The 288,358-nt window shown below is 45.0% G+C and overlaps 3 protein-coding genes across 10 annotated transcripts in view; 1 reads left to right on the forward strand and 2 right to left on the reverse strand.

Annotated features, from left to right (window-relative positions):
• Positions 1 to 27,180: 27,180 nt before the first annotated feature.
• UNK (unk zinc finger) lies at positions 27,181 to 151,903 on the reverse strand. Of its 3 annotated transcripts, XR_012234555.1 has the most exons (18): positions 151,690 to 151,902; positions 125,224 to 125,433; positions 116,322 to 116,498; positions 116,034 to 116,164; positions 109,897 to 110,032; positions 108,768 to 108,885; positions 108,602 to 108,686; positions 108,312 to 108,454; positions 93,879 to 93,926; positions 56,315 to 56,500; positions 56,114 to 56,179; positions 45,275 to 45,449; positions 38,948 to 39,049; positions 38,683 to 38,871; positions 36,152 to 36,333; positions 32,891 to 33,151; positions 30,113 to 30,791; positions 27,181 to 27,679 (listed from the first exon to the last, which is right to left on the reverse strand). XR_012234555.1 is itself a non-coding variant. In XM_073587924.1 (17 exons), the coding sequence occupies exons 1-17, from the start codon at positions 151,881 to 151,883 to the stop codon at positions 30,633 to 30,635; spliced, it is 2,502 nt and encodes an 833-aa protein (XP_073444025.1). In that variant the 5' UTR covers positions 151,884 to 151,903; the 3' UTR covers positions 27,181 to 30,632. The 3 variants fall into 3 exon arrangements, 2 of the variants coding, with proteins under 2 accessions (XP_073444025.1, XP_073444024.1); XM_073587924.1 differs by having other exon boundaries at positions 27,181 to 30,791; positions 45,335 to 45,449; positions 151,690 to 151,903; XM_073587923.1 differs by having other exon boundaries at positions 27,181 to 30,791.
• Positions 151,904 to 204,448: 52,545 nt separating this feature from the next.
• Positions 204,449 to 288,358, reverse strand: part of LOC141099868 (uncharacterized) — an 84,012-nt gene continuing 102 nt past the window's right edge. The window contains exons 1-16 of one of the 6 annotated variants that reach the window (XM_073587929.1): positions 288,114 to 288,358; positions 274,405 to 274,515; positions 271,560 to 271,635; positions 269,771 to 269,927; positions 264,875 to 264,920; positions 264,669 to 264,727; positions 264,090 to 264,125; positions 251,319 to 251,371; positions 239,784 to 239,916; positions 239,129 to 239,325; positions 239,005 to 239,050; positions 225,241 to 225,306; positions 222,363 to 222,422; positions 222,166 to 222,248; positions 212,560 to 212,651; positions 204,449 to 204,622 (exon numbers count right to left, since the gene is read on the reverse strand). The exon at positions 288,114 to 288,358 is cut by the window's right edge and continues 94 nt beyond it. In XM_073587929.1, the coding sequence (XP_073444030.1) occupies positions 204,582 to 204,622; positions 212,560 to 212,651; positions 222,166 to 222,248; positions 222,363 to 222,422; positions 225,241 to 225,306; positions 239,005 to 239,050; positions 239,129 to 239,325; positions 239,784 to 239,916; positions 251,319 to 251,371; positions 264,090 to 264,125; positions 264,669 to 264,727; positions 264,875 to 264,920; positions 269,771 to 269,927; positions 271,560 to 271,635; positions 274,405 to 274,515; positions 288,114 to 288,150 (1,293 nt within the window). In that variant the 5' untranslated portion in view covers positions 288,151 to 288,358 and the 3' untranslated portion in view covers positions 204,449 to 204,581. Of the gene's footprint in view, positions 204,623 to 211,820; positions 212,652 to 214,832; positions 215,185 to 216,008; positions 216,271 to 222,165; positions 222,249 to 222,362; positions 222,423 to 225,240; positions 225,307 to 239,004; positions 239,051 to 239,128; positions 239,326 to 239,783; positions 239,917 to 251,318; positions 251,372 to 264,089; positions 264,126 to 264,668; positions 264,728 to 264,874; positions 264,921 to 269,770; positions 269,928 to 271,559; positions 271,636 to 274,404; positions 274,516 to 288,113 lie in introns of those variants that run through there. The other 5 variants (XM_073587931.1, XM_073587926.1, XM_073587927.1 and 2 more) reach the window with 5 other exon arrangements.
• H3-3B (H3.3 histone B) lies at positions 209,067 to 212,350 on the forward strand. Its single transcript, XM_073587932.1, has 4 exons — positions 209,067 to 209,222; positions 209,808 to 209,943; positions 211,341 to 211,494; positions 211,618 to 212,350. Exons 2-4 carry the CDS (start codon positions 209,816 to 209,818, stop codon positions 211,744 to 211,746), a joined length of 411 nt encoding a protein of 136 aa, XP_073444033.1. The 5' UTR covers positions 209,067 to 209,222; positions 209,808 to 209,815; the 3' UTR covers positions 211,747 to 212,350.

The raw sequence follows: 288,358 nt of genomic DNA on the forward strand, positions 1-288,358 counted from the left end.
ACCCAACCAAAAGGATGCTTTAAATGTGGTTGCTGCAAATACTGTATGTCGATTGAAAAAAATAATGAATTCTGTAGCAATATCACAAAAAAAATATACCCCATCCAGCAATTCATTAACTGCAGATCTGTAGGGGTAATTTATAAGATGATGTGCAGATGCGGTTTAGAATATGTCGGCAAGACAAAGAGAGAACTCAGAGTAAGGGTAGGAGAGCATCATAGGGATACCATCAATAAACGTGATACTCCAGTAGCCAATCATATTAACCAGAGTCATAAGGGAGATCTAAAGATGGTCAGCTTTATAGGTATCGAAAAGGTATCCAGAAATCAGAGAGGAGGTGATTGGGATAAATATATCCTCCAAAGAGAAACATATTGGATTTTTACCCTACAAACAGTGTACCCTAATGGACTAAACGATACACTCTCCTTTTCTTCCTTCTTGTAGGGAGGGAATAACAGGGTTTTTTTTTAATAGGGAGAGCCGCCGTTGAGTGGGGGCGCCACTTGCGCAGGATTTTAGGGTGCCAACCTCCGTGTGAGGTAGGGAGTAGTTAGTGAGGGATCATTAGGGAGAGACCTAGTGAGCACCCTTTCTATTTTTCTATTTTTCTATAAGCAAGAAGATCCGTGGTGTCCCTAATCAGCATGCAACAACATATTAGATGATTATAATACCTATACTGTACATCATACCAGATGATTATACGACCCCAATTGTAGGATTCTCATATAATATTTTTTCTGGGTGTTTTTTCTGTAGACACGTTCCTTTTGTCCTTTTCCTATTGTAAATGTGAACGAAAAAGTTGGTTATGGAATCCAAGCAATGTGTCCATTATTAGGGTATTCAGCAACAAACAAGTCTGAATAAGATAAATTATTTAAAACCTGGATGCAGCCGTTTTTAGTATTGTGGAGATGAGCTACACTAATACTATACGTAAGACATATGGCAGAAATGCGACCGGGTGAGGAGGTGCAGCGTCAGGTTGTCATGGACACTATGGGTCATGTGAGCGATGCTGGGATGACGCTGTATCTCCGAGACCGGATGTGACGCGTATGGCCCTAAGCCGAGCCCAGGAAGTGGGGCATGCAGACGGCGATGGCCCATTGCATATGGAGGGACCGGAAGTACGGTACTCGGCGTCCGGAAACTGTTAGGTTACCATGTGGTGCTCAGTTATTATAAAGTAAAGAGAGGTGATACCTGCGCGCTATGTGTCTGATTGAACTCCATAAACTCCCCTGATGAGTCCTGAATAGATGAAACGCGTTGGGAGAACGGTGTATGAAAAAGGCCGCCCAGATGAATGCAGACAATAGGATATGCTAAGAGTGGGGGCCTCCCATACAAGAGCGCATATACAGGCATCGGTGTATAGGACTAATACACATGAGATGAGTATAATGTCATAATAATGCACCATGAGAGGGTTTATTAGGTAGTAATATTGTGGAATAAAGGGCAATATAATATACTGTACTCCATGAGTGTATTTTATGATTCATTTTGATCTAAAATATGCGGCTATAATATAGATATATTGGAGGTGGAGAGTTAATTTTCTCCTTATTGATTCGCCTTGTCTCTATAATTGTTCTATAAGGTTTGAAATGGAAACAAGAAATGTTATAGTTTCCTAAATTGGATACTGTAAGAACTAAAAAGTGTCGGTTTATATATATGTTGAGATGTTATATGGTTAATACATCTGGAATAATAATACCTGGTCACATATAGACACAAAAAAGAGAAATATTCCTTCTATATTTGGATAAAATAAGGCGTCTCATACAACTTGTTTTTATTGGCACTTTTGCACTGGCACTATTATTTTATTTTATGTATGGCACCACATTTTTCACTATACAGGTTTTAAACTTGTGATTAAAAGTTAAGTTTTATTATCCTCTGCAAAAAATATCCAAGCCAATTTGCTATATACTTTTGACCGGTATTGGTAAAATAGACCCCCGCTATCAAAAAAAAAGTTTTGTATGCTAGTTGTAATTAAGAGATTGTTGACAGCTGTAACACTTGGAGAGTCACAGAGTAGTCTGGGTCCACACAGCGGCAATATTCAAATCATGCTCCGATTGCAATGTCCAACATTAATAGCAGGTCTCCCTGACCTGAACTAACTGCCTCATGTATGCCTGTATGCAGTTAGTTCAGGTCTGGAGACTGGTGGTCAGTGCTGTACATGGACCGTGAAAAACAGCCAATTGTAAATATGTTAGTGTGACGATCGTCACAACTCACAGATAAGTCATAAATAAGAGCAGTCAGACGTTCCGGGGTCAATTCCAAAAGATCACATAGTAAACCATGCAAAAACATGAAGTCGCAAGTCAGGTCACATGCCAGGATCAGAATGCCAGAGAGAGCGGATAAGCAAAGGGGAGATAACAAACGGGTAGTCTGAACACGGTCCAAAAGGTCAGCAACAGAATATCAGATGCAAAGGGGCAATGACAAATGGTTAGTCTGAACACGGTCCAAAGATCAGCAGAAAAAGAATTTACAGCACAGGGTACAGGTGAACACACCAGAGCGCACCAGCTTAGAACAAGCTTTTGACTGGCAATGATCTGGGTCAGACAGCTCACCTAAATAACAGGGCAATTACCAAGAACAGGGAGCACCTGTGGAAATCTCTGCACCTCCCAGTCTCAGAAAGGTCAACCAAGCTGTCAATCAAAGCACTGACAGCTCAGTACCCCCCAGCACAGGATAGGATGACAGAGCTGTCCATCACTGAGTCCTAGACACTCTGAGCAGAGGAATCATGACAGTTGAATCTTTCATTCTATTCCGGCAGCACCATGCAAGCCACAATGACTGATGGCAGTGGACCAAGTTATAACGCTGAGAAATTCTTCAGACACAGTAGGAAATGATTGTGCTATTGTTCATCAGGGCTTTGCGTTATGCCAAGATTCTTTTCATTATCTGCCGGAAAGTCAGATACAGCTGAGAAAACATAGTACCTCAGGGACATAAACAACTTCCTTATCAGCTCAGTCTGGCGTTAATATGAGATACTACTTCTCTGTTAGGCTGGTTTCACATTAGCGCTTTTTAAGCGCACGCACGGCCGGGGGTAGCTCCGCCCCCGAGCCGGCTCTCTGCCCGGCGTGCCCGCCCCTTGCTTGTAGCGCCGCCTCCTAGCGCACAGCGGCGCCTGCGATCGGCGCACCCTATCTTTAGCATAGGGTGCGCAGATCGTGCGCAGGCCGTGCGCTAGTTGCGCTTTGACCTGCGCTGCGCACTTTTGACGGTGCGCCGTGCTTGCCAAAATCCGAAAAGTTTGATTTTGGCGCGCACGGCGCACCGTCAAAAGTGCGCAGCGCAGGTCAAAGCGCAACTAGCGCACGGCCTGCGCACGATCTGCGCACCCTATGCTAAAGATAGGGTGCGCTAGGAGGCGGCGCTACAAGCAAGGGGCGGGCACGCCGGGCAGAGAGCCGGCTAGGGGGCGGAGCTACCCCCGGCCGTGCGTGCGCTTAAAAAGCGCTAATGTGAAACCAGCCTGACTCACATGGTATTTGCTATTGATGGGCTGCACGCACCTCAATGGGGTAGGTGCAGCTGTGCTTGGGGGCAGAACAGCTAGAAGGGTTGGACGAGTGAGGTATCTACTGTACAAGAGGAGTAGATAGTGTAGATAGTGACCTGAGCCAAAGTTATGAAAGTGGGGGTATCATGGAGGGAGAGTTAGAATATTCAATTCAATAAGCAGGAATAGAGGTAAAGAGAAATAGATAAAGTGAATGTGTAAAGTGCCCGAGCGAGGTAGTCGTGGACGAGCTGCTGCTTCCGCACACTATGGTACCCTACAGGAAAATCGTGTCCCAGTCATTGGGTGGTGTTAGGTGTGAGGTGCATCACACTCACTTGTGGGCCATATGCCTCCGCTGACTCCAGTCTTTTATCATCAGGAACCACTGCACACAATCCAGTGGACACCAAGTGCTGTTCTACAGTCAAACTTTTACTGGTCCATTAAGTCATTATAGTGAAGCATGTAGAATATGGACAACAGGTTACAGTTTTACCCTCAGGTAGCGGACATAGCTTCAGCCCTAGCACTTGTTCCCGATAGAGCATCCTTTTTCCTGCTGTCTCCACTACCTCTAGGGATTCCTCTCCACTGATGGCAGTACACCCGGATTCCATCATCCTCTTCCTTTGAGGATCCATGTCCATCTTCCCCTGCAGGCCTACTGGTGCAATGTGCTTGATGGTCTCGGCACCAGTCTTGAGGTCCCAGGCCCAACTAATGGATCCGCATGGAGGCTTGTATGGCAAAGCACTGTCCCGAGTGATAGGCCCATGTTGGCCCTAGCAGCCCACAGCACTTGAACGCCACGAAGAACTTGATTAAACCTTCCACTACTCCTAACCATCAATAACCAGGAAGTACCTCTCCTTTTATTAACACTATTCCCATCCATCTGGGGGCCTGTACTTAACATTAACTATTCCTTAGCGATTTCCTATCTCCTACCGTATATTACTAATAATCCTTGCTTCCTTTTATTTATAAACCCTTATCTTTATACACTATCATGAGTTTTGGCATTTCCCCCCCTAGTCTACACATTGCCGTAACATACTACATAGGGATTATACACATTAACCCCTTTACCCCCATGGTTTGCATGTTAATGGCCGGGCCAATTTTTACAATTCTGACCACTGTCCCTTTATGAGGTAATAACTCTGGAACGCTTCCATGGATCCCAGTGATTCTGACAGTGTTTTCTCGTGACATATTGTACTTCAATACAGTGGTAACATTTATTTGATATGACTTGCGTTTATTTGTGAAAAAAATGGAAATTTGGTGAAAATTTGGAAAACTTCACAATTTTCAAAATTTTGATTTTCATGCCCTTAAAACAGTGAAATATGTCACACAAAATAGTTAATAAATAACATTTCCCACATGTCTACTTTACATCAGCACAATTTTGGAACCACATTTTTTTCATTAGGAAGTTATACGGGTTAAAAGTTAAATAGCAATTTCTCATTTTTCCAACACCATTTTTTTTTAGGGACCACATCGCATTTGAAGTCACTTTTAGGGGTCTATATGATAGAAAATACGCAAAAGTGATACCTAAAAGTGACACCATTCTAAAAACTGCACCCCTCAAAGTGCTCAAAACCACATTCAAGAAGTTTATTAACCCTTCAGGTGCTTCACAGGAATTTTTGTAATGTTTAAAAAATATGGACATTTAACTTTTTTTCACAAAAAAATTACTTCAGGTCCAATTTTCTTTATTTTCCCAAGGGTATCAGGAGAAATTGGACTGCAAAAGTTATTGTGCAATTTGTCCTGAGTACGCTGATACCCCATATGTGGGGGTGGACCACTGTTTGGGCGCATGGCAGATGCTTTTTATTGCAAAAAAACTGTTTTTGCATCACTATGTTTTGAGAGCTATAATTTTTCCATATTATGGTCAACAGAGTCATGTGAGGTCTTGTTTTCTGCGGGACGAGTTGACGTTTTTATTACATGACATTTTTTGATTGCTTTTTATTCCGATTTTTGTGAGGCAGAATGAACAAAACCCAGCATTTCATGAATTTCTTTTGGGGGGGGGAGCGTTTACATCGTTCTGTGTGTGGTAAAATTGATAAAGGAGTTTTATTCTTCGGGTCAGTACGATTACAGCAATACCTCATTTATGTAATTTTTTTTATGTTTTGGCATCTTTATACAATAAAAACTTTTATATATAAAAAATACCGTATTTTCGGACTATAAGACGCACCGGACCATAAGACGCACCCCAATTTTCAGAAGGAAAATAGGGAAAAAAATAATAATGTGTCAAATGGGGGTCCGTCTTACAGTCCGAATTCAGCTTACCTGGGAAGGGATCTGGCACAGGTGGAGGAGTGGTCACAGGGGTCATTCAGTGGTCCAGGCTCGTGCGGTGGCGGCTCTGTGCTGGGGCAGGTTGGTTGTGCTGGAGCAGCTGGGCTGTACTGGGGCAGCTGGGCTGGGCTGTGCTGGGGCAGGTGGGCTGTGCTGGGGCAGCGGTGCTGGGGCAGCTGGGCTGTGCTGGGGCAAGTGGGCTGGGGCAGCTGGGCTGTGCTGGGGCACGTGGGCTGTGCTGGGGCAGCTGTGCTGGGGCTGGAGCAGCTGTGCTGGGGCAGCAGGACTGTGCTGGGGCAGGTGGGCACATGCCTTGCTGGCCGCCGCCATGTTTCGGTGGCCTCCAGGAGCATGGACGCCGGAAAGATGGCTGCCGGTCCGGGGACGGCGCATGCGCAGGTTCCGATCTCATCCCGAGATCTCGGGGGATGAGATCTCGTTGCCGAGATTTGAATCTTGTCCCCCAAGATCTCGGGACGAGATCTGAACCTGCACATGCGCCGTCCCCGGACCGGCGGCCATCTTTCCGGCAAGGGATGTGCGGGAGCCTCCGGGCTTGGAGGAAATCCCAGCGGAGCCGCCGCCCCTGCACCGGAGCACAGAGAGCCGCTACCCCAGCACCGGAGCACAGCCCGCTGCCACCACCACACTACAGAGCCCCGCGGCACCCGCACCAGCCTCGGAGGTAGGAACATTGCGACCATAAGACGCACCCCCCACTTTCCTCAAAAAATTTTGGGGAAAAAAGTGCATCTTATGGTCCGAAAAATACGGTAATTAGTTTTGCATCACTTTATTCTGAGAGCTATTAACTTTTTTTATTTTTTTTCACTGATGACGCTGTATGGTGGCGTGTTTTTTGCGGGACAAGATGTTTTCAGCGGTACCATGATTATTTATATCCGTCTTTTTGATCACGTGTTATTCCACTTTTTGTTCGGCGGTATGATGATAAAGCATTGTTTTTTTGCATTTTTTTATGGTGTTCACTAAAGGGGTTAACTAGTGGGACAGTTTTATAGGCCGGGTTGTTATGTGTACTTTTATTGCTTTGATTTTTTTTTTCATTCGAATATTTATTGATAGACTAAGTATTGATTTTTTTAAAATTATCTTTTAAAATATTTTTACCTTTATTTAAAAAATTTTTTTTTCAGTTCTAACTTTTACACTTTGTCATATAAGCTGTCAGCGCTGCACTCTGTGCACACTGACTTGAGACTTCCTGACATGCACTGCGCTTGACAGGAAGTTTCTCAGCTCTGGTAACCCGGATATCGTCATAACGACATCGGTTTACCATAGCAGTGATCAGGACCCCGCATAACGCCGCGGGGTCTCCGATCTAAAGGCAGAGTGGCTGTCAGCCCCTGTGCCGGCTCCAGAACGCTGTGATCTTGTTTGATCGCAGTGTTTCGGGGGTTAAAGTGCCAGGAGCGGTCTGTGACAGCTCCTGGCACTTAAGGGGGATTTACACATAGCGATATCGCTAGCAATATTGCAAAAGCGTCAACGATTTTTTGACGCAGCAGCGATATTGCCAGCGATATCGCTATGTGTCATACTTACCTCTGACCGGCTCCCCCGCTGTCTGTCGCTGATCGCGCAGCTTCATTTCTCGTCAGGCGCTTCCTGCTGGCGCCAACGAGTGACGCGTGGACGCGGACGGGAGGACATCAGGAGCGCCGCATCTGAAAGGTAGGTAACGACCGCTGTATCGCTGCTGCATCGCTGGTGAGATCTGCCTGTGTGGCAGCTCTCTAGCGACCATTTAGCGATGCACCATCGATTCTGACCGGATCGTATCGTGGTCGGGATCGCTGGTGCATCGCTAAATGCAAAGGGGCCTTTAGAGTCGGGTGTCCGTTAACTTCCTTATGGCAGCATTTTTCTTCAATTCCATACTACAGATGTAGTGACGATTTTCACTCCATGGGTGTTTTCCAGAAACAACAGCAATGGTTGTTGGTTGAAAACTGTAGTGACAAGTAAACTGTAGAGCCCATATATTTTCCCCAACTCATGCTTCTAGAGACGCACAGCCCCTAAACTATGCAGGCTCTCATCACTACAGAAATGCAAGACGTGGATGCCAACTTTGATTTAGGATTACTGTGGGGCTCAGATGGGGGGGGGACATTTGGGAGTGCAGATTTTGCTGGATTTCTTTATGGAGGAGCCATTGTGCTTTTCCAGAGCCTTTGTGCTACCAGTAACGCGGAAGCCTCATGCTTTTCCATTGACAGATGACGGACCAGAGTGGGATCTTGTTTTTTGTGGATCACATTGCTTTTATTTGGATCATTTTGGATCTCATTTATCATGTGCTCTATGCAGAGCACTTACATCGGGGTTTCCATACAAACCTCTGACTGATGTTATTCAGATGAAGCCCTTGAGGGATCAATTTACTATGATTAGGCAGCAGCGTTACTCTGGACTCCGTATGGCCTCTGTTCAGCGGTGTCCTTTTCAGAGGTACACAAAACTGTGACTGACCGCACTTTTGTGCACACTTAAAAAGACAGACACCAATGGATCCTAGGCCAGCCAGAGTCCAATGTAACTCAATATTCTTCATAACAGGCAATCTTCTGTCAGGGGTTCCATCTGAATAGAATCACTTATTTCAATGATTTACACGGAAAAGAGCCTTACTGCAATCATTGGCTGAATAAACAAATCAACAACAAGTCAAGAATTGGTTTTATTTTTTTACTCCTTTCCATGTGGGTCATATGTCATTAGGTGACTTTATTCTTCAGGTAGGTACAATTACTGCAATAGCAGATTTATATTGCTTTTTTATGTTTGGCTACTATCACACACTAAAAACAATTTTTATTTTTTAGCAAAAAAAAAGTTTTTGCATAGCTACATTTTGAGAGCTATAATTTTTCAATATCTTTGCCAACACAGTTATGCGAGGGCTTGTTTCTTGCAGGATGAGTTGAAGTTTTTATTGGTACCCTTTTCAGTCACATAACATTTTTTGATCATTTTCTGATCATCTCTACAGTAGTGAATATAGAATTAGGCACATCTTTCTCCTTTTATGAAAGTTCAGAAAAGAGCAAAGAAAGCTTTTTGCCTGCAAGAGATTTTTTGATTCCATCATCTAAACCAGGGGTCTCAAACTCGCAGCCCGCGTGCCAACTGTGGCCATTGGGACTAAATAGTTTGCGGCCCTCACCTCGGCCAGGATCACACATGCAAGAAACACGGCCGAGTCTCGCATGTGAAATCCCAGTCACACGTAGTACCGCTCATTAAGGTCATGAATATGGATGCCACTCCACTCTCAGGCGTGGCGCCCATATTCATGAGCTTAATGAGCGGTACCACGCGACGTGTAACCGTGCGCTCATACAGGAAGATGTCGGCGCTGGACCATTGGAGCTGCAGCAGGAGGAGGTGAGTATGATGATTGCTAGACAGTCACAGCAGCCTGCTGTCAGCAGGCAAGGCGTATGAGTCACACTCACAACACATGCAGCAGGAGCAGCCGAGCAGGGACAGGACCGCGCCAGACTCAGGTGCGCCGGGTTCAGAATGAGCGGTGGGGCAGTGCGGTATATTGCTCTTGGAGGCGGGACATCAGCCAGCCTTATTGCGAACTTGCACCATTACCCTGGCTCAGAAGCGGAGGCGGCCACGGCAATTGCTGCTCAGCGGGACAGAAAAAAAAGCGGAAAAGATGCATCGGCTAACACTGAAACAGTGACACCAAGTGGAATTATCTATTACACAGCCCCAAACATGTCTTTTTCAAAGCCTGCAGTGAAGAGATAGGTTGGTTATGAGCACAGACAATTTCAGGAAAAGTGGGAAGTGCAATATTTCTTTGTTGGGCACAGGGGCATCCCGACGTGTCTTATTTGCACAGAGAAAGTTGCAGTGCACAAAGAATACAATCTTAAACGTCATTACATAACTAGACATGCTGAGGAGTATGCAAAATACCAGGGAGATGAAAGAGCCAAACGGGTTGCTAATCTTAAAAGATATCTACTGAGGCAACAAGATTTCTTTAAGAAAGCAACCAAAGAGAATGATGCAGCAGTGGAAGCTAGCTACGTGGTTTGTGAGATGATTGCTAAAGCAGGAAAGCCATTCAAAGAAGGTGAGTTTGTAAAAAAGTGCATACTACAGGCTGCAAGTATTGTCTGTCCAGAAAAGAAAGGTCAGTTTAGCAACATCAGCCTTTCTGCCAATACCGTAGCAGAGTGCATCTCTACCTGTGAAATGACATTTATGATCAACTGTGCGAGAAAGCAAAATGTTTCCGTGTATACTCAGTCGCTCTTGATGAGACCACAGACATCACCGACACTGCCCAGCTCACAATCTGTGTCCGTGGTGTTGATGACAATTTTGAAGTCATAGAGGAGTTGCTCACAGTGATTCCAATGCATGGCCAGACCACCGCTCAGGAGATATTTCACCAGCTGTGTGATGCCATTGAGAATGCCGGTTTACCTTGGAGGAGGTTTGTTGGAATAACAACTGACGGAGCGCCATCAATGACAGGGAGGAAAAATGGACTGGTGGCACTTGTTAAAAAAAGGAGGTCATTGCTCTGCACTGCATTATCCATCAGCAGGCCCTTTGCAGCAAATGCCTGAAGTTTGACAATGATGTCTTTCGTTGTGAAATGCATCAACCAAATCAGATCCAGGGGCTTAAACCACAGAAGGTTTCGTGCTTTTTAGAGGAAATGGAGTCAGAATATGGGGATGTCCTCTACTTCAGCAAGGTACGTTGCCTCAGCAGGGGAAACATATTGAAGAGATTTTTTCAGTTGAGAGTGGAAGTGAAAGCCTCATGGAGAAAGATGGGGCTGCTGTTCCTGTGCTAAGTGATCCAAAATGGCTCAGGGACGTAGTTTTTTTGGTTGATATCACACATGAGCTTAATGTACTGAACAAGAAGTTACAAGGCCAAGGGCAACTTGTCAGTGCTGCCTATGACAACGTGAGAGCATTCTCTGCAAAACTTATGTTATGGAAAGCCCAGCTTTCTCAGACAAACCTTTGCCATTTCCCATCATGCAAGGCACTCATGGAAGCAGGCACACCATTCAGTGGTGAGAAGTATATGGATGTCATTTTGAAGCTACAGGAGGAATTTGATCACAGATTTGCAGACTTCAAGATGCACAGAGCAACATTTCCTTCTCCTTTGATGTGCAAGATAGTACCCCTCCTGTGCTTCAAATGGAGCTCCTTGACCTGCAGTGCAACTCTGCACTCAAAGCCAAGTTCAGGGAGGTGAGTGAAAAAGCAGACAAGCTCGGGCAATTTTTGAGAGAATTGCCCCCCAGCTTCCCTGAGCTTTCCCGAATGTTCAAGCGGACCATGTGTCTTTTTGGGAGCACATACTTGTGCGAAAAGCTCTTCTCTACCATGAACTTCAATAAGTCCAAGTACAGGTCCAGACTTACTGATGAGCATTTTCAAGCCCTACTGAGGGTCTCAACTGCTTCCTCCCTTAAGCCAAATGTGGCTCGGCTATGCGAGAGTAAGCACTGCCAGATCTCTAGCAGCAAGAAGTAGGCAGAAGAAGCCATGTTCAAAATAGTTTATGTTCAATGTTCCATTCATGTTCAGAAAGTTAAATGTTAAAGAACTGTTAATACAGACATCTGAATAATTATAGTGCTTTGAAGAAAGCATTATCTTGTAATCCGAACGCTGCTAACTTATTATAGTGGTTTGAAAAAACCACTATATTGTAATCCGAACGCTGCTAACTTATTCTTCTTCTTCTTATTATAGTGGTTTGAAAAAACCACTATATTGTAATCCGAACGCTGCTAACTTATTCTTCTTCTTCTTCTTCTTCTTATTATTAAGTTGATTTCCGCAATTAATACAGCCCGAACCGCTACACGCACAGACTCCGTTGAGGTGTCGTTTCGAAGCCAGCGTCCATGAGAGGTGTGCTAAGTATTTTTCGTGTCGATCGGATTTGTAGTTTTTGCGCAATTTGCGTTTGAAAATTTTTTTTCCCGTCATTGGAATGCACTGTGTCAATGCTTTTCAATGGGAAACTTAAAACGTGCCCTGAGGCGATTGAAATGGCAGTTGAGCTCATTGATATGCGCAGGCAGACCCAGTTACTATGCCAACGCCTACGAACGTCACATGACATCTCCAGAACAGAGCTTTTGCCACATAATATCAGCTCTTAAAGCTAAACCCACGGCACAAATGCAAATCTAGCTTCATCACATGACGCATGCCCCTGAGAGAGAATGTGTGCGCCAAAGTGGATTTAGAAGCCCAGTGAGCCACCCTGGCTCTTAAAGGGCCGACGCGCCAAAGTGATTCTTATAGAGCCGGCGCACCCAAATGAGTCTTAAAGGGCCGGCGTGCCAAATCGAAAGCTGAGTGACCCAAGGCTCCAAATCGGAGGCTGATAGACCCTGGCCTACAAAAAGGAGGCTGAGCAACCCTGGCATCCAAATCGGACCCAGAGTGGCCCCGCCCACGAAATCGGACCCAGAGTGGCCTCGCCCACCAAATCAGACCCAGAGTGGCCCCGCCCACCAAATTGGACCCTGAGGAGCCCCACCCACAAAATCGGACCGTGAAGGCCCCACCCACAAAATCGGACCCTGAGGGGCCCCACCCACAAAATCAGACCCTGAGGGGCCCCGGCCACAAAATCGGACCCTGAGAGACCCCGGCCACAAAATCGAACCCAGAGGGGCCCCACCCACAAAATTGGACCCTGAGCGCCCCCAACCACAAAATCGGACCCTGAGGGGCCCCAACCCCAAAATCGGACCCTGAGGGGCCCCGGCCACAAAATCGGACCCTCAGGGGCCCCGCCCTCAAAATCGGACCCTGAGCTGCCCCTCCCTCAAAAATCGGACCCTGAGAGGCCCCGCCCACCAAATCAGACCCTGAGGGGCTCCGCCAACCAAATCGGACTCTAAAGGGCCCCACCCACAAAATCAGACCCTGAGGGCCCCCAACTACAAAATAGGACCCTAAGGGGCCCCACCCTCAAAATCGGACCCTGAGTAGACCCGGCCACAAAATCGGACACTGAGGGGCCCCACCCACAAAATCGGACCCTGAGGGGTCCCAACCACAAAATCAAATCCTGAGGGGCCCCACCCTCAAAATCGGATCCTGAGGAGCCCAACCAACAAAATCGGACCCTGAGGGGCCCCGGCCACAAAATTGGAACCTGAGGGGCCCCGGCCACAAAATCGGACCCTGAGGGGTCCCAACCACGAAATCAGACCCTGAGGGGCCCCGGACTCAAAATCGGACCGTGAGGGCCCCCAACCACAAAATCGGACCCTGAGGGGCCCCAACCACAAAATCGGACCCTGAGAGACCCCGGCCACAAAATCAGACCCTGAGGGGCCCCGGCCACAAAATCGGACCTTGAGAGGCCCCGGCCACAAAATCGGACCCTGAGGGGCCCCGGCCACAAAATCGGACCCTGCGGGGTGCCGGCCACAAAATCAGACCCTGAGGGGTCCCAACCACAAAATCAGACCCTGAGGGGCCCCAGTCACAAAATCAGACCCTGAGCGACCCCAACCACAAAATCGGACCCTGAGGGGCCCCGGCCACAAAATCGGACACTGAGGGGCCCCAACCACAAAATCGGACAATGAGGGGCCCCAGCCACGAAATCAGACCCTGAGGGGCGCCGGCCACAAAATCGGACCCTGAGGGCCCCCAACCACAAAATCAGACCCTGAGGGGCCCCGCCACAAAATCGGACCCTGAGGGCCCCCAACCACAAAACTGGACTCTGAGGGGCCCCAACCACAAAATCGGACCCTGAGGGGCCCCAACCACAAAATCGGACCCTGAGGGGCCCCGGCCACAATATCGGACCCTGAGAGACCCCGGCCACAAAATCGAACCCAGAGGGGCCCCACCCACAAAATTGGACCCTGAGTGGCCCCGCCCACCAAATCGGACCCTGAGGGTCCCCGCCCACCAAATCGGACCCTGAGGGGCCCCGCCCTCAAAATCGGACCCTGAGGGGCCCCACCCACAAAATCGGACCCTGAGGGGCCCCACCCTCAAAATCGGACCCTGAGGGGTCCAACCAAGAAAATCGCCACAAAATCGGACCATGAGGGGCCCCGGCCACAAAATCGGAGCCTGAGGGGCCCCGGCCACAAAATCGGACCCTGAGGGGTCCTGGCCACAAAATCAGGCCCTGAGGGGCCCCACCCACAAAATCAGACCCTGAGGGGCCCCGGCCATAAAATCGTACCCTGAGGGGCCCCGGCCATAAAATCGTACCCTGAGGGGCCCCGGCCACAAAATCGTACCCTGAGGGGCCCCACCCACAAAATCAGACCATGAGGGGCCCCACCCACAAAATCGGACCCTGAGGGGCCCCACCCATAAAATCGGACCCTGAGGGGACCCACCCACAAAATCGGACCCTGAGGGTCCACACCCACAAAATCGGACCCTGAGAGGCCACACCCACAAAATCAGACCCTGAGGGGCCCCACCCACAAAATTGGACCCTGAGGAATCCCGGCCACTAATTCAAATCCTGAGGAGCCCAGGCCACTGAATCGGATCCTGAGGGGCCCCACCCACCAAATCAGACCCTGAGGCCAAAGTGGCCCCTGAGAGGCACCCACATTTAAAACGGATCCTGAGTTGAAAGTCTTGCAGGGGCAGCAGCCAAGTCTCTCTTAAAGGGGCAGCCCAGGCACCATTTCAAACCACTATCTGTACTTCCTTCAGGAAATACACATCTAGTATTAATGTTGTAATCCGAACGCTGCTAACTTATTCTTATTTTTCAGTTGATTTCCGCAATTAATGCGGCCCGAACCGCTACACGCACAGACTCCGTTGAGGTGTCGTTTCGAAGCCAGCGTCCATGAGAGGTGTGCTATGTATTTTTCGTATCGATCGGATTTGTAGTTTTTGCGCAATTTGCGTTAGAAATCTTTTTTTCCCGTCTTTGAAATGAATTGTCTCAATGCATTTGAATGGGGAAATGGCAAAACGTGCCCTGAGGCGATTGAAATGGCAGTTGAGCTCATTGATATGCGCAGGCAGACCCAGTTACTATGCCAACGCCTACGAACGTCACATGACATCTCCAGAACAGAGCTTCTGCCACATAATATCAGCTCTTAAAGCGAAACCCACAGCACAAATGCAAATCTAGCTTCATCACATGACACATGCCCGTGAGAGAGAATGTGCGCCAAAGGGTATTTAGAAGCCCAGTGAGCCAAACTGGCTCTTAAAGGGCCGAAGCACCAAAGTGATTCTTAAAGGGCCGCCTAACCGAAATCAGTCTTAAAGGGCCGACGCGCCAAATCGAAAGCTGAGTGACCCAAGGCTCCAAATCGGAGGCTGATAGACCCGGCCTACAAAAAGGAGGCTGAGCCACCCTGGCATCCAAATCGGACCCAGAGTGGCCCCGCCCACCAAATCGGACCCAGAGGGGCCCCAACCACAAAATCGGACCCTGAGGGGGCACGGCCACAAAATCGGACCCTGAGGGGCCCCGGCCACAAAATCGGACCCTGAGGGGCCCCAACCACAAAATCGGACCCTGAGGGGCCCCGGACACAAAATCAGACCCTGAGGGGCCCCGTCCACAAAATCGGACTCTGAGGGGCCCAACCCACATAATCGGACCCTGAGGGGCCACGGCCAGAAAATCGGACCCCGAGGGGCCCCGCCCACCAAATCAGACCCTGAGTGGCCCCGCCCACCAAATTGGACCCTGAGGGACCCCGCCCACCAAATTGGACCCTGAGGGGCCCCGCCCGCCAAATCGGACCCTGAGGGGCCCCGCCCGCCAAATCAGACCCTGAGTGGCCCCGCCCGCCAAATCGGACCCTGAGTGGCCCCGCCCACCAAATCGGACCCTGAGTGGCCCCGCCCACCAAATCGGACCCTGAGTGGCCCCGCCCAACAAATCAGACCCAGAGTGGCCCCACCCACATAATCGGACCCTGAGGGGCCCCATCCACAAAATTGGACCTTGATGAGCCCCGGCTACAAAATCGGGCCCTGAAGGGCCCCACCCACAAAATTGGACCATGAGGGGCCCCACCCACAAAATCGGACCCTGAGGGGCCCCGGCCACAAAATCGGACCCTGAGGGGCCCCATCCACAAAATCGGACCCTGAGGGGCTCCGGCCACAAAATCGGATCCTGAGGGGCCCCGGACACAAAATCGGACCCTGAGGCCAAAGTGGCCTCTGAGAGGCACCCACATTTAAAACGGATCCTGAGTTGAAAGTCTTGCAGGGGCAGCAGGCAAGTCTCTCTTAAAGGGGCAGCCCAGGCACCATTTCAAACCACTATCTGTACTTCCTTCAGGAAATACACATCTAGTTATTATTATTAAGTTGATTTCCGCAATTAATGCGGCCCGAACCGCTACACGCACAGACTCCGTTGAGGTGTCGTTTCGAAGCCAGCGTCCATGAGAGGTGTACTAAGTATTTTTCGTGTCGATCGGATTTGTAGTTTTTGCGCAATTTGCGTTTGAAAATTTTTTTTCCCGTCATTGGAATGCACTGTCTCCAATGCTTTTCAATAGGAAATGGCAAAACGTGCCCTGAGGCGATTGAAATGACAGTTGAGCTCATTGATATGTGCAGGCAGACCCAGTTACTATGCCAACGCCTACGAACGTCACTTGAACCCCAGCACAGAGCCTCTGCCACATAATATCAGCTCTTAAAGCGAAACTCACAGCACAAATGCAAATCTAGCTTCATCACGACACATGCCCCTGAGAGAGAATGTGTGTGCCAAAGTGGATTTAAAAGAAGCCCAGTGAGCCAAACTAGCTCTTAAAGGGCCAACGCGCCAAAGTGAGTCTTAAAGGGCCGACACACCAAATCGGAGACTGAGCCATCCCGGCCTCCAAATCGGAGGCTGAGCCACCCCGGCCTCCAAATCGGAGGCTGATCGACCCCGGCCTCCAAATCGGAGGCTGATCGACCCCGGCCTCCAAATCGGAGGCTGATCGACCCCGGCCTCCAAATCGGAGGCTGATCGACCCCGGCCTCCAAATCGGAAGCTCATCGACCCCTGCCTCCAAATCGGAGGCTCTTTGACCTCGGCCTCAAAATCGGAAGCTCAACGACCCCGGCCTCCAAATTGGAGGCTGAGCGACCCCAGCCTCCAAATCTTACCCAGAGTGGCCCCACCCACCAAATCAGACCCAGAGAGGCCCTGCCCACCAAATCGGACCCTGTGGGGCCCTGCCCACCAAATCGGACCCTGTGGGGCCCCGCCCACCAAATCGGACCCTGTGGGGCCCCGCCCACCAAATCGGACCCTGAGAGGCCCCGCCCACCAAATTGGACCCAGAGTGGTCCCGCCCACCAAATTGGACCCAGTGGGGCTCCGCCCACAAAATCAGACCCAGAGGGGCCCCTGCCACAAAATCAGACCCTGAGGGGCCCCAGTCAGAAAATTGGACCCTGATAGGCCCCGGCCACAAAATCGGACCCTGAGGGGCCCCAACCACAAAATCGGACCCTGAGGGGACCCAACCACAAAATCGGACCCTGAGAGGCCCCGCCCACCAAATTGGACCCAGAGTGGTCCCGCCCACCAAATTGGACCCAGAGGGGCCCCACCCACAAAATCGGACCCAGTGGGGCCCCTGCCACAAAATCGGACCCTGAGGGGCCGCAGCCACAAAATCAGACCCTGAGGGGCCGCGGCCACAAAATCGGACCCTGAGGGGCCCCAACCACAAAATCGGACCCTGAGGGGCCCTGCCCACCAAATTGGACCCTGAGGGACCCCACCCACCAAATCGGACCCTGAGAGGCCCCACCCACAAAATCGGACCCTGAGGGGCCCTGCCCACAAAATCGGACCCTGAGGGGCCCTGCCCACCAAATTGGACCCTGAGGGGCCCCACCCACCAAATCGGACCCTGAGGCCCCACCCACAAAATCGGACCCTGACGGGCCCCGGCCACAAAATCGGATCCTGAGGGGCCCCACCCACAAAATTGGACCCTGAGGGGTTCCGGCCAGAAAAATCGGATCCTGAGTGGCCCCGGCCACAAAATCGGACCCTGAGGGGCCCCAGCCACAAAATTGGACCTTGAGGGGCCCCACCCACCAAATCAGACCCTGAGGGGCCCCACCCACCAAATCGGACCCTGAGGGGCCCCGGCCACCAAATCAGACCCTGAGTGGCCCCGGCCACAAAATCGGACCCTGAGGGGCCCCACCCACAAAATCGGACCCTGAGGGGTTCCGGCCAGAAAAATCGGATCCTGAGTGGCCCCGGCCACAAAATCGGACCCTGAGGGGCCCCAGCCACAAAATTGGACCTTGAGGGGCCCCACCCACCAAATCAGACCCTGGGGGGCCCCGGCCACCAAATCAGACCCTGAGGGGCCCCGGCCACCAAATCGGACCCTGAGTGGCCCCGGCCACAAAATCGGACCCTGAGGGGCCCCACCCACAAAATCGGACCCTGAGGGGCCCCACCCACAAAATCAGGCCCTGAGGGGCCCCACCCACAAAATCAGACCCTGAGGCCAAAGTGGCCCCTGAGAGGCACCCACAGTTAAATCGTATCCTGAGTTGAAAGTCTTGCAGGGGCAGCAGGCAAGTCTCTCTTAAAGGGGCAGCCCGGGCACCATTTCAAACCACTATCTGTACTTCCTTCAGGAAATACACATCTAGTATTAATGTTGTAATCCGAACGCTGCTAACTTTTTCTTTTTATTCAGTTGATTTCCGCAATTAATGCGGCCCGAACCGCTACACGCACAGACTCCATTGAGGTGTCATTTCGAAGCCAGCGTCCACGAGAGGTGTGCTAAGTATTTTTCGTGTCGATCGGATTTGTAGGTTTTGCGCAATTTGCGTTCGAAATTTTTTTTTCCCGTCATTGGAATGCATGTCTCAATGCTTTTCAATGGGCAACTTAAAACATGCCCTGAGGCAATTCAAATGGCAGTAAAGCTCATTGATATGCGCAGGCACACCTATTTACTATGCCAACGCCTACGAACATCACATGACGCCCCCAGGACAGAGCTTCTGGCACATAATATCAGCTCTTAAAGCGAAGCCCACAGCACAAATGCAAATCTAGCTTCATCACATGAAGCATGCCCCTGAGAGAGAATGTGCGCCAAAGTGGATTTAGAAGCCCAGTGAGCCACCCTGTCTTTAAAATCGAAAACTGAGTGACCCCAGGCTCCAAATCGGAGGCTTAGCCAACCCGGCCTCCAAATTGGAGGCTGATCGACCCGGGCCTCCAAATCGAACCCAGCGTGGCCCCACTCAAGAAATCGGACCCAGAGGGGCTCCGCTCACCAAATCAGACCCAGAGTGGCCCCGCCCAGAAAATCGGCCTCTGAGTGGCCCCGCCCACTAAATCGGCCCCCAAGTGGCCCCACCCACCATATCGGGACCCGAGTGGCCCCACCCACCAAATCGGCCCCCGAGTGGCCCCGCCCACCAAATCGACTCCCGAGTGGCCCCGCCCACCAAATCGACCCCCGAGTGACCCCGCCCACCAAATCGGCACCCGAGTGGCCCTGCCCACCAAATTGGACCCAGAGTGGTCCCGCCCACCAAAACAAACTTTTGAAACGCGACTTTGGCGCGTAAGTCGCCGACCTCGTGGCCGACCTCATCCTAGGGTCGGGTTTCGTTTCATGAAACCCGACTTTGCCAAAAGTCGGCGACTTTTGAATTTTTTCGACCCGTTTCGCTCAACTCTAGTACTAAGTATTTTTCGTGTCGATCGGATTTGTAGTTTTTGCGCAATTTGCGCTTGAAATTTTTTTTTCCTGTCATTGCAATGCACTGTCTTAATGCATTTGAATGGGAAACTTAAAACGTGCCCTGAGGCGATTGAAATGGCAGTAAAGCTCATTGATATGCACAGGCACACCCAGTTACTATGCCAACGCCTACGAACGTCACATGACGCCCCCAGGACAGAGCTTCTGCCACATATCAGCTCTTAAAGCGAAACCCACAGCACTAATGCAAATCTAGCTTCATCACATGACGCATGCCCATGAGAGAGAATGGGCGCCAAAGTTCGCCCTCGCCCACCAAATCGGACCCTGAGGGGCCCCGCCTACCAAATCGGACTCTGAGGGACCCCGCCCACCAAATCGGACCCTGAGGGGCCCCGCCCACCAAATCGGACTCTGAGAGATCCCGCCCATCAAATCGGACCCTGAGGGGCCCCGCCCACCAAATCGGACCCTGAGGGGCCCCGTCCACCAAATCGGACCGAGGGACCCCGCTCACCAAATTGAACTCTGAGGGGCCCCGCTCACCAAATCGGCCAAATCGGCCAGAAAAATCGGATCCTGAGTGGCCCCGGCCACAAAATCGGACCCTGAGGGGCCCCAGCCACAAAGTTGGACCTTGAGGGGCCCCACCCACCAAATCAGACCCTGGGGGGCCCCGGCCACCAAATCGGACCCTGAGGGGCCCCGGCCACCAAATCGGACCCTGAGTGGCCCCGGCCACAAAATTGGACCCTGAGGGGCCCCACCCACAAAATCGGACCCTGAGGGGCCCCACCCACAAAATCAGGCCCTGAGGGGCCCCACCCACAAAATCAGACCCTGAGGCCAAAGTGGCCCCTGAGAGGCACCCACAGTTAAATCGTATCCTGAGTTGAAAGTCTTGCAGGGGCAGCAGGCAAGTCTCTCTTAAAGGGGCAGCCCGGGCACCATTTCAAACCACTATCTGTACTTCCTTCAGGAAATACACATCTAGTATTAATGTTGTAATCCGAACGCTGCTAACTTTTTCTTTTTATTCAGTTGATTTCCGCAATTAATGCGGCCCGAACCGCTACACGCACAGAGTCCATTTTGGTGTCATTTCGAAGCCAGCGTCCACGAGAGGTGTGGTAAGTATTTTTCGTGTCGATCGGATTTGTAGGTTTTGCGCAATTTGCGTTCGAAAATTTTTTTCCCCGTCATTGGAATGCATGTCTCAATGCTTTTCAATGGGCAACTTAAAACATGCCCTGAGGCAATTCAAATGGCAGTAAAGCTCATTGATATGCGCAGGCACACCTATTTACTATGCCAACGCCTACGAACATCACATGACGCCCCCAGGACAGAGCTTCTGGCACATAATATCAGCTCTTAAAGCGAAGCCCACAGCACAAATGCAAATCTAGCTTCATCACATGAAGCATGCCCCTGAGAGAGAATGTGTGCCAAAGTGGATTTAGAAGCCCAGTGAGCCACCCTGTCTTTAAAACGGCCGACGCGCAAAAGTGATTCTTAAAGGGCCAGCGCGCCAAATCGAAAACTGAGTGACCCCAGGCTCCAAATCGGAGGCTTAGCCAACCCGGCCTCCAAATTGGAGGCTGATCGACCCGGGCCTCCAAATCGAACCCAGCGTGGCCCCACTCAAGAAATCGGACCCAGAGGGGCTCCGCTCACCAAATCAGACCCAGAGTGGCCCCGCCCAGAAAATCGGACCCAGAGTAGCCCCGCCCACCAAATCGGCCTCCGAGTGGCCCCGCCCACTAAATCGGCCCCCAAGTGGCCCCACCCACCATATCGGGACCCGAGTGGCCCCACCCACCAAATCGGCCCCGAGTGGCCCCGCCCACCAAATCGACTCCCGAGTGGCCCCGCCCACCAAATCGACCCCCGAGTGACTCCGCCCACCAAATCGGCACCCGAGTGGCCCTGCCCACCAAATCGGCACCCGAGTGGCCCTGCCCACCAAATTGGACCCAGAGTGGTCCCGCCCACCAAAACGGACCCAGAGTGGTCCCGCCCACCAAAACAAACTTTTGAAACGCGACTTTGGCGCGTAAGTCGCCGACCTCGTGGCCGACCTCATCCTAGGGTCGGGTTTCGTTTCATGAAACCCGACTTTGCCAAAAGTCGGCGACTTTTGAATTTTTTTGACCCGTTTCGCTCAACTCTAGTGCTAAGTATTTTTCGTGTCGATCGGATTTGTAGTTTTTGCGCAATTTGCGCTTGAAAATTTTTTTTCCTGTCATTGCAATGCACTGTCTTAATGCATTTGAATGGGAAACTTAAAACGTGCCCTGAGGCGATTGAAATGGCAGTAAAGCTCATTGATATGCACAGGCACACCCAGTTACTATGCCAACGCCTACGAACGTCACATGACGCCCCCAGGACAGAGCTTCTGCCACATAATATCAGCTCTTAAAGCGAAACCCACAGCACTAATGCAAATCTAGCTTCATCACATGACGCATGCCCATGAGAGAGAATGGGCGCCAAAGTTCGCCCTCGCCCACCAAATCGGACCCTGAGGGGCCCCGCCCACCAAATCGGACTCTGAGGGACCCCGCCCACCAAATCGGACCCTGAGGGGCCCCGCCCACCAAATCGGACCCTGAGAGATCCCGCCCACCAAATCGGACCCTGAGGGGCCCCGCCCACCAAATCGGACCCTGAGGGGCCCCGCCCACCAAATCGGACTCTGAGAGATCCCGTCCACCAAATCGGACCGAGGGACCCCGCTCACCAAATTGAACTCTGAGGGGCCCCGCTCACCAAATCGGACCCTCAGGGGCCTCGCCCACCAAATCAGATCCTGAGGGGCCCCGCCCACCAAATCAGATCCTGAGGGGCCCCGCCCACCAAATCAGATCCTGAGGGGCCCCGCCCACCAAATCGGACTCAGCGATCCCGCTCACCAAATCGGACCCTGAGGAGCCCCGCTCACCAAATCGGACCCTGATGGGCCCCGCTCACCAAATTGAACTCTGAGGGGCCCCGCTCACGAAATCGGACCCTGAGGGGCCCCACCCACCAAATCAGATCCTGAGGGGACCCGCCCACCAAATCGGACTCTGACAGATCCCGCCCACCAAATCAGACCCTGAGGGGCCCCGCTCACCAAATCGGACCCTGAGGGGCTCCGCTCACCAAATCGGACCCTGAGGGGCCCCGCTCACCAAATCAGACCCTGAGGGGCCCCGCTCACCAAATCGGACCCTGAGGGGCCCTGCTCACCAAATTAAACTGAGGGGCCCCGCTCACCAAATCGGATTCTGAAAGGCCCCAACCACAAAATCAGACCCTGAGAGGCCACGGACACAAAATCGGACCCTGAGGGGCCCCACCCACAAAATCAGACCCTGAGGGGCCCCACCCACAAAATCGGACCCTGAGGGGCCCCAACCACCAAAATGGACCCTGAGGGGCCCCGCCCACCAAATCAGACCCTGAGGGGCCCCACCCACCAAATCGGACCCTGAGGGGCGCCGCCCACCAAATCAGATTCTGAAGGGCCCAAGCACAAAATCGGACCCTGAGGGGTCCCGGACACAAAATCAGACCCTGAGGAGCTCCACCCACAAAATCGGACCCAAAGGGGCCCCAACCACAAAATCGGACCCTGAGGGGCCCCACCCACCAAATCTGACCCTAAGGGGCCCCGCTGACCAAATCGGACCCTGAGTGGCCCCACTGACCAAATTGAACTCTGAGGGGCCCCGCTCACCAAATCGGACCCTGAGGGGCCCCGCCCACCAAATCAGACCCTGAGGGGCCCAGCCACAAAATCAGACCCTGAGGGGCCCCAGCCACCAAATCGGACCCTGAGGGGCCGCGACCACAAAATTGGACCCTGAGGGGCCTCGGCCACAAAATCGGACCCTGAGGGGCCCCACCCACAAAATCGGACCCTGAGGGGCCCCGGCCACAAAATCGGACCCTGAGTGGCCCCGGCCACAAAATCAGACCCTGAGGGACCCCACCCACAAAATTGGACCCTGAGGGGCCCCGGCCACAAAATCGGACCCTGAGGGGCCCCGGCCACAAAATCGGACCCTGAGTGGCCCCGGCCACAAAATCGGACCCTGAGGGGCCCCGGCCACAAAATCGGACTCTGAGGGGCCCCACCCACAAAATCGGACCCTGAGTGGCCCCGGCCACAAAATCGGACCCTGAGGGGCCCAACCCACAAAATCAGACTCAGTGTCCCCGCCCACCAAATTGGACCCTGAAGGGCCCCGCCCACCAAATCGGACCCAGAGTGGCCCCGCCCACCAAATCAGACCCAGAGTGGCCCCGCCCCCCAAATCGGACCCTGAGGGGCCCCGCCCACCAAATTGGACCCTGAGGGGCCCCGACAACAAAATCGGAACCTGAGGGGCCCCAGCCACAAAATCGGACCCTGAGGGGAGCCAGCCACAAAATCGGACCCTGAGGGGCCCCGGTCACAAAATCGGACCCTGAGGGGCCCCGGCCACAAAATCGGACCCTGAGGGGCCCCGGCCACAAAATCGGACCCTGAGGGGCCCCGGCCACAAAATCGGACCCTGAGAGGCCCCGGCCACGAAATCGGACCCTGAGGGGAGCTGGCCACAAAATCGAACCCTGAGGGGCCCCAACCACAAAATCAGACCCTGAGGGGCGCCGGCCACAAAATCGAACCCAGAGGGGCCCCAGTCACAAAATCGGACCCTGAGGGGCCCCACCCACAAAATCGGACCCTGAGGGGCCCCACCCACAAAATCGGATCCTGAGGGGCCCCAGCCACAAAATTGGACCCTGAGAGGCCCCACCCACAAAATTGGACCCTGAGGGACCCCACCCACAAAATCAGACTCAGTGCCCTCGCCCACCAAATTGGACCCTGAAGGGCCCCGCCCACAAAATCGGACCCTGAGTGGCCCCACCCACAAAATCGGACCCTGAGTGGCCCCACCCACAAAATCGGACCCTGAGTGGCCCCGGCCACAAAATCGGACCCTGAGTGGCCCCGGCCACAAAATCGGACCCTGAGGGACCCCACCCACAAAATTGGACCCTGAGGGGCCCCGGCCACAAAAACGAACCCTGAGGGGCCCCAACCACAAAATCGGACCCTGAGTGGCCCCGGCCACAAAATCGGACCCTGAGGGGCCCCGGCCACAAAATCGGACCCTGAAGGGCCCCACACAAAATCGGACCCTAAGTGGCCCCGGCCACAAAATCGGACTCTGAGGGGCCCCACCCACAAAATCGGACCCTGAGGGGCCCCACCCACAAAATCGGACCCTGAGGGGCCCAACCCACAAAATCAGACTCAGTGCCCTCGCCCACCAAATTGGACCCTGAAGGGCCCCGCCCACCAAATCGGACCCAGAGTGGCCCCGCCCACCAAATCAGACCCAGAGTGACCCCGCCCCCCAAATCGGACCCTGAGGGGCCCCGCCCACCAAATTGGACCCTGAGGGGCCCCAGCCACAAAATCGGAACCTGAGGGGCCCCAGCCACAAAATCGGACCCTGAGGGGCCCCAGCCACAAAATCGGACCCTGAGGGGCCCCGGTCACAAAATCGGACCCTGAGGGGCCCCGGCCACAAAATCAGACCCTGAGAGGCCCCAACCACAAAATCGGACCCTGAGGGGCCCCGGCCACAAAATCAGACCCTGAGGGCCCCCAACCACAAAATCGGACCCTGAGGGGCCCCAACCACAAAATCGGACCCTGAGGGGCCCCGGCCACAAAATCGGACCCTGAGGGGCCCCACCCACAAAATCGGACCATGAGGGGCCCCACCCACAAAATCGGACCCTGAGGGGACCCACCCACAAAATCGGACCCTGAGGGGACTCACCCACAAAATCGGACCCTGAGGGGCCACACCCACAAAATTGGACCCTGAGTAATCCCGGCCACTAATTCAAATCCTGATGAGCCCAGGCCACCGAATCGGATCCTGAGGGGCCCCACCCACCAAATCAGACCCTGAGGCCAAAGTGGCACCCACATTTAAAACGGATCCTGAGTTGAAAGTCTTGCAGGGGAAGCAGGCAAGTCTCTCTTAAAGGGGCCCAGGCACCATTTCAAACCACTATCTGTACTTCCTTCAGGAAATACACATCTAGTTATTATTATTCAGTTGATTTCCGCAATTAATGCGGCCTGAACCGCTACATGCACAGTCGTTTCGAAGCCAGCATCCACGACTGGTGTGCTAAGTATTTTTCGTGTCGATTGGATTTGTAGTTTTTGCGCAATTTGCGTTTGAAAAACATTTTCCCGTCATTGGAATGCATTGTCTCAATGCATTTCAATGGGAAAATTTTGCCATAGGGAAAACATGGGACTGTAGTGAGGTAGCAGTTAAGCTCATTGATATGCGCAGGCACACCCAGTTACTATGCCAATGCCTACGAACTTTACATGACCCCAGCAGGACAGAGTTTCTGCCAGATAATATCAGCTCTTAAAGTGAAACCCAAAGCACAAATGCAAATCTGATCGACCCTGGCCTACAAATCAGAGGTTGAGCCACCCAGGCCACCAAATCGGACCCAGAGTGGCCCCGCCCACCAAATCGGACCCAGAGGGGCCCCGCCCACCAAATCGGACCCAGAGGGGCCCCGCCCACCAAATCGGACCCTGAGGTCCATCAAATCGGACCCTGAGGGTCCCCAGCCACCAAATCGGACCCAGAGTGGCTCCGCCCACCAAATCGGATCCTGGGGGCCTCACCAACCAAATCGGACCCTGAGGGGCCCAGCCCACAAAACCGGACCCTGAGGGGCCCCGCCCACAAAACCGGACCCTGAGGGGCCCCGCCCACAAAACCGGACCCTGAGGGGCCCCACCCACAACATCAGACCCAGAGTGGCCCCGCCCACCAAATCGGACCCTGAGGGGCCCGGCCACCAAATCGGACCCTGAGGGATCTCGTCCACCAATTCAAGCCCTGAGGAGCCCAGGCCACTGAATCGGATCCTGTGGGGCCCCACCCACCAAATCAGACCCTGAGGGGCCACACAGGCCAAAGTGGCCCCTGAGAGGCACCCATAGTTAAAACGGATCCTGAGTTGAAAGTCTTGCAGGGGTAGCAGGCAAGTCTCTCTTAAAGGGGCAGCCCGGGCACCATTTCAAAGCACTATCTGTACTTCCTTCAGGAAATACACAACTAGTAATAATTACATTTCTCTAGTCAGCAACTATATGTGGTTTCTTCAGTGTTCTATGTCTGCTGTATTATTATCATTTTCATTTTATTTATTACTGATTGATTTATTTTTTCTTATGATTTTGTTAAATTATTTTTATTTTTTAACACAAAATAAGATGAAAAAATAAAGACATTTGATAACATTGGAATGTTTTTGTAAGAGCTTTCTTGTGGAAAACCTGATGCGGCCCAGCCTCACCCAGATTCTACCTCCAGCGGCCCCCGGGTAAATTGAGTTTGAGACCCCTGATCTAAACCATAATAGTAAACAACCATTATTCAGAAGAAATTCATTTTATTGTTTACTAATCAAGAAAAAGTTGATTTTTCACATAGATTTATTTAAAATATATAAAAAAAAAAGAAAATTCACATGTTTAGATTTTGATACAAACCTTTTCTGATTATGCCAGACAAGCAATCTCAAAGTACAAAAAAAAAATAATTAATTAATAATAATAATCCTAGGAGGGAAGGGAGGCCTTAAGTTAATCATTGTTGGCCAAAAAAAACTGGGACATTGCTAGAAAGGGTCATTGGGACCGATGTGGAATGTTTGTTAGTATCAAAAGAACAATACAAATAAAAACAAGACTTCTGAACATTATCAACGTTGGCAACTTACAATACCTTCTGACAAATCAAAACTTTTAGTGGGGATATATACGAATTTCCAAAGAAAGTCCACTGCTCAATACTCCTGTATGCAATTGATCTCCGTCTATATCCCCAACATGGCAGATGTGGCAATGAACATCACACTTTAAAAGTAAACTATCATCACTCTTGGGCATATAGTTTGAAAGACAATCCCCTGACCTAAAATGAAATGAATGAAGGATTTATGTTCCTCAAACATATATAAATACACAAGCAAAGGTCTTCCATGCACTCTCTTACTGCTTCCAGTCATGCATACGGTCCCCATATACTACTAGAATCTCGGTGTGGTTAGTAACAAATGTAAAGTTACAAAAAACATTTTCAGGTTTTGGTTTCCAAATCTCTACATAATGTTTTGTGTGAACATATATTTCCTATGACTGCTGGGACTACAAGGTTCTACGTCGTTATTATCTGTATACCTATATGTACAAAGCGCACAGTATAAACAGCTACAAATATACATCCCCAAATCCTCTGTTAATACATAAACCTCACTAAGGAGGCTACAATACTAGAGTTGACATTATTTTTGTAAAAAAACAATCATGTGTGACTCTTATTATTAGGCTGGTTAAAGGGGTTGTCAAGTTTACACAGATGCTTATCCATTTCGCCAAAAGCCCTTTTAGAGCATTTAACTTAAAGGGAACCTGTCATGTTAAACATATAAAGTCCAATATATGGTGGGCTGGGTTTAGAGCAAGAGGTTCTCAGTATATTTAGGTTTGTACAAAAAGATTCATAACTTTATTCAATTTGTGCATTTTAGGCTCAGGAGTCCGGTGGGTGGGCATCCACAATGACCAAACTGTCACTAGCCAGTAGAACTCAAACTTCATAATGAGCAGGAATGAAAGTTACATCAGTTACATAGTGTTGTCAGAAAAGATTCGGTATAACTAGGCTCAATGGTTTAAGAACCTTGAGTTTAAGAACCTTGTGTTCGAAACGTGTCCAGCTACTCTGCAATTCAGTCCAAGGTAATTCCCTTCACAGGGTATACCTATCTGTACATAGCTGCCCTCTTTGTACCTATGATTTTATTGAATTGAAAATAAAATCCATGAATTTTATCCTTTGAGCTGGATTTTCACCCTTTTTTGGGCCTCCACAATGACCAAGCTGTCACTAGCCAGTAGAACTCAAACTTCATAATGAGCAGGAATGAAAGATACATCAGTTACATAGTGTTGTCAGAAAAGATTCGGTATAACTAGGCTCAATGGTTTCAATTTCTGCTCCTTCTGGAGTTAGGAGTCCAGTGGGCGGTCCTATCTATAAGTACCAGCCTTCTTTTAAACCTTCACAAACATGGAAGTCATTCACTTAAAGGGGTTTTCCCACGAACAAAAGTTAATTTTAATCAATAGATCTTGGAATAATAATAATTTCCACAATTGGATGTGTTTAAATAAAATGTTCCTGTGCTGAGATAATCTTATATCGCATCAATACCCAACACTGCTGCCGACACTCGGACCGGAAATACAATAAGGTCCTGCAGTGCCCTGCACATGAGGAAAGAAAAACAGTGAATCAGAAAAACTATACTACATTTCTAATTGAAGTTATTTGCTAATATTAAATTATTATTATACCTGCTACATATTGGGCTAGGATGTTGGAGATGGGAATACCCCTTCAAGGAATATAAAAAAAAAAGACTGAATCTTTTCTAATATAATAAAGTGAATCTTCTTAAACTCTCCTGCTTTAACATGGTGCGAACAGACTAAACTGCATGTTCACTATGATGGTCCCTCCTTACAACCGTTATCCTTTTGTAGACAGCAGGTAAGTAGAGCGCCTCCTGATCTGTAGGTCCGAACATATCAATGAATTTCATAAACAACCCAGACGTTTAAAGGGAACTTGTCAGCCAAATCATGGGCAGCCTGAATCAGAGCCTGGCTGTACAACTGCAGTCAGGTATATTAGATAAATATATATTTTGAAGAGCCGGCTGGGCACCTACTATCAGCAGAGGCAAGACTAGTCAGGCGTGCCCCAGGTCAGCTATTCCCAGCATTGCTCCAGGTGATTGACAGGTCTACATGTGGTAAAAACCTGACAACTACCTACAGCAGTGTGGAGAGAATGCAGCCAGGGGTGAGGTCAGACTAGTCTCATCACGCATTATGGACACAGGCCCGTCTATGACATGCCGGAGCGTTTCAGAGAGAAATATACCAGCCTGCGATCGTAAATCCAGGCTCTGAATCATGCTGCCTGTGGTTTGGGCAGCATTAATAAACTGTCAGGTTCACTCTCAGTAGCAATAGTGCTATGCCTCATTTCCACTGTGGTGGTGCTGCAGAAAAGCTGAACTATGGGTGCCCGATTCCTCATGGAATCAAAGTATTTGATGGGGCAACATTTGCTGAAAGGGAATACATCTTTAAAAGGAAGGAGGCTAGCCTTTTACATACAAGATTATGGCTGCCTTTATGCTTCTCATTGAAAGAGATTAGTTTTAGCAGAGAGTAAGAAAAAAACCCTCCTTAGGATACAATACTGAAAGAAATACTTATAGGATCTGATGTTTCACACAATACCTTTGTCTATCTGGGAAAAATTGACACTGACCTTAAACTGAACATTTCTATGATGTGTGTACTCCTATAAAACGCTGGTGAATGGGGAGCAAAGGTAGAAATTCCTGCCAATACAATATGTCCGTATTCATGACCCAGCTGGTCTCTTGCCACATGGAAGCCCTTATTTGTTATCTTCATTGAAGTTCTGTGTTCCCATCTGCACAAAAGCCAAGACTTTGGAGAGCTTCTCATCATGTCGACTGTACGTGGGAAAAATATACACCTATTGGTCCCATTACTAAACATAACATAGCACAGATTTGCTGCAAACAAGGAAGCCACCATTTGCCTGGACAGCCACCCCCAACATGGAGGATTCTGAACTGATTTAACGCAGTGTCTCAAAGGGGGAAAAACAATTTAGAGGCTTTGTGGCAATTTCCAAAGGAATGAAAAACTTTTTGTTAAAAGTGCTCAGCTTTTGCTAGATTCCATTGTATGAATATATTTATATATATATTTATATAAGTATATAAAAAACAGTTTTGTTCTGTCCAGGCCTGCAAGGGTCATGGCTGCAGAACAGGTTGTATAGGAAGCTGACAGTTAGTGCACTCTCCTTCCTCGACCGCACAAACTTCACATAGCACGCCATGTTGGCACTGTAACACTGCTCTGTTCTGGTCCTGACACTTGCAACATTTCATAGTCTGGAGCTGGAATACAGCCTGCAATAGAATAGATTATTATTCATTAGACCAACAACTTATAAAAAGAAATGTACAAACATACAATATGATCCTGCATTAGCTGACATTACACCAGCACAAGCAGAAAAAAGATCCAACACTGCCAAAAAAACCCAGAAATGTAGACATTTTTGCAAATTTATTAAAAAAGAAAAATTGAAATATCACATGGTCATAAGTATTCAGACCCTTTGCTCAGTATTGAGTAGATGCACCCTTTTGAGCTAGTACAGTCATGATCTTCTTGGGAATGGTGCAACAAGTTTTTCACACCTGGATTTGGGGATCCTCTGCCATTCTTCCTTGCAGATTCTCTCCAGGTCCCTGAGGTTGGATGGTGAACGTTGGTGGCCAGCCATTTTCAGGTCTCTCCAGAGATGCTCAATTGGGTTTAGATCAGGGTTCTGGCTGGACCAGTCAAGCATGGTCACAGAGTTGTTCTGAAGCCACTCCTTTGTTATTTTGGCTATGTGCTTAGGGTCAATGTCTAGTTGGAAGATGAACCTTCGACCAAGTCTTGAGGTCCAGAGCACTCTGGAAGAGGTTTTCATCCTGGATATCTCTGTACTTGGCCACATTTATGTTTCCTTCAATTGCAACGAGTCGTCCTCTCCCTGCAGCTGAAAAACACCCCCATAGCATGATGCTCCCACCACCATGTTTCACTGTTGGGATTGTATTGGGCAGGTGATGAGCAGTGCTTGGTTTTCCCCACACATACCGCTTAGAATTATCACCAAAAAGTTTTATCTTCGTCTCATCATACCAGAGAATCTAATTTCTCATAGTCTGTGAGTCCTTCATGTGTTTAGCAAACTCTATGTGGGCTTTCATATGTCTGGCACTGAGGAGAGGCTTCCGTTGGGCTACTCTGCCATAAAGGCCAGACTGGTGGAGGGCTGCAGTGATAGTTGACTTTTTGGAACGTTCTCCCATCTCCCTACTGCATCTGCGGAGCTCAGCCACAGTGATCTTGGGGTTCTTCTTTACCTCTCTCATCAAGGCTCTTCTCAGTTTGGTTGGACGGCCAGGTCTAGGAAGACTTCTGGTGGTCCCAAACGTCTTCCATTTAAGGATTATGGAGGCCACTGTGCTCTTAGGAACTTTAAGTACTACAGAAATTCTTTTGTAACCTTTGCCAGATGTGTGCCTTGCCACAATTCTGTCTCTGAGCTCCTTGGCCAGTTCCTTTGACCTCATGATTCTCATTTGGTCTGACATGCACTGTGAGCTGTGAGGTCTTCTATAGACAGGTGTGTGCCTTTAATTAAACTGATAGGACTTGATTTGTAAACAGAGCTGGACTCCAATGAAGGAGTAGAACCATCTCAAGTAGGATCACGAGGAAATGGACAGCATGTGACTTAAATATGAGTGCCTGAGCAAAGGGTCTGAATACTTATGACCATGTGATATTTCAGTTTTTCTTTTTTAATAAATTTGCAAAAATTTCTACATTTGTTTTTTTTTCCAGTCAAGATGGGGTGCAGAGTGTACATTAATGAGAAAAAAAATGAACTTTTTTGAATTTACTAAATGGCTGCAATGAAACAAAGAGTGAAAAATTTAAAGGGGCCTGAATACTTTCCATACCCACTGTATAACCTTGAGATTGTTGATATTGTTCAACAATTTTGGTACTGAAGTGCTCAGACACTTCTTTTCCCTTCTTTCTGTTCTCCATGCTTAGTGTGGCACACATTGTAAAGACTGAGTCAACTTCTCCCATTTTATTCTGGTTTCAAGTGTGAATTTCATATTGCCCACACCTGTTACTTGCCATAGTTGAGTTTGAATGAGCATCATATGCTTCAAACAAATTTGTTAACACACTATTTTGGAAAGGTGCCAACAATTTTGTCTGGGCCATTTTTGAGGTTTAGTGTGAAATTATTTCCAATTTGCCTTTTTTTCTCTGCTCTTCTTATGTTATTCCAAAACACACAAAGGAAATAAACGTGTAATTAAAATTATTTTCTGTGAGAAATACTGGAACAATTTCAGGGGTGCCAACACTTACAACCATGACTATATGTGATCATAAGGTACTTTTCAATGTCCCACTCCCTCAGACTAACCTTATCAACCCTTTCAAGGTTGGCATGTAGCTGCTTCTGAATGCTAAATAAAGTAGAGAGAGGAAGACCCTCCAGTTCATTAACAGCACCACCATGTAGCTTGGAGTCTTGTGCTCCTGGGACTCTCTCCAGCTCTTCCTGCAGTTTCTTTAGCTGTTGCTCTAGAGCGTCTCTTTGCTCTCGGGCTAAGTCACATTCCATGCTGGCTGCTGTGGCTCTTTCATTGGCCTCCTCAGCTTCTTTTTTCCACGCATCACAAGCCTAGCGAGAGAACAGAAGAGAACTATGTTTTTTTCCATGTTATATGTGGTCTATTGTCTATAAACCAAAACATTTTTGACCTTTTATATGCCATATTAACCCCTCCACGACCTTTGACTTATATTTACAACAAAGGTGGAGGCTCCATCAAAATATAAAAACAATTAATCTGATCGGTAAACGACGTAACGATAAAAAATTAAAAATGCCAGAATTACATTATTTTTGGCCTTCGTAACATTGAAAATAAATGCAATAAGAGACGATCAAAATAATGTATCTACTCCAAAATGGTATCAATAAAACATTAGTACAGGACGCAAAAATTAAGCCCTCACCCAGCTCCAGATCCGGAAAAATGAAAACGCTACTGGCCTCTGAAAATGGCAATATAAGTTAAAAAAATATTTTTTACAAATATCAAAAAAAAATTTTTCACCACTTAAATAAATAATAAAAAAAAAACATTATACATCTTTGGAATCTGCGTACTCGTACTGACCTGGGGAATCATATTGCCAGGTCAGTTTAACCACATATAGTGAACATGGTAAATTAAAAAAAAAAAAAAAGTCAGGAAATACAGTTTTTTGTTGTTTTTTTTGGGAAAAGTCACTGCACGTTGGTTTTTTTTTGCCCGTTTTCCAGTACATTATATGGTAATATAAATGACATCATTCAAAAGTACAGCTCGTCCCACAAAAAATAAGCCCTCATATGGCTATATTGAAGGAGAAATAAAAAAAGTCATGGCTCTTGAAAGAAGGGGAAGAAAAAACGGAAAGTGCAAAAATGGAAAATCAAAAGGTCATAAAGGGGTTTACAATCAAGGCATGTTTATAATCTATAGAAAAATTGTGACTATAGCTCAGGAGAGAGAGAGAGATCAGGAGAGAGACCAGGAGAGAGAGAGACCAGGAGAGAGAGAGATCAGGGGAGAGAGAGAGATCAGGAGAGATAGAGAGAGATCAGGGGAGAGAGAGAGAGGGAAATCAGGCGAGAGAGAGAGATCAGGAGAGGGAGAGATCAGGAGAGAGAGAGAGAGAGATCAGGAGAGAGAGAAAGAGAGAGAGAGAGAGAGATTTTCCATATGCCAGAATGGAAACTGCTGCTTTGGATCCGCAAAAAAAAATTGACATGCTGCGGGAAAAAAAACAGTGCAAATCTGCACCGATTTTTTCGCAGCATGTGCACAGCAATTCTTAATTTACCATACACTAACACTTCCTATGCACTACACTGTGTATTTGAGGCAAGAGAGAGAGATCCGCATCAAAATCCGCAACGTGTGCACATACCCATACAGTGGGGGAAAATAAAGTATTTAGTCAGCCACCAATTTTGCAAGTTCTCCCGCTTAAAAAGATGAGGGAGGTCTGTAATTAACATCATAGGTAGACCACAATTATGAGAGTCAAAATGAGAAAACAAATCTATAAAATCACCTTGTCTGATTTGGCAAGATTTATTTTTCAAATTATGGTGGATAATAAGTATTTGGTCAGTCACCTAAAAACATGCAAGATTTCTGGCTCTAACAGACCTGTAACTACTTCTTTAAGAGGCTCCTCTGTCCTCCACTCATTACCTGTAGTAATGGCACCTGTTTGAACTTGTTATCAGTATAAAAGACACCTGTCCACCACCTCAAACAGTCACACTCCAAACTATGGTGAAGATCAAAGAGCTGTCGAAGGACACCAGAAACAAAATTGTAGCCCTGCACCAGGCTGGGAAGACTGAATCTGCAATAGGCAAGCAGCTTGGTGTGATGAAATCAAGTGTGGGAGCAATAATAAGAAAATGGAAGACATACAAGACCACTGATAATCTCCCTCGATCTGGGGCTCCAAGCAAGACATCACCTCGTGGGGTCAAAATGATCACAAGAACGATGATCATAAATCCCAGAATCACTCGGGGGTACCTAGAGAGCATTTGGATTATCCACAAGAGTATTGGAGAATGTCATATGGTCTGATGAAACCAAAGTAAAACTGTTTGGCAGAAACAAAACTCGTCGTGCTTGGAGGAGACAGAATGCTGAGTTGCATCTAAAGAACACCATACCTACTGTGAGGCGAGGGGGTGGCAACATCAGGCTTTGGGGTGGTTTATCTGCAAAGGGACCAGGACGACTGAACCATGTACATGAAAGTATGAATGGGGCCATGTACTGTGAGATTTTGAGTGCAAACCTCCTTCCATCAGCAAGAGCATTGAAGATGAAACATGGATGGGTCTTTCAGCATGATAATGATCCCAAGCACACCGCCAGGGCAATGAAGGAGTGACTTCGTAAGAAGCATATGAAGGTCCTGGAGTGGCCTAGACAGTCTCCAGATCTCAGTCCCATAGAAAACCTTAGCAGGGATTTGAAAGTCCATGTTGCCCAGTGACAGGCCCAAAACATCACTGCTCTAGAGGAGATCTGCATGGAGGAATGGGCCAACATACCAACAGTGTGTGCCAACCTTGTGAAGACTTACAGAAAATGTTGGACCTGTATCATTGCCAACAAAGGATATATGACAAAATATTGAGTTGAACTTTTATTAATGACCAAATACTTATTTTCCACCATAATTTTCAAAATAAATCTTGCCAAATCAGGCAAGATGATTTTCTGGATTTGTTTTCTCATTTTGACTCTCATAGTTGTGGTCTACCTATGATGTCAATTACAGGCCTCTCTCATCTTTCTAAGTGGGAGAACTTGCACAATTGGTGGCTGACTAAATACTTTTTTCCACCACTGTAACAGCTCGCTTACAGTTTAGTGAGCGGTGACTAACAGCTCCCTGCTCCGCCTTGAAGAATGGAAGCTAGCTGTTGCAGGACGAATATAACTTTATTTTCTCACTTCAGCTGCGCTTCCAGGAAGCATGGAGGGTTGAGGGATTACCCCTATATCTGCAGGTAAATGACATTTCTTGAGGTGACAGATTCCCCCTTAAGGAAAAATATAGTAGGCAGATGGCAACATGCTCCATAGGGTACCTGTTTAGCTTGTTTCCATGAGTGTTCCCATTGCTTGATGGTGTTACTGGCTTCCTCTAGTTCCTGTCTGAGCCTTACCAATTCAGCTCCTCCTGGGCCTGATGGAAATGCTGGGGATGTTCCTGGGGAATAGCTACCAGATACAAAGTGCTCCCATATGCTATTATTCATTCCATTCAGACCTGCATGGATAGCAAGATAGACAAGACACCGGCATTACTAAGGAAACATAGCAAATTATGTTCAATCAAAAGAAAAAGTGTACCCAAAAGACTCAACAATATTCTCTCCAACTACTCAGGATTGTACTGTACACCAGAAAGGAGAGGTCTTTACAACAGACAGAAAATGAATCAGGCCTCAATAAATTAACGAACGAACGACTGCTTTAAGAGTAAGTGCACACACAGTTTTTTGGTTGTGCAGATTTTGTAGAGAAATCTGCAGGTAAATCCACAGGACCAAAGTCCTGCGGTTTATCTGCGGATTAGCCTGTGGTTTTGCCCTGCGGTTTCACACCTCATAATGATAAGGTGTGAAACCGCAGCGGAAACCGCACAAAGAATTGACATGCTGCGGATTGTAACCCGCAGCAAAACCGCGCGGAAAAAAACGCAGCATGTGCACAGCGTTTTTTTTTTACATAGGAAATAAAGGTACTGTACAACGCAGCAGAATCTGATGCGGACCCGCAGAGCCAAAACCGCTGTGAATCTGCAGCAGAATCCGCAGCGTGTGCACATACCCTAATAAATACTTGTATTGCAAATAAAATAATAATGCTGGAAACGTTTTTCATTCTTGTATTCTCCCTATGCTATTCCCACCAGGAAAAGTGTGAATAAATTGACAGATGGGTTTTTCCATTTTCTAATTTTAAAATTACTGCTGGTGCTATTAGCTGCCACCATACAAATCACCTGTTACAAAGTAACAATCCCGACAACCACATAGTAAATAAGAAGTATTAACACGCCAACCTGTTTCCACAGGTCTGGTTTCTTATCTGGAATATGTCATGCACAACTTCAGTTAAATTTGCGGTTTGTTTTGATCACAACACTAGGGACGGTAAAAATCGAGCAGAATCATGTACCCCGGTAGCCGAGACCCCGGAGAATTTCCGACTCTGGGGGGCGCTATACACTTATTTCTCAGTGCCGTTAAAAAGCGGCGCTGAAGAATAAGTACCCTTAACTGCCGCCGTTAAAAGGCGTATCGACAGTCGTTAAGGGATAATGCAGAGTTTTCACTATGAGCAAGTAGCGTGTTACTTCTTATTTCCTTTTTCTTTGTCATTGGAACAAACTTTGGTATTCCTGTTTTCAATATTGTCTGGTGCAGGAGTGTCAATGTCCAGCTGCTGTCAATTGGTTCATAGATTTTTCAGAGTAGAAACATAAAGGGGAGCACAACACAATGAGGAATATGAAAATATACTAAATTGGCAAGAGCACGTATCCATCTGGAAGGGGGTCAATTTAAAGGGCTTGTTTCTGTCTTTACAACTGATGAACTATCCAGAGATCAGTGGAGATCTGACAGCTGAAAACTGGGTCGTCCGCATGCAAGCAACGCCCAGCGCCGAAGACAGGAGCTCCTGTACATTGCTTACTGGCCACTGCCAAGTAATACACCTTATCTCTTAGCAGCCACTAGGCAATGTACGGGGCCGCGGTGTTCGCCCATTATATTGCTTTTATTTGGCCGCCACAGATTTCTGCTCCGACACACCCATTCACTTTATATTGATGACCAGTCACAAGGAGAAGGTATTCATTGTAAAGTGCCAGACAAATCTTAAAATGTAAGAAATCACTTTATGAGGATCTGTCGTAAATCACACATTTATAGTGCTACTAGATAATGACCCAACTTCTAATAATAAAGTAAATCAGACAATTTTTATATGCCTATTAGTTGGTACTCCCAAAATAATGCAAAAACAGAAAAAAACACAGGGAAGTCTTTACCAAAAATTACTCAATTATTTTATTTCTATTTGTATAAGGCATTAGTGCAACAAAGGTAAAAATAGGGACAGCAATACAATTAAAAAGCTGCATAGAAATCCATCGTTTAATGTAAACATGGTACATATTGCACAAAAAAGGAGGTTACAACTGGGCATAAATAAATGTTCCAAATGTTGTAAAAATCTAAGTGCCAAATAAATATATATATCGGGAGCAGTACAAAGCTTTTCAGCATAACAGCTATCACTTATGTAAAGTGCATGTGCAAAAGTGACTAATGCAGAAAAGGCATAAGGTGCTATAAGAATACAAAAGCTGCCCAGTTACAAAAGTCTATATATGTGCTAATGAGTGTTAAATGAACACACCTGAAAGCGGCAGGCACCCCCCCCTGGATAAAGCTCAGTGTGAAATGCGCGTCAGGGTGCCTGCCACTTTCAGGTATATTCAGGTAAATTTGCACAATAATTTAGATTTTTCAGTCCACAATTTTTGTCTTTACATCCAGCCTTCAGAAGAATTGTATTTATTTCCTCACTGTGTTCAGGCACTCACCCAATGAACCGTGTGCAGCTGACGTATTAAGAAAGGTATTTTCTGATTGGCTATGAGGTCCCGGTGTTTGATGAAGGAAATGTGAGGAAATGCTGACAGGGGGCGATGGCGAGGTAGAGTGAAAGGATGCCGAGCTCCCCAAGGAGCCAGGGATATTTACAGGAGCAGAGCTCTGCATTAAACTTCCACCTGAATAAAGAAGAAGAGCGCAATCATATTGATGCCTGTATACACCAACGTCGAGACCAGCTGTAATAGTCATTACCTATCATGATGCCTCCAGGAGCCGTCACTGAGCTGTTGTCAAAAGATTTTTCTAAAGCAGCAACTCCAAAGTCATTAAGGTCGAGGTCATCTAGAGCAGATTCTGAAAAATGTTAAAAAAAAAAAAGAAGATATAATATTTTATGCAAATAAGTGGGTAAAATGCTTTAGATCTACATGAACCAAAGCTTATGGCAGGATTTTCTAGTGAGATCAATGAAAACATGAAAGAGGTCCAGGGTTGCCAACCTGTCTATTTTCTCTGGACAGCTTATCAAAAAGTCATGGACAGACAAATTTTACAGACACATTGGAAAATGTGTACTAAATCATTACAATAAGTGATCAATGTCTACAGCCCATAATTCTGACATGAAGACATCAGCTGCGTTCACTGTAAAATTATGATAATTACAATTAAAATAGTCTGGATAAGCTTCTTCATCTTCAAAAAAAAAAAAAATCAAGGACGCCTTACATTTTTTATGGACAGGTCAATAAAGTGTCTTATTTTTACGAACTGTCCTAGAGAGTTTATGGACGGATGGCAACCCAGAAGAGGTCCTGACAAAATTGTCTGAAGTTGCCTGAGGCTTTTATACAGCTACTATTGGATGAGATGGATAGGACGACTTTGAAATGACATTTCCTTCACTAAATGAGATTGGGGGATTCTTAGGGGACAGCATCTGGGGTCCTAATAGATCCAATCAATCTGCCATCGAGCAGGTGCACTTTATGTTCCCGACTGATGAGTAATAAATAGTAATCATTATATTACAATTTACCTCCTATCATAAATTCTCTGTTCTCAAAAGCAGAGTGAATTTTAATTGTTTACTATTCATTGCCTACCACTTCCAATTGAGTAGTTTATCAGTGGTGACCTGTCTCGTAGGCAATGAGCACAGCGCTTGTGAGTGCTGCTCTGAAGCTAGCCGAATCACTGGATCTGGCCAGCTTCAGTAACCCGTTCTCCACCAATGTTGCAGAGACAAAGCTAAGTGTCAACTAAACTTTCTCTTCTAGATTAAAGGGAATCTGTCACCACTTTTTTCGAATAGGAGTTGCCGGCAACGACATCAGGGACTTATCTACAGCATTTTCTAATGCTGTAGATAAGCCCCCGATGTAACCTGAAAGAGAAGAAAAAAAGAGGTCCAGCGCCTGCACACTGCAGTATTCTGCTCTACCCTGAAAAGGGCAGAGCGGTGCGCCTGTGCCGGAGCCACGACAGGAAGGAAAGAAGAGGACGGCATCGTATGAAGATGGGAGGCGACGGTCCGCAACACCCATTGGACCGAGACCGCACCACCCCCCAGTGAGTATAATCTAACTCCTTTTTCTTATCTTTCAGGTTGCATTGGGGGCTTATCTACAGCATTACAGAATGCTGTAGATAAGCCCCTGATGGCGGTGCCGGCAGCTCATATTTGAAAAAAGGGATGACAGATTTCCTTTAATTTTTTGTGCCCCCAGCAGTCACGTGCTTCAGGTCCTGCGGGTCTGAAGCACGCATCTTCTCTGCTGCTGCCCGCTCCACAGGTATCTCTGAGCACAGTTTGTCTTACTCAGGACACGCGCACTGGCTCAGTGAGCAAGTACAGTGCAGTGTTCCTGACAGGGCTACTACAGATTTTGAGTTTTATATATATAGATGTGAACTTTACAGGTATTGGAGTCACTGGATAAATAAATATCTACAAGTGAATTATGAAAGCTAGGCAATAAATTATTATTTGTTCAGATAGGCAACAAAGTCTGGTACAGGAGCTATGCTGTAGTGAGACTGCACTGCCGATTTATACAGTTCTCAGTAAGTTCAATGGAAACAGTCTAAATCCATGTGTAACGTGCGCCACCTAGTAGTGGCCTGAGATTTCCTATTAATACTTCAGGATTTGGGGCTCTGTTAAGGATCTCTCACACCCATGATTCTTTTTATCTCACAAAATATCAAATGTATGTTTTGATTTTTTAAAGACTTGGAAAGTCTGATCTTGAATACTTAAAAAAAAAAAATTTCTACAAAATCTTGAGAGCAGAAACTAGTTTACGATTCACATGTTCTTCATACAAAACATAAGGGGGAAGATTTTTTTTAAAGCTAATTGTACCAGATTTGTGCTCTAGTTTGCGTCTACACTTGTCTTTCATTACATTTATTTATATTAGACACTTTCTATATCTTGCTGGAAATGAGGCTTTGCCTGAATACCAAACACCAAGCGGCAAAAAATATGCCAAAATGTTGATGCAAATTTCTGCCAAAAAGTAAGCCAACTAATTAGGTGGTATAAAGTTGGGCTAGCCAGTCTAAAGAGGTGCAAACTTTATCCCTTCCCTTCAGCCACTTTCATAAATCTGGTGAATTTTAGAACTAGAAAAAGACTCCAGCTCACTAGTATGGATTCCTGTGCTTTCGGAAGCACGGATGACGGCTCTGCCGTGGCATGATAATGTCGACGAAGAAGGAATAATCCAGCTTGATGAGCAAACAATCTTTTTTATTCAGATGAATATAAAACAGCGGGTATATAAAAAACTTTCATGCTACATTAGTGCTGGCATCCACGCGTTTCAGGTGGCGCAGCACCCATAAACATGATTATTCCTTCTTCCTTACATTCCAGAACGGCCTAGTCTATTAACCTCTTCACGACCCGGCCTATTTTGACCTAAATGACCTGGCCATTATTTGCAATTTTGACCAATGTCCCTTTATATGAGGTAATAACTCAGGAACGGTTTCAACAGATCTTATCGATTCTGAGATTGTTTTTTCGTGACATATTGGGCTTCATGTTAGTCGATAATTTTTTCGTTTATTTATCAAAGAAATGGAAATTTGGCGAAAATTTCGCAATATTCAAATTTTGAATTTTTATTCTGTTAAACCAGAAAGTTATGTGACACAAAATAGTTAATAAATAACATTTCCACATGTCTACTTTACATCAGCACAATTTTGGAGACAAATTTTATTTTTTGCTAGGCAGTTATAAGTGTTAAAATTGACCAGCGATTTCTCACTTTTACAACAAAATTTACAAAACCATATTTTTTAGTGACCGCCTCACATTTTAAGTAATTTTGAGGGGTCTATATGGCAGAAAATACCCAAAAGTGACACCATTCTAAAAACTGCACCCATCAAGCTACTCAAAACCACATTCAAGAAGATTATTAACCCTTCAGGTGCTTCACAGGAACTAAAGCAACTTGGAAGGAAAAAATGGACATTTTAAGTTTTCCAGCAAAAATGTTCATTTAGCATCAAATTTTTTCATTTTCATATGGACAACAAGATAAAATGGATCCTAAAATTTGTTGGGCAATTTCTTCTGAGCACACAGATACCTCATATGTGGTCATAAACCACTGTTTGGGCGCACGGCAGGGCCTGGAAGGGAAGGAGCACCATTTCACTTTTTGAATGGAAAATTAGCTCCAATCGTTAGCGAACACCATGGCGCGTATGGAGAGCCCGTGTGCCTAAACTTTGGAGCTCCTCCACAAGTGACCCCATTTTGGAAACTAGACCCCCCAGGGAACTTAACTAGATGCATAGTGAGCACTTTGAACCCCCAGGTGCTTCACAAATTGATCCGCAAAAATGAAAAAGTACTTTTTTTTTTTTCACAAAAATGTTCTTTTAGCATCAATTTTTTCATTTTCTCAAGGGCAACAGGATAAAATGGATCCTAAAATTTGTTGGGCAATTTCTCCTGAGTTCACCGATACCTCATATGTGGTCATAAACCACTGTTTGGGTGCACGGCAGGGCTCAGAAGGGAAGGAGAACCATTTGACTTTTTGAATGGAAAATTAGCTCCAATCGTTAGCGGACACCATGTCGCGTATGGAGAGCCCCTGTGTGCCTAAATATTGGAGCTCCCCCACAAGTGACCCCATTTTGGAAAGTAGACCCTCCAAGGAACTAGATGTGTTGTGAGAACTTTGAACCCTCAAGTATTTCACTAAAGTTTAAAGCACAGAGCGATGAAAATAAAAAAAAATCATTTTTTTTTCCACAAAAATGATTTTTAGCCCACAATGTTTTATTTTCACACGGATAACAGGAGAAATTGGACCCCAAAAGTTGTTCTCCAATTTGTCCTGAGTACCCTAGTACCCCAAATGTGGGGGGAAACCACTGTTTTGGCACACGCCGGGCTCGAAAGGGAAGTAGTGCCGTTTTGGAATGCAGACTTTGATGGAATGGTATGCGGGTGTTATGTTGCGTTTGCAGAGACCTTGATGTGCCGAAACAGTAGAAACCCCCCACAAGTGACATCATTTTGGAAACAAGACCCCACAAGGAGCTTATCTAGATGTGTGGTGAGCACCTTGAACCCCCAAGTGCTTTACAGAAGTTTATAACGCAGAGCCGTGAAAATAAAAAATCCTTTTTTTCCACAAAAATGATTTTTAGCCAACAATGTTTTATTTTCACAAGGGTAGCAGGATAAATTGGACTCCAAAAGTTGTTGTCCAATTTGTGCTGAGTACCCTAGAACCTCAAATGGAGGGAAATCACTGCTTGTGCACACGTCGGGGCTCGAAAGGGAAGTAGTGCCGTTTTGGAATGCAGACTTTGATGGAATTGTTCTGCGGGCATTATGTTGCGTTTGCAGATCCCTTGATGTGCCTAAACAGTAGAAACCCCCCACAAGTAACATCATTTTGGAAACTAGATCCCCAAGGAGCTTATCTAGATGTCAGGTGAGCACTTTGAACCCCTAAATGCTTCACAGAGCTGTGAAAACAAAAGATCATTTTTTTCCACAAAAATTATTTTTTAGCCCCCAGATTTTATTTTCCCAAGGGAGAAATTAGCCCCCCAAAGTTGTTGCGCAATCTTCCCTGAGTACACTGATGCCCCACATGTTGGGGTAAACCACTGCTTGGGTACACGTCGTGGCTCGGAAGGGAGGGAGCACCATTTGACTTTTTGAACGCAAAATTGGCTGAAATCAATGATGGCACCATGTCGCGTTTGGAGAGCCCCTGATGTGCCTAAACAGTGGAAACTCCTCAATTCTAACTCCAACCCTAACCCCAACATACCCCTAACCCTAATCCCTACCCTAACTATAACCCTAACCCCAACACACCCCTAACCCCAACCCTAACCATAACCCTAACCACAAGCCTAACCCTAATCCCAGCCCTAACCCTAATTCCAACCCCAACCCTAATCCTAATTTCAACCCTAACCATAACCCCAACCCTAACCGAAAAATGAAAATAAATACATTTTTTTATTTTATTATTTTTCCCTATCTAAGGGGGGGTTTATTTACTATTTTTTTATTTTCGTCACTGTGATAGGGTCTATTCACAGTGAACAAAATGTACCTGGAATGAATGAATGGAATCTGCCGGGTGCCGGCAGGCAGATCTCGGCAGGTGCACTGCGCATGCGCCCGCCATTTTTTTTTTATTTAACTGGAACAAGATGGCGGCGCCCATGGGGAAAGGCCTGGAGACAGAGGGACACCGGGAGAGACACCGGGAAGTACCTGGGGGGAGGGGGTGGGATCGGACAGCGGGGGGAGCGGAGGACAGGACTGAGGGCAAAAGAGGGGAGCGGAGGACAGGACAGAGGGGAGAAAATACTGACGGCGGCAGCAGATCGCCACCGTCAGTCGTTGGCGGCGGCAGATCACGGACTCCAGCCATGGCCGATGATATTGCAGCATCGGCCATGGCTGGATTGTAATATTTCAACAAGTTTCATTGGTGAAATATTACAATTATTTTGATTGGTTGTTGAAAGTGAAACAGCCAATCAGAGCAAAGCCACCACCCGCAGGGTCAAGTACAGGTCCTCCTGTACCTACGGGTCGGGTGACATTTCAGTAACCCCAGTCATCCGACCCGCAGGAACGCGATTCGCTATGACGCCACATAGGCGTCACAGGTCGGATTGGCACCGACTTTCATGAAGCCTATGTGGCGTCACAGATCGGAAAGGGGTTAATACTTATCCACTGCCAATTAGTACAGTTATCCACAGTAACTGCAATGAAAGGAATGGCATTTAAGCCAACTTTATGAGAGTCCATCACCGGTTTGAGTGGCACAAGTGATATTTTTAACCAACAGAAATGAAGAAATAAATTGAAGTGTGGCCTTTCTAAAATAAGAAATAGACAAAAGCAGATATAACTTTGCTATGTTCCCTTGCAGGGGTATATAGAAATGTTTTATTTTCAGAGTGACAACAGCTTCTTGTACTGAAAGATCTCTCCACGTTTATTGAGAAATGAAAGGTTTGCATCGCTACTTACATGAGATTTTGCAAAGGCAACAAAATTCTCACCTATTACTGATTCTACAGTGTCACTGGTTGGGTAGAAGGGAAGGGCATTGGCATTCATACCGGAGGTACCACTTATAGCTGCTGGACTGGGAGGTGTAGCAGCCAGGCTAGATGTGATGCTAGAGGAAATGCTTGAGGTCATCGGGCTTCCCATGGGCAGGATTCCTAGGGCATCCTAGAGCAATAACAAAAGTAGGAATGTGAGCATCTGAAAGGGCTAAAACATGATACTGGTCATTTACACATTAGCAGAAAAATTCATCAACGAATATTACAATGCTCATTCAACCATGACACCCAGTGACCAGACATGGCCCCTGAAAAAAATAAAAATATTACAATTTTTTTTCCAGGGGCCATATACAGTGGGGAAAAAAAGTATTTAGTCAGTCAGCAATAGTGCAAGTTCCACCACTTAAAAAGATGAGAGGCGTCTGTAATTTACATCATAGGTAGACCTCAACTATGGGAGACAAACTGAGAAAAAAAAATCCAGAAAATCACATTGTCTGTTTTTTTTTTCATTTTATTTGCATATTATGGTGGAAAATAAGTATTTGGTCAGAAACAAAATTTCATCTCAATACTTTGTGATATATCCTTTGTTGGCAATGACAGAGGTCAAACGTTTTCTGTAAGTCTTCACAAGGTTGCCACACACTGTTGTTGGTATGTTGGCCCATTCCTCCATGCAGATCTCCTCTAGAGCAGTGATGTTTTTGGCTTTTCGCTTGGCAACACGGACTTTCAACTCCCTCCAAAGGTTTTCTATAGGGTTGAGATCTGGAGACTGGCTAGGCCACTCCAGGACCTTGAAATGCTTCTTACGAAGCCACTCCTTCGTTGCCCTGGCAATGTGCTTTGGATCATTGTCATGTTGAAAGACCCAGCCACGTTTCATCTTCAATGCCCTTGCTGATGGAAGGAGGTTTGCACTCAAAATCTCACGATACATGGCCCCATTCATTCTTTCATGTACCCGGATCAGTCGTCCTGGCCCCTTTGCAGAGAAACAGCCCCAAAGCATGATGTTTCCACCACCATGCTTTACAGTAGGTATGGTGTTTGATGGATGCAACTCAGTATTCTTTTTCCTCCAAACACGACAAGTTGTGTTTCTACCAAACAGTTCCAGTTTGGTTTCATCAGACCATAGGACATTCTCCCAAAACTCCTCTGGATCATCCAAATGCTCTCTAGCAAACTTCAGACGGGCACGGACATGTACAGGCTTAAGCAGTGGGACACGTCTGGCACTGCAGGATCTGAGTCCATGGTGGCGTAGTGTGTTACTTATGGTAGGCCTTGTTACATTGGTCCCAGCTCTCTGCAGTTCATTCACTAGGTCCCCCCGCGTGGTTCTGGGATTTTTGCTCACCGTTCTTGTGATCATTCTGACCCCACGGGGTGGGATTTTGCGTGGAGCACCAGATCGAGGGAAGTTATCAGTGGTCTTGTATGTCTTCCATTTTCTAATTATTGCTCCCACAGTTGATTTCTTCACTCCAAGCTGGTTGGCTATTGCAGATTCAGTCTTCCCAGCCTGGTGCAGGGCTACAATTTTGTTTCTGGTGTCCTTTGACAGCTCTTTGGTCTTCACCATAGTGGAGTTTGGAGTCAGACTGTTTGAGGGTGTGCACAGGTGTCTTTTTATACTGATAACAAGTTTAAACAGGTGCCATTACTACAGGTAATGAGTGGAGGAAAGAGGAGACTCTAAAAGAAGAAGTTACAGGTCTGTGAGAGCCAGAAATCTTGATTGCTTGTTTCTGACCAAATACTTATTTTCCACCATAATATGCAAATAAAATGAAAAAAAAACAGACAATGTGATTTTCTGGATTTTTTTTTCTCAGTTTGTCTCCTATAGTTGAGGTCTACCTATGATGTAAATTACAGACGCCTCTCATCTTTTTAAGTGGTGGAACTTGCACTATTGCTGACTGACTAAATACTTTTTTTCCCCACTGTATATCCTCCAAATTTCATTACTACAGGATTATATTATATAGAACTAGGGAAAATAAGGCTGAATAATGCACACTGCGTCGAAGCAGTTAGCTGAACATATATGCTGTGAAAACATCCTGTATTGTATGCTAAAGTTTCCACAAGACCCCACTAACCAGATGGAGACCAAAACAGTGTCCTTTTGCCTTCAGTAACCATCCCTTTTATTTACCAGTACAGGAAGGTGCCGCAGAGTAAATATAAATATGCTAGATGGAGGCCCGATGCTATTGCATCAGGAGGGCGGTAATGTCACAATGGGGGCAGGCTTTGCAGCGCTGAGAATCTCTCCCCCTCATGTGCTCACCCACCTATCCACTCTCTCTTTCCCCATGTGCTGCCTTCTCCCGTCTGTGCTCTCTTCTTTGACCTGTCTACCCCAAGTGCTATCCCCCTTGTCTGCTGTCTCTCTCCTTCCTGTGCTATGTTCTCCCCTCATGTGCTGTCCCGTTTGAGCTGTCTCCCCCCTGTGCTCTGTCTCTCTTACCCGTGCACTTTCTCTCTCCCCCATCTGTTGTCTTCTCCTCTCACGTGATCTCTTCTTTGATCTGTGTACCCCATGTGCTCTCCATCTTACAGCAGGAGACCGTAGAGGATAGGGGATACATTTTGTGAGATAAAATATTGTTTAAAAACAGTCAGTGAAATATTTTACCTCACAAAATGAATCCTCTGTGATCCTCTGCTGTAATGTCAGTATTGTCTTTTGTTTCCTCCCCTGCCCAAGAGATGTGGTATGCTCCGTACACGGTCAGACACATACAAATTTTAAAATGAGCTTTCGTTTGTGGGAAAACCCCTTTAATGTGACCGGCCTCCTCTGCCGCCGCGATCAGCCGAATGATTCACTGTGCCTGCGCGGAATTCACACAAGCGCAGTAAATCAGACCGCCGCCATCTTTGAGCAGACAGATAATGGCAGTCGCATATAAACAGCACATGCGCTCCTCCGATACAAAGATGGCGGCGGTCAGTGAATCATTAGGCTGATCTCAGCGGCGGCGTGTTTGCGATGGTGTTCTGCTGGTGGTACCGCGCAAGCGGCTGCCTACAGCGTATACAGTGTGTGTGGTGCGTACGGCATATACAGAGCGTGTGTGTGTGGTGCGTACGGCATATACAAAGCGTGTGTGTGTGGTGCGTACGGCGTATACAGTGTGTGTGTATGGCGTATACAGTGTGTGTGTACGGCGTATACAGTGTGTTTGTGGTGCGTACGGCGTATACAGTGTGTGTGTGGTGCGTACGGCGTATACAGTGTGTGTTGTGCGTACGGCGTATAGTGTGTGTGTGTACGAGCGTGTCAGTGTGTGTGAATGTGAGTGTGAGAGTGGGTGTGTGACTGAGTTTCAGAGAGTCAGTGTGTGTGAATGTGTGTGAGTGTGTGAGCGTATGAATGTGTGAGTCTGAGTGTGTGAGTGTGAATGTGTTGCGTATGGCGTATAGAGTGTGTGTGTGTTTGTGTGGTGTGACGGTGTTCCACTGGTGGTACCAGCAGCAGTTTCCATATTGTGACACCCATCTCTTGGGTGTCCCAATATGGCGGTCGGTGAACTTCCTCCCCTTGGAATTCTGGGATACGGTGACATCTGGACAGAACAGGAAATGAAAACATTACAAGGCAATTATATAAATAGATTATAGGTGATGGATACCAATATATGGCATTCATCACAGACCTCTGTTACACATGCATGTCCTTACATTTACATCTGGTGGTAAGATATGTATAGAAATCCATGATATTTAGGGTATGATCAGACAGTGGATTTTTACTATGCAAAATTTCAATGTGCATTTGCTTTGGAATCAAAGCCAAAAATATGACTGGTGCCATGATTTGCACAAATACCTTTTAGGTCAGTGTTTTTTGTATTGAAATACATACAGAAATTTGAAAAAAAGATTTCTGTGAACATACTTTAACTCCCACATGTTTACTGTCAGTAGTAAATGTGGAAAAAACTAGAGGGGTGCAATCTAAAACCAGAAAGCTTGACTCTACTTATTCAATTATGGACCAAAAAGAATGCAAGTACCACTATGCCTTCCAGTGAGTCTCAGCAACACTCAGTGTAAGGGAGCAGGATGTTGTTTTTTTTTCATACCTTTTAACATTTTCACTATGTCATTAATGTGGTGTATAATTTTGAAATGCTTATGATCATTATAATATCCTAAAAGGTCTTATTATAGCCAACCACTTTAATACAAGTCCACCTTCTGAGGTCACCCCCCCAAAAAATATGATATTGTTTGTGGAACTTTCCATTTTCTACATAATACATGAAGTCCACCAGACCATGGTGGTACATAGAGAGATGGGCTGAAAGCATGGAGTTTACCCCTACAATCTACATATGGCTTAGGACTCATTATGATGTCTGATTTTTCATGTATGAACTCCCAACCCTTATCCTGGGAAACTTCAACATCCCCATTAACAGCCCCACTTCCACATCTGCATCCCAGCTTCTATCACTAACCACTTCTCTAAGCCTCTCACAGCGCTCAACCTCTGAGATACACAAAGACGTTAACACCCTTCACCTGGTCTTGGTCCGGCTCTGTTCAATCTCCTACCTAAATAACTCCCCCTTCCCCTCTCTGATCACAACATTCTCTCCTTCACGCTCACAAATCCTCGCCCACCCCAGCACACTCCTACCTACCACACATTCGGAAATTTACAAGCCATTAATGTTCATACACTTTCAGACTCCCTACATTCATCACTGTCCCCAAACTCCTTTTTTCCTGTCCTGATCTGGCTGTACATCACTACAAAGACACTCTCAGAAGCACCCTTGACCAAGTAGCGCCCCTCACCCTCAGAACCTTCAAACACAGAGTAAAACAGCCCTGGCTCACATCGCAAACTCGACTTCTCCAGCGATGCTCTAGGAGTGCTGAACGCTTATGGAGGAAAACCCGCACACCAGAAGACTTCATCCACTTCAAATTTATGTTAAGAACCTATAACTCTGCCCTTCACCTCGCCAAACAGACCTACTTCACCACCCTGATCATCTCACTATCCAACAACCCCAAGAAACTTTTTGACACCTTTCACTCCCTCCTCAGGCCAAAAGCACAAGCCCCCATCACAGACATTTGTGCTGATGACCTGGCCTCCCACTTTATAGAGAAAATAGATAACATCCGTCAGGAAATCCGCTCCCAACCATTAAGTGCTGTGACTCCCATACCTCCCTGCATTTCTCCTGGCTCACTCTCCACATTTGATCCCATCACAGAAGAAGTCTCCCGACTCCTCTCTTGTTCTCGTCCGACTACATGCACTACCGACCCCATTCATTCACATCTCTTCCAGTCGTCACAACTCACCTAACTACAATCTTTAATCTCTCCCTCTCCTTGGGCATTTTTACATCCTCCTTCAAACACTCTATTGTTGCTCCATTATTAAAGAAACCCGCTCTTGACCCATCCTGCACAAACAACTACAGACTAGTCTCCAATCTCCCTTTCATCTCTAAACTCTTGGAGCACCTAGTCTACTCCTGCCTTACCAGTTACCTCTCCACTCACTCCCTCCTAGACCCTTTACAGTCCGGCTTCCGCCCTCTACATTCGACTGAAACTGCACTCAAAGTTACCAATGACCTTCTGACAGCAAAATGTAACAGTAGCCACACTCTGCTCATTCTTCTCAACCTTTCTGCAGCTTTCAACACTATTGACCACCTACTCTCTAGGCTCCAGTCACTAGACATTAACCCCTAACTGACATCAGACGTACTATCCCGTCCATGGGACCCGGGCCCCTATGCCCATGGACGGGATAGTACGTCTACCGCGATCAGCGGCGCCCACGTGGTGAGCGCCGCTGATCGCGGCCGGGTGTCACGGACCGCCCCCGACACGTTAACCCCTTGCACACCGCGATCAAACATGATCGCGGTGTACCGGGGGTTAAAGGGAAGCATTGGCAGGGAGGGGGCTCCCTCCGTGCTTCCCAGAGCCCCCACGGCAGTGCAATGTGCAGCGCTGCTGCGGGGGGTTCCTTTCCTGCAGGCACCCGAATCCAAGATGGCGACGGGGGCCTTCAGGGGCCTGCAGGAAGCTGGCTTCCTCAGTGCCTGCAAAGCGCAGGCATGAGGAAGCCTTGTGCACTGCCTGTGACAGATTGCTGATCTGTCACAGTGATCTGTGATGTGACAGATCAGCGATCTGTCACAGGACAGTGATGTCCCACCTGGGACTATTTAATAAAGTTAAAAAAAAAATAAAAAAGTGTTAAAATAATAAAAAAAAAAAAAAATCGCCAAATAAATTAGAAAAAAAAAAAATATTCCCCCAAATAAATCCATTTTTTGGAAATAAAAAAAAACAAAAAAACAATAAAAGTACACATATTATGTATCGCCGCGTCCGTAACGACCCGCCCTATAAAACTGTCCCATTAGTTAACCCCTTTAGCGAACCCCTTAAAAAATAAAAATAAAAAACGAAGCAAAGAATAATTATTTATTATCATACCACCAAACAAAAAGTGTAATAACGCGCGATCAAAAAGACGCATATAAATATCCATGGTACCGCTGAAAACGTCATCTTGTCCCGCAAAAAACGAGCTGCCACACAGCATCATCAGCGAAAAAATAAAAAAGTTATAGCTCGCAGAATAAAGCGATGCAAAAATAATTATTTTTTATATAAAATAGTTTTCATTGCATAAAACCGACAAAACATAAAAAAACGACCTAAATGAGGTATCGCTGTAACCGTACTGACCCGAAGAATAAAACCGCTTTATCAATTTTACCGCACGCGGAACGGTGTAAACGCACTCCCCCAAAAGAAATTCATGAAACGCTGGTTTTTGTTCATTCTGCGTCCCAAAAATCGGAATAAAAAGCGATCAAAAAATGTCACGTGCCCGAAAATGGTACCAATAAAAACGTCAACTCGTCTCGCAAAAAATAAGACCTCACAAGACTCGGTGGGTCAAAATATGGAAAAATTATAGCTCTCAATATGTGGTGATGCAAAAACTATTTTTACAATAAAAAGCGTCTTTTAGCGTGCGACAGCTGCCAAACATAAAAACCGCCATAAATAGTAAATCAAACCCCCCGTTATCACCCCCTTAGTTAGGGAAAAATAATAAAATAAAAAAAATGTATTTATTTCCATTTTTCCATTAGGGTTAGGGCTAGGGCTGAGATTAGGGTTAGGGGTGTGTTGGGGTTCGGGTTGGAGTTAGAATTGGGGGTTTCCACTGTTTGGGCACATCAGGGGCTCTCCAAATGCAACATGGCGTCTGATCTCAATTCCAGCCAATTCTGAGTTGAAAAAGTCATATGGTGCTCCTTCCCTTCCAAGCTCTGCCTTGCGCCCAAACAGTGTTTTACCCCCACATGTAGGGTATCAGCCTACTCAGGACAACTTGCAAAACAATTTTTGGGGTCCAATTTCTCCTGTTACCCTTAGGAAAATAAAAAATTGGGGGCAAAAATATCATTTTTGTGGAAAAAAATGATTTTTTTATTTTCACGTCCGAGCGTTATAAACTTCTGTGAATCACTTGGGGGTTCAAAGTGCTCACCACACATCTAGATAAGTTCCGTGGGGGGTCTAGTGTCCAAAATGGGGTCACTTGTGGGGAGTTTCAATAGTTTAGGTACATAGAATCATAGAATCATAGAATAGTAGAGTTGGAAAGGACCTCCTGGGCCATCTGGTCCAACCCCCTGCTCAAAGCAGGATTCGCTAAATCATCCCAGTCAGATGTCTGTCCAGCCTCTGTTTGAAGACTTCCATTGAAGGAGAACTCACCACTTCTCGTGGCAGCTTGTTCCACTCATTGATCACTCTAACTGTCAAAAAGTTTTTTCTAATATCTAATCTGTGTCTCCTCCCATTCAGTTTCATCCCATTGCTTCTAGTCTTTCCTTGTGCAAATGAGAATAATGTTGATCCTTCTTCAATGTGACATCAGGGGCTCTCCAAACGCACATGACACCCGCAGACCATTCCATCAAAGTCTGCATTCCAAAACGTCACTGCTTCCCTTCCGAGCCCCGACGTGTGTCCATACAGTAGTTTTCTCCCACATATGGGGTGTCAGCGTACTCATGACAAATTGGACAACAACTTTTGGCGTCCAATTTCTCCTGTTACCCTTGGGAAAATGAAAAAATTGGGGACTAATTGATCATGTTTGTGGAAAAAATACGATTTTATTTTCATGCCCTGGCATTATAAACTTCTGTGAAGCCCTTGGGGGTTCAAAGTGCTCACCTCACATCTAGATAAGTTCCTTAGGGGGTCTAGTTTTCAAAATGGGGTCATTTGTGGGGGGTTTCCACTGTTTAGGTACATTAGGGGCTCTCCAAAGGCAACATGACACCCGCAGACCATTCCATCAATGTCTGCATTCCAAAACGTCACTTCTTCCCTTCCGAGCCCCGACGTGTGCCCATACAGTAGTTTTCTCCCACATATGGGGTATCAGCATACTCAGGACAAATTGGACAACAACTTTTGGGGTCCAATTTCTCCTGTTACCCTTGGGAAAATAAAAAAATGGTGACTAAAAGATCATGTTTGTGGAAAAAATATGAATTTTTTATTTTCACGCCCGGGCGTTATAAATTTCTGTGAAGCACTGGGGGGTTCAAAGTGCTCACCACACATCTAGATAAGTTCCTTGGGGGGTCTAGTTTACAAAATGGTGTCATTTGTGGGGGGTTTCCACTGTTTTGGTACATCAGGGGTTTTCCAATCGCGACATGGTGTCCGATCTCAATTCCAGCCAAAAACGTCAAATGGCGCTGCTTCCCTTCCGAGCTCTGCCATGCGCCCAAATAGTGGTTTACCCCCACATGTGGGGTATCAGCGTACTCAGGACAAATTGCACAATAACTTTTAGGGTCCTGTTACCCTTGGAAAAATAAGAACTGAGGGTGAAAAGATCATTTTTGTGGAAAAAATAGGATTTTTTAATTGTACGGCTGTATGTTATAAACTTCTGTGAAGCCCTTGGGGGTTCAAAGTTCTCACCACACATCTAGATAAGTTCCTTAGGGGGTCTAGTTTCCAAAATGGTGTCATTTGTGGGGGGGTTTCCACTGTTTTGGTACATCAGGGGTTTTCCAATCGCGACATGGGGTCTGATCTCAATTCCAGCCAAAAACGTCAAATGGCGCTGCTTCCCTTCCGAGCTCTGCCATGCGCCCAAATAGTGGTTTACCCCCACATGTGGGGTATCAGAGTACTCAGGACAAATTGCACAATAACTTTTAGGGTCCTGTTACCCTTGGGAAAATAAAAATTGGGGTGAAAAGATCATTTTTGTGGAAAAAATATGATTTTTTAATTGTACCGCTGTACGTTATAAACTTCTGTAAAGCCCTTGTGGGTTCAAAGTCCTCACCACATATCTAGATAAGTTCCTTGGGGGGTCTAGTTTCCAAAATGGGGTCACATGTAGGGGGTTTCCACTGTTTAGGTACATCAGGGACTCTCCAAACGTGACATGGCGTCCGATCTGAATTCCAGCCAATTTTGCATTGAAAAAGTCAAACGGCGCTCCTTCCATTCTGAGCGCAAGTTATTTGAATTAAATTTTACCACTAACATGAAGTACAATATGTCACGAGAAAACAGTGTCAGAATCACCGGGATCCATGGAAGCGTTCCAGAGTTATGACCTCATAAAGGTACAGTGGTCAGAATTGTAAAAATTGGCCCGGTACCTCAGGGCTCAGTCCTTGGCCCCCTTCTCTTCTCTCAGTACTGGGACACGTCTGCTCTTTGCCAATCGTTACATTGGCTGCCCATTCATTACAGGATCCAATTCAAAGTACTTGTTCTCACCCACAAAGCTCTCCACAGTGCGGCACCCCCCTACATCTCCTACCTCATTTCTGTCTATCGGCCTAGCCGTACGCTGCACTCTGCAAACAACTTTCGACTAACCACTGCACTAATCCGTACATCCCACTCCCGAGTCCAAGACTTCTCCCGCGCTGTGCCAATCCTCTAGAATGGTCTACCCCCAAGAAACTAGGACTATCCACAATTTGCACAATTTTAGGCGCTCCCTCAAAACACATTTGTTCAGAGCGGCCTATCACGTTCACTAATCAAAGTCATTTTATGTGGAAGTGTGTGTGTAGCCCATTCACTATCTCCATCTATCCCCCACTCCCTCAAGATGGCTGGACCTTCATTGTAAATACACCATTTTAAATACACACCTGTACTTTGTATCTCCCCCATCTCATTGTAGATTGTAAGCTCTCAAAAGCAAGGTTATCTAATTTTGCTTTAATTATTGTATTCTTAACGTTGCTACTTATGACTTGTGTTTTGAAACTATTAAACCGTAAAGCAGTGCGGAATATGTTGGCGCTATATAAAGATTATTATTGTTATGTATGCAAAAAAGAATCCAAGCGCAGTTTGTGATTTTCATGGCCCCACAGACTTGTATGGGTGACTTTGCTTCATTACTCTGATCGAAAACAAATATGTGTCCGTGATTTTTTGTGGACACACGACTCCCCCCCCCCCCCCCCCAAACAAAAAAAATTAAAAATCATGGACATGGGAACAGCCCCATGGATTAGAAGGAGTATATGACCATGAACACCATAGATAGAACTCATTCATGATTCATAGACGACGTCTGAATGAGACTTAGATACATGCATAGAGGTAACTGATGGGAAAAGCACTGCAGGGGGAACCTAATTTCAGTAGAAAACTTTAAACAGCAATAAAAACATCAATGTAAAGGCTGGAAATACACATTTATTGACACAAAAGCATTATTATATGGATCGATGTCGGCCTCACCTGTTTAGTCTGCAGTAGAGGTTGTTCTTGACTTCTGTGTTCCAATGAATGTGGTTTTAACTTTGCCTTTGTGAAACAACAGAGAGATGGTAAAACCTATTCATAGCAGCTGATCCACAGCATTCTGGAAACAGCCGGGGTCATACATCAGTGTACAGCCTGCAGACTGAAGACATACCAGAAAGTGATTGGACTACTGACCTGGCTTTTAAAGCTTTTGAGATAATCTGTTCCTATGGAGTCTTCTCTCTCACATCCGGGAGCTTTTTTATAGCTGCCTGGCAGGTCACCATGAAAACCAAGGTTATCTAAACTGTGAGGTTTGCCAAGAGATCCAGGAGGAGATCCACATAGGTTATTTGGGCTTCCTAAACTTGCACATAGCATCTGAGAGAGAAGTGATCAAAGCTTGTATTAGATATCACAAAAATCTGCTAAACAATGTGTCTGTTTCTATTCAGCTCATCCAAAGCAAGTAGCTGATTTTTCTTTTTACATTTCTCAGTTGTAAGATATCACAATGGGGAAAAAAGCCACTATGCAAATCATCTGGATGAAGAAGATTCTACTGCTTTGGGTTTACAGCCCCTCTAAAGAAATATGTGCATCCGCATCCGTGGTAAAAGAATATGTGTAGTCTGATGATGCAGTCTGTGCTGTTAGTGTTAGCTAATCTTTTGCAAAGACTTTCAGCCATTATAGGACATTATCTGATGTACAGTGCCTTGCAAAAGTATTTGGCCCCTTGGAACTTTTCAACCTTTTCCCACATATCATGCTTCGTGCGTGGCGAAATGCAACATGCTGCGTTCGGCGCACACGGGCGCACCTTCAAAAGTGCGCAGCGCACGGCAAAATCCTGCTAGTGCACGGCCAGCGCACGATCTGCGCATCCTATGCTAAAGATAGGGTGCGCAGATCGCAAGCGTCCATGTGCGCTAGTAGGCGGCGATGACCGGAAGGGGCGGGCAGGGAGCCGGCAGGGGGCGGGGCTTAGCGGCAGCCGTGCGCAGGCCGTCGCTGCGCTATAAAGCGCAAATGTGAAACCGGCCTTAGCTCCACAAAGACCAGCAGGAAGGATGGAGAGGCTGAGAAAGACAGTTAACAGGTTAACTTCTCGATGTCTGAACCCACGCTGAGTGAGATCCTAGCAGCAATCAATGCCTATAATTCCACTCTGAAGGATGTAACCACTCAGATTTCAGAGATGAAAGCGGACATATCCTGTATAAAGCATGATCTACACACAGTGAATGAGAGAGTGGGTGAGTTGGAGAGGCGAGTGGGCATAACTGAAGATAAATTGACCCCTGTGACTCGAGACCTGGGTAGAGCTATCCACAATATATCTCTATTGATCAGCAAAGTTGATGATTTGGAAAATCGCTCTCGCAGAAGCAACCTGCACCTGGTGGGGGTCCCGGAGAGAGCGGAAATCCGAAATCTGGCTGCCTTTCAGGATATGTGGCTGACAGATGCCATGGGAAAGGACATTCTCTCCCCGGTTTTTTCCATAGAGAGGGCGCATAGGGTCCCGGCTCGACCTCCCCCACCTGGGACACCCCCACGGCCCATTCTCCTGAAACTCCTGCATTACAAAGATAGTGACGCCATCCTCAGGCGGGCTAGAGAACTTCAGGAACTCCCCACTGATGGCAATAGGGTTTCTATATATCCAGACTTTTCCCTGAAGGCGCAGAAAAAGAGGGCGCAATTTCTAGATATCAAGAAACGTCTGAGGAATATCCAAATTCCCTATGCTATGCTCTACCCAGCCAAGCTACGTGTGGTGGCCAAGGGGACTACTCATTTTTTTGACTCTCCAAAAACCGCCCTGAACTGGCTTGATGATAACGAGAAAAACTTACGGAGGAGCATACATTGACAACAGCACTTTCTGGCAATTTTTACGGCATCTGTTGCTAAGCCGGTGGCTCTAATATCCACTTGCACTTGGATTTTTTCATCCTTGCAGCTGTGGATCTGGATGATATGCGGAATAGCCTTAAATTGTTTGTCCTACCACACCAAAACTCATGCAGATTTTTGGTTGACTTGAACTTGAGGAGGGGCTGAGTGCCATCTAGTCCGGCCGGATGGCGGGTCTCCTTGTGTGGAAATTTTTGTATCTGCCTATGTGCATGACACACTGCCTTAACTGTGGTGTTGGCCTAGTTTTCTTAAAGGCCCCTAATCTCTCTTCTAGAGAGAAATGTTTTGTTGTGTGGATATTGTTTGGGTTTGTGTGTGGGGGTTTCAGTATGGAACAGATGCTCCCTAGGGGGCCCAGGTTTCAGTTATATTATGCAGGCATAGTCAACTTAGATAATTTGAATATTTTGGTAAACAATTATATAAATATGATATGGCTCAAAACGTGAACCTATTGGCCTGGAACGTAAGAGGGTTGGGGAACGCCAATAAAAGGTATGCAATTTTTTCATCCCTCCGTAAATATCACCCAGCTAATGTTTGTTTGACAGAAACACATTTAATCAGGGACAATCTCCAGACACCTAGAAACCCCTGGGTGGGTGCGTCATTCCACTCAGTGTATTCCATGCATGCTCGAGGTGTTAGCATTCTAATTCATCGCTCCATCCCGTTTGTGTGTGACAGCTCTTCTTTTGATGCAGATGGAAGATATGTTTGTCTGGTCTGCTCTGTTTATGGTATTCATATGATATTGGTTGCCCTGTTCATCCCACCCCCCTACTCTGGTGAAGTTCTTAGGAAAATATCTCTTTTTATTAGCAAAAACCCTCCTGCCCCAGTCCTAATGTTGGGAGACTTTAACAACTACCTCCATCCCTTCTGGGATAAATTCCACTCAGGTATTTGGCGGTTAAAAAATCCTAAACTTAAAGTCTATTCCTGTTACTCCTCATCCCACCACACATTGTCAAGAATTGACTTGGCGATAGGCTCTGATTCGATGCGGACTCTGGTGGCCGAGGTCGAATATGTAACAAGAAGTGTTTCGGACCACTCACCCATTAGAGTGCAGCTGAGATGGGGAGCTGACGGAGTGAGGAGTTGGGCCCCATGGCGGCAAAACCCAAATTGGCTTCTTCTGATTAATGGGAATACTATAGAAGGGTGTAATAAGGAAAATCTACATCATAATATTGACACCGCCCCGCTAAACATTGTCTGGGATGCTCTTAAGGCTTTTTGTAGAGGGGTTCTTTCAAAAGAAATTTACCAATTTAAGTCCAAATTCAGAAGGTTGACATCCTTCCTCCGTGAAGAGGTAGATAAATATGAACTTGAATTTACTAATACATCATCAGACTCCAGTAGGAGGCAGTGGGAGGAGGCTCAGAAAGTATACCTCGGACCATTTACTTGACAAAGCTGAGCATAAACGTTTTTTCTATAAGCAGAAGTTCTTTGAGGCGGGAGAAAGTACGGGACACCTATTGGCTTCTGTTATTAAGGCACAGGAGGGCTTGGCCCATATATCGAGTTTACATAATACAGAGGGGGTAACTATCACAGATAATAAGGACATCTTAGCAGAGTTTAAAAAGTATTATTCTGAACTGTATGCTTCTAGGGCCTCGCCTTGCAAGGGAGAAATGGACACATATCTGTCTAAGATAAAACTTCCTAAACTTTCTAAGCATGCAGTTGAGGAGTTGGCCCCTGATGTTTGAGGAGCTGGAGTATGCACTTTCAGGGTTTCCGAATGAGAAGGCCCCAGGGTCGCATGGTATCCCTGGTGAATTTTACAAACGCTTCAGTAGTGTTTTACTGCCTCTGCTGCTAAAAGTCTTTCAATCTGCAAGTGATACGGGTCAGCTCCCTCCATTCATGCTAGAGGCTTTTATAGTGGTCATCCTTAAGTAGGGTAAGGATCCCCTCCATCCTGAATCTTACAGGCCCATTTCTCTACTCCAGACGGATGTTAAAATTCTTGCCAAAGTTCTCTCGGTCAGACTGGCTAAGGGTATTGCTGGGCTCATTCATGAGGATCAGTCGGGGTTCATGCCGGGGAAGTCTACTGCCATTAATTTGCGTCGGTTGGTCCTCAATATGCAGTTAAGTTCTCCTGAGGCGGGGGCCAGGGCGGTGCTATTGCTCAACGCAGCTAAGGCCTTTGATACGGTTGAGTGGAGTTATCTTTGGAAGATTTTAGAAAGAATGGGGTTTGGCCCTAAGTTCTTGGCCCTCATTAAGCTACTCTACAATGGTCCGTCAGCTAGGATTAGGGTCAATGGTGAGTTGTCTGGGGTGGTGGCGATGTGGAGGGAAACAAGACAGGGATATCCTCTGTCGCCCCTCCTACGCCGATGCATTGCTAAGTGTGAAAGTACCTTTAGTCTGACACCCCTGTTAGATAGATTTGTAACTAAAATTGATGCATGGTGTAGACTTCTCCTATCAGTTGTTGGGAGAGCAAATCTCATCAAAATGGTTTTAATGCCTCAACTGCTCTATATACTTCACAACTCCCTGGTGTGGATCTCGGCATGGTGCTTTTAGAGGGCTCATAGGTTATTCAGACAATTACTTTGGGAAAAAAAAGCAGGCTCGAATCCGTCTGGAGTACCTACAAAGAGAAAAAACAAAGAGAAAAAACAAATGGGGGGCTGGCTAACCCGAATGCTTGGATTTACTATCTGGCGGCTGAGATTCAGCCACTGAAGGGCTGGGATCAGTGTGGTGCACTGGAGTAAAATGGGCGACTGGCAATTCAGAATAGCCCCTCGAGAGTACCAATGTATATGGTAGACACCCGGGGAAGGGGAAACAAATTATCTCAAGCTGCAACTCTGGCTATGATCTATAAGGTTTGGGATAGAGGAACGCACCTGTTGGGTGGTTCTGATTGCTCTTTGTTTACACCATTGTGGCATAATCCTAGTCTCCTGGAATTTCAAACTTTAGAAGGCTGCTCTGATTGGGAGGCGAAGGGGGTGACGACGGTGGCACACATTCAGTCTAAAAATACATTAAAACAGTTTGAACAACTGCGCACTGAATTTGACATTCCCCATAGGTTTTTCTACAGATTTTTACAGCTCCGGCATGCAGCTCAAATCAAAACTAGAGATCTTAGTATAGATCCTAGTTCCTTGACAATGTTGGTGGGGGACTTGGGCTCCAGAAGAAGACTGATTTCCTGCATCTATAGAATACTTCTCAATGCATTCCACAATAAGTACCTCCTTTGCACCAAAGATAGACAGGAGGAGGATGTTGGCCAGCTCTCAGATGATCAATGGGACTATGTATTGAATTTAGTGCCCTGTCTTTCGTTATCGGAGGCCCAGAGATTATCGCAGATTTATCCAATACATTGGAAATATAAAACGCCTGCGTTCTTGCACAAAATCGCGATAAGGAGTGACTCGTGCTGCCCCCGATGTATCCTACCTGATGCACACCTTATGCATATGTTCTGGGAGTGTCCTTCGGCTTGGAGAGTTCTGGAATAATGTTCTGAATACGTTGGCAAGAGTTTATGGTACAAGATTGCTCCCTGATCCAAAGGTCTGTGTGCTGGGTATTATACCGGATATTCCTGTGGAAGACCCGCTGGCGATCGGTATGGCTTGAATTTTATATATAGCACGGAAAACTATTGCCTTGCATTGGAAGCAATCTGCACCCCCGACGGTGGAAGAGTTTATTAATAGAGTCAATAGTTCTAGAAGGCTGGAAAAAGGGAGTGTATATTAAAAGAAAAGCGATCGGAAAATTTGATAAAATCTGGAGCCCCTGGCTTAACACCCCAGGTTTGCCATCCCAAATTTTGCTGCTGGAGAATCTGTTCCCTATGCTTCGTTAATTATGGTACCCCTTATTCCCTCTTGGTTCCATATGATCTTTTGCTTTATTGGTTTCATGAATATGTCTATTGCTCATTTTGTACTATGTGCCTGACTGTTCATAGTTCTATGCTGTACAAGTCTTATCTTGTTTCATATTGTCCCCCTTAAGAATTGTTTTTTTTTTCTACTATACATTTATAGGACACATTCTAAGGGACCCATGGTTACATTAGTTATAATTTGATAATGGGGGGGGTTGGTTTGTGTATAAGAGGTATGCCTCAAATCTGTATGTTAAAACTGTGTGTGCCTTGTCTCAATTTTGTAAGTTAAAACCGTTTAATAAAAATAATCTGATTTAAAAGAAAGTCAAAAACTGAAAAGTGGGGCGTGCGATATTATTCGGCCCCTTTAATAACTTAATACTTTGTTGAACCACTTTTTGCTGCGATTACAGCTACAAGTTACTTGGGGTATGTCTCTATCAGTTTTGTACATCGAGAGACTGAAATTCTTGCCCATTCTTCCTTGGCAAACAGCTCGAGCTCAGTGAGGTTGGATGGAGATCGCTTGTGAACAGCAATTTTCAGCTCTTTCCACAGATTCTCGATTGGATTCAGGTCTGGACTTTGACTTGGCCATTCTAACACCTGGATACGTTTTTTTGTGAATCATTCCATTGTAGATTTAGCTTTATGTTTGGGATCATTGTCTTGTTGGAAGACAAATCTCTGTACCAGTCTCAGGTCTTTTGCAGACTCCAACAGGTTTTCTTCAAGAATGGTTCTGTATTTGGCTTCATCCATCTTCCCATCAATTTTAACCATCTTCCCTGTCCCTGCTGAAGAAAAGCAGCCCCAAACCATGATGCTGCCACCACCATGTTTGACAGTGGGGATGGTGAATTCAGGGTGATGAGCTGTGTTGCCTTTACGCCAAACATATAGTTTGGCATTGTTGCCAAAAAGTTCGATTTTGGTTTCATCTGACCAGAGCACCTTCTTCCACATGTTTGGTGTGTCTCCCATGTGGCCTGTTGCAAACTTTAAACGACACTTTTTATGGATATCTTTGAGAAATGGCTTTCTTCTTGCCACTCTTCAATAAAGGCCAGATTTGTGCAGTGTACGACTGATTGTTGTCCTATGGGCAGACTGTCCCACCTCAGCTGTAGATCTCTGCAGTTCATCCAGAGTGATCATGGGCCTCTTGGCTGCATCTCTGATCAGTCTTCTCCTTGTTTGAGATGAAAGTTTAGAGGGATGCCCAGGTCTTGGTAGATTTGCAGTGGTATGATACTCCTTTCATTTCAATATGATCGCTTGCAGCGCTACTTGGGATGTTTAAAGTTTTGGAAATCATTTTGTATCTAAATCCGGCTTTAAACTTCTCCACAACAGTATCACTGACCTGTCTGTTGTGTTCCTTGGTCTTCATGATGCTCTCTGTGCTTCAAACAGAACCCTGAGACTATCACAGAGCAGGTGAATTATACGGAGACTTGATTACACACAGGTGGATTATATTTATCTTCATTTAGGACAACATTGGATCATTCAGAGATCCACAATGAACTTCTGGAGTGAGTTTGCTGCACTGAAAGTAAAGGGGCCGAATAATATTGCATGCCCCACTTTTCAGTTTTTGACATTCCTCAAAAATGTAAAATAACCAATAAATTTCGTTCAACTTCACAATTGTGTTCCACTTGTTGTTGATTCTTCATCAAAAATTTACATTTGGCATCTTTATGTTTGAAGCATGATATGTGGGAAAAGGTTGAAAAGTTCCAGGGGGCCGAATACTTTTGCAAGGCACTGTATATGTTTTAATTCTATCTATTGTATTTGTGTACTTTTCTGCCATCTACTGGCCGTTGTTATGTTATATTATGCAGTTCATGTAGTATTACTGTGCTTTACCCATAATACCTTTCTTTCTGCAACTCCTCCTATCTTTATCTCACTTCCTTCTTCTTGGTCAGTGCCATCTTGGACAACACATGCTCACATGCTTCAGGACTGGAGAAAGGATTCTCTTGTTACCTCTAACTTCATTCTTCTAATATCAGCTCTAACTCCTACCTCATCTTCATCCCTTCATTACCCTGAAATTTCACCTCATCTCATCAAGGTACTGCAAATAAAACCTGTTGAATTCATCACTGCATCATCCTTCCGGATTAATCACGTGCGGCTCATCAGGAATAGAGGCACAAGTTAGCGAGTTAACGCTACCTGTCATTGCTTATACAGAGAACCGTATTCACATCCCTCAGACACATCTCACATCTGTATGCATATGCATTTTCTGCTAGCAAGTCTATGACGGTCCGCCATCTTAGCTAAAGCATGTCCACAAAAAGCACTGTGGATCCCTCTGTGAAAGAAGCACATCATATTCCTGACACTGCAGATGCTCCAGGAGCAGAGTCCACACTTACTACAGAGAGAACTTTGTGACAACTATAGATGAGTTCCATGATAACCTATATCCTTTATGGGGCAGAGTTGATCATTATTTAGCAGCTCTTCCACGCTCTAACAATGACGCAGCAGATTTAACCTCCATATTGAATCATTTATCTGTCGCCTATGATCGCTACCAGAGACTGTCTGAAAAGGACATCACATTCCTGAGTAACTGTGATATGGAAGATGCCCCAACTGAGCTTTCTGAAAGGGAAACTCTTCTCCAAAAAAGGACCTCATTAGTGTGAGATGCACAGGATAAAGCAGAACTCTGCATCACACACCTTCAAGACATTAGATCACACTGCACAACGTCAACCAAAATCACATCTCAATGTTCCAGATCATCTCACTCCAGGAAGTCAACATTGTCTGACAAGCTACTGGAAATTCGTGTGTCTGCAGAGGAAGCTAGAGTAAGAAGTTCCTTTGCTAGGAAGGAGGCCGATATGGAAGCCTAATTAAAAAGGAAGGAGGCTGAGACAGAAGCCCAAAGAAACGAGATGGAGGTTCCATTGAAAATACTCCAAACAGAAAAGGAAGAAGCAACAACCCTTGCTAAACTGAAGGTCCTTGAACAAGCACTAGGTCAAAGATGCTGATATGAACTGCCTTTTTCCAGGAGAGAAGGAGGACCCAGCTGATCGAACTACTGACTACGTGCGAAGACATTTAACACCCGTACCCGTACCAGTGCTACCTCCGTTCTCCCACATGGATGCACCCACATGGATACACCCACAAGACAAGAGATGTCGCCACTTACTCCCGACAAGGTAACTTCGAGCACTAATCCACAATTTAGGCCGCAGCCAGCAGACCTTATAGAGACTAAACCACAGCTTCAACCCTCCCTCATGCCGCATCATTTCGTCCTGATTCGTCGCAGTCATATAAGCCAGAGAACTTACATTCCCCAGGGATACTACAAGTTAATCCTGCAACTATGACCAGGAGATCGGACATGTCTGACTTCGCCAGATACATGATTCGCAGGGAGTTAATATACTGTATATAAGTCTCTCAAAGTTTGATGTCCCTGCCGAAAATTATAGTCTGGAAGTTGATCTTTCAAGCAGTAATTCAAAACCTTAACCTCACCGACAAGGAACAACTGGATTTGCTTGTTAACTGGTTAGGCCCTGAATCAGGGAGCGTATCAAGACAATAAGGGCAGTTCACGTGGACCACTCAAATGCAGGTCTTATTGCAGCATGGGAGAGACTGGAGCAAACCTAAGGCAGCTCCGAAGCCATAGAGTGTGTCTTATTTAAGTGACTGCAAACCTTCCCAAAGATAACTAACAAGGACATCTGAAAACTTCAAGACCTGAGCGACCTGCTAAAAGAATTAGAATTGGCAGACTTTTTCACACGTATTTCAGTACTGAGTTACCTTGATACTGCTCATGGCGTGAATCTAGTAGTGTCCAAGTTGCCATATAGCCGGGAGAATAAATGGGCAGGATACGGCTCATGGTATAAAAGACAGCATAACGTGTCTTTTCCTCCCTTTTCACATTTTTCCAGATTTGTCAGTGATCAAGCTCTGAAGAATGATCCCAGCATCGATTTCACTGAATCTACTCCACCAGCGTCATCGTCATCATCTACAAGGTATAACATTACCAAACATAGAGCGTTAAGCGGCACAGTATACATGAGAAAGACTGATTGTCTTTAGCTGCACATATATTCAGTACCATGGGTCTGCCCCAGACGAAGTCTGCTCCATCTATTTCAAATTCCATATTTCAAAGTACAGATTTCTAATTACACTACTCTGAATTAGACTAGAATTGTAGTATGCATTTGGCCACTCATCACTCCTTCAGTATTGTCATCATCACCATCTGACCGAGATGTTCTTCTGTTCTCACAGGTATGCACTGCTGAATTTCCAGCGCTTTCCCATGTTCCTGAATGTCCCATCTGAATGGCATTGATTTTCTGGTATGCTTTGCTTACCCATCTTCTTATATCCATAATTGTACTCCATTCTTCTTTACCACACATCTGAGTGGTCTGTGTAAACCCTCCCCCCTTTTATGACCTTAGTTTAATTCTGTGCATTTCGCCTGGGTAGTCACACCCCACTTTCACTCACACTTGATTGTCCTTAGCTGCACATATATTCAGTACCATGGGTCTGCCCCAGACAAAGTCTGTTCCATCTATTTCAAATTCCATATTTCAAATTACAGATTTCTAATTATACTACTCTGAATTAGACTAAAGTTTGACTGGAATTTGACTGTAAGGTAACGGATAATAGCACCACTACAATGTTTTGGCTTCTTTTCACTATCACCCCCATACTATAATTTTCCCTAACTCCTGTAATCCCCCACCTACTAAGGAACTAGTCATTTACCCCTCCATCCTCCCCAGATATCTCACCTCTTCCTCAGAACTGATCCTCCACACGCAATCTTTTTTCTCCAGACACACACGGCCACATCATGTCCTATCCTGCTCCCACCTTCTAATGCTCTGTCTGCTACTCCTCATTGCTGGCGACGTATCCCCAAATCCTGGCCCTCCTCAACACATCCCCACACTCATTTCTAACCCCTTGCCACGATCCTCTACACGTTTTTGCAACCATGACAACCTCATACCTATTCATCCAGCCCCCACTCCCCCGGTCCCCCTACCTGGAGCTCTATGGAACGCACGCTCTGTCTGCAACAAGCTGTCGTTTATTCATGACCTCTTCATCACCAACAAACTCTCCTTCCTTGCCATCACTGAAACCTGGCTCACTCCCTCTGACACAGCCTCTCCAGCTGCGCTTTTCTAATGTGGATTCTATTTCTTTCAAACCCCTCGCCCCAGCAACAAACGTGTCGGAGGAGTTGGCTTGCTCCTCTCCGATACTTGCTCCTTTACCCCAATTCAACTACCACCCTCCGCTACTCTTCCCTCATTTGAGGTGCACTCCATCCACTTCTATTCCGCCTCCAACTGGCTGTCATCTACCGCCCCCCAGAACTAGCCATCTCCACCTTTCTCGACCACCTCACCACCTGGCTACTCCATTTCTTCTCTGCTGACATCCCCACCATCATCGTGGGCGATTTAAACATCACCATTGACACTTCCACTCCGACTGCCTCTAAACTTCTATCGCTCACGGCTTCCCTTGGCCTCACACAGTGGTCCTCTGCGGCTACTCACAAAGATGGTCACACACTGGACCATATCTTCACCCGTCTCTGTTCCCTCATTAATCTCACTAACTCACCCCTCCCCCTGTCTGACCACAACCTACTGACAATCTCTTCCCTCTCCTCTCCTACTGCGCAACCCTCCACAAACTCGCTCACCCTCACAGGAATCTCATACACCTCAATTAACAATCACTCTCTGAGTCCCTTCGCCCTCTTACAGACATAGCTTCCCTTCATGACACAGACGCTGCTGTCACTTTTTATAACCACAGTAACAGCAACACTTGATTCGGCCGCCCCTTCACGCAGAGCAAAACTTGTACAATCAATAGGCAGCCCTGGCTGACCAGCCTGACCAAAGAACTGAGATGGGTTTCCAGGGCCGCTGAGCGGAGATGGAAGAGAACCCATTCTACCAAGCACTTCAACGCATACAAGCAGTCCCTTGCCAGCTTCAAGTCCACACTCTCTGCCGCAAACAAATTTACTTCTCATCTCTCATATCCTCCCTGTCTCACAACTCTAAACAGCTCTTCAACACTTTCAATTCTCTACTCCGTCCCACAGCACCTCCTCCCTCTCCTCTCATTTCTGCTGAAGACTTTGCCTTCTTCTTTAAGGAGAATATCGATACGATCAGAGAAAGCTTTGGCCCGCAGCCCCCAATGCCCCTCTTAGCCACTCAGCCCCGTTCTTCAAAGCCAGCTTCTCCACCATGACAGAAGACCGGCTCCCCACCCTCCTGGCAAGATCACACCTCACCACGTGCGCGCTTGACTCGCTCCCGTCCCACCTCATCCTTAACTTTGCCACAGTCTTCATCCCAACTCTAACACACTTCAACCTTTCACTTACAAATGGTGTCTCTCCCTCACCCTTCAAACACGCCTCAATCACACCCATCCTCAAAAAGCCCTCCCTCGATCCATCCTCTGTGTCTAACTATCGCCCGATATCTCTTCTTCCTTACGCCTCAAAACTACTGGAACAGCATGTATATCTTGAACTGTCCTCCCACCTCTCCTCCTGTTCCCTCTTTGACCAGCTACAATCTGGCTTCCGACTGCATCACTCAACTGAAACTGCCCTAACTAAAGTCACTAATGACCTACTTAACCGCCAAGAGCAAGCGACACTACTCTGTCCTCTGGACCTGTCTTCTGCCTTCGACACCGTGGACCATTCCCTCCTGCTACAGATTCTCTCATCTCTTGGCATCACAGACTTGGCTGTTGTGAGTTCATTCTCACCAGTTGTGAGTTCCCCTTCTGGACTCCCTCTGGTGGTGACGGGAGGTGGTGCGGCTGGTTTGATCGGTGGAGATCTGCCACCTGAGAATGAGGATGATGATTGGATTTCAGGATTCTCAGATTGGATTTAAGACAGCCGAAGCCCTATTCAGTTGCTGGTGATTCCTTCTGGCTTGTCAGCTCTTGGTTTTCAGCTCTGTTCCAGTCACCTAAAGCTAAGTTTTTCTGCTAATGTTCACACTTGATTTTGTTGGTCTATTCAGTTTTTTGTGAGGTCTGCCAGCCCCGGCTGGGGGCTGAGCTGAATTTCCACTCTTATTTATCAGTATTTTGCCAATTGGCTTTTTGTCCCTTAGTAGTTCGGTGTCTTTTTGCTCTGTCTCAGAATATTTCAGAGTGCTGATATAGTGGGAGAAGTCTAGTGACTTCAGGGTTAATTTTGCTATCAGAAGTGTTGGACATTATTTTGTAGGTTTTTTTGCAGGTTGCAGACAGTGTCTTCCCTTTCCTTTCCTGTCTAGTTAGTTTGGGCCCCATCATTTGCTCAGCCTATTTTCCTGCCTTTGTTTGTGCCTTCATCTTGTTTCACCGTCAATACATGTGTGGGGGCTATCTATTCCTTTGGGGTCTGCTCTGGGGCAGTTAGATTTCCCTTTTCTTGCTTTAGGCTTATGTAGTCCTCCGGCCGTGACAAGGCGTCTAGGTTCATTGTAGGCATGCTCCACGTCTACTGCTAGTTGTGTGGTAAGATCAGGGATCTGCAATCTGCATAGTTACCAACCACTCTGTTTTCTGTGTCTTAGCTTGTTTGCTTTTTTCTCCACGGTGACCCATTCATAACACTTGGCCCTATCCTGGATCTCATCATACCTAACGGACCAAACATTTAGTGTCTTCCTCTCACACACCACCTCTTCACCTCTCCCCCTGTCTCTCGGTGTTCCTCAAGGCTCAGTCCTAGGACCCCTACTCTTCTCATTCTACACCTTTGGCCTGGGACAGCTCATAGAATCCCACGGTTTGCAGTATCACCTCTACGCCGATGACACGCAGCTCTACCTATCTGGACCTGACCTCACCTCCCTACTGTTAAGAACGGCGGAATGCACTAAATAAAAATAATAAAAGTGCGTTCGCCGCTCGGGGTCCACCGTGCAGTAGGTGATATAACCGCTGCTAAGTGGTGGCAGGAGCAATATGGCGGTAATGCGCACAGGGTTAAACTTCACCCAGGTGTGCAGAGCAATCTCAGTACGAATACACACACGGTATCCGGTCACAGGAGTAGCCCAAGACGGCGGCACTACATCCGTCTAGACCTACCGTGTGTGCGGCGTCGCAGCTGCGGACTCTACGGAGAGCTGCTACTGCAGCGCGGCGTGGACACTGCCGCTAAACGACAATGCAATGACGCAAGCGCAATGTCGGACGCTAGCAGCTGTGGATGTTGCAGCAGATGAGCGCTGGCGCTGATTCTAACTCAGTCCCTAACCACATACGTAATATCAGAGGGAAGGGGTTTTATAATGAGTCATTCACCAGAATCATACATCCGTCCTAATACACACAGCAGCAAGTAAGTCTATACTAGCGCATGGTGGAACAGCCATGCGCGCCTTTTATAGCAGCTGGGACCTTCCGCAAGCCTCCAGATCTCTGAGATGGACCAATGAGATCTGGAGCGGGACCTGAGCACATGACTCCCGATCTCCAATGGGAGATTGTCCCATGAGCATGCTCAGTAGGAGGACAGAAGGACTTAGCCTCAGGAGAGATTTGCTGCAAGGCAATCTCCTCTGCAACCTCCTCTGCAGTAGATAAAGAGCAGGAGACTGCAGAATGTGAGGGTCTGGATCCCTGCGGAGTAAACACAGAAATCCGACTCCTAACACCTACTGACCAAAATCCCACAATGTCTGTCTGCTATCTCAGCCTTCTTTTCTGCTCGCTTTCTCAAACTGAACATGGACAAGACAGAATTCATCATCTTACCCCATCTCACTCTACCCCTCCACCAGACCTATCCATCAATGTCAATGGCTGCTCGCTTTCCCCTGTCCCGCACGCTCGGGGGCCTTGGGGTGATCCTCGACTGTGCCCTCTCTTTCAAATCCCATATCCAAGCCCTTGCCTCCTCCTGCCGCCCCAAACTCAAAAATATTTCCTGGAACCGCGCATTCCTCAACTATGAAACCACAAAAACACTAGTGCACGCCCTTATCTCCCTCCTCGACTACTGCAACCTCCTACTCTCTGGTCGCCCCTCTAGCACTCTGGCACCACTCCAGTCTATCCTACACTCTGCTGCCAGACTAATCCACCTGTCTCCCCGCTATTCCCCTGCCTCTCCCCTATGCCAGGCCCTTCACTGGCTTTCTACTGCCCAGAGTAGTTCAAAACCCTAACCATGACATACAAAGCCATCCACAACCTGTCTCCTCCATACATCTGTGACATGGTCTCACGCAACCTTCGATCCTCTCAAGAGCTCCTTCTCTACTCCCCCCTTATCTCTTCTTACAACAACCGCATACAAGACTTCTCCCGTGCTTCCCCCATACTCTGGAACTCTCTACCCCAGCACATCAGACTCACCAACAACGGAAAATTTCAAGAAGAACTTGAAAATCCACCTGTTCCGACAAGCCTACAGCCTGCAATGATCCTCAGTCTACTGAACCACCACAGCTCTACCTTCTCCTAGTGTATCCTCACCCATCCCTGTAGACTATGAGCCCTCACGGGCTGGGTCCACTCTCCTTCTGTACTTGTGTGTCCCTTGTCTTATACATGTTTATTGTACCTGTCTATATTTCCCCTTTTCACATGTAAAGCGCCATGGAATAAATGGCGCTATATAAATGTATAATAATAATAATAATGTTCCACTTACAGCACCCGCCTTCACTAAAACAAATGCTGTTGCTCCTAAGGTTATGGACACTAACCATATGTGCCCTATCCACAAAAGACCTCACCCACTTAAGGAATGTTGTGGACTCAGGGCAAAGACTTTGCAGGAGCGCAGAGATACTCTCAAGGAGCTTGGGATATGTTATAAGTGTTACGCCTCCTCAGACCACCTTGCTAAGGACTGTAAGGCCGTCATTAAATGCACTGAATGCAGTAGTGACAAACAAGTTACATCTATGCATCCCACACCAGCTCCACACAAACCACAACCTTCAGCAGCATCCAATCTTGCTCAAAAGCATGGCGGGGAGCCACAAGTTGCTGATCCTACTGCAACTGCTGTTTCCTCATGTATTGAAGTTTGTGGAGAAGGAACTGGTCCCAAATGCTGTTTCAAGGTACGTCTGGTCGATGTCTATCCAAAAGTACAACCCGACAAGGCCTTCAGAATGTATGCCACAATAGATGAGCAGAGAAACAGGTCTCTAGCTAAGCCAAAACTCTTTGAGATCTTCTATAGAAAGGGACAAACGACTCCATACACCCTCAAAACCTGCTCTGGTAGCATTGAGACTTCTGGCAGAAGAGCCTCTGGGTACATTGTCTCTTCAATTAAAGGGAACATGCACATACCCATGCCAGCTTTAATTGAATGTGACCAGATATCTGATAACAGGGAAGAAATTCCCACTCCAGAAGCCGTGCTTCAACATTCCCACTTGAGGCACCTAACTAACCAGATTCCTCCTCTGGACATGAATGCTGATATTCTAATTTTACTAGGGAAAGACATTCTGAGGGTCCACAAGGTGTGCCAACAATGTAACGGCCCAGATCATGCTCCATACGCCCAAAGACTCGATCTAGGCTGGGTAATCGTGGGCGATGTATGTCTGGATAAGAGTAACAAGGCATCTGAAGTCAACTCCTTTAAAACGTATGTATTCCAAAATGGTCGCACAACTCACTTCAAACCATGTTCTTATCACTACAAAGTAAAATATAGGTTCTCAGACTTCATCAAAGAGCCTGACATCATTCCTCCTTTCTATTGTGATGACTTAGGAAGAATAGTGTTTCACATAACACAAGAGGACAACAAAATCGCATTATCCATAGAAGAAAAGGAATTTATTAAAATAATGGAAAGTGGATTCTTCAAGAATGAATCTGACTGCTGGGTTGCTCCCTTTCTCTTCAAAGTTACAAGGACCGAGCTTCCTAACAACTCAGAACAGGCCTTATCCAGGTTCACCTAATTGCAGAGAACATTAAGAAACAAGCCTGAAATGAAGGACTATTTGCAGTCTTTATGGACAACATATTTCTTAATGACCATGCATAGCCAGCTCCACCCTTGTAAGAGAATGAAGAATGCTGGTATCTACCTTCTTTTGGAGTATATCATCTGAGAAAACCTAAACAAATTAGAGTAGTGTTCGATTCAAGCGCCAAGCATCATGGTGTATCTCTGAACGACATTTTCCTCAATGGTCCCAACCTGACTAATAACCTGGTCGGAGTGCTCATGAGATTCAGAAAAGAGCCAGTCCCTATTACAGCTGACATTGAACAAATGTTCCATTGTTTCATTGTGTGGCAAGACCACATAAATTACAGTGCCTTGCGAAAGTATTCAGCCCCCTGGAACTTTTCAACCTTTTTCCACATATCATGTTTCAAACATAAAGATACCAAATGTAATTTTTTGGTGAACAATCAACAAGTGGAACACAATTGTGAAGTTGAACGAAATTTATTGGTTATTTTACATTTTTGTGGAAAGTCAAGAACTGAAAAGTGGGGCGTGTAATATTATTCGGCCCCTTTAACTTAATACTTTGTTGCTCCACCTTTTGCTGCGATTACAGCTGCAAGTCGCTTGGGGTATGTCTCTATCAGTTTTGTACATCGAGAGACTGAAATTCTTGCCTATTCTTCCTTGGCAAACAGCTCGAGCTCAGTGAGGTTTGATAGAGATCGTTTGTGAACAGCAGTTTTCAGCTCTTTCCACAGATTCTCGATTGGATTCAGGTCTGGACTTTGACTTAGCGATTCTAACACCTGGATACTTTTATTTGTGAACCATTCCATTGTAGATTTAGCTTTATGTTTGGGGTCATTTTCTTGTTGGAAGACAAATCTCTGTCCCAGTCTCAGGTCTTTTGCAGACTCCAACAGGTTTCCTTCAAGAATGGTTCTGTATTTGGCTCCATCCATCTTCCCATCAATTTTAACCATCTTCCCTGTCCCTACTGTAGAAAAGCAGCCCCAAACCATGATGCTGCCACCACCATGTTTGACAGTGGGGATGGTGTGTTCAGGGTGATGAGCTGTGTTGCCTTTACTCCAAACATATCGTTTGGCATTGTTGCCAAAAAGTTCGATTTTGGTTTCATCTGACCAGAGCACCTTCTTCCACATGTTTGGTGTGTCTCCCAGGTGGCCTGTTGCAAACTTTAAACAACACTTTTTATGGATATCTTTGAGAAATGGCTTTCTTCTTGCCACTCTTCCATAAAGGCCAGATTTGTGCAGGGAACGACTGAATGTTGTCCTATGGACAGACTGTCCCACCTCAGCTGTAGATCTCTGCAGGTCATCCAGAGTGATCATGGGCCTCTTGGCTGCATCTCTGATCAGTCTTCTCCTTGTTTGAGATGAAAGTTTAGAGGGACGGCTGGGTCTTTGTAGATTTGCAGTGGTATGATACTCCTTCCATTTCAATATGATTGCTTGCACAGTGCTCCTTGGGATGTTTAAAGTTTTGGAAATCATTTTGCATCCAAATCCAGCTTTAAACTTCTCCACAACAGTATCACAGACCTGCCTGTTGTGTTCCTTGGTCTTCATGATGCTCTCTGTGCTTCAAACAGAACCCTGAGATTATCACAGAGCAGGTGCATTTATACAGAGACTTGATTACACACAGGTGGATTATATTTATCATCATTAGTCATTTAGGACAACATTGGATCATTCAGAGATCCAAAATGAACTTCTGGAGTGAGTTTGCTGCACTGAAAGTAAAGGGGCCGAATAATATTGCACGCCCCACTTTTCAGTTTTTGACTTTCCACAAAAATGTAAAATAACCAATAAATTTCGTTCAACTTCACAATTGTGTACCACTTGTTGTTGATTCTTCACCAAAAATTTACATTTGGTATCTTTATGTTTGAAGCATGATATGTGGGAAAAGGTTGAAAAGTTCCAGGGGGCCAAATTCTTTTGCAAGGCACTGTATCTCCATTATCTATGGCACCAAGACAACGACCCCGACAAGGAAATGGTTGAATACCGCATGAAGGTGCACGTGTTCGGAAACAGTCCTTCTCCTGCAGTTACTACATACAGCCTACGTAGGACTGCGTCTGATGGAGAATCAGAGTTCGGGAAGGATGCCCAACAGTTCGTTGAAAAGGACTTCTACATGGACAACAGTCTCAAATCCCTGCTCACACAGGAAGAAGCCATACATCTGCTCAAATGGACACAAGGTATGCTTTCTAAAGCTCAATTAAGATTGCATAAAATTGCCTCCAATAGTACTGCTGTCTAATGATCGTGCTACAGAATGCAGGGACTTGAATCTAGGCTCAGACAATCCACCAGTACAGAGAAGTCTGGGCTTGAGATGGAACTTGTTAAAGGACTCCTGCTTTCAGGTTAGTAGTTCAGAAGAAACCTTTACTAAGCGTGGGGTTCTGTCAGTGGTGAACAGTTTATAAAATCCTCTCGGGTTTGTTGCACCCTTGACTATACAAAGCAAGCTTCTCTTAAGATAACTCTCAGAGTCTATTAAGGACTGGGATGTACCACTCCCTGCTGACAAACAACTAAAGTGCAAGTCATGGAGTTAATCTTTTTGTGCCTTGGATAAGATCCACATACCACCCTGTTACACTCCAGCATCCCTTGCTACGAGTCAAATGAAAGAGATCAATATATTCTCTGATGCCTCTACTGAAGCTATTGCCTATTTGAAGATTATAGACTCTAAAGCCCCGTCACACACAGCGATCTCGCTAGCGAGATAGCTGCTGAGTCACAAGTTTCGCTGTGTGTGACACTTACCAGCGACTGGCCCCCCTGCCGGTTATCGCTGATTGTCCTGGAATGGCCAGGACATTTTTTTGATCGCTGGTCTCCCGCTGGCCAGCACGCATCGCTGTGTGTGGCAGGCGGGAGACCAGCGATCAGCGAGCTGGCACTGGTAACTAAGGTACACATCAGGCTTCTAAGCGGCGCGCAGCGCTTAGAAACCCGATGTGCACCTTAGTTACCAACACACTGGTGCAGGGCACTGGTAAACAAGGTACACCTGCACCAGCGCGCCGGTACCTAAGGTACACAGTGGGTAACTAAGCGACGTGCGTGTCGCTGGTGCTGATCGCTGGTGAAACTGCCTGTTTGGCAGCTCACCAGCGATCATGTAGCGACACACCAGCGATCCTGACAAGGTCATATCGTTGTCGGAATCGCTGGTGCGTCCCTATGTGTGACGGGGCCCTTACAATGAAGCTCACGTGGATGACAAAAGATTCTACACAGACAGCAAGGCTGTTCTGGGCAATATATACAACCAGACTAAACGCTTCTACATCCATGTCAGTAACCGGGTTGAAAGGATCAAGAAATCTTCTAAATCTGAGCAATGGCAGTACTGTATGTTCCAGACCATCTTAACCTTGCTGACCTTGCTACTAGGTCTGTGTCTTTTGGTGCTTTCTCAAATTCTTCTTGGTTAACAAGATTGGAGTTCCTTCACGACCAGTGTGGAGAGACTGCCGTTGAAGACAGCTTCAGCCTTCAGGATCCGAACACTGACCCAGAGATCCGTCCTGATTAGTGATGAGCGAGTATACTCGTTGCTCGGGTTTCCCCGAGCATGCTCGGGTGTCCTCCGAGTATTTTGCGTGCTCTGAGATTTAGTTTTCATCACCTCAGCTGCAAGATTTACGGCTGCTGGACAGCCTGAATACACGAGGGAATTCCCTAACAAACAGGCATCACATGTATTCAGCCTGTCCACAGCCGCAAATCATGCAGCTGCATCGACAGAAACTAAATCTCCGAGCACGTCAAAATACTCGGAGGTCACCCGAGCATGCTCGGGGAAACCCAAGCAACGAGTATACTCGCTCATCACTAGTCCTGATGTCAACACCCTCATCACCAAATCCAAAGAGAAGATTGGTTTGGACTGTCTACGATTTGATCCCTTCTCCAGATGGACAAGGCTCATTCGCACCATTGTAAGGTTAGTCCACATCGCACAATGCTATCGCAATAAGGATAGTAACGCTGATTGTCGAGATTGGCATATTTGTCATAGGCCTCTCTCTGCAGAACACATTACTCTGAGTGAACTGTTTGTGATAAGTAATGTGTAGCAGTATATCTTTCACAAGGAACTGGAATGCATATGCAAAAATCAAGATGTTCCTAAAACCAGTCCTATTGTCAAATTACAGTGGGTACGGAAAGCATTCAGACCCCTTTAAATTTTTCACTCTTTGTTTCATTGCAGCCATTTGGTAAATTTACAAAAGTTCATTTTTTTTCTGAATGTACACTCTGCACCCCATCTTGACTGAAAAAAAAACACAAATATGGAAATTTTGCAAATTTATTTAAAAAAAACCCCTGAAATATCACATGGCCATAAATATTCAGACCCTTTGCTCAGTATTGAGTAGAAGCACCCTTTTGAGCTAGTACAGCCATGAGTCTTCTTGGGAATGATGCAACAAGTTTTTCACACCTGGATTTGGGGATCCTCGCCAGTTTCGTCAGGATGGATGGTGAACGTTGGTGGACAGCCATTTTCAGGTCTCTCCAGAAATGCTCAATTGGGTTCAGGTCAGGGCCCTGGCTGGGCCAGTAAAGAATGGTCAGAGTTGTTCTGAAGCCACTCCTTTGTTATTTTGGCTGTGTGCTTAGGGTCACTGTCTTGTTGGAAGGTGAACCTTCGGCCAAGTCTGAGGTCCAGAGCACTCTGGAAGAGGTTTTTATCCAGGATATCTCTGTACTTGGCTGCATTTATGTTTCCTTCAATTGCAACCAGTCGTCCTATCCCTGCAGCTAAAAAAAAAACCCCATAGCATGATGCTGCCACTAGTGATGAGCGAGTATACTCGTTGCTCGGGTTTTCCCGAGCATGCTCGGGTGTCCTCCGAGTATTTTGGCGTGCTCGGAGATTTAGTTTTTGTCGAAGTAGCTGCAGGATTTACGGCTGCTAGACAACCTGAATACATGTGGGAATTCCCTAACAAACAGGCATTCCTCATATGTATTCAGCCTGTCTAGCAGCCGCAAATCATGCAGCTGAGATGACGAAAACTAAATCTCCGAGCATGCCAAAATACTCGGAGGACACCCAAGCAACGAGTATACTCGCTCATCACTAGCTGCCACCACCATGTTTCACTGTTGGGATTGTATTGGGCAGGTGATGAGCACTGCCTGGTTTTCTCCATACATACTTACAATTATCACCAAAAAGTTCTATCTTCATTTCATCAGACCGGAGAATATTATTTCTCATAGTCTGGGAGTCCTTCATGTGTTTTTTAGCAAACTCTATGCTGGTTTTAATATGTTTGGCACTGAGGAGAGTCTTCCTTTGGGTCACTCTACCATAAAGGCCTGAATGGTGGAGGGCTGCAGTGATAGTTGACTTTGTGGAACTTTCTCCCATCTCCCTATTGCATCTGTGGAGCTCAGCCACAGTGATCTTGGGGTTCTTCTTTACCGCTCTCACCAAGGCCCTTCTCCCACGATTGCTCAGTTTGGCTGGACTGCCAGGTCTAGGAAGACTTCTGGTGGTCCCAAACTGCTTCCATTTAAGCATTATAGAGGCCACTGTGCTCTTAGGAACCTTGAGTACTACTGCACAAATTCTTTTGTAACCTTGGTCAGATCTGTGCCTTGCTACAATTCTGTCTCTGAGCTCCTTGGACAGTTTCTTTGACCTCATGATTCTCATCTACGCCACCGCGCCCTCTGCTGCCTGAACGTCAGTGACAGAGGACCCGGCAGACAGAACAGTGTGCAGCGGTGGACCGGGGACAGGTGAATATTGCATATACTTACCCCTTCCTGGTGCGGTCTCTACAGCCCCCCTGCATCTCTTTGGCAGCTATTCCTTCCTTCAGCGGTCACGTACCGCTCATTAAAGTCATGAATATGTGCATATTCATGACTTTAATGAGCGGTACCACGTGACTGCTGAAGGAAGGAGCCTGAGACCGTGGGAGAGAAGGGGGGGCTGCAGAGACGTGCCGGGGGGGGTAAGTATGAACTGACACCCCCACTCCTCCTCCCCCGCCGACCCCCTGGAGTATATGACTCGCGTATAAGCCGAGAGGGGGACTTTCAGCCCCCAAAAATGGGCTGAAAATCTTGGCTTATACGCGAGTATATACGGTTATTCACCATTCTGTTCAGTGTCGCAAAAAAAGAGGGAAAACTGCAACAACAACAAAAATTCTGATTTGCCTGCTGATAGGACAAGCACAGAGCCACCGTTTACCTATGTTGGTTTGGACGTTTTTGGCCCGTGGGCAGTCACTGCATGTAGAACCAGAAGCGGACACGCTGAGAGTAAACGAAGGGCAGTGTTGTTCACGTGTATGAGTAACACACATAGAAGTAATAGAATCCATGGATTCCTCCAGTTTCATCAACGCCTTAAGATAACTCGCCATCAGAGGACCAGTAAAACAATTGAGATCTGATTGTGGAACAAACTTCGTAGGTGCCTGTCGAGAAATACAATTAAATTCAAAACCAGTTCAGGACTTCTTGGCAAATAATGGTTGTTCGTGGGTCTTCAACCCTCCTCACACTTTCCATATGGATGGATCATGGGAAAGAATGATAGGCATCACTCATAGGATACTGGAGTCAATGTTGATGGACTCAAATCTTTCAAGACTCACTCACGAAACCTTAACCACATTCTTAGCAGAAATGTCTGCTATTATAAACTCAAGCCCTCTTGTTCCCATATATATGGATCCGGAATCTCCTGCTATTCTTACTCCAGCAACTCTCCTCACTCAGAAACTTGGAACTATTCCTAGTTTACCTGAAAATTGTGTCCAGTAACAAATATCTGAGACGGTGGAAACACATACAACATCTGGCTGTTTCAGGAGTAGATGGAAGATGAAGTACCTTACTCTCCTCCAAAGACAAAGAAATCGGCAACAAGTTAAATCGAACTTACAAGTAGGAAATCTTGTCCTCATGAAAGACCAGAAGATAGAAAGAAACGCATGGCCTATGGGACTATAAAAAATCCTTTCCAAGTAAAGATGGAAAGGTGTACAAAGTGGAAGTGACGGTCACGAAGCAAGGTGACCACAAATCTTTCATTAGGCCTATATCAGAGGTTATCTTACTCATACCGGTTGGGAATTAATTATGCATCCAACCAGAAGGAACTTTCAGACTATTTAAGATATTCTTCTGATTGCACTGGAACTTGAACCATTGGATTACCTTATTTTTCGGACTATAAGATGCACCCCAAATTTTCAGAAGAAAGAAAAGGGAAAAAAATTAATGCATCAAATGAGGGTCCGTCTTCCAGTTCAAATTATTCAGCTTTACCGGGGGGTAGGTTGTGAGATTGGGAGTGCTGGTGGAGCTTGGTCACAGGAGGTGTTCAGTGGTCTGGCGATGATCTGACTCATCCCAGGCTGGTGCGACAGGTTCGGTGGTGTGGGGACTCCCCCATTTTGTGAAAGCCTCCCACACATCCATCCCAGCCTGATGCGCGGAAGTTTCGCAGATGCTCGGTGGTGCTGGGGCTCCGCCGACATTTTGTGAAATGTTGGAACCCCCACACATCCGTTCAAGGTTGGTGCGCGGCAGTTTTGGAGATGCTCGGTGGTGCGGGGGCTCCGCCGACATTTTGTGAAAGTCCGGAGACCCCACACTTCCATTGCTATAATGCTGTGGTCTCCAGGAAAATAGTCGCTGGAGGCGGCGCATGCGCAGAATGAGATTTCGGGAGACGAGATCTTAGTGCCGAGACGTGTGTATAGAACCATTATACCCAGTCTGCCGATTTTCCATGTGGACTGACAATATGCATGGAAAACAAATCACAGCATGCATTACTTTGGTCCATATTTTAAGGACCAGAGTAATGCATGTAATGTAAAGGTGGCTACTGCACCTGTCTGCAATGCAAACAAGAATTAGAAGTTAGACACTAAGCAAGTCAAGTCCGCAAATTTGTGATGACGTCTTGCCCAGTTTCCAATATGGCTGTCTGAACCCGGCCCAAAAGTGTACTGTCAGGATCCTGTCAGTGCCGGCGTGCAGCCTCCACTGAGCAGGGACTCACCCGCACTGTAGGGGTACCGGGGTCAGGTACAGCCAGAAAGTACCGATACACAGGACCTGTGAACGCTGAAGTTAGCAAGCAGACACAGGACCTACGATCATGTGACTAAGGGGGCGGGGCTTAGCATGCTGCTTAGTGAGATGGCAAGACCCCATACAGGATTACTCAGAGTCAGGCAAAACGGGGTTCATACACAGAGATAGCAGTAACGTACCAAGGATGAGACAGAACGGATAGTCAGGGCCAAGCAGAAGTCAAAACCAAATGGACATAGAAGGTACCAAGCAGAATCCAAAACAATATCCAGAGCACAGGCCGAGTCATACACAGATAATCAAGCAACCAGAACACAGCACAAACACACTCAGGGGTCACCACACTATGCCAAGGGCAAGAGTATAACTGACAGGGATGGGAGCATCCTGAGGCTATAAGAAGCCTCTCCCAGAACCAGGGAGAGGCCACAATCATAGCCCCAGGTGTGCAGGTAAGCCTACACCGGGATCACAACCTTTAACCCCAGAAATGCCAGTTATCAGCACTGGTTCCAGACATTAACCCCACGTGTGCGAGTCAAACCCACACGGAGATCATGACATGTAAGTGCTTTTTCCCCTCTCCACAGTGCGGAAATCTGTCTACAACTCCCTGCTGCTATCTCTAACACAATAGGATGGAGGGGTAGAGCAACAAGCAGGAGCCCTGACTGATTTGTGTAACTTTTTACAAATGTGTAGATAGCCTTTCAGTCAGATTCTGAACACATTTTAATAGGTTATTGAAAAAATATTATTCATATATTACATGTAAATAATATATTACATTATTAACAAATAATAATAATAATAATAATAATAATAATAATAATAATAATAATAATAATACAGGATCATTATTTATGGCATTCTGGTCCCCTAAAGTCTTCAATGTGTTGCATACACTACAGGTCCTTAATGTCACAGAAAATAACATGTTATAGGTCTATACATGAAAAGTTTCCAAACTATGCCACATTTAGGAAGTTGCCACCGTTTTCTGGTTCAAATGGAAAAAAAAAGCTGATAAATTGGAGCAATGCTCAGTGTTATATGCAAAGGAGGACACAGCGGCACGTTTGAGAGGTAAAGCCTCATGAAATCAGACACTGGACAAGGTTTTGTATTGTTCAGTCACATGCAGACATTTTAAAGCGAACCTGTCAGCAGTTTTGGCCGATATAAGATACGGCCACTGCCTTTCAGGGCTTATCTACAGCATTCTATAATGCTGTAGATAAGCCCCCGGTCCGACCTGAATGACAAGAAAAATAAGTTTTATTATACTCACCCGGGGGCCGGCCCGATGCAGTCCGGGGTCCGGCGCCTCCCATCTTCTTGCCATGCTGCCCTCCTGTTGCTTCATCGCTTCCCAGCATCGCGTTCCAGCGCAGGCGTACTTATCTGCCCTGTTGAGGGCAGAGCAAAGTACTGAAGTGCGCAGGCGCTGGTAAAGGTCAGAGAGGCCCAGCGCCTGCGCACTGCAGGAATTTGCTCTGACCTCAACAGCGCAGATAAGTACGCCTGTGCAGGAGCACGATGCCGGGGAGTGATGAAGCAACAGAAGGGCGGCATCGCAAGAAGATGGGAGGCGCCGGACCAAGACCTGCGACACCCATCGGACAGGACTGAGTATAATAAAACTTATCTTTCAGGTCGGACGGAGGGCTTATCTACAGCATTATAGAATGCTTAAGGGGGGGGAATGCTAGCCAAGAAAACAATTGACACAGATAGTAGAGGAAAAGAGTACAACATTTTATTTAAATAGAGAAACAGATAAAAATGGTTGCAAAATACATGAGTCTTAATAAACCCTCACAGACAAGGGCAGACAGGTCCACAACCAAGTCAGCATCAGCAAAACCGTCATGTATGTTTACATTGCAGAGAGGCCGGTCACATGAGCAGAGGAGGACGGACCTTTAGGTACTGCGCATGTCCGCATGACATCACGCAGTTAAATAACTCATTAGTGGAAATGTACCATATGACTGAAAGGGGGTGGGTCAGAATGGACGATGTATATCATGACTCAGACTGCTAACATGGTAACTGGATATACAACAGCACTGTGGTAGGAAGCAAAATAAGAGACACTAAATAGAAAAGCCGATCCTAATGCTGATAAAGGTAAGCGCACAAAAAACAGCACACAAGAAACTGGCGGGGCGCTGCATAAACTGACATGTCGACATGACATCACACACTTAGGTAACACATTGGTAAAGATATATCACATGACCACAAAGGGGTGGATCAAGATGGGTGATGTATATTAACCTAGCTCAGACCATTGCCATGGCAATCAATATACAACAGTGATATGATTAAAAATAGGACATGGAGCACTGAAAATCGGAGCCGATCCTACAGCAGCTCGGACCACTACCATGATAGCTACAAAAACAGCGGCGATATGTTTAAAAATAGGCCTAAAGCGCTGCATATAGGGGCCAGTCCAAAAGCTGATAAATGTCAATGGACAAGAAGCCGGCTAGGTGCTGAATACACCATCAGACCTGTCTCCAGCACTGGACATGGCGGTACATGCCGAACACAAACGGGGCCCCGTAGGGTCAGACAAGACCGCATCGCCCATGTGACTAGAAGACAGGGAAAAATCAAAAATGAAAATAAACGAAAAAAAAAAATTTTTTATATATATATATATATATATATATATATACACACACTCACTGGCCACTTTATTAGGTACACCATGCTAGTAACGGGTTGGACCCCCTTTTGCCTTCAGAACTGCCTCAATTCTTCGTGGCAGAGATTCAACAAGGTGCTGGAAGCATTCCTCAGAGATTTTGGACCATATTGACATGATGGCATCACACAGTTGGCGCAGATTTGTCTGCTGCACATCCCTGATGCGAATCTCCCGTTCCACCACATCCCAAAGATGCTCTATTGGATTGAGATCTGGTGACTGAGGAGGCCATTTGAGTACAGTGAACTCATTGTCATGTTCAAGAAACCAATCTGAGATGATTCGAGCTTTATGACATGGCGCATTATCCTGCTGAAAGTAGCCATCAGATGTTGGGTACATTGTGGTCATAAAGGGATGGACATGGTCAGCAACAATACTCAGGTAGGCTGTGGCGTTGCAACGATGCTCAATTGGTACCAAGGGGCCCAAAGAGTGCCAAGAAAAAATTCCCCACACCATGACACCACCACCACCAGCCTGAACCGTTGATACAAGGCAGGATGGATCCATGCTTTCATGTTGTTTACGCCAAATTCTGACCCTACCATCCGAATGTCGCAGCAGAAATCGAGACTCATCAGACCAGGCAACGTTTTTCCAATCTTCTACTGTCCAATTTCGATGAGCTTGTGCAAATTGTAGCCTCAGTTTCCTGTTCTTAGCTGAGAGGAGTGGTACCCGGTGTGGTCTTCTGCTGCTGTAGCCCATCTGCCTCAAAGTTCGACGCACTGTGCGTTCAGAGATGCTCTTCTGCCTACCTTGGTTGTAACGGGTGGCAATTTGAGTCACTGTTGCCTTTCTATCAGCTCGAACCAGTCTGCCCATTCTCCTCTGACCTCTGGCATCAACAAGGCATTTCCGGCCACAGAACTGCCGCTCACTGGATTTTTTTTCTTTTTCGGACCATTCTCTGTAAACCCTAGAGATGGTTGTGCGTGAAAATCCCAGTAGATCAGCAGTTTCTGAAATACTCAGACCAGCCCTTCTGGCACCAACAATCATGCCACGTTCAAAGGCACTCAAATCACCTTTCTTCCCCATACTGATGCTCGGTTTGAACTGCAGGAGATTGTCTTGACCATGTCTACATGCCTAAATGCACTGAGTTGCCGCCATGTGATTGGCAGATTAGAAATTAAGTCTTAACACACAGTTGGACAGGTGTACCTAATAAAGTGGCCAGTGAGTGTATATAAATATATATAATATATATATATATAAAAGCATAAATGAAAGAATAAGCAGCTGAAAAGAAAAGAAAAAAGGGCCAAAGATATAAGTAACATTCGCAAAAAAGAGTGATATGTAACCACACTGTATGGCATATAAAATCTATATATACAATGATAGATACAAAGAACTATAGAGAAACATCAGATTCAGTGCACCTCTCATACAACCATATCATGTAGACATAGATAAGTGCAGACAAGTATAGGATCGGTTGGCAAAGAATAGAGAATAATCACGTGACATAAACAAGCATAGGCATATCTGAAAAAATACATATATATATATATATATATATATATACACATATACACACCATCCCATCGTAGAAAATGTTCCACAAGGATGACGCACATGCAACTCCATCAAAATGACATATAGATCTCTCAGTATGGACAGAGAAGCATAACGTAAAAATAAATATGAGTAATAAAGAACAAAAAACAATATACATATATCACCATCACAAAAGGATTGGACTACCTCAAACATACTAGATAATACATCATGTGTCATAGATGGAAACAGATAGCTCAAAAGTATAATCATTAGTATATAAGTAAGAATTGAGCGATCAAGGTAACAGACAATTGAAGTACTAATAATGTATTAGTGGAAGTATATACATATTGAAAAACTAGCACGTAGAATATAGGCAAATCAATGCAGAACATGTCTCTTGTTGCATCGAGGTCAAAGTCCCAGAGATTGGGACAATTAGAAACCCGTTGGATTTGGACCCTTCAAACTGTCCATTCACTAGGATTAAATGAGAATCTTAGTTTTGTTACCTTCCTTTGAATATTATACATTGTGTCTTTCTATTCTAGCCCTCATGTTTTTAACCATTTTTTATGTATATATTTTTTTTTTAGATATTTTTCATGTGACCTATGTATCTGTGAAGGTGGTTTTGTCGGTTTGGCTTCAAGTCGGTGACAGAACTTTGACCTCAATGCAACAAAAGACATGTTCCGAATTGATTTGCCTGTATTCTACGTGCTAGTTTTTCAATATGTATATACTTCCACTAATACATTATTAGTACTTCAATTGTCTGTTACCTTGATCGCTCAATACTTACAGTTGTGGCCAAAAGTATTGACACACCTGCAATTCTGTCAGATAATACTCAGTTTCTTCCTGAAAATGATTGCAAACACAAATTCTTTGGTATTATTATCTTCATTTAATTTGTCTTAAATGAAAAAACACAAAAGACAAAAGTATGGGATTCAGGTCTGGACTCATTGCTGGCCACCTTAGAAGTCTCCAGTGCTTTCTCTCAAACCATTTTCTAGTGCTTTTTGAAGTGTGTTTTGGGTCATTGTCCTGCTGGAAGACCCATGACCTCTGAGGGAGACCCAGCTTTCTCACACTGGGCCCTACATTATGCTGCAAAATTTGTTGGTAGTCTTCAGACTTCATAATGCCATGCACACGGTCAAGCTTTCCAGTGCCAGAGGCAGCAAAGCAACCTCAAAACATCAGGGAACCTCTGCCATGTTTGACTGTAGGGACCGTGTTTTTTTCTTTGCCTCTTTTTTTCTCCTGTAAACTCTATGTTGATGCCTTTGCCCAAAAAGCTCTACTTTTGTCTCATCTGACCAGAGAACATTCTTCCAAAACTTTTAAGGCTTTTTCAGGTAAGTTTTGGCAAACTCCAGCCTGGCTTTTTTATGTCTAGGGGTAAGAAGTGGGGTCTTCCTGGGTCTCCTACCATACAGTCCCTTTTCATTCAGATGCCGATGGATAGTACGGGTTGACACTGTTGTACCCTCGGACTGCAGGGCAGCTTGAACTTGTTTGGATGTTAGTCGAGGTTATTTATCCAACATCCGCACAATCTTGCGTTGAAATCTCTTGTCAATCTTTCTTTTCCGTCCACATCTAGGGAGGTTAGCCACAGTGCCATGGGCTTTAAACTTCTTGATGACACTGCACACAGTAGACACAGGAACATTCAGGTTTTTGAAGATGGACTTGTAGCCTTGAGATTGCATGCTTCCTCACAATTTGGTTTCTCAAGTCCTCAGACAGTTCTTTGGTCTTCTTTCTTTTCTCCATGCTCAATGTGGTACACACAAGGACACAGGACAGAAGTTCAGTCAACTTTACTCCATGTCAACTGGCTGCAAGTGTGATTTAGTTATTGCCAACACCTGTTAGGTGCCACAGGTAAGTTACAGGTGCTGTTAATTACACAAATTAGAGAAGCATCACATGATTTTTCGAACAGTGCCAATACTTTTGTCCACCCTCTTTTTTATGTTTGGTGTGGAATTCTATCCAATTTGGCTTTAGGACAATTCTTTTTGTGTTTTTTCATTTAAGACAAATTAAATGAAAATAATAATACCAAAGAATTTGTGTTTGCAATCATTTTCAGGATGAAACTGAGTATTATCTGACAAAATTGCAGGGGTGTCAATACTTTTGGCCACAACTGTACTTCTGTACTAATGATTATACTTTTGAGCTATCTGTTTCCATCTATGACACATGATGTATTATCTAGTATGTTTGAGGTAGTCCAATCTTTTTGTGATGGTGATATATGTATATTGTTTTTTGTTCTTTATTACTCATATTTATTTTTACGTTATGCTTCTATGTCCATACTGAGAGATCTATATGTCATTTTGATGGAGTTGCATGTGCATCATCCTTGTGGAACATTTTCTGCGATGGGATGGTGTGTATATATATATATACAGTGCCTACAAGTAGTATTCAACCCCCTGCAGATTTAGCAGGTTTACACATTTGGAATTAACTTGGCATTGTGACATTTGGACTGTAGATCAGCCTGGAAGTGTGAAATGCACTGCATAAGTAACGTACTCCACCGCAATGGTCTCCGTTCCAGACGAGCCCGTAAGGTACCTTTACTTTCAAAGCGCCATGTCAAGGCTCGTCTACAGTTTGCTCATGATCACTTGGAGGACTCTGAGACAGACTGGTTCAAGGTTCTCTGGTCTGATGAGACCAAGATCGGGATCTTTGGTGCCAACCACACACGTGACGTTTGGAGAATGGATGGCACTGCATACGACCCCAAGAATACCATCCCTACAGTCAAGCATGGTGGTGGCAGCATCATGCTGTGGGGCTGTTTCTCAGCCAAGGGGCCTGGCCATCTGGTCCGCATCCATGGGAAGATGGATAGCACGGCCTACCTGGAGATTTTGGCCAAGAACCTCCGCTCCTCCATCAAGGATCTTAAGATGGCTCGTCATTTCATCTTCCAACAAGACAACGACCCAAAGCACACAGCCAAGAAAACCAAGGCCTGGTTCAAGAGGCAAAAAATCAAGGTGTTGGAGTGGCCTAGTCAGTCTCCTGACCTTAACCCAATTGAAAACTTGTGGAAGGAGCTCAAGATTAAAGTCCACATGAGACACCCAAAGAACCTAGATAACTTGGAGAAGATCTGCATGGAGGAGTGGGCCAAGATAACTCCAGAGACCTGTGCCGGCCTGATCAGGTCTTATAAAAGACGATTATTAGCTGTAATTGCAAACAAGGGTTATTCCACAAAATATGAAACCTAGGGGTTGAATAATAATTGACCCACACTTTTATGTTTAAAATTTATTAAAATTTAACTGAGCAACATAACTTTTTGGTTTGTAAGATTTATGCATCTGTTAATAAATCCTGCTCTTGTGTGAAGTTTGAAGGCTCTAACTTATTTGCATCTTATCAAACCTGCTAAATCTGCAGGGGGTTGAATACTACTTGTAGGCACTGTATATGTATGTATGTATTTTTTCCGGATATGCCTATGCTTGTTTATGTCACGTGATTATTCTCTATTCTTTGCCAACTGATCCTATACTTGTCTGCACTTATCTATGTCTACATGATATGGTTGTATGAGAGGTGCATTGAATCTGATGTTTCTCTATAGTTCTTTGTATCTATCATTATATATATGGATTTTATATGCCATACAGTGTGGTTACATATCACTCTTTTTTGCGAATGTTACTTATATCTTCGGACCTTTTTCTTTTCTTCTCAGCTGCTTATTCTTTCATTTATGCTTTTTCCTATGTATATTTATTTATATATATATATATATATATATATATATATATATATATATATATATTTATATATTTATATTTATTTTTTTTTTCGTTTATTTTCATTTTTGATTTTTCCCTGTCTTCTAGTCAAATGGGCGATGCGGTCTTGTCTGACCCTACGGGGCCCCGTTTGTGTCAGGCATGTACCGCCATGTCCAGTGCTGGAGACAGGTCTGATGGTGTATGCAGCACCTAGCCAGCTTCTTGTGCACTGACATTTATCAGCTTTTGGACTGGCCCCTATATGCAGCACTTTAGGCCTATTTTTAAACATATCGCCGCTGTTTTTGTAGCTACCATGGTAGCGGTCCGAGCTGCTGTAGGATCGGCTCCGATTTTCAGTGCTCCATGTCCTATTTTTAATCATATCACTGTTGTATATTGATTGCCATGGCAATGGTCTGAGCTAGGTTAATATACATCACCCATCTTGATCCACCCCTTTGTGGTCATGTGATATATCTTTACCAATGTGTTACCTAAGTGTGTGATGTCATGTCGACATGTCAGTTTATGCAGCGCCCCGCCAGTTTCTTGTGTGCTGTTTGTTGTGCGCTTACCTTTATCAGCATTAGGATCGGCTTTTCTATTTAGTGTCTCTTATTTTGCTTCCTACCACAGTGCTGTTGTATATCCAGTTACCATGTTAGCAGTCTGAGTCATGATATACATCGTCCATTCTGACCCACCCCCTTTCAGTCATATGGTACATTTCCACTAATGAGTTATTTAACTGCGTGATGTCATGCGGACATGCGCAGTACCTAAAGGTCCGTCCTCCTCTGCTCATGTGACCGGCCTCTCTGCAATGTAAACATACATGACAGTTTTTATTTTTGTGATCGCTAGTGTGTTTGGCATTTATGTATACTGCGATGGTGCCATGCCGCTATTGCACGCTGAGTGACAGGCGGGATGATGCGTTTTCAGGCTCTCCCGTGCCCTGCGATGTAGTGGTGGATGACATCATGGCTTCTATGGTTTCCAATCCTGAATATTTTTCTATCTACTGGCTAACACGGTGCAAAGATATACATCTTTCCTGTATCAAAATGGTTTCCATGGTTACTAATTCCTTTCAGCAGTCATTTCCTGTTCCTTTCCTATATATGTCACATGCTTTCACAATAGTTGCACCCCCTGATGAAGGAGCGTTCATCCGAAATGTACGTAGGGGTCAGGGCTGCAGGCAGGTCCTCTGCTGTCAGACTTTGAATACTTCCATTAAGGTAATTTACCTGATTTTGAACCACTATGATTTAATTTTTGTGCAATGTATACTCCCCATGGATCTCTATGGGCAATCATGCCTTTATTACTACTACACTAATGGGGTGTTGTTGTAGATTTTTATAGGCCATTGTTTGCTGATGCTGACTTGGTTGTGGACCTGTCTGCCCTTGTCTGTGAGGGTTTATTAAGACTCATGTATTTTGCAACCATTTTTATCTGTTTCTCTATTTAAATAAAATGTTGTACTCTTTTCCTCTACCATCTGTGTCAATTGTTTTCTTGGCTAGCATTCCCCCCCCTTAAGCATTCTATAATGCTGTAGATAAGCCCTCCGTCCGACCTGAAAGATAAGTTTTATTATACTCAGTCCTGTCCGATGGGTGTCGCAGGTCTTGGTCCGGCGCCTCCCATCTTCTTGCGATGCCGCCCTTCTGTTGCTTCATCACTCCCCGGCATCGTGCTCCTGCACAGGCGTACTTATCTGCACTGTTGAGGTCAGAGCAAATTCCTGCAGTGCGCAGGCGCTGGGCCTCTCTGATCTTTACCAGCGCCTCATGAGGCTTTACCTCTCAAACGTGCCGCTGTGGCCAATGACCATCTGTCACACAGTGACGGTCTTAAGAAGGGAAGGGGGGTCTCAAACTGTCCTAACCTTAACTCTTTCTGTCCCAGGGGTACTCGTGATGGTAGAGAGGAGAAATGCCTGCCCTCACTATGCTCTTGTTAATGCCTGTTCTGTCCCCTCCCCTACCCCATGGAGCCTGGGACAGAAATGTAATGTGAACAAGACACACAAGACAAAACAGGGACAATAGAAACCCGCTATCATACAAAAGCACCAACAAACAATAGGGAGGAGGATAGGGACTGGGAGGAATAAACTAAATGGGAAACAGAGACCAGGAGATAAACACACACGTACTACAGAACACCTCTACATCAACTTCTCTGCAAAACACTTAACGTAAGCACACAGCCCCGGAAGAAAAATCTCCAATAGAAACAACAAACTCCTATTTAGCACAGCGTCTCCTAAGAGCAAGGAAGCAGAGCTTTTACTGGCAAGACAGAGAGCGTCTGGCCAGGTTTAATAGGAAGCGTTAACAACCAGATCAGAAGAAGCTGAAATGGAGCTGCATATTTCTGACAAGCAAGGAAAGGGTCGTTAACCTCTTCAGCACCAAAGGAAAACAAATTCATTTAATATGGGATCCAAATACACAGGCTAAATGGAAGACCTGCAATTGACAATACGCAGTGATCTTCTACCCCCAGAACTCACAGGTTGGCTTGACATACTTGTGACACCATCTGGATGATTCAGAGTAAGCATGGGAGAAGGTCATGTGGTCACGTGAGATCAAAATAGAACTTTTTGGTATCAACTCCACTCACCGTGTTTGGAGAAAAAGAAGGATGAGTATAACCCCAAGAATACTGTCCCAACCGTAGAGCATGGTGGAGGAAACATCATACTTTGGGGGTGCTTTTCTGAAAAGGGGACATGAAGACTGCACTGTATTGAAGAGAAGTTGGATGCGGTCATGTATTGCAATATTTTGACCAACAACCTCCTTCCCTCAGTAAAAGCACTGAAGATGGGTCATTGCTGGGTCTTCCAGCATGACAATGACAGAACACACAGCCAGGGCAACTAGGGAGTGGCTCTGTAAGAAGCAGTTAAAGGTCCTGAAGTGGCCTAGCCAGTCTCCAGACCTGAACCCAATAGAAATTTTTGGAGGGAGCTCAAATTCAATGTTGCACAGCGACAGACCCGAAACCTGAAAGATCTGGAGAAAATCTGTATGGAGCAAAATCCCTGCTGCAGGATGTGCAAACTTGTTCATGAATAGGAAATATCTAAACTCTGTAATTGCAAGAAAGGTTTCTGTACCAAACATTAAGCTCTGTTTTTAAATTATATCAAATACTTATTTCATGCAAATTAAATATATAAAAATCATACAATGTGATTTTCTGGATTTTTTTTTTTCAGATTCTGCCTCTCACAGTTGAAGTGTGCCTACGATAAAAATTACCGTATATACTCGTGTATAAGCAGAGATTTTCAGCCCATTTTTGGCTTATACACGAATCATATACCTGGGGGTCGGTAGGGGAGGGAGAGATCATACTGACCCCCCGACGCGTATCTGCAGCCCCCCCCGCTTCTCCCACAATCTCCCTTCCTTCTTTCAGCGGTCACGTGGTACCGCTCATTAAACTCATGAATATGCGCATATTCATGAGTTTAATGAGAGGTACCACGTGACCGCTGAAGGAAGGGACCGTGGGAGAAGGGTGGGGCTGCAGAGACCGCGCCAGGAGGGGAAAAGTATATCCAATATTCACCTTCACCTGTCCCCGGTCTATCGCTGCTTGCTGCTGTCTGCTGCGTCCTCTGTTAGTGACGTTTAGACAGCAGAGTGCGCGATGACGTGGTTAGTGCGCGCCCTCTGCTGCCTGAACGTCACTGACAGATGACGCGGCAGACAGCGGTGATGGACCGGGGACAGGTGAATATATCAGGTGTCGGATCCTGAGTGAGGGGCGACACCAGCACCAGGCCCCCATAGCGCACCGGTGTCCCCGCCTGCTCAGGACCCGACACCTGGCCCCCAGGGACGAGGTGAGTGTCATTTTTTTTTACTTTTTACAGCAGCGGCATATGGGGCATAATCTATTGAACATCTTATGGGGGCAGCATATGGGGCCTATTCTATGGAGCAGCATATGAGGGGCATAATCATTGGAGCATCTTATGGGGCCTATTCTGTGGAGCATCTTATGGGGGCATAATCTATGGGGCATTTTATGGGGCATAATCTATAGAGCATCTTATGGGGCAGCATATGGGGCATAATCTATGGAGCATCTTATGGGGCCATAACCTTTATGGGGCAGCATATGGGGCATATGCTATGGAGCATCTTATGGGGCGATTATTAACCTTTGTGCAGCATTATATGGGGTGTATTTTGAATGGAGCATCTTATGGGGCCCATCATGAACTGTATGGAGCATTATATGTGGCTCCTGATTCAATATGTATATTCAAAAACATTTAACCTACTGATGTCTCAATTAATTTTACTTTTATTGGTATCTATTTTTATTTTTGAAATTTACGAGTCGCTGCTGCTGTATTTTCCACCCTAGGCTTATACACAAGTCAATAAGCTTTCCCAGTTTTTTGTGGCAAAATTAGGGGGGTCGGCTTATACTAGGGTCGACTTACACACTTATACGGTACAAAAATCCATTCTTTGTAGGTGGGAAAACTTGATAAATTGGCAGTGTATCAAATACTTATTTCCCCCCACTGTATATAGTGTACAGAGAATTGACATAATTTACAAATCTATGTCAAATGGCCCTGGGCTGGCTCAATTTTACCAATTATGAAAATATGCCCAAAATTTCACTTTAAATAATTCCTTGACCTCACTTTAAGGTAATGATATAATAATAAAAAAAAATAACTACGGTAATACTTACAGTTGCTGACGTTGGACTTGTGGGAAGATGGCTCATTTTGCCCCATACCTTCAAAATAAAATGAGAGGAGATATGATGTTAAGGACACTGAGTACCAAAACCTTCTGCTTCTAGCAGACTTTTTACTCTTGCCAGACATTTTTAGTGCTGCTCATTACTTTATGTAACTATTTTTATTAAAGATTTTCCCAAAATTAAATACATCATTACGATACCTTATACATTTCTGTTTATCTCTGTACATTCATACAACAAATTGTAAAAAAAAAATCATCAAACACGACAACTTATCGTATATACTCGTGTATAAACAGAGTTTTTCAGCAGGCTGCGCCTGTAGCTGTGCCTGCTGCTAAAGAGAAATTGATATTCACTGCACTGGCAATGAATATTCATTTCTCTTATAGGACGTGCACAGTTACAGCCCGCAGGCTTTCAGCAGCTGTAAAAAAAAAAAAAACCTCCTACTTACCTCTTCTGCGTGCCCTCGCAGCATCTTGTTATTCCGGCTTCCAGCAGCTCCTGCGGCTGAGCAATCACGTGTCCCGGCTGAATGGAGAGAGATGAATATTCATTACCTTAATGAGCGGGGACACGTGATTGCTTGGTTGCAGGAGCTGCTGGAAGCCGGAACAACAAGATGCTGCGAGGGTGCACAGGGAAGGTAAGTAGGTTTTTTTATGCTTTTCTCATAAGGGGACATGACTACAAGGATAAGGATGAGGCACTATGCACACAAGGACAGGGATGAGGCACCATACATACAAGGACAGGGATGAGGAGCCATGCAGACAAGGACGGGGATGAGGAGCCATGCATACAAGGACAGGGATGAGGAGCCATGCAGACAAGGACAGGGATGAGGAGCCATGCATACAAGGACAGGGATGAGGAGCCATGCAGACAAGGACAGGGATGAGGAGCCATGCATACAAGGACAGGGATGAGGAGCCATGCATACAAGGACAGGGATGAGGAGCCATGCATACAAGGACAGGGATGAGGAGCCATGCATGCAAGGATGGGGATAAGGAGCCATGCATACAAGGATGGGGATAAGGAGCCATACAAACCAGGATGGGGATGAGGAACCATGCATACCAGAATAGGGATTAGGGGATAATGCATACCTGACTTATATTCAAGTCAATATGTTTTCCCAATTTTTCATGGCAAAATTAGGTGCCTCGGCTTATACTTTGGTCGGCTTATACTCGAGTATATACAGTAATATATACAAAGAAATATGTTTTGTCTTTTTCCTATTTAATGAGATACAGTTCTGCTTTAAAAAAACATCAATGACAAAACAGTAAGACTTATGCATTTCATGATTACAAACTCATATTAGGCTGCTGTTTTTTTACAGTATTAGATTAAACTGCCTCCTAGCTAGTTAGCTTTTTTTATGTACATATTGATACAACTATGCGATATCTGGTGTTTCATCACGGTAATGCATTGTATCTAATTCTCCCTCCACCTTTTTTTTCATATTCTTTTATTTTATGTTGTGTTAATTGTAATTAAATACATTGTATTAATAAATATCTATTATTAGGAGTAATTTATTTATAGGTCATTCAATATATCAAAATCACCTCTCCCTTTGCTATCCCTTGACATTGAAAAAGGTTTTGATAGCATATCTTTCCTTCATCCACTTGCCAGGCTCTTGAAATAAGGTTTGCCTTTTTATTTAACTACTCTTAAAGAGAACCTGTCAATTTCTCAAAAAATCTGAGTTAAATACCTTGTAAAAAAAAAACACCTGTTCTCAAATGATTCTACAGCTATTTTTCTGCAATTACGCTGCATTGTTCCACTGTAAATATATTTACATTTGTTGCTTTTGAAAAGCAGTGTGTCAAATCTCTGCTTGTAGAGCAACTAGATATTTCTATTTCGTTAAGAGTCTCCATGCTGCCAGAGAAGACTGAAACAATGTCCAGTTGCATTACAATTAGAGATTTCACATTTTGTGCTTCAAAAGCAACAAATGTGAATATCTCTGCAATGAAGCGGCGCAGTCCAAAACAAAAAAAAAGCAGAAGAATAAGGGATGGGGCCAGGGATTTGCACAAGGTATTTAGCTCAATGTTTTTTTTAGCTCTTACAGTTGAAGATGTGTGGGCTAAAGGAGCATGTAGCAGTGAGTTAACCACAGTTTTTAGCTAAATAAATCTGTGAAACAGCCCATCTTCCTCAATCTGCAGCTCAATATGCAAAAATTTAGTATTTTTGTACAATTTATAAGTTATTTTGAGGTTACACGGATTTATATTCAATGTCTGATAATTTCCCCAATTCTGTCTCCTGACAATTTAATAGGTTATCAATGAACTGAAGTGAGTCAGGGTAGTGTGGAGGGCACAGCAATCACTAATGTCATGGGTAAGCACTGAACTTTACACAAGTCCATGATTGTTATATAATCAATGCTGCCATACATCAGTTACATTCAGCTCTATTTTAGGGTCATTATATATGAATGGTGTCAGCACTGGTAAATGTATGTATGGATTTATTATTATTATGCATTTATATAGTGCCATTTATTCCATGGCGCTTTACATGTGAAAAGGGGAAATATAGACAAGTGTAATATATACAAGAGTAATATACAAGTGTAAGACAAGGGACACACAAGTGCATAAGGAGAGGGGACCCTGCCCGCGAGGGCTCACAGTCTACAGGGATGGGTGAGGATACAGTAGGAGAGGGTAGAGCAGGTCGTGCGGTGGTTCAGTAGACCGAGGATCATTGCAGGCTGTAGGCTTGTTGGAACAGGTGGGTCTTCAGGTTCTTCTTGAAGGTTTCCGCTGATGGTGAGAGTCTGATGTGCTGCGGTAGGGAGTTCCAGAGTATGGGGGAAGCACGGGAGAAGTCTTGTATGCGGTTGTGGGAAGAAGAGATAAGGGGGGAGTAGAGAATGAGATCTTGGGACGATCGAAGGTTGCGTGCGGGTAGGTACCTAGAGACCATGTCACAGATGTATGGAGGAGACAGGTTGTGGATGGCTTTGTATTTCATGGTTAGGCTGTTTTTAGGCGTTTCCGCGGCGGTTTTAACGGCGCGATTTTGCCGCGAAAAATATGCATCCCATGCATTCCTATGGGATTCCGCAATGCTGTGCTAATGCTGCGGTTTTTACAGCGGCGGAATCGCTTCGCGGTAAAGAACGCAGCATGCTCATTAATTTTGCGGAATCGCGGCGATCCCGCACCCATAGGAATGCATTGTTCCGCTTACTTCCCGCATGTGGCTGTGCACACCATGCGAAAAGTAAGTAAGTAACAATTGCGGATGGTACCCACGGTCCGGAGGAGAGGAGACTGTCCTCCAGGCTTTGGGTACCATATCCCTGTAAAAAATAGAATTTAAAATAAAAAATATTGCTATTCTCACCTTCCGACGTCCCGCGCAGCCTTCCCGCCTCTCTCCACGCTCCCGTTCCCAGTAAGCCTTTGCGAAAATGCCCGCGAGAACGGACGTCATCGCGAATGACCGGGAGACGTCGCGATCCCGCGAGAACGTACATCATCGTGGGCATTTTCGCAAAGGATTACTGGGAACGGCAGCGTGGAGAAAGTCGGGAAGGCTGCGCGGGACGTTGGAAGGTAAGAATAACACCATTTTTAATTTTTTTTTAAATTTTTTTACATTTTATCTTTTACTACTGACGCTGCATAGGCAGCCTCAGTAGTAAAAAGTTGGTCACACTTGTCAAACACTATGTTTGACGAGTGTGACCAACCTGTCAATCAGTTCTCCAAGCGATGCTACAGATCGCTTGGAAAACGCTAGCATTTTGCAAGCTAATTACGCTTGCAAAATGCTAGTTTTTCCGCGGGAAAATTGCGGGAATTTAAAATGTGATTTTCCCGCGGAATGGAATTCCGAAACTCTCGCGGTAATTTCCGCGAGAGTTCCGCTACGTGTGAACTTAGCCTTAGGGTTTTGAATTGGATCCTCTGGGCAATAGGAAGCCAGTGAAGGGCTTGGCATAGGGGGGAGGCTGGGGAATAGCGGGGAGACAGGTGGATTAGTCGGGCAGCAGAGTATAGGATGGACTGGAGCGGTGCTAGAGGGGAGGCCAGAGAGTAGGAGGTTGCAGTAGTCGAGGCGGGAGATGATGGATTTTACTATTTATCTCACATGAGCTTGATTGTGTTATTTGATTGCTGTGAAACTTTCCTCCCTCTTTTACTTGAATTCCGCTTTCATTGATCCCTTATTCTATAAATTATTTTTTAATGACATTTCAAAAAATCATGTTTTTCTTATATAGTTGATAGATTTTTCAGCTACTCCATAGTTATTTCTTTGTAGATATTATCTAAAAAGTTAGGCAACAAGTCTCCTTAGTGGAAACTTCAGTTTGATTACTGCATAATATACATTAAATCTCTACACTCCTCCATGGAATATACGCAAATACAGGTGCATCGCTAGCATCAAACATCCGGGGCTCCTGCCCTGAACGTTTTGCCCAAAGCCCCGAATATCCTGACACAGTGGAGGCGACAGCGAGTCAGGTGAAAGTTACTCTGCCTGTGCACTGACCGGTGCCGCCCCAATGCCGTAATCCCTGCCTGTTACCTCCACTCGCTGTGGGGAGAGGTGCCTGGCTGCACATAGGAGGACACTTGCGGACATTGTATCCTCCTGTCTCAGTAATCAGACCAGCCTCTAGTGTCGGCTTAGGAAGAGGCAGGGCAGAAGTCACAGGAGAGCAGAGCTCAGAAGGAAGAGACAGAAAGCTATGATGGGCCAAGCATGACATCTGATTTAGGTGAGAGAGTGTGTGTGTGTGTGTGTGTGTGTGTGTGTGTGTGTGTGTGTGTGTGTGTGTGTGTGTGTGTGTGTGTGTGTGTGTGTGTAAATGAGTGTATACACTGGTGTGTGTGTGTGTGTGTGTGCACATAAATATCATTTTGTGTATTTGAGTGTATACACTGGTGTGTGTGTGTATGTGTGTGTGTTAGTGTGTATATCAATATGTGTATACATCATTGTGTGTATACGAGTGTATAAAATGATGTATGTGTATTAGTGTGCATATCACTGTGGGTGTATACGAATGTGTGTGTATATGAGTGTATACACTGATGTGTGTGTTAGTGTGTATAACATTGTGTGTATATGAGTATATACACTGGGGTGTGTATTAGTGTGTGTATAACATTTTGTGTATATGAGTGTATACACGTGTGTGTGTATTAATGCGTATATCATTGTGGGTGTACATGAGTATGCGTGTGTATCATTGTGGGTGTATATGAGTGTATGCACTGGTTTGAGTGTATTAGTGTCTATATCATTGTGCACATGAGTGTATACCCTAGTGTGTGTATATATCACTGCACGTGTATATGAGAGTACTGGTGTGTCTGTATATCATTGTGTGTGTATATGAGTGTATACTCTGGTGCGTGTGTTTGTATTAGTGTGTATATCATTGTGTGTGTGTAGGAGTGTGTTTTTATATGTGAATGTGTGTTTATATGTGTGAATGTGTGGATTTATGGTAGCATGTAATGGGCAGAAGCACATGTAATACAGTTGTGGCCAAAAGTATTGACACCCCTGCAATTCTGTCAGACAATACTCAGTTTCTTCCTGAAAATGATTGCAAACACAAATTCTTTGGTATTATTATCTTCATTTAATTTGTCTTAAATGAAAAAACACAAAAAGAATTGTCCTAAAGCCAAATTGGATATAATTCCACACCAAACCTAAAAAAGAGGGTGGACAAAAGTATTTGCACTGTTCGAAAAATCATGTGATGCTTCTCTAATTTGTGTAATTAACAGCACCTGTAACTTACCTGTGGCACCTAACAGGTGTTGGCAATAACTAAATCACAATTGCAGCCAGTTGACATGGATTAAAGTTGACTCAACCTCTGTCCTGTGTCCTTGCGTGTACCACATTGAGCATGGAGAAAAGAAAGAAGACCAAAGAACTGTCTGAGGACTTGAGAAGCCAAATTGTGAGGAAGCATGAGCAATCTCAAGGCTACAAGTCCATCTCCAAAGACCGTGCGCAGTGTCATCAAGAAGTTTAAAGCCCATGGCACTGTGGCTAACCTCCCTAGATATGGACAGAAAAGAAAAATTGACAAGAGATTTCAACACAAGATTGTGCGGATGTTGGATAAAGAACCTCGACTAACATCCAAACAAGTTCAAGCTGCCCTGGAGTCCGAGGGTACAACAGTGTCAACCAGTACTATCCGTCAGCGTCTGAATGAAAAGGGACTGTATGGTAGGAGACCCAGGAAGACCCCACTTCTTACCCTGAGACATAAAAAAGCCAGGCTGGAGTTTGCCAAAACTTACCTGAAAAAGCCTAAAACGTTTTGGAAGAATGTTCTCTGGTCAGATGAGACAAAAGTAGAGCTTTTTGGGCAAAGGCATCAACATAGAGTTTACAGGAGAAAAAAAAGAGGCATTCAATGAAAAGAACACGGTCCCTACAGTCAAACATGGCGGAGGTTCCCTGATGTTTTGGGGTTGCTTTGCTGCCTCTGGCACTGGACTGCTTGACCGTGTGCATGGGATTATGAAGTCTGAAGACTACCAACAAATTTTGCAGCATAATGTAGGGCCCAGTGTGAGAAAGCTGGGTTTCCCTCAGAGGTCATGGGTCTTCCAGCAGGACAATGACCCAAAACACACTTCAAAAAGCACTAGAAAATGGTTTGAGAAAGCACTGGAGACTTCTAAGGTGGCCAATAATGAGTCCAGACCTGAATCCCACAGAACACCTGTGGAGAGATCTAAAAATGGCAGTTTGGAGAAGGCACCCTTCAAATATCAGGGACCTGGAGCAGTTTGCCAAGGAAGAATAGTCTAAAATTCCAGCAGAGCATGGTAAGAAACTCATTGATAGTTACCGGAAGCGGTTGGTCGCAGTTATTTTGGCTAAAGGTTGAGCAACCAAATATTAGGCTGAGGGTGCCAATACTTTTGTCTGGCCCATTTTTTGAGTTTTGTGTGAAATGATCAATGTTTTGCTTTTTTGCTTCATTCTCTTTTGTGTTTTTTTCATTTAAGACAAATTAAATGAAGATAATAATAACAAAGAACTTGTGTTTGCAATCATTTTCAGGAAGAAACTGAGTATTATCTGACAGAATTGCAGAGGTGTCAATACTTTTGGCCACAACTGTATGTCTAAGCACCAGTCCTTAACGACCACCGATATGTGTCTTATTTTGGCGGTCATTAAGGGAACTTAATCCTCAGTGTCACTTTCTCAGGGCGCCGAGGATTAAATGTACCGCACCCCTAGTGGGCGAAAATCTCATGGTGACAGCTGTATATACCGTAGATCTCAATCATGTCAGCAACATCTAAGTAATTAAAAAGGATTAAAACACCTCCTTTAACACCATAGTTTCCCCGCAATCTTAATCGCGAGTGCTGATCATTGCCATGGTACCCTGAGGTAATCTGATGACCACAGACTACGGTGGATTATTAGACCCAGCGCTATAAGCCGATTCTATCAGACTGTATCAGTACAGAATGGATCTCAGGAATTGCAGTACACAAGTCCTGCAGTTTATGAGACCGGCAATCAAAGTAAAAAATACTCATGTCACACAGTGGGACTAGGTGAAAAAGTAAAAAGAAGTTAAATGAAAAAGTAAAAAAAAAAAAAATCCGCACAAAAATTACAAAAAGCTGTTTCACCACTAAAAAATGAACAAATCAGCTCCTACTCACATCCGCTATCAAGTATCATGATCACTTTAACCCCTTTCGGACATTTGTCATACTTGTACGGTGCAAGTGGGGAGCGGGCTCACAGGCTGAGCCCACGTTATGGTGCAGCATTATAGTGCAGGCTCAGTCCAGTAGATGTCCAGTCTTATGCTAAAGGTCTGCAGTCACTATGTGTTGTGGGGTAGTGACCACTGTGTCCGCTAGGGGGCGCTGTGTGGGTGTCCCAGGACAGGTGTATAAGCATTTCCAGTGTCCTGATAGGTGGAGGATGCTGAATGATCGTAATGTATCTCAAGGTGGGTGGCCTTGAGATGAAGACTGTGTATGTGTTGATCAGCAGTGATACTGCTGAGGTTTCGTGCCAATGGGTTAGGGAGAACTACCTACAAATCCACCCAGGGATGTGGCTAGAACGCCATAGTAAAGAATGTATGAATGCTTGTAGGACCTGTGATGAGGTCATAGCCATGTGACCCGGTGGCTACGGACCATATAAGGTGGCCAAGGTAGGTCACATGAGTGAATGCTTGGACCCGGTTGGTCCGTTTGGAAGGTCTCGCTGGAAGATGTGTAAACCTTCCTAAGTGTCTGTGTGCATAATGGCTGCATGTGTCTGACAGTTCCCCAGGGAGAGGGAATGAACTTCTGCACTGAGAAGCAGCTATGAGAAGGTAACCCTGACAGGGGATATAACTGTGACGCTCGAGAGCCTGTGTACTAGACATGGCACAACCTGTATGACTACAGGATAAACAGAGTGAAGCTCTGTCATGGACGCTATGCTTTATATCAACTTTATGTTGCTGATCATGGTTTATGATGCCTGAATAAACCGCATGGACTGTTATTGTTTTATGGAAAACCCGTGCCGGACGTGATTATTTGGCTGCCAAGCGAGTATCCCCTACCCGAATGACAGCGCTACCTTACAGTGTCTATAGACTTCTGAATCCTCACAGAGCCTCACATGCTGTGAGGCTTTCTCCGGTGTCAGCGGCAAGAGTGGGTGGTCATCTGACCATAAGTATGTGATTTCTATACTTCTGGCCATATTCCAGCTAGACGTGTATTGAACGACGCCACGCTCATCTAGTCTGAATATGGCCGGAAGTGCGGAAATCAAATATTTGTGGTCGCCCACTCTTATTGCCAACATCCTCACGTGATAAAATGATTCAGAAGTCACATGCAGTGACTGCAGAGTTTTAGCAAAAAGACTGGACAATCCCTTTAACAATGTGCACCCATCAGCCACCCTGGGACGTGCTTGCGGGGTTCTAATGATTTGCAATGACAGCAGGGAGTCTGTTGAAGACCCCCATGCCTGCCATCACAGAGCTCTGCTGAAACTCAGCTGTGTCTGGGCCTCAAAGAAGAATTTTGCTCTCTCCAGCAGTACTGAGTTCTTACAGTACATAGGAGAAGCGATCACTTTACGTCACCTAAGGTGGCTAATAAATACAGTACAAAGTAAAAAAAAAAAAAAAATAAAATCATTCCATATTTCCCCATTAAAAGTATAGAGATTAAAAAAATGGAAAAAAAAAAAGCCACATCTGCGATAACGCCGTGTCCATAAAAGTTCAATCTGTCAATGTATAAACTTAAAGCCCCTCTCCAGCATTTCTTTTTTTAGTGCAGGGCTGGAGTGGTGCCACTGCTCTAAGTTCCCTGCCCCTAGTCTTAGGCCACGTGCACACATTCAATATTTGGTCAGTTTTTTACCTCAGTATCTGTAAGCCAAAACCAGGAGTGGGTGATAAATCCAGAAGTGGTGACGTGATTCTATTAGGCTGATTTCAAACGTCGCGGTTTTTTCGCGTTTTCACTGCGGTTTTTAAACGCACGATTTTGCGGCGAAAAATAAGCATCCCATGCAATCCTATGGGATTCCGCAATGCTGCGCTAATGCTGCGTTTCTTTTTCCGCGCCGGAATCGCTTCGCGGTAAAAAACGCAGCATGCTCATTAATTTAGTGGAATCGCGGCGATCCCGCACCCATAGGATTGCATTGTTACTTCCAGCATGTGGCTGTGCCCACCATGCGAAAAGTAAACAGAACATTTGCGGATGGTACCCACGGTCCGGAGGAGAGGAGACTGTCCTCCGGGCTCTGGGTACCATATCCCTGTAAAGAATAGAATTAAAATAAATATAAAAAATATTGTTATTCTCACCTTCCGGCGTCCCGCGCAGCCTTCCCACCTCTCTCCACGCTCCCAGTCCTTTGCGAGAATGACCGCGATGACGTTGAGATCTCGAGGGAGCGCGACGTCTCGCGGTCATTCGCGCAAAAGATTACTGGGACCGGGAGCGTGGAGAGAGGCGGGAAGGCTGCGCGGGACGCCGGAAGGTGAGAATAACAATATTTTTTATTTTTTTTTATTATTTTTTACATTTTATCTTTTACTACTGATGCTGCATAGGCGGCCTCAATAGTAAAAAGTTGGTCACACTCGTCAAACACTATGTTTGACGAGTGTGACCAACCTGGCAATCAGCTCTCCAAGCGATGCTACAGATCGCTTGGAAAACGCTAGCATTCTGCAAGCTAATTACGCTTGCAAATTGCTAGTTTTTCCGCAGGAAAATCGGGGGAATTTAAAATGCGATTTTCCCGCGGAATGGAATTCCGGAATACTCGGGGTAACTTCCGCTACGTGTGCACATAGCCTTATACTTTTCCTCAGACTGTTCCACTCCTGGTTTTGCCTTACAAATATTGATGTAAAATACTGATTAAATACTGAACGTGGCCTTATACTTGCCAGCTGATGCCATCACCTGTTCCCAGCACTGTTCAGGTCGGTCTACAGCAGTTTGTGACCTGTCGGATTGCTGCGGTGTTTGATGGCCGATCCGGAAGTCACTACTTATTGTAAGTAAACGAGAGGCAGAACGAATCCAGAACGAGACTCCCGTAGACTTACATTCAGCACCTGTGGCTGTCACCGCTAACTTAAGGCCAGTCAGAAGTCACAGTCACAAGATAATGGACAGGAGCTGCATCAGGAAGAGCTGAAGATGGCGGCCGGTTTGTATAAGACTAGAGGCAGGGAGCATACATTAGGGACCATCTCACTCAGAACATTATTTTAAATGGGTGCCTTATTAGTTTTGATTGTGGCTTTGAGGGGGCTTTATTACTTTTGGGGAGGGGCATTATTACTTAAGATGATAATCAAGAGTATTTGTTGCTTGGAGGTGACATTTCAGATATTATAAGTTTTAGAAGAGTACATCTAGCATTATTGTTAGGTAGCAGAGTGTTTCCATGGGACGCCATTATTTTTTATAGGTCCCTCTATATGGCACATTGTCTTTGTAGCACTAATTTGTGGAGGGGTAATTATAGTAATGACATAATATTTGAAGTATGGGGGTCATTGCTTCACGTTGGAACAGCAGGCAAGTTGGGGAATTTGTGCAGGTTGGGAATAGATGAGGACGGTGCTGGAAATGTGAGAAGTCAAAGTGTTTTTGCTGTAATCTGTGCAGCCGGGTCCTAACTCGAAGAAGTTGTCATGACGGTCTAGAACAAATGAAAACTGAGAAATGAAAACTACTCCATCAGAAAGAACGTCTTCTGTAAGTCCCTATGCTGTATATAGCTGTACTGTAATCTCTGTAATATGATTGGCAGGACTCGTATCTACCACTATATCGTCACGGTAGGGTGGGAATATAAGTCTTTTCAATAGCGTTTTTTCTTCTTTTTTTATTTCGTAACAACTTAATGCATTTCAGTCATGCAGTGGTAGGTGTATGGCGACAAAATTGTTTTTTGTACAGTGTGTGTTATATAGCGATAATGGTCATATTATAATACAATGTACTCACTGTGTAGTGGTGATGGTAGAGGTTATTGTGTAGCAATATTACTTTTGCCTTGTATAGTAGTAATTTAGTAATATTGGTCTTTTTATAGTGTATTTTAACTTGGCAACAGTGGTATACTGTAATCCTATATTGTGACAGAGTCACTTGCATAGTATGTGAAGGGAGATACATGTCACAGCGCATACTGAGGTCAGTGATGTAAAACCAGTATGTTTTTGCCTCTAGCACACTAAGTGCTGAGAGGTTTAATAGGAATGTATGTTTTGGGCTGATTTTAGTGGACATCCATAGAGTGGGTGGGCGGAGGTCCACCGTATCTCTACATGCAGAGTCCTGACAGGACTTGTGTGAGGTCAAGGCCATGTGACCATCACATGGGTGGTAAATACCTGGCCATGAGAGTCAGTGTGTATTGTGTATTGGGAGAGCAGGAACTCCCACATACAGTACAGACCAAAAGTTTGGACACACCTTCTCATTCAAAGAGTTTTCTTTATTTTCATGACTATGAAAATTGTAGATTCACTCTGAAGGCATCAAAACTATGAATTAACACATGTGGAATTATATAATTAACAAAAAAGTGTGAAACAACTGAAAATATGTCTTATATTCTAGGTTCTTCAAAGTAGCCACCTTTTTGCTTTGATTACAGCTTTGCAAACTCTTGGCATTCTCTTGATGAGCTTTAAGAGGTAGTCACCGGAAATGGTTTTCACTTCACAGGTGTGCCCTGTCAGGTTTAATAAGTGGGATTTCTTGCCTTATAAATGGGGTTGGGACCATCAGTTGTGTTGTGCAGAAGTCTGGTGGATACACAGCTGATAGTCCTACTGAATAGACTGTTAGAATTTGTATTATGGCAAGAAAAAAGCAGCTAAGTAATGAAAAACGAGTGGCCATCATTACTTTAAGAAATGAAGGTCAGTCAGTCTGAAAAATTGGGAAAACTTTTAAAGTGTCCCCAAGTGCAGTGGCAAAAACCATCAAGCGCTACAAAGAAACTGGCTCACATGAGGACCGCCCCAGGAAAGGAAGACCAAGAGTCACCTCTGCTGCGGAGGATAAGTTCATCCGAGTCACCAGCCTCAGAAATCGCAGGTTAACAGCAGCTCAGATTAGAGACCAGGTCAATGCCACACAGAGTTCTAGCAGCGGACACATCTCTACAACGACTGTTAAGAGGAGACTTTGTGCAGCAGGCCTTCATGGTAAAAAAGCTGCTAGGAAACCACTGCTAAGGACAGGCAACAAGCAGAAGAGACTTGATTTGGGCTAAAGAACACAAGGAATGGACATTAGACCAGTGGAAATCTGTGCTTTGGTCTGATGAGTCCAAATTTGAGATCTTTGGTTCCAACCACCGTGTCTTTGTGTGACGTAGAAAAGGTGAACGAATGGACTCTACATGCCTGGTTCCCACCGTGAAGCATGGAGGAAGAGGTGTGATGGTGTGGGGGTGCTTTGCTGGTGACACTGTTGGGGATTTATTCAAAATTGAAGGCATACTGAACCAGCATGGCTACCACAGCATCTTGCAGCAGCATGCTATTCCATCCGGTTTGCATTTAGTTGGACCATCATTTATTTTTCAACAGGACAATGACCCCAAACACACCTCCAGGCTGTGTAAGGGCTATTTGACCAAGAGGGAGAGTGATGGGGTACTACGCCAGATGACCTGGCCTCCACAGTCACCAGAGCTGAACCAAATCGAGATGGTTTGGGGTGAGCTGGACCGCAGAGTGAAGACAAAAGGGCCAACAAGTGCTAAGCATCTCTGGGAACTCCTTCAAGACTGTTGGAAGACCATTTCCGGTGACTACCTCTTGAAGCTCATCAAGAGAATGCCAAGAGTGGGCAAAGCAGTAATCAAAGCAAAAGGTGGCTACTTTGAAGAACCTAGAATAAAAGACATACAGTATTTTCAGTTGTTTCACACTTTTTTGTTAGTTATATAATTCCACATGTGTTAATTCATAGTTTTGATGCCTTCAGAGTGAATCTACAATTTTCATAGTCATGAAAATAAAGAAAACTCTTTGAATGAGAAGGTGTGTCCAAACTTTTGGTCTGTACTGTAGCTCCTGGAGGAGCTAAAGGACGGTACGGGAAAACAGCAGGTGAACCCTGCAGGGAATGGCTCTGTTTATTTTGCTGAGTCCTGCCAAGGTTTATGCTATCCACAATAAACCAGCAGGTGATTGTCTACCAGAACGGTTCCTGTGTCTACCGGAGGAAGCCAAGTGTGTCAACCCTTCACAATATGTATAGATGATCTTTTAAATGGCGGGGAGGTTGTATGGGGAAACACGTACTTTGGGACTTGGGCCCCTGATCTTTTAGGATTTTGTCTAACAGATGTTTCAGGGGTTGAGACCCCGTTAGTGACACTTGGCATATATAGTGGACCAGTCTACTAATAAAAGAACAGTTTTGAGCATGTTATTTATCAAATAGATGAATTATAAAACCCATTGATTCAATTCTAGACTATGGAGGCAAAGACGCATATCGCAGCCAAGTGGAGATCACCCAATCTCTCTCTCTACTTCCTGGCTATTAAGGACATAACTAATCGTATGATCTATGAACACATTGAAGCAACCAAACAAGACATCAAAAATCTTTTTGGTGCTATCTGGGCATCATGGATCAGATATACTAATCCGTTTGCGCTACAGAGAACCTTTAAATTTGATTCCAAGACTCTAAAATACTCTTGAATTGACAAAAACATTCTCCTAGGGCCCTTAGAGGCCTTCAAAATAAATACTATGCAATTGGGCTCCTTGCTCATGCTCATCTATTTTCACTCAATGTCATGCTGGCATATAGAGAATAGAAGACATACACTGCTGAAGTCTGGTGCATGTGGACTAGATGGGCTCACAGGGACAGAGTCTCCTGCCGCAGATGGCATATACATGATAGGTCCGGACTGTGTAGGGCTTGACACAGATGAAGTAGACTGAAGATCATCACAAAGAAGAGATTCTGTAACAAGATTGGCACATTATTAGGAGGACTCAGACAAAGAGGAAAAATGTAAACATTTCGAAGAGATTCATTGAATTAAAACATGTCCTAATTTGTATACGTAGAGGACTCCAGGGTACATAGTCAATAAATAGAACAACGTACGTTCAACGTGTGCAAAGGCACAGAAGGGCCCACGTGGGCAGCTTCCAGACTGCTGCATGTCATTGCATTTCGTGGATTTGTATATCTGTAGGGGATGGCAGGAGATTACCAATCACACCATCTAGAATCAGGGCAACAATGGAAACTAGACAAGAAAGGCAATTACCTCTGGATGAAATTGCTGTTCTGTTCTGGTGTGGCAATATTGACAAGAGTCCCCACTTTCACACTTGCTGGGGTCTCCCCATTCATCTCCGTGTTTCACGCTTGGACAAGGGGAAGACCTACCACAAATCGTCACATGAAAGAAATCTGAATGCACTTGAAAGCATGAACAAAAAAATCTTCACTGCAGCAGAAGAAAATGACCATCAAGCTCACAGAAACTGGTGGAAACACATTAAAAGTGTAATCTAACGTTTTCCGTTTAACAGCTCTAGGTGTAGAAGTATACAATACACTTTGGGCTCATCAGATTAAATTATCTGAACCGCTTTACAGAAGCCTATCTGAACTTTTAATTAACTGTATTGTAAACTCTGATGATGTGTGTCATGTTATCATAAGAATGAGAGGTGAAATGACCTAAAAAAGGGATAAATACCAGCAGCAAGTAATGCAGAAGTGTGAGTGATGAGGGCTGAAGCCGTAGGATCACCATGTGCCTGAGCATGGATACTGAAACCGATAACTGACGGAAAGGAAGATTCTCCGGTTTTTAGTGAACCAAGTGAAGAACAGAATCCACTATAATTCAAAACGTGTATAATCTAGACTAATGCACATAATGTAGACTATTGCGTACAAGGAGAACACATTCTTTTTAGAAGACAGAAGAACAGTATTATTAGGGCCCAGAAAAATGTTTTACCCCCACATTAAGCCAACAATATACATTAGATGGCTGCCGGATGAATGATGCTTCAGCCAACAGCCATTTGGGCTGTCTCTTCCAAACGTGTGTGCTCATTCGGCTGAGCGCTCCTGTGTTTTCTATAAAGAAAGCCGTTGACTGACATGTTAGCCAGCAGCTCATCTCCAGGAGGACAAAGCAATAGGCATTTCATAATTGGACATGCCTGATTGACATCTCTACTGACTCTCTTTTGGCCTGCGCCCCCCCCATACTAATTAGAGTGTAAGTCTCAATATCGGTGGGTGCAGCCGAAATTAGTCTAATGTTTATGGGGACATTTAGAAATTAAAGTCTTTATCTTGTCAGTAACCCATAGAGGATGAAAGAACTTCAGAGTTTAGTGCACATACTTTGCCATCATTTATTTAATTATACATACCTGTATTTATTTTGGCGTGGACTCCTCCTGCGGTCCTTACTATTGTGGTAATAGGGACATGCATATCCTTGACGGCAGAGACGGGGAGGCTTTTTGCACTGTTCTGTCTTGTAGTGCCCAAGCACATAGGTGGTGTCTGCATGCAAGAGGATATGGTACCCAGAATAAGAATTTCTTGATATTTCTATGTTGTGCTATTTATAAAAGTAGCCAGGCACTATCCATGATTTTATTACTTTACATGTTGCATGCATGATTACTAATTAGATTCCTTCATGTATTATACATTAGGCAGAAAAATGTTAAAGGTTTATATATTAAAAAAAAAAAAAAGAGGAAGAAGCAGAGGGCAGGAGGAAAAGGAAGAAGCAGAGGGTGGGAGGAAGAAGCAGATGGCGGGAGGAAAAAGAAGAGGGCGGAATTAGAGGGAGGGAGAAAGGAAGAAGAGGGCGGAAGAAGAGGGAGGGAGAAAGGAAGAAGGGAAGGAAGGAAGGAAGGAAGGAAGGAAGGAAGGAAGGAAGGAAGGAAGGAAGGAAGGAAGGAAGGAAGAAGACAGCCCCATATATAATAGCTAGTTTTAGGCAGAAGTTAGTTGGAATGCCTTCAAATATCACAGGTGTAGCTGACAGTCTAATGTGTATGCAAACCCTCTAGATTTGTAGGGAAATCATTAATGTAACAGTTAGTAAACTCCACTGATATTAGTTCCAGAATTTACAGGATGGGGGAATAAGATACGCATGTTCTGGTACTCAATTATCCTTTTGACAATTCTCCAGTTGGTGATCATAACTTCAAAGATGAAGCAATAATCATAACATATGCGATTTGGTGATATTAAAAGCAAATAAAACATAGGAAAACAAGCCATGCGTAATGATAGCACATGTGTGTCTTTGAACGAGTACATATTAGTTTACCATATAAATGTTTTATCTGAGTAACGACCAGTAAATGTAAGATCTTGTTCACACTTAAAGAGTAACTAAATTTTTGTTTTTTTCAGTTATCCTCCAGGTACTGCAATATTCAGGTTTTTTTAAAGTATTTCTTTTTACCTTATTTTTCTTTCTACGCTCTAAAACATTATGCTGCAGTGGTGATTTAAAGCCCAGTTCATGCTCTTTTAGAAGCTCAGCAATATCCACACACTATCTACAAACCTGTGTATGGGACTCAGACAGAGATAGTCCCATAAACAGACTGTTACAGATCTTGCTGAGCAGCAGTTCAAAGGAACACCTTTTTTTCTTTTTTTTTAAAAACACACGATACTGACTGATTCCAATACATCAATAAGGCCCATTAGAGACTGTGGTCTTGGATCCATTATATTGGTCATAGCACCATTATCGATGGAAGTTAATATATAGTATTACTAAAGTAAATACTAGTGTAAAAGTATTTAAATTAGCTAATTTAAATGAATTTAAATCTCCTGGTCTAGATAAATTACATCCTAGGATACTTAAAGAGCTGGAAGAGAAAAATGCAGAACCACTAGCCAGAATCTTTAAAAAATCCTGGAGAACAGGAGAAGAATGGCAAATGTTGTCCCTATCTTCAAAAAAGGAAAGAAGATTGAGCCAGGAAATTACAGGCCAGTGAGCCTTACTTCTATACCTGTAAAGATCTTGGAGCAATTATTAAACAGCATGTAAGTACTTGGATAAGAATACAGTAATTAACCAGAGTGAGAATGGGTTTTTAGCAAACAAGTCATGCCAAACTAATCTAATATCCTTCTACGATGGAATCACTGACTTAGTAGTTCAGGGAAAAGCGGTAGATATACTATATCTCAACTTCAGCAAAGCATTTAGTAAAGTATTTCACACTAGCCTTAATGAAAAAATTAAGGGATTGACAAGGCTACGGTTAGGTAGATTCATAACTGGCTCAGTGATCATACTCAAACAGTGGTAATAAATGGTTGCACAATTAATTGGAAGAGTGCTTAAAGTGGGGTACCTGGCCCCAGTGTTGGTCAAAATTTTTATAAATGATCTAGATGAGGGAACTGAAGGTAAACTAATCAAATTTGCAGACGATGCAAAGCTAGGAGGGATAGCTAACACTAGAGAAGACAGAGAAAGGATTCAGAAGGATCTAGATATGTTTGAACAATGTGCAGCCGCTAATACAATGGTATTTAACAGGGAGAAATATAAGATTCTACAGCTGTGGAAGAAAAACAAAAATTAAATTTACAGAATGGGAGGACTAGAACTAAGCAACAGCATGCGTGAAAAAGACCTTGGTATACTAATAGATCACAGAATGTACACGAGTCAACAGTGTGACGCAGCAGCAAAAAATGCAAACAGTTCTAGAAAGTATTAAGCGAGGAATAGAATCTAGATCACGTGAAGTAGTTATCCCCCTCTACTCCTCCTTCGTCAGGCCTCATCTGGAATACTGTGTCCAGTTTTGGGCACCACATTTTAAAAAAAGACATTGAAAAAGTGGAGGCAGTTCAGAGAAGAGTAACCAGGATAGTGAGCGGACTGCAAAGTATGTCCTACGAGGAACGGTTAAAGAATCTGTGAATGTTTAGCTTGCAAAAAAGAAGGTCAAGAGGAAACTAAATAGCTGCCTACAAATATGTGAAGGGCTGTCACAGTGTAGCAGGATCATCCTTACTCTCATTTGCACATGGAAACATGAAAAGCAATGGAATGAAACTGAAAGGAAGAAGATACAGATTAGATATTAGAAAAAACTTTTTGACTGTGAGAGTGATCAATAAGTGGAAAATGTTGCCATGAGAGGTGTTGAATTCTCTTTCAATGGAAGTCTTCAAACAGAGGCTGGACAGACATCTGTCTGAGATGGTTTAGTGAATCCTGCATTGAGAAGGGGGTTGTACACGATGACCCTGGAAGTCCCTTCCAACTCTGACATTCTATGATTCTAGTGTAAACAGACCCTACAGCTATCCATACACATAAAAGAAGTATCATAATCAATGTGTCAAATCAATTGCTAGACTAATCTGGCATATCAGCAAGATCTGCTCTGCAAAACAACGGAGTGGGATTGCGCAAAGTTGCAAATGATTTGACCAATCACAAAAGAAAAAGTTTAACTTCAGCAAATATTAGGCACAAAAAAAATTTGATTGATCACAATCTTTGGCAAACACTAGCCTGCCTTTGGCCATTGAAAACAAATGTTGCTGTATGATTTTGAAATGATGGTAGACCAAAATGCTCAAAATTCTCCATTTTACCTGACTTACCTTATGCCCAGTACTATAATAAGTGTATATGGCAGATATACACTGGATATAAAAAGTCTACACATCCCTGTTAAAATGCCAGTTTTTTGTTGTGTAAAAAAATCATACCAAAAAGAATAATTTCAGAACCTTTTCAATCTTTTTATCATCTATAATACTTTTTAGAAAGAACCAAATCATTTTGAGGGAGAAAATAAAACTAAAACTAAAGTAATGTGGATGTATAAGTGTGAACACCTTCCTATAATTGGGGATGTGGCTGTGTTCAGAATTAGCCAATTACGTTTAAACTCATGCTAAATAGCAGTCAGTACACAGTTGCCATCATTTGCAGTGCTTCTGATTAACACCATATAAAGTTACAGGAAAGATGTATATCTTTGTACCTTGTTAGCCAGTAGATAGAAAAATATTCAGAATTGAGAGTCCTCAGTAGTTGATACCTTTTAATGGCTAACTGAAAAGATGGTAACGCATTGCAAGCTTTCGAGACTACTCAGGTTTCTTCATCAGGCTATACTACTACAAAATCTGAAGTCAACTTCAATTCTCATAGAGAGAGACGAGTTTGGGAGTACAAATTTATGACGAACTTTGACACTCTCAGTGCTGGAATGAATGTGTCGCATGGATTTATGTCTTTTTACATCAATTAAGGAATTTCCTTTTAAAACCTTGTGGGGGCATTACAACACAGGACTAGACCCCAATCAGAGGACCATAAAACATCCGGACTCCTTATCTATGAACTGGTTCAATGTTTATATTTATGTTTCTCCCTCTCCCATATTGATAGTTCTGCTTCACGTCACTTGTCTTATCTATTGCATTTTTTCTAGGCTGTATTGTGCATAAATATGTGACTTCAGATTTTGTATTAGTCTTTCCTGATGAAGAGACCTGAGTAGTCTCGAAAGCTTGCAATGTGTTACCATCTTTTCAGTTAGCCATTAAAAGGTATCAACCACTGAGGACTCTCAATCCTGAATATTTTTCATATAAAGTTAGGCTTTTATGGTAGGATTTTCCTGACATTGTCTTAGTTTAATTTTACAGCAAAACCCATGGTCTGTAAACAGCTTACAACAAAGCAAAGGGATCTCAATGTTGAACTTTATCAGTCAGGAGAAGGGAACAACAGGCATTAGATATACCATGGAACATTGTGAAGACTGTCTTCAAGAAGTAACTTAAATTTGGCACAATAGTGACATTAGCTAGGACTGAATGTCCCACAAACATTGATGAAAAGACAAGGGAATATTGATCCAGGAGGCTGAAATTTAATAGGCGTACAACATTACGGCTATGTGCCCATGTTAGCGTTTTAAAACTGACAAAAAAACGGACCTCCTTCCCAGAAAACGCGCGGAAAAAATGCGCATTTTTGCATCGATTCTTGTGCAAAAAACGCACGTTTTTTATGTGTTTTTTTCCGCGCGTCTTCTGGACTATAGGAAATAGCTAAAAACGCGGAATTAAGCGGAAATTAATGAACATGCTGCGTTTTTTTACCGCTAAGCATTTCCTTAGTGGTAAAAAATGCATCCATTGGCACAAAAAGGCCAAAATGCATTAAAATGAATGGGATGCTTATTTTAAGCGTTTTTTATGCGGTTTGACCCCGAAAAACACATAAAAAATGCTTAAAAAAACGCAACGTGGGCACACAGCCTTAAGGAGCTGCAGGAATTTCTGTCAAGTTCTGGTTGTATACCACATGTGACAATTTTCTATATTCAAATGGAGATTCAGTGGCGCTTGTGTATGAGTGTAATTCCAGCAGCAAACACTAAGACACCTGTCACAAGGGTGTCAAAGAAATAAGGTAAAATAACTAATAATATTAGTGTGCGCTTGGAACACTTTGAGTGTTCCAAGCGCACACTATTATTAGTAATTTTCTATATTCCTTATATGTCTAGTCTGTGGGGAAGGGTGGCAACGTGGAAGCCTTTTCCTACAAAGAAAAAAATCCAAGCCCGGCTATGTTTGCCAAAGCCTACATAGTCTGCCAAAGCATGTGGGAACGTGTGTTATGGTCTGATGACTTTTTTGCCATAATTTCAAAAGGTATGTTTGGTGCAAAGCCAACACTGTGCATCACTAAGAGAACATCAAACACACAGTGAAGCATGGTGGAGGCAGCATTATGATTTGGTTTTTTTTTTCCGGCAGCTGGAATTGGAGTTTTAGTCAAGGTGGAGGGAATTATGAACAGTTCTAATTATCAGTAAATTCTGCATCAAAACCCATTCCGCATACCATCAATTATATGGGCAAAAACCCTTAGGAAAATGCATGCAAAAATGCTTGACAAAAGCTTAAAAAAGCGCATCGAAAAATGCATTCGTTTTCCCGGGAGCAGGGTGTGCGATTCTGCTCAGGTTTATTCTGTATGAGAATCGCTACGTGGGCACATAGCCTAAAGGTGGAAAAAATTCTGAAATTCTTCTTCTTGGTGTAATTTTTTTATGTGACAAAAACCTGGCATTTTAATAGGGGTGTGTAGACTTTTTGCATCCACTACATATAACACCATAAACAGTCAAATAAAAGAAGAAAAAAAAACAAAGCAAGATGGCATAAATGATCATGTCATGAGGAGTGAATGGTCCAAGATACCCCATGCCTTTTGCACATGTAATGCAACTCCCAAATTGAGATCAGAAAAGACATGGCTAATGCCAAGGCTACTTGCTACATATAAATCATGGCTACTACCTGTTGACAATATGTTAATGCAAAAGTCTGTAGATTCTCATTCTGATATATACAGGTGTAAAATCCATTTTGAATGTATGACTGCAAAAATGTGCCAAAGAAAGGTCCATTTTTCTCCCTGTTCTGAATTTGGACATCACTCATGCTTTGCATATTACACAAAGCTCCTCACCCTGCCAGCGGGGTTCCTCTCCCAAAATTTTCTCAATCATGGCATGACTTGCGGCCACTGCAGTTTGTCCTTCTAAGCTTCCATCCAGAGTTGGTTGTCCATTCTGCAAGGCCTCCATGGCCTGAAGCTCTCTATGGTAGAGATGTAGGAGACGAATATTTTGTAATTATGGTCTCTCCAACAACAGTTTATAAAACAGTTCTGGCATTCAGAAATACAATACAAAGTCTGTAACATGATATCACACAGGTGTAGTAATGAAGGCAGTAAGGGAAGCCATATGTCTACCTTATGTCATATACTGGTGAGCGGAGATCATGGGGACCATGGGCAAAGGCGCAGTGTTGACCATTTTTGGTACAATGACCCTTAGAGTCCGTTTCATGGATGCAGATGCCTGTTTTGTAATAGCGCAGGTGGTATCTTCTTTCTGTGTCACCTGTTGTTCTGTGTAGGAAGGGGCAACTAGACAAATATAAAAGGATATAATTAAATTGGATTTTAGACCTGAAATCCAGATGCTCATAGACACACCCTAACTAACTAAAAGCAAAGTAAACATTCATAATAAAACACCTAACGAAAAAAAAACTCCTTCACTTTTTAATATAATTATACAGGGGCTATTCAAAGTGAACAACTTTAACTTAGTGACAGCCAATTTTGACCAGGCCAAATTTTAGAAATCTGACCAGTGTCACTGTATGTGGTAATAACAATGGAACGCTTCAACATATCTCAGTGGTTCTGAGAATGTTATTTTGTGACACATTGTACCGTATATACTCATGTATAAGCCGACCCGAGTATAAGCCGACCCCCCTAATTTTGCCACAAAAAATTTGGAAAACTTATTGACTCGATTATAAGCCGAGGGTGGGAAATGCAGCAGCTACTGGTAAACTTCAAAAATAAAACTAGATACTAATAAAAGTAAACTGGTGGCCCCATAAGATGCTCCATATTAATAAATCCCCCATATAATGCTGCACAAAGGTTAATGGTGGCCCATAACATGCTCCATATTAATATATGCCCCATATAATAATGCTGCACAAAGGTTAATGGTGGCCCATAACATGCTCCATATTAATATATGCCCCATACAATGCTGCAGAAAGGTTAATGGTGGCCTATAACATGCTCCATATTGATATACGCCCCATATAATGCTGCAGAAAGGTTAATGGTGGCCCCATAAGATGTTCCATAATAATGTATGCCCCATATAATGCTGAACAAAGGTTAATGGTGGCCCATAACATGCTCCATATTAATATATGCCGCATATAATAATGCTGCACAAAGGTTAATGGTGGTCCATAACATGCTCCATATTAATATATGCCCCATACAATGCTGCAGAAAGGTTAATGGTGGCCTATAACATGCTCCATATTGATATACGCCCCATATAATGCTGCAGAAAGGTTAATGGTGGCCCCATAAGATGTTCCATAATAATGTATGCCCCATATAATGCTGCAGAAAGGTTAATGGTGGCCCCATAACATGCTCCATATTAATATATGCCTCATATAATGCTGCACAAAGGTTAATGGTGGCCCCATAACATGCTTCATATTAATATATGCCCCATATAATAATGCTGCTGCTGCGATTTAAAAAAAAAAAATGACATACTCACCTCTCGTTGCCCGATGCTCCTCAGCGTCGCCGGCTCTCTGCATTGACTGTTCAGGCAGAGGGTGCACACTAATCACGTCAACGCGCCCTTTGACCTAAACATCACAGCCAGAGGACCCTGGAGACACAGCGCAGCGGTGGAACGGGGACAGGTGAATATGGCATGGCTCACCCTTCCCAGTGCTACTCACCCTCCTGGGGTCTGCATATCCGGCTCTGCTACATCTCAGTCCCGGCGTCTGAATCTCCCTTCCTGTGCTGGTCACATGGTACCGCTCATTAAAGTCATTAATATGCGGCTCCACCCCTAAGGGAGTAGAGACACGTCCATATTCATGACTTTAATGAGCTGTACCATGTGACCAGCACAGGAAGAAGACAGGAAGGGAGATTCAGACGCCAGGACTGAGATGTAGCAGAGCCGAATATGCTAACGCCAGGAGGGTGAGTATCATGTTTCCTGCTCCCCCTCCCTCTGCCAGCTTTCAGATATATGACTCGTGTATAATACGAGAGGGGCTTTTTCAGCCCAAAAAAGGGGCTGAAAAACTTGGCTTATACACGATTATATACGGTAAGTTATGTTAGTGGTAAATACAGGTCAATATTTTTTGCTAAAATCTCACCATTTTTGCAAAAATTTTGAATAAAAAACCCCCGCAATTTTCACTTTTTATATCGTTAGACCAATTAGTCATGCTATACAAAATAATTAGTAACATTTCCCATATGTCTACTTATAATAATAATAAATTTTATTTCTATAGCGCCGACATATTTCGCAGCACTTTACATTTCAGAGGAGACTTGTACAGACGATAGACATTACAGCATAACAATAATCGCATAGATCATAACAGATACCAAGAGGAATGAGGGCCCTGCTCGCAAGCTTACAATCTATGAGGAAAAAAGGGGAGACACGAAAGGTGGGTGGTAACAGTTGCCCTGATTTTATGGACCAGCCATAATGTTAAGTGTGTGACAGTACAGACACAGAGGGCTAATGGATGCATAAAGCATGTGGGAACATGATGCGAGGAACCTGGTTATGGTAAAACTTTTGGCTGTGCCACACAGGGATAGTTAGTTTAATGTGTTGAGGCGATAGGCCAGTCTGAATAAATGCGTTTTCAGGGCACGCTTAAATTGTGGGGATTGGGGACTAATCGTATTGACCTGGGAAGTGCATTCCAAAGAATTGTCGCAGCATGTGTACAGTCTTGGAGACGGGAATGGGAGGATCAGATTATTGAGGATGCTAACCTCAGTCATCAGCAGAACGGAGGGCGCGGGTAGGGTGGTATACTGAAACAAGGGAGGAGATGTAGGGTGGTGCCGAGCCATGGAGAGCTTTGCGGGTGAGAGTAATAAGTTACTTTACATCTGCATTATTTTTCAAACGTCATTTTATTTTTTTTTAGGATGTTAGAAGGGTTAAAAGTTTAGCAGTAATTTCTCATTTTTTCAAGAAATTTACAAAACCCAATGAAAGATTCCCTATAATGAGGCAGATGGAGACACTGTGGATGCCGTCTGGCCTATAGTCCAGCGATGTCTGTCTTTTTAGGTATGCATAAAAGTGTGGTCTACCACAGTTTTGTGCACCTCTGAAAAGGACAACACTGAACAGAGTCCAGAGTACCTGCTGCTGCCTCCATTATAGTGAGGAGCTCCCTCGGGGGTTTCATCTGAATCACGTCATTCTGAGATTTTGATGGAAACCCCGATGTAAGTGCTCAGCGTAGAGAGACGGATAAATGTGATCCCAAACGTTATGTAAAATATTCATAATAAAAGCTTCAACTCCCACAAAAAAAAACTAAGTGCCCACTCAGGCCTAGCATCTGTTAACGGATATATAAGGGGTTTCCACTTTACTGGGTTACTGGTAGTAAAAAGGCACTGGAAAAGCGCTATGGCTCCTTGTCCCCCAAAAGAAATCCAGTGAATTCTGCTCTCCCAAATCAAAATGCCCCTCTCCTTTCTGAGCCCCAGTGTGCCTAAAGCACATTTAGAGTCCACACGTGTCATTTCTGTAGCAATGAGAGCCCACCCAACTAATTCATGAGTTGCATGTCTCCAGAAGCATGAGCTGAGCACAATGAATTGGCCATACACTGGCAGACGCCCATTGATTCAAAATTGTCAAACCATTCCAGCAAAATCGGTACTGTAATATGGCGCTCCTTCCTTTCTGAGCTTTGCACTGTGTCTCAAAAGTAGTTTTCGACCATTCATGGTGTATCTGTGTACTCAGGAGAAATTGCGTAATAAATTGCACTGTTCGTATTCTCCTAGTACCCCTACTGAAAATTACAAATTGGGGTCAGAGCAACATTTTAGTGGAAAAAGGTAATATTTACATACTCAGCCCAATGTTATACAAGTCTGTGAGCAGCGTCGGACTGGCCCACCGGAGAACCGGTGGATTCTCCGGTGGGCCCTGGCATCTGGTGGGCCCTGGCACCTGCTGGCATACAGGGCCAGCAGTTGCCTAGGGCCCCCGCTGCTCCAGGGGCCCCCAGTCAGTGGTGTGTCGCACACCATGCAGCTGCTATGGGGGCCCCTGCCAGCGGAGCAGCAGCGGGTGTCAGGAGGCAGGATTCCCTGTCCCCGCTGCTAAAGAGAAATGAATATTCACTGCGAAGCAGTGAATATCATTTCAGGTCTCCACCCCCAGAGGCCCCGCCCCCAGCCCAGTAAGCCGCTCTGCATCAGGGCCGGCGCCGCCCTCAGTCCCCTCTGCTCCTGACTCACAGCCAGTGCGCGATGACGTCACTACATCGCGCATCCGTTGTGTGTCTGGCAGAGGGGGCAGCTCCTGACACTGAAGCCGGGATCAGCGTGGGAGCGAGGAGGAGAGGTGAGTATTGTGTTTTGTTTTTTATATCTCTCTCGCTCTCTCTATCTGTCTCTCTCTATCTATCTCTATATCTCTCTCTATCTCTCTTATATCTATCTATCTTTCTATCTCTATCTATTATCTATATCTATCTATCTCTATATCTATCTCTATCTATTATCTATATCTATCTCTATCTATCGCTCTATCTTTATATCTATCTTTCTATCTCTACATCTATCTCTATATCTATCTATCCATCTCTATATCTATCTATCTTACTCTATCTCTATATCTATTATCTCTATATTTATTATCTATCTAGCTACCATCTATATCTATCTATCTTTATCTATATATATATCTCTATCTAATATCTATATCTATCTATCTCTATACCTATCTATCTATCCGTTATCTATCTCTATCTTTTCTCTGTATCTATCTATCTCTATATCTATTTCTCTCGCTATCTATCGCTCTATCTCTATATCTATCTCTATATCTATCTTTATATCTATATATCTATCTCTATCTATCTCTATATCTATATCTATTTCTCTCTATATCTATCTCTATATCTCTCTCTATAGCTATCTATCTATATATCTCTATCTCTATATCTATCTCTCTGTATATCTATCTATCGCTCTCTCTATATCTATCTTTCTATCTCTATATCTATCTATCTCTATCTATTTATCTCTATATCTTTTCTCTGTATCTATCTCTCTCTATATCTATATCTATCTATCTCTATATATATCTATTATCTCTATATCTATTTCTCTCTATATCTATCTATCTATTTATCTCTATATCTATCTCTCTGTATATCTATCTTTCTATCTCTATATCTATCTTTCTCTATCTATCTATTTATCTCTATCTATTATCTATATCTATCTCTATCTCTCTATCGCTCTATCTCTATATCTATGTTTCTATCTCTACATCTATCTCTATATCTGTCTTTCTATCTATCTCTATATCTATATCTATCTATTATGTCTATCTATCTAGCTATCTCTATTATCTATATCTACCTATCTCTATATCTTTCTGTCTTACTCTATCTCTATATCTATCTGTTATCTCTATATTTATTATCTATCTTTATCTATCTATCTCTATCTATTATCTATATCTATCTCTCTATCTATTTATCGATCTCTGTATCTATCTATCTCTATATCTATCTCTCTCTATATCTACCGCTCTCTCTATCTCTATCTATCTTTATATCTATATCTATCTATCTCTATATCTATCTATTATCTCTATATCTATCTACCTATCTATCTCTATATCTATCTCTATATCTGTTTCTCTCTATATCTATCTCTATATCTCTCTCTCTATAGCTATCTATATATTATCTCTATATCTATCTATCTATATATTATCTCTATATCTATCTATCTATCTCTATATCTATCTGTTATCTCTATATCCATATCTATCTCTATATCCATATCTATCTCTATATCCATATCTATCTCTATATCCATATCTATCTCTATATCTATCTATCTATCTCTATATCTATATTTCTATCTAACACCATATCTCTATATCTATCTCTATATCTCATTATCTATCTATCTCTATCTCTTTATCTATCTATTGATCTATCCATCTATCTCTATATCTATCTATTATATCTATCTATTATCTCTATTATCTATATCTATCTATCCATCTATCTAGCTATCTCTATCTATCTCTATATCTCTCTATCTTTCTAACTATATCTATCTATCTCTATACATATCTCTATATCTAGCTATTATCTCTATATATATCTCTATATCTATCTTTCTATATCTATCTGTCTCTATATCTATCTCTATATCTATTATCTCTATATCTATCTATCTCTATATATATCTCTATATCTATTTTTATTTATAGCCATCTATCTATATATATTTATCTCTATATCTATCTATATGTCTATATTATTATTATTATATCTGTATATCTCTGTCTATTATCTATCTCTATCTATTATCTATCTCTATCTATATGTCTCTATATCTTTCTATCTATAGCTATCTATCTATCTATCTATCCATTATCTATTTTCTATCTATCTCTATATCTATCTATCTATCTATCTATATTTCTTTCTATATCTATCTATCTCTATGAATCTTTCTATCTATATCTATCCATTATCTACTTTCTATCCATTATCTACTATCTATCTCTATATCTATCTATTTCTACATCTATCTTTCTATCTATATCTATCTAACTCTATATATCTATATAGCATTATACCCTATGAGGGGGTGCATTATTCCCTATGAGGGGGGCAGTATTATACCCTATGAGGGGGCAGCATTATACCCTATGAGGAGGCAGCATTATACCCTATGAGGAGGCAGCATTATACCCTATGAGGAGGGCAGCATTATTCCCTATGACGGGGTGCAGTATTATTCCCTATGAGGGGGGCAGTATTATACCCTATGAGGGGGTGCATTATACCCTATGAGGGAGGCAGCATTATACCCTGAGGGGGTGCATTATTCCCTATGAGGGGGGCAGTATTATACCCTATGAGGGGGGCAGTATTATACCCTATGAGGGGGTGCATTATAGCCTATGAGGGGGTGCATTATTCCCTATGAGGGGGGCAGTATTATACCCTATGAGGGGGTGCATTATACCCTATCATTATACCCTATGAGGGGGGCAGTATTATACCCTATGAGGGAGGCAGTATTATACCCTATGAGGGGGTGCATTATACCCTATGAGGGGGTGCATTATACCCTATCATTATACCCTATGAGGGGGGCAGTATTATACCCTATGAGGGGGGCAGTATTATACCCTATGAGGGGGTGCATTATACACTATCATTATACCCTATGAGGGGGGCAGTATTATATTCTATGAGATGGCTGCATTATATTCTATGAGGGGTCTACATTATATTCTATGAGGGGGCTGCTTTATAGTCTATGAGGGGGCTACCCCAACTCCTGCTACATAATTAAGAAATGTACAACCTTATATTATACCCGGATATTAGTGTGTTTTACCGCACAATTGGTGGTCTGGTATTTAACTCTATGCAGCTACATAGTGGGCCCCAAGAATGATTTTCTCTGGTGGGCCCAAGGTGTTCCAGTCCAACGCTGTCTGTGAGTGTTAAGAATACTCACTACTCCCCTAGATGAATTCTTTGAGAAGTGTAGTTTCCAAACCAGGGAAACTTGTGGGTGTTTCTGCTGTTTTGTCATGCCAGAGGCGCTTCAAATGTGACATGGTGTCTGCAACATTTTCCAGCCAAAATACCACTCCCTCCCTTGCAAGCCCTGACGTGCACTCAAAGAATAATTTTCCACCAAATATGGGGTATCAGTGTAATCACGAGAAATGTACAACAAATTTTGGGGTCACTTTTTTCTTGCTACCCTCGTGAAAATAAAGAAATTGAGGCTAAAATAACGCTTTTGTGGGAAATTTTTTTTTTTTTTTTTTTTTTAATTTTCACAGCTCTACATTATAAAATTCTGGAAAGCCCCTGGGGGTTCAAGGTGCTCTCCACACATCTAGATAAATTCCTAGAGGGGTCTAGCTTCCAAAATGGGGTCACTTATGGGGGGGGTTCCACTGTTTAGGCACATCAGGGGCTCTCCAAAACGCAACATGGTGTCCGCTATCAATTCCAGCCAATTTTGTATTCCAAAATTCCAAAAGTCAAATGATGCTCCTTCCCTTCCGAGCTCTGCCGTGTGCCCAAACAGTAGTTTTCCCCCATATATCGGGTATCTGTGTAACCAGGAGAAATTGCACAACAAATTTTATGTTGCCCTTGTGAAAATAAAAAAAATTGGGGCTAAAGAAACATTTTTGTGGGAAAAAAGTCAAACTTTAATTTTGTCCTGCAAACAAATTTTTATCTACTCGAAGTCCAGGTATAATTCTGTTTGTATAGTTTAACATCTAATCTTTATGAACCCATTAATGACACCGTTTTTCATTTTTGCCTCCTCTTCTTCCAAGAGCCATATTTTTTTTTTTTTTATTTCTGACATGAGTTATAGTTTTAAATGACTATTCACTTTACCATATAATAATATAATGAAAAATAGGAGATTCCGCTTGCGATGAAATAGTAAAAAAAAAAATGCAATCCGCCCATTGCTTTGGTTTTTACAATGTGCCGTAATGCCAATAACAAACATTCAACCAATGAAAGGAAAAGAAATCTGAAGTATGAAAAAAAAAAAAACACATTTAATTTGTTTTGTTAATTTCCGAGACCCAAACAATATTTTTGTTAAATTTTTATTTAGATGAAGCTGTATGAGGGCTTTTTTGAGTAATGAACTAATGTTTTTGTTGACAACAGTTTGAAATACATACGGCATATTAAAGGTGTTAGCAGGTCCAAATCATACCTAAGGTCCTGCAATGCCTGCACATGAGGAAAGAGACATAGCGAATCAGAAAAACTATACTACATTTCTAATAGGAGATATTTGCTCATATTATTAATACTACACCCACTACATATAGGAATAGGATCTTGGAGATGGGAATAACCCTTTAACTAAAGCCTGCCTGTCCAGTGGATCAAAAGGGTATTTGCCATCATGAAGTCCCTTTACCTACTACTGCTAAAGAACTTTTGGCTGCTGGCAACTATTAAAATGCTGCAGCCCTAAGGAAACTTACTCATCTCCTTCAGGACATAGACCGGACGTTTCATCATATTTTGTGCAGTAAATATCCGGGCTGTAGTTAAATGTCCCATCTCTGCGTCTTACAGATCTTCGCCGTCGCTGGTTAACAAAGTGCCAGTGGAAACAGGTGTAGGGTCGATGCTGGGTGCATTTGTGTTGCACAAAGAGTGGGCACTGCTCAGTCCGGAACTCTTTCAGGTACCTAAGAAAACAAGCAAATAAATCGTGAGGAGACTCTCTACATTAAGATTGTGCTGGGGGATTCATAAGTCTGCAGTTCACATATGGACTGGAAAACCCCTTTAAGGAGCAGACGCCAGCTGTGTTACACAGTCAGCATCTGACTAACACAGCAGCCAGTTGAGCTAGTTCCGATCGCTGCTGCTTATCCATTTGAATGCTGCTGTCAATCCCTGGCTGTGAGGTGACTGCAGGGTCCCAATGGGTTACCAATTCAGCGAAACATTGCCAATCTGATGTATATAGTAAAAGTGATCAAATGGTGACGAATTCAAATCTCAAAACACAACAACACCACAAAAATCACACACATTTACAATTTAAGACAGTGCACATACTCGCAAAAATTCAATCAAAATGTCATATGTACGCCACAGAATCACTAAGAACATAATCTCGGCTCACAAAAACGAGCCTTCACACAGATTCGTTGATGGAAAAATTAAGTTATAGGTCTCAGAAAATTAATTTTCTTCCCTCGATTTCAGAAACCCATCTCTAGCTTGTGTTTTAAAAAAATGAAAACAAACGTTGCTCGACTCACCATTCCAGGGTTCAGCGCCGAGTTTCTGTGGCAGCTCCCACTGTCTGGAGGGCTGACGAGGTCAGCACTGCAGCCAACAGCAGAGCTCTGGCAGAGTAGACAGTGAGAGCTACTGAGCTTCAGCTCCATCAATGTCACGTCAGTGCTAAAGCCAAAAACAGACACCAGGAGCAGCAGCGGTTTTGTGCTGGGCCCAGGGAGGATGAGTAAAGCCAAGGTGTGATTTTTTTTTTTTTAAAAGCTTCTTTTGGAGACAGTTTTTTTTTCTTTACAGCCCTTAAAATTACTAAAATGTTAAAATAAATAACCTTTCAAATTTGGTATCACTGTAATTACCGTTTACTGACTTGAATCATGCTGCCAGATCATTTTACCAAACAATGAACGCCTTAAAAAGAAAATTCTGAAAAACAATGGCAAAATTATGTCACTGTTCCCTCCATTTCACTTTGATTTTTTTTATAAAATTAATGTTCTAATTGAAAACTAAAATCTAGTCTCACAAAAAAGAAAAATCCATTAGATGACTATATTGATGGGAAAATAAAAAAGTTACGGTTCTTGGAAAGAAAGGAAAAATTACCAGGTAAAACTAGAAAAAAAAAATCAGATGGTCACAAAGTAGTTTAAACCCATGTAAATCAGCATAACCGAAAGGGGAACCCACTTTAAAATTTCACACTAAAGAAAACTGTTTCAAAGTCCATAAAGTCTCGCTCATAATTTACTATAAGGCTGTGTGCACACGCTGCGGAATCCGCTGCAGATTAATCCGCACGGATTTTGCAAAAACCGCAGATAATCCGCAGGTCCAAAGACCTGCGGATTATCTGCGGTTTTGCCTGCGGTTTGGTCCTGCGGATTCACTATCTCCACAATGGTGGAGATAGGAACCCGCAGCGGTTTCCGCAGAAAGAATTGACATGCAATTCTTTCTGCGGATTCAAAACCGCAGCAAATCCGCGCGGTTTTTTCCGCAGCGTCGGCACAGTGTTTTTTTTTCCCATTCAAATGAATGGTACTGTACACCGCAGCTAAAACTGCTGCGTGTCCGCAGCGGCCAAAACAGCTGCGGAAACGCAGCGGAATCCGCAGCGTGTGCACACAGCCTAAAAGTGAACTGAGAGAAGCTAGACAAGTCTAGTAGGCACGTGACTACAAGAATGCTTACATGACTGCCTGCTTGCACTGGGAATGCTGGGGAATCGTGACAGTGTGCAGTCACAAAGTAACTGCAGACTTTTGTCCAAAGCCTGGATAACCCCTTTAAGGGTATGTTCACACAGGGCGTTTTTTTTCATGATTTTTTTATGCTAATTTTCAGCACCAGCAAAGCCTACGAGATGTCAGAAATCTCATGCCCACACATTGGTTTTTTGTGTGATCAGGATTTTGTGCTTTGCTGCGTTTTTTGGATATAGAGCATGTCACTTCTTTCAGCGTATTTGAAGCGTTTTTCACCCATTGGCTTGAATGGGTGCTGAAAAAACACAGCAAAAACGCAGGTATCATTATTTGCAGCATTTTTTCTGCAGAAAAGTCATGGGGGCACTGTGCACAAAGAGACATAAGTTAGCCCAAAAAACACACCCAAACCTGCGTTTTTGCCGCAGCTTCTTTCCTGCCAAGAAATCAGGTTTTGCTGCAGAAAAAAAGCAGCAAAAATGCCCAGTGTGAACTTACCCTAAAGGGTCTTTACCAAAAAAATAATCCCGATCCTAACACTGCTTCATTTATTGTCTATGGGACCACTGGGTACAGTGCTTGGCAAATCCCACAGACAATGAATTAAGTGCAGGCCATGCATGTGCTACTCTGTTCCATTCAAAACAGGACAACAGAGCCCAGTTCCCTGGGTTCTAAGCCCCAATCTCAGGATCACTTGGGGTACCACTGGTCAGACCCCTAACGTTAAGCTAGTTATTGGCTATCCAATGGAAAGAGGATAACTTCTTTATATTGGGGGAATAACCCTTTCATGACCATGTGCCTCACAGAAAGCAGGAATCCAATATCAAGCCTAGAAGTCAGTATGAGAAATTGCAAGATTAGTAATACATTGTGATATGAAAAAATAAAAAAAAAAATCATCAAATAATTAAAACAAAAAAAATACAGTTTAGATAGCGATATGATTTAAACAATAAGTCATGTTCTACTACCATGTCATTTAAGGCCCTCGATGACTTTTTTCCGGCCCCTGCACAGATTCCTCTGGACCACAGTGCTTGCACCAGTAGCTGTATTTTGCTGACCACTGGCCCATTAATTTCTTCTTGTTCTGGGAGCATAGGCATGCAGTGTTCACTACTGAACGCGGAGGCATAGTCAATGAAAGATTACGTCCTGAAATCAGTGCCAGCATTAGGAATTACTTTGTGGGCAGAGTTATTGTGCGATTTGTATGGGCCCCAAAGTATGGTATAAATATCCAAATGGCCCTTGGCAGAAAAAAAAAAAAAGATTCCCCATCCTTGATGAAAAGGAATGTACCTGCTGATGTTAGTGGCCAGCACCTATAGGATGGCTTGTTACTTTGAAGTGGCTTTTGCATCCTATATAGATTATCTGCAGCAAGTTATTGATCCTGGTATAAGAGTCTACTACTGTGTGGGTCAAACCCCTGAGGAAGCCACCTCCTGTGGCGATACGCATAGGGTCCTCCTTCCATTTTGATGCTTTTCTTATTTACCTGGGTGACTTTACACATGGCACTTTATTGCACATACTGTAATCATTGCCTACTTTCTTTCTATTTTTTGGATACTGCATTATTTATTGTCTGTACATGTGCACCTTTCTTTGCTGAATACTACAAGAAATCACTTTAGGGGCACTGTCCATTCATACATATCTCACAAACCGCCCACATTTACATGCCTCTATTGGTTACCATGTCAGTTGCATGGGTTGTATCCCAGTGCCAATTTTTGGACAAGGAAACACAATGTGCCCATTTTGAAATGTTTTTATTTGTCCGGTCTAGGTATTTGTGTTTGTAACTTAATAAAGCGTTATATTAGTACATTTAGGAAGTGCAACAATGTTTTGGATGTGTCTTTCTTCTTTTTTTAAACTGAGTTGATCAAATCTTTCATAGAACAGAATCTATGTGACACCGGTATTTATATTCTGTGTCTTTATCAGCTTCACAATGCCCACAAACAGCACAATGATTACACACTACAGAACACAGGCATTATACCACCACCCAGCTACCAAATCTAAAGACAAAAGGTGCCCACCTACTGAAACCGTTACTAAACAATATTATGGCACAGACAGCTCATAGGGCAAATGCTTGTAAGGATGAGAATAATTGTTCCCGATCACAGGAGTATGATCAGGAGACGAAAGGCTGAGTCGCCAGCAGCACATCTTCCCATACGCAGAGGGGAAGTGCTGGCAGCAATATGCAAACTGTTCCCACATTGCGCCATGTTAGCACTGATCAGTGCTCGTTATGGGCAGAAATGTTTCCTTACACTTACTAGTGATGAGCGAATTGCCAAAACTCCAGTTCAGAACTTCAATCTAATTTATCCAGGAACTTCGATCTGCATCACATTTATTCTATGCAAATCAAGTGTACATCATTATACCCTGAGATCCCTCCAAAGCATAATAAACATTTAAATAAAAAAATATATAAAGTAGCCCTGCTCTGCCGCGGTCACTGAGCCATTTTCTGCATTTTTTAACCCTTTCCAAGTCCTTCTGAATCCAGCAAAATGCCGATTTGTCAAGCCACCATTTTGCAGGATTCACATTAATCAAATTGAAAACAATTTGGATTCTGGGAAATCCATGTGCATATTTTTAAAATGTCAGTTTTACTCAATTTGCCTCAAAGTACAGTAACTTGTTCTTCTTACATTTACTAATTAACTAAAATGCACTCAAATAATATGCATAGAAATTATAATCCTACAAAACACAAGGGACTAAGGGAAAAGTGCTTAGGCAACTAGAAAGCTGAGGGATACCAATCTTTCTGGCCATTTTATGTATCCTGCGCTCACAAAACAGCTTGTTCTGAAAAGTTACCTGAAAGTGCAGATACACTACAAGGTCAAGTTCCCAAGTGTAGAACATGCATTGATCTTAGATTACTTCCTTTTTCCCCTTTTTTGATGCATATTTGACACAGCATTTTTAATGCAGTTTTATTGCAGAATATAAGGGACTCCAAGCTTAAAATTACAATTGCGTATTTGACATGTGTTATTTTGAGGTTCCCCATAGAATCATAGAGGAAAAAAGGCACAAAAAATATAAAGACATGAGTTTTAGTTCAATTACCGTACATCTATTTTGTGTGAACTGTTAAAATAGAGTTGGTAGAAATTGATTTGCAGGACCCAGTCCATCGTCAACTTCAGTAGTCTGTGTCCACAGGAGGAGAACCCTGAGACCTGCCTCTTAGCTCACTGCATCTGTGCCTCGTCTTTTTTTCCCCCATTACCAGGCCTGGCGTCACTGTTGTACTGTAGCATCGCTCTAGGCAAGCTAATAAAAAGAGGAGCCACGGATGCGGTCACGTAAAAAGTAGTTCCATCCAGCAGCCACATAATACTGATGTGGAAAGTGGACCGGATCATTCAAATTAATTTGCATTAACCGCAGTGTTAAACACTTTGTGGGAGAAAGGCCTATAAGAATAGCCTGCTTTGTGATACTCATCCGGAACAGCACGACTCCCCTTTTTGTGTAGTAAGCCTTTACCTAGAACTGCAGCTCAGCTACTAGTCAACCAAATAGGAATGAGGCTGCAGACCTCAGCAATGGCCTCTACACAGTGAGAGGAGAACAGCTGATTGGAATGGGCTGCTGGGTGATAAGGATGACCTATCACAGGAGAGTGCATCAATATATAACAAGGCTGAACAACACCTTTAAGAATACCTTTGAATACAGAAAACTGAAATAAAAAAAAAAAATCAAGCATCTTTCTACATTAATTTGTCATTTTTACCTATGGGTTTTGTTAGCTTAAGTACTTGCAGGTTTTTTTGGTTTAATTTTTTGAATACTTTGTGATTCAAGCATCATGTCATCCTAAGGGTATGTTCACACAGGACTTTTTTGCTGCGTTTTTTTCATGGCTTTTTTATGCTAATTTTCAGCTGCTTTTTCCATTACCATCAAAAGCCTATGAGATGTCAGAAATCTCATGCACACACATTGTTTTTTTGTGTGATCAGGATTTTGTGCTTTGCTGCGTTTTTTGGACATAGAGCATGTCACTTCTTTCAGTGTTTTTACCATTCTGGCCAATGTCACTTTATAAGGTTATAACTCTGGAACGCATTAACGGATCCCGCTGATTCTGAGAATGTTTTTTCATGACATATTGTACTTCATGTTAGTGGTAAAATTTCTTTACATTTTCATCCCCTACCACATGGGTTAAATTTGCCATTGTGAACAATATGTTTGAAAAAGATCATAAAAAAGTGGGATTTCTGGAACCAAGCGTTTCCTTAAGCAGTTTATTTTAGGTCATTTTGTTATTATGGCTTTGTTATCCTGAAAAATTGTAATAAAGCTTTTATTTGTAACTGTTTTTTCCATATTGTACTTGTTGCAAGTTCTGCCAATTATCACTATATAATCAGAGTTCTCCCCCGTTTATTTACCCTCCTTAATAAATATTTCCTTCGCCTTCTTTCCTCTCCCCTATTCCTTTCCTATATAAAAATTTACATATTGGTACTCAATAAAAATTACTGAAACACAAATGTTGCTTAATAGGCATTTATAATGCAAGATAGTCATTTATCACAGTTTCACAATTATCTTTCTCTGCAAACAGGGCCGTTGATCACCCAATGATCAAACGACGAGCAAAACACTCTGTAACATAAAAGATCATCGTTCTCAACGGTGCATCGTCCTGTGTAAACTGTGTAGAACTATGGCAGCCCATACACACTGAGCGATATATTGGCACCAGGATGTGGACAGTACTATAAAATGTTGGTCAGAATGACTATATGGTGCTAATTGTAAGACAATTACTATATGTGGCAAATTAGGGGACACAAAGAGGAAATAGAAATTGCAAAAAAAAGAAAAGGATGAAAATATTTTTACACTAAAAATGCTGTTTTATATATAAACTAAAGTAAACAAAAAAAATGCACGATTGTTATGCCGCACCCATGTTATCGTTAGTGTCCCCCAGGGTCCAGTGCAATCCCGACGCTCCTTTCGCTGTGGATTTTTTTCACAGGGTGTAAACCCCTTTAACCCCTTAAGCCCCAAGGGTGGTTTGCACGTTAATGACCGAGCCAATTTTTACATTTCTGACCACTGTCCCTTTATGAGGTAATAACTCTGGAACGCTTCCATGGATCCCGGTGATTCTGACACTGTTTTCTCGTGACATATTGTACTTCATGTTAGTGGTAAAATTTAATTTAAATAACTTGCGTTTATTTGTCAAAAAAACGGAAATTTGGCAAAAATGTTGAAAATTTCGCAATTTTCCAACTTTGAATTTTCATGCCCTTAAATCAGAGATACGGCACACAAAAAACTTGATAAGTAACATTTCCCACATGTTTACATTACATCAGCACAATTTTGGAACCAAAATTTTTTTTTGTTAGGAAGTTATAAGGGTTAAAAATTGACCAGCGATTTCTCATTTTTGCAACACCATTTTATTTTTACAGACCACATCACATTTGAAGCCACTTTGAGGGGTCTATATGATAGAAAATACCCAAAAGTGACACCATTCTAAAAACTGCACCCCTTAAGGTGCTCAAAACCACAATCAAGAAGGTGCTTCACCGGAATTTTTTGAATATTTAAAAAAAATGAACATTTAACTTTTTTTCACAAAAAAAATACTTCAGATTCAATTTTTTTTATTCTACCATTGGTAACAGGAGAAATTGGACTGCAAAATTTATTGTGCAATTTGTCCTGAGTACGCTGATACCTGATATGTGGGGGGGGGAACCACTGTTTCGGCGCATGGCAGAGCTCAGAAAGGAAGGAGCGCCGTTTGACTTTTTCAATGCAAAATTGGCAGGAATTCAGATCGGACGCCATGTCAAGTTTGGAGAGTCCCTGATGTACCTAAACAGTGGAAACCCCCCACAAGTGACCCCATTTTGGAAACTAGACCCCCCAAGGAACTTATCTAGACGTGTGGCGAAAACTTTGAACCCCCAAGGGCTTCACAGAAGTTTATAACATACAGCCGTACAATTCAAAAAAATCATTTTTTCCACAAAAATGATCTTTTCACCCTCAATTCTTATTTTTCCAAGGGTAACAGGACCCTAAAAGTTATTGTGCAATTTGTCCTGAGTACGCTGATACCCCATATGTGGGAGAAAACTACTGTATGGGCACACGTCGGGTCTCGGAAGGGAAGTAGTGACGTTTTGGAATGCAGACTTTGATGGAATGGTCTGCGGGTGTCATGTTGCTTTTGGAGAGTCCCTGATGTACCTAAACAGTGGAAACCCCCCACAAGTGACCCCATTTTGGAAACTAGACCCCCTAAGGAACTTATCTGGTTGTGTGGTGAGCACTTTGAACCCCCCCAGTGCTTCACAGAAGTTTATAACGACCGGGCGTGAAAATAAAAAAAAATCATATTTTTTCCACAAACATGATCAATTAGTCCCCAATTTTTTTATTTTCCCAAGGGTAACAGGAGAAATTGGACCCCTTAAAGTTCTTGTCCAATTTGTCCTGAGTACGCTGATACCCTATATGTGGGAGAAAACTACTGTCTGGGCACACGTCGGGTCTCGGAAGGTAAGTAGTGACGTTTTGGAATGCAGACTTTGATGGAATGGTCTGCGGGTGTCATGTGCATTTGGAGAGCCCCTAATGTACCTAAACTATTGAAACTCCCCACAAGTGACCCCATTTTGGAAACTAGACCCCCCACGGAACTTATCTAGATGTGTGGTGAGCACTTTGAACCAGGGCTGTGGAGTCGGTAAGCCAAACCTGCGACTCCGACTCCTCAATTTCCCTTACACCGACTCCGACTCCAACTCTGACTCCGACTCCACGACTCCGACTCCCACACATATTGCTTATATTTAAGTGAAAAATTTATTGTAGTACAATGTGAACCTCAGACATTTAATCATTTTTATGATCCAATAATCAAGATATTTAGATAGAACAGAATATATATTGGTGTACTACCCGGTTTTCATTATTTTTGGTACAGATACGATATGGATAGACAGATATGGATAAATGGATAGATAGAGCAGATTTCTAATCTGTTTTTGCTATTGAAAACATTATCTATGAGCTCAAAAACCTTTCAGTTGATGCAGTTTTTTAAAAAGATGATCAACTTTTGCAGCTGAAAAACGTATCCTCAAAAAACACAGGAAAAACGCTGTGTGTGAATGTAGCCTTAGATCAGGAATAGAACAGCCATTTATAGGACATTTCATAACTTTCCCAAACTCCTATGAAAAAATATTCAGCACATCCTGCATTGAACTACTGTGCCCAATTTATTATATATTTTAGGAGTCGGAGTCGGTCCATTTTATACCGACTCCAACTCCGACTCCGACTCCACCAAAATGAGCTCCGACTCCGACTCCACGACTCCGACTCCACAGCCCTGCTTTGAACCCCCAAGTGCTTCACAGAAGTTTATAACACCCGGGCGTGAAAATAAAAAAATCATTTTTTTCCACAAGAATGATATTTTTGCCTCCAATTTTTTATTTTCCTAAGGGTAACAGGAGAAATTGGACCCCAAAAGTTGTTTTGCAATGTCCGGAGTAGGCTGATACCCCATATGTGGGGGTAAAACACTGTTTGGGCGCATGGCAGAGCTTGGAAGGGAAGGACCACCATTTGACTTTTTCAACTCAGAATTGGCTGGAATTGAGATCAGACGCCATGTTGCATTTGGAGAGCCCCTGATGTGCCCAAACAGTGGAAACCCCCAATTCTAACTCCAACCCTAACCCCAACACACCCCTAACCCTAATCTCAGCCCTAACCCTAGCCCTGGCCCTAGCCCTAATGGGAAAATGGAAATAAATACATTTTCTTTTAATTTTATTATTTTTCCCTAACTAAGGGGGTGATAATGGGGGGTTTGATTTACTATTTATGGCGGTTTTTATGTTTGGCCGCTGTCACACGCTAAAAGACACTTTTTATTGTAAAAATAGTTTTTGCATCACCACATATTGAGCGCTATAATTTTTCCGTATTTTGACCCACCGAGTCATGTGAGGTCTCATTTTTTGCGGGACGAGTTGACGTTTTTATTGGTACCATTTTCGGGCACGTGACATTTTTTGATAGCTTTTTATTCCGATTTTTGGGACGCAGAATGAACAAAAAACAGCGTTTCATGAATTTCTTTTGGGGGGGTGCGTTTACACCGTTCCGCGCACGATAAAATTGATAAAGCCCTTTTATTCTTCGGGTCAGTACGGTTACAGCGATACCTCATTTAGGGTTTTTTTATGTTTTGTCGGTTTTATGCAATGAAAACTATTTTATATAAAAAATAATTATTTTTGCATCGCTTTATTGTGCGAGCTATAACTTTTTTATTTTTTCGCGGATGATGCTGTGTGGCGGCTCGTTTTTTGCGGGACAAGATGACGTTTTCAGCGATACCATGGATATTTATATGCGTCTTTTTGATCGCGCGTTATTGCACTTTTTGTTCGGCGGTATGATAATAAATCATTATTTTTTGCTTCTTTTTTTATTTTTATTCTTTAAGGGGTTCGCTAAAGGGGTTAACTAATGGGACAGTTTTATAGGGCGGGTCGTTACGGACGCGGCGATACCAAATATGTGTACTTTTATTGTTTTTTTTTTTATTTCCAAAAAATGAATTTATTGGGGGAATATTTTTTTTTTTTTCTAATTTATTTGGCGATTTTTTTTAAATTATTTTAACACTTTTTTTTTTTTTTAAACTTTATTACATTATTCCAGATGGGATATCACTGTCCTGTGACAGATCGCTGATCTGTCACATCACAGATCACTGTGACAGATCAGCAGGCTTCCTCGTGCCTGCGCTTTGCAGGCACTGAGGAAGCCGGCTCCCTGCAGGCCCCCGAAGGTCCCCGTCGCCATCTTGGATTTGGGGGCCTGCAGGGAAGGAGTCCCCTGCAGCAGCGCTGCACATTGCACTGCCATGGGAGCCCCCTACCTGCCGAAGCTTCCCTTTAACCCCCGGTACACCGCGATCGTGTTTGATCACGGTGTGCAAGGGGTTAACGTGTCGGGGGCGGTTCCACGTGGGCGCCGCTGATCGCTATGACGTACTATCCCATCCCTGGGAATTAAGTCCCAGGGCACATAGACGGGATAGTACGTCATATGGGATTAAGGGGTTAAATGGATTGGTTGCAAGTGCACACTCTATCTCCCATCAGTCCCCCTCATATACTCCCTGTGAAAAAGTTAGTGCGAAATGCGTGTCGGGATTGCACCGGACCCTGGGTGACACTAACAATAACATGGGTAAGCGCCACTAATGAAACGATATACACATTGCGCACTATACATATGAAGAGTGGATTACAGTACAGATCAAATACTTATACTGTCCATTTGAGAGACTGAGGAAAATATCATTGAGAATTACTTGTTTTCTCAAGCTGGTCACTTGAATTGACATCAACTCTCTAACCTCACCCACCATCCATTGTGGCTTGACAGTGGTTATGTGTTTACCCCAATTCACCATTTTTTTCTAAGCTGTTTGTCCTTGTAACTTTTAATCAGTGTTTTACATTGTGTTTATGTGAATAAACTTGTGATACTTGTTCAGTTTTATATATTACTAGCTGAAGAGCCCGGCGCTGCCCAGGCATAGTAACTAACTACGGTTAGTTATACAAATTATAATGAATATATATATATATATATATATAAAAAGCTGTGTGTATAGCCACGCCCACTCCACATAGCCACATTCACTATAATATCCCACATCATCCCGTCAGCCAGAGCTACCGGACTACTACCCCTAATATCCCTCATCATCCCGTCAGCCAGAGCCACCGGACTACTACCCCTAATATCCCACATCGTCTCGTCAGCCAGAGCCACCGGACTACTACCCCTAATATCCCACATCATCCCGTCAGCCAGAGCCACCGGACTACTCCCCCTAATATCCCACATCATCCCGTCAGCCAGAGTCACTGGACTACTACCACTAATATCCCACATCATCAAATCACAGACACCGGACTACTACCCCTAATATCCCACATCATCTCATCAGCCAGAGTCACTGGACTACTACCCCTAATATCCCACATCATCCCGTCAGCCAGAGCCACCGGACTACTACCCCTAATATCCCACATCATCCCATCAGCCAGGGCCAGCAGACAACTACCACTAATATCCCACATCATCCCGTTACAGACGCCGGACTACTCCCCCTAATATCCCACATCATCTCGTCAGCCAGAGCTACCTGACTACTATCCATAATATCCCACATCATCCCATCACAGCCGCCGGACTACTACCCCTAATATCCCACATCATCCCATCAGCCAGAGCCACCGGACTACTACCCCTAATATCCCACATCATCCCGTCAGCCAGAGCCACCGGACTACTACCCCTAATATCCCACATCATCCCGTCAGCCAGAGCCTCCGGACTACTACCCCTAATATCCCACATCGTCTCGTCAGCCAGAGCCACCGGACTACTACTCATAATATCCCATATCATCCCGTCAGCCAGAGCCACCGGACTACTCCCCCTAATATCCCACATCATCCCGTCAGCCAGAGTCACTGGACTACTACCACTAATATCCCACATCATCCCGTCACAGACGCCAGACTACTACCCCTAATATCCCACATCATCCCGTCAGCCAGAGCCACCGGACTACTCCCCCTAATATCCCACATCATCCCGTCAGCCAGAGTCACTGGACTACTACCACTAATATCCCACATCATCAAATCACAGACGCCGGACTACTACCCCTAATATCCCACATCATCTCATCAGCCAGAGTCACTGGACTACTACCCCTAATATCCCACATCATCCCGTCAGCCAGAGCCACCGGACTACTACCCCTAATATCCCACATCATCCCATCAGCCAGGGCCAGCAGACAACTACCACTAATATCCCACATCATCCCGTTACAGACGCCGGACTACTCCCCCTAATATCCCACATCATCCCGTCAGCCAGAGCTACCTGACTACTACCCATAATATCCCACATCATCCCATCACAGCCGCCGGACTACTACCCCTAATATCCCACATCATCCCATCAGCCAGAGCCACCGGACTACTACCCCTAATATCCCACATCATCCCGTCAGCCAGAGCCACCGGACTACTACCCCTAATATCCCACATCATCCCGTCAGCCAGAGCCACCGGACTACTACCCCTAATATCCCACATCGTCTCGTCAGCCAGAGCCACCGGACTACTACTCATAATATCCCATATCTTCCCGTCAGCCAGAGCCACCGGACTACTCCCCCTAATATCCCACATCATCCCGTCAGCCAGAGTCACTGGACTACTACCACTAATATCCCACATCATCCCGTCACAGACGCCAGACTACTACCCCTAATATCCCACATCATCCCATCACAGACGCCGGACTACTACCCCTAATATCCCACATCATCTCATCAGCCAGAGTCACTGGACTACTATCCCTAATATCCCACATCATCCCGTCAGAGCCACCGGACTACTACCTCTAATATCTCACATCATCCCGTCAGCCAGAGTCACTGGACTACTACCACTAATATCCCTCATCATCCCATCACAGCCCCCAGACTACTACCCCTAATATCCCACATCATCCCGTCAGCCAGAGCCACCGGACTACTACCCCTAATATCCAACATCATCCCGTCAGCCAGAGTCACTGGACTACTACCACTAATATCCCACATCATCAAATCACAGACGCCGGACTACTACCCCTAATATCCCACATCATCTCATCAGCCAGAGTCACTGGACTACTACCCCTAATATCCCACATCATCCCGTCAGCCAGAGCCACCGGACTACTACCCCTAATATCCCACATCATCCCATCAGCCAGGGCCAGCAGACAACTACCACTAATATCCCACATCATCCCGTCACAGACGCCGGACTACTCCCCCTAATATCCCACATCATCCCGTCAGCCAGAGCTACCTGACTACTACCCCTAATATCCCACATCATCCCATCAGCCAGAGCCACCGGACTACTACCCCTAATATCCCACATCATCCCATCAGCCAGAGCCACCGGACTACTACCCCTAATATCCCACATCATCCCGTCAGCCAGAGCCACCGGACTACTACCCCTAATATCCCACATCATCCCGTCAGCCAGAGCCACCGGACTACTACCCCTAATATCCCACATCGTCTCGTCAGCCAGAGCCACCGGACTACTACTCATAATATCCCATATCATCCCGTCAGCCAGAGCCACCGGACTACTCCCCCTAATATCCCACATCATCCCGTCAGCCAGAGTCACTGGACTACTACCACTAATATCCCACATCATCCCGTCACAGACGCCGGACTACTACCCCTAATATCCCACATCATCCCATCACAGACGCCGGACTACTACCCCTAATATCCCACATCATCTCATCAGCCAGAGTCACTGGACTACTATCCCTAATATCCCACATCATCCCGTCAGAGCCACAGCCACCGGACTACTACCTCTAATATCTCACATCATCCCGTCAGCCAGAGTCACTGGACTACTACCACTAATATCCCTCATCATCCCATCACAGCCGCCAGACTACTACCCCTAATATCCCACATCATCCCGTCAGCCAGAGCCACCGGACTACTACCCCTAATATCCCACATCATCCCGTCAGCCAGAGCCACCGGACTACTACCCCTAATATCCCACATGATCCCATCAGCCAGGGCCAGCAGACAACTACCACTGATATCCCACATCATCCCGTCACAGACGCCGGACTACTCCCCCTAATATCCCACATCATCCCGTCAGCCAGAGCTACCTGACTACTACCCATAATATCCCACATCATCCCATCACAGCCGCCGGACTACTACCCCTAATATCCCACATCATCCCGTCAGCCAGAGCCACCGGACTACTACCCCTAATATCCCACATCATCCCGTCAGCCAGAGCCACCGGACTACTACCCCTAATATCCCACATCATCCCGTCAGCCAGAGACACTGGACTACTCCCCCTAATATCCCACATCATCCCGTCGGCCAGAGCTACCGGACTACTACTCATAATATCCCACATCATCCCATCACAGCCGCCGGACTACTACCCCTAATATCCCACATCGTCTCGTCAGCCAGAGCCACCGGACTACTACTCATAATATCCCATATCATCCCGTCAGACAGAGCCACCGGACTACTCCCCCTAATATCCCACATCATCCCGTCAGCCAGAGCCACCGGACTACTCCCCCTAATATCCCACATCATCCCGTCACAGACGCCGGACTACTACCCCTAATATCCCACATCATCCAGTCACAGACGCCGGACTACTACCCGTAATATCCCACATCGTCTCGTCAGCCAGAGCCACCGGACTACTACCCCTAATATCCCACATAGTCTCGTCAGCCAGAGCCACCGGACTACTACCCCTAATATCCCACATCGTCTCTTCAGCCAGAGCCACCGGACTACTACTCATAATATCCCATATCATCCCGTCAGCCAGAGCCACCGGACTACTCCCCCTAATATCCCACATCATCCCGTCACAGACGCCGGACTACTACCCCTAATATCCCACATCATCCCGTCACAGACGCCGGACTACTACCCCTAATATCCCACATCGTCTCGTCAGCCAGAGCCACCGGACTTCTCCCCCTAATATCCCACATCATCCCGTCAGCCAGAGTCACTGGACTACTACCACTAATATCCCACATCATCCCGTCAGACACGCCGGACTACTACCCCTAATATCCCACATCATCCCATTACAGACGCCGGACTACTACCCCTAATATCCCACATCATCTCATCAGCCAGAGTCACTGGACTACTACCACTAATATCCCTCATCATCCCATCACAGCCGCCAGACTACTACCCCTAATATCCCACATCATCCCGTCAGCCAGAGCCACCGGACTACTACCCCTAATATCCCACATCATCCCGTCAGCCAGAGCCACCGGACTACTCCCCCTAATATCCCACATCATCCCGTCAGCCAGAGCTACCTGACTACTACCCATAATATCCCACATCATCCCGTCAGCCAGAGCTACAGGACTACTACCCCTAATATCCCACATCATCCCATTACAGACGCCGGACTACTACCCCTAATATCCCACATCATCTCATCAGCCAGAGTCACTGGACTACTACCACTAATATCCCTCATCATCCCATCACAGCCGCCAGACTACTACCCCTAATATCCCACATCATCCCGTCAGCCAGAGCCACCGGACTACTACCCCTAATATCCCACATCATCCCGTCAGCCAGAGCCACCGGACTACTCCCCCTAATATCCCACATCATCCCGTCAGCCAGAGCTACCTGACTACTACCCATAATATCCCACATCATCCCATCACAGCCGCCGGACTACTACCCCTAATATCCCACATCATCCCGTCAGCCAGAGCCACCGGACTACTACCCCTAATATCCCACATCATCCCGTCAGCCAGAGCCACCGGACTACTACCCCTAATATCCCACATCATCCCGTCAGCCAGAGACACTGGACTACTCCCCCTAATATCCCACATCATCCCGTCGGCCAGAGCTACCGGACTACTACTCATAATATCCCACATCATCCCATCACAGCCGCCGGACTACTACCCCTAATATCCCACATCGTCCCGTCAGCCAGAGCCACAAACACACACACACACAGATAGAGATTGGAGTTTACAATTTACCTTCCATTTGTTGAATAATTATATGGAGGAACATAAATATATAATCTAAAATATGTTCCCAGCCTCTTTTGAGACCTAACCACTCCCTTGAGTTTATTACTCACTAGCTGAAGAGCCTAGCGTTGCCCGGGCATAGTAACTAACTTGTCGTCCTGCTCTCTTCCTCACAGCCCCACACCTGTCGTCCTGCATTCTCCCTCAGCAGCCCTGCTCTCCTTGCACCTTCCCACTCTCTCCCTCCGCAGCCCGTCTCCACTGGCCGTCCCGCTCTCTCCCTCAGCAGCCCCGCTGTCTCCTTCCGTAGCCCATCTCTCCAATCGATGATCATAACTTCGAAGATGAAGCAATAAGCATAATATAGCTCTGACAAAAATTAAGAGACTATGTCTTCGAATTTCCAAGCACTAAGTTTTGCATTTATTTTCAGAAAATGAGAAATGGTCAAAATAACAAAAAAATGCAGTCCTGCAGACCTCAAATAATGCTAAGAAAACAAGTTCATAATCATTTAGAAACAATAATACTAATGTTTTAACTCAAGAAGAATTCAGAAATCAATATTTTGTGGAATAACCATGATTTTTAATCACAGCTTTCATGTGTCTTGGCATGCTTTCCACCAGTCTTTCACACTGCTTTTGGGTGACCTTATGCCACTCGTGGTACAAAAATTTAAGAAGTTCTTCTTTGTTTGATGGCTTGTGACTATCCAGCTTACTCTTGATTACATTCCAGAGGTTTTCAACGGGGTTCAGGTCTGGAGGCAGGGATTTGATGTGGTGGTCCTTCTTCCACACATTGGTTGACCTAGCTGTGTGACATGGCGCATTGTCCTGCTGGAAAAAACAATCCTCAGAGTTGGGGAACATTGCCTGAGCAGAAGGAAACAACTGTTTTTCCAGGATAGCCGTGTATGCGGCTTGATTCATATGTCCTTCGCAAAGATTAAGGCTACTTTCACACTTGCGTTTTTTTTGCGCTGCGTGCGCAGTGCAAACGTACAAAAAATGCATCATGCGTTTTTATGCGTTTTTTGCGCTGACGTTCGCATTACCATGCGCACGTCAGCGCTCCCATAGACTATAATGTGTTTTTGGGTGAATTTTGTGCGCATGCGTTTTTTTGAGCCAGGTCGGACGCACAAAAAATGCAACAGGATGCATTTTGTGCGCCCGGGCGCACACTACAAAAAAACGCATGCGCATACAAACGCGCACAAACGCATGTCTATGCGCACCCATGTTAAGGCTGGTTTCACATTAGCGCTTTTTAAGCGCACGCACGGCCGGGGTAGCTCCGCCCCCGAGCCGGCTCTCTGCCCGGCGTGCCCGCCCCTTGCTTGTAGCGCCGCTTCCTAGCGCACATCGGCGCCTGCGATCGGCGCACCCTATCTTTAGCATAGGGTGCGCAGATCGTGCGCAGGTCGTGCGCTAGTTGCGCTTTGACCTGCGCTGCGCACTTTTGACGGTGCGCCGTGCGCGCCAAAATCCGAAAAGTTTGATTTTGGCGAGCACGGCGCACCGTCAAAAGTGCGCAGCACAGGTCAAAGCGCAACTAGCGCACGGCCTGCGCACGATCTGCGCACCCTATGCTAAAGATAGGGTGCGCCGATCGCAGGCGCCGCTGTGCGCTAGGAGGCGGCGCTACAAGCAAGGGGCGGGCACGCCGGGCAGAGAGCCGGCTCGGGGGCGGAGCTACCCCCGCCCGTGCGTGCGCTTAAAAAGCGCTAATGTGAAACCAGCCTAAGTATAGGGAAAAAAACGCATGCTTTTTTTGCGCAAAAACACGTAAGTGTGAAACCAGCCTAACCCGCCCAATTCCAGCCTTGCTGAAGCATCCCCAGATCATCACCGATCCTCCACCAAATTTCACAGTGGGTGCAAGACACTGTGGCTTGTATGCCTCTCCTGGTCTCCATCTAACCATCAGATGACCAGGTGTTGGGAAAAGCTGAAAATTAGACTCATCAGAGAAGATTACCTTACTCCAGTCCTCTATGGTACAATCCTTATGGTCTATGGCAAATGTCAGCCTGGCTCTCCTTTGCTTCTCATTGATGAAAGGCTTTTTTCTACGTTTACATGACTTGAGCCCTGACTCTAGGAGCCTGTTACGAACTGTTCTTGCCATGCACTTCACCCCAGCTGCCATTTGCCATTCCTTTTGTAGGTCACTTGATGTCATCCTGCAGTTGCTGAGTGACATTCAAATAAGATGACGGTCATCCCGGTCAGTGGAGAGTCTTTTTTGCTCTCTGCTGGTCTGTAGCTTTGTTGTCCCCAATGTCTGCTGCTTGACCTTGTTGTAATGGACAGCCATCTTAGAAATTTTAAGGATGGAGGCAACATGACGCTCACTGTATCCCTCTGCTAGTAAAGCCAGAATTGAGCCCTTTGTTTCCTCACTCAAAGCTTTTCTTTTCAACTCCTCTGGCATGGTTAAAAGTTATTTTTTCATTCCTATTACTTTTGGGATATTACTAGCACTTGTTTTGCCATCCAGCTTGTCCTATTGCAAGAGGATTGTGAACACCACAGCAGGGTTTTTATACTTTCCTTCGTTAAATAAAATTTGGTTCAGGTGATCACCTAATCAGAAGCACATTAAGTAGAATGAGGTGTACTCTGGTTGGAATTCAACGGACACTGGAATGGAATGGCTGTCATATATGTAGAGAAGCTGATTTTTATAAAACTGTGCAGTGGTCTCTTAATTTTTTCCAGAGCTGTATATATATATATATATATATATATATATATATAATTTTTTTTAATTTTTTTACCATCACAGCTCTTTATATATCAATAAATTTGAACATATGTTACTTTGCCCTGCCTTGTCATTTGTGCCACTTGTTTTACCTTGGGACATAACTACAGAGACTTCTATGTATTCATTGTATTTCTATAAAAGTTTTATACTTTTTGTGACATTTATGTTAATAAAATTTTGCACTGTATTTTAAATGACAAACTGACTCCTTTCCTCCTTGTTATTTTGTTTAGATGTTCTTTTGCATACTTCTGACTCTCAATTCTATGGTGAGGACGCAGGCGTTTTCTTCTGATGACTTTTCCATGAAGGCCATATTTGTGCAGTGTCTCTGAACAGTAGAACAAAGTACCATAACACCAGAGTCTGCTAAATATTTTGCTAAGTCTTTTGCAGTCAACCGGGGGTTCTGATTTGCCTCTCTTATATAAGAAAACAGGGTGCACCACTAGCTAAAGATCAAAAATGGGGTGCTGCATCATGTAAAAAACAACTACAGGCAAAAGAAGAGAAAAAAAAGACACCACGCAACGATGTGCACTGCTAAATATAAGTAAAATGTGCAAAAGTTCCCCTAGGCAATAATGTGACATTTGTCTGCAAGTATCTGATAACCTGCATGTGCAGCTCATAAAGTGCAGAGAGACACGAGCTGCTATATATTTATTTGTTATTACACTAGGCGTGTACTTGTATATATGCTCATTAATATATACATGAATTGGACCATTGCTGACTTTCCTTGATATTATAGTAACAAAAGGAAGCTGTTTTTAATACTTGCTTTCTATTATTGCTTGTTATATTTTGTGGCGTGAATATTTGGCGTGTTATTGCCTAGGGGGTTGTTGCTATTATTACTTGGTTTTAAATGGTTTTAGATGTTTCTCTATGCTTCTCAATAAGCTTTTGCATACTTTACTTACCGTATTTTCCGCTTTGTAAGACGCACTTTTTTTCCCCCAAAATTGAGGGGAAAAAGGGGGTGCGTCTTACAAAGAGGATATACATTTGCGCTGCCACTGAGGGTACTTGCCGCGGCACTCTGTGCCCTGATGCTGCCGCTGCGCTGTCCGCCACCGCCGCGCTCCTGTCCCCCGGTGGTTTCTTCCGCCCCACCGCCGCCGCCGCGCTCTGTCCCGTTCAGCGTGGGGGGTCTCTGTCGCTCCATGCCTGCTTTCTTCCTGGAAAATGGCCGCCGCGCATGCGCAGACGGACATCTCGGCACTGAAATCTCGGGAGATGAGATTTCAGCGCTGAAATCTCATCTCCCGAGATTTCAGTGCCGAGATGTCCGTCTGCGCATGCGCGGCGGCCATTTTCCAGGAAGAAAGCAGGCATGGAGCGACAGAGACCCCCCACACTGAACGGGACAGAGCGCGGCGGCGGCGGTGGGGCGGAAGAAACCACCGGGGGACAGGAGCGCGGCGGTGGCGGACAGCGCAGCGGCAGCATCAGGGCACAGAGTGCCGCGGCAAGTACCCTCAGAACGGGACAGAGCGCGGCGATGGCGGCAAACACCGGGGGATAGGAGCGTGGCGGTAAGAACCGGGGGACAGAGCGCGGTGGTGGTGGCAAGCAGGCACCGGGGGACAGCGTGGCGGTGGTGGCAAGCACTGGGGGACAGAGTGCGGCGGTGGTGGCAAGCAGGCATCGGGGGACAGAGCGTGGCGGTGGTGGCAAGCATCAGGGGACAGAGGGCGGCGGCAGTAACAGACACCGGCAGCGGCACGCTGCACATCAAAACACCCCCTCATCCCAGCAGCAATGTTCCACTCCGGCCTCCTCCATCACCACCCCTGGAAAGCAATAAGACGCATGGATTATAAGATGCACCACCATTTTATTAAAAATAAAGTTTTTTCCTATTTTTCTCCTCAAAATTTGGGGTGCGTCTTATAATCCGGAGCGTCTTATAAAGCGAAAAATACGGTATACTTACTTGTGCTCATCATTATGTAGCGGCTTCTTTTCTTCTCTTTTGCCTAATTTGACTCTCTAGCAATCCTACTAGCAGCTCTCATTGGAATTTTGCTTTGCCTTCCAGACCTTATCTTGACCTCCACTATACTTGTTAACTGCCATTTCTTAATTTACATCTCTGAGGAAAGGGCAACTTGAAAACGCTTTGCTATCATCTTATAGACTCCTCCTGCTTTGTGGGCCTCCACCATTTTCATAGTACGAAGAAGCTGTTTTTTGGCACAAGGTTAGAGGAGGCTGGGTTTTTATAAAGCTGGGAAATTTGCATTTGCCCGTCAGCGATCTTTTCCGGAATTAGACTTGTTCTCCTCCGTAGTTCGCGCGTGTGCAAAGTAATCTTGCCTCGCACACGCGCAGTATGCTTTGCCCAACTGCGGGAAAAGCTGAAAATCATTAGTGCGCATGCGTCGGTGCACTATGTCCCGGAAGTATTTTGCTGTATTCAGGGACATAGTGCACCGGCGCATGCGCAGTAATGATTTTTGGTTTTGCCCGCAGTTGGGTAAAGCACACTGCGCGAGGCAAAATTTCTTTGCGTACGCACGAACTACGGAGATCAACTCTAATTCTGGAAAAGACCGCAGACGGGAGCCACGGATGGGGTGGAGAAAAAAAAAGAAGAAACACCGCCCATCGGACCGAAGACAGGTCATTTAAATAGGCCGCAAACTTCCGGTGACAGATTCCCTTTAAGGTCTGAAACCTTGGGCAAAGTTACCTGAGAACAAATCTCTAAGGGTGCCAAAACTTTTGCATTTGCGTATTTTCATTTTGTAGATTTTTAAAATATAAAAGATGAAAATATACCGTATTTTTTAGATTATAAGATGCACTTTTCCCCCCAAATTTGGCAGGAAAATAGTGGTGTGTCTTATAATGTGGATATACCTTACCGGCCGCGGTGGAGCAGGGTCCCAGGGTTGCTCCTGGAGGAGGCAAGAGCATTGCTGCAGGCCGCAGGCTGGGATGAGGGGATGTTCCGATATGCGCATGCTCAGATTGAGATCTCGGCAGCCATTTTCGCATAGGCCACCACATTGCAGTAATGGATGTGCAGTGGGGGGGCTCCAGGCTTTTCACAAAATGCCGGCGGAGCCCTCCGCACCACAAAGCACTGCATCCATTTTCACTCACAGCGGAACACCCACTCATACTAGCCTGCGGCCTGCAGCAACGCGTCACTCTTGCCTCCTCCAGCAACGACCCTGAGACCCCGCTTCACTGCAGCCACCACCCCCAGTAAGCAATAAGACGCATGGATTATAAGAAGCACCACCATTTTATAAAACAAACTTCAGAATTTTTTTTTACCATGTAAAAAAACTAAAAAAAAATCTATACAAGTTTCTTGTCCTCATTATCAGGTCATTCTGACTACACATAGGGGCGTAACTACAACGGTCGCCCAAGGCGACCGGGCCTGGGGGGAGTCAGGGGCCCAGCAGGCATATCTCCCAATTGTCCCGAATCTCACAGGACAGTCTCATTTTTGACCCCACCCGTGTCCCGCACTGCACTGAGCCACCACGCCCCCCGCACTGACAGCAGCCCGTCGCTAGGTTGTTTTCTCCAATGTGCGCACAGGACCTGTGAGGGGAGGAGTCAGAGGTCACATGATCAGGGGTTTCGGTGTTTGCAGGACTCTGCTGTGCTGGTTGTCATGGTGCTGGATGAGGTAAAGTTTACCTGTGGGGTCAGAAGGGGTTTACAGGGTGGATGTAGCAGAGCTGTGTGTACAATTTTAGACGGAGCGCAGCTGTGTATGAGGCGTATGGAGCGGAGCCGTGTATGTACGAGGTGTATGGAGCGGAGCCGTGTATGTACGAAGTGTACTGTGTACAAAGTGTATGGAGCACAGTCGTGTCTGTACAAGGTGTATGGAGCAGAGCTGTGTGTGTGTACGAGGTGTATGGAGCAGAGCCGTGTGTACAAAGTGTATTGAGTGCAGCCATGTGTGTGCGAGGTGAGCGAAGTCGCGAGCGTACGAAGTGTACGGAGCGGAGCCGTGTGTGTACGGAGCGGAGCCGCATGTGTATGAGGTGGACGGAGAGGAGCCGTGTGTGTATGGAGCGGAGTGTGTATGGAGAGAAGCCGCGTTCGTACGAAGTGTACGGAGCGGAGCTGTGTGTGTACGAAGTGTACGGAGCGGAGCCGCACGTGTATGAGGTGTACGGAGCGGAGCCGCATTTGTATGAGGTGGACGGAGAGGAGCCGTGTGTGTATGGAGCGGAGTGTGTATGGAGAGAAGCCGCGTTCGTACGAAGTGTATGGAGCGGAGCTGTGTGTGTACGAAGTGTACGGAGCGGAGCCGCATGTGTATGAGGTGTACGGAGCGGAGCCACATGTGTACGAAGTGGAGCCGCGTGTGTATGAAGTGTACGGAGCGGAGCCGCATGTGTACGAAGTGTACGGAGTGGAGCCGCATGTGTACGAAGTGTACGGAGCGGAGCCGCATGTGTATGAGGTGGACGGAGAGGAGCCGTGTGTGTATGGAGCGGAGTGTGTATGGAGAGAAGCCGCGTTCGTACGAAGTGAATGGAGCGGAGCTGTGTGTGTACGAAGTGTACGGAGCGGAGCTGCATGTGTATGAGGTGTACGGAGCGGAGCCGCGTGTGTACGGAGTGGAGCCGCATGTGTATGAGGTGTATGGAGCAGAGCGTGTACGATGTGTATGGAGTGGAGCCGCATGTGTATGAGGTGTACGGAGCGGAGCCGCATGTGTATGAGGTGGACGGAGAGGAGCCGTGTGTGTATGGAGCGGAGTGTGTATGGAGAGAAGCCGCGTTCGTACGAAGTGAATGGAGCGGAGCTGTGTGTGTACGAAGTGTACGGAGCGGAGCTGCATGTGTATGAGGTGTACGGAGCGGAGCCGCGTGTGTATGAGGTGTACGGAGCGGAGCCGCGTGTGTATGGAGTGGAGCCGCATGTGTATGAGGTGTATGGAGCAGAGTGTGTACGATGTGTATGGAGTGGAGCCGCATGTGTATGAGGTGTACGGAGCGGAGCCGCGTGTGTATGGAGTGGAGCCGCATGTGCATGAGGTGTACGGAGCGGAGCCGCGTGTGTATGGAGTGGAGCCGCATGTGTATGAGGTGTACGGAGCGGAGCCGCATGTGTATGAGGTGGACGGAGAGGAGCCGTGTGTGTATGGAGCGGAGTGTGTATGGAGAGAAGCCGCGTTCGTACGAAGTGAATGGAGCGGAGCTGTGTGTGTACGAAGTGTACGGAGCGGAGCTGCATGTGTATGAGGTGTACGGAGCGGAGCCGCGTGTGTATGGAGTGGAGCCGCATGTGTATGAGGTGTATGGAGCAGAGTGTGTACGATGTGTATGGAGTGGAGCCGCATGTGTATGAGGTGTACGGAGCGGAGCCGCGTGTGTACGGAGTGGAGCCGCATGTGTATGAGGTGTATGGAGCAGAGCGTGTACGATGTGTATGGAGTGGAGCCGCGTGTGTACGGAGCGGAGCCGCATGTGTACGGAGTGGAGCCGCATGTGTATGAGGTGTATGGAGCAGAGCGTGTACGATGTGTATGGAGTGGAGCCGCGTGTGTACGGAGCGGAGCCGCATGTGTACGGAGTGGAGCCGCATGTGTATGAGGTGTATGGAGCAGAGCGTGTACGATGTGTACGGAGTGGAGCCGCATGTGTATGAGGTGTATGGAGCAGAGCGTGTACGATGTGTATGGAGTGGAGCCGCGTGTGTACGGAGCGGAGCCGCATGTGTACGGAGTGGAGCCGCATGTGTATGAGGTGTATGGAGCAGAGCGTGTACGATGTGTATGGAGTGGAGCCGCGTGTGTACGGAGTGGAGCCGCATGTGTACGGAGTGGAGCCGCATGTGTATGAGGTGTATGGAGCAGAGCGTGTACGATGTGTACGGAGTGGAGCCGCATGTGTATGAGGTGTACGGAGTGGAGCCGCATGTGTATGAGGTGTATGGAGCAGAGCGTGTACGATGTGTATGGAGTGGAGCCGCGTGTGTACGAGGTGGACGGAGCGGAGATGTGCGGGTACTTTGGCACCGGGGCCCATAACTTTGTAGTTACGCCACTGACCACATAATTACTGTAATACATTAAAGACAAAATCTAAAAAAATAATGCCAATTTTTCTTTTTTTTACCATTTCATTCCACTTGGGGTTTTCCCCCACTTTTCCGTACATTATATGGGAAGATTAATGATGTCCCTCAAAACTATATCCTGCCCCGCAAAATAAAAGAAACCAACAAGTCGTCGCATAGCTATGATGATGGAGAAATGGATGATTTATGGCTTTTATGCAACCGTACAAATGCAAAGGGCCAAAGCAATTTTCTGGTGATGCATACTACCGGCCTCTTCGGACCATCGTTGATTAGAGAGGGGGGCAGATTTTGGAGACCCCCGTCACAGACCGCGCTGGGCTCTCATTGGTATAGCACAGTGGTGCATCTGGACCTACATGCAGCGGAGGCTGAAAATTGGGGGAGATTAAAAACAAAAAGACAACTCCTTTATATACTTTCACCTGGCAAACACTGTATAGTCTGTACTACGGAGACACATTGGACTGCGGGGGGCCTGCATACACAGAACGGTAGTCAAGTTTATTCATTTCTAATGGCCCAAAAATTGGTGATTCCGGATGGCGCAGGTGGCAGGAGCCTGCACCACTGTCCGTGCTTTCTCTCTCTAATAAGCAGTGGTGACACCAGCAGAGCAGCTCCTGCTCCCGGGGACTACACAGCTGCGCCCTGTACACAGCCACCAGCTCAGTGTGAACGCAGCCCTGCAGCCGCGGGCGGCACACTGGTGAGGCAGGCAGCGCAGGCATCGCCCCAGCGGCCCCGGCCCCGCCCCCTGCACTATCCAGCTTTGGCCGGTTCCCGCCGGCCTGGGCGCGGGACATTACGCGTGACTCACGCCTCCCCGCTGACGTCAGCCGTCTCGAGCTGTGTTTTTTTTTTTTTACGTACGTGTAGTGCTGAGGCTTCTCGGGTTGCGCCTGGAGCGCCCCGCCTGCCGCCGCTGCCGGGGAGCTAGCCGAGGCGGACGGGGAACTTGGGACAGGGCCCTTAGACATCCTTTGGCCTCCCTCCTCCGTTCCTTTTATCGCTGGGTCTACGCGGAACGCCGCGGTGGAGGCCAAATGCGCCTGCGCGGCCGCCATGAAAGGAAATGAGAATTGCTTCCGAGGCACTGAGGGAATGCTGTGCAGTGTGAATGGCTCAGCGCTAGAGGGCGCATCACGCAATAAATAGCAAGCTGGGACGAGCGATGCGTGTGCCGCACGGCCTCATGGGACTTGTAGTTTAATATATAGGGGAGAATTTCTGCTCTGGCTGGCTTGGCTTTGTAGTAAAGGATGCGGTGTAAAAGAGAAAAAGTCAGTGTGCTAGTGATATCACATGTCCGCGATAGTCTCTCACATCTACAGTTCTTTAGTGTGTGACACGTGGCGGCCTGTGAAGTGGGGGGGGGGGGTCTTCCTGCAGATTTTGCCGCAATTTGTGGTCTGCAGTTGTGTCCCCCACCCAAAATGTAAACTAAGGATGTTCGGTGTATGACACTTAGGCCGAGATCACACATGCGAGAAATACGGCCGAGTTTCGCATGGTAATACCCGGCACTGCCGCCGGCACTCAGGAGCGGAGCGTGCGGCTGCATAGAAATAAATTGAGCCGCACGCTCCGCTCCTGAGTGCCGGCGGCAGTGCCGGGTATTACCATGCGAAACTCGGCCGTATTTCTCGCATGTGTGATCCCGGCCCTAGGGTGTATCACTGGGTCGGTGTCAGGGGAATGTGTCACAAAAGCGGTGACCCGGACCGTGGCCCTGGGCGCCCAAGTAAAGGGTCAGCATGTAGTTAATGGAATAGTTTGTGATGCCACCTGTGGTGTTCGGCAAGGGAGGTGTTAAGCCGACGCTGCAGACAGATCCTCCGGGACAGATGGTGTGGTGCCGCGATGATGGTATGGTATAGCGCCTTTAAGTGTGAAGATCTCCAGTACCGTGGTACTCTGGAGTTCCTCCTGACAGGTGTTCCTAAAAACTCTACTCGTAAGGCAGACAGCTGTAGCCTGCTTCGGGGACTCCCTTCTCCTGAGTCCCGGCTCTCTAACCGTGTTGCTGTTGTGTCCCAAGTCTTAGATGGGTGTAGTGCATTTACAGCCAACTACTCCACCGATGTCTGCTGCAGAACCATAAGTGTCCATACAACCTCGGGGACCGGGCCCCGGCCTTGCGCTGAGAACCTATAAGCAGGGTTCATCTTCCAACCCACGTCCTCTCTGTTCTCCTTACTCCTTCGTTCCGTACTTGTCTTTCTCTCTCTTATGGAAACTTAGGTTGCAGTTCTACGTCTTTCTCCTTTTCCTTTCCCGTGCCAACTGGCTCAGATCACTGAGGCAGCCGCAGCACCCCTTCCTCCATCCCTTCCTCCAGGGATCCCCACTCCTGTCTGAGTGACTTCCTACCCGACTGACCTTCTGTCAGACTAACCTGTCATCCTACACTTTCCCACTCTTTTATGTATCTTAACTCCACCCACCTCCCAGCACATCCAGTGTTCCAAGCTCTGCTACCCTCTGAGCAAGGAGTCGCAATGTGGTTGTGCAGAACTACCCTGTTGTGTGGGATGCGAGTGTTGGAGTGTGGAAAGGAGTTCCCACCTTACCTGGATGGTGGGGCACCACACCTCAGGAGGAGGTGCAGTACCTCTGTGGCGACCGAGCCTCAGGGGCGCCACATTTCCACTGTCCGGATTACATCAGGATTTGCTGTGGATTGGACGCTGCGTCCAGCCACTGCGTCCAGTTGTTGATTCACAGCTTTTTCTGTTGTACTTGTTAGGAAAAATTGTATAACCAGCTCACAGTAAACTCCTACTTATGTCATAAAATAGCAAACTTTATTATTAAAAAATCAAAAATATATATATCAACAATGCATCATACCACCACCAAAAAATAGAATGATCACCTTAAGGAGGTGCCTGCCCCGATGCTGGCCTACTTGCCCCTACCTAACAGCGGAGGTTGGCACCCTAAAACCTGCGCAGTGGCGCCCCCGCTCCACGACAGCTCTCCCTGCTCACCCCATAGGGCCCTATTGTGGCAGGGGTGTGAATAGAGGTTAAACAAGTAGGTGAGAAAGTTGAGAGGTATCTAGAATAGCTTCTTTTCAAGTGTTTTGAAATCTATCAGTTGACTTCTTGATACTTCTTGATGCTAAGTCTCTTCTCTACAAATATCTTCTTACAGATCTGCAATAATACTATTCCTTTTAACCAATCTTCTTAGATGCTACTCCTGCTTCTAAGTATAGCTTGATCATACTGTTGATCATACTGATGGTGCTATAGCTTAATACAAGTTGAATTTTTTTCTTGCTACGCCGTTTAGCGATCAGGTTAATGCTTTTTTTATTGATAGATCGGGCGATTTTGAACGCGGCGATACCTAATATGTGTATGTGTGTTTTTTTTTATTATTGTTTTATTTTGATTGGGGCGAAAGGGGGGTGATTTGAACTTTTAGGTTTTTCTATTTTTGTTTTTGGCATGCTTCAATAGCCTCCATAAGAGGCTTGAAGCATGCACAACTCGATTGGCTCTGCTACATATGGGCGATGAGCAGATCGCCCACTTGTAGCAGATTTACTGCTGTGCTTTGAGCACCGGCCATCGGGCGGCGCTCAAAGCAATCTGCCTGGAACAACCATAGAGGTCTCTATGAGACCTCTGGTTGTCCAGGCAATGCAACGCCGACCCCCGATCACGTGACAGGGATCGGCGATGAGCTCACTTCCGGAACGACGGCGGTTGACAGCGGGATTTAACTAGTTAATAGGCGCAGGCGGACAGCGATTCCACTCTCATCTATTGCGGGCACATGTCAGCTGTTTATAACAGCTGACATGTCATGGCTTTGAGGTGGGCTCACTGCCAGAGCCCACCTCAAAGCAGGGGAGTCTGTTCGCTGACATACTGTCCCGTCAGCGGTCAGAAAGGGGTTAAGCCCGGTTAATAATGGAGAGGCGTCAATAAGACACCTATCCATTAATAATCTTATATTAATAAAGAATTAATAAAACCCACACACAAGAATAAAGTATTTTAATTAAATAAAACACGACACATTTTTTCAAATTTTTATTGTACGCCTATCCAGTCGAAGCCATCGATCACCTGCAAAAAAAAAATAAAAAACAAATCAACACTATTCTCCCTGTCCAACCTAATCCCATTAATACCGATTGTTCCACGATGATCTCCCCTTTTGAGCTGTCACATCAGCAGATGTGACCTCTCTATAGGCCTTCAATGATACATTGACCTGAGATAACCCTCCTGCAGTGTGTCATCGGAGATAAGCCTGTCGCTTTACTGCACTACAGCGTGAGGCCGCAAAGTGACAGGTGAACTCCAGTGATCTGTGGGCGACAGAGTGATACAATGCGGAGGATTATCTCCGAGAAAATATAGTATAGCCAGCTCCCCAGTAACCACGGCAGAGACCTCAGAACTCCGTTAGACAAACGTGAATTCAATGCCGAAAAAAAAAAGTTGTAGTTCCAGTTGCGTTAAAACACTTGAGCTTGCTTTATTGATTTCTAATTAAAAGACGTGTCAAATGATAAAATAGCTCTCCAAAAAATGCTGCCAGTACACCTGGGACAGGCTTTACGCGTTTCGATCTAACCGATCTTTGTCAAAGCTTTTGACAAAGATCGGTTAGATCGAAACGCGTAAAGCCTGTCCCAGGTGTACTGGCAGCATTTTTTGGAGAGCTATTTGGTCATTTGACACGTCTTTTAATTAGAAATCAATAACGCAAGCTCAAGTGTTTTAAAGCAGCTGGAACTGCAACTTTTTTTTTTCGTTGGAGGATTATCTCCGTCATTGTATCACTGGAGCCCCTGGAGAGCAGTCGCATCAGCTGATGTGACAGCTCTCCACGGGAGATCGTCGTGGGACAGTCGTATTAAATGGATTACATCGGACAAAGGGAGTATATTGTTGGTTTATTATTTTCATTTTTTTTTTTTACAGGTGATCGAGGGCTACGGGGATTAGGTGTAGATGGTGAGTATGGAATACATGTTTGTATTTTTTTTTTTTTGTTTTTTTTTATATTCAACAAATTAGCCGGATGATGGGACTACTACGGTCCCATCATTGGCTAATGTGTCAATTACTGTCACTGTAGCAAGCATAGCCGGATGGGACTTGTAGTCCCATCGGACGATGCCTGCATACACACAAACACCCACGAAAACCCCCGCACAGACCCTCGTATAGCCCCGCAGATCCCCGCACAGACCCCCACACACACGCACTCACACATAGCCCGCACACACCATACACGCACACAGTGTCTGAGCATGCGCTGTTTAATAAAACGGAATCCGTCACCCATAGGCTTCCATTCTAGTAAAAATCGGACAGCGACGGATCCTTCGCTGTCCGATTTTTCAATGTAGGCAAAAAACGTTCCTATGTCCGTTGTCTCCGTCCGACGGACAAAGAATTTCCGACGTATCCGTCGAACGACTGATGAAACGTGCGGCCATCCATCACAATCCGTCACTAATACAAGTCTATGAGAAAAAAGTCGCCGCATCCGTTTTTTTCAAAATTTGACGGATTGTGACTGATGGCAAAACACTGATGTGTGAAAGAGGCCTTACAGATACTGGGGTAAAATACTGACCATATGACCGTGGCCTTGGACTGAAAGATTATTGTGAAATGAGCGTTCCTACTTGCTGTGTAAGGCCAGGGTCACACTAGCGATTAAATCGGATGAATGCAATGCGATAAAAAAAAACTCGCATTGCATTCGTCCCAATGTTATTCTGTGGGGCAGCTTCCATCATCCGATTTTTTTTCTGAACGTTTCCTTGGACCGAGACATGCGTCTTTTAATTAAAAGATGAGGCGTGCTGCGATTGTCACCGATTTTCGGATCGGACTCGCCAATGCAAGTCTATGGGGGCGATAAAAAAATCAGATTACAAACGGACCAGATATGTGAGTTGAGATAAAATCGCACCCGGTGTCCTTTACAAAAAGCCGGCAATTCATTTAGCAATACAGTAAAATCACACTGACCGGTTAAATAAAGAAACAAAAGAATAGATATTGACACATAGAATACAATATATATATATATATATATATATATATATATATAATTTCATGCAGTTCTTCATAGCAGAATAGCCACTGTAACATTTGCCGGCTTCTGTAAATTCATTCCCCTACCCGACATGAAATGACAAATGGTTTACATACAGTTAAAAAAAAAACCATGAAATTAAATGGTTATGTCTATCACTAGAAATTAGATGAGGGTTTTTGTGTAAAATTTTGGAGTTGTAGGTATTAATTTAAGGGGTTAATTTGTTGTAAAAAATTGCGGGGAATTCCGCTGACGTCACTGAGACTGCAGGGAGTCCCCGCAATTTTTTACAACGAATTAACCCCTTAAATTAATACCTACAACTCCAAAATTTTACACAAAAACCCTCATCTAATTACTAGTGATAGACATAAAAAAAAAACATGAACTGCATGAATTATAAATATATATATATTCTATGTGTCAATATCTATTCTTTCGTTTCTTTAATTAACCGGTCAGTGTGATTTTACTGTATTGCTAAATGAATTGCCGGCTTTTTGTAAAGGACATATATATATATATATATATATATATATATATATATATAATGTATTCTATGTGTCTATATCTATTCTTTCCTTTGTGTTTGAAAACCTGTCATAGGGCTCCATTAGATGTACATTTTGCAAGGCGGTGAGAAAATCTCGGCAGATGGATGTCAAACGGATTCTTACATGCGAATAAAATCGGTTCTACGCTGGAAAATCGGATCACAGACTGAGCCATGGTGAAGAAACCTTTGTGCGATTTCGGACCGTTAAAATCGGATCGATTTTTTTAATCGTTGTGTGTGACTCCAGCCTAAATACCCCTGTAGGTTTTCAGGGCGGGCTTTAGTTGTGACACAGATTGCCATCTGCCACTGCTACCTCAAGGCATAATGCAAGTACATTACATGATGGAGTTGAACTGCAGTCTGAAAGGTACTGGACTAGCTAGTATCAAAAAGTTGCAACCAGTTGGATCTTTTGTGACTTTTTTGCTGTGGTATTTTGTGACCCCGTTCACCTGCATTACTCTGTGACGTAACGCAAACATTTGACCATATTTCTTTTTTTTTTTTTTTTACTGCACAACCTGTGTTTCTGTCAAAGTTACTGTTGAACTGCCAGGCTTAGGCTGGAAACACACTAGCGTTTTTAAAATCAGTCCAATTTTGTTCCTGAAAAGTGGGACGAGTGTCATACAAGTATCATTTGTTTTTCATGCTAGTACAATCTGATTTTTGACACCTAGCATCTGAATGACTTCCGATTTACATGTGAATGCAATCTGATTGCAATGCCATTTTAACATGAGCTTTTACATAGAGCAGCTCTCTGTCATTTACACATAGTTTTCCAAGGAAATATTCTTTAAGATATATATATATATATATATACACTCACTGGCCACTTTATTAGGTACACCTGTCCAACTGTGTGTTAAGACTTAATTTCTAATCAGCCAATCACATGGCGGCAACTCAGTGCATTTAGGCATGTAGACATGGTCAAGACAATCTCCTGCAGTTCAAACCGAGCATCAGTATGGGGAAGAAAGGTGATTTGAGTGCCTTTGAACGTGGCATGATTGTTGGTGCCAGAAGGGCTGGTCTGAGAATTTCAGAAACTGCTGATCTACTGGGATTTTCACGCACAACCATCTCTAGGGTTTACAGAGAATGGTCCGAAAAAGAAAAAAAAACCAGTGAGCGGCAGTTCTGTGGCCGGAAATGCCTTGTTGATGCCAGAGGTCAGAGGAGAATGGGCAGACCGGTTCGAGCTGATAGAAAGGCAACAGTGACTCAAATTGCCACCCGTTACAACCAAGGTAGGCAGAAGAGCATCTCTGAACGCACAGTGCGTCGAACTTTGAGGCAGATGGGCTACAGCAGCAGAAGACCACACTGGGTACCACTCCTCTCAGCTAAGAACAGGAAACTGAGGCTACAATTTGCACAAGCTCATCGAAATTGGACAGTAGAAGATTGGAAAAACGTTGCCTGGTCTGATGAGTCTCGATTTCTGCTGCGACATTCGGATGGTAGGGTCAGAATTTGGCGTAAACAACATGAAAGCATGGATCCATCCTGCCTTGTATCAACGGTTCAGGCTGGTGGTAGTGGTGTCATGGTGTGGGGAATTTTTTCTTGGCACTCTTTGGGCCCCTTGGTACCAATTGAGCATCGTTGCAACGCCACAGCCTACCTGAGTATTGTTGCTGACCATGTCCATCCCTTTATGACCACAATGTACCCAACATCTGATGGCTACTTTCAGCAGGATAATGGGCCATGTCATAAAGCTCGAATCATCTCAGATTGGTTTCTTGAACATGACAATGAGTTCACTGTACTCAAATGGCCTCCTCAGTCACCAGATCTCAATCCAATAGAGCATCTTTGGGATGAGGTGGAACGGGAGATTCGCATCAGGGATGTGCAGCCGACAAATCTGCGCCAACTGTGTGATGACATCATGTCAATATGGTCCAAAATCTCTGAGGAATGCTTCCAGCACCTTGTTGAATCTCTGCCACGAAGAATTGAGGCAGTTCTGAAGGCAAAAGGGGGTCCAACCCCTTACTAGCATGGTGTACCTAATAAAGTGGCCAGTGAGTGTATATTAGTGATAAAACACTCCGGGATCGCCTTTGCTGGGGTCTAAGGTCACGTGCGTTCAGCATGAAACTCAGGCGCACAGTCGGGGTCCGGGTATAACTGACACTGGGTCAGGTTTATTAACGGTAAAAGCAATGCATAAAGAAAAAAAACAAAACAAATCCTTGCCTGTCCGGCACTAACTAAACAAGGTACAACCTAACTACCAACTGGCGGGCTTCTCCCGTCCAGCCAAACCACAGTTACTGTGGGCACTGCTTTCACTCACGTGTGTCTCTCACACAGACAGGCTCTCTGTGTTCCCAGGCTGAGACACTCACACAACCACCTGGCATCCTTTTATATCCGCCTCCCATTATTCATTAGTAACCAGGTGATATACTGACCAGACTAGGCCACATAGGAAAGGTATCTGGGCGAGATATACCTGCCCTCATCCACTATTCCCACATGATTCTCACATATCCCCCCCCTCTGCTCAGACCACTCCGGTCGAGCAATGACACCCGCCAAACAGTGCACTCGGGACAGGGCATCTGCATTCCCCATCTGTACCCCTGGGCGGTGCTCCACCGTAAAAGTGTAGGCCTGCAGGGCAAGGAACCACCGGGTCACCCGGCTATTCCGTTCCTTGTTCAAGTGCATCCACTTGAGAGGGGCATGGTCAGTGATCAGCCTGAACTTTCGGCCCACCAGGTAATATTTGAGGGCCTCTAGAGCCCACTTAATGGCGAGGCACTCTTTTTCTACGACTGCATACTTTTGCTCATGTTTGTTCAGATTCCTGCTGAGATAGAGGACTGGGTGTTCCACTCCGTCCCTCACTTGTGACAGTACGGCCCCGATACCGGTATCAGAGGCATCTGTTTGTACCACAAACTCGCTGCAGAAGTCTGGAGTCACCAGTAGTGGTTGAGAGCAAAGTGCCCGTTTTAGGCTATGGAAGGCTTCTTCAGCCGCTAAACTCCATTTAATCATGACAGAGTCTTTCCCTTTTGTAAGATCCGTCAGGAGGGTAGCGATGACTGCAAAATTGGGTATGAACCGGCGATAATAGCCGGCGATCCCCAGAAAGGCTTGTACAGTGGGGCAAAAAAGTATTTAGTCAGTCAGCAATAGTGCAAGTTCCACCACTTAAAAAGATGAGAGGCGTCTGAAATTTACATCATAGGTAGACCTCAACTATGGGAGACAAACTGAGAAAAAAAAATCCAGAAAATCACATTGTCTGTTTTTTTTTCATTTTATTTGCATATTATGGTGGAAAATAAGTATTTGGTCAGAAACAAGCAATCAAGATTTCTGGCTCTCACAGACCTGTTACTTCTTCTTTAAGAGTCTCCTCTTTCCTCCACTCATTACCTGTAGTAATGGCACCTGTTTAAACTTGTTATCAGTATAAAAAGACACCTGTGCACACCCTCAAACAGTCAGACTCCAAACTCCACTATGGTGAAGACCAAAGAGCTGTCAAAGGACACCAGAAACAAAATTGTAGCCCTGCACCAGGCTGGGAAGACTGAATCTGCAATAGCCAACCAGCTTGGAGTGAAGAAATCAACTGTGGGAGCAATAATTAGAAAATGGAAGACATACAAGACCACTGATAATCTCCCTCGATCTGGTGCTCCACGCAAAATCCCACCCCGTGGGGTCAGAATGATCACAAGAACGGTGAGCAAAAATCCCAGAACCACGCGGGGGGACCTAGTGAATGAACTGCAGAGAGCTGGGACCAATGTAACAAGGCCTACCATAAGTAACACACTACGCCACCATGGACTCAGATCCTGCAGTGCCATACGTGTCCCACTGCTTAAGCCTGTACATGTCCGGGCCCGTCTGAAGTTTGCTAGAGAGCATTTGGATGATCCAGAGGAGTTTTGGGAGAATGTCCTATGGTCTGATGAAACCAAACTGGAACTGTTTGGTAGAAACACAACTTGTCGTGTTTGGAGGAAAAAGAATACTGAGTTGTATCCATCAAACACCATACCTACTGTAAAGCATGGTGGTGGAAACATCATGCTTTGGGGCTGTTTCTCTGCAAAGGGGCCAGGACGACTGATCCGGGTACATGAAAGAATAAATGGGGCCATGTATCGTGAGATTTTGAGTGCAAACCTCCTTCCATCAGCAAGGGCATTGAATATGAAACGTGGCTGGGTCTTTCAACATGACAATGATCCAAAGCATACCGCCAGGGCAACGAAGGAGTGGCTTCGTAAGAAGCATTTCAAGGTCCTGGAGTGGCCTAGCCAGTCTCCAGATCTCAACCCTATAGAAAACCTTTGGAGGGAGTTGAAAGTCCGTGTTGCCAAGCGAAAAGCCAAAAACATCACTGCTCTAGAGGAGATCTGCATGGAGGAATGGGCCAACATACCAACAACAGTGTGTGGCAACCTTGTGAAGACTTACAGAAAACGTTTGACCTCTGTCATTGCCAACAAAGGATATATCACAAAGTATTGAGATGAAATTTTGTTTCTGACCAAATACTTATTTTCCACCATAATATGCAAATAAAATGAAAAAAAAACAGACAATGTGATTTTCTGGATCTTTTTTTCTCAATTTGTCTCCCATAGTTGAGGTCTACCTATGATGTAAATTACAGACGCCTCTCATCTTTTTAAGTGGTGGAACTTGCACTATTGCTGACTGACTAAATACTTTTTTGCCCCACTGTACCTGCTTCTTGTTGACAGGTTGCGGCCAGTCCTGAACCGCCTGAATCTTAGCGAGCTGGGGTTTAACCCCTTACCTACAATTGACGTAATATTCCGTCCATGTGACCATGAACCTAATTACCATGGACGGAATATTACGTCATCGCGATCAGCGGCGCCCACGTGGTGAGCGCCGCTGATCGCGGCCGAGTGTCAGCTAATTATCATAACTGACACCCTGCACAATGTGTCAGGGGCGGTCACGGACCGCTCCCGACACGTTAACCCCTTGCACACCGCGATCAAACACGATCGCGGTGTACCGGGGGTTAAAGGGAAGCATCGGCAGGGAGGGGGCTCCCTCCTTGCTTCCCTGAGCCCCCCACGGCAGCGCAATGTGCAGCGCTGCTGCGGGGGACTCCTTTCCTGCAGGTCCCCGGATCCAATATGGTGACGGGGACCTCCGGGGGCCTGCAGGAAGCTGGCTTCCTCAGTGCCTGCAAAGCGCAGGCATGAGGAAGCCTGTGCAGTGCCTGTGACAGATCGCTGATCTGTCATCAGCGATCTGTCACAGGACAGTGATTTCCCCCCTGGGACATTGTAATAAAGTAAAAAAAAAATTAAAAAAAAGTGTAAAAATAATTTTAAAAAAATCGCCAAATAAATTAAAAAAAAAAATAAAAATATTCCCCAATAAATTCATTTTTTGGAAATAAAAAAAAAAACAATAAAAGTACACATATTTGGTATCGCCGCGTCCGTAACGACCCGCCCTATAAAACTGTCCCAATAGTTAACCCCTTAAGCGAACCCCTTAAAAAATAAAAATAAAAAACGAAGCAAAGAATAATGATTTATTATCATACCGCCGAACAAAAAGTGCAATAACGCGCGATCAAAAAGACGCATATAAATATCCATGGTACCGCTGAAAACGTCATCTTGTCCCGCAAAAAACGAGCCACCATACATCATCATCAGCGAAAAAATAAAAAAGTTATAGCTCGTAGAATAAAGTGATGCAAAAATAATTATTTTTTATATAAAATTGTTTTCATTGCATAAAAGCGCCAAAACATAAAAAAAGACCTAAATGAGGTATCGCTGTAACCGTACTGACCCAAAGAATAAAACTGCCTTATAAATTTTACCGCACCCGGAACGGCGTAAACGCACCACCCAAAAGAAATTCATGAAACGCTGGTTTTTGTAAATTCTGCGTCCCAAAAAACGAAATAAAAAGCGATCAAAAAATGTCACATGCCCGAACATGATACCAATAAAAGCGTCAACTCGTCCCGCAAAAAATAAGACCTCACATGACTCGGTGGGTCAAAATATGGAAAAATTATAGCTCTCAATATGTGGTGATGCAAAAACTATTTTTACAATAAAAAGCGTCTTTTAGCGTGCGACAGCTGTCAAACATAAAAACCGCCATAAATAGTAAATCAAACCCCCCGTTATCACCCCCTTAGTTAGGGAAAAATAATAAAATTAAAAAAAATGTATTTATTTCCATTTTCCCATTAGGGTTAGGGCTAGGGTTAGGGTTAGAATTGGGGGTTTCCACTATTTGCGCACATCAGGTGCTCTCCAAACGCAACATGGCATCTGATCTCAATTCCAGCCAATTCTGCGTTGAAAAAGTCAAATGGTGCTCCTTCCCTTCCAAGCTCTGCCATGCACCCAAACAGTGTTTTACCCCCTCATATGGGGTATCAGCCTACTCAGGACAATTTGCAAAACAACTTTTGGGGTCCTATTTCTCCTGTTGCCCTTAGGAAAATAAAAATTTGGGGGCAAAAATATCATTTTTGTGGAAAAAAAATTTTTTGTTATTTTCACGCCTGGGCGTTATAAACTTCTGTGAAGCACTTGGGGGTTCAAAGTTCTCACCACACATCTAGATAAGTTCCTTGGGGGGTCTAGTTTCCAAAATGGGGTCATTTGTGGGGGGTTTCCACTGTTTTGGTACATCAGGGGCTTTCCAAACGCGACATGGTGTCTGATCTCAATTCCAGCCAAAAAAGTCAAATGGCGCTGCTTGCCTTCCGAGCTCTGCCATGTGCCCAAATAGTCATTTACCCCCACATATGGGGTATCAGCGTACTCAGGACAAATTGCACAATAACTTTTAGGGTCCTGTTACCCTTGGGAAAATAAAAATTGGGGGTGAAAAGATCATTTTGTGGGAAAAATATGATTTTTTAATTGTACCGCTGTACATTATAAACTTCTGTGAAGCCCTTGTGGGTTCAAAGTTCTCACCACATATCTAGATAAGTTCCTTAGGGGGTCTAGTTTCAAAAATGGGGTCACTTGTGGGGGGTTTCCACTGTTTAGGTACATCAGGGGCTCTCCAAACGCGACATGGCGTCCGATCTGAATTCCAGCCAATTTTGCATTGAAAAAGTCAAACGGCGCTCCTTCCCTTCTGAGCTCTGCCATGCGCCGAAACAGTGGTTCCCCCCCACATATCAGGTATCAGCGTGCTCAGGACAAATTGCACAATAATTTTTGCAGTCCAATTTCTCCTGTTACACTTGGTAAAATAAAAAAAATTGAACCTGAAGTAATTTTTTTTGTGAAAAAAAGTTAAATGTTAATTTTTTTTAAATATTCAAAAAATTCCTCTGACGCACCTGAAGAGTTAATAAACTCCTTGAATGTGGTTTTAAGCACCTTAAGGGGTGCAGTTTTTAGAATGGTGTCACTTTTGGGTATTTTCTATCATATAGACCCCTCAAAGTGGCTTCAAATGTGATGTGGTCCATAAAAATAAAATGGTGTTGCAAAAATGAGAGATCGCTGGTCAACTTTTAACCCTTATATCTTACTAACAAATAAAAATTTTGGTTCCAAAATTGTGCTGATGTAAAGTAAACATGTGGCAAATGTTACTTATTAACTTTTTTGTGTGCCATATCTCTGTGATTTAAGGGCATACAAATTCAAAGTTAGAAAATTGCGGAATTTTCAAAATTTTCGCCAAATTTCCGTTTTTCTCATAAATAAACGCAAGTTATATGAATTAAATTTTACCACTAACATGAAGTACAATATGTCACGAGAAAACAATGTCAGAATCACCGGGATCCACGGAAGCGTTTCAGAGTTATGACTTCATAAAGGGACAGTGGTCAGAATTGTAAAAATTGGCCCGGTAGTTAACGTGCAAACCACCCTTGGTAGTGAAGGGGTTAACAATACCCCTCCCAATTACATACCCCAAATACCAGGCTTCTTCTAGCCCGATGTGACATTTCTTGGGGTTCGCGGTTAGACCTGCCTCCCACAGGTCGTCAATCACAGCTTGTACTTTCTGGAGATGAGTCTCCCAGTCCAAGCTGTAAATGACAATGTCATCCAAATAGGCCGAAGCGTACTGCCTATGTGGCCTCAGGACTTGATCAATCAGTCTCTGGAAGGTCGCTGTTTCCCCGTGCAGTCCAAACGGCATATACACATACTGAAATAAACCTTCCGGCGTAGCAAATGCCGTCTTTTCTCTGGCAGCCTACGCCAGAGGGATCTGCTAATACCTCTTTGTTAGGTCTAGGGTCGTAATATACCGGGCTTTTCCTAACCGATCTATTAACTCGTCGACCCGGGGCATAGGGTAGGCATCAAATTTTGAGACCGCATTCAGTTTCCTGAAGTCATTGCAGAACCGGATGGTGCCGTCCGGTTTAGGAAATAGCACAATCTGGCTGGACCAAGCACTGTGCGACTCCTCAATGACTCCTAACTCTAACATTGCCTTCACTTCTCGGGAAACGGCTACACGGCGCGCTTCCGGGATTCGGTAGGGTTTTACGTGAACTGTGACACCAGGTTCCGTTACGATGTCATGTTTCATTAGCGTAGTCTGCCCGGGTTTTTCTGAGAAAAACTTTTGGTTGTGAAGTAGAAACTGCCTGACCTCAGTCTTTTGCCGCTCCGAGAGAGTCTTTGCAACCCGTACCTCCGGTACGGTATGTGAGCCGACGGGACGGGCCAGCTCCGCTCACAAGGCAGACCAATCTTTCCAGGGTTTTATCAGATTTACATGATAAACCTGTTCAGGTTTCCGTTTACCTGCCTGGTATACTTTGTAGTTTACTTCACCAACTCTTTCCTTGATCTCAAAGGGGCCCTGCCACTTTGCCAGGAACTTACTGTCCACCGTGGGGACCAGGATCAACACCCTATCTCCGAGTGCAAACGTACAGATCTTGGCGCCCCTATCATAGATTCTTTTTTGGGCTCCTTGAGCCTGCATCATGTGTTCTTTGACGATAGGCATAACAGCCGCAATACGGTCCTGCATTTGTGTGACGTGATCTATCACCGTTTTAAACGGAGTGACCTGACCCTCCCAGGTTTCTTTTGCGACGTCTAACAATCCACGAGGACGTCGGGCGTACAATAACTCGAAAGGCGAGAATCCCGTGGAAGACTGGGGTACTTCCGTGATGGCAAAAAGCAAATACGGAAGTAAATAGTCCCAGTTCTTCCCATCCTTGTCTATCACCTTTCTCAGCATCTGTTTCAGAGTTTTATTGAACCGTTCGACCAACCCGTCTGTTTGAGGGTGATACACGGATGTGTGTAACGGTTCGATTTGTAACAACCGGCAGAGCTCCTTCATTACCCTGGACATAAAGGGGGTCCCCTGGTCGGTGAGTATCTGTTTTGGTATACCGACCCGACTAAACACATGCACCAGTTCCTTGGCAATCGTCTTGGTGGCCGTGTTACGCAAAGGATGGCCTCCGGGTAACGAGTGGCATAATCCAAGATGACCAGGATATGTTGGTGTCCACGTGTAGACCGTGGAAGGGGCCCAACTAAATCCATCCCAATCCTCTCAAACAGGACTTCAATAATAGGTAGGGGTACCAAAGGGCTACAGAACCGGGGCTTAGGTGCAGAGGCTTGGCAGTCAGGACAAGACTCACAATATACACGAATATCGTGATGCATGCCTGGCCAAACAAAACAGTGTAATATCCTTTCGGTGGTTTTCTGGACTCCCAGGTGACCTCCCATCACATGTCCGTGGGCCAGGTCCAGCACCTGCCGCCGGTAGGGTTTTGGCACGACTAATAGTTGCACCGTGTCTTCCCCCTTTTTCTCTATCTGATAGAGTAAATCATTCTCCAGAACCATGTAAGGATATGCCAGCCTAGAGCCAGGTTCTACGGGTACCCCATTTATCACTTTTACATTTGTCCTAGCCTGAGAAAGGGTAGTATCCTTTATTTGCTCGCTTTGGAAGTCATCTTTCTGAACTTCTAAATCCGGCAAACGGGGAGGTGGATGGCTGTCGGCCTCCTCCTCTTCCCCGGGCTCCTCCGTATCACCCGCCATGACTGAAAACGGGAACTGCGGGTCATTTCCAGCAGACTCTTCCCCCGAGTCTTCCGGGGAGACCTATTCCAGGGGTTCGGGACCCACACGCGCCCTGGGAGAAGAATCATGTACACTATTACCCTGAGGTATCAACTGATTCTCCCACAATTGCCAGAAGTGGGGAAAATCCCGGGCCCAGGATAACATCATGCAACAACGCCGGGACGAGTCCCACTTTATGTTGCACAGACCCATAGGAAGTAGTAATGCATATGACCGTGGTGAGGTACGAACAGGTGTCTCCATGCACACACGTTACAGAAAATTTGTCTGATGGTCCAGTTGGGGCTGACACCAGACTGGCCTTCACCAGAGTCACCACACTTCCCGAGTCTAACAATGCCACCACATTTTTTCCATCAACAGTTAAATCACACAAGCGTTTCTCCACATCTTTTTGACCAGCATTCACACTCACTACCCGTGCAACCATAGACATGCGGTTTTTAGAGTCTGTGACGTCGCACTGCATGGGTTCAGTCGTGAGCGGACAGTTCGCAACAATATGTCCCATCTCTTGGCAGCGGAAACACCTAACGGGCCCCTTGCTTAGACCATAGTTCGTTACTCTCGGCCTTGCAGTGCGGGCAATCCCGTTTTCCTCCCCCACTGTCTTAGGGATTTTTCCTTCTCCCCTACTCCCTGGAACAGTCTTACCGGTTCCACGTGGAGATGATGAAGAACGAGGTGTGGTAGCGTCGTCTCGGAGTCCTTCCCCCACGGAGTAACGTTCAACCAGATCCACCAGTTGATCTGCCGTCGTAGGATTTCCATGGCTTACCCATTTCCTCAGGGCTGGCGGTAGGGCTCTCAGGTATTTGTCCATGACGACTCTCTGGATTATCTCTGGCGCTGTCAACACCTCGGGTTGTAGCCACTTCTTCGTCACGTGGATCAGGTCGAACATCTGTGACCGCGGTGGTTTATCCGGCTGATAAGTCCATTGTGCACGGACAGCGGTCGTCACTCCCAGTCGGGCCAAGATCTCGGCTTTCAGTTTGTCAAAGTCCTGCGGGGCTTCAGGTTCTAAGTCAAAATAAGCCTTTTGGGCTTCACTGGAAAGAAACGGGGCAATCAGGCCGGCCCATCGTGCCTTCGGCCATTTTTCTCACGCCGCCGTCCGTTCAAACGTGGTCAGGTATGCCTCGACGTCATCTTCGGTCGTCATCTTCTGCCAGTACCGACTCACGTGAATCACTCTCGACTCGGCTTCCAGGTTAACCTCAGGTAAGCTTGCCAAGCGCTGCGCCACCTGCTGGAGAAGCGAACGATAGGTAACTGTCATGTCCACCAACTCCTTCAGCTGGGCCATCATCACCCGATTAGCTTCTTGCTGGACAACGGTGGACTGTACCAGCGCTTTCACCACGTCCTCCATGCTCATGCTTCCCACGTGATGCCCGTGTTCTCCATCACAATGTGATAAAACACTCCGGGATCACCTTTGCTGGGGTCAAAGGTCACGTGCGTTCAGCATGAAACTCAGGCGCACAGCCGGGGTCCGGGTATAACTGACACTGGGTCAGGTTTATTAACGGTGAAAGCAATGCATAAAGAAAAAAAACCATAAAACAAATCCTTGCCTGTCCGGCACTAACTAAACAAGGTACAACCTAACTACCAACTGGCGGGCTTCTCCCGTCCAGCCAAACCACAGTTTCAGTGGGCACTGCTTTCACTCACGTGTGTCTCTCACACAGACAGGCTCTCTGTGTTCCCAGGCTGAGACACTCACACAACCACCTGGCATCCTTTTATATCCGCCTCCCATTATTCATTAGTAACCAGGTGATATACTGACCAGACTAGGCCACATAGGAAAGATATACCTGCCCTCATCCACTATTCCAACATGATTCTCACAATATATATATACACACACAAAATAGATAGATACAGTAGATAAAGAAAGATAGATAAATATAAATAGTGAGTGAGATATATAATCAGAGCTTTGCATGTGTAATTTACTGTACATGTATTTTATTACTAAATAAAATTAAATTTCCAAACAAAATTGTGTGGGAACCCCAAAAGTTTGTTAACCAGCAGAGGGATAACAGACAGCTGGGGGCAGACGTTTAAAACCTGGGAAAGGGGTAATACTCATGGAGTTTCACAGGCTATTAATTTCAGCTCACAGCAGTATACTTAGCCTTTATTGCTTATTAAAATCGGGGACTCCACCCAAAAAATGACGTAGGGCCCCCCTATAATTAATAACCAGCAAACGCTAGGCACACAGCTGCAGGCTGATAATAGCCTAAGAAGGGTCCATGGATATTAGCCACCTCCCAGACTAAAAGCATCAGCTCTTAGCTGCCCCAGAAAAGGCACATCCATAAGATGTACCTATTCTGGCACAGTCTCACTCTTCCACTTGCCCAGGTGCGATAGCAAGTGGGTTGATAGTTTTGTATTGTCAGGTGACATCAAACCCAGGGGTTAGTAATGGAGAGGCGTCTATAAGACGCTCCCATTACTAACCCCATAGTCAAATTGTAAAAAAAAAGTAACACTCAGAGTAAAGTTCTTTATTTGAAATAATGACAAAGACTCCTTTAATGAACTTAAATTTACCAAAAACACATATACTCACTGCAAAGCCCAATCCACTCCTGTGAAAGAATTAAAATAATAAACAACTATATTCCTCACCTGCCCACTGACGTGTTATTGTTCGAGCGGGGTTCATATCCAATGAACTCCTTTCTGTCATGATCTCAGTGCGGGTTTGACTCGCACATGTGGGGTTAATGTCTGGAACCAGTGCTGATGACTGGCATTTCTGGGGTTAAAGGTTGTGATCCCAGTGCAGGCTTACCTGCACACCTGAGGCTTATGATTATGGCCTCTCCCTGGTTCTGGGAAAGGCTTCTTATAGCCTCAGGAAGCTCCTATCCCCATCAGTTATACTTTCGCCCTTGGCATAGTGTGGTGACCCCTGAGTGTGTTTGTGCTGTGTTCTTGTTTATCTGATACTCTGTGTACGACTCGGTCTGTTCTCTGGATACTGCTTGTTGGATTCTGCTTGGTACCTTCTATGTCTGTTTGGCTTTGACCACTGCCTGGCCCCGACTCTCTGTTCTGTCTCATCCCTGGTACTTTACTGTTATCTCTGTGTATGACCCGGTTTGTCTGACTTTGAGAATTCCTGTATTAGTGTTCTGCCTATCTCTGACAGCAGGACGCTAAGCCTCGCCCCCTTGCGGTCACATGACCGTAGGTCCTTCACTGCTCACTGACTTTAGCTTCTCCAGGTCCTGTTTGTCTGAACTATCAGGCCGTGTCTGACCCCCTCTGCAGTGTGGGTGAGTACATGCTCAGCGGTGGCTGCACGCCGACCTTAACAGGACCGTGACACTTTCACCTCATGCACGCAGTGCCGTCAGAAAGATCATCGGAGTTCAGAGTCAATAAACTCAGAGCAACTCAACAACATCAGCGCAAGCTCAGAACTTTCCCACGGCACTCACACTGAAGTCAGTGAGTTGAACTGAGATCATTAGCTGTGAACTCCCAGGACTTTTCTGACAGCACCTCAAGCATCCTATAGACGCCTCACCATTACTAACCCCCGGACTTGATGTCAACCCCCTCAGCTATCAGCCTACTTGCAACTGCATCAGGGAAAGGGAGAGAGCAAGGCTAAGTGCCAGAATTGGGGCATCTTATGGATGCGCCTTTTCTGAGGCGGCTGAGAGCTGAGGTTTTTAGTCTGCGAGGGGGCCAATATACATGGCCCCACACTAGGCTATTAATATCAGCCCTCAGCTGTCTCCCTAGCCTTTGCTGGTTATTAATTAGAGAGGCACCCTACATCATTTTTTGGGAGGTGATCCCCCATTTTAATAACCATGAAAGGCTAAGTATACATCTGTCCACTTTCCCTCTGCTGGTTAATAAATTGTCGGGGGATCCCACTACATTTTTTTCAGAAAATAATTTAGTAAGTAAAATAACAAATGTACAGTAAGCTACACAAGCACTGTACTAATTATATATGTGACTGACATCTTTTTAGCTACCTATTCTATGTGTATGTACTCTATACCATTTTGTCTGGTCACGCTGTGATTTTACTGTACGCAGCAGATGAACTGACGACTTTTCAAAGGACATTGGTGCTTACAAAATGTACGGCACTCACATGATCCGATTGCCGTGCAATTTTTTTCATAATACCCATTGACTTCTATTAGTGAATGCGATCCAATTTTTACATACAATCGCAGCATGCTGTGATTTTTTTTCTCTAGTCCTATCGTGTTCCGATCTGACTTGGAAAAAAAGTTGCACATGAACACACAATCATAGAATAACATTCGTCCTAAATAAATCTGATTTTTAATCAGATTGCATTCATGTGATTTAATCGCAAGTGGGTGTGAGCCCTTAGGCTGCATTCACACATCCATGTGATTTTCTTTGTTCCCTTGGATTGTACACAGATTCACAGAGTCTCCTTGATCCATACACACATCCATTTTAACCCATTCACGACCTTAGAATTTTCTTTTTTTGCATTTTCGTTTTTTGCTCCCCTTCGTCCCAGAGCCATAACTTTTTTATTTTTTGGTCAATATGGCTGTGTGAAAGCTTGTTTTTTTGTGGGACGAGCTGTACGAGACATCACTGGTTTTACCATATCATGTACTGGAAAATGGGAAAAAAAAATCAAAGTACGGTGAAACTGCAGAAAAACTGCAATTCCACAATATTTTTTTTTTCACCTAGTTCACTAAATGCTAAAACTGACCTGCAACTAAAATTCTTCAGGTCATTATGAGTTTGCAGATACCAAACATGTCTAGGTTCTTTTTTACATAGGTGGTGAAAAAAAAACAAAGTTTGTAAAAATAAAGAAAATGAGGCCATTTTCGGAGACTGGTAGCGTCTTCATTTTTTGGGATCTCGGGCTGGTTGAGGACTTATTTTTTGTATGCTGAGCTGACGTTTTTGTTTATACCATTTTGGGGTAGATATGATCTTTTGATCGCCTGTTATTGCAATGTTGCGGCGACCAAAAAAACGTAATTCTGCCGTGATTTTTTTTCTCATTACGCAATTTACCAGTTGGATTAATTTGTTTTATATTTTGATAGATCAGATGATTCTGAATGCGGCAATACCAAATACCGTATTTTTCGGATTATAAAACGCTCCAGATTATAAGACGCACCCCAAAATTTGAGGAGAAAAATAGGAAAAACTTTTTAATAAAATGGTGGTGCTTCTTATAATCAATGCGTCTTATTACTTACCGGGGGTGGTGGCTGCGGTGAAGCAGGGTCCAGGGTCGTTGCTGGAGGAGGCAAGAGTGGCGCGTTGCTGCAGGCCGCAGGCTGGAATGACGGGGTGTTCTGATGTGCGGCATGCTGCTGCAGGTGTCCGATGCCGATCTGCGCTGTGTCCCGGTGGTGGTGCTGCGGGGGGCTCTTGCCAACATTTTGTGAAAGGCCAGAGCCCCTGGCAGGTCTATGGTTTCCTGTGAGTTGGACTCCAGGAAAATGGCCACCGCGGGGGCAGTGCATGCGCAGATGGAGATCTTAGCGCGAAGAAATCGGGAGATGAGATTTCAGCACTGAGCTCTGTCGGAGATTGACAGAAGCGTTTAACATGTAACATGAAATGAGCTGTCACGTGCTGGAAAACATGCGGGCTCAGCGCCGGAGCCCGCATGGACTGCAGTGACACAGCCTGTGATGTATATATACATCATAGGTTGTGATGGGGTTGAAAAACAGATCCTTGTCATTGGTCCATGAGACTCAGACCATATGCAATTCTTATCTGATATTATAGTATACTAGCTGAAGAGCCCGGCGCTGCCCGGGCATAGTAACTAACTACGGTTAGTTATTATAAATTATAATGATTATATCTATAAAGCTGAGTGTATAGTCCCGCCCATTCCGCATAGCCACATTCACTATAATATCCCACATCATCCCGTCAGCCAGAGCTACCGGGCTACTACCCCTAATATCCCACATCATCCCATCACCCAGAGCCACCGGACTTCTACCACTAATATCTCACATCTTCCCGTTAGCCAGAGCTACCGGACTATTACCCGTAATATCCCATATCATCCCGTCAGCCAGAGCCACTGGACTACTACTCCTAATATCCCACATCATCCTCTCAGCCTGGAGTCAGAGCCAGAGCACTGAGTGGAATGGTCCTAACTTCCATAGTGGGGATCCCTTTAAGAGAGGCCTGGCGTCAGATCCAGAGCGCTGAGTGGATTTGCCCTGAGTTCCATACTAATCATCCCTTTAATAGAAGCCTGGGATGAGAATCAGAGCGCTGAGGGATTTACCCTAAGGCTGGAGTCACACTAACCTGCGCAAAATATGCTTAGTATTTTACATGCGTAATACGGATCAATGACCACTAAATAGTGGTCCGTAGGTCATCCGTAAGCAAGGTGAGGTCGCGTATTTTGCGCATGTGTGTATCCGTATGTAATCCGTATGCAATCCGTATGGCGAGATTTTCTCGCAGCCTTGCAAAATGGACATTTAACGGTTTTGAGGCCTGCAAACAATTTAAATCATTAGCCTGCACCCTATTTAGACACTCAGAAACAGGTGGCTGCCTACATTCTGTACATTTGTCACCTTGCTTTCACGAGGTGTGTTGGTGTTCTTTGTGCAGCATGGCAGAGGGTCTGACATTCAATACAACCGAGCAGGTTCTCTTTACCTGGCTTTTGTCACGGCGCTTTGGCCAACCATATCCTGTGATAGTGGATCCGCGGAGGAGGAGACGCATGTGGGTACATCCACTTTTGAGGCAACGACTCACAAGAGGTCATTTTCACCGCCTCTATTCGTCTCTGCGGGAACATCTGGAGAAATTTTACCAGTACTGTCGAATGAGCATTTCCACATTTGATCGCCTCTTGGAGACAGTGCGCCCTGGGATCACCTTTCAGGACACTAGGATGCGCAAAGCCATATCTGCAGAGGAGCGACTTCTACTCACAATACGGTATGTACTACACAACCACATTCTCTATGTTCATAATGTGTGTGTTAATTTATGTTTTTTGGCCTTCTTGGACAAAGTTTAATACCCTCATCTTACTCAAAATATGTTTCACCTGACACAGCAGAATGTTACATCTAATATGTACTGCATATCACTTAGTCATTGTGCCACCAAATATGTGTGTGTTGTTCTCTCTCATTTCCTACCAAGTTTGGTCGGCATGTAACTGATTTTTTTTTACTTTAGCCATTCTAACCTGTACTATTTCTGTTGTTCTACAGCTTCCTGTCCACTGGCCTGTCTTATGCCGCCCTCCACCATGAGTTTCTCATTGGAAAGTCAACCATTTCAGGCATAGTGAGGTCTACATGTGCAGAAATCTGGACAAGACTCCATCAGGTGGTCCTACACGAGCCCAGGATGGAAGACTGGTTAAGGATTTCAAGGGACTTTGAGGAGGACTGCCAGTTTCCAAATTGTATTGGGGCCCTGGATGGCAAACATATCAGGGTGCGTAAGCCGCCAAACTCAGGCTCCCAATTCTTCAATTATAAGCAATACTTTTCTGTTGTATTGTTGGCTCTGGTAGACCCTCAATACAAGTTTATAATTGTTGACATTGGGGCCTATGGAAGGACGGGAGACTCTCGAGTCTTCAATACTTCCATAATGGGTCGGCGGCTACGCACCAACCAGTTGGATCTACCACCACCACGCCAGCTACCAGGCTCCCCCGAACAATCAGTCCCTTATGTCCTTGTGGCAAATGAGGCCTTTCAGTTATCACGTAATGTCATGAGGCCATATCCCCGGCGCAACCTTGACCACAGGCGCAGAATTTTTAACTTGCGCCTGTCACGTGCTAGGCGACTGGTGGAGTGTTCCTTTGGGATTCTTTGTGCCAAATGGCGGGTACTCCAGTCTGCCATTCAGTTGAGTGAGCAAAATGTGAATGAAGTTGTCAAAGCCTGTGTTGTTCTGCATAACTTCACCAGGATACATGATTGTTCCTCCTCTGATGGTGTTGTGCGTAGGCCGGACAATGTGCGCAGGGTGAGACCACCTATCATCCCTCAACGTAGACCGCTCTCTGGCCTCAAAGTGCGTGATATATTCACGAATTACTTTATCTCACCTGAGGGGGCAACTTCTTGGCAAGAGAATGCTGTGTCTATATTATAATTTGTTTTTTTAAAAGTGTGTCTAAATATATATTACTCAAGCCTTTTTATGATTCTATGAGTGTTTCTTTGCATTGGTTGGTGTCTGTTAGTATGTTGTGAGGGATAGTGAAAAATCACACAGAGACGTTAACTAGAGTAGACAAATTTTTAGTTTTGCCTTTTTTTTTTTTTGTTTTGCTTAAAGGCAAACATAATTTTGCCATAACACAAATTTGGCAATGGCCAAAATGACCCTTTGTGCCTTCTTTAACTTGGCGTAACATTAACATTACAGAAAAAAACTGCAACAAACATTATGCAATAACAACATTGCTGCATGCCTACATTAACCTTGATTAGGCAACAAAGGGTGAGCTCCATCACCTAAATAAAGTCAGTAAGATAACACTCACATTTCCTCATAATGTTTTCCAATCATAGAATGATTCCACCATGACAGGCAAGGCTACCTCACAGCTTTCACACAGATATTACCTGTCTGTAGAACAGACAATATTTAAGCATGCTATACTGGAAAGGATGAAAATACAAAACTCACTTGTTAAGACATTGAGAGAGCGTGATATTGTGAATGCTGGTCGCCTCAAATTGGTTTACTAGAGATTGCCAATAACAAAGTTAACTACTTAACTAAAGGCAAGCACGCCTTTCCTATGCATCAGCAAGTGATTAGTGTATTTTCATCCTTTCAGGTAACAGTATCGCGCATTTAAATATTCTCTTTTATACACACATGTAATATCTGTGTGAAAGGCGTGAGGTAGCGTTGCCTGTCATGATGGATTGTTTCATATGTTTGGAAAACATTGTTTAAAAATGTGAGTGTTAAATTATGTTCTAAATGTTGGTGAAGGAGAACACCTGTTTTTTTTGTCTAGATTAGAAGCACCAGTTACATGTAACTGGACATCTCCAAATTTTTGATTCATAAATCCTCATATGTAGGGGAAGGGGAACGGGGAGGAACAGCCTGTGGGTGCTGTTGGACATTGTGGGCAACATCGCCCTGTGTGGGGCCATACTGTTGCCCATGATGCTGTTGTTGTCCAGCCTCCTGGGCCTGTTGGTGATACTGGCCAGAGTAATGATGATGGTGAGGGGCTTCTTGTTGGCTATGGCAGGCCCGTGGCTCATACCCACCAAGATAGCCAGATCGTCCCCAACCAGGTTGGGACCAGCCTCCAACACTGGGTGGGTACAAGTGGCCATATTGGTGGGGTTGGCTTGAGGAAGACATTTGGGGCTGCGGAATAGAAGGATGGGTAGGGGGAGGAAGGGCTTGAGGTGTTGGCCCACGTATTAGGGGCTGTTCAGACCCTGCTTGAGCAAGCATCTGTGTGGATGGTCTCATGCGCATTAAATTTCTTGGTGAGAGCTGCCACCTCTCCAGAAATTCAAACACCTCATATGGGGTATTGGGGGGGAGGTGCTTGCATCAAGCAGGATCTGAATACATCCCCTAATACGGAGGCTGACCTCACGGGTAAGGGCACGGAGATAAAGGGTGAGGCTACGTGCATAGGCCTCCTCACCATCATCTGTAGTGACTCTGGACAAGTAATTCAGCACCCCAGTGTCCACATTGGTCCTGCTCTCTTGAATGGTGACCTGGCGCCTTCTTCTTATTCGCCGTGATGCTAGAGCAGCCTGTGGGGAGGGCCTGATCTGGGCAGTTGGGCTGCTGCTCAAGTTGCCCATCTCTTCCAGGATGGGTGAGGTTGCAGCTGCAGACCGTCCTGGTGGTGTGTTGTGTCGGGCAGCCATTGTGTGTTCTGGTGATGCCTCCTCTTCAGCCATCCTTCTTGTAGGGGGAGAAGATGGGCCAGCCACCTCATCCCCTACAGGATCTATAATGGGCTCTGCCTCTGAGGCCGTTCCTCGATCCGTAAGGTTGGATTGAGTTCTGTTATGAAATAGAACAGAGGCAAAAATACATCAATATTTTTGTCCCTGTAAAGTATTTGTGTAATGTTTTTGTGTCATGTGGTGTGAGGTATGTACTTACGGTCTCAGAGCCAGAATTGGGGCGAGGAAGTTCAGCCGGTCATAGTAGATATATTTGCGCTTTACATGGCCAGCATCCCCACTCCTGGACCGCTGCTGGCGTTCCTGGTGGTACTGGTCCCGGATGCTTCTCCACCGTTTCATCACATCTTCCACTGCAATGTGACAGGAAAGATTGTCAAAATCACATATTTGAGAGGTCACATTTTCAAACAGTAGTCTAGGCATGGGGCCTTATGGGGTGTGCGTTCTACCCATGGTGGCATATGTAATTGGGCCGATACCCAGGGTCTCATTAGCTCCCCTGAAACTAATTTTAGTGGCTAGGAGGATGAGGAGCTTGTGGCCTAACCCCTAATTATGGCTGTGTGAAGCCACGTGTCACATCCTAATGTAACGGCCTCATGAGGCTAATAAAAGTACATGCACGGGAAGGGGGGGGCTGATTGTAGATTCATTTTATAGCGCGCGCTAACGTTAATTATATTTTTATGGTTGCACTTATGAATTTTATGCTGCTCATCACGTGGTCTGTCACCAAAGTCATGGTACATCTGGCGACAGATGTGCCTCCATGACGCCTCCTTTCTTGTGCGGTTCGCATAGTTTGCGTCGCGTGGGTCCCATATTTCTGGACGCTCCTGCACCAGCACAATGAGCATCTCTACATTAATATATGTGGACGCAATGCTGCTGCTGTACTCCGTGGAGGCTGACTTCCTGGATGTCTGGAGCGCTTTTTGAGCTCATTTGCATGTCTACGCTTCCTGATGATGGATTGGCCCATTTCCTGTTCACCAGCCAAAAGACCTGCGTATTGCTCGCAGGTCACACGTGTGTTCCGTGTGTAATGCGTATTTTTTGCGCACCCATAGACTTGCATTGGCGTACTACGGGCGTAGTACGCTGACAATCGCAGCATGCTGCGAGTGGCACGGAGCGTAGGATACAGAGGAGAAATATACGCCTGGTGCGAGTGACCCCATAGAGAATCATTTGTCCGTGTCTAATGCGTGCTTTTAGCGCCTCTTACTCTCCCGTATTCCTCGCCAGTGTGACTCCAGCCTAACTTTCATACCGGAGATCCCTTTAAGAGAGGCCTGGGGTCAGTACCAAAGCGCAGAGTGGATTTTCCCTCACTTCCGTACCGAGGATCCCTTTAAGAGGGGACTTGGGTCAGAACCAGAGCGCTGAGTGGATTTGCCCTAACTTCCATATTGAGGATCCCTTTAAGAGAGCCTGGGATCAGAACCAGAGCGCTGAGTGGATTTGCCCTGACTTGCATACCATTGATCCCTTTAATAGAACCGTGGGATCAGAATCAGAGCGCCGAGGAATTTGCCCTAACTTCCATGCAGGAGATCCCTTTAAGAAAGCCTGGGGTCAGTACCAGAGCATTTGAAGGCAATTGCCCTGACTTCCATACTGGGGATTCCTTTAAGAGAGGCCTGGGGTCAGAATTAAAGCACTGGATGGATTTGCCCTGACTTCCATACCGGAGATCCCTTTAAGAAGGGCCTGGGGTCAGTACCAAAGCGCAGTGTGGATTTGCCCTAAATTCCATACCAATGATCCCTTTAAGAGACCCTGGGGTCAGAACCACAGAGCTGAGTGGAACGGTCCTAACTTCCATACCGGGGATTCCTTTAAGGGAGTCCTGGGGTCAAAACCAAAGCGCTGGATGGATTTTCTCTGACTTCCATAGCAATGATCCCTTTAAGAGGGAAGATGTGCCTATGGGATGGAGAACGTGTGATGTGTATATGGGCACAGGAGGGGGGGGATTCATTTCTGTCATGTGCTCTGTGCTCCTTTCAGGGGGGCAGACAATGGCTGGGAGCTTATGTTCCTGAAGATGCTATATTTCTCCCACCATGTGTCAGGATTCGTACCGGGGTCTAGTCTGTGTTCCACAGCAAGTCTCGCTGCCTTACTGGCTGTGCCACACAACCAGTCTGAATATACAGTTTCTGATCAACTAGTTCTTTTCGTTCTTCGTTCTCCTCCGTTCTGGTGATTGGCTACTTCACTGTTTCCTGTGCTTATGTCCCGCCTTCTTCCTATTTAGCACTCCACAGGGCTTTCACTCCTTGCCGGTGATTCTTCTGTGGTACGGATTCCTGCCTTCTCTACCGCGCTGTCCTGGACAACCTCTGACAGCCTCCCGGTCTCTCCTTCGTTGAGTACCTCTGGACTCCAGTCTTCCGCTTTTGTCTTTGCTGAAAGCTTAGTATTTTTTGTGTTAGTTTGGGGTTTAGTGGTTTAACCCTTCAGGTTCATTCACTCTTTAGTTTCACTTTAGTAGTCCTCCTTGCTGCTGCTTGCCTCCCTTAGGTTGTCCTGCACTCATTCCACCCTCGGTTTACCCTCACTGTAGCTCCCTGCACTTACGCCGAGGTAGGGACCGCCGCCCAGTTGTCGCCCACCGGCTAGGGTGGGACCGGCAAGTAGGTAGGGTCAGTGGGGGGTGGAGCTCAGTGGCACCTTCTTCCCCCGCCGTGTGGTGGAATCATAACAGAATCACCGGCCTTCCCTATGGACGCTATGACCTCCTTAGTCAATCAATTGCAGGGTCTTACTCAGCTGGTGCAAGATCTTGCTGCGCAGGTCCAGCATCAGGAGCAAATTCAAGCAGCTGCCGTTGCAGGGACAACTAATTCTGAGCCTAGAGTTAACTTACCCGAGTCATTTTTCGGAGATAGAAGCCAATTTGCTTCTTTTAGAGAAAATTGTAAATTATATTTTCAATTACGACCTCTTTCTTCTGGCCCCCCAGCTCAAAGAGTCTATCATAATCTCTCGCTTACGGGAGGGACCCCAAGAGTGGGCCTTCTCTCTGCCGCCAGATTCAAATCTCTGTGATTCAGTAGACAACTTCTTTCAAGCCTTAGGGAATATTTATGATGAGCCTGACCAAGTCGCTCTGGCCGAGGCAAACCTTACCTCCCTGACCCAGGGTGATCAGGAGGTAGAGGTTTACTGCACCCAGTTTCGTAGATGGAGCTTAGCTACCCGTTGGAATGATCCCGCCCTTCGGAATCAATTTCAGCGGGGCCTTTCACCAGCCCTGAAGGATGAACTGGTACACTACACCCTGCCCCAGTCTCTGGAGGAGCTGATGGCTTTAATGGTCAGAATAGATCGCAGGTTAAGGGCGAGGAGATCGGAGCAGGCAGCAGCACAAGTTTCCGTTTTCTCTAGGGTCACTCCGGCTGTTCCGAATCTGCCTGCTGCCGAACCTATGGAATTGGGAGCCATGCAAGCTACCACAGATCCTAGTCCATGCCGTCCACGCCACGCACTTGGAACCTGTTTTTACTGCGGGGATCCTCGGCACTGGATAAAGGATTGCCCGCGGCGCCCGGGCACTCCACAGGAATCTTCTCGGAATACACCACCTAGGCCTGTGGGTGGACAGGTAATTCCTTTAAGTTCTAAGAGACTCTTAGTGCCAATTTCTATTGCTTTCACCTCCTCTAAGGGAGAAGGAGTTGCCATGATTGATTCAGGGGCTACTGCTAATTTTATGTGTTATGAGTTTGCTGTCTCTTTGGGTATTCCTTTAATTCCACTTGCTCACCCCACTAAATTAGTTGGTATTGATAACACCCCACTAGCAAGTGGGGAGATTAGTCTCTGTACTCCATTGCTATCATTTCAGGTTGGTGTACTGCATGTGGAACAGCTGTCATTTTTGGTTATGCATGACCTCCCAACTAGTGTCATACTGGGGCTTCCATGGCTCTAGCTCCATAACCCCAACATTAACTGGGTTTCTGGTGAATTAGAGAAGTGGGGTGCAGATTGTTTACAGAAATGCTTGTTAACACACGTTTGTGGTATCGTCTCCGTACAAGCTTCTCTTCAGAATCTTTTGGGCCAATTCGCAGATGTCTTTTCTATGAAGGAGTCTGAGCGGTTGCCACCTCATCGCTCCTATGACTGTACTATCAATTTGGTTCCCAATTGTAAATTCCATAAGGGACGCCTATATAATTTATCTCCTGAAAGAGAAGCTTTACGTGAGTATGTACAAGAGGCTCTAAGAAAGGGGCATATCCGTCCGTCCACCTCACCCCTGGCCGCAGGTTTCTTTTTTGTCAGTAAAAAGGATGGAGGCCTTAGGCCGTGTGTAGACTACCGAGGTCTTAATGAAATAACTGTTCGTAACCAATATCTACTACCGTTGATTCCGGACCTGTTTAACCAGGTTCAGGGGGCTCGATGGTTCTCGAAGTTGGACCTGAGAGGGGCGTATAATCTCATTCGTGTAAAGGCTGGCGACGAGTGTAAGACCGCCTTCAATACCCCCGAGGGCCACTTCGAGTGTCTAGTTATGCCCTTTGGGCTGTGCAATGCTCCGGCGATTTTTCAAAATTTCACTAATGATATTTTCCAACATGCTATTGGCCGCTATGTAATTGTCTATCTGGATGATATTTTGGTGTTCTCTCCTGACTGGGACTCACATTTAAATCATGTAAGGGATGTACTCCAGGTACTCCGCAATAACCAACTTTTCGCCAAGCAAGAAAAGTGTATTTTCGGGGTCCAAAGTCTATCTTTCTTGGGTCATATTTTGACACCCCAGGCCATCACAATGGAGCCGGAGAAGGTAAAAGCGGTTCTTAATTGGGCTCGTCCTGCATCTTTGAAAGCTCTTCAAAGATTTCTGGGGTTTGCCAATTTTTACCGCAAGTTTATAAAAAACTTCTCCATTGTGGTGAAACCTCTCACAGATCTTACTGTGAAAGGTTCCGACTTGGTAAACTGGAGTAAAGATGCAGTGGACGCCTTCACGTTTCTTAAGGAGAGCTTTGCCACTGCTCCTGTTCTTACCCAGCCCGATCAGGAGAGACCCTTTGTGGTTGAGGTTGACGCCTCGGAGGCAGGGGTGGGGGCAGTACTCTCTCAGGGGACTTCGTCTTTGACTCATTTGAAACCCTGTGCGTTCTTCTCAAAGAAGTTTTCCCCAGCGGAAAAAAATTATGATATTGGGAATAGGGAACTGCTCGCTATAAAATTGGCCTTTGAGGAATGGCGGCATTTCCTGGAGGGGGCCAAACATCCTGTTACTGTCCTCACCGACCATAAAAATCTTGAATATCTCAAAACGGCCAAACGGCTTAATCCAAGACAGGCAAGGTGGGCGTTGTTCTTTTCACGTTTTAATTTTGTGATTTCTTTCAGACCCGGCTGCAAAAACGCCAGAGCAGACGCGCTATCTAGAAGCTTCTTGCCTGAACAACCGTCAAACATCCCACCTGTTCCCATTTTACCTGATAAAGTATTCTTGGCTGCTAATTCCTCTGATTTGTTTGCTGAAGTTAAGCAATTTCAACATTTGTCTCCGTCCGGCTCTCCTGATAATAAATGGTTCGTTCCCTGTCATTTGCGTTTGAGACTGCTGAATGAACACCACAACTCTCCTCGTTCAGGTCACCCTGGTATCTCGGGTACTATGGAGTCAATCTCCAGAAATTTTTGGTGGCCGACTTTACGCCGGGATGCCACTGCCTATGTCAAGGCGTGTGACATTTGTGCCCGGTCTAAGGTTAACCGCTCACGGCCTTTGGGAGAACTATGTCCTCTACCTGTTCCCTCCAAGCCATGGACCCATCTTTCCATGGACTTTGTTACTGATTTACCCCCCTCCCTGGGAATGACTACCTTGTGGGTTGTGGTGGATCGCTTTAGTAAGATGGCGCACTTTATTCCTTTACCCAAATTGCCATCCGCCAAGCAATTGGTCCCCTTGTTTCTAAATCATGTGGTGCGGCTGCATGGAATTCCTTCTAATATTGTGTCAGATAGGGGTACCCAATTTGTCTCCAAATTCTGGAGAGCTTTCTGTAGTAAAATTGGCGTTTCCCTTGCTTTCTCATCGGCCTTTCACCCGGAGACCAATGGGCAGACAGAACGGGCCAATCAAGCCCTTGAACAATTCTTACGTTGCTATGTGGCTGATAAGCAAGAGACCTGGGCATCTTTTATTGCCCTGGCAGAGTTTGCCATAAATAATAGGGTGAACTCTTCCACAGGGATATCTCCCTTCTTCTGCAACATGGGATTTCACCCTAAATCCAGCTCTTTCTCTGGGGACCCCTCGGACAATCCTGAGGTAGAGATTGTTTCCTCTGATCTGCGGTCAGTTTGGGAGCAAGTCCAAAGCAACATCAAAAAGGCTCATGAGTCACAGTGCCACTTTGCTAATATGAAAAGGAGGAGAAGTCCTTCCTTTGAAGTGGGGCAGAAAGTGTGGCTTTCTACTAAAAATCTGAAACTAAGAGTCCCCTCTGGTAAACTGGCTCCCCGGTATATTGGTCCTTTTAAAATATCTCAGATAATCAACTCTGTTTCTGTCAAATTGGACCTCCCTCAGGCGATGAGAGTGCATAGGGTATTCCATGTCTCTCTCCTAAAACCTATCATACATCCAGTTTGTCCGGCTGACACACCTCCTGCTCCTGTTGTTGTACTTGGTCACCCCGAGTTTGAGGTAAGAAAGATCCTGGACTCCAGGAAAGTTCGTGGGGTCCTGCAGTACCTGGAAGGGGTATGGCCCTGAGGAGAGGTCGTGGGTGTCTCATTCTGAGGTTCATGCTCCCAGGTTATGTAAGAGGTTCCATATCAATTTTCCTGAGAAGCCTTCCCTGTGTGAGGGTCCAGAGGCCCCTCATAAAGGAGGGGGTAATGTCAGGATTCGTACCGGGGTCTAGTCTGTGTTCCACAGCAAGTCTCGCTGCCTTACTGGCTGTGCCACACAACCAGTCTGAATATACAGTTTCTGATCAACTAGTTCTTTTCGTTCTTCGTTCTCCTCCGTTCTGGTGATTGGCTGCTTCACTGTTTCCTGTGCTTATGTCCCGCCTTCTTCCTATTTAGCACTCCACAGGGCTTTCACTCCTTGCCGGTGATTCTTCTGTGGTACGGATTCCTGCCTTCTCTACCGCGCTGTCCTGGACAACCTCTGACAGCCTCCCGGTCTCTCTTTCGTTGAGTACCTCTGGACTCCAGTCTTCCGCTTTTGTCTTTGCTGAAAGCTTAGTATTTTTGTGTTAGTTTGGGGTTTAGTGGTTTAACCCTTCAGGTTCATTCACTCTTTAGTTTCACTTTAGTAGTCCTCCTTGCTGCTGCTTGCCTCCCTTAGGTTGTCCTGCACTCATTCCACCCTCGGTTTACCCTCACTGTAGCTCCCTGCACTTACGCCGAGGTAGGGACCGCCGCCCAGTTGTCGCCCACCGGCTAGGGTGGGACCGGCAAGTAGGTAGGGTCAGTGGGGGGTGGAGCTCAGTGGCACCTTCTTCCCCCGCCGTGTGGTGGAATCATAACACCATGTCAGTGTCTGCTGAGGTGTTGTGAAGTGGGAAAACTGTTGCTCATAGCAACCAATCACAGCTCAGCTTCTTTTGAACAGCTCTGGTGAAATGAAAGATGCTTTGTGATTGGTTGGTGATACACACACATTCATTTTTATATATAGAGATGGGGATGAAACAGAAGACATACTTTGCATTCCAGTTTTCCATCTAGCTTGCATTGCTGAGGCTGGAGTCACACAACTGTTGATTTTCTCATGCTAGAGAATCGGATCAGTTATGCAAATACTCTTGGATCAAACTCTGACAGAGATTGAACCCAGTGTCACCTTAGTGTGATCCTATTCTCTCACATAAGAGAAATGCCACACAGTTGGGGAGAAGATGGTGATCTTAATTTCTCCATCTTTTCCATTGTCTCAGTGTCTGTGATAATCGTGCTGCACTCACCGATAGATTTTTATGGGTGACCGTGATCCAAATATCGGATGCACCCACAGCATGCTGCAATTGTTTTTTCATGCCGAATCGGCATAAATAAAAATTGCAAATTTAGGCTGCCCCATAGTATAACACTGGGTCGAGTGCTATCCGATAAAACATCAGATAGCACTTAGCTGTGTTATATACTCGTATAAGCGAGGCCTAAAGGTAAGTGCACACGTAGTTTTTTGGTTGTGCGGATTTTGCAGAGAAATCCGCAGGACAAAAGTCCTGCGGTTTATCTACCGATTAGCCTGCGGTTTTGCCCTGCGGTTTCACACCTCATAATAAGGTGGGAAACCGCACAAAGAATTGACATGCTGCGGATGGTAACCCGCAGCAAAACCGCACGGAAAAATCCGCAGCATGTGCACAGCGTTTTTTTTCCCCCATAGGAAATAAAGGTAATGTGCAACGCAGCAGAATCCACAGCGTGTGCACATACCCTAAGGCTATGTGCACACGCAGATTCACCTGCGTTTTTTTCCATGCGGATCCGCAGGTAAAACCGCAGGTCAAGTGACCTGCAGTTTATCTGCGGATTATCCTGCGGTTTTGCCCTGCGGTTTCTCACCTCTACTATGTTAAAGGTGTGAAACCGCTGCGGAAACCGCCCAAACAATTGACATGCTGCGGTTTGTAAACTGCAGCAAAACCACAGCGTGAGCACAGCGTTTTTGAAAACCCATAGGCTTTTATTGTACTGTACCATGTCAGCGGAACTGCTGCGTTTCCGCAGGGCCAAAACCGCTGGGGAAACGCAGCAGAATCCACAACGTGTGCACACAGCCTAAGGCTGAGTTCACACGTGGCGTTTTTTCGCGTTTCCGCGGCGGTTTTAACCGCGCGATTTTGCTGCGAAAACGCGAAAAATAAGCATCCCATGCATTCCTATGGGATTCCGCAATGCTGTGCTAATGCTGCGGTTTTTACCGCGGCGTAATCGCTTCGCGGTAAAAACCGCACCATGCTCATTAATTTGCGGAATCGCGGCGATCCCGCACCCATAGGAATGCATTGTTCCGCTTACTTCCCGCATGTGGCTGTGAACACCATGCGGAAAGTAAGCAGAACATTTGCGGATGGTACCCACGGTCCGGAGGAGAGGAAACTGTCCTCCGGGCTTTGGGTACCATATCCCTGTAAAAAAAAGAATTTAAAAATATTGTTATTCTTACCTTCCAGCGTCCCGCGCAGCATTCCCGCCTCTCTCCACGCTCCCGTTCCCAGTAGTGCTTTGCGAAAATGCCTGCGATGACGTCCGTTCTCGCGGGATCGCGAAGTCTCGCGGTCATTCGCGCGACATCATCGCGAATGACCGCGAGACATCGCGATCCCGCGAGAATGGACGTCATCGCGGGCATTTTCGCAAAGGATTACTGGGAACGGATGCACGGGACGTCGGAGGGTAAGAATAAAACCATTTTTTATTTTTTTTTTTACATTCTATCTTTTACTACTGATGCTGCATAGGCGGCCTCAGTAGTACAAAGTTGGTCACACTCATCAAACACTATGTTTGACGAGTGTGACCAACCTGTCAATCAGTTCTCCAAGCGATGCTACAGATCGCTTGGAAAACGCTAGCATTTTGCAAGCTAAATACGCTTGCAAAATGCTAGTTTTTCCGCGGGAAAATCGCTGGAATTTAAAATGCGATTTTCCCGTGGACTGGAATTCCGGAATTCCGGTACGTGTGCACTTAGCCTAAGAGTCAATGAATAAAAAAAGTTCAGAAAGTCAGTCAATCAGCCGCCTTCAGTGAATAAAAAAAGTGGAAGCAACTAGAGCAACACCTGAAAAACAAAAATCAATCAATTTCTCTTGGATGGTAACACTCACATGCTTATGGCAATGTAGCCTTAGGGGTTTTCTGGCTGTAAGGCTGTGTGCACACGCTGCGGATTAGGTGTGGATTCATCCGCGCGGATTTTGTAAAATCTGCAGGTGAAACCGCAGGTCAAAAGACCTGCGGTTTTACCTGCGGATTGCTCTGCGGTTTTGCCCTGCGGTTTTTCATCTCCTCAATGGAGGAGATGGCAAACCGCAGGAGAATCCGCAGAAAGAATTGACATGTCAATTCTTTCTGCGGATTGAAAACCGCAGATAATCCGCGCGGAAAATTCCGCACCGTCTGCACTGCGGTTTTTGATTCCCATAGGGAATCATTGTACTGTACACCGCAGCAGAAACTGCTGCGGGTCCGCAGCGGCCAAAACCGCTGCGGAACCGCAGCAAAATTCGCAGCGTGTGCACACAGCCTAACATTTCATCTATTGCATTGTGCCCTGAATATCTTCTTCCACATGCTCCTATTTATTTAATTGTTCAATTCTAATTTGCATGTCAATCAAATTCTAATGGAAAAGAGCAGGAAATAACACATGTGGCTAATAGAACAGTAACATGTGAATGTCCGATATCTGATCTCAGTGCAGTGAAACACCAGAGGCACAAGCTGCTATTCAAGTAACTGAAAAGGACGCCTGCTCTTATATGCAGAGTCTGGCAAAACAGGCAGCAATAGTCACATCGAAATCGAAATTGGTACATACAATCAGTACTGTGAGGCCCGATGCCTCACATAGCAGTGAAGCAAATATATAATCAATAAGGGAAATCATAACAGCAGTAGAGTTACAATTAGTTGACAAAAGGGTGAAACTGGATATACCAGTATTGTATACACAAGGGATATAGCATCTGCATGCTCTTATGCAGGATTTAGGACAACAGGGGAGAAGCTCCTGGGAGCATACAGAAGTGTCGAAAACCCAGCTTCCCTGATCTTCAAAGGGGGTTAGCAAATGATCTGTACTAGCCAGAATATTTCCTACTGTCTGTATATATGGAGACAGGTGGGAGGCACAGGATAGTTAAAATGGCATATTAGCCATTCTCACACACAGCATCTATTAGGGTGTGTGCACACGATGCGGATTCGTCTGCGGATCCTTAGCGGATTTGGCCCTGCGGATCCGCAGCAGATTCGCTAGTGATGTACAGTACTACGTTATCCTATGAAAAAAAACGCTGTGCACATGCTGTGGAAAAATCTGCACGGAAACGCAGCGGTTTATTTTCCGCAGCATGTCAATTCTTTGTGCGGATTCTGCAGCGTTTTTACACCCATTCCATTATAGGAATCCGCAGGTGTAAAAATGCATGCCAAATCCGCACAAAATTCACTAGAAATCTGCAGTAAATACACAGGTAAAACGCAGGCATTTTGACCTGCGGATTCTGCAGATTCCGCACTTAAAAATCGGCACACGAATCTGCAAAAGTGTGCACATGCCCTTAAATGTGACAATCCAGGTTATCCTGGAAATATGAGCCCCATAGAATGCTCCATAAAGAATAATAAACCCCATATATTGATCCATACATAATGGGTCCCATACTGTATAATGATCCGTACAGTGTATGATGGGCTCCATATAAGGCTCCAGTATATGATCGACCTCATACATTGCTCCATTTATAATGTGCCCCATGTGGTATAATGAGCCCCATATATTACTCCATACTACAGTATAATGAGTCCCATATAATGCTCCATGCAATGTATGATGGGCCCCATATATTGCTCCATACAGAATGCACCCCATATAATGCTCCATATATAATGGGCACCACATGATGATCCATATATAATGGGCCCCATATGATGTTCCATATATAAGGAGCCCTACATGATGCTATGCTCCATACATAATGGGCCCCATATGATGCTCCAGTGTAAGATGGGGTCATATAATGCTCCATATATAATGGGCCCATATATGATGCTCCAGTGTAAGATGGGCCCATATATTGCTCCACACGGAATGGGCCCCATATAATACTACATATATAATGGGCCTCATATATGATGCTCCAGTGTATGATGGGCTCATATAATGCTCCATATATAATCGGCCCATATATGATGCTCCAGTGTAAGACGGGCCCATATATGATGCTCCAGTGTATAATGGGCCCCATATATGATGCTCCAGTGTATGATGGGCCCATGGATGATGCTTCAGTGTATAATGGCCCCATGTATGATGCTTCAGTGTATGATGGGCCCATATATGATGCTCTAGTGTATAATGGGCCCCATATATAATGCTTCAGTGTATGATGGGCCCGTATATGATGCTCGCTCCAAACATTAAAAAAATGAAATACCTCTCGTTGCTAGCCGCTGCTCTGGACAGCTCAGCGCTGCCAAATTCCAGCTTTCCGCACTGTTCAGGCAAAGGTTGCACAGACATGACGTCATCGCACCCTCCGACTTGAACATCACAGTCAAAAGACGTGGCAGCGGGGAGAGGTAAGTGTTGCAAATGGTCAGGCCTTGAGCAAGCGGGGGGTGGCCCACTCGCGGGTGCTAGCACTGGGCCCCAGTGGGCCCCCGCCCGCCTGCTCAGGGTCCCGGCACTTGCCCGGGTGCTGACGCCTGTCCTGCTACTCGCTTTTTTTATACTCACCCTGGGGGGGTGGTCCGATGTGGTCTGGTCCAATGGGTGTCGCAGGTCCGGGTCCAGCATCTCCCATCTTCATCTGATGTCGTCCTCCTGCTTGCTTCGTGTTTCACTCCTGCGCAGGCGTAATTCTCTTCCCTGCTGAGGGCAGAGCAGAGAACTGCAGTGATCAGGCGCCGGGAAAGGTCAGAAAGGCCCAGTGCCTGCCCACTGAAGTACTTTGCTCTGCCCTCAACAGGGTAGAGAATTATGACTGTGCAGGAGCCACGCCAGGAAGTAAGCAGGAGGATGACATCGCATGAAGATGGTAGGCGCCGAACCCAAACCTGCAACACCCATTGGACCAGACCACATCGGACCGCCCCCCTCCCCCCGGGTGAGTATAGTAAAACTTATTTTTCTTATCTTTCAGGTCAGATTGGGAGCTCACATACAGCATTCTGTAGATGATAAGCCCTGAAAGGTGGTGGCCGTATCTTATGGAAGCAAAAAGTGGTGACAGGTTACCTTTAATCTCTTTTTAGCAGCGGGCACAGGCTTTAACCACAGTAACAGGCTCCTATCTCCTGTCACCCACTGCTCTGCCACTGCTGCTCTCTTGGTGGGCCTTCTGACTCACAGGCCCCATAGCAGCTGCATGGTGTGCCGCTATTAGCGACACGCCACTGACTGGGGGCCCCTGGGGCAGCTGGGGCTCTAGGCAGCTGACATCCCTGTATGCCAGCAGCTGTCAGTACCTGGGCCCACCGGAAAATCTTCTGGTTCTCCGGTGGGCCAGTCCAACCCTGTTTACACCTAGAGAAGTGTTCACATGTGGGGGCAGCCTGGAAGTCTGATGTGATCCATGATTCGCTTCTTCCTCCCTCAGGATACAGGATAACTGCAGACGCAAACATTTTAGGTATTTTCTGTTATTTCTCCCTTTTTATTTTATAACTGTTGTGCATGTTTGTGTGTCATTGTATTTTTACCTTTTTATATATTTATTGTAAGCACTGTATATTTTTATATTAAAGCCTAAAATCTTTAACAAGTTGGTCTTTGTTCGCGCTAAAGAATCTAATAGCCTTTCATAGAGTGTGTGACCTTTTGATTGTCTTGACAGCATTATACATTTCGGGGACTCATCCCCCTGTGTGTTTGATGAGTGGTGGCAGCGTTAAGTAATCGGGGTTTGATTTATGCTCACTTTCTAAGCTAAAAGAGAAGTTGAGTGCTGGATTGAGTGTGAGAAGAAAAATTAACCCTTGCAGGCACACTTCACATCACATGCTTAGAAGTGTGTACATGACAAGTTTTCATTGTTATACAACAATACAATAAAAAAAAAACGAGGCCTGAAAGCTACTTGATCAATGTTGTCAGCATAAGGCAGGCATTTCAGTGATTACTAGCTAAGGCTATGTGCACACGTTGCGGATTCTGCTGCGTTTCCGCAGCGTTTTTGGCCCTGCGGAAACGCAGCAGTTCCGCAGACATGGTACAGTACCATGTTAGCCTATGGCATTTCAAATCCGCTGTGCTCACGCTGCGGTTTTTTCCGCGCGGTTTTGCTGCGGTTTACAAACCGCAGCATGTCAATTGTTTGGGCGTATTCTGCAGAGGTTTCTCACCTTTAAGGCTGAGTGCAGACGTACTTTTTGGCCCTGCGGATTTTTCCGCGCAGAATGTAAGAAATCCGCAGGTCAAATGACCTGCATTTTTCCTGCGAATTTCTTCCATTTCTCATGCGGTTTTCATGCGTTTTTTGTGTGGTTTTCCATCGCGGTTTTCCCCCTGCGGATTTGGTGACAGGGGAGATGGAAAACCATACAAAAGAAGTAACATGCTGCGGATTTTGTACCGCGGGAAAACCGCGTGGAAAAATCCGCAGCGTCTGCACAGCGTTTTTTTTTTTTCCATTGATTTTAAGGCTACTGTACATCACAATGCAGATATGCAACGTTTCTGCGTGGTAAAATCCGCTGCGGAACCGCAGCAAATCTGCATCGTGTTCACACAGCCTAACATAGTAGAGGTGTGAAACCACAGGGCAAAGCCGCAGGCTAATCCGCAGGAAAACCGCAGGTCACTTTACTTGCGGATCCGCGCGGAAAAATCCGCAGGGGAATCCGCAGCGTGTGCACATAGCCTTATATGTGTGTAGGTCAGGGTTGCCAATAGACAGTCCATAAAATTGGGCACTTTTTTGTACTACCTGTGAAAAAAAGTGTTTTTTTTTTCTAAGGTAAATAAACTTATACAGATGATTTTGACTGTAATTATCATCATTTGACAATTTACAGTAAATGCAGCTGATGTGTTCATATCAGAATTACAGACTGTAGACATGTACGACTTATAATCATAATGATTTATTATTTTCTGTAAAAACCATTGTCTGGCCGTGATTTTTTTACAAACTGTCCAGAAAAATTAAAATATATTTCGGAATGGAATATACAGTATAATGCTATCCCTGCGCTGTCATACACTCAACACTGCAACTGCAACATCGAGTAGGAAAATGTGTGGAATTATGAAAATCAGAGGATGGCTAGACATGTTAATAATATGCAAATGCTGAAAAAAAATGGAATAAAAAAAATCTCGATTTATTCAGTATCGAATATGACTGCCATGTGCGGAAATACACACAACCGCGCAGCCTGGCTATGATTCCTGATGCCCATCATTTAGGCATCATGTATTGAGTGACCAATTGCCATGATATTAAAGGGATAATAGCATTCTTATCTCTGATACATTACCCAACTTCCACTATGAGAAGAAATATTCTCAGACTTGAGTATTAATAAGGGACCTCAGTACTCTGCTAAATGGTCAGGACTATTAGGCTGTGTGCACACGATGCAGATTTGCAGCGGTTCCGCAGCGGATTTTACCGCGCAGAAACGTTGCATTTCTGCATTGTGATGTACAGTAGCCTTAAAATCAATCTAAAAAAAAAAAACGCTGTGCAGACGCTGCGGATTTTTCCGCGCGGTTTTCCCACGGTACAATATCCGCAGCATGTTACTTCTTTTGTGCGGTTTTCCATCTCCCCTGTCACCAAATCCGCAGGGGGAAAACCGCGATGGAAAACCGCACAAAAACCGCATGAAAACCGCATGAAAAATGGAAGAAATCCGCAGGAAAAATGCAGGTCATTTGACCTGCGGATTTCTTCCATGCTGCGCGGAAAAATCCGCAGGGCCAAAAAGTACGTCTGCACTCAGCCTAAATAAATGCAAAATAAAGCACAACAGACATTACAAATTACTAGAAGGACATTTTAATGAAATAAATCAAAGTTATGCTTCAATGTATAGTTACATTCTCCTTTCCTTTCTCCCCCCTATACCTTTATGTCCATGTTATATATTTCTACATAGACATTGTGCTTTTATATGCTTTCAGGAATCTAAAGCTCTGGTTGACGCACACATTTTATTTTACGTGCCGTACATGTGCTTTCAGTAGAAAATTGCCAACCTGACATTTCTGGTAGATTGTAGTCTACTGCTGGTGATCGCGAGGAATGCCGTAATTTGCATTACATTTCCAAATAATGGTCTGTCAAACAGTGTTCCATAGAAGCTGTGCTCTCTGCAGTGAGGTAGATGTATAACAACTCAATCTTAGGCCCGAGTCAGACGTCCGTGTTGCACGCAAGTGTATCCGTTCTTTTATACGGATAGAACATGCACTCATTATAACCAATGGCGCTGTTCACATAGAATCGTAGAGTTGGAAGGGACCTCCTGGGCCATCTGGTCCAACCCCCTGCTCAAAGCAGGATTCGCTAAATCATCCCAGACAGATGTCTGTCCAGCCTCTGTTTGAAGACTTCCATTGAAGGAGAACTCGCCACTTCTCGTGGCAGCCTGTTCCACTCATTGATCACTCTGTCAAAAAGTTTTTTCTAATATCTAATCTGTGTCTCCTCCCATTCAGTTTCATCCCATTGCTTCTAGTCTTTCCTTGTGCAAATGAGAATAAAGTTGATCATTCTACAATGTGACAGCCGTTTAGATATTTGTAGACAGCTATTAAGTCTCCTCTCAGTCTTCTCTTTTGCAAAATAAACAATCCCAGATCCTGCAACCTTTCCTCATAAGACAGGGTTTGCAGACCGGTCACCATTCTGGTTGCTCTTTTCTGAACTTGCTCCAGTTTGTTGATGTCTTTTTTAAAATGTGGTGCCCAAAACTGGGCACAATATTCCAGATGAGGTCTGACCAAAGAGGAGTAGAGGGAAATAATGACTTCACGTGATCTAGACTGTATGCTTCTGTTAATACATCCTTGAATTGCATTTGCCTTTTTTGCTGCTGCATCACACTGTTGACTCATATTCAGTCTGTGATCTATTAGTATACCCAAGTCTTTTTCACATGTGCTGTTGCTTAGGCCTAATCCTCCCATTCTGTATGTTTTTTTCATTTTTATTGCCCAGATGTAGTACTTTGCATTTTTCGCTGTTAAAAACCATTCTGTTAGTTGCTGCCCACTTCTCCAGTTTATTTATATCTTTTTGAATCCTCTCTCTCTCTTCTCTAGTATTAGCTATCCCTCCTAGCTTTGTGTCATCAGCAAATTTAATCAGTTTACCCTCAATTCCTTCATCTAAATCATTGATAAAGATGTTGAACAATACAGGGCCCAGGACAGAGCCCTGTGGTACCCCACTTGAGACATTCTTCCAACTGAATGTGCAGCCATTTACGACCACTCTTTGGGTCCGATCACTAAGCCAGTTATGAATCCACCTAACAGTTGCCTTGTCCATTCCATACTTAGTCATTTTTTCAATAAGGATTGTATGAGATACTTTGTCAAATGCTTTGCTGAAGTCAAGATATACTATATCTACAGCATTTCCTTGATCCACCCAATCAGTGATTCTGTCATAGAAGGAAATTCAGTTAGTCTGACATGACTTATTAGTTACAAACCCATGCTGACTCTGTTTAATCACTTCATTCTTACCCAGGTACTGACATACATGTTGTTTAATAATTTGTTCAAAGATCTTTCCTGGTATAGAAGTCAGACTCACCGGCCTATAGTTGCCTGGGTCCACCTTCTTCCCCTTTTTGAAGATAGGAACAACATTTGCTCTTCTCCAGTCTTCTGGGACTTCTCCTGTTCTCCAAGAATTTTCAAAGATTATGGAGAGGGGTTCAAAAATTTCTTCTGCTATCTCCTTCAGTACTCTGGGGTGTAATTCATCTGGACCTGGAGACTTGAATTCATTTAGGTTAGCTAAGTGTTTCCTCACTATCTTTCTGTTTATAGATATCCTGGATTCTTCTATTCCCTTAATAGGACAGTGAAGAACAGTTGATGTTACATTTCCTTTCTGAGAGAAAACAGATGCAAAATAGGAATTTAAAAGCTCGGCCTTCTCAACATCCTGTCTTACCATTTCATCATTTTCATCCTGTAAAAATCCTATAGCATCTTTGACTTTTCTTTTACTTTTGACATATCCCCAAAATCCTTTATTATTGCTTTTGAGATCTCTTGCAAGCCTCAATTCATTGTCAGCTTTAGCTAATCTGATTTGTGCCCTGCAGGTTCTGCAGACAGCATTATATTCTTCTTTAGATATGCCTCCCTCTTTCCATTTTATAAACATTTCTTTCTTCCTTTTTAGCATGTGCTTAAGTTCTGTGTTCATCCATCCTGGCTTCCTTAAATGCTTCCTATTCTTCCCTCTTTTCGGAATTGTTAACAATTGTGCTTTGAGAATTTCATTTTTCAAGATTACCCATCCTTCCTGGACATTTTTGTCTTTAAGGATATCCAGCCATTGGATCCCTCCAATTCTCTTTCTGAATCCCTTAAAATCTGCCTTTCTGAAATCTAACCTTGACATCTGAGTCTTCACAGGTCTTCCTCCTCTAGTTATCCAAAATTCTAAAATAGCATGGTCGCTACCTCCTAGGGTCCCAGCCACTTTTACCTCCTCAACCATTTCCTCCCTGTTTATAAGGATTAGATCCAAGGTAGCAGTTCCCCTTGTTTTCTCCCCTACCTTTTGGAAGATAAAGTTGTCAGCAAGAGAGGATAAGAATTTCCTTGACCTGTTAGTTTTGCCTGAGAGAGATTCCCAACAAATGTCTGGATAGTTGAAATCTCCCATGACAACTATGTCATATTTTTTGGAGAACTTGGCCATTTGATGCATAAAGAGTTCATCCATATCTCCAGCTTGCACAGGCGGCCTGTAGTAAATGCCTACAATGGTGTCCTTTCCGTTGTTCTGTCCTTGGGTAAGAATACAAACAGTTTCCACAGAACTCCCAGTCTCTGAAGCTTCAATCTCTGTGCAGATATACACGTTTCTAACATACAATGCGACACCCCCTCCTCGTTTATCAAGTCGGTTTCTTGCAAATAAGCTATATCCTTCTAGCCTTGTATTCCAATCATGTGTATCGTCCCACCAAGTTTCAGTGATTCCAATGACATCATATTTCTTTTCCTGTGTTAGTAGTTCCAATTCTCCTTGTTTGTTGCCCATGCTTTGTGCATTAGTATAGAAACATTTTAGTTTGTGATTGGTTTCTCTTTCTCCAATATTTTTATTAATTAGATTCTTTTGTCTTTGTTCTTCCTTTCCACTTCTAATAGCAGAGTTTTCAATAGCATTTGTCAGGTGTATGGCTTTTTCTGGTCTTTTGCTTCCCTTCCCATGTGTTAAATATTAATAATCCGTTAATTTCTTATTACACCCAGTTCTGTAGAATGCTTTAGCTTACATGACATAGGCTATTTTTAAGCTTGGCTCATGGTAGAAATGTCAGCTCACTACATATTTAAGTTTAGCCTTGAGGTAAATGTCAAACTCCATATATACTGAGATCACGTGTTTCAAGAGACGTATATAATTCATGGCTAACTGTAGAGGGTGCTGTCTTCTTCCCTCACCATCATGAGACACAGACGCAAGATGACATAACTCAACAGCTGGTATGTTACTTTAGTACGAAGAAGCCGAACTGAGAGACAGACGCCATTTGCCATGTGGGATCTCAGAGTATGAACTATGGACAATTTCTCTTTCACCTATTTTTATTCACCTGTTTTTCTGTAATAACCTTTCTTTGATGGAAGAAACCAAATAAACCACTATATTTTTATCTGGTAACTAGTCCAGAGTATTTTACAGGATATGCATTATTTTACATTGGAGAGCCAGCCAGATCTGAATTTTTGTACTTTTTTGCGGATTTCCCTCAACTTGCCCACACGGGGGATTGGACTTGCTAACGTCAAATCATATGTGCAAGTTATCGGGAATTCCACTACTTACAAGAATCACACAGAACCTAGAAGTAAGAATTGCCAGATAGATTGAGAAGTACTACAAGTGCCAAAGTGCCAGACGTGCTGAAACCAAGACAAGAGCCCAGCGTTGTCTATCAAAGAAACAAGCTGAGAAATTTCAAGGTAAGAGAAATGGATGTAATTAATTCTTATGCTAAGCAGAGTAGATTGAAATTTAAGTCTGTAGACAATTCTAATTCAGAAGTTTTATGGTTGAGTTTATATGCCGAGTGTGAACTCGAGAATCAGAGGTTAGATTCTAAGTTTTTCAATAGAGAAAGAGAGAGATTAAAAAATATTCTACAGATGGTAGATATATTTCATAGATCTGTGTCAGAGAAATCTAAAAATGATTGTGTAGAGGATAGTGATATTCCCGAGATTTACTGTAATGTGGAGAAACAGTTACAAGTAGCAGCAGCCATTGAAGGTGACCTTGCAGACGTGGAACAAGATGGAGAAGTAGGAGGAGACTTCAGAACTGACGTAGAGGACGTACAAGGGAAAGACGTACCACTAAAAATAGAAGACTCACAGGCCCAAATCCGAAGTAGCGTGAGGAAGAATTTGATAAAAATATGCCAAATAATTCCTGCATATGACAGCAAAATGCATGTTTGTAGAAACTCTGAGGTTTTTGAAAGTTGTGTTAACAAATTTGATTTATCGAACGAGGAGAAGAATCAGTTGTTCAAAATGTGGATCCCTGTAAACTTTGCTAGGAGATTGACTTTAAAGTTATCTGGTGAAACACATGAGAATTTAACTGATAAGGACAGATTAAAAATTCTCATTTTTTGTTCATCAAATGAAAATCATCCAGATATTGATATTCTTCAAAAATTAAGGATTGGTCGGAAGGAATGTATTTTTACGTTCATGTCCATATATGAACGTTTGTATAGAATGCTGAGTGAGAATGTCAAAACACCGTCCCTCATAAGGAGTTTTGTAAGCAAATTTTGGTTTCTAAATCCTGCATCTCGTGTTATTGCGTCACAAAAAGATTCTTTGTTTGAATGTGCGCAATCCCTTGATTTTGCCAGAAAACACGAGAATCGTGAAAGGAAAGTAAATTGTGCTAATTTTGTGAAGACAGTCAGAGTAAAATCTTATCAGAAGCCTGCATTAGCAAAACCTTCTAAAATGAGTTTTCCCCAAAACCAAATATATGAAGAACAAAGGAGATCACATGTTTGTTATAAGCCATATGGAATGATGCAAAGGAACACCGAAAAGACACAAATTGAATTAAGAAAAATGATGAGTTTTCATCTTCTTCCTGTAACAAAGATGGCCGAATTTGACAGACAGAAACAGGTGGTGAGTGACATCATGGCCTGTAAACTGAATACTCTGCTCCAAGAATCTATCAGCTTTAAAATGGCAAGAACCTTTCAGGATATTTTTTGCAGAGAAATAAGTATGGGTGTAGGAATTGGCTAGGAAAAAAGTAATATATATTGTGTAACAGTGTTATACAATTAGTGAGTTATATGTAATTATTTTATAGAGTATAATCCTGTAGTTTTATGGTTTGTGGATATATACATAGTCATACAGTATATATAGAGTGTTTGTAGAAGTAGAAATAGTAGAACTGTATTTTTTAATGAAAATTAAAATCTACATCAGTAATAATATTTAAAATTATGAATATGATATTAACCTTATCTTTTATGTTTCCTTAGAATTTACATTTCAAAGCAGGACTTAATCGGGAAAAATTCTCTTCCAAGGATTTATGCCTTTATTTACACAGGAAGTTGCAATAATTGCATGAAATATATATCTAACCCTTAAAAGGAAATAACTAACTGCATTTAAAATATGTTCTGTATGTGTGCCTTCACTGCATGGTTCGAATGACTACCACAGCATGTGGAATTTGAACCTTGTTCTAATAATACAAGTATACCAGTATACTATGTCCCTGTTCCTTAGGGAAAGAATTTTTAAGGGGGTCTCAACTTTTGCAAACCAATGGAATTTTTTTCTAGGCCTAAATGTCAAGTATAGCTATACATATATTTATGTCATGTGTATTTGGGGAATATTCAAAGAAATATTAAGAAACTAAATTGAAATAGTTTACAATGCATTGATAATTAGGATAATTTGGGTTAAAACACGTGTATTCATCACACCTTCGTATGTGAGGTATTTGGTTTAAAGTTAATATGTGACACAGTCTGAGTGACAGTGACTGAGTGTATGAGCAGCTGCTGAGCGAGTAATGTGATATGTTTGTGAGGCCTCAGGATCCTGAATGCATGAGAGAAAGAAAAAAAAAACCCCAAAAGCTTTTATCTTTAGGAAATTATTAGAATATTAAGATACATAATGAAATATTATCTATACAACATATATTTCTATAGTAATTATTATTTCTTGATTTAGTTAATAGTGGATAAGTGCAAAGTGCAATCGCACATCAAAATGGTTTATGCAAATTAATTTTTCCAAAGGATAATTTTATGATATTCAAATTAATTTTGATGGTTACACATCTTCAGACAAATAATGGTATAAGCAAGTATAATATTTACACAATTTATAAATTAATTATTTTTAATTTTGGTTTTGATAAATGAATTATTTCATAGAACAATATTTTTTGGTATTAAGGGGGAAAATATGTTTTTGATCCTGACTACATCATCACATTTGATTAATACCTCTTCTTCACACATTTTAATAGGAAAAAATATTAATAAGGTACAATGGTATAAGTATTGGGTATAATAATAAGTATTATAAAGAGTCATTTCTTTACAGTAAGAGGAATATTATATGCAAAGTTGCATAATTTGAATATTTTGGTAACACAAGTTTATGACAATTATGAAATAATCCAGATCATGGAAATATTAAGGGTGTATGTTACTGAAGACATAACTACTCTGCATCAACATAAAGGCCTTGTTTTTATTTTTATTTTTATTCTTATTTTTCATTATTTTTAATTCTTTCACCAATATTTAGTAAAGTAATATCTACTGAGAATATTGCTTCATTAAATAAAGCAATTATATGGTTCTTTTACTAAGGAAAATGTTTCACTTCTGAGTTATATGCAACAATTCTTTTATTCATTCATTCGCTCACTCATATATTCTTATTTTGGTTCATGGCTATACATTCCTACATATTATTAGTATAATAAATATATTCCTTATTAATAAAGATGATAACACTGGTTACATAAAACACAGTGACACCTATGGGTTGAAAAAGGTAATTACACCTATGACAAAAATGTTCTATCACATGAAAAAAAAATATGGATAATAATGTATTATCACTTATTATTGGTTTATTATTTCAAACATTGAAATCCATATACAGTACAAATTCTGATAATAATTATATGGATATTACTGATTGCTATGGTACGCTGTGATATTATAGGATAGGAAAATTACCGGATTTGGTATAGACTAGGGAATGAAGACTTCAAGCAAGATACTGAAATTACGTTAATAAAGACTTTTCATATTAAAATTGATTCTTATCAGTTGCAAGAAGAAGAATGCCGCGATCCAGAAGTCCCAGAAGGTAACAAAGCTATGACTTCTCAGTAAGACTGTGTTAATTACAAGTGCAGTATCCACCACTGACAGTCACAATTAAAGTGTCTAACCTGACAACCAGAGGACGATGATCCTACGATGCTGATGTGAACTGTGTTATCACGTTCTTATCAAGTTCCAGAAGTTTTCAATCACCTGTAAAGCTTCGATGTAAAGCTGGTGAACAATAAGGTAATTGTCAGGAAGCTACAACCCTGACATATGTCCTGTGCATTAGGACAAGGACTGGTTATGGTGCTATGTTTAGCAAGGAAGAGTCATTTTAACCCTTGCTTTGCTGACCAAAGACGTCACACCTGTTCAAAGACCAGTGCCGATGGAGGATTCCAGAATATCCAAGGCGAGCCAATGTAAGCCCAGGTTTTTAAAGGTGACACTGCACAGATATTAAAGCTGCATTTCATCTATAGACTTTGTTTCTTATCAACATTTGAATTTATGAACTTTAATTTTTACACAACACAATTTTTACAACATCTATATGCTATAAGAAAAACTGTGTTTTTAAAAGAACCAAGAAGAAGACAGAAGACATCAAAATGAAGACCAGATGACATCAGATGATGATGACTGGACCTGAGATGCTTCAATTTAGACTTAGGGAAGTATAATTATACATATTTTATATGAATATTGTTCACGGCTTACCATAACATGAATTCACATCAATTATGTCATTGAGTACTTATAACGGTAATCTGATATTATTATTGTTATTGATATTAAATTATTTTGTCAAAGAAGAAGAAAAGAAGAAAAAAAGATCTTGTTATATTTTGAGGGTTCCAATTAATGTCTGTCTCCCTCAAAAGGGGGAATTGTTAAATATTAATAATCCGTTAATTTCTTATTACACCCAGTTCTGTAGAATGCTTTAGCTTACATGACATAGGCTATTTTTAAGCTTGGCTCATGGTAGAAATGTCAGCTCACTACATATTTAAGTTTAGCCTTGAGGTAAATGTCAAACTCCATATATACTGAGATCACGTGTTTCAAGAGACGTATATAATTCATGGCTAACTGTAGAGGGTGCTGTCTTCTTCCCTCACCATCATGAGACACAGACGCAAGATGACATAACTCAACAGCTGGTATGTTACTTTAGTACGAAGAAGCCGAACTGAGAGACAGACGCCATTTGCCATGTGGGATCTCAGAGTATGAACTATGGACAATTTCTCTTTCACCTATTTTTATTCACCTGTTTTTCTGTAATAACCTTTCTTTGATGGAAGAAACCAAATAAACCACTATATTTTTATCTGGTAACTAGTCCTGAGTATTTTACAGGATATGCATTATTTTACACCATGTTGTTCTGGTTTAAAGCTCTCCTTACAAGTGTAGCAAGGCGACTTCCACATGACTGTGTATCTCCTGTATCTGTGCAAAACAAACTGAGACGTCCATTTTTTTTGTCCCGCAGGTCCGTGAAAAACACGTACAGCACACATGGATGGCATTCATGTGCTATCTGTGTTTAACATTGCAAAGTATAAGAAAAGCTTTGTCATTTATTTATCCATCCCTGAAAAACACTAATGCAAACGATACCATTTTTTTCTTGGACGTGTGAATGAGGTCTTAGGCTGTTTTAACTCTTTCCTTCCCGGGTCACTCAGCTTACAGGAAACACTTCTGTTTAAATGTTTCATATCAGCTGACATTTGTGTAACTGCTAGTTCAGAGGAGCGTCTAATCAGTCCATGTGCATCATGGACCACACATATAGTCAATGTGTCAGTGCACATGACCGATTGCTCAATTGCTGAGTTTTATGTGCAGATTTTCCCCATAGATTTGCACAAGGTGGAAAAAATTTACAGGTAAAAATTGCACATGCATCTTTAGTGCATTTCTGCAACAGAAATGCTTAAAAATCGCATGCGATCCACACCTAAGGCTGGGTTCACATTACGTTTAGGCAGTCCGTTAGACGGACTGCGTTACACCATGGCATAACGCGGTGTAACACAGTCCGTTACCGCTGCCATTGCCCTCCATTGTCAGGACATTGTGACGCATGCCGTAAAGCGACACGCGTTCGCGATGTGCCGTCATTCAGTAACGAAGCCTCGGACGCGTGCTGCAGCGTCTGAGGCTGGGACGCCCTCACACCCAGGGCTGTGGGGTACTCAGTACCGGGCCGGTCTCTCAGAGGGGATTGTCACAGCAGCGGTGACCCGGTCCGTGGCCCTGGGCGCCCATGTAAAAGGGGTTGAGTTGGGAATAAAGTTTATAAGTGATTCGTGACGCCACCTCTGATGTTCGGCAAGGGAGGTGTTAAGCCGACGCTGCAGACAGATCCTCTGGGACAGATGGTGGGGTGCAGCAATTATGTTGTAGCCCTCCACAGGTAGGGCTGTTGGTCCCAGGGCAGTGTAGCGGAATGTTTAGGAAGAAGGTGCAGTGTTTGGCACAGAGATGTAGCAGTGCTGAGGATGTTGCAGGAAGGAGGAAAGGACACAACAGGGTGCAGTTTCTTTACTTGGCAAATGCAGTCCAGGGTCCTGATTACAGATGGCACAGGAGCAGGCTAGCCTGGAAGCAACTCAGGAATCTCTCTATCAGATGGGTTGTGCAGTCTCCTTCCTAGCGCTGGCTTGAGTTACATCCAGTACAGTGTTACACTGAAGTTCCTCCTTCTTATCTTCTCTTAGAACTACCTTGTATAGCAGACAGCTGTAGCCCTCTATCTCTCTTGGCTCACCCGTCGCTGTTGTGCCTCCGAGTCTTTGTTGGGAATAGAGCATTTACAGCTTCCTATTCCTCTGGTTTCTGTTGCAGGACCTTCAGTATCCATACAACCGTGGAGACCAGGCTCCAGATCATGCGCTCTCACTGGAAGGGAGCTCTCTTTCCTCAGCTCAACCTCCAGCTTCTCTCCACACGTCTACACACGTGACCCTCCTCACACTAACTACCTATTTCCCCTCCTGGCCCTCAGAGCGCGCTCCTCCCCCAATCCTGGTTCAGAGCTCCCTCTGCTGGCCTGGAGTGGGAACTGTGTTGTATGACTTGGTTAACTGTCAGAGAGACCCTTCCTTGCTTCCAAGCATGACATCACCCAAGGCTCCGTCACCGCTAGCACAGATAAAGCATCTGCGTTGAACGGTCTGCATAATGCAATGTGAACCCAGCCTAAGGCCGAGGTCAGACTTGCCAGAAACTCGCACAAGTCTCGCGTCTCAATACCCGGCACTGCTGCCGGCACTTGGACCGGAACGCTCAGCTGTATAGAAATACATGCAGCAGCACACTCTGGTCCTGAGTGCTGGCGAAAGTACCGGGTATTGAGGCATGAGACTCCTGTGAGTTTCTCGCAAGTCTGACCCCGGCCTCAGTATGTCAATACAGTTCAGTGAAATAAAAATACCAGAAAGTTTAAAAAACAAAGCAGCTTTCAAGAATGACACAGCAACATGAGACAGCGTCAAAAAGCTATACAAAACGCATGTTAGAAAAACGCACACAGAAAAGCAATGAAAAAATGCAAGTAGCCCAGTTAAATTAATAGGTCCAGAAATGGTGTAGAAATTCTCCAACATAAAAAAAACTCAACCAAAGCTCATCTTGGGATGGTAGCCTCAGTGTCTAGCCTCCTCCACCATGAGACTATTGTTATACAACATTGTATTGTTAGATATGTATACACCACCAGGATAGAAGTGTGAACACACCTGAAACAAAACAAGACAGATTATCATAAGAATACAGAACAAACACATTGCACACAGTCTTTTTTAACTATCAAATGTTCCTTTTGAAAACTAAATCCTATATAGATTCACATGAATACACAAGCGCCATTAACACTATCTTTAGCTTCCATTCCCTTGTTACTTAGATAGCAAAACACTTGTGTAATCCTTTAAAAGAAACAATACTAGATGGACATCATCTGGCTTTTTTTTTTTACAATTTACTCCCAGGCACTAGTCCAGTCAGGTTGTTACATTAAGGCCGGAGTCACACTAGCGAGAAAATCGGACGTAAAAAAATCGGACGTCAGCGGGACGTCAGTGGGAGTCCCCGACTGACCTGAGGTGAACTGATGAGTGTGGGGAAAAAATTCAGAAACTTTCCCATGCTAATTAGTTAATCTCCTGGCAGCCAGTGAGGCTGCGCAGAGATGAAGTCATTCATTCTGAAGTAGTTTACAGTGGGGCTGGTCATATTAGCACCAATCCTCATTGTAAACTAGTTAACCCCTTGTGAAGGATTACAGCATGGGACATGACTGAACGGCAGAAAGGTAAGGATATTGTTGATTTTTTATGTTTTTTTTTGCAGATCATGGTTTTATTTTGGAATAGCAGAGTAATAAAAATTGGTCAAAAACTTGGTGTCTTTATTTCATTAAAAGAATTTTTAATTCATGTCTGTGTGTGTTTTTTCATAGTCTAGGGTTAATAATGGATCGGTGTCTAAGGCCTGTTTCACACTTCCGTTTTTGTGTCCGCCAAACGGATCCGTTTCCGTTTTTTTGACGGAAACGGATGCAAACGGATCCGTTTTTAAAAACCCGGATCCGTTTTTTGACGGATCCGCGGTAACCGCTATGGGACAAAAACGGATCCTGCAAAAAAATGGCGGATCCGTTTTTTAACGGAAACCAACGGATTTTGACGGATTTGAAAAAACGGAAATGTGAAACAGGCCTTATTGACACCTCTTCATTATTAATCGGCTTAATGTCACCATCCAATCGCAAGATGACATTAACCCTTTGTTATTAACCCATTTGCTACCGCTACAGAGCAAAGGGAATAGAGAGGATAAGTGCCAGAAAAGGCGCATCTCATAGATGCGCTTTTTCTGGGGTGTCTGGGGGCAGACAAAAACAATGGTCTCTCTCAAGGCTTTTAAAATCTGCCCACCTGCTTTACCTCTCTGGTTGACAAATTACCTCGGGAGCCCACGCAATTTTTTACAACAAATTAACCCCTTAAATTAACACCTACACCTCCCAAATTTTACACACAAACCCTCATCTAATTACTAGTGAAAGACATATAAAAAAAAGAAATGAAATGGTTTACTGTATGCAAACCATGTGTCATTTCATGTCGGATTTTGGAATGATGTTAATGAAGCCGGCAAATGTTTCAGTGGCTATTCTGCTATGTAAAACTCTATGAAATATAAATATATACGTATATATATGTGTCTCAATGACATGTATGTATATATATATGTATTCTATGTGTATCTATCCTTTCGTTTTGGTTTTAACCTGTCATTGGGCTCCATTATATGTCTATTTTGTAATCTGCGAGAAAATCTCGGCAGACGGATGTCACACAGATGCTTAGATGCGACAAAATTGCCCCCTCGCATTAAAATCGGCTGCCATACGGATGGCTGCTCATGAAACATTTGTGCGATTTTGGTCCGTCAAAAACGGACCGATTTTTTTTGTCGTTGTGTGTGACTCCGGCCTTAATTTTGTGTTCAGGCCACCGGCCGCACATCCTGATGTGGGAAAGGTGTGAACATTGGGGACAATGCCTTCATCACTTTCAATAAGGCCTGAGTCAGACTTGCGAGAAACTCGCAGGAGTCTCGCACGTCAATACCCCGCACTGCCGCCGGCATTCGGATTGGAGTGTGAGGCTGCATGCATTTCTATGCGGCTGAATACTCCGGTCCTGAGTGCCGGGTTTTGACGTGCGAGACTCCTGCGAGTTTCTCGCAAGTCTGACCCTGGCCTAAGGCGTTTTGTTGAATGCTGAATGGAATCGAAGTCCATATGTGGACCAAGTTCTAGATCGCTGACAGATGGAGTCTCCTCCTGCTGCAGAAGTTGTTCTTCCTGAATATTGTATGTACGTGCTCACTTGGTTTGGCTGAGCGTGCATGTATTTTTACTAATGGCTTCATACCTTCTATGAGGACATACTTTCTCTCCCCCATGTGTTTTTCCTTCGTCTATCCTAGCCTCATGATGAACGTCCACTTCTCAGGACTGTTTCACACCAAGATTTTCTAATCTTTAATAGCTCCACGTCTTTTTTATATTTAAACCAAAAATAAAATGATCTGTTGCAAAACTGATGCAAACAGATACATTTTATAGCAAGTATATCTTATGATAATTCATACAGTACAGTGCCAAAGTTTAAGGCAGGCGTAGAAAAAACGCTGCAGCCTGACGGTATGTTCACACGGTGCGGATTCTGCTGCGGATCTGCAGCGTTTCTGCAGCTGCGGGTCCGCAGCAGATTTAGGTGCGTTGTACAGTACCATTGTTTTCAATGGTAAACTGGAAAACGCTGTGCACATGCTGCGGATTATTCCACGGTTTACAATCTGCAGCATGTCAATTCTTTTGTGCAGAAATGCTGCGGTTTCTCACCTCATCCATTATGAGGTGTGAAACCGCAAGGCAAAACCGCAGGCAAATCCGCAGATAAACCGCAGGTCTTTAGTCCTGCGGATTTATCTATAAAATACGCACCACCAAAAAACTCCGTGTGCACATACCCTCAGGCCTAAGGCTACTTTCACACTAGTGTCGTGTGACGTATGTCGAAGTGCGCCATTTTGGAGAAAAAACGCATCCTGCAAAGTTGCCTGCAGGATGCGTTTTTTCTCCATACACTTGCATTAGCGACGCATTGCGACGTATGGCAACACGTCGCATCTGTGTTTTGGCTGCCGCGACGCACACAAAAACGTTACATGTAACTTTTTTGTGCGTCGTGTCCGCCATTTTCAACCGCGCATGCGCGGCTGAAACTCCGCCCCCTCCTCCCTGGACATTACAATGGGGCAGCGGATGCGTTGAAAAACTGCATCCGCTGCCCCCGTTGTGCAAATCTTTCACAACGTGCGTCGGCCCGACGCATTGTGACGAACGCCACACGACGATAGTGTGAAAGTAGCCTAATTCAGATGTCAGCTGTTTTCACGTGCAAAAAAACAGACCAAGTTTCATCAGAGATTTTAATCAGAGCTTGATCAGAATTTGATCAGGTTTTTCTCTGCCCATGCACAGGAGTGTATCAGAAATTGTTTGCGTTACATCCAGAAAGCTTGGACATTTTTTTTTCTCATTTTCACCTATTTGCCATCCAAGTGTCCATTTTTTACATCTGTGTGCAATCTACACTAAAAACCGGCTGAGAAAAAAATCGTTCATCTGAACAGAACTATGGCACACTACGGGTCAGCGTGCGCTCCAATGGAAGGTCGGACAGCACATATCTACTTTATACACTCGGCTCCATGGATTTATGGGGTCAGTGACTAAAACTGATTTGGAGCAAGACGCCTCCCTGATGGTATCGCATGACGGATACGTGTCTGCCTGTGCTTCTCGGTAAATGGGGGTCACAGCAAACATTGAGGGGATGTCGCTTTTGTACATTCTCCCTGTAAACTCTTAGCACTCACATTGCTCCAGTGTTTCCCTGCCAGGATATGAACGTACGTCACACAGACGCCAATCCAACATTACTATATGGCAATAAGTGCAAAACTGTGGTGTGAACAGGCACAGAAAGTGCTCCTAAGGCTCCAGTCACACCTTCAGTATTTGGTCAGTATTTTACCTCAGTATCTGTAAGCCAAAACCAGGAGTGGGTGATAAATCCAGAAGTGGTGACGGGTTTCTATTATACTTCTCCTCTGATTGTTCCACTCCTGGTTTTGGCTTACAGATACTGAGGTAAAATACTGACCGTGTGAATGTGGCGTAAAGCTACACTTCGCTGGGTCAGTGCGTTATTATGTGCTGTTACGGTTTTCTCTCCTGTATCCCCAGGCTAAGGGGAGGCAGGGGTCTCTTGTGCCCGCCATGGAACAGCCTCCAACCCTCACACTGGCATCACAAGGCAGCGGCCGTGCAGTCCAGTCCCAGCTCTCGCCGTCACCTCCATGCTAGAGCTAGAGACAAGAGAAGGATAGAAACGTTCCCGATTCAGCCAATCAGAACTCAAGGAACGGTCTCAATTCTTATTGGTTTGTTCCTCTCTTCAGCCAGCCAATAGTAGCCTTACGTTAAGAACCAATCACAGGAGACTATTGTAACCAATCAGCGCAGAATCACTTTGGGGCGGAGCTTGTTATGGTGACGTAAGTTTCCAGTAATAACAGCAACCAATCGTAAGCGCGCCTTGCATTCAAGCTGCAGTGACGATGCGCTGGGCTCTGACGTCAGACGCGCGAGTTCGGCCTTCTATATAAAGCGCGGACTCCGCCGTCTTACTCATAGACGACTTCCAGCTTTAGAGCAGAACGCACAAGGATTAAGCGAGGAAACCGCAACGTTATCAAGTAAGTGTTTCAATACGAGACTCATGGAGCGGATTTTGGGCTGTGATGCGGGTTTTTCTAGTTTACCGTGGCGGGAGCGGTTTAGTCCCCAGTAATAATATGGCTTGTGGCTCCGGCTGTGTACTAACTACAGCCCGGCTTCTGGTTTGGCCGTTAGTGTGCCTGGGTAACCTCCAGCTGCGTCCCCTTATCCTCGGGGTCACGGTGATATCAGGCCGGCTGGGAGTCGGGGCTCCCCGTCTGGATGTTATCTGGTCGTTGGCTTGGCGAGGCTGATTGGTTGGAGACCACGTGACTGAGTTTGAACTTGCTTTGCCGCGCTTTCTCCTGTGACGTCATTCGGGACTGCTTCCTGTCGCACTGGCAGACGATGTCAGCTGTGCAGCCCACCACAGGAGGAGAAGGCGGCTATGTCTGTTCCCTCCTTGTGACTAGGATACTGTTATACACTTTTGTATACCTCTCTGGCATGGCCACTAATGGCTTAGATTCTAAGTACTTATTCTAAACTGGGTCTCGAGTTGTTGGTAAAGGCCTTATAAACCACTGAATGCAGGAAATGGTCTTATACTTTCTGTCTCTTAGGTTAGAAGATGGCGCGTACCAAGCAGACCGCTCGTAAGTCCACTGGTGGAAAGGCTCCACGTAAGCAGCTGGCCACGAAAGCTGCCAGGAAAAGTGCTCCCTCTACTGGTGGTGTAAAGAAGCCCCATCGTTACAGGTGTGAGGTTGGCGTCTTGTGGGGACCTGTAGTGAAGTCACTGCATCCTTCACTAACATCCACAATACTGATGTGTAACACTGCTGGCACACTATTATAGATGGCTCCTTGCACTGTACACACTTCTACAAGGTTTCCACCTCTGCTCCTGGTTTGCTGCTTGCATGTGGGCACCTGGAGTAGAAAGCTGCAAGGTTATTTGCTTTTGTATGTATGATACTTCTACATAAACTTCTTGTGCTGTACCAGCTAAGTAAGGAATCTCATGCACATGCTTGGTTATATATTACTGACAATTGCAGCATGTCACTACTTGCACCTTTTTTCCATATAAGAATCATTTGTGCTTTGTAACCAAGCAAACGTCTGCTGGATTACTCACTCGTGCTTCTGGGAACTTCCAGTCTTCACAACAAGATTGGTATGAGGAAATCTTAGTTGACATCTGAACATCAGGCTTGCTGTATATACTTGAGTATAAGCTGACCCACCCCTTAATTTTTCCACAAAAAAAATGGGAAAACTTATTGACTCGAGTATAAGCCTAGGGTGGGAAATGCTCCATAGATTATTTCCCCCCCCCCCCCCCCCCCATGGTGTCCCCAGAAGAAGCTCCATAGATTCTGCTGCATGTAAAAAAAAAAGACACTCACCTGTCCTGCGTCCATGGCTGCTCACCGCTATCTGCCACGTCATCGGTCAGTGACGTTCAGACTGCAGGGGGCGCGGCACACACTAACCACATCACCGTGCCCTCTGCTTTTTGAAGTCACTGAACGATGACAGCAGCAAGCAGCCATGGACGGAGGACAGGTGAGTATCGCTATACTTACCCATCCTGACTCTGTCTCTTGAGCCCTCAGCTTATCCGTGCTCTCTTCCTGCGGTCATGTGATACCGCTCATTAAAACATGAATATGCACATTCATGAGCTTTAATGAGCGGTACCACGTGACCACTGGAGGCAGGAAGAGCGCAGAGACACCCCTGACCCCCCCCCCCCCCCCCCCCCGGTGTATGACTCGAATATAAGCTGAGAGGGGGGACTTTCAGCCCAAAAAACGGGCTGAAAATCTCCGCTCATATTCGTGTATACAGTAAGTCTTCATGATGGCTTTTCCTGTACATGGAAGTGACATCTATAGGGTAAAATATCCCCAGTCTTCAGCGCCTGTGTATGGACATCTATTGGGATAAGATGCTTTTAAGTGACATTTACAATCTTCATCAATAAGATGGTTGTGTTAATGGGAGCCTCTATACAAGTTAAATAGTGTTGGGTATGGACACTCATCTGACTGGCTGTCGTGCATTAATTTACCCTGGCCTGACCAGTCAACTCTGCAGTTTGTATTGAGACAGACTCTTTAATTGACTTTTTTTCTTTGTAAATCTAGGCCTGGCACTGTCGCACTGCGTGAGATCCGTCGTTACCAGAAGTCAACTGAGCTCCTGATCCGTAAACTCCCTTTCCAGAGGCTGGTGAGAGAAATCGCCCAGGACTTTAAGACTGATCTCCGCTTCCAGAGTGCTGCTATTGGTGCATTGCAGGTAGGTGTAGCTGCAGATAAATGTCTCTGGTGCCCATTTCACTATATATTATATTCTTAAACACTATGCGCCCATGATGGGAATGTCACATCATTGACTTAACTTTTGTACTTTGTTTTGCAGGAGGCCAGTGAAGCCTACCTTGTTGGCCTGTTTGAGGACACTAACCTCTGCGCCATTCATGCAAAAAGAGTGACCATCATGCCCAAGGACATCCAGCTTGCTCGCAGGATACGAGGAGAGCGGGCATAGTGGCACTTGTGGTGGTTTTTATAGTGAGTTTGTGTATTATACTTTGGTTTTTAACTTGTTTTATTTTGTATGAATGTTTCCTTTCTGTAATTTACCAACCATTCCATCTGCCACTCAGGGTGAATGCTTCTGATTCTAGCTGTCCTTCAGTGTCCTAGTCCAGGATGTAGACTGAGGAGCAGCAGGTGCTTATGCTTTTGCATGACCATGGCCCTGTTCCACTATGCTCTGCCCCAATGCAATAACCTGTCAGTAAGACATACTTCAGTCTGTGTACTCCGATCCTAGAATAAGTCTGTGGAGGAGGACCAGGCATGAGGACACTCACCTTGTATCTTATGTGTGCAGGTAGTTAACAGGGTCAGATCTGTAAGCGATTTTTGCCTAGAGTAATGGTGACTTGTCATCGCCATCCTCCCTTTCATTGTAACTCAGAATTGGGGGGGGGGGGTCTGTGCAGCTCACCCAACATGAGGTGACTTGGTGCTTTGTACAGTGCAGACTGATGTGTAACAAGGCAGCTACAGACACAATGTGCATTTGAGAGCTATTTTATATATTGTAGTGTCAGTATTTTAAATTAAATGTTTATCGTTCAACCCAACTGCTTTTTGTCTAATTACTTAACGCACAACAATTTACAAAAATAAAATTTATTTTAGACTTGGTACAAAGTTCTGTTAGTAGAAATAAGCCTTCTATGTCACACAAACCATTCTGTATGCTTGAAGCCTGTTGCTGTAAGAGGGAAGTGCATGAAGTTACTTTTAATATGCAGAACATATTGCACTAGCCAGACTAAGATCCACTCACCAATGCGCTTTATGATCTCTTCACACTCCTTGTGGCCAAGGGATTCAAACACAAAGCAGGTGAATGAAGTCATGTTAGAGTCTCCTTTCTCTCTAGGTGAGGGGGAAGAGAAAGCATGTTAGTACTGCAGCAAGAGATGCAGATAAAAGCACTGCTCACCTGTTTAGTTTTTTTTTTGTTTTCTTGCCACCTATTTTGTAGCATGGTGGGTGAACCCTGCTTTACAGGAAGCCATCCAGGGGTATGGCATGTCTGATACACTTTTAAAGCAGCAGTACATACAAGAGTCTTTAAACTCCTGGACTTCCACTGAGCATTGTGCTGCTGGTTATGTGCTGACTTGATAGGCATAGCCTCTATCAAATGTATTGAGCAAGGCCAGACAAGTCTAGCTGGCATGTGGCTGTTAATATGGTAATCCCAGACTTCCACTCATGACCACCTGGCCACAGAATCCTCACAGTGCACCTGTAAGAATGCAGAAGTCTGCAATTGAATAGGGTGAGGATGTCAACATACTATTGAGACCTATCTAAGGTTGGAGTAGCTCTTCCTATGGTAGACAGTTGCCTTACAAGCCAATTATGTAACGCCAAAGAAACTTCACTTGGATAAAGTAGACCAAGATCTCATAACGCGTCTGGTACAGTTGTGACATCTGGAGTTCACTCTAAGTAGAAAATGCATGTAAGATACTTTGCCAACTAAGCTTAAATTAGTCTTTTCTACAGAAATTCTGGCTTGGCTAACATATCCTAGGTGCAACACTGAAGGTTGACAATCCTTTTACCCCCATACACATGGAACACTGGCAGTGTCCTACCTCACTATGGGTAGAACAGACACCCCTGGCAACACTTAATGTATACTGAAAATAAGCACTGATTGATGTCAGACAAAGATCATGTCGCAATCTGTCAGGCTTAGGGCTGTGCCATTGTTACAGTAACCACTCTCCCACAGTTACATCCCATACTGTAAGAGGCCTTTCTCCATAGGCAAAGCCAGCAGACTTCTGAAGACAATTTGTATATAAGGGCACACAAACTGCAACTGTCATGTAAGTTCTACCTTCATTTAATGGTATGTGCACCTGGTTAGAGAATGCTACCACTGATGGTGCTTATTGTTCAGCTTGCATACAAAGTCATGGCACTGCACACACAAGTATCCCCTGTTCAGGTCATGTAACTGCATTTGTGATGTGGACACGTGACAAATATCACACCCAAGTTCTTAATAGAAGGAAGTGCCGATATTTACTTTGCATGTAAGCACACTGTAAATGCAGTTATAACCCACATAGGGAATACTTAAAACAGGAATATTGTTTAATTTTCTCACTTTAGCTGGAATCTTTTTTGATCTAGTCACAAATCAGCCATAGTAGACAATTGTTGATATATTGTTATTTGTGTCTCACAATTACCGTATATAGTCAGGTATAAGCCGACCCCTCTAATTTTGCCACAAAGCTGGGAAAACTTATTGACTCGAGTATAAGCCTAGGGTGGAAAATGCAGCAGCTACTAGTAAATTTCAAAAATGAAAATAGATACCATGTAAAGTTGAGACATCAGTAGGTTAAATGTTTTTGAATATCCATATTGAATCAAGAGCCTCATAAAATACTCCATACAGTTCATGATGGGTCGCATAAGATGCTCCATACAAAATATACACCATACAATGCTGCACAAAGGTCAATAATGGCCCCATATGCTGCTGCAAATAAAAAAAAAAAAACCAAAAACCTAGTTGCTGGGGGCCAGGTGTCGATGTCCTGAGCAGGCAGGGACACCAACGCACTATGGGGGACAGGTGCCGGTGTCACCGCTGGCTCAGGGCCCTGGCACCTGCTATATTCACCTGTCCCTGTTCAACATCGCTCGTCTTCCTGGTCCTCTGTTAGTGACAGTGCATGCCACGCCCTCTGCCTGAACAAACATCACGCCCTCTGACCTGAACGTCACGGCCAGATGACAGCGTCGCACAGCAGTGGAACGGGGACAGGTGAATATCGCATATACTTACCCCCTCCTGGCACGGTCTCTGCAGTGCCTGCTTCTCCCAAGGTCTCGGGAGCCTGTGTTCATGCGCATATTCAAGACTTTAATGAGCGGTACCACGTGACCTCTGAACACAGGCTCCGGAGACCTCACCAGGAGGAGGCAAGTATGATCTGACGCCCCTCGCTCCCCTGCCGACCCCCTGGCTTATGTCTCGAGTATAGGCAGAGAGGGGCACTTTCAGCCTTAAAAAATGGGCTGAAAATATTGGCTTGTACTTCAGTATATATGATTTTTTTTTTTTTTGGACTTAAAGGTTATTATGGTGACTGCCAACGCCAGGTAGGGCCTGGACCCATGCTGATTGATGGCAGCAATCACAGGGCACAGCTATGTTGTCACCTGCCTAGGAAAAGAGCTGTAGGAGCAGCAACTGTAGACTGGTGCCTGGCAACGCCAACATCACAAAGGCCAGCTCCGATTAGTGCACTCTACATCTTCAATTGCACCAATCACAGGGCACAGAAGCGGTGTGACTGCGCCCTGCACATCCTCACAGTAGCTTAGTGTCTGCTCTGCATAAATCCTATTGGATCTGTGCTGGGCCCTTTGCTGCCTATAGAAGAGAAAAGACAAGATATACCCATAAGATCCCTGCCTCAGCTCTCCTCCACCCCAATCCCCCCACGTTCACCCTCTTGGAAGAATGAAGAGAGACTACAACTGTAAGTTTTTCAATGCCTGAAGTCCCCTCAAGCCTCCACCCCACCTCTTTTACCCCCCCCCCCCTACCAACCCTTTGCACCACCTCTGTGAACACATTCTGCCACCGCCAAGCATCGATTAGTGACGCAGTTCACTCATCAGCACTCTTGCCCACCGTTTTACACTTTTTTTTTTTTTTCACACCCCACTCTTTGCGCCACCTCCGTGCACACATTCAGCAGCCACCAAGTGTTGATTAGTGTCTCAGTTCACTCAGCAGCACTTATACTCGCTGGTTTATACTTTTTCCCTCCCCGGTTGCTGCTTTTTTTTCTTTTAAGAGAAAACTTTACACCAAGCACTTTCTCACACACACAACAGAATAAAGTGCAAACACCACATACATGAAGAAGGAAAAAAAAAAAAAGTCCTGCTCATTCCAAGAACGCTGTTCAGTGGAGGAGACATACGCTTTCCTTGCCTCCAACACTGACCATGAGGGAGAAGATCCCACCTTTCTTTATTTTTCAGACTCCCCCCTCCTCAGGTCCTGCTGAACCGGCACAAGACATCCAAGGACAGGAGATGAACCAGCGCCCCCCCCATTACCGATCCCATATGGACCTCGCCCCCTGAAAATTATGAGCCACTGATTCCTCATTTTGTGGCGCAATCAGGAACCATGTTTGACACCACTGGCCTCATGGAAATTGAAGAAGTCTTTTTCTCTGTGGATGTTAACCTCATGGTGGGCCAAACTAATTTGTATGCTCATCAATTTGTGGCACAAAATCACGATTTATCATTTTCTAATTGAACTCCTATAGATGCAGTTGAAATGATGAAGTTTTGGGACCAGGTCCTTCACATAGCGATCCTCAAGAAGCCAGAACTTTGGTAATATTGGCGTGTTGATGTTTCATAACAGAATGCTGTAGATAAAGCCCCTGATGTCGGTGCCGGCAGCTCATATTCGAAAAAAAGGGTGACAGATTCCCTTTAAGGGCAAAAAAATTCAGTTTGAAAATTCCTACATTTTCACCAAATTTCCATTTTTGTACACAAACGCAAGTCATCGAAGAAATTACACTAACATGAAGTACAATATGTCGCACAAAAACACAGTCTCAGAATCACCAGGATCCGTTGCAGGGTTCCAGAGCTATAACCTCATAAAGGGATAGTGGTCTGAATTGTAAAAATCTGCCCGGTCATTAACGTGCAAACCACCTTCGGGCGTAAAGAGGTTAAAAAAAAAAATTAAATGAAAAAATCATCAGGCCTGCGCTGATGATCATTTTATGATAGATGCGACTGCGTAGGTGCCATTTTGGCTGGAAAAAAAAGGCGTCATGAAGATAGATGCTACTGCGCAGGTTCCATCTCTGACACATTGGCAACAGCACCTGAGCAGTAGCATCTTTCGCATTCCGCAGGCGCCAACTTGTTAAAGCTTAATTTTTTTTACTGCTGTCAAAATAGTTCTTGTACAGTAGCATTTATCAGAATACGTTAGACGCTACTGCGCATGTGCGGCTGCCGGCGTCAGGTTGTTTGAATAAAAAAAAATTTTTTTACAAAGCTATATAAAATGAAAATGTTCATATCATCCCCCACATGATGCTACAGCATAGGCCCCTGATGAATGAGATTACATTCAGTTTATAAACTAGGGGGGCAAGTCAGTGAGGAATCAGTGACCTGTCAAAAGCCATACACATGAATACCTAATTGGAGCATGAAATGAAGACCCCCACACAGGCCGCCCCTGAGCATGAGCAGATCACATATCATTAAGTCAAAGCTGAAAATAAAGATTAAAGAGCAACCACAAGACGGATTTCATCACCAAGGTGTCATTGTGATCAGTATAAAGGCGTTAACCTGACACTGTCTGTAGGTTACTGTGCACAATTCCTGCTGACAGGCTCCCTTTAAGTTTTATTATGTTAAAGAATAAAGTTGATTAATTCCACACAAAAAAAAAAGAAGTTGTGCACACCTGCTTATGGATACAGCCACTAGGTGGCATTAGAGAGACAGCTTTCTTCCATTGAAAAAAAAAAAAAAAAAAGCCATTCGCATAATAGGAACTTTGACAATCCGGAGGCCCACAAGGAGCCATGTATTGGGGGTGCTTGGTGCTTTCACATTGCGTTTGTGTCTTCATCGTGGTATACACCTAAAATCTGCCAATCTGGGTCCAGACACATATACAGTCAGGGCCGAAGACTAATGATGCAGACAGAGCTAATGTGTGCTCTAGCGTACATCATTTTTGGGAGTATACGCCTACTGGAGGACACAGACGTAGTAGACTGAATCTGGGTGTCTACAGTAGGCGGACACCTTCGAAAACTATGCACGCTAGAGTGTACATCCACTTTGTCTGCATATACGTCCAGACCGTTTTGCGTGGGAATTTTGGACATATACCCCAACTGGGACAAAGAACACAATGTGAAAGCACTTAAAGCAATAACAGCACTGCTGTGTGCATGAACCTTAGGCCCCACCGCTCTCATACACAGAGTAATATTGGCTGCTTTGACCAACGCTAATATGTATGGGGATGCGTGCCAACAGCCAGTTGAAGTACTACACTGCGTCTGGTGTAGGCGTACACTCCAAAAAAGATGCACGACTGTTATGAGCTCATTTTCTGCTCCACCAGTTGAGAGTTCCCCTTCCGTTCTCCCTCTGGTGGTGACAGGCGGTAGTGAGGTTGGTTTAAGTGGTAGCAATCTGCCACCTGGTGAGGAAGATAGTGATTTGATCTCTGGAGTGTCAGACTGGATATAAGACAGCCGACACCCTATCCTAGTGCTGGTGATTCAGTCTGTTTCTCAGGTCTAGGACTCAGCTCTATTCCAGTCTTCTTAAGATAAGTTTGATTTTTGCTAATGTTCGCACTTGCTCTTGTTTGTCTTTTTAGTTTTTTGTGTGGTCAGCCAGCCCGGCTGGGCTGTGCTGAATTTCCACTCTTCTTTGCCAAATTGCCTTTCTTTTGTCCCTTATTAGATTGGCCTCTTTTTGCTCTGTCTCAGAATATTTCAGAGTGCTGATATAGTGGGAGAAGTCTAGTGACTTCAGGGTTAATTTTGCTATCAGTTGTGTTGTGTCTTTGCTTTCCTGCCCTTTCTAGTTAGTCGGGCCCCATCGTTTGCTGAGCCTATTTTCCTGCCTTTGTGTGTGTTTTCATCTTGTTTCACCATCAATACATGTGGGGGGCTGTCTTTCCTTTGGGGTCTGCTCTGGGGCAGTTAGTTTTCCTCTTTTCCTGCTTTAGGCTTATGTAGCTCTCCAGTTGTGACGAGGCGTCTAGGACCAACGTAGGAACGCTCCACAACTGCTACTAGTTGTGTGGTTAGAATCAGGGATCTGCAGTCTGCTGTTGTGAGTTCATTTTCCCCTTCACTACTGAGGCCCGAGGAACTCCCTCTTCTGGTGAAGAAAGGTAGTGAGCCTGATTGTCAAACACCTGGGGCTGATGATGATGACTGGCTGAGTGGAGTTAATGACTGGATATAAGGCTGCCGACGCCCTTCTGGCCTGCGGGTGATTTCTCTGTGGACTTTTAGGAAACCAGTCTGATTCCTGCTCATCTAAAGCTAAGATTTCTGCTTTGCCTTTTAGCATTAGTGTTTTGTTTTCCTTGCTTTTCTGGATTCTGCCATTCCCTGCTGGGGTGAGCTGAATCTCTTTTTGCCTGTTGCTCTGTCTTCAGAATATTTCTGAGTACTGACATAGCTTTTTTGAAGCCTAGCGTCTTCAGGGCCTTTTTTACTGTCAGTTGGTTGGCTCTTATTTTCATAGGGTTTTTCACGGATTGCAGACAGCAGCCTTCCTGTCCTTTCCTATCTAAGCTAGCGTGGGCCCCATCTTTGCTCAGTCTATCTTTCTGTTTGTGTTTTGTTCTTTCTTCTTGCTTCACCATCATTATATGTGGGGGGCTGCCTTTTGCTTTGGGGTCTGCTCTGGGGCAGTTTAGATTTCCCTTTCTGTCTTTAGGCTATGTAGTCCTCCGGCTGTGATCGAGGGGCCTAGGGCATCGTAGGAGCCCCCCACGGCTACTGCTAGTTGTGTTGATAGGTTCAGGGGTCTGCAATCCAATAGCTGCCAACTTCTCTGGTTTTCTGGATTTAGCTAGCATTTCTATTTTTGCCTCCTACGGTGACTCAATCATAACAGTCTGCATAGTTACCAACCTCTTTGGTTTTCTGAGACTTAGCTTGTGTTGTTTTTTATTTTCTCCTCGGCTACCCGTTCATAACAGTAAACGTTCTGGGAGCCGTGGCGAGTCCGAACGGGAGAGCCACGAACTGGTAGTGGTCCTGGTTGATCGCGAACCTGAGAAATCTTTGATGGGCGGGAGCAATTGGTATATGCAGGTATGCGTCTTGTATGTCTATGGAGGCGAGATATTCTCCCTGCTCCATGGACGCAATGATGGACCAAAGGGACTCCATGCGAAAATGACGAACCCGTACATATTTGTTGAGTTGTTTTAGGTCTAGTATGGGCCAGACGCTGCCTCCTTTCTTGGGGACTACGAATAGATTGGAGTAGAATCCTTGGAAGCATTCGGTCGCGGGAACCGGTACTACGACTCCTGCTTGAAGGAGAGAGGAGACCGCTTGGTGGAAGGCACGAGCCTTGTCTGGCAGTTTTGGTGGAACAGAGAGGAAGAACCGGTTTGGTGGACTGGAAGTGAACCCTATCTTGTATCCGGAAGACAATATTTCCCTGACCCACCTCTCTTCTGTAATAGGCAGCCAGACTGGCTGAAAGAGTAGAAGTCGTCCGCCTACTGGTGGGGTGTCTTCAAGAGTTCATAAGTCATGATGAGGCGAAATTCTGAGGTTTTCCTCCTTTGGGCTTCGCCTGGCCTGCTGTCGACTGCCAGGTCCTGTCCGGCCTCTGCGCCGCCCTTGGGTTGTCCCTTCATGGAGAGCGGTTACGATTTTGTGCTGGGCGCGAGACGACCAGCCTGAAGAATTCCGAAAGGATTGGAATAGTGTTTGGTTACGCCGTTTAAACGTTCGTTTAGGTTTTAGTTGAGGGAGAGAGGTACTCTTACCGCCAGTGGCCTTGGATATCATTGTGTCCAACTTTTCACCGAAAATCCGTCCACTGAGGTACGGGAGATGCGTGAGGGACTTCTTTGAGGCCGCATCCGCTTTCCATTCCCGCAGCCAGAGGATACGCCGAACTGTTATGGCGTTTGTTGCTATCCCCGCTACACCTCTTGCGGAATCCAGGGCTGCATGAAGCATGTAATCTGCTACCACTGCTATTTGAACCGCTTGGTCCGACAGCTCAGGATTTGACGCTTGGAGGCCAGCTTGCAAGTTTTTGGCCCAAGCCAGAATGGCCTTGGCCGCCCAAACTGAAGTGAAAGCGGGGGCCAGGGAGGCCCCTGCCGCTTCGAAAACTGAACGAGCCATGCGTTCTACCTGCAGGTCTGCTGCGTCCCTGAGGGTTGAGCTGTCCGGCAGTGAGAGGAGGGTCTGGGCTGCTAGCCTAGAGACTGGGGGGTCCACTTCAGGTGGGTCTGTCCACTGGTGTCCTTTTGTGGAAAGGGGTACCTAGCCTCCAAATATTTGCGATTGGTGAATTTCTTCTCAGGCTGCGAAAACTGCTTAGTAAGGATCGCCTGAAATTCCGTGTGGTTAGAGAAGACCTTAGGTGGTTTCAGAACACCTTCAAAGCAAATCTTGTGTTCTGAGGCTTCCGGGGTTGGATCGGAAATGTCCAGCACCCGATGGAAGAGATTATGTCCTCAACTAGCGCTGTATTGCTAGGGGGACAAGGGACCAGAGATCTCTCCGTTTCGTTGTCTGAGTCGGAGTCACAGATGCCTTCCAATCCTGCGTATCGCTGAGGCGTTCCCTGGTGGGTGAGCTGGGGCGGAGGTCTCCTGTAGTCGGGGGTCGCTGTGGAGATGTGCGTTGTCTGTCTCTGGTAGGGGACGGTCTAGGTGACCTGGAACTACGGTGTCTATCCCTAGAGGGGGATGACCGTGTGCTATGGGATGATGCAGAGGAACGTGACGTGTGAGTCCGCTTACGTCTGGGAGAGCCAGAAACGGCCTGTCCCTGGGTGGAGCTGTCCCTTTGCTGGGTAACGCTCATAGCCGAGACATGACCCTGCAGAGCCTGGAGAAATGTGGAGGTTAGGTTATCTATGGACTGCGTCATAGACTGCGACATCTGGGTAGCCCATTCCGGCGTGGTGCATCCGCTGAAGCATTGGTAGGAGCCTCTTGGGGTTCTGACCCAGTATTCTGGATACAGCCCCGACAGGGGGGTGCGTGCTGCCACTGGGGAGAGTGGTTTTGCAGGCTGTGCAGAATGCATAAAAGCAGTCCTGCCTGGTTCTCTTGTACCTTGAGCCCGGCATAGTGCGCAGAGTGCGGAAGGGCAGGCTATGGGAGAGCCCTACAGGGGTGGATATGCAGGGGAAACTTATGGGAGAGCCTTACAGGGAATCCGGATTCACAGCCGAGCAAAAAAAACCCAAGCTGTGATCTTACCCCACCAGTGTGCCCCTTGCGACACTAAGCAAAAACTAGAGAAGGCTGACGCTGTCCAGGGGTGTATACTGCAGAGGAGGAGCCATAGTTAATCTTTTTCAGACACGCCTCCTAGTGGACAGCAGCATAACACCCATGGTTCTGTGTCCCCCAATGAGGCAACAGAGTAAAGCAACCTAGTTCATTGCGTTAGTTAAGTCCCCCATTTTGGCAATATCTCAACTGTTTGACTACAACAAAAATAATCCCTGGAATAACCCTTTAAACTTTTACCCAATTATCTCTCTTCTCACTCTTGAGCTAATGCCCCCCCAAAAACATGGCCAGTATCAACATATACGTGCCAGTCATACTCACACTGCACATAATGCAAACACCCTCCTGTTATCCAGCCTTCGTCCAACACTGGAAATCTCGGGGTACAAGTAGCGAAACAGGACCTGCAGGGATACACAGGGTGAGAAAGGACCAAGTAACCTCGGCCACTTCAAAACCAGCAAATGATGCTGTAGGCAGTGTGGTAATAAAGACCATTCATAATGCCAGTCACTTACCTCAGATGATTCCTTGTCCTTTACTGCAACTTCTGTCTCTTTGATGTCCAGCAATACATCCTGTGGAAGATAACACGTGAGCGCTTGTCAACCTGCTAGGATGGGCATTTACAGTCCAAATGAGGCCTGATGCTACAAGTGAACCAATAATTAGTAGGGGAGACAAGATGTTTCCATATACAACTCTGGCAAATATTGAGACCACTGCACAGTGCTATATAAATCAGCTTCTCTACATGTTTGACAGCCATTCCATTCCAGTGTCAGTTGAATTTCAACCAGAGTACACCTCATTCTACTTAATGTGCTTCTGATTAGTTTATCACCTGAACCAAATCTTATTTAACGAAGTATAAAAAAAACCCTGCTGTGATGTTCACAATCCTCTTGCAATAGGACAAGCTGGATGGCAAAACAAGTGCTAGTAATATCCCAAAAGTAATAGGAATGAAAAAAATAACTTTTAACCATGCCAAAAGAGTTGAAAAGAAAAGTCTTGAGTGAGGAAAAGAAGGGCTCAATTCTGGCTTTACTAGCAGAAGGATACAGTGAGTGTCATGTTGCCTCCAACTTTAAAATTTCTAAGACTGCAGTCCATTACAACAAGGTCAAGCAGCAGACATTAGGGACAACAAAGCTACAGACCGGCAGAGGGCAAAACGACTCTCCACTGACCAGGATGACCATCATCTTATTTGAATGTCACTCAGCAACCGCAGGATGACATCAAGTGACCTACAAAAGGAATGGCAAATGGCAGATGGGGTGAAGTGAACAGCAAGAACAATTCGTAGCAGGCTTCTAGAGGCAGGGCTCAAGTCATGTAAAGCTAGAAAAAAGCCTTTCATCAATGAAAAGCAAAGGCGAGCCAGGCTGAAGTTAGTTTGCCAAAGACCATAAGGGTTGGACCACAGAGGATTGGTGTAAGGTAATCTTCTCTGAGGAGTCTAATCTTCAGCTTTGCCCAACACCTGGTTGTCTAATAGTTAGACAGAGACCTGGAGAGGCGTACAAACCACAGTGTCTTGCACCCACTGAAATCTGGTGGGTGATGATCTGGGGATGCTTCAGCAAGGCTGGAATTGAGCAGGTTAATCTTTGCGAAGGACGTATGAATCAAGCCACATACACGGTTATCCTGGAAAAACAGTTGATTCTTTCTGCTCAGGCAATGTTCCCCAACTCTGAGGACTGTTTTTTCCAGCAGGACAATGCACCATGCCACACAGCTAGGTCAGTCAATGTGTGGATGAAGGACCACCACATCAAATAACTGTCATGACCAGCCCAATCTCCAGACCTGATCCCCATTGAAAACCTCTCAAACAAAGAACTGCTTACATTTTTGTACCAGGAGTGGCATAAGGTCACCCAAAAGCAGTGTGAAAGACTGGTGGAAAGCAAGCCAAGACACATGAAAGCTGTGATTAAAAATCATGGTTATTCCACAAAATATTGATTTCTGAACTCTTCCTGAGTTAAAACATTAGTAGTGTTGTTTCTAAATGATTATAAACTGGTTTTCTTAGAATTATTTGAGGTTTGCAAGCACTGCTTTTTTTTGTGATTTTGACCATTTCTCATTTTCGGAAAATAAATATAAAATTTAGTGCTTGGAAATTCGAAGACATGTTGTCAGTAGTTTATAGAATAAAAGAGCAATTTACATTTTACTCAAAAATATACCTATAAAGAGAAAAATCAGGCAAAATGAACATTTTTCAATGGTTTCTTAATTTTTGCCAGAGCTGTATACATCACAGTAGCTCAATGGTTCATTTTTTTGCCAGAACACTGGTATAAAATGGTTGTAATAGTTTTACTTGTTGTAAAAGCAAAAACTTTGGATGTAGTTAGGTCAGTGTCAGCCAACTTAGCTTTATGGGGCGCAAACTTCAGTTTCATCATATTGTTCGCCTTAAGAGTGGTGAAAATTACAACAGAAATGTACTCCAGTCCCTGGCCAGCTAAAAGATTAGTTAAAGGGAACCTGACAGTTGATACATGCTGCCCAATCCACGTATGATTTCAGGCAATTATGTTTGATTCTGAAATGCTGTAGTGTTTCAGAGAAAAAGCACATACTTTAAAAGCAGCCTATGACACTAGGCGTAAAAGTCCTGTCACTCAAGCAGGTGGGAAAAGATGCTGCGGACCAGTCTGGCTGTGAGGCTTCTTGAACAATCTGATACATGCTGCCTGTATGAATCATCAGTCGATGTATTGGGGCCAAAGCGTTTAGTGAACCTACCGTACTTGGATATGAAAAGTCGCCATAAAATTATTCACAGGTGGCTACAGAACCAGTCAGAGTCAGTCATTGTTGCCAATGGTTATACAACCAAGTATTAGGAGAGGGTGACTAATTCTGTCCATGTCATTTACCATTTTTCTTTATTAAAAAGCACTTCTTATATAGAGACAGGTCAACTTTTTTGTTGAACTTTGTTTTTCAGCATTTTGACAAGCTAACAATATATTCTAATGGTACACAGATGGTCCATAGCGATAAGAGTTATGAGGATATTTAGGGAAATTTATTAAATTTGGCATTCTTAATAACATGCCCAATTTATTATGAGGAACACAGCTCACAAATTAGTCGCATCTCTTGCTATGCACACACAAAAAAAAAAATCATTTATCATTATAGCAAATTTAACGGCCCAGAAGCGGCATAATTGCATCATTTAGGACTTGATCAGATGGCAGTTTTAAGGTGTTAAATTCCCCTTATTGACTTTTCTTTTATAATAGAGTATCACTAGTATTGATCAGAACTTCATGGAAATCAGCACATGATTTATTCTTGGAGGAACCATAGAATGAGATACTGAACCATAGACCTTCAATTTTACAACAAAAGCATGACACTTACCCTTGGAAGACATTTCTGCTTTTGCACCCTGGTGATGCCAGTATCTAAAATTTCCTTGCCCCCAAACTACATAAAAAAAAAAAAAGTCTATTTTATTGGTTCACAAACATTTTCATGGAAAATTGTACAAACAGAGCTGAGGGTGCATTATTAGAGGCATAAGATCACAGGCTACATAAAGAGACAGGGCCTCCACTTCCCACGTCTCCTCTTCTGGATTTAGAAGGACGATGCTCGTCACCAGCTTTGCTTTTCTGCAGGTACAGAAGACAGCAAAGTGCAGAGAGCAGCTTGGACTACCAGTCTGACCTTACTGCCATGGTGGTGCCAGTCGCCATCACTACCGTCCGGATCACTATTGAGGAAAGAGCATCAGGACTTTATACGTCATGCCTGAATAGTTGTACTAAAAGCGTCTGTTCGGTCTTAAACAAAAATTCTGCAGTCACCCTGTGATTGCCGACTTGTGAATCCTCACATTGAGTGCACTGTGAGCTGCCAGGATTCCTTGGCATCTGCGCTAAGAACGGCAGTCTTGTGACCTCAGGTATCCCCACCATTTATGCCCAGCCACATTCCGACTCGATCGTCGCGGCCTCACTCAATGCAAGTGTATTGTGAAACGCCGTAAAGAGTGTAGATGGAATGTGGCCAGGACTATGCATATAGCATACTTGTGGTCATATAACCGCCCACTCTTGGTACCGGAGAATCCGCCAGTGCGCAAATGTGAGGGTTCACAAGTCTGCAGTAACATTGACCAGACCACCCCTTTAAGTAAGGGTCCAACTGTAGAGCAGTTGTAATAGATTCTGGGATTACTAAATGTCAATCCCTTGAAGTGTTTTATTACATCTGATACATTACCAAATTTTCAAAATCCTCAAAAGATAACAGGTAGCTAAAAGCAAGAAGGGCACCTAGGGATGAAAATATGGCAATGCCACGGCCTCTATTCAATGCACAAGACCCATTAAGTGGGTGTAAGCTGAACTACAGGGAGTGCCAAACTCTTTATGGGTATGTGCACAATACATCTTTTTAAAGGGTTCCGCCTTGGAAACCGCATGAAAAACGTATTTGGAAATACTTAAGAAGGATGAACCTATGCATTTGTATTTTAAAAAACCTTGCCGTTCATATTTTCACGCTTTTGACTGACTTAGCTGCTTCAGGATTCTAAAAAACTTCAGGAAGTTAAAAAAGTGAACTTCACCATTCTTCTATGGTTTCCCCACTTGGAAGACATTATGCTTTAAAATACAAGTTAACCCCTTCCCAACCAATGACGCCACAAAGGCGTTATGAAAAGTCGTGCCATTCCGACCAGCGACGCCTATGTGGTGTCATGAATTAATTGCCCTCCTGCGGGTCGGGTGACTGGGGTCACTGAAAGGTCACCCGACCCGCGCGCACACACAGGAGGCTTTGTTCTTCACCACAGGGGGAGTGGCTTCACCCCTCATGGCTACGATCGCTCTGATTAGCTGTTTCACTTTAACAGCCAATCAGCGATAGCAATATTTCATCAATGAAATTTGATGAAATATTACAATCCAGCTATGGCCGATGCTGCAGTAGCATCGGACATGGCTGGAGACACCGATCTGACACCCCCTCCCACCAGCTTACGGGGGCGATCTAGCCCCCGCCACTGAATGACAGCGGCGATATGCCACCGCTGTCATCATCTGCTCCCCCAACCTTCCCTCCGCTCCCCCCCAGCTTCCGATCACCTCCCCTCCCACCCCCCGGTACCTTCCGAGTGCCGCTGTCGCTCCCGGTGTCCCACGGTCCCGGATCATGGGCGCTGCCATCTTCGAAAATGGCTGGCGCATGCGCAGTGCGCCTGCTCGAGTCTGCCGGCTGCAGATTCCATTCATTCTTTTTGATCACTGTGAAACTCTCACAGTGATCAAAATAAAATAAAAAGTAAATAAAACACCCCTTTATCACCCCCATAGGCAGGCACAAATAATAAAATAAAGAAAATATTTTTATTTTTCCATTAGGGTTAGGGTTGGAATTAGGGTTAGGGATGTGTTGGGGTTAGGGTTATAGTTAGGATTGGGATTAGGGTTGGAGTTAGAATTGAGGGGTTTCCACTGTTTAGGCACATCAGGTGCTCTCCAAACACGACATGGTGCCACCAGTGATTCCAGTCAATTTTGCGTTCAAAAAGTCAAACGGTGCTCCCTCCCTTCCAAGCCCCAACGTGTGCCCAAACAGTGGTTTACCCCAACATATGGGGTATCAGCGTACTCAGGAAAAATTACACAACAACTTTGGGGGTCTAATTTATCCTTTTACCCTTGGGAAAATAAAAAATTGGGGGGCTAAAAAATTATTTTTGTGGAAAAAAAATGATTTTTTTATTTTCACGTCTCTGCGTTATAAACTTCTGTGAAGCACTTGGGGGTTCAAGGTGCTCACCACACATCTAGATAAGTTCCTTGGGGGGGGGGGGGGGGCTAGTTTCCAAAATGGGATCACTTGTGTGGGGTTTCCACAGTTTAGGCACTTCACGGGCTCTGCAAACGTAACATGACGCCCGCAGACCATTCCATGAAGTCAGCATTTCAAAATGTCACTACTTCCCTTCCGAGCCCCGACGTGTGCCCAAACAGTGGTTCCCCCCCACATATGGGGTACCAGCGTACTCGGGACGAACTGTACACCAACTTTTGGGGTCCAATTTCTCATGTTACCCTTGTGAAAATACAAAATTGCGTACAGTCCCATTGATGGTGTCAAGTTAACCTGAATCCCAGTCACCTCCCTTAACATATTTATAGTATTCCAAAAACCGATCGCCACCGGACAGGACCACCACATGTGGCTCAACGATCCCAAACCACCGCAACCTCTCCAGCAACCCGAAGACTGGTTTGGCCCATAATGTACCAGTTGTCTTGGACACCTATACCACCCAAGATGCATCTTCTTTAACTGTTCTAGGTGACCAATACAAGATGACACTCTACGTATTTCTCTTAAACTATCCCTCCATTCCTCTTGATCCCATGTTGTTCCCAATTCCTCCTCCCATTTTAGCATACATGATAATTTAGCATCCACCTCTGGATGATTTAATACACTATAGAGGATTGAAACACCTTTGGGGCCTCATTCAGGTCGTAGGAGGAATCCCATAGCTTTGTGATTCACAGGGGGTTTAAGGATGAGGGAGTCTGGCATAGCTTGGTGCAGATGTCTGATCTGTAGGTATTGGTAAAAAAAAAAAAAAAAAGACGCCTAATACTAGGGAATTTGGAACAGAGTTGATAGATGGCTCTCTTGTCTTCCCATTCTATCAGGTCCTGGAGGGATTCAACTCCTGCAGTGGACCAGCGTTATAAGTTAATAAAGGGGATATGCATTTCCAAAGCTTTTAAGGAAATATTTGTCAAAGGAATATTTAGAAGGCTTGAAGCAAATTTCCTCCAATAACGTATTGCTGTTGATGCGGTAGGTAGAAGTAGGGTATAGTTACTAAATTTAATAGCCTCCATTTCCAACATAAGCCGCGTCGAGTTCAATTTCGAATAGAATGACTCAATCTGAAGCCACTTATGTGTCCTATCCAATAACCACCAGTCTCTAATACCCGTTAATACCGCCGCTTTATGATAAGCATGTAAGTTAGGGGCACCAATCCCCCAAATTTATAAGGATAATATAGTAACCTACCAGCCACTCTTGGTTTTTTATATGCCCAAATGAAGTCATTAGCTATTTTTTGAAGGGATTTAATTATCCTAAGAGGAATCTGGACAGGGATGCAACGAAAATAATATAAAACCTTGGGAAGTACCAACATCTTATAAATGTTAATCCTTGCTATCCATGACAGAGTAGCTGTATGTAATTCGTTCAGACTCATTCTAGATTCTTGTATCAATTTTGAGAAATTCCTTTCCACCAATTGTGTAGAATTAGTGAGGACTATGCCTAAATATGGAAGGTCATCACTCACCCACTTAAAAGGGATACTCCCGCTCCAACCATTCCTGAATTGTGGGTGGAACCAATACAGGAAAGACCAAAGACTTAGCAGCATTTAGTTTATAATATGAGACATTAGCAAACTAATATACCTGCTATATCCTGGGCACTCCTTATTTTTTCTGCCAAAGGTTCCATGCACAAGGCAAAAATAATAGGAGGCAATGGGCAGCCTTGACATGTACCATTCGATATACAAAAATACTCTGAAAGGAACCCCGATGATAAAACTTTGGCAGAGGGATTCGAGTACATAGCACATATCGCCGAGTAAATGGGGCCCGTCAGACCAAATTTTCGTAGAACTCTTTTGAGATACCCCCAGTGCACCCTGTCAAACGCTTTTTCAGCATCTAGGGACAGGAATGCACTGGGGACCCCACTCAATTCCGCTATCTGGATTAAATTTATCATCCTGTGTGTTCCGTCCTTCGTTTCCCGACCTGCTACAAATCCTACTTGATCAGACGAAACCAAGGAGGGGATCACATGATGTAGTCTTATTGCAAGCATTTTAGAAAAAATTTTAACATCGCAGTTTAAGAGTGCAATGGGCCTAAAATTACTGGGACATATTGGAGGTTTCCCCGGTTTAGGCAGAGTAGTAATAGTGGCCTCTAGATTTGTGACAGATACAGATTCTGAATTTTGCCATGAATTAAATATACGAAGGAGGTAGGGAGTCAAATATTGATGAAATTGGCAATAGTACTCATTTGATAACCCATCTGGGCCAGAGGCTTTATGACATTTTGTAAGTTTGATGGTGTTCCGAATTTCCTCCTCTGTAAATGGGGCATTTAGTATGTTCAGTTGTTCCTGTGATATTTGGGGTAAGTTTATAGACATCTATCAATATTAGCTTGGGAGGGCTGCGGAGTGGTGGGATCAGTCACTAGATTATAGAGCTGTTTATAGTAATTAGCAAAAACTTTTACTATTTCTAATGGGTTTCTGATACATTTCCATTGTTGATCTACCAAATGGTCAATTCTAGCTCGTCCCTCTCTTTTTTTAACTCTACCGGCTAACAGCGCCCCAGCTCTATCTCCTGTTGCATAATAATTACTTTTAAGTTTCTTAAGATTATATTCATATAGCGACAAAAGGTTTTCTTGTAGTTTGAATCGGATATTATAGATTTCATCAGACAGAGCTGGCGTGATCACTGTTTTGTTTAAAGACTCTAATTGTTGAAGCCGGGCTAACAAAGAAGCCTGCTGGATTCCCTTTTATGCTTCAGATAGGAAGCTTGTTGCAGAAAGATGCCTCTAATTACGGCTTTAGGAGCAGACCACAAGGACTCGTCTGTGACTTCTCCATTGTCGTTCGACTGGAAGTAATGTTGGAGCTCAGTCTGTACTTTCTCTACCACCTTGCTTTGTAACAATAAGGATGTATTTAACTGCTACCTAGCAGAAGGATTAGACTGATGACGTAGAGTTAAGGGGGCTTCACACATAGCGATATCGCTTGCAATATCGCTAAAGTGTCAACGATTTTGTGACGCAGCAGCGATATTGCTAGCGATATCGCTACATGTGACACTTGCCTCCGACCGGCACCATCGCTGATCGCACAAGAACGTCCTGGGACGTTTCTCGTCGGCGGCTTCCTGCTGGGCTTCCTTGCTGGCGCCGACGAGCGACGCGTGGACACGGGCGGAGGACTTCATCATCGCCGCGTCTGACAGGTAAGTAACGACTGCTGCTGCGTCGCTGCATCGCTGGTGAGATCTGCCTGTGTGGCAGCTCACTAGCGACCATTTAGCGATGCACCAGCAATCCTGACCGGGTCGTATCGTTGTCGGGATCGCTGGTGCATCGCTAAATGTAACGGGGCCCTTAGTCTCAGGAATATCGGGGAGTGGTCTGACCACGTAATCAATCCAATATCTGCTGATCTGCATCTGTTTAGAGTCGAATTGCCAACCAAGAATTAATCTATTCTACTATATGTCTGGTGACGGGAGGAGTAGAATGTATAGTTACGCTCCGTAGCATAGGAATATCTCCAATAATCACGGAGACGATATTCCTTCACTACTACTTTAAGGTCCCTCCTAGAATGGGTTAATTTACTAGAGCAGTCCATCTATCTATAGGGGCATTGAAGTCTACACATATAATCTTTTCTCCTTTAGCCAATTCAGTCATTTTCTGAAACACCTTGCGAGCAAACACTACCACCAGCGTATGTAGTTCACCATTGAGGGAGCAGACTAGGATTAAAAATCTGCCCGTAGGATCCGCATACATCTCTATATTTCTAAATGCCACAGTGTTTTTAATCAATATGCAGACTCCTGCCTTTTTACTTGCATTATTAGCGAAAAACCTATGAGGGAACTGTGGATGGTGGAGTCTACTATTATCAGCTTCCAATAACTGCGCTTCTTGCAAACATATGACATCAGCACGTGATTTTTTAACTTCCCTCCATAACATGGAACGTTTCATAGGTGAATTGAGGCCTCGAACATTCAAGGACAAACTGTATACTCATGTCTAAATAACAAACTTCCTATGGATGCAGCAGGCCCCAACACACCAAGCCCCTCCACCATAACAGCTAATTAGGTCCCCAGCATAAATATAAAACCATAAGTTATATATCCTTATGAACTGAACAGAGATGCAAGTGTCTATCACATTAGAATGCACAATAGAGAAAAAAAAAAAAAAAAATGCACATTCTCAAGTACCATCCAAAGAATGCAGAAAAATTATTGCAATGGAGTTGGTGAGCTCTTCTAACTCTACAGAGATCCTCAGCAGAGTTGCCCACAGTCACAGGTTGCTAGGAACAGTGGGAACAGAATAAAAGTCAGAGCAATCTTCCAACAGCTCCAGCAGACGGACCTTTCCAGGCTTCCACCTTATATTTGAGACCATTCTGGGTCTAACTTTTTCCCCCTAGGCGCTTGTCGCTGTGCAAAAGGAATATTCCAATCCTTAAGTCTGTCTTCAGCTTGTTTAGGGGTATGACAAGCAATTATTCTCCCATCATGCATAATAAACAGTTTCACTGGGTTAAAGCCCCATCTATATTTGGTGCACAAATCACGCAGAGCTTCACATACATGTGCGTATTCACGCCTCTTGGCCAGAGTCACTGCAGATAAGTCCGGGAAAGCTTGTAGTGATTGCATCTCCTGGAGCAGAGTTGGATTTTTCCTCATTCTTTGCATGAATACATCCTTGGTGGTAAAAACGTGTATTCTTGCCAGCGTGTCTCTAGGCAGATCTTGATCTGGGGACAAATGGGGACAAATGACACCGCAAGAAACGACCTGGAAACCATCTGCAGAGACTTTGAAGACTTAGGCAAGAAAGTGAAAGAACTGGGAGCGCAGGTGGTCTTCTCTTCCATCCTCCCAGTGGATGGCCATGGAACAATGAGGTGGAATAAGATTCTGCAGGTGAACAACTGGCTACGTCGATGGTGCCGTCAGCAACGATTTGGATTTCTGGATCACGGAGTGAACTACTTATACGATGGACTACTTGTTAGAGATGGGGTGCACCTTACGAAGACTGGAAAGCATGTATTTGGAAGTCGCCTTGCTACACTTGTAAGGAGAGCTTTAAACTAGAACAACATGGGAAGGGAAGCAAAAGACCAGAAAAAGCCATACACCTGACAAATTCTATTGAGAACTCTGCTAATAGAAGTGGAAAGGAAGAACAAAGACGAAAGAATCTAATTAATAAAAATATTGGAGAAAGAGAAACCAATCACAAACTAAAATGTTTCTATACTAATGCACAAAGCATGGGCAACAAACAAGGAGAATTGGAACTACTAACACAGGAAAAGAAATATGATGTCATTGGAATCACTGAAACTTGGTGGGACGATACACATGGTTGGAATACAAGACTAGAAGGATACAACTTATTTGCAAGAAACAGACTTGATAAACGAGGAGGGGGTGTTGCATTGTATGTTAGAAAAGCGTATATCTGCACAGAGATTGAAGCTTCAGAGACTGGGAGTTCTGTGGAAACTGTTTGGGTAAGAATACAAGGACAGAACAATGGAAAGGACACCATTGTAGGCATTTACTACAGGCCGCCTGTGCAAGCTGAAGATATAGATGAACTCTTTATGCATCAAATGGCCAAGTTCTCCAAAAAATATGACATAGTTGTCATGGGAGATTTCAACTATCCAGACATTTGTTGGGAATCTCTCTCAGGCAAAACTAACAGGTCAAGGAAATTCTTATCCTCTCTTGCTGACAACTTTATCTTCCAAAAGGTAGGGGAGAAAACAAGGGGAACTGCTACCTTGGATCTAATCCTTATAAACAGGGAGGAAATGGTTGAGGAGGTAAAAGTGGCTGGAACCCTAGGAGGTAGCGACCATGCTATTTTAGAATTTTGGATAACTAGAGGCGGAAGACCTGTGAAGACTCAGACGTCAAGGTTAGATTTCAGAAAGGCAGATTTTAAGGGATTCAGAAAGATAATTGGAGGGATCCAATGGCTGGATATCCTTAAAGACAAAAATGTCCAGGAAGGATGGGAAATCTTGAAAAATGAAATTCTCAAAGCACAGTTGTTAACAATTCCGAAAAGAGGGAAGAATAGGAAGCATTTAAGGAAACCAGGATGGGTGAACACAGAACTTAAGCACATGCTAAAAAGGAAGAAAAAAATGTTTATAAAATGGAAAGAGGGAGGCATATCTAAAGAAGAATATAATGCTGTCTGCAGAATCTGCAGGGCACAAATCAGATTAGCTAAAGCTGAAAATGAATTGAGGCTTGCAAGAGATGTCAAAAGCAATAATAAAGGATTTTGGGGATATGTCAAAAGTAAAAGAAAAGTCAAAGATGCTATAGGATTTTTACAGGATGAAAATGATGAAATGGTAAGACAGGATGTTGAGAAGGCTGAACTTTTAAATTCCTATTTTGCATCTGTTTTCTCTCAGAAAGGAAATGTAACACCAACTGTTATTCACTGTCCTATTAAGGGAATAGAAGAATCCAGGATATCTATAAACAGAAAGATAGTGAGGAAACACTTAGCTAATCTAAATGAATTCAAGTCTCCAGGTCCAGATGAATTACACCCCAGAGTACTGAAGGAGATAGCAGAAGAAATTTCTGAACCACTCTCCATAATCTTTGAAAATTCTTGGAGAACAGGAGAAGTGCCAGAAGACTGGAGAAGAGCAAATGTTGTTCCTATCTTCAAAAAGGGGAAGAAGGTGGACCCAGGCAACTATAGGCCGGTGAGTCTGACTTCTATACCAGGAAAGATCTTTGAACAAATTATTAAACAACATGTAAGTCAATACCTGGATAAGAATGAAGTGATCAAACAGAGTCAGCATGGGTTTGTAACTAATAAGTCATGTCAGACTAACTTAATTTCCTTCTATGACGGTATCACTGATTGGGTGGATCAAGGAAATGCTGTAGATATAGTATATCTTGACTTCAGCAAAGCATTTGACAAAGTCTCTCATACAATCCTTATTGAAAAAATGACTAAGTATGGAATGGACAAGGCAACTGTTAGGTGGATTCATAGCTGGCTTAGTGATCGGACCCAAAGAGTGGTCGTAAATGGCTGCACATCCAGTTGGAAGAATGTCTCAAGTGGGGTACCACAGGGCTCTGTCCTGGGCCCTGTATTGTTCAACATCTTTATCAACGATTTAGATGAAGGAATTGAGGGTAAACTGATTAAATTTGCTGATGACACAAAGCTAGGAGGGATAGCTAATACTAGAGAAGAGAGAGAGAGGATTCAAAAAGATTTAAATAAACTGGAGAAGTGGGCAGTAACTAACAGAATGGTTTTTAACAGGGAGAAATGCAAAGTACTACATCTGGGCAATAAAAATGAAAAAAGCATATATAGAATGGGAGGAATAGGGCTAAGTGACAGCACATGTGAAAAAGACTTGGGTATACTAATAGATCACAGACTGAATATGAGTCAACAGTGTGATGCAGCAGCAAAAAAGGCAAATGCAGTTCTAGGATGTATTAACAGAAGCATACAGTCTAGATCACGTGAAGTCATTATTTCCCTCTACTCCTCTTTGGTCAGACCTCATCTGGAATATTGTGTCCAGTTTTGGGCACCACATTTTAAAAAAGACATCAACAAACTGGAGCAAGTTCAGAAAAGAGCGACCAGAATGGTGACCGGTCTGCAAACCCTGTCTTATGAGGAAAGGTTGCAGGATTTGGGAATGTTTAGTTTGCAAAAGAGAAGACTGAGAGGAGACTTAATTGCTGTCTACAAATATCTAAAGGGCTGTCACATTGTAGAAGGATCAACTTTATTCTCATTTGCACAAGGAAAGACTAGAAGCAATGGGATGAAACTGAATGGGAGGAGACACAGATTAGATATTAGAAAAAACTTTTTGACAGTTAGAGTGATCAATGAGTGGAACAGGCTGCCACGAGAAGTGGTGAGTTCTCCTTCAATGGAAGTCTTCAAACAGAGGCTGGACAGACATCTGACTGGGATGATTTAGCGAATCCTGCTTTGAGCAGGGGGTTGGACCAGATGGCCCAGGAGGTCCCTTCCAACTCTACGATTCTATGATTCTATGATCCACGTGTTTTGGTTTGGGGGTTCTATGGACCCTATCAACCATTAAGTCTTTAATGGACATTTCAGGGAGAACAGCCTTTAAAAAGTTATGCAGGAAAGCAGGTAAATCCTTATCCAAGACCTCCTCAGGGATCCCTCTCACCCGAACGTTATTCCTGCGCGATCTATCCTCCAAGTCGTATGTTTTATCACTGACACGAGCCAATTCTTCCTTTAAGGCTTCATTTTCATCGACTAGTGCATTGAAAGAAGTGGCATATTCAGCCATTTTATTCTCTAAATGAGAGGTGCGCTCTCCCAGAGCTGAGATTTCTCCTTTCAGCTCTCTAAGCATATCATGCATGTCCTCTTTTAATGAAGCCCTCAAAGAGGAAAGAAACTCTTGCATATCCTTTCTAGTGAGCGGAGCAGAGTGTTGTTGATGAATCTCCTCTCTGCCTGCACCTCTCCCAGGGCCCCCAAAGGAGCATAGGGAGCCTGAAGGGGATGCAGGCACCATTTTACCTGTTGCTTTGGTGGACTTCCCCCTTGCAAAGAAGTCGGGCAATCTCGGCGGGGATCCCCTCTTCTGTGATCTGCCGCGTGTCATCATGTGCCTGGGTGTTTGCAGTAGCTGCAGGCGAGTAGTTGGAGGAAGCTGGGTGCTGAGTTGAGCCGGGATGCGCTGCTAAAAGTCCTGGGCTGCAGGAGCTCTGTAACTATGAAGCTGCCACACTTGCTAGCAGGCCACGCCCCCCCAGACAGTGGTTTATGACCACATGTGAGGTATCGGTGTACTCAGGAGAAATTGCCCAACAAATTCTAGGATCCATTTTATCCTGTTGCCCATGTGAAAATGAAAAAACTGAGGCTAAAAGAAAATTTTTGTTGGAAAAATGAAAATGTCCATTTTTTCCTTCCACGTTGCTTTAGTTCCTGTGAAGCACCTGAAGGGTTAATCATCTTGAATGTAGTTTTGAGTAGCTTGAGGGGTGCAGTTTTTAGAATGGTGTCACTTTTGGGTATTTTCTGCCATATAGACCCCTCAAACTGACTTCAAATGTGAGGTGGTCCCTAAAAAAAATGGTTTTGTAAATTTTGTTGTAAAAATGAGAAATCATTGGTCAACTTTTAACCCTTATAACTTTCTAACAAAAAATGTTTCCAAAATTGTGCTGATGTAAAGTAGACATGTGGGAAATGTTATCTATTAACTATTTTGTGTCACACAACTCTCTGGTTTAACAGAATAAAAATTCAAAATTTTCGCCAAATTTCTGATTTTTTCACAAATAAACGCAAATATTATCGACCTAAATTTACCACTAACATGAAGCCCAATATGTCACGAAAAAAAACAATCTCAGAATCGCTAGGATCCGTTGAAGCGTTCCAGAGTTATTACCTCATAAAGGGACACTGGTCAGAATTGCAAAAAATGGCCAGGTCATTAAGGTCAAAATAGGCTGGGTCTTCTACAGAGTCTTGCCACTGATTTCTTTGCAAAAAAAAAAAAAAAAAAAAAAAAAAAGAATGCTAGCGTTTTGTTCATTACTTGATGGAGTAAAAAAAGGGACAGTGAAAACACATCAGAAAAACCTCAAAAAATGCAGACGGCATGCTGACAAAAACGCTCCGAAATGACCGAAAAAAACCCGCTAGAGTTTCCTGAAGTGTCTTCTGCTTCAAAAACCTGGCGGGCTCGCCTGTACGAGTCGTGTGCACATATCCTTTAGGGTCTCCAGTTGTCTTGGCAAAGGCAGATTATGTCGCTTTCAAAGATGCAGGATCAGGTGCTTTATCCCATTAACGACCAGAGCCATTTTTGGTTTTGCATTTTTCGCTCCCCTTCTTCCCAGAGCCATAACTTTTTTATTTTTCAGTCAATATGGCCATGTGAGGGCTTGTTTTTTTGCGGAAGAGTTGTACTTTTTAACAACGCCATTGGTTTTAACATATCTCGTACTGGAAGATGGGAAAAAAATTCAAAGTGCGGTGAAATTGCAAAAAAAAGTGCAATCTCCCAGTTGTTTTTAGTTTTGCTTTTTTACTAGGTTCATTAAATGCTAAAACTGACCTGCCATTAGGATTGTCCAGGTGATTACGAGTTCATAGACACCAATCATGTCTAGGTTCTATTTTTATCTAAGTGGTGAAAAAAAAATTCCAGACTTTGCTAAAAAAAAAAAAAAAATTTGCACCATTTTCCGAGACCCGTAGCGTCTCTATTTTTGGTGATCTCTGGTTGGGTGAGGGATAATTTTTTGCGTGGCGGGCTGACGTTTTTAATGATACCATGTTGGTGCAGATATGATCTCTTGATCGCCCGTTATTGCATTTTAATGCAATGTCGTACCGAGACCAAAAAACACAATTCTGGCGTTTGACTTTTTCTCACTATGCCGTTTAGCGATCGGGTTACTCCTTTTTTTATTGATAGATTGGGCGACTCTAAACCAGACAATACCAGATGTGTATGTTTGATTTTTTTTATTGTTTTATTCTGAATGGGGCTAAAGGGGGTAATTTGAACTTCTAATTTTTTTTTTTTTTTCTTCACTTTTGGCACGCTTCAATAACCCGATCGGCTCTGCTACATACAGGCAATGTTCAGGGCGGCGCTCATAGCAATCCGACACTGACAACCATAGAGGTCTGCAGGAGACCTCTGGTTGTCATTCCGACCCATCGGTGACCCACGATCACGTGACAGGGGTCACCGATGGGCGGATTTCCGGCATCGCATATTAAATGCCGCTGTCAGAGTCTGACAGCAGCATTTAACGGGTTAATAGCCACGAGTGGATCAGGATTCCACCCATGGCTTTTCCGAGCAGATGTCAGCTGTTCAAAACAGCTGATATGTACCGGGAAAGATGTGGGCTCAACGCCGGAGCCCGCATCAAAGGGAAGGGAGCTCAACCTTGGCATACTATTACGCTTGATGTCAGAAAGGGGTTAAAAGAGAACCAATCAGCAGATTCATGCTACTCAAACCACAGGGAGAATCAGAAATGGAGTTTCAGAGAAAGCAGTTTGTTTTATGAAACCCCCACCCTTCTCTAGGGTACTGACAGGTCTCTCCCTAAGCACATATGAGGGACCTGTCAATCAACTGGAGCAGGGCGGGGACACATCATTCCTACTTTGCATGAACTGTAAAAAGACTAAATAAATAGAATTTTCCATTTACCATTCCAACATCGGTTTGTCCCAGATACTGCGCAGAATACAGGAGTCTAAGGAACAAGTGCAATATGAACATTACTTGACAGAATGAACAATTTCCCAATATCCTAAACACTTCGTGACCTCACCTTCCATCCTGTTGGGGACGGTCCTGTCTCCTCTCTAGGTTTCTGGGGTTTTGTTGTAGTTGGAAGTCAGGAACCCTCTCTTTGACCCCTTTAAGATATGGTTTGAGGGGGCGGAAGACCTCCCCATCTTTCCAACGCCAACGGATGATTCCAAATATTAGTGGCTCCCCCTTCAACTTGCTTAGTACTGTACCTGCCTGAATAGGGTTATTAAATTGTTGAGTTGTTATGGATGTTAAAAAATAAATAAATAATGAAACAGTATGCTAGTACATGCTTGCTTAATGGTTTCTACAGGATTTAATTAAGCAAATAAAAAAAAAAAAAAAAAAAAAAAAAAAACACACACTAATTCTTAAATAACCCCTTTAAATGACAGGTCACGACTGTTAATGGTTTCAGGAGTGAAATAAGACAGAACATGAGCACAGTAGTGTCGTTTTGACATTGCTGTGCACCATGTTCATTGTAATGGGCGATTTTGCATTACTTTCAGATGGAATTTGCATGGAAATCACCTGAAAAAGAGCGCATGTGCACACAGCCCTATTGCATTTTAAATATTGAAACTAAACTTTGAAAAGAAAGAATGACAGATAAAACTGTCTCTTACAGAAGACAAGCTTTGATTGTGACGTTGTAACACTCTGCTCACCTGTCCATTATATGCATTTCTCAGTGATACACCGTTTATTTCATCAATTATATCTCCTGCTAGGACAACCTCATCTACCTCAGTTTGGCTGTCCGGCAGTACCTCTACCACAAACACTCGGCCCTCTAGATATCTGGAAGAAAAAAAACCATACCAAGGGAGATCATTCCAATTGGAAACAGCCATGATGATTTGGCAAGGGTGAAGGAGGGGGGTGGGGAAGAGAGAAAAAATAAACACAATCTGGTATACATACCAAGCACAATATTTATGGTATTTTACACTCTGATCCTTATTCAATCAGGGGAGAGGCTTAGAAAAAAGAAGCAGAGATCAACAGGAACACCCTAATAATTTTGGCCCAGTGCCTAAAGATGCATCAGATTTGGAATCCAGCAAGGTCCACAGTGATAAATATTGAGCATCTTCAGGCTGTCTAATCTAGTCTCAGGTTACTTGGTTTAAAGGGAACTGGTCATTGCGATTTAGTATGCGCCAACAGCAGAACCATTTTGATGAAGACCACTGGGAGATGAATGTGCACAAGCGCTGCCTGCTTGAAGGGCAGAGCTAGCGCAAACTTTTGAAAAAGAGGATCATACAAAACACAGAGTGGACATGGCAGAGCCGAAAACATTACACAGTCCCGCCCTGATGCAAATTAAACAAGAACCAGGATGTGGATTTCTTCCCTACAGGTATTTAGTAAATCAGTATTAAACATACTCAATCATGATGACAGGTTCCCTTTAAGGGCGCCAGCAGACAAGTGTATGAAAAATCACTTGAGTTTCATTCAGAAAATTCAAACTATTTATTTTCTAATTTTCAACCACGTGCCATCCATGTGCTCATTTATGTTCTTGTGACATTAAATTTTCATATAACTACGCTAAAAACATGTCAAAGATCATGTACGGTTTCCTCGGTTTATAAAGAAATTATCCATAAAAATTAGATGACACGCGGATGGTCTGTCTGGGTTCAGATTTTTTCTCGCACCTATGGATTTGAATGTGTGAGCACAGCGGCTCAGTGGTTAGCCTTGCAGCGCTGGGGTCCTGGGTTGGAATCCCACCAAGGACAACATCTGCAAGGAGTTTGTATGTTCTCCCGTGTTTGTGTGGGTTTCCTCCCACATTCCAAAGACATACTGATAGGGAATTTAGACTGTGAGCCCCATCGGGGACAGTGATAATGTGTGCAAACTGTAAAGCGCTGCGGAATGTTAGCGCTATATAAAAATAAAGATTATTATCCGAGACACAAAGTAGTGCATGCTGTGATTCCACTCGGACTGAGGGGGAAAAAAAAACAAAAAAAAAACATGGGCCAGTATGCTGTCCAATCAAAAATCGGATGGCTAAGTTGCATTCGGGAAACATATCAGAAGATGCAGCCTCAACCTCATTTGCTAGAACGTTAGTGGAGCTGGGTATGGTAGATCTTTGGCGTGTCCGAAACCCCACAGCCAGACAGTTTTCCTGCTACTCTAGCTCCCACCACGCTATGTCACGGATAGACCTGGCCATTGGGAATACACTCATGACCCCATATGTACGAGGGGTGGCCTACCTGCCTAGAAGTGTATCTGATCACTCGCCGCTACATGTCACACTTTCATGGGGACACCCCCTCACCCTATCTAGACCTATCTGGAAGCTTAATCCCTTCTGGATCCAGCTTATAGGGGGATCTTTGCATGATGCCATTCTAGAATATTTTCAACTTAATGAGTACTCTGCATCATCACACATAGTCTGGGATTCCATGAAAGCCTATGTCAGGGGCTTATATATTAGAGAAATATGCACACGGAAAAGCCAAAATAGACGCTACACCCAGAGTCTGATCCAGGAGGTGTCTGTTGCGGAGGCTGCGGTGATACTCAACCCGACAGCTTTGGAGAAGGCACAGGGGTCGCTCAGGGAAGACCTCATGTCGGCGGCAGCAAATAAACGTTATTTCCTCAAACAAAAATATTTTATAGAGGGGGAGGGAGTAGGACATTTATTGGCCACGGTCATTAGAGCACAGGACGGATCTTCATATATCAATAGGCTAAAAACGGACTCGGGTGGTCCTGTGACAGACAGTGCGGACATAGTGAGTGAGATAAGGAGGTATTATATGCGACTATACACATCAGATTGCAGTCTCACGGAGACTGAGATTGAGCAGTACCTGGATGCTCTCTCTCTCCCTGCATTGGCTGATAGCGATAGGGATTCATTGGATCGGGACATCCTGTTGGAGGAGTTGGAGGAGGCGCTTGGTCAGATGCAAAATGAAAAGGCTCCAGGAATGGATGGCCTGCCTGGCGAGTTTTACAAAACCTATGCACCCTTACTGCTACCTTACTGCTACCTAAGCTACTTAAGGTATTTGAAGAGGCTGAAAGGCAGAGGGTCCTCCCGCCATCTATGAGGGAAGCTTTGATAGTTTTAATATTAAAGCCCGGAAAGGATCCAGAGGTTCCGGATTCATATCGCCCGATTTCCCTATTATCAACAGATGTTAAATTATTGGCCAAGGTACTCGCCAATAGGATGTCCCGAGTTATCTCATCTGTTATACAGAAGGATCAGACGGGATTTATCCCAGGCAGAGCCACATCTATGAACCTTAGGAAACTATAATTGGGGATTCAACATAGTTCTGGGGAGTTGGGGGGAAGAGCAATTTTGTCCTTAGACGCCGCTAAGGCGTTCGATAGTCTGGAGTGGGGTTTTTTGTGGGCGGTACTTCGGAAAATGGGCTTTGGACACAGATTTATAAATTGGGTGAGGCTGTTGTATGGCTCGCCGGTGGCGAAGGTTGGGGCTAATGGCAGGGTCTCTGAGTCTTTTCCTCTTGGGAGACGTACTAGACAGGGGTGCACGCTCTCGCCCTTGCTATTTGCTACTGCGGTGGAGCCATTGGCAGTTGCAGTTCGGAAGTCCAGAGAAATAATGGGATTCAGGTGTGGAACTGTGGAGTTGAAGATATCATTGTACGCGGATGATTTACTTCTATATTTAGATAAGGTACATTCCTCGATTTTGCCGGCAATGGAGGTCATTCGAGAATTTGGGCTGAGGTCTGGTCTTCGGATTAATTGGTCCAAATCAGCTTTAATGCCTATAGACCCTCTCCCGGCGGATTTCTCAGATTTGCAGATACCGGTCCCTGTAGTTCGGAAGTTTAAGTATCTGGGTATAATTGTTAGTCCTGCCCCGAGGGATTTTCGGGCTCTGAATCTGGAGCCCCTGTTGCAGCGATTTAGAGCAAAAGTACATACTTGGTGAAGCCTGCCGTTGTCGAATATTGGTAGATCTAACTTAATCAAAATGGTAATGATGCCACAATTATTATATTTGATACATAATTCTCCGGTGTGGATCTGTAGGGACTTTTTTGCAAAAATAAATACATTATTCCGGGAATTAATTTGGAAGAAAAAACAGGCTAGGATTCGCTTGGAGATACTGCAGCGAGGGAAGGAGGAGGGAGGATTGGCGGTGCCAAACCCATTCATATACTTTATGGCCTCCCAGATGCAACATCTTAAGGGTTGGGGTAGAGACAGGGCGTGTGACAATGGTGGTGATATTGTGAGGGAAGGATCGGTATGGAAATATCCAGGGTGCCGGTTGGAGGTGGGAAGACGGCAGATAAATGGGGCACGATACCCCACGTTGGCTATGATTTTCAGGGTGTGGGATAGGGGTAAGTCTCTTTTGAAGATAAATGGGCCTACGGAATTGTGGCCATTGTGGCGAAATCCGGATTTGCAAGAGATCAAAAAGCTGGTGGGGTTCGGAAGATGGGAAGATAAAGGGATTTATCTGGTGTCACAAATTTTGCAAAATAATACTCTTAAGAGTTTTGAACAATTGAGAACAGAATTTCACCTCCCGCACGTCTTCTTTTATCAGTACTTACAGCTAAGACATGCATTGGAAAAACAGAGAAGGACAAATCCGGTGATAGTGACACATAATCAAACACTACATATGCTACTTACATCTGAGTCTTCTAGGGGACTTATCTCTGAATTATATAAAAGATTATTGCCTGCCCATCTGGAGACATATCCACTGACTGCTGCTAAGAATAAGTGGGAACGGGACGTTGGCCCCCTGACGGAGGACCAGTGGTCCGATATTCTAGAACAGGTCCCTAAAATGGCGGTTTCTGAGTGCCAGCGGCTTTCGCAAATATATCTCATTCACAGGGTATATAAAACACCCAGCTTATTATTTAAAATGGGACTTAGGCCCAATACACAATGTGTTAGGTGTGGGCAGGATGATGCCCACTTGATGCATGTTATGTGGGAGTGCGGGCACATTGGGGATTTCTGGAGGCAGACCCTGGGACTCATAGCCCAAGTATACCATATCACAATACGACCGTCACCTCGTCTATGTTTGTTGAATTTGTGGGAGGAGGGGGTTGACCCGGACTCTGCAGTGGCCCTGGGAATAGCACGCATCCTGTATCAGGCAAGAAAGATACTTGCATATCATTGGTTGGATCCTATGCCACCAACATTGTCAGAGCTTAAAATTAAACTAAATAATGTCATCAGATTGGAAAGGGGGGCTTATTTAAAAAGAAATGCATTAAGAAAGTTTTACAAAATTTGGCAGCCATGGATGGAGTCACCGGGTCTCCCCTCGGGCGCACTGGTACGGGATGCGATGTTGGACCAGTTGCTGTTGTGCTTGCGATGAGGGGATGCTTGGGGGGTGAAAATAAAGTCTAGTGCCCTTTGTGGCGAAGTAGATTTTGAGTGGCGCGGTGGGAGGGGGCTGGGGTGGATTGGACCTGATATGCGGGGGGGGGCGAAATATGATGCGGAGTGGCGCGGCTGGCGGGGATGGTTTTCCCGCTGAAATGAGGCACTGATGTATAATTTTGATTTTTGTTTATTTGTGGAGCCATGTTGTTTATAGGCTCAATTTTATGCAAATATCTGTGTTTTGAGATTTCTTCTTTTTATTTATTCTTACACAGGAAGAGTTTTACCCTTTAAATAATATCTGCTCTCAATGTAATTTTTACTAGCTATATAAGATGTCATATTCTTTCTGTATTGATTCCTGAATGTTTAATAAAAAAGATCGGATTCAAAAAAAAAAAAAAAATCGGATGGCACACATCTCATTTATACGCTCATCTGCATGGTACCAGACTGAACACATGCAAGAAAATTGGAAGCGTCAAAAGAGCCTAGAGGGGGGAGTGGACCCGACAGGGCATATTCTCAGAGGTTATTCCTAATGAGACAACTCTATTAAAGGGGTTACTCCTTTGTCACTGCAGTCTTGAGAATACTCACCATGCACACGGTCAGGATTCTTCGGGGCCCGGCAGGCATATGATGGCAAGTATGTGATTTGCATACATGCAGTCACATGCTGACTAAACATCTCCATAAATGTCTAGTCAGAATGTGACCGAAGTATGCAGACCTGCGGTTAACATGACCGCCCATTTCCGGTGAATCCTCAGTGCGTGCGATAAAATCGTAGTTACTTACCGATAACGGTATTTCTCTGATCCCATGACGGCACCACGGAGAGAGAGGGATCCGCCCTCAGGGACAGGAAACCTACAGATGAAAAAGGCGGTACCTCTCTCCCACATCAGTTGGTTTACAGAGCATTACACAGTACTCTCAGCTGCAACTCAAATGGTTATAAAAAATCCAAAATTAACCAAATTTACTCAACTTAACTTAAGAGAGGCACCGTGTGGCTAAGTACTAAAGCTAACTAACTCACTCTAATGTGCACACCTGTGTGTGTGTGAAAGGGAGGGGATGTACGGGTGCCGTCATGGGATCAGAGAAATACGTTATCGGTAAGTTACTACGATTTTCTCTTTCCCCCATGACGGCACCACGGAGAGAATTACAAAGATAGTACATCTAGGGAGGGACCACCGCCTCCAGCACCCTTTTCCCAAAGGTGAGATCTGAAGAGGAGGTCAAGTCTAGACGGTAATGTTTGAAAAATGTAGAGAGGGAAGACCAAGTGGCAGCTCTACATATCTGATCTATTGAAGCGCCGGCTTTCTCTGCCCAGGATGATGCCACTGCCCTGGTTGAGTGGGCCCTTATGTCCTCTGGTATGGCCGCCCCGCAAGAGGAGTAGGATAGGGTGATGGCTTCTCTTATCCACCTCGCCAGTGTGGCCTTCGATGCTTTTTGACCCTTCCGAGGACCCTGAAAACAGACAAATAGAGCCCTATCCTTCCTAAACTCCCTCGTGGTTTTTAAATATTGGACCGGGCATCTTTTTACGTCTATAGTGTGCAACGCCTCTTCTGTTTTGTTTTTGGGATTGGGGCAGAAAGAGGGTAGGGAGATTTCCTGGGTCCTATGAAATTGTGAAGACACCTTGGGGAGATATGCTGGGTCGGTTTTAAGAATTACCCTATCCTCCAGAATTTGCATGAAGGGTGCGTGGGCAGACAGAACTTGCATGTCACTAATGCGGCGGGCCGAAGTTAAGGCTACTAGGAGGGAAGTCTTAAGTGACAATATTTTTAAGGGAGCCTTCTCTAGGGGTTCGAAGGGAGATTTGGTTAGTGCGTTTAGCACCAGATTTAGATCCCAGGGTGGGGTGGTGTGTAGAGGGATCGGCCTAGACCTACTTGAGGCTCTAATGAATCTCCTAACCCATCTATTTTTGGCTAGGTCATGGTTATACAAAGCCCCCAAGGCTGCCACTTGTACTTTTAAGTTGCTGGTAGCTAACCCCTTTTCCAACCCCTCCTGTAGGAATTCCAAAATCTTGACTACAGGGATTTCGCCCGTTGGGTAAGAGCCTGACACTGACATGAACTTCTTCCACACTTTGCCATATGCTTTAGTGGTTACTGGCTTTCTACTTTTTAGTAGTGTGGATACTAAGTTTGACGAGAAGCCCTTGTTACTTAGGAGCTCCCTCTCAAAAGCCAAGCTGTCATGTGTAGGTTTTTTATGTGGGGGTGATGCACTGGTCCCTGGGATAGCAGGTCTGGAGTTTCTGGTAGCACCCAGGGATCCGTTACGGACATTCTTCTCAGCCAGGAGAACCATATTCTCCGTGGCCAGAAGGGCGCTATTACCACTACCGTTGCCTTGTCTTCCCGTATTTTCCTCAGTACTAAGGGAATGAGAGATACTGGGGGGAAGGCGTAGGCCAGATGATGATCCCAGGGTATCGTGAAAGCGTCTAGCGCTACTGGGCCCCCCTGGGGATCGATCGAGCAGAAGGTTTACAGCTTCCGGTTCTGACTGTTCGCAAATAAGTCTATTTGTGGCCGGCCCCAGAGTTTCACGATCTGATTGAAGATTAATGGGCTTAGTTCCCACTCCCCCTGTTTTAGACATGTCCTGCTTAAAAAGTCCGCTGTTTGATTTTCTGCACCTTTTATGTGAAGGGCTGTCAGGGTTAGTAGATTGTGCTCTGCCAGGTGGAAGATTGATTTTGTTACCGCCATTAGTGGTCGAGATCTGGTGCCCCCCTAGTGGTTTAGGTATGCCAACACTACCTGGTTGTCTGAGAAGACCCTTATGTGATGGGAACGAAGGGAGTCCAGAAAATGAATGAGAGCTAGTTTTACTGCCAGCAGCTCCCTCATATTTGAGGAAGCGGACTTTCTTCCCTGGTACCAGGCCCCCTGTGCCACTTTGTTGCCTAGATGTGCACCCCACCCCCAGGGGCTTGCGTCTGTGGTTAGGATCTTTGTTGCCATCAATGCCCAAGGAACCCCTTTGACTAGGTTGGCTGGATTTGTCCATCACTTCAAGGAATGTTTTGTCTCTGGTGAGATGTTTAACTGCGTGTCTAATTTTCCTGTGTAAGGAAGTGTTTGCGTCTAGTATTTCCCATTGTAAGTCCCGAGTATGGCTCTGAGCCCACTGAACTGCTGGCATGCAGGCTGTCTTGGATCCTAACAGTGACATTGCCTTTCTTAGGGTAGTGTTTGTGGATGTTATCATTTGGGACGTCATTTGTGTCATTTTTTGAACCTTTGTCTGCGGCAGGTAACATTTCTGTTCGATTGAATTTAGGGTTATCCCCAAATACTCCTGCACCTGACCTGGTATGAGTTTGGATTTGGGCAAGTTCAGCATCCACCCTAGGCTTATTAGGGACCTCATTACTATGTCCAATTGTTGTTTGCAGTGTTGAGAGGTAATCCCTATTATTAAGAGATCGTCCAGGTATGGGACTATCAGAATGTTTTGCTCTCTTACGTGGGCCATTACTTCCGACATTACCTTTGTAAAAACCCTTGGAGCAATGGCTAGCCCGAAGGGGAGGGCTCTGAACTGATAATGTTTTAACTCCCCCTGAATCGTCACTGCCACTCTGAGGTATTTCCTGTGGGCTCTGTGAATAGGCACGTGATAATATGCGTCCCTCAAGTCTAATACGGCCATGAAGCAAGCTGGGGGAAGCATTTTTATACAAGATTTTATCGTCTCCATTTTGAAGTGCTGAATTTCTAGAAATTTGTTCAGCCTTTTCAGATTTATGATCACCCTGTACGAACCGTCTGGCTTCTTGCGAAGGAAAAGAGGGGAGTAGAAACCTTTGCCCCTGTCTTGGTAGGGGACTTCTTGTAATACATTTTTCTCCCTTAGTTTCGCTATTTCTTGTTGAAGAGCCAGTTGCTCTTCTGACGACCTTTGAGGGGTTATTACGAAAGAGTTGTTTGGAAGGGAGATGAATTTTAGCCTCAGGCCTTCTTTTATTATGTCCAGTATCCAAGAACTTGCGGATATCTTCTCCCAGGCCTGGAGAAAGTGTGATAATCTTTCCCCGACCCGGGGAATATCTTCATTGTGGTTTCTTGCTGTCGGGATTTTTGTTAAACATAAATCCCTTGTTCTTGTTCCTTCTGTCCTCCCAACCTTCTTTGTTCCCTTTTGGGGGTTTCCGCCGCATAAACCTCCTGTTCCGAAAGGGACGTTTGTGTGACTGGCTGGGGAACCCGGGAAAGTATTTTTTCTTGTCCCCGGCCTTGTCTAAGATGTCGTCCAGTGTTGGGCCAAACAAGAATTCCCCCTCGCACGGGATTGCGCACAGTTTGACCTTTGTCTGCAAATCTCCTGGCCAGCATTTCAGCCATAAGGCCAGTCTTGCGGCATTTGAAAAGGCCGCTGTCCTGGCTGCCAGTCTGGTTGAGTCTACCGACGCATCCGCCAGAAATGCTGCTGCTCCCTTCATTACGGAAACTGACCTCTATCGTTTCTGTCGGGACCTTCTCCTTTATTTGAGAATCTAAGTAGTCCAGCCATACCATCAGGGCCCGTGCTGTACATGTAGCTGCTATGGCTGGCTTTAGCCCCCCTCCTGCGGCTTCCCAAGCGTTTTTTAAAAAGGTTTCAGCCTTCTTGTCCATTGGGTCCTTCAGGGTGCCCATGTCTTCGAAGGGCAGGGCAAACTTTTTAGAGGCCTTTCCGACCGCTACATCTAACTTAGGAGCTTTGCTCCAAAAGGAGCAGGCCGGGTCGTCAAAGGGGTATTTCCTCTTTGGTGTTAGGAGGACTTTTTTGTCTGTTTTTTCCACTCGCTTGATGAGGGAGTGGATTTTCTCATTAATCGGGAAAGCTCTCCGTTTCTTTTGCTCTAGCCCTCCGAACATTATATCTTGGGCCGTTTTCTTGGGGCGTTCGTCTACCAGCCCCATAGTTGTCCTCACCGCCTTTACCAGGGCGTCCGTCTCCTCAATGGGAAAGCAGCTGCGTCCCCCTTCAGATGATGATGAAGAGGATTGGGAGGATGATGAATCACTTGAGTCGGATAGTTCATTTTCCGACTCACTGGTGCTCGACTCTGGGGATCTATGCCTGGACCGGCGTTTCTTTTTTGAGGTCCTTGCGCCCTTAAGGGCATCTTCGACCTGAGTTTTTATTAACGTTTGAGGTCTAAGGCAAACCCCGGGGATTCTTCCAGTATTGTCTGCTCTATGCAAGCCGCACAGAGCTTTTTCTCCCATTTAGGGGGTAGTTCCTCCGTGCATATAGCACATACCAAACGTTTAGATTTGGTTGTGCATTTGCGCCCCTGCAAAAAAAAAAAAAAAAATTAAAATAGACGTAATTTAGCAGACGGCATTCACGGAGATCACTCACCCTCCTGTGGAACGAATGATACCGTCTCAGGCGTAGGGATTATCTCCACTGCTGCATCCACTTCTGGCTGCGCCGCCATGGTGGAGCTTTGGCTGCGTCGCAATCTCGTGTGACCGCTGCTGCTGGGAAGAGTCGCGCTGGCGCTGTTCTTGCATTTGCTGAGGTCCCTGCTTCATAGACCACCGCCGTGTTTCCTTCTGTGGTTTCCCACTCATGGTGACCGCTTCCTTTTTTCCCTCTTTCCCTCTTTAGGCTTTTTTTCTTTTTTTTTTTCTTTAAATTCCGCGCCGCCGCCCCCTTCCCAGGGATCCCTGTGCTCCGTCGGAAGTACCGCGGCCCGCCGGAAGTCTCGCGCATGCGCACCGCGAGACTACCCAGTGGTGCACCGCGCGTCCTCCCTTAAGGGAGCCGACATGGCGCGAGCGCACGCCCATCCCCCGGTGTACCGCGCACCAGTTCCTGCGGCCTCCCGGCGCTGCACACCTGGCTCCGGTGGCTGCCGCCGCCCCCGCTGTGTGCTGTAGAGGCCTGCCCGGTTCGTGGTCCTCGGTGGGACCCCACCTCCCTGGTATGGCAGGCTCTGCCGAATGGCCCTCAGTGACCGCCGCCACCTGCCCGGCCCCTTGACAGATCGGCTGAGCTCTCCTGTAGTGACCATCGTCACTAACTGCAGGAGGCCCCCCCTTTTCCTGGGATCGGCAGGCTTCCAGGATTCTTCACTGCCTTTCCCCACTCACCCTCAAGGCCCGTCGACCTCGATGGTGGTGCCTGTTCGAGGCCTCGATCCAGCCGAGGCAGGAAACCCAGCTGCCTATTGCGGGTCTGGATCGGTCCCCGGATCCGGATCCTGCGACGACTCCAGGTACGTGCTGTAGGTTCCCCGTCAGGGACAGGAAACCAACTGATGTGGGAGAGAGGTACCGCCTTTTTCATCTGTAGGTTTCCTGTCCCTGAGGGCGGATCCCTCTCTCTTCGTGGTGCCGTCATGGGTTAAAGAGAAATATATAAATGTAATATTACTTGTATGTCCTGAGTGTTTTAAGAGTTACAAAGCCATTTGGTTTATATGTAATAGGTCAGTGATTAAACATGCTGAACAGGCAGCAGTGCAAATATTCAGTAAACAAAGTAAAGGGAAATAAACCTGAAAAAAAAAAAAAAAATAGGTAAAGGTTTGCCAGGATGCAAGGAGAATGAACCACTGCCCTGACAGAACTAGCTAAACCAGTTAGTAATGCCATTCTACGTCTTGAAGGAGTGGCTGCATTATCTTATAGGTCATGGGCGAGGTCAGTGTGACCCGCAGGTGTACAGGAGATACTTGTACTGTAGTGTTTTGTTTTTTTTTAATTTGTTGCCATTGGTAACAGTTAAACGGGTGTAGTCATTTTATGACGGGTCTTCAAGGTTCTTACCTCAATACCATCCCCAACTCTCGACATGGCACAATCTGATAAGTGGCACACACCTACAGAATAAAAAAAATGTTTTCACACATTGTTGTTTCTGACAGTCTCAACAGGTTGTGACATATTCTAACTTGCATTCATACGATCAATGTGTTTTTTCCTGCTTACACATTAAAGGGATTGTGCATAGATCTCTAGACTGGGTCCTGAGTACACTAAGAATGGAGCGCTGGTTGTGCATGCTGCTATTCCATGGACAGATAGTCTAGTGCAGCACTTTGCCATTCCCATCAGTCCCAATTGTGAGTGTGGCATGACCAGCTTTAATGTTTCAGGAAAAAAAGCAGTCCAATGCCTCAATGCACACAGCTAAATGTCATCTTCAGGAATAACAATCACTAGCCGAATAGATTTTCTTTACTATTTTTATTAGTTTGTATTATATGTTAGATAAATATATCTTTTTTTAGGAACATATATGGCTTTAAAGGGAATCTGTCAAAATGATCAACCGCCCTAAGCAGTCTATACGGGCAAGCAGATTATGGAAAGGTAAAAAAAAAAAAAAAATGATACCTTTATAGCTGTGATCTGATGTCTTATTCCAGAGAAATCTTTTTTTTTTTTTTTTTTTTTTTTTTTTAATATGTACAAGCGTAAATGAGCTTTTAAGATCTATGACCCATCTGCCTCCTGAGCCTTTTGTAAATGAAAAGGGGACATTATCTGCACAAGACACTTAGATCAAGAGAGCATGCAAAATAAGCCCTGGAGGCAGATTCTCGTGCAGCTCAGTGTCCGGCCCATAGATCTCAATAGCTCACTTACATATTAAGGGAAACGTGGATTTCTCTGGAATAAGACATCACATGGCAGATATCAGGGTGTCACTTTATTCAGCTTCCTATGATCTACATGCCCAGATAGATGGCATAGAAAAGTTAATCCTACTGACAGATGCCCTTTAAATGCGGTAAAAAAACAAACAAACCAGTATTTCACTTTTGTCTTTTTTCCCCCCAAATTATTAATGTAAGGGAACTTTTTCCCCTATTCGCATTTAAAACCTTTGTAGCACTATAAAATCTCATAACTGCAATATGTATAGCAATACAAAATGTGTACTTTGTTCTGGGGCCTTACAGTAACACGTCACCATATGGGATATGTACGTGTGGGCAAACGAACTTTGCTCTAAATTTTTATTGTACATGTTAAGAGCGGACATGGCAGGGCTGGAGACACGAAAAAACAGGATTTTTGGGTTGCTTACTGTAAAATCTGTTTCTCTGAGCCTTCATTGGGGGACACAGAAACCATGGGTGTATGCTGCTGCCACTAGGAGGCTGACACTATGCACAAAAAAAAGGTTAGCTCCTCCTCCGCAGTATACACCCCACCGACCGGCAGGAAATTCCTCAGTTAGTGAGAAAGCAGTAGGAGAAGTAACAGAATAGATTGAAAACAGAACAAACAACTCAACTGTAACCAACCGACAAACATAAGAACAGGAGTTGTAGAACGTGGGAGGGTGCTGAGTCCCCCAATGAAGGCTCCGAGAAACAGATTTTACGGTAAGCAACCCGAAAATCCTGTTTTCTCTTTCGCCTCATTGGGGGACAAAAATGACTGTCAAATGTAAAGGGTCTCAGAACAGAAAATCATATGAAAAACCCTAACAACGATACTTTATTATTAAAAGACCAAAGGTCACACCACAAAGTGAACAGAACAAAAAACGTGTCCAATCAGTACTCAAATAAAAACATGTAATGGGGGTTTCCTAGGAGTCCCTATTAACGTCTAAGGCTCAATCCTTCCTTGCCGCGGAGGTTGGCACCCTAGGGGGAGCGTTGTGGCGCCCCCGCTCAACGATGGCTGTCCCTGTGGACCCTGATGTACCCTACAGCCACTGGGGATCCCTTCCCCGATGCTAAAGGGGCCCCTATCAATAGACAGAGATCAACTGTGTTAAGGAGGACCCTAATCCCCAAATAAAATTAAAAATCAAAGGAACACATTTATGTACTGGCATTAAAGTGATGGCATATCAGTGACACGAGTCAAGTAGATACGACAGATACAATAGATAAAGTCCACAGCATATAGAATATCATTAACATGAGGTTAGATCAAAATGGCACAAAAATGCAAACTCCACAGATGATCAATCACTCAGTAGCCAAAGATTAGATGTATAGTGACCAATACATGCCACCTGACTGGAGAAACAGTGCCAATGAATAAATAGTTCAAACACTCAGTGATCAAATGCTGCAGATACTCATCGTGTCAAACGCCTTCTGCCATGTACGTGAAGCGCCTCGACGCGTTTCGCCCCATATGGGCTCATCAGGAGGGCCGGTCTCAGTGAAAATAGTGTCCTGATGTGGTATAGTCGATGTGCTGGCCTGATATCCCTTATTTTATAGTTACCGCCACAGCGTTCGCCAGCTCCGGACGCTATGAAGGGACACACCCCCTTAACACCACTGCGCATGTCACGACTCAAGGAGACTCACCCATTGGTTGTAAAGTGTCTCATTCACTTCCTCACATCGAGTACGCCTGTCATGATTTAGGTAACGCCCCTTTCACGGATGTAAATAAAATCCTCGTATTATACTGCGTTTACTTATAGACGCGCAGGACACCGGGGGGTGGGCATGTGTCAACAAGAGAATACGCTGACACTCAGCATGACCCAGTCTCCAACACGCATATCGCCCATCAATACACCTCAGCACGAGATCTGCGTGTATATAGCCCGGAACTAACTGCACTATCTCCGGATAGGTCAAAAGTGGAACTCACCGTGCAGAGACACAGTCTCTCAAAAGCGCACCCACTGCATCTATAGCCCACAAGGCTATTGTATCTGTCGTATCTACTTGACTCGTGTCACTGATATGCCATCACTTTAATGCCAGTACATAAATGTGTTCCTTTGATTTTTAATTTTATTTGGGGATTAGGGTCCTCCTTAACACAGTTGATCTCTGTCTATTGATAGGGGCCCCTTTAGCATCGGGGAAGGGATCCCCAGTGGCTGTAGGGTACATCAGGGTCCACAGGGACAGCCATCGTTGAGCGGGGGCGCCACAACGCTCCCCCTAGGGTGCCAACCTCCGCGGCAAGGAAGGATTGAGCCTTAGACGTTAATAGGGACTCCTAGGAAACCCCCATTACATGTTTTTATTTGAGTACTGATTGGACACGTTTTTTGTTCTGTTCACTTTGTGGTGTGCCCTCATTGGGGGACCCAAAAACCATGGGACGTCCCAAAGCAGTCCCTGGAGCGGGAAAAACAAGCTTCCATCAGGCCAGCGGACTCACCACCGCAGCCTGCAGGATCCTTCTACCTAGGCTGGCGTCCGCCGAAGCGTAGGTGTGGACCTTGTAGAATTTCACAAACGTGTGAACCGATGACCAGGTTGCAGCTTTGCAAAGCTGCAGGGCGGAGGCTCTGTGACGTACCGCCCAGGAGGCACCCACTGCCCGGGTAGAGTGCGCTCTAATTCCCGGAGGGGCCACTCGATGCTTAACCCGGTAGGCCTCCAAAATTGCCGATCTGATCCAGCGAGCAATAGTAGCTTTGGAGGCCGGGTGACCTTTCCGCGCCCCATCTGTAATGACGAAAAAAGAGTGTCTTTCGCAAAGAAGTCGTCCTAGATAGATAGACCTTCATCGCCCTGACCAAGTCCAGCTTGTTCAAGGAGTTGGACTCGGACAAAAGGACGGGAGAACAATATCCTCATTGAGGTGGAAATTGGATACCACCTTAGGAAGGAAAGAGGTCGGAGGCCGCAGAACTACCTTATCCTGGTGAAGCACCAATAAAGGGGAGCGGCAAGAAAGAGCCGCCAATTCCGACACGCGCCGGATGGAGGTGATGGCTACCAGAAAGGCAACTTTCCAAGAAAGGAGAGGAAGGGAAACATCTCTGAGAGATTCAAAAGGAGGACCTTGCAGAACCTTGAGCATCAGATTAAGATCCCATGGATCTACGGGCGCTCGGTACGGAGGAGCCATGTGAGCCACACCTTGAAGAAAGGTTTTGACCTGAGGACGGAAGGCCAACGTCTTCTGAAATAAAACGGACAGCGCCGAAACTTGCCCCTTCAAAGAGCCGAAGGGCAAGGCCTGCATCCAGCCCTGCCTGAAGAAACACCAGGACACAAGGAAGCGAAAAACACATGAGCGCAATGTCATTGGCCTCACACCAAGTGAAATAGGCCTTCCAGGTACGGTAATACATTTTGGAAGACAATGGCTTTCTGGCTCGGATCATGGTATGAATAACTCGATCGGAAAATCCTGATAGTTTCAAAACCTCGGTTTCAACAGCCACGCCATTAAATTGAGCGACCGAGAATTGGGGTGGCAAATCGGGCCTTGAGACAGCAGATCTGCCCTGTCTGGAAGCTTCCAGGGGGCGTCCACGAGAAGGTTGACGATGTCCGCGAACCAAGCCCTTCTGGGCCAATTCGGGACGATGAGGATGACTGGAATTCCTTCTGCTTTGATCTTCTTCAACAGTTTGCGAAGAAGAGGCAGGGGAGGGAACAAGTAGGGGAGCTCGAACTGCGACCAAGGAATGGCCAGAGCGTCGGCGCCCACTGCAAGAGGATCTCGACACCTGGATACAAACTGTGGGACTTTCCTGTTGAGGCGAGATGCCAGCAGATCCACATCCGGGGTTCCCCATCGATGGCAGAGCCAATGAAAAACCTCCGGATGTAGGGACCACACTCCCGCCGCGAGACCCTCGCGGCTGAGAAAATCGGCAGCCCAGTTGTCTACGCCGGGTATGTGTACCGCGGAGATTGTCGGGAATGAAACCTCTGCCCAATGAAGAATCTTGGACACTTCTGCCAGGGCTGAGACACTCTGTGTCCCTCCTTGGCGGTTGACATATGCCACCGCTGTGGCATTGTCTGTCTGAATCCGTACAGGCAGGCCCCTGAGAAGCCTCTCCCAGTGAACGAGAGACAGATGGATCGCTCGTATCTCTAGGACGTTGATCGGCAGAGCTGATTCCTGAGACAACCATCGACCTTGAACAGTGTGATTGCGGAACACTGCCCCCCAGCCGAAGAGGCTGGCGTCCATTGTTACAATCTGCCAGTGAATGGGAAGGAATGACCGTCCCAGGGAGATGAGAGGTGACGTCAACCACCAGTTGAGGGACTGTCTGATCCGGTATGAGAGACGAACAGGGCGATCCAGGGAAAGAGCCGACCTGTTCCACCACGACAGAATGGCGTGCTGGAGAGGTCTGGCGTGGAATTGGGCAAAGGGAACTGCCTCTGTCGCCGCCACCATTTTTCCCAGGACCCTCATGGATGTCCGGAGGGACGGAAATCGTGTGATCTGTAGCGATCGTACGTCCTGCTGCAGGGAAACAATCTTCTCTTGTGGGAGAAAGACCCTTGCTCGACGAGTGTCGAACAATAGGCCCAGAAACACAAGACGTTGAGTCAGAACAAGACAGGACTTCTTCCTGTTGACGAGCCACCCGAAATTGGACAGGGTGTCTAGGACGATCGTCAGACTTAGGCGAGCCTGTTGAAAGGACAGAGCTTTGATCAGAATGTCGTCGAGGTACGGAAAGAGAACGAGACCTCTTATCCTCAACAAGGCCATCAACGCCGCCATGATCTTTGTAAATCGTATATACCACCATATATATGTATATATATTTGTGTCGTATATACCACCATCTGCAAATCCAGAGGCAGCTGGGGATGTACTGTCTGGGGTGATTGCCCGGCTTCAGACGAAACACCCTAACTCTCTAACTGTCATTTCTGGGGATTTTAATAGAGCCAAGATCTCATTACCTAAATTCTATCAATATGTCAAATGTTCTACAAGGGACAATTATATATTGGATCTCCTCTATGCCAGTGTTAAGGATGCTTACTCATCATCTGCATTGCCCCCCCTGGGGAAATCTGACCACAATCTCATACTATTGTCTCCAGCTTATCAACCAGTTGTCTGCAAACAACCAGCGACAATTAAACGGATAAGGAAATGGTCTCCGGCAGCTGAAAAGACTTTACAAGACTGCTTTGAATGCACAGACTGGGAGGTGTTATGTGCCAGGGAACCTAATGATGATGTTAATGAGGTTACCAGGAGAGTTACTGATTACATCAACTTTTGTACTGACAATATTGTACCTATTCATGAGGTTCGGTGTTTTGCAAACAATAAGCCTTGGATTACAAAAGAATTGAAACATCTACTAAACAGGAAAAAAAAAGCTTTTGAAAGGAAGGACAAGGAGGAAATGAAAATTGTTCAGAGAGACTTAAAGGGGAAAATTAGGATTGCCCGTGAAGCATTCAGAATTAAATTGGAAAATAAATTGTCACATAACAACTCCAGAGAAGTGTGGGCTGGAATGAAGCTTTTGACTGGGTTTAAGGCAAGGTCAGATCAGGGGGGTGGGGGGCTGATCATGGCTAATGAAATGAATGTTTTTTTCAACAGATTCAACAATAAATGTGCCATGTCAACAGAGGAGAGGGCCGGGGAGAGACGAGCAATATCAACTGGGGGGAGGAAGTCGGAGTCTTTCTTGATCTCCGAAAATGATGTGAGGGAACAGTTTAGTAAGCTGGTCATGGGTAAAGCAGCAGGGCCTGATGGTATCTGTCCACGTGTCCTCAGAGTGTGTGCGAATCAGTTGTGCACTGTCTTCCAGCACCTGTTTAACTGGAGCTTACAATCACAGAGAGTACCAGTTCTATGGAAGACTTCTTGCCTGGTGCCGGTTCCCAAGACTACCTTCCCGAGCTCCCATAATGACTATAGACCGGTGGCCTTAACATCGCATGTGATGAAGTCCTTGGAGAGAATTGTACTTGCCTACTTGTGTCCGAGGGTGTCTGCTTTTACGGACCCCCTTCAGTTTGCGTATCGGCAGAGTCTGGGGGTGGACGATGCTGTAGCGTATCTACTACAAACAGTACATTCCTTTTTGGACAATGATAGAACCACTGTGCGTGCCATGTTCTTCGATTTCTCCAGTGCATTCAACACCTTACAGCCACTATTATTACGTAAAAAGCTGGTTGAAATGGCGGTTGATGAGGGACTAGTGAATTGGATCATTGATTATCTGTCGGACAGGCCACAGTTTGTGAGGTTGGGGGCGGCCGTATCGGATAGTGTGCGGAGTAGTGTTGGAGCCCCTCAGGGAACGGTGCTGTCGCCATTCCTTTTTACGTTATACACAGCTGATTTTCAGTATAAATCAGACCTTTGTCACCTTCAGAAGTACTCTGATGACTCAGTGATAGTCGGAGGTATTGAGAGAGACCGGGGGGAGGAGGAATACAGAAGGGTGGTTTTGGACTTTGTTGACTGGTGCCAGGCTAACCATTTAGAACTCAACGTAAAGAAAACCAGGGAGCTGGTGTTGAGTTATGGAAGGTGCATGAAGGATTGCTTACCTATCACTATTGATGGTCAGGATGTGGAGATGGTGGAGAATTTCAAATATTTGGGGGTTCACCTGGACAGCAAGCTTGATTGGAGGTGCCATATGGAGAAGGTTTGCAAGAAAGGGATGAGTAGACTTTACTTCCTAAGGAAGTTAAGGTCGTTTAATGTGTGTAGCAAAATGCTTGAAATGTTCTACCAATCCATTGTGGCGAGTGCAATCTTTGATGCAATTATATGCTGGGGTAGTAGTGTGCGCACAGCTGACGCGAATAAGCTGAATAAACTTATCAAGAAGGCTAGTGCGGCGGTGGGTCTACAACTCAGGACTTTCGAGGAGGTATTAGAGGATAGAATTACTAAGAAATGCAAGGCTATAATGAGCAACAATACACACCCGCTCTATGAACTGTTTGCGAAGCAAAAGAGCACATTCAGCAAGCGTCTACTCCAACTAATGTGTAAAAAGGAAAGATATAGAAAATCGTTTGTTCCGACAGCTGTGGGGATGTTTAACAAATGTATAAGTGTAAAGCATCCCAAGACTAAATGAAGTTCAAAGTGTATGGGGGGGAATTGGTGAGTTACAAGTACCAGTCTATCCGCATCTGCTGTCCATATAGACTTATTTTGTAAAGTGTGTATTGTTCTTGTAATGTTCTTGATCTTTGTTCTGCTGCTGTAATACCCTCCGGGATCAATAAAGTTTATCTAATCTAATCTAATCTAATCTAAATACTCTGGGTGCGGAGGCGAGACCGAAGGGCAGCGCAACGAACTGGTAATGTTCCTGGGGAATCGCAAAATACAGGAACTTCTGATGTCCGGAGAATATGGGAACCTGTAGATAGGCATCTTGAATGTCTATTGAACACATGAATTCCTGCTCCTCCATGGAAGCGATTACTGAACGAAGCAACTCCATCCTGAAATGACGGAGTCGGACTCTCTTGTTGAGTAGCTTGAGATCCAAGATGGGTCGAACTGCCCCGTCTTTTTTCGGCACCACAAATAGGTTTGAATAAAACCCTGTGAAACGTTCTGCTTCGGGAACGGGCACAATCACCCCGGAACTGAGGAGAGAGGCGATGGCTGCAAAGAACCCCGGAACTAAGGCTGGATCCTTTGGAGGACGGGATTCGAAGAAACGATCCCGTGGACGAGAAACAAACTCTATCTTGTATCCTGACAATACAACTTCTCTGACCCAAGCGTCCTCTACTGAGGCCAGCCAGACGTTCCTGAAGAAAAGGAGTCGACCGCCCAATTGGAAGGGACCCTCGGGAGTTCGATGATAGTCATGCTGATGTGGACCGTCCAGATCTAGACCTGGAGGGTCTGCCCTGGGAGGAGTGAGATCGCCAGGAGGGAGTGGGTCTGAAAGACACCTTCTTTCTATCCTGGCGTGCCTGTGGTCTTTGTTGGTTAGAGAAGTTCTCTGCCGTATTGAAGCGGCGGAAAGCCCGAAAGGGCCGAAACTGACGCCTGAGCGGAGATCTGCGAGGCTTGGACTGAGGGAGGAGGGAACTCGTGCCTCCAGTGGCGTCCTTAATAATCTGGTCCAATTGTGATCCAAAGATGCGCACTTCTTGAAAAGGCAGATTGGTAAGAGACTTTTTAGAAGACAAGTCCGCCTGTCAAGCCTTGAGCCAAATTGTACGTCTGATTGCCACTACGTTGCTTGACGCCTGAACTGCGCAAGACGCGGCATCCCCAAGGAAGCAGAAAGCAGATAATCCCCTGCATGGGAAATCTGGTTGGCCAGATCAGTCAATTGCTCTGGTTGGGCCTTATCTAGGATGCCCTTACGGAGATCCTCTGCCCAAGTGGCTATGGCCTTTGCTGCCCAAGATGAAGCAAACACTGGACATAGCGCCGCAGCGGCCGCTTCAAATGCTGACTTTGCTAAGGATTCTATAATTCTAGCATTAGAATCCTTTAGTGACGCCACACCTGAAAGCGGGAGAACCGTGCTATTAGAAAGTCTGGACACAGGTGGGTCCACCGAGGGAGAAGCAGACCAGTTGTCCGTGAGTTCTTTAGCAAACGGATACAGCACGCCGAGGCGCTTCCCTCTTTGAAATCGTCTGGACGAATTTTCTCTTTCCCTGTTAAGAATCTTTCCAAACTCGGAGTGGAAAGCGAATACCCTGGTTAATCGCTGCAATGAGGTTCTGTACAGTAGCCTTCATGACCGCGCCCTGGTCCGAATCCAGCTCTAAAATCCCCTCAGATGACATATCCGAGAACGCTTCACCTGACTCGGGTGAGGAGGCACGGGAAGGAGACTGCTGGGAAGGACTATGTGAGATGGGGCAAGGAGAGGACTCCGGCTCGAGATCCCGTCTGGGTCTTTTGCGGCTTACGCTGGCTGGCTCAGACGGAACCTCATGAGACCTGCTGGACCCTGCAGAAGTGTCCAGGGGCAACTTATCAAGAACGGCTACTAGGGACTGAGACACCTTGGTGAGGTCTGCCACTGATTTTGATAGAGACGAAGCCCAGCTAGGAATGGGGGGGGTTCACTCTCGCATGGAGCAATAGATGGCTCCTGGGCGGCGTCGGGCTGAATTGGATTGCTGCAGTCTAGGCAGAGGGGAGTGGACTAACATGAGGGAAGTTTGCGATTGCAAGAAGAGCACACAAAGTACTTGACTAAGGTGCAAGAGGAGGCAGGAGGACGAGAGCGGTCAGACTTAGAATTAGACATACTGACGGACAGTCACTGAAGCAGTGCCGGAAGGTTGGGGGACAGGAGGCAGAGGAGGGTGTCAGTCTGCAGTCGCAGAGCTACTCACGGTCTGGTGTCCTGTCGCAGCTTCCAGCAAATGAAGGTGCACGGCTTGTCTGGGCTTGCAGAGGGCACGGCAGATAGGACAGCGTCCGGCTGACAGGCTGCGAAAATGGCGGCAGCCTGAGAACAGAGCAGGAAGCGCGCGCTTCCCTGCAGAGACCGAGGAAGAAGATGGGCGGGGCTAACCGCCGATGCTAAAAATGGTGCCATCCTATGGAATAGCCAGACTGGGAGTGGATGGAGACAGCGCCGCCTCAGGGAAACCTAGAGTGAGGGGAGAAGGTGGTGGGCGGGCTTAAAGCGGGCGGGAGGAAAGCCCGCCTGAGAAAGAAGGCGGGGGGCGTGGCCGTGACACAGGACAAGGCCCAAGATGAAGCCGGGGCCTGGATTAGATGTGGCGGCCGCCTGTCAGCGCGGAGGCCCCGCAGCACTGCCGCGGTGACCGCTCCCGAGGATCGCTGGGGCCGGGCGGGAGAAAAACCCGCCTAGGAATGCAGTGGGGGCGAAGTTGCTGCAGAACAGGCCGATAACAAGCCGGGGGCCTGAATTAAATGCGGCGGCCGCCGGGAGGCGCGGAGCGGCGCGGAGGCGTCGCAGCACTGCCACAGCGACCGCTCCCGAAGGATCCGTGTCTGGAGCTGCTGAGGAGAATGGGACTCGGGGCCTCATACTTACCCTGCTTGATGCGTCTCTGATGTAAGCTGTGAATAAAGGTACCTTCATCCAGGGTGTGCTGTCATTCCTTTAGAAGAGTATCCGCGCCTCATCCGACCGACAGGCTCTGGTAGGCGAGTGGGTGGGAGACGGGGAACGAGGACCATCTGGATCGCCTGACACACATCCGTGTTAGGGGGCTCTTGGTCCTGCTGTAGAGACCTATGAGGATACGGGGTGGCAGTACACGCCGTACTCATAGTCTCTTTGTGGGACTACAGATGTGACTCTTCACTCTGTATCCCTCCGGATAACCTGAAAGAAAAAACGACGCACATTGAGGTAGATAAGGGTCTAAGAAAGACCCGTGTCTACCTCCTACTGACACTAAGCTAAACTGAGGAATTTCCTGCCGGTCGGTGGGGTGTATACTGCGGAGGAGGAGCTAACCTTTTTTTGTGCATAGTGTCAGCCTCCTAGTGGCAGCAGCATACACCCCCAGGTTTCTGTGTCCCCCAATGAGGTGAAAGAGAAATAGTAATGCTCAATTATTTGGTGGATTTGGGGGTTGGGGTGAACATTATATGGAGGCATTATTTAGACAAGGCAAGACGACCATGTAACATGTTATGGGGGGGGATGCTCCAGGACAATGCATTTACATTCTTTTAGTCATATTTGTCAATATTCTAACATACATATATTTTTTTAAACTAATTGATTTTTGGTTTATATATATTTTATGACCTAGCACAGGGCACTTTCTGGGAGGGAATCGATAGAGCCATCCGAATCTCTCTGAACAGATTACTGATGCTAGTGAACAGCCGATTATTTGCTGTGAGGACAAAGATCACATCCTCCCACCATATGCTCCTCTACTCCACAGTTTAAAGAAGTGACATTGCAAAACAAAAGCACTGCAGCATTTTGTACCTGCAATCAAGTGATCATGGGTTCATGGCCCTGAGGGAAACCACTTTATTATTTTTAAAACTTATTTTACATTTGCTTTTCATTTAAAATCTCATCCCCTTTTCTTATTACGCAAATTACATACATGTTAAAAGTAAAACAACAATTACAAAGTTCTACACAGGGCAAAATGAACACTATAAAAACTACAGATCCGTTTTACTTATTTTGAAAGCTATATTTGCCCTGTCTGATAGAATGCCTTTATAATAAAATTCCAAAAACAATAGTGGCATTGATTCCACTAAACAAAGATTTTCTTTTTCCGTTTTCCAGTTAATGGTGCCGATAAAAAAAAACAAAAAAACAAACACCACACACCTTTTCACGTCAAGACTAGATGGAAAATTAAAAAAAGATTTAAGTCTTAAGAGGATATGGGAAGGCATTAAGAAACATCTGCCTTAAAGGAGTTGTCTCATCTGCAAACCTCAGGAGCGCACCCGCTCCTCTGCCTCCCAGGGGGGTGGTGTACTACTCATGATTCACCGTCCAGGCCAGAGGGATGGCACAGACTGAGCGCTCCCTGATGCTGCAAGTAAAAGCAGGTTTGCAGCATCGGAAGGTGGACAGAGCATGGAGATCCAGCCAGTTTCAGAACAGCACTTGCATGCTCTATAGCAAAAAGATCATAAGCACTGCGCTCCTTACCTAGAGAACTGGCCAAGGTTGCTAGACTGGTAAACTAGGCAACCAGCAAAACGCTGTGGTATTAAAAACCCCTCTATTCTTGAAATAAAATATTTGGAATAAGAAGTAGATTTCTTACTTTTACAAACACTTTACAATTTTACCCAATTTAGATGAGACGATCCCATAGATAGTCTGTGTGTTATGAGGTCTCTGGATATGAGAGAAACATTTTTATAACAATTTGAGGAAAATGAATCCATACTTACAGGTAGAATCCAGCTCTCATCCAGAAAACTAGAATTCTGAAAAGAAAAAGGACAACAGATTGATAGTGAGACTTTAAAATAATTCTAAGGCAACTGCTAAACTGACAATTAGGCCACGTTCACACCATCAGTATCTGTAAGCCAACACCAGGAGTGGGTGATAAATACAGAAGTGCTGACGTGTTTCTGTCATACGTTTCCTCTGATTGTAAGCCAAAACCAGGAGTGGAACAGATACTGATGTAAAATACTGACCAAAAACTGAACGTGTGCACGTGGTCTTATAGTGATTACAGAGTATGGGACTTTTCTACGGCTACATTATGGCTTACCTGAAACACAGTATAACAAACGTATAAAAATACTTTGCTGTAAAAAAGTAACAGTAAACAGCAAGTGGTAAAAAGATCTTTTTACTAGCACTTGCTGTTTACTGTTACTTTTTTTACAACAGAGTATTTTTATACGTTTGTTATACTGTGTTTTTCTGTGTTTCAGTCTTTTGGTGGTGTGAACACTGTCCTACAGACTTGTTCACTGTGTGCATGGCCCATGTTTTTATATTATATTATGGCTTACCTTCAGATTTAGATCAAAAGTACTTTGCGATATGACCAGCAGCAAAGACAGGAAGGGCTCTGTGGGGAGAACATGTACATATAGTTGGTGGTTACATGGGGTACAATAACCCACACATTACTGTTACTCAGGAATTATATTCTGCATAATATATGTAGCTTAAACTGTCAATTAGTATATAAATTATTGCAAAATATATCTATTACCCAAGTGTTCTTCATTTCCCAGTACAGAGAATAGTGGATCGTACCACTGCAACAAAAGGATAAATGCGAAAGGATGAATATAGCAAAAAAAATCTTGGTGCAGAAACGTCAGCATTCTAATATCACATTCTACAATTTAATGATAATAATATCAGATGTGAAAAGTAATTACTAGGTTGAAGCTCCGTGGGATTTTCTGTATATGATCCCAATAACCTACACGATGATCTGATGAACCGGACATTTTTATTTTCTAATTTATGCTTAACAGCATTTTGACATTCATAACTACACAGTTTGATACCAGCACTAATTGGACAGGGTCAAATTGTGTAGGGACACAGTCTGACTAGTTATAGAAAGTGTTAGACATCCCATTACCGACAATCCCGCTAATATCATTTTAGCAGATTGCTGAATGTGATGTGTACTGCCCAAGACCTTTAGCAAATTGCAGTTTTTGTTGGGATAACTTTATGCTAGTTGAAGGGGCATCTTCTCAGAAATTGACCAATAGAATTGGGTTTCTTGTATACATTTTTTATTGCTGTATAAAAAAAAATGCCTTGTTTATCATCGTACCATCTACAGAAAGAATTTATTTTATACTAGTCACTAGAGGACACCATAAACATTAGCTAGCTGTAAGCTAAATGATCTCTCAGGGTATGTTCACCCGGAGTTTTTTGGATCTGCGGATTTTGTAGTGAAATCTGCGGATTTGCCTGCGGTTTCACACCTCATAATGGATCAGGTGTGAAACCGCAGCGGTTCTGCACAGAAGAATTGACATGCTGCAGATTGTAAACTGCAGCAAAACCGTGCTGAAAAATCCACAGCATGTGCACTGCGTTTTTTTTTTTTACATAGGAAATAAAGGTACTGTAAAACGCAGCAAAATCTGCTGCGGACCTGCAGAGCCAAAACCGCAGCAGAATCCGCAGCGTGTGCACATACCCTAAGCTGTCTGCCATCTCCCCCAACTACAGTCATATGTTAAAGTTTGGGCACCCCAATTAATGTTAACCTTTTTTCTTTATAACAATTTTGGTTTTTGCAACAGCTATTTCAGTTTCATATATCTAATAACTGATGGACTCGGTTATATTTCTGGATTCAAATGAGGTTTATTGTACTAACAGAAAATGTGCAATCTGCATTTAAACAAAATTTGACTGGTGCAAAAGTATGGGCACCCTTATCATTTTCTTGATTTGAACACTCCTAACTACTTTTTACTGATTTCCTGAAGCACTAAATTGGTTTTGTAACCTCATTGAGCTTTGAACTTCATAGCCAGGTGTATCAAATCATGAGAAAAGGTATTTAAGGTGGCCACTTACAAGTAGTTCTCCTATTTGATTCTCCTATGAAGAGTGGCATCATGGGCTCCTCAAAACAACTCTCAAATGATCTGAAAACAAAGATTATTCAACATAGCTTTTCAGGGGAAGGATACAAAAAGTTGTCTCAGAGATTTAACCTGTCAGTTTCCACTGTGAGGAACATAGTAAGGAAATGGAAGAACACAGGTACAGTTCTTGTTAAGCCCAGAAGTGGCAGGCCAAGAAAAATATCAGAAAGGCAGAGAAGAGGAATGGTGAGAACAGTCAAGGACAATCCACAGACCACCTCCAAAGACCTGCAGCATCATCTTGCTGCAGATGGTGTCACTGTGCATCGGTCAACAATACAGCTCACTTTGCACAAGGAGAAGCTGTATGGGAGAGTGATGCGAAAGAAGCCGTTTCTGCAAGCACGCCACAAACAGTCGCCTGAGGTATGCAAAAGCACATTGGGACAAGCCAGTTACATTTTGGAAGAAGATCCTGTGGACTGATGAAACAAAGATTGAGTTGTTTGGTTATACAAAAAGGCATTATGCATGGAGGCTAAAAAACACAGCATTCCAAGAAAAACACTTGCTACCCACAGTAAAATTTGGTGGAGGTCCCATCATGCTTTGGGGCTGTGTGGCCAATGCCGGCACCAGGAATCTTGTTAAAGTTGAGGGTCGCATGGACTTAACTCAGTATCAGCAGATTCTTGACAATAATGTGCAAGAATCAGTGACGAAGTTGAAGTTACGCAGGGGATGGATATTTCAGCAAGACAATGATCCAAAACACCGCTCCAAATCTACTCAGGCATTCATGCAGAGGAACAATTACAATATCCTGGAATGGCCATCCCAGTCCCCAGACCTGAATATCATTGAACTTCTGTGGGATGATTTGAAGCGAGCTGTCCATGCTCGGCGACCATCAAACTTAACTGAACTGGAATTGTTTTGTAAACAGGAATGGTCACAAATACCTTCATCCAGGATCCAGGAACTCATTAATAGCTACAGGAAGCGACTAGAGGCTGTTATTTTTGCAAAAGGAGGATCTACGAAATATTAATGTCACTTTTATGTTGAGGTGCCCATACTTTTGCACCGGTCAAATTTTGTTTAAATGCAGATTGCACATTTTCTTTTAGTACAATAAGCCTCATTTGAATCCAGAAATATAGCTGAGTCCATCAGTTATTAGATATATGAAACTGAAATAGCTGTTGCAAAAACCAAAATTGTTATAAAGAAAAAAGGTTAACATTAATAGGGGTGCCCAAACTTTAACATATGACTGCACATCTTATACAGGATTGTTTGACTCAGCCGAGCACTCCTGTATTCTCAATGAGAGGGCTGCAGCCAGACATCTATGGCCGTGGCTTATTTCCCAGGGAATAGAAGAATTTTCTCCCACAATATCATTTGTAAGGGAAGAGTTGTTAGGATCCCATACAGTCACTCATCAACACCAGCATGTTTGGCCACCTTTATGTGTACGGGGGTGGTGGAGGGGTGTTCTTAAGAAGAATACTAGACTGAAGTTTCCAGTTTGGACTTTTTAGCATTCATTAGCATTACAGGCAGAATTCTAATGATCGTATAGAATACAATATGTGATGGTCATAGCTCACCTGCTCTCCCTCCCTGAACAATGATGTCTGCCCAGAAAGTTTTTCTGTAGGGAATGCATTAGAGCTGGTCTATTACTACCCATTTCCATGTGCCTCCTCCGGGAAGTTTAAGGCCGGGGTCACACTGGCGAGGAATACGGCCGAGTGAGAGGCGCTAAAAGCACGCATGAGACACGGACCAATGATTCTCTATGGGGTCCCTCGCACCAGCCGTATATTTCTCATCCGTATTCTACGGTCCGTGCCAATTGCAGCATGCTGCGATTGTCAGCGTACTACACCCGTAATACGCCAATGCAAGTCTATGGGTGCGCAAAAAATACGGATTACACACGGACCACACGTGTGACTTGCGAGAAATACGCACCAGGTGTCTTTTAGCAAAGCCGGCAATTCAGTGCGCTGTACAGTAAACTCACACTGACAGGTTTAATAAAGAAACGAAAGGATATATATATATATATATATATATATATATATATATATATATATATATATATGCGCATTCTATGTGTCTATATCTATTCTTTGGTTTCTGTTAGAAACCCTGTCATAGGGCTCCATTATATGTCCATTTTGCAAGCCTGCGAGAAAATCTCGCCATACGGATTGCATACGGATGCTGACATGCGCAAAATACGCGACCACACCTTGATTACGGATGACATACGGAGCACTGTTTAGGGGTCTGTCATCCGTATTACGCATGTAAAATACTGATGGTATTTTGCGCTGGTTAGTGTGACCCCGGCCTAACTCTAGTTATTAGGCTTAAAGGCCAGTGTAAAAATGTAAAAAAAAAAAAAAATTCAGAAAGCTTTCAAAAGGTATCAATAAGAATATAGAAGAAAAAAAATATCTAATATAAATTTTAAGGAATACATTGACCATAAAAAAAACAAAAAAAAAAACATCCATTTCTGATGATCATGTTAGATCACCAAATTAGGTTCTAAACAATAAACATCACAGAATGAGCGATTACAATGGATATAACAATAGCATTGCACAACTATCGAGGTGTAGACCTATACGTGTTACTTGGGAAATGTTCTTTAAGAAGGCAGCTGGTACATTACAAGGGCAATCCAAGCTTTGAGAAACAATACTTTTTTGCAGTCTTCACATTCTATCCAAACAGGAAAATTCAGTTTAGATGATATGAGAAGGCTGCCGCCGTCACGTGATCTTGTCTACGTCAGGAGTTAGCCGGTAACACAGTGGCTAGTCCTGAGAAGTACTGAAAGCGCTCAAGAGTGGCGCCAGTCCAGGTATTTTTGTTTTTATTTTTAATTCCCCACCTAGCGTTCAAACAAAGTAAGTTTAAATGTAGTGAAAATCCTTTATCTGTAACCTCTTACATGCAGTCGTCAATAGTGCCAGCCCCATGTGAGGAGTTTGACAGAGAGAATGCTTCTTCTGCTCGGTCAGCCCATCCAGGGGTTTATTTAAAGGTCCAGCTGCCATAGGCATTCTGGGCGTTTACACCAATATTGATGATTCAGCCTAAATCTGGAATGGACAGCAGTGCACAATCTGGCAGCAGACCCAAATTCAACTGCGTCATAGATACCCATGAGGCCGTCAAGTTCATGTCAGCAGACCTGTGTCCATTACATACATCGCGGTCCATACTGTGATACCCAGATGTATGAAATTGGCCTTAAAGAAGCCGATTGTGTCACAGGAGGATGATGAGTGCCAAAATATACCCCTTTCCCCCCCAGGAATGAACCATTATAAAGCCCCCTTCCAAAATGGTAAATGGTAAACTCATCCTCAAGCAAAAAATTGTCATAAAGGTCAAAATTGGCTGAGACGCCAAGGTGTTAAGCCCATACATTCGGACAACGTATGCGTCAGGCCAGAGAACATTGTGAACCCTTGGTTTAGAGAATGCTGTGATAGCAAACTTGCAGGACCCACCTCAAGTAATCTCTGCGTGTGCTGCAAATGTTGGACTGTGGCTGCTAAAGTTTTTCTATTGAGAGCCAGGCGTAGAAAATATCTTCCTCGTCCTTGTGGGGTTAAAACCTTGGGGCAAGCCACAGTCTTCTCTACCATCACTGAAATATGCTGAAGTCTAACAAAAGACAATTAGGAGAGAAGATATACCATCAGACTAAAAGGAAACCATACATTATGTTACATACATCATATTTCGAGGAAATGTCGGCCGAGTTTTTGGCTGAGCCTCAAATTTCAGCCACGGTTTGAACTACAACAGGTCCAAATATGGATTGGCCTGATTCTTTGGGGCTAATTCACAAATGGTAAAGGGATTGATAACACTGCAATGAAGATTTCGTGCTTTTTAGGAAAGGATGGTGGTCCTGTGAATCGTAAGAGGTAACCTCGGCACAGAAGATGATGGCTTCACACCTTTGCAAAAGTATTAGAATCTGGAATTAGTGAAAACTGATGAATTCCAACAATTTGATCAGTCTAATGATCTTTTTCAAAGATATCAGTATGAGGAAGATGCTGGGTATATGATGATGGCGTTATGGCAGACGATACACAATCATATACCTGGCTCCATGCGCCTACAGAAGGCCTTTAAAAAGACCACTGCACTGGTCAAAGCATTGGAAATTATCTGTTTTCACCGATGCTGGATCAAAATTCATATACACAGCTTTGCAAAAGCCTCAAGCCTTCATTATCTTCTGTGTCAATTCACATGTGGCTAAATCCAAGTGAAAACAGCTTAGACAAGCAACATGTCATTTACTGACATGGATTTACAATTCACAAAGTGAAAACATCTACGATATGTATTCACTTTATAATTGGGACACCCATATGAGAATGAAGGGATCACAGCTCTTAGGCCCCTTTACAGTATCTTTTTGCCCAGTGGTACGGTGTCCATGAACTTTTCAAGGGAATTGCAGCAAAGCTTGAAGAGGTTACTACATTCCAAATATTATGAGTCAATATCAGGTATGGACAGGGACTGAAATTCTGCCACGGCATTTGAAATCACACAGGTCCATGCTGTCCCCGCTCCCGAGCACCAGATGGGATATATTACTAATATTACCCTGCAAGGAGGAAAGGAAGATTTACTACAAGACCAATATTTCTAAATGATACCCGTGGCATACTGTGGTAAGTGACGGAGTCAGCGACTTTGTGCTCCGTCACAGCTCTTAATAGTGTGGGTGTCTTGAGAGCACTGATCCTGTTAACAACGTAGCAGACAACGCAGCTCATGACCAGACAGGCCCTTCTGGCATTTGCCAGAATTGCCAGATGGCCAGTCCGGCCCTGGTTAATATCAATCTGTGAGCCTAAAGAAAACGGAGTTTGTACTCACCCTCCTTGGCTCCAGTGATGCCTCTCCTCTGTTGCTCCAGTCTTTGTTGATTGGCTGTAGATTTGCAGCTCATGCGATCTACATAGGCAGCTGATGTGCTCAGTGATTGGCTGAAGCCTGGCTGTTGTGACATCACTGCTGCAACCCACTGACAAGCGAAGGAGCAGCAGAACAGAGGCATCGTTATACACCGGCTGCAATTACAGGCAGAGAACGGACTGCCACCATGAAGAGAAAACTTAGTAGGGGATGCAGTGTTACACAGCCTTTTCCATTTCCTTGTTGGGATCGGTGGGAGATCCCATTAATTATTAAAGTAATGACTTATCCTTTCAAGCTCGGCTTTCACAGGCTCATGAACTTTAGTCAGACATGCATTTTTTTGGTTCACACCTGCCACAGGCATCAAGTTGTAGAAGGTCCTCAATCCAATGCCAGTAATCTCTTTTCTTCAAACCCAGCACTCCACCTGGAAGACAATGGCTCACATTTATTAAAATAACCAATGAAATTGGAGAGGGCGATTGGCGAGAATTGCAACCAACTAACTGTCCATCAGTGTAATACGTGAGTAACCTGGGGTCCTCAGAATGATAGATGGTCTATGTGAACTGCGGTTTATTCTGCTGGCCTTGGAGTAATGACATTCATATGCCCAAATGGAGCACGCAATGGTTTGTCCTGAATATTATATATCAAAAAAATAAAGGGAACACAATGCAACTCCAAGTCAATCACACTTCTGTGAAATCAACCTGTCCAGTTATGAAGCAACACCGATTGTGAATCAATTTCTCCTGCTGTTATGCAAATAGAACAGACAACAGGTAGAAATGATAGGCAATCATCAAGACAACCCCTATAAAGGAGTGGTTCTGCAGGGGACCACAGACCATGTCTCAGTTCTCATTTTGGCTGTTTTGGTCACTTTTGCATTGTCTTTGCTCTCAACCCTAATGGTACAGTAGCATGAAGCAATGTCTACAACCCACAGAAGTTGCTCAGGTAGTGCAGTTCATCCAGGATGACACATCAATGCGAGCTGTGGCAAGAAGGATAGCTGTGTCTGTCAGCATAGTTGCCAACCGTCCATATATTTATGGACAGTCCGTAAAAAAACCTATTGCTTTTATCTACCATCTCTAGCGTTCAGCAGAAAAAAGCACCACTCGTGAATTTTAACCTTCAGACTCAAGAAGAGGCGTTCTGGCGAAATGGTGGCATTCAGCTGGCTGGTGATCTGGGACTCTGTACACTACAGGTAGTCATAGGGGCCTGATGTCAGCACGCCAATGTGCACTGCTCCAGTCTGCTCGCTCTGGCTGACGTCTCAGTGCAGATGTCACGCTGACGTCATTACAGTGCGCTCTGTGAGATACATCACACAGTCAGAACAACGCTGAGCAGACATGACCAGAGCAGCGTACACTGGAACAGGGAATGGGGAGAGATTAGTATTTGATGATTTTTTTTTTTATGAATGGAGCAATATATGTGGCCATTATGCTGTATGGAGCAATATATGGGGCTGATAAGACTATGGTGTGTGCCTTATGTTGTTCTTTGTGTTATATAATTGTGCTTTATGTTGCTTTTTATTTAAACATTTGATCTGCTTTCTACAATTTATTTTTATTTTACTCATTTATATAGCACCATTAATTCCACAGCACTTTACAGACATTATTTGGTTACTTATGGATCAGACAGATCTGGTATGATTTTCGTCCTCCGAGATTCCTTTCTTTGTCGGAGAACACTCCTATTTTGGTCTTTAAGAAGCAAGTGAAATATCCATAAAAATTTAAGGCCATCCGTGAATTTGAGTCCAGGTGTACAGAGTTTTTTTTTTTTTTTTAATACGTTGGCATCCCTGTTGGTCTGCAGTGTCCAGAGCATGGAACAGATACCAGAAGACAGATGGGTACACCAGGAGGGGGTTGTAGGAGGGTAACAACTCAGCAGCAGGACCGCTACCTCCTTTGTGCAAGGAGGAACAGGAGAAGCAGTGCCAGAGCCCTGCAAACTGACCTCCAGCAGGCCACCAACATCCATGTGTCTCCTCAAACTGTCAGAAACAGACTCCATGTGGGTAGTGTGAGGGCCTGACGTCCACAAGGGGATGTTTTCCTTACAGCCCAACACCGTGCAGGGTGACTGGCATTTGCCAGAGAACACCAAGATCGGCAGAATTGACATTGGCGCCCTGTGAATATCTTCACTGATAAAAGCAGGTTCACACTGAGCACATGTGACAGACGTGACAGAGTCTGGAGATGACATGGAGAATGTTCTGCTGCCTGCAACATTCTCCAGCATGAGCGGTTTGGCAGTGGGTCAGTAATAGAGTGGGGAGACATTTCTTTGGATGGCCGCACAGCCCTCCATGTGTTAACCAGAGGTACCCATTAGGTACCGGAATGAGATCCTCAGACCCACTGTGAGATCATATGCAGGTGCACTGGGTCCTGGGTTCCTTCTGATGAACAACAACTAATGATGAGCGAGTATACTAGTTACTCGAGATAGAGCATGTTCTACGGCGACAGAAACTAAATCTCTGAGCACATCCAAATACTTGGAGATCACCCGAGCATGCTCGGAAATTCTCGAGTAACAAGTATACTCGCTCATCACTAATAAGAATGCTAGGCCTCATGTGGCTGCAGTGTGTCAGCAGTTCCTGCATGATGAAGGCATTGATGCTATGGATTGCCCCCGTTCCCCAGACCTAAATCCAATCGAGCACATTTGGGACATCATGTCTGGTTCCATCCACTAATGCCACATTGCACCACAGACTGTCGAGGGGTTGACAGATGCTTTAATCCAAGTATGAGATCCCTCAGGAGAACATCTGCTGCCTCATCAAGACCATGTCCAAGTATTGTAGGGAGGCCACACAAACACACTATGGAGCATCATTTCCTTGTCTTTGGCATTTACACTGAAGTTGGATCAGCCTGTAATTTGATTTTCCAGTTTGATTTTGCGTATTATTCCAAATCCAGACCTCCATGGGATATTAATTTTGATTAATCATTTGTGCTTTATTGTTCTCAACACATTCCACTACGTAATGAATAAAGATTTGCATCTGGAATATTTTATTCACAGAGATATCTAGGATGTGGTATTTTAATGTTCCATTAATTTTTTTGAGCAATGTATAATATAACCTTACATACTTCCCAAACACTGGTTTATTTTACCGTAAAGGATGGGTTGTAGTACTTACTTTTCAGTCCCTTCCGTAGGATCATTTCTATAGTATCACATAGTGGAGTCACATGAGGACAGTCATCAGTGATAGTTTCTGAACTCTCTGTCTGCAATCCCAGTACACAAGCTGAAAGAGAAAAAATATTTATTGGTGGTTATAAAAATACAAGGAGGAGATACAAGGAGGAAGCCTGCAAATATGTTCTCACATCCCCACCTCGCCAGACTGGTCTCACTTGCAAAGTCAGTGTACAGAAGCATGTATAAGTTTGGGCAGCCCTTTTCAGAATTACTGTTATTGTGAACAGTTAAGCAATCTGAAGATGAAATGATCTTAAAAAAAAAAAAAAAAAAAAGCCTAAAGTTAGAGATGACACATTTTCTTTGTATTTTAGGCAAAAAAAATTATCTAGAAATTACATTTTAAAAATTACAAAAAGAAAAATGGGCTGATGCAAAAGTTTAGGCACCCTGCATGGTAATTACCTAGTAGCACCCCCTACTGCAAGTATCACACCTTGTAAACACTTTTTGTAGCCAACCAAGAGTCTTTCAATTCATGGTTAAGGGATTTTCATCCATTCTTCCTTTGAAAATTCTTCCAGTTCCGTAAAATTTCTTGGTTGTCTTGCATGTACTGCTATTTTAAAGGTCTAGCCACAGATTTTCAATGATGTTCGGATCAGAGAACTGACTGTAAGGGCCACTGTAAGGCCTCTTTCACACATCAGGTTTTCGCCGTCAGGCGCGATCCGGCGCTTTTGACAGAAACCGGATCCGGCGAAATGCAATGCCGGATCCGGTTTCCCCCCCATTGACTTGCATTTGCGCCGGATCGCGCCGGATAGCCATGCGTTTCATCCGGTTATCGCCGGATCCGGCAATGTGTCGCAATGTGTCGCGATCCGGCGTCTGGAAAAAACGTCTACTGTAACGTTTTTTGTCTCCGGCGAAAAAGCCGGACACGCCGGATCCGGCGCGTCCGGCTTTTTCACACAATGAAAGCCTATGAGCGCCGCAATGCGCCGGATCCGGCGAAAGCCTGATCCGGCGGCCGGATCCGGTTTTTTGGTCTGAGCATGCTCAGTAGCTCTGCCCACAAGACATATATAAAAGCAAGACAGTGGGACCCACAGCCACACCCAACATGCCACCCAAGACAGCAACCAGGCGCAGGAGAAGGCAGGAGACCACTGCAGCACCATCCGCACCACCACCACCCCAAATGGAGCAGCAAATAGAACATGCTGAGGAGGGGAGGCCAGCAGCAGAGGAGAGACGGTAATTATCAAATAACCCATTCCTCCAAACTAGGGCTATTGAATATCAAGATATTCATTGGCCCTTTGTTTCTCTTTATTCAACAGCCGCCCAATAGATGCAGCAGCAGCAGCAATGGCAGCAGCTGGAACACCACCCACAGGCATGGAGTGTGGCCACCAGGAAGACAGCACATCATCTTCTGGGAGCCCTCCCTCGCATCGTCAGCGTTTGACGGTAAGTTTTTATTTCCAAAATCCATCATCTCTGTAATATTTGTCTATTCATGGCCTTTTATTTCAAAACAGGAATCACAAGATGAAGAGGAGCTCCCAGAAGAAGAAGGAAAAGGTGGACAGACACCTGGAGTGGGCTCACAATTGGTAAGTTTTTTGCATCAAACGCAGAAACACAACATCACACTACACACAACACATAGAAAACAATGTTCTGCAGACCACACACAGCAAACAAATGCCTACATCCAAAGACATAACTTTTTTTGTTTTCTTCTCTAGTCTTCCCAATCTGGTGCTTGGCCAAGAGGTGCTCGCAGTGCCTCCCAGGGTCGTCGGCGACAGCAACGCGGCGGTCACCAGCGTGTAAGTATAAATATTTTTGCTTTGTTTTTTTGCACTTTTTATTTCATTTCTTTTGTGGAGGCTAATTATGTTATTTTTGTCTTTTTCTTTAACAGCCTTCACAGCGTGCTCCCGACTCTGACGTTGAGGATGGAGGGATTGATATGGACCGCCTCATCGATCTTGTCAGAGAAAGGGAGCCGCTCTGGAATATGGCTGACCGCCGCCACGCTGACCTGATCGTTACCCGACGACTCTGGGAGGAAATCTGTTCGCTCCTTGTGGGCCGCTAGGAGGACCTCGATGTTCGGGCCCAGATTACAGAGCGTAAGTATATACAGTACCGGTTGCTTGATGTAAACCAGTGTTTCCCGAACTCCAGTCCTCGTGGTCCCCACGGATCATGTGTTCAGGATTTCTATTTACTATGGAAATCCTGAAAACATGACCCCTGGGGACCATGAGGACTGGAGTTTGGGAAACACTGATGTTGTATACTAACCACTCCTTTCTCGTTTCAGGGAACAGAATTGTGAATCGGTGGCAGTCTGTGAGGGATCGTTTCAAGAAGGAGTTCAATAAAGAGATGCGGGCCCCGAGTGGATCTGGAAGACGCAGGAGCAAGTACAAGTACGCACGAGCCCTGTCGTTCCTCCGTGAAACAATGGTCACCAGAAGGTAAATATTACACACCACATGTGAAAAAAAATGTTAGATGTAAATTTTTTTTTCAGCCAGGGCCATACCATGTCAGTATTTTAATTGTTTTTTTTTCTCTTTATTCCACAGCACGGTGAGCAGCACTCGGGAGCCTGCACGATTGGACCCTTCTGAGGCGATCCCTGAGGAGACCGGCACCGAGGGACACTTCGACCGCCCCGGTACATCTGCACCTTCCCAGCCTTCCCACACATTCGACCCATCTGTCCCATCCACCAGCACAGGAGCATCGTGGCCGCCTACATTACATGAAGCTGCTGGTGAGGAGATCGCTTTCCCTTTACCCCACCCTTCTGCCCCTGCCACCTCTAGTACACCTGCGGGTACTGGGCGGCAGCGGCAGAGGGGTCAGGAAAAGACTTATGCGCCAGAGTTCTTGCATCTGAATGCATCTTTCCAGAACTGTCTAAAAGTCTTGTCAGAGCAAATCTCCGCAGGCTTTCAGCAGATCAACTCCAGCATTCTGGAGGTGAAGACACTTCTGCAAACCATGCATTCAGAAGCAAGATCTTCGCCAAACCACACCTTTTTCAGGTCTGTTGTGGAGCGCATGGAAACGCTCTCTCCTGCCCAGCAGATGCATGTAATGCATTCATGCCACGCTGCTCTCCAGCAAGTTACCTCCCAACCTCCTCCTCCTTCTCCTCCCACCACAGTAGTTCCTCCACCTGCACCCCCTCCGGCCACTTTCCATCCTCCCCCTCCTATTACATCTACACCCCCTCCAGCCACTTTCCATCCTCCCCCTCCTATTACATCTACACCCCCTCCAGCCACTTTCCATCCTCCCCCTCCTATTACATACCATCCACCTCCAGCCACTTTCCATCCTCCCCCTCCTATTACATACCAGCCACCTCCCCAGCACCAGCCACCTCCCCAGCACCAGCCACCTCCCCAGCACCAGCCACCTCCCCAGCACCAGCAACCTCCCCAGCACCAGCAACCTCAACAGTACCTGCAAACTCCCCAGTACCAGCAACCTCCCCAGTACCAGACATCTCCCCACTTCCAGCAACCTGCCCCGTACCAGACATCTCCCCACTTCCAGCAACCTGCCCCGTACCAGACATCTCCCCACTTCCAGCAACCTGCCCCGTACCAGACATCTCCCCACTTCCAGCAACCTGCCCCGTACCAGACATCTCCCCACTTCCAGCAACCTGCCCCGTACCAGACATCTCCCCACTTCCAGCAACCTGCCCCGTACCAGACATCTCCCCACTTCCAGCAACCTGCCTCGTACCAGACATCTCCCCACTTCCAGCAACCTGCCCCGTACCAGACATCTCCCCACTTCCAGCAACCTGCCCCGTACCAAACTCCTTCCCCATACAACTTGCCATCAACATCATCTGCTCCTACAGTCCCTGCCCAACCCTCCACTCCACCACCCACCACCTCTTCTGCTTCCCACATGTCCACCCATTCTGTAGTTTTTTCCACACCTTCACCTCTAACTGTTCCTTCCCCACAACGATCCCAGTCCTCTCTCCACACTCCCAGTGTCGAAGTGTCCCGCAGCCCCTACAGCAGTATTTCCACCACACACTACACAGAATTATAATGTGTGTTTTTAAATAAAAATGACCAGTTTTATGGTTTCAGTTTTATAGTTTCAAATTTTTATTAAACATGTTTATTAAAATTTTAAAAAAAGTTTACTAAAAAAAATTTTTCAATAAAAGTTAAATTATTTTACACTGGTTGTCTGTCATTTCTTTCTGCGGCGAAAAAGGTTAAATACAGGGTATTTAAAAGGTGAAATGGTATTCAAAACTAGGTATATAACTGTGGGTAAATTTTAGCTTTTTGCCACAGTTGTGTTCCTGGTTGTGTTTGAAGCAAAGTATTTCACCTAAAAAGTTGTGTTTATTGTTGGTGATTTCCTAACAATGTACACAACTTTTGTTAAAAGGTGAAATACTTTGCATAAAACACAACCAGGTACACACCTGTGGCCTAAAGCTAAAAATAGAGACCATGACAAGATAGCCAACTTTGGTTGGCAAAGGTATATACTGTTGGTACAGAAGGTACACAAGTTTGGGGCACAAATCTTTCACACTCTGTCATCCTGCCAGTGTACTCTGCCTTGAGGTGACATAAAGTATAGTGCAAAATTGTCCCTCATTACTGAAACCGTCACAGAACTTCTAGTGGTAATGTCATGGTAATCTTGCAAGGTGGTTTCTTCAGAGGTGTCCTCAATGGAAATGGGTTCCTTGCATATAACAAAATTGTGGAGTACCACGCACGCTTTGATCACCTCGTCCACAGTTTCTGTCTTGAGGTTGATCGCAGTCAATAGGACCCGCCATTTGGCTGTCAGAATACCAAAGGTACATTCAACCATTCTTCTTGCTCTTGTGAGGCGGTAATTAAAAATGCGTTTTGGTCTTGTCAATCCTCTGCTAGAGTACGGTTTCAAAGGGTGTTCTGACAGCTGGAAGGCTTCATCCCCTACACAGACAAATGGCATAGGTGGACCAGATGTTTGCGGCAGCGGTCTAGGTGGTGGGAACTGGAAGGTGTTTCCATACAGTTTACGCCCCATGGCAGACAGTTTGAAAACTTGAGAGTCATTGGAGCGGCCATAGGCCCCAATATCAACCGCAATAAATTTGTATTCCGCGTCAGCGATGGCCATGAGGACAATTGAAAAATATTTCTTGTAATTGAAATATTCCGATCCAGATCCAGCTGGCTTTACAATGCGGATATGTTTCCCGTCCACAGCGCCCAAGCAGTTTGGAAACTGACATATCTGTTGAAACTTGTCAGCAATTTCAATCCACCTCTCTGTTGTGGGCTCTGGTAAAAACTCTTCAGCTAAGGAGTCCCACAGTGCACGGCATGTGTACTTCACTATTCCAGATATGGTGGAAATCCCGAGTCTGTACTGGAAATGCAGTGACGAAAGTGATTCTCCAGTTGCAAGAAATCTGTGGGGAATTAACAAACAATAAATTAGTTTTAAATCACAGCATTACATACCAAAACTGACCTATAACACTTGGAGATACAAACTACCACCAACAAGATTGCAGTGAAAGTGTGCTCTGATGCGATCATATCCAATAAATGTGGCTTACCTTAAAGTCACCATCAGACGCTCTGCGGGTGAAACGGAGAAGCGGCAATAGGTGTCCGCTTTTCTTATGAGGTGTGCAATGCGCTCCACCAAGTAATCAAAATTCTCCATTTTCATCCTAACATATCCAAAAAATTTATCCGGGTTTCGTCTAAGGTCCATGCAGAGTGTAGAATAGACCCCACGCGTCATTCTCTTGGCTGTGATGGGGTGGATCCACAAACGTCGTCTACGATGCCTGATGCGCTGCTGTCTCGCTCTCTCCTTCTCCAGAACAATCACCCTCAAACGATTTGCCTCCGCTGTAAAATCCGCCAAATTCTTCAAAATATTTCCAATGACAACATCCATCTTCGCCAGTAAACTTGCTCTTCTCTCCAACCTGCACTTTCTCCTCTACAACCTGTCAAAGAAGGGCTGTAGGAACATGCTATATATAGTTTTCCAGTAGCCAATCCCGTTCGGAAGGCCACAAGGGTCAATTTTAAAAACCGGATCCGGCGTAATCCGTCGGAAAAACGGATAGAAAAACGGATGAACCGGATGAGACGGATCCGGTTTTGTCTGTCAAGAAAAAGACGGATCCGGCAGAAAACCGGATCCGTCACATCCGGTTTTACTAAACATTTGCCGGATCCGGCGTTCCGGCACGACGCCGGATCGCGCCTGACGCCGAAAACCTGATGTGTGAAAGTAGCCTAAAACCTTCAGCTTGCACCTTTTGAGGTAGTCTATTGTGGATTTTGTTTAGGATCATTATCCATATGTAGAAGCCATCCTCATTTCAACGTCAGCATTTTTAGGCCAGTTTCACACGTCCTGAAGTTTCCAGTACAGGAAAAACCGGTATCGGAGATATCCGGGTGTGTAATATGTACGACACACGTGTGGCAACAGTGTGCCGCATAAGTACCACACGGACGGCCGCCGGGGAAGAAGCGCTACAGTAAGGCTGTGTGCACACGCTGCGGATTAGGTGCGGATTCATCCGCGCGGATTTTGTAAAATCCGCAGGTGAAACCGCAGGTCAAAAGACCTGCGGTTTTACCTGCGGATTACTCTGCGGTTTTGTCCTGCGGTTTTTCATCTCCTCAATAGAGGAGATGGCAAACCGCAGGAGAATCCGCAGAAAGAATTGACATGTCAATTATTTCTGCAGATTGAAAACCGCAGATAATCCGCGCGGAAAATTCCGCACCGTCTGCACTGCGGTTTTTGATTCCCATAGGGAATCATGGTACTGTACACCACAGCAGAAACTGCTGCGGGTCCGCAGCGGCCAAAACCGCTGCGGAACCGCAGCAAAATCCGCAGCGTGTGCACACAGCCTAAGCGCTGTTCCCCAGCGGCAGGTACTGAAGATGCTCTCATCATTCTCCCCTGCTCTGCCGGCGGTCGGCACGAGGAGAGAATGATCAGAGTTATATTAAAGTCCGAACGACAGCAGGTAGTGGCTTTTGGGATCTTACTCCCATCATCCGACACCTACTGCCACTAATAACAGTGACAGTTGGTACAGATGATCGGGGTATTCCTCAGCCGCCGACTTCGATCTAACGGAATAAATGAATGAAAAAACCTGACGTGGGTTCCCCCTATTTTCTTCATCAAACTAGGCAAAACTCACAGCTGGGGGCTCCAACCCTCAGCTGTAAGCTTCAGCAAGGTTGGTTATCAAGAACAGAGGGGTCCCCACGCTGTTTTTTTTTAACTATTCTCTTGCATCAGAGAATCACAGCACAGGTGCGGAGGAGACAAAGAGAGTAACTTATACATCACCTCTGTTGATGGCGTTTGCGAAAAGTGCACATCCAAGTGCAGTGCGACGCTTCACTCGCACTCAGACTTGTATGGATGCATGCAATCCAAATTTTGCATGCAATTGCACCATGCTGTGTTTTTTTTTTTTTTTTTTCAGTCCAAGCTCATCGGAGCTGAAAAAAAACCAAAACACATAGATGAGCACACAATCATAGAATAACACTGATCCGAGTGCAATCCGATTTATTCACAAGTGTGAGCGAGCCCAAACAGTTAACTTACTGTATATACTCGTGTATAAGTCGATCCCCCTCTAATTTTGCCACAAAAAACTGGGAAAACTTATTGACTCGTGTATAAGCCGAGAGTGGAAAATGCAGCAGCTACTGGTAATTTTCAAAAATAAAAATAGATACCAATAAAAGTAAAATGAATTGAGACATCAGTAGGTTAAATGTTTTTGAATATCCATATTGAATCAGGAGCCCCATATAATGCTCCATACAGTTTATGATGCCCCATAAGATGCTCCATACAAAATACCCCCCATATAATGCTGCACAAAGTTTAATAATGGCCCCATAAGATGCTCCATAGAATAATATGTCCTATATGCTGCACTATAAAATGCTCCATACATTATTCCCCCACATGCTGCCCCATAGATTATGCCCCCATATGCCAAAGCTGATGCAAATAAAAACAAAATTAAAAAAATTGACATACTCACCTCTGATCGCTGGGGGCCAGTTGCTGGTGTCCTGAGCAGGCGGTGACACTGGCGCGCTATGGGGGATAGGTGCCGATGTCACCGCTGGCTCAGGACCCCGACACTGGCGATATTCACCTGTCCATCGTTGCAGCCGCTCTGTCTGCCGGGTCCTCTGTCAGTGATGTACAGGCAGCAGAGGGTGCGGCGCGCACTGACTACGTCACCTCGCCCTCTGACCTGAACATCACAGCCAGAGGACGCGGAGGACAGAGCGGCCACAGCGGTGGACCGGGGACAGGTGAATATACCCCCTCCTGGCGCAGTCTCTGCAGCCCTGCTTCTCCCACGCTCTCCGGAAGCTATTCCTTCTTTCAGCGGTCACGTAGTACCGCTCATTAAAGTCATGAATATGTGCATATTCATGACTTTAATGAGCGCTACGTGACCACTGAAGGAGGGTGCCTGAGACCGTCTGAGAAGCGGGGGGGACTGCAGAGGCCGCGCCGGGGGGGGTCAGTATGATCCTGACACCCCCGCTCCCCCCCGGTATATGACTCGCGTATAAGCCGAGAGGGGGACTTTCAGCCCAAAAAAATGGGCTGAAAATCTCGGCTTATATGAAAGTATATATGGTAAGTGTTTCTGCCATCTCCCTCAGGAGGCACCGATTAGAGTTGAGCGACTTTGGTCGGATCGGGTTTCATGAAACAAAATTTGTTTCAGATGAAACTGGTCCAACTAGGGCAAAAAAAAGTCAGAGTTTCGTCCGAAACCCGACCCCAATGCAAGTGGATGAATGTCATCGGCTCAATGCCGACTTTTAATCCCCATTGACTTGCATTGGGGGTCGGGTTTCGGACGAAACTCTGACTTTATTTGCCCTAGTCGGACCAGTTTCATCTGAAACAAATTTTGTTTCATGAACCCCGATCCGACCAAAGTCGCTCAACTCTAGCACCGATGGGTTGTCATGAAAGCTGGAGGTCTGCTGAAGATGTAGGTCATCATGGCATGCTATAGGAAACAGTAATGTTTACTAAATAGTACATTGATTCTTATAATCTATCAAAATGGCATCAATAAAATGTGAGCGCTCTATGCAAAAAAAACAAGCCATTACACAGCTCTGTCACCCAGAAAATAACAACGTTACAGGTCTCAGGAGAATGGCAACACAAGTGATTTTCTTCACTTCTTAACTTTTGACCTGGTGACATTTCCTCTTTATCTCCTGAGTTTTCCCTATATACAGTGGGTACGGAAAGTATTCAGGCCCCTTTAAATTATTCACTCTTTCATTGCAGCCATTTGGTAAATTCAAAAAAGTTCATTTTTTTTCTCAATAATGTACACTCTGCACCTCATCTTGACTGGAAAAAAAAAACCATGTAGAAATTTTTGCAAATTTATTAAAGAAAAACTGAAATATCACATGGCCATAAATATTCAGGCCCTTTTTCCTCAGTATGGAGTAGAAGCACCCTTTTGAGCTAGTACAGCTATGAGTCTTCTTGGGAATGATGCAACAAGTTTTTCACACCTGGATTTGGGGATCCTCTCCAGTTCCGTCATGTTGGATGGTGACCGTTGGTGGGCAGCCATTTTCAGGTCTCTCCAGAGATGCTCAGTTGGGTTTAGGTCAAGGCTCTGGCTGGGCCAGTCAAGAATGGTCACAGTTGTTCTGAAGCCACTCCTATGTTATTTTAGCTATGTGCTTAGGGTCATAATCTTGTTGGAAGGTGAACCTTCAGCCAAGTCTGAGATCCAGAGCACTCGAAGAGGTTTTCATCCAGGACCTCTCTGTACTTGGCAGCATTCATGTTTCCTTCAATTGCAATCAGTCGTCCTATCCCTGCAGCTGAAAGACACCCCCATAGCATGATTCTGCCACCACCATGTTTCACTGTTGGGATTGTATTGGGCAGGTGATGAGCAGTGGCTGGTTTTCTTCACACATACTGCTTACAATTATCACCAAAAAGTTCTCTCTTCTGACCAGAGAATCTTATTTCTCATAGTCTGGGAGTTCTTCATGGGTTTTTTAGCAAACTACGCAAGCTTTCATATGTCTGGCACTGAGGAGAGGCTTCCGTTGGGCCACTGTGCCGACTGGTGGAAGGCTGCAGTGATAGTTGACTTTGTGGAACTTTCTCCCATCTCCTTACTGCATCTCTGGAGCTCAGTCACAGTGATCTTGGAGTTTTTCTTTACCTCTCTCACCAAGGCTCTTCTCCCAAGATTGCTCAATTTGGCTGGACGGCCAGGTCTAGGAAGACTTCTGGTGGGCCCAAACTTCTTCCATTTAAGGATTATGGAGGCCACTGTGCTCTTAGGAACCTTGAGTACTGCAGAAATTCTTTTGTAACCTTGGCCAGATCTGTGCCTTGCCACAATTCTGTCTCTGAGCTCCTTGGCCAGTTCCTTTGACCTCATGATTCTCATTCGGTCTGACATGCACTGTGAGCTGTGAGGTCTTATATAGTCTGGTGTGTGCAGTGGCGGATTATAATGAGGTCAATTTGGGCAGTTGCCCCGGGCCCAGTGGGGTTAAGGGGCCCACAGCCCAGGCCAGTAAATTGCCCCATTATAATCCGCCACCGCGCAGCGCCGGATTATAGGCAGGGCAGGCGGGCCTCAGCCCCGGGGCCCCCACCACAAGAGCTTCTAAGGGGGCCCCCACCACATTCCTGCTGGCTGCTGTAATGGCACTCCATCTTCTCCCCACCTAAAAGTGAGTGACCGTGGGGGCGGCATTATGTGCTCTGCTACCAGCAGCATCTACAAGTAGCGTGAACGCTGATGCTGCTGGTAGCGTGCAAAGGCTTGTGATGAGATCACAGGAGGTAAGGTGTCAGGGCCCCCGATCATGTGACCCCTGTCTCCTCCCCTCCTGTGACCTCATCACAGGTCCTGTGCGCACAGCACAGAGCACTGAGAGCAGCCATGTATGTGGAGTGCGGCTCTGCAGGTGGAGGTCGGTGCTGGAGGCTCCATTATTCTCTATGTGGAGTGCGGCTCTGCGGGTGGAGGTCGGTTCTGGAGGCTCCATTATTCTCTATGTGGAGTGCGGCTCTGCGGGTGGAGGTCGGTGCTGGAGGCTCCATTATTCTCTATGTGGAGTGTGGCTCTGCGGGTGGAGGTCGGTGCTGGAGGCTCCATTATTCTCTATGTGGAGTGCGGTTCTGCGGGTGGAGGTCGGTGCTGGAGGCTCCATTATTCTCTATGTGGAGTGCGGCTCTGCGGGTGGAGGTCGGTGCTGGAGGCCCCATTATTCTCTATGTGGAGTGTGGCTCTGCGGGTGGAGGTCGGTGCTGGAGGCTCCATTATTCTCTATGTGGATTCTGGCTCTGCGGGTGGAGGTTGGTGCTGGAAGCCCCATTATTCTCTATGTGGAGTGTGGCTCTGCGGGTGGAGGTCGGTGCTGGAGGCCCCATTATTCTCTATGTGGAGTGTGGCTCTGCGGGTGGAGGTCGGTGCTGGAAGCCCCATTATTCTCTATGTGGAGTGTGGCTCTGCGGGTGGAGGTCGGTGCTGGAGGCTCCATTATTCTCTATGTGGAGTGTGGCTCTGCGGGTGGAGGTCGGTGCTGGAGGCTCCATTATTCTCTATGTGGAGTGCGGCTCTGTGGGTGGAGGTCAATGCTGGAGGCTCCATTATTCTCTATGTGGAATGCGGCCCTGCGGGTGGAGGTCGGTGCTGGACGCTCCATTATTCTCTATGTAGAGTACGGCTCTGCGGGTGGAGGTCGGTGCTGGAGGCTCCATTATTCTCTATGTGGAGTGTGGCTCTGCGGGTGGAGGTCGGTGCTGGAGGCTCCATTATTCTCTATGTGGAGTGTGGCTCTGCGGGTGGAGGTCGGTGCTGGAGGCTCCATTATTCTCTATGTGGAGTGTGGCTCTGCGGGTGGAGGTCGGTGCTGGAGGCCCCATTATTCTCTATGTGGAGTGCGGCCCTGCAGGTGGAGGTCAGTGCTGGAGGCTCCATTATTCTCTATGTGGAGTGCGGCTCTGCGGGTGGAGGTCGGTGCTGGAGGCTCCATTATTCTCTATGTGGAGTGCGGCTCTGCGGGTGGAGGTCAGTGCTGGAGGCTCCATTATTCTCTATGTAGAGTACGGCTCTGCGGGTGGAGGTCGGTGCTGGAGGCTCCATTATTCTCTATGTGGAGTGCGGCTCTGTGGGTGGAGGTTGGTGCTGGAGGCTCCATTATTCTCTATGTGGAGTGCGGCTCTGCGGGTGGAGGTCAATGCTGGAGGCTCCATTATTCTCTATGTGGAGTGCGGCTCTGCGGGTGGAGGTCGGTGCTGGAGGCCCCATTATTCTCTATGTGGAGTGCGGCTCTGCGGGTGGAGGTCGGTGCTGGAGGCCCCATTATTCTCTATGTGGAGTGCGGCTCTGCGGGTGGAGGTCGGTGCTGGAGACTCCATTATTGTCTATGTAGAGTGTGGCTCTACGATTCGTGACCCCCGTCACGTGACGAGAGGGGCCCACAGTCTGAACTGCCCCGGGCCCTGGCTACCCTTAATCCACCCCTGGGTGTGTGCCTGTACAAACCAAGTCCTATCAGCTTAATTAAATAAAGCTGGACTCCAATGAAGGAGTAGAACCATCTCAAGGAGGATAACAAGGAAATGGACAGCATGTGACTTAAATATGAGGGTCTGAGCAAAGGGTCTGAATACTTATGACCATGTGATATTTCACTTTTCTTTTTTAATAAATTTGCAAACAATTCTACATTTCTGGGGGGTTTTTTCAGTCAAGATGGGGTGCAGAGGGTACATTAATGAGAAAAAAAAATGAACTTTTTGGAATTTACCAAATGGCTGCAATGAAACAAAGAGTGAAAAATTTAATGGGCTCTGAATACTTTCCGTACCCACTGTTTTTCTCTCTTTAAAATACCCCAAATGAATCTGCAGTTATGGGCCTTTTATTTAGTGCTGATTTTTACGCTCTTTACATGGAGTGATAATGCAGAGCAGCCACAGACAGGTCTCCCAAGAATCCAGTGAGATTAGCGCTCTAAAAAAAGCCCAGATCTCTGGAACTGGATGACAGATTTAAAAAAAAATAAAAAAAAGAGAGAAGAAAACAGAAAACCCTGAATATTCAACAAGAGCACTTTTGGCCACTTTTCACTACAGTCCTGGGGAAAGATACTGCCTGGTCTTTAGGACAGTACAATAAATGCAAGAAAAACAAATACTCAAAAATAACATTTCACCAGATTTGGAATTTGGACCCCCAACATCAGTATCTTCCATCCATCCTCCGGGGGGAGGGATACCTTACTGCCAGTCTGTTAGGAGTAACCCTTTAGAGTACTTGCACATTTGTGAGGGGGCTCAGAGAGTGACAATGTGCTGTGACCTGCAATGACCTGGGGGGCTCATAAGTCTCGGGTGTCAGTAATGAGCACCATCTTATCCTGCTGCCCTGTCCTCTCACTGGGGTCTTCCCCATCCATCACCACAGTAAAGCCCAAACAGCAGCATACGGCTTCCCCACATGCAAGCCAGCAGTGCACGCTGGGACTTGTAGTCTTCTAAGCCTGCACACACAGTGACAGAACTATTGCAATGTCACTCTCCACCAACCTTTCAGAGTACCCAGCAGAGGCTCCTTTCCTGCCATGTTCTCGCTGACACTTCCGTTAGTGACCGGTCTCCAGGATTAATGGAGCACTGCGGGAGGAAACTCTGCACAGCCGCGACCAGAAAGAGAACATCTAGGGTCCAGCATCAGCAGCGGTCCGGGGGTGGGGCGTGCTCCCCTTTATTCACAGTGAGCTGATCCAGTGAGGCAGAATAAAATGGAAGGCGCACCTATAATTGTCCAGTGC

This window comes from Dendrobates tinctorius, unplaced genomic scaffold (genome assembly GCF_039654945.1).
Source record: "Dendrobates tinctorius isolate UK_male_01 unplaced genomic scaffold, ASM3965494v1 ptg000103l, whole genome shotgun sequence".
Classification (NCBI taxonomy): Eukaryota; Metazoa; Chordata; class Amphibia; order Anura; family Dendrobatidae; genus Dendrobates; species Dendrobates tinctorius.

Bases quoted from the DNA above. Each gene is read 5' to 3' on its own strand.
- H3-3B (XM_073587932.1), top strand. From the start codon at position 209,816: ATGGCGCGTACCAAGCAGACCGCTCGTAAGTCCACTGGTGGAAAGGCT. The intron at 209,944-211,340 runs GTGTGAGGTTGG...TTGTAAATCTAG, and splicing joins AAGAAGCCCCATCGTTACAG to GCCTGGCACTGTCGCACTGC. The intron at 211,495-211,617 runs GTAGGTGTAGCT...TTTGTTTTGCAG, and splicing joins CTGCTATTGGTGCATTGCAG to GAGGCCAGTGAAGCCTACCT.
- UNK (XM_073587923.1), bottom strand. From the start codon at position 151,883: ATGGCGGCCGCGCAGGCGCATTTGGCCTCCACCGCGGCGTTCCGCGTA. The intron at 56,180-56,314 runs GTCAGTAGTCCA...TGTTTCACAAAG, and splicing joins TCAAAAGCTTTAAAAGCCAG to GCAAAGTTAAAACCACATTC. The intron at 38,872-38,947 runs GTAATGACTATT...TTCTTTATTCAG, and splicing joins TCCTGGAGGCATCATGATAG to GTGGAAGTTTAATGCAGAGC.